This window comes from Cherax quadricarinatus, chromosome 41 (genome assembly GCF_038502225.1).
Source record: "Cherax quadricarinatus isolate ZL_2023a chromosome 41, ASM3850222v1, whole genome shotgun sequence".
Taxonomy (NCBI): Eukaryota; Metazoa; Arthropoda; class Malacostraca; order Decapoda; family Parastacidae; genus Cherax; species Cherax quadricarinatus.
In genome coordinates, this window is record NC_091332.1 from 25340722 (window position 1) to 25629079 (window position 288358).

The following is a 288358-nucleotide window of genomic DNA, read 5'->3' on the forward strand; positions in this document are numbered from 1 at the left end:
TCTACCACACCTTAATTTTACTTTTACAAAAAGAAATACAACTTTATAAACTACTTATTTAAATTGTGTGTTTATGTGTCTATAGTATAACCTATTATATTGAGAAAAATAGGTTTGACCCAGCTGCCTCTCAGTCATAAGGTTGATCAGTCCTTCTGACATTTAGAGCAAAGTCCCCATCAATTCAATATAATTAGGTATTATTATAGTAACTGTTACTTATAAATACATGTTGGGTCCTATATCCCCATAACACCCAGTAACTTCCTGGTATCTCACAATGTATTACTTCCAGTGTACACAATTATATCCAATACAAGACCACTAACAATCACAAAGCACAAACAACTTTATACCAAAGCGTTTCCTCTTGCTTGGTATGTATTGTTTGAATGAGTCTTCCTTTGAACAGAATCAAAGACTCATCAATAACAAGCTTCCTGAAGGGATAAAAATACATACTGAATTTCTGTTTTAGATACACAAACACGTTCCTAAGGCCAAGCCCATGATGACACTCTTCAGGTCACTTCTTATATAACTTTGAACAGAATCAAAGACTCATCAATCAAGCTTCCTTTTACTGTCAGATACACAAACACGTTCCTAATCTTATATAACCTGTCGTTTTTGTCAGGCCTGGTTTTGTCTGAGAAGTGAAGCATACGTAATAGTAGCACAAATTGATTCACTCCTATTATATCACTGAAACCTGGGGTTGCAATCAGGCAGTCTGTTGACCAGTATGATTTCACACTGTGCTTATATACACGTGGCATAAGCATTATTGTGGCAAACAAAAGATACATCTCGGCCACAGTTGTCTCCTTCCACTGGTGTAGGCGTGAGTTTGGTGAAAGTATTGTGTTTGCCATGGTGTACTCGTAGTATCTGTTGCTTTCCTTGACAATAATTTCCATCAGAGATTCGTCAAAGAATAAATCGAAATATTCCAGTTCAGTGGCATTGTTCCCAAGTGTACAAGATGGCCGTATTCCACTTTGACTTCCATCAAAGTGATGGAGATTGGGAACAAAATTGGCAGCTTCCTGCCAATCCCAGGTGAGGTCTGCTGGGTACTGGATATCGACAGGTGGTTGTGGTTGTGGAGGCTGGTGTGGTGGGTGGGTGGGGGATGGTGACCTATGTTGTAGATCAGCTGAGGCAGCGGCGTGGCCCACTGCTGGTGCCTCACGGCCGGCACCACCACTACCACCACCATGCACATTTTCCATCCCAATTACAACACTTTCATCTTCATTTTCAATTTTTGTTCCTGTTGTACAGCCATGGGATGTACTCCAAGATGTACTCCTTTCCCTTGGAACAGCATATGGCACACTACCAGAGCGCATATATCATCGTATATACTGATGCTTCACTGGAGAATATTCCACTTCACTATCACTGCTGGAACTGTTTTCAAGAGCTTGTAGTTCATATTCACTATCATCACCAATGCTCACATCTGAGTCCGGGATTTGGGAAAATAGGAGTTTCCTCTGTGATTCTGGTACAACTGAATGTGAACAAGACGGCCCAGCAGCACAGGTGGAAGGCTGAGGGTCGTCTGGGTTTTCTTCACTATTACCGGTATTATATTCACTATTACCGGTGTATACATAGTGTATAGTGTATACTACAGTGGCTCCCTAGTATATTGATGATAAAGGCTAAAGTGTCATTTGAAAACAGGTGAATTTGTAAATGAAGTGATAAGCCTATAGAGGCAGGTGCCAGAAGTCGCCAGAAACTTACCACAGGTCAGCTGTTTTTAATAATCTTCCTGGCTTACTAGTGTACTCGCATATAATCTAGTGATACCAGTGAATAGCAGAATCCAGTGTTGTAGTAGCAACTAACCAGTATTATAATGGTCCTTAGTGGAGTGGAGTGATTTTCATTAGTTTCATTTTTCTTGAAATACCAGACGTATACTGTGAATTTCATATAACCTGTAGTTACCAGTGGTCGCAATATACACAACGAGAAGCAATTATTACTACAGAAAACGCGTCCTTCCTCCAAAATTTCCACCAGTCAACTATAGTGATAATATAGCATTTATTGTGGTGGAGACGGAAAAAAAAAAAAAATAGAAAAGCTAGATACAGCGATTGATAAACAAGGGTTGAGGTCGACCGTTCGTCATTGTAGGAGCTGCCAGCAGTCACCAGTTTCTTCAACACGCAAGTTATACTTTTGTATCAATCAAATCACATATTACTCGGGTAGATAATTTCCAGTAGATCCTTCATGTGTTAGCTCAAATCACCGACCAGTATGTTTTAAAAAAGTGACCCACTGATCAGATCAGATCGACTGGTCCGAACCCTTGACTGGTCCGAACCCTTGACTGGTTTCAAACGGTTTCGTTGGACAATAAAGCAGACTGTAAACGGATGGGGTTGTAGGCGCCCTTATGAACACAAACATTAAATATAAATCAGGAACGTGCACGGTAAGCTGTCCAATATACAAAAACAGTTAGAAACAGAAATACAAATAGCTAGAGCTTCATTTAAGGCGGTTATTAATAGAATATTCAAGAGGTTGCTAGTAGAATTGCAGTAAATCAACCATTCAAATCATTATGAAGCTGAGTGTAGTCTGTGGTCAGTCAAACAAACGGGCTTCCACATGAGTAAATTGTCATTTTTGTGGAAATTGGTGTCACGCCCCTTGTGCAGATATCCAAGAACTAGCTACAAGCAGTGTTAAAACAGGGAAGTGTTTTTGGGTATGCCCAAATGAGATAAATCTGTGGACTAAAATCACAAGGGTATTAAAAGAGGACAACATCAAAGCTGCTTTCATAGAAAACCTGGAAGCTTTCTACAACAGATGGGAACATAAAAAGTCTGGGCTGAATGGTACTGCCCTTGATACTGGCCATGTAGTCAGAAACTGTAAGGCTGGAGGTGATGTCCTGGTAGTCAGTAAATGTGGGGCTGATAGTGCTGTCCTGGGAGACAGTAATGGTGAAGCTGGAGGTGCTGTCCTGGGAGACAGTAATGGTGAAGCTGGAGATTTTGTCCAGGTAGTCGGGAATTATACGCAGGAAGGAATACACATAAATGACCTCATAGGGGACAGGAGCCATAGTAGGGAAACAAGTGTAGTCAAAGATAAGATAAAACCAATATTGCAAACTAGAAATACCGCAGGAAATAGCAAACAAGAGGACTCCACTAGCAATAGTGAGGATATATTACCAAAAACAACTGGTGGGAGCTCCATTGTTGGTGCTAGGGAGGATAGAAGTAAGACAGGGAAACATGCACCAACAGGGAATACAGTCACAGAAACCCAAGGCAAATGGAAACCAAGCCTGTGCACATGGGAAATCTGGAAAAACAGATGGGACGTGCAACTATGACCACCCTAGAAAATGCCATGCCCATATGACAACAGGAAAATGCAAACTCCCTTCCTGTAAGCTTTTTCACCCTGAACTGTGTACCTCTTCAGTACAGGAAAGACTGTGCTATAACTTAAATTGCCAGGCATACCATCTAAAGGGGACAAAAAGATACAAAACATCCAGGCCATGGGAAAACCTGGGTAGCCACAGCCACTCAAGAGGGAGAGGTTTTTTAGTGCCAGGAAGGAAAAAAAAACTGGCAGGAAATGGCAGAAATCGTACACCAAATCCAGTCATTCCTGGAGTGGAACCACAGTCGATGGCCTCCACTCCAAACCAACAGATACAGATACTAATGCCGGAAAAAAAATCCCCCCCCCCAGTACCAACAATACCACCAGTCCGATAACATTCTTCTTTGCAAATATACAGGGTCTAAAGCCAGCAACAAACAACAAAATACCTTTCATCCGTGGACTGCTTGCAGAGGCAAAGGCAATGTTCGTGGCTTTCACTGATACCCACATAAAGGATCACTTGGACAACGAAATATGGATCCCAGGTTACAACCTATACAGATGTGACAGAGTGAACAGGCAAAAGGGGGGGGGTTGGCCTGTACATTGCAGAGTCACTTGTTTGCACAGAACTGCTTAATGCCTCAAATGATGTAGTGGAAGTTTTAGCAGTAAAGGTCGAGAACCAAAACCTAGTCATTGTGGTAGTCTACAAGCCTCCGGATGCAACATCTCAGCAATTCCAGGAACAGCTGTTAAAAATTGACCACTGTCTGGAAAATCTTCCAGCTCCTGCACCCAACATCTTGCTCCTGGGGGATTTCAACTTAAGGCACCTAAAATGGAGGAATATAGCAAATAATATTGTTGCAGTAATAACACCAGGAGGCAGCTCTGATGAAAACTCACACTCACACGAGCTTTTAAATCTCTGCACAAAATTCAATTTAAACCAGCAAATAATAGAGCCTACTAGACTGGAGAATACACTAGACCTCATCTTCACTAACAATGATGATCTGATAAGAAATGTCACCATATCAAAAACAATATACACAGATCACAACATAATTGAGGTTCAGACATGTATGCGTGGAGCCCCAGACCGACATAATGAGACCAGTCACGAGGGAGCATTCACCAAATTCAACTTCAATAACAAAAACATAAAGTGGGACCAAGTAAACCAAGTCCTAACCGATATAAGCTGGGAAGATATACTAAGCAACACAGACCCCAACTTATGCCTAGAACAGATTAACTCGGTGGCACTCGATGTATGCACAAGGCTTATTCCTCTAAGAAAAAGGAGGAGTAGATGTAAAATAGAAAGAGACAGGCCCTCCCTTTACAGGCGACGGAAAAGAATAACAGAGCAGCTAAAAGAGGTCAATATATCTGAAATACGTAGGGAGACACTGGTCAGAGAAATAGCAAGCATCGAACTTAAGCTAAAAGAATCCTTTAGGAGTCAGGAATCGCGAGAAGAACTAAAAGCCATAAATGAAATCGAAAGAAACCCAAAGTATTTCTTCTCCTATGCCAAATCAAAATTGAGAACAACGTCCAGTATTGGCCCCCTACTTAAACAAGATGGGTCCTACACAGATGACAGCAAGGAAATGAGTGAGCTACTCAAGTCCCAATATGACTCAGTTTTTAGCAAGCCGCTAACCAGCCTATCCGATGTTATCCTGACGCCAAATGACTTCGAACAGGCGATAAATGACATGCCCATGCACTCTGCCCCAGGGCCAGACTCATGGAACTCTGTGTTCATCAAGAACTGCAAGAAGCCCCTATCACGAGCCATTTCCATCCTATGGAGAGGGAGCATGGACACGGGGGTCGTCCCACAGTTACTAAAAACAACAGACATAGCCCTACTCCACAAAGGGGGCAGTAAAGCAACAGCAAAGAACTACAGACCGATAGCACTAACATCCCATATCATAAAAATCTTTGAAAGGGTCCTAAGAAGCAAGATCACCACCCACCTAGAAACCCATCAGTTACACAACCCAGGGCAACATGGGTTTAGAACAGGTCGCTCCTGTCTGTCTCAACTATTGGATCACTACGACAAGGTCCTAAATGCACTAGAAGACAAAAAGAATGCAGATGTAATATATACAGACTTTGCAAAAGCCTTCGACAAGTGTGACCATGGCGTAATAGCGCACAAAATGCGTGGTAGAGGAATAACAGGAAAAGTTGGTCGATGGATCTATAATTTCCTCACTAACAGAACACAGAGAGTAGTCGTCAACAGAGTAAAGTCCGAGGCAGCTACGGTGAAAAGCTCTGTTCCACAAGGCACAGTACTCGCTCCCATCTTGTTCCTCATCCTCATATCCGACATAGACAAGGATGTCAGCCACAGCACCTTTGCAGATGACACCCAAATCTGCATGACAGTGTCTTCCATTGCAGACACTGCAAAGCTCCAGGCGGACATCAACCAAATCTTTCAGTGGGCTGCAGAAAACAATATGAAGTTCAACGATGAGAAATTTCAATTACTCAGATATGGTAAACATGAGGAAATTAAATCTTCATCAGAGTACAAAACAAATTCTGGCCACAAAATAGAGCGAAACACCAACGTCAAAGACCTGGGAGTGATCATGTCGGAGGATCTCACCTTCAAGGACCATAACATTGTATCAATCACATCTGCTATAAAAATGACAGGATGGATAATGAGAACCTTCAAAACTAGGGAGGCCAAGCCCATGATGACACTCTTCAGGTCACTTGTTCTATCTAGGCTGGAATGTTGCTGCACACTAACAGCACCTTTCAAGGCAGGTGAAATTGCCGACCTAGAAAATGTACAGAGAACTTTCACGGCGCACATAACGGAGATAAAACACCTCAATTACTGGGAGCGCTTGAGGTTCCTAAACCTGTATTCCCTGGAATGCAGGAGGGAGAGATACATGATTATATACACCTGGAAAATCCTAGAGGGACTAGTACCGAACTTGCACACGAAAATCACTCACTACGAAAGCAAAAGACTTGGCAGACAATGCACCATCCCCCCAATGAAAAGCAGGGGTGTCACTAGCACGTTAAGAGACCATACAATAAGTGTCAGGGGCCCGAGACTGTTCAACTGCCTCCCAGCACACATAAGGGGGATTACCAACAGACCCCTGGCAGTCTTCAAGCTGGCACTGGACAAGCACCTAAAGTCAGTTCCTGATCAGCCGGGCTGTAGCTCGTACGTTGGTTTGCGTGCAGCCAGCAGCAACAGCCTGGTTGATCAGGCTCTGATCCACCAGGAGGCCTGGTCACAGACCGGGCCGCGGGGGCGTTGACCCCCGGAACTCTCTCCAGGTAAACTCCAGGTTATATAACTTGGAGTTTACCTGGAGAGAGTTCCGGGGGTCAACGCCCCCGCGGCCCAGTCTGTGACCAGGCCTCCTGGTGGATTAGAGCCTGATCAACCAGGGCGTTACTGCTGGCTGCACATAAACCAACATACGAGCCACAGCCCGGCTGGTCAGGAACCGACTTTAGGTGCTTGTCCAGTGCCAGCTTGAAGACTGCCAAGGGTCTGTTGGTAATCCCCCTTATGTATGCTGGGAGGCAGTTGAACAGTCTCAGGCCCCTGACACTTATTGTATGGTCTCTTAACGTGCTAGTGACACCCCTGCTTTTCATTGGGGGGATGTTGCATCGTCTGCCAAGTCTTTTGCTTTCGTAGTGAGTGATTTTCGTGTGCAAGTTCGGTACTAGTCCCTCTAGGATTTTCCAGGTGTATATAATCATGTATCTCTCCCGCCTGCGTTCCAGGAAATACAGGAAATACAATGTACACAGGGCTGGATTACCGCATAGGCAAACTAGGCATTTGCCTAGGGCCCCGCGGTCCAAGGGGTTCAGGGGCTCATCCAAAACTGCGCACATGGTGCAAGTGCAAAGGGGTCCCTACCTAAAAAGTTCAAGTGTTTGGAGAGTAAAATTTATTTTTAAAAATTAATCAAAACAAAAATAAATAATGAAATAAAATAACATAAAAATAAATAAACCTAACCATAGATGGCAACACTCAACATGCCTTTGTTTACATCAGAACAGCTGTGTTTTCCCGCTAATGGGTGAGTATGGGAGATTCCTCTCCAATTTTCTGTAGTAATTACACGTTATCTAGACTTGTACTGTGACAAATTAACTGAAGTGTTGTTGATAGACATTGATGTGTATGGATAAATGTTTGTTTTCGCCTCTAAATGTTAAGGGAGGTACCTGATAGGGTTACTTGACCAATAAAGATGCATGGACCAGTAAAGACGCATTTTTGGTAAAAATACTATAAAGAGAAACCTAAAAACGCAAACTGACTTCCGTTTGTAGGTTTTAAAAGCACTTTGTCCTGTCTTTAAGTCTCTATCATTTCAATAACAGATCTCAATTGATTGATGTTCTACATCACTTCCGTTGCAAATGCTTAGTTTTCAAGTTGTGACGGAAGTGATGTAGAACATCAATTAATTTACTACATATTTCCCCAGAAACACATAAGCCACATCAGAAAATCGTTGGTTGGGTGAAACTGAAAATTGTCCCTGCATTCTTTAATTCTCACGTCCTTATCTATGGTGGTAGGCCATATATCATGCAAAACATAATGATTAGTTTAGTTATGAAAATGGTAATATAAATACCATTGTGCATTGTTCTTGGACTCGGTATGATTTCTGTTTAAGTAAATTGGAGATCAAGGAGGATGAATTAGTAAAATATTCGTAGCCCAAATCACTAACCTAATCTATGGTAAAAGTTCTGTATATGACTCCTTTCAGGTAACGTTTTGAATTTTTAGATGCGCAGCCAGAGGAAAGGGGACTACAAGGGCCATATCCCCCCAATTGACAGAAAAAAAAATTAATAATAATTAAAAAATTAATAATAATTGATAATGAAAAATTTGTATTTGCATGATTACAGACAGTGATACATCCTCATTATGGCATCTCATGAACGTGATGTTGGACGTTCTTATGCGAGTGGGCCACAGAAAAGAAGAAAATTCAAGAAGAAGAACAGAAAAAGAAAGATGTAGGAAGCTGCAAAAAGATCACAGACATGCTCACGAAAACAGTTTCTGATGTTACCAGTACAGTTGAATCTGCAGATACGTCAGATCATACAGGAAGCCCTCCCTCCATTATTTCTCAGCCAGAACCTACTTCTTTTGTGTCTCCTCTCAATGTCTCAACGGACATTTCATCCACAGGATTTGTCTTAAAAGATCCTGCCTCATGGCCAAATGTAATCCCAGATTCTCTACGTAATGCATTCATTGCAGAAAACTTCAGTCAAACTCTGAACATTGACTTGAGGAAATCAGCAAGGATTTATGATGATGGAAGTCGTCGTTGTTTAAAGTCATCTGTTTTATAGGAAGCTTGCAAATTCAGAAACTGTGAAAAGATCATGGATGGTATACTCTGAAAGCTCAACAGCATGCAAGCTATTTTCTACCAAAGAAAATACCTTCACACAGGGGTTCAATGACTGGAAAAATTCCAAGCGTTTCGAGGAACATGAAAACAGCACCACTCACAGGAGCTGCATTTTAGCCAGTGTATTTCGTGCACAGAAAAAAGGCTTATTGGATTCTCATTTGGAAAATCAAACTGAAAAAGAGCGCACTTATTGGAGAAAAGTTATAGAAAGAGTTGTTGCTGTTGTAAAATTCTTAGCTCTAAGAGGACTTGCTTTCCGTGGAGAAAATGAGGTTTTTGGTTCGGAAAACAATGGCAATTTCCTAGGGATCATAGAACTGTTAGCACAATTCGATCCATTCTTAGCAAATCATGTGTCACGCCTTGGGAATGCAGGAAGAGGCACTGTATCTTACATGTCATCTACTATATGCAATGAATTTATTGAACTGATGACTAAGAAGGTCCTCAATAACATCACAGCAGCTGTGAAAACTGCAAAATACTTTGCAATAAGTGTAGATTCAACACCAGATATTTCACATACAGATCAATTGACATTCATTGTTCGCTTTGTCGACTCCAGTGGTAAGCCTGTAGAGCGCTTTATAAAATTCATTCCTCTTTCAGGCCATGATGGAGAAACAATGATGAATGTAGTACTGGATACTCTGCTTGAACATGATCTCTCTATTATGGAGTGCCGTGGCCAGAGCTACGACAAATCAAGCAAATCAACCCACTTGCTGAATATGTGCCCTGCTCAGCACATTCTCTTAATCTTGTTGGGTCATGTGCTGCGGAGTGTTGTGTCGCTGCAGTTTCATTTTTTGGACTTTTACAAGCACTCTTTAATTTTTTCTCTGCTTCATCGCATCGGTGGAGTATACTCAAGTCAACCCTTCATGGAGATGTCATCAAATCATTATCAACAACAAGGTGGTCAGCGCAGCATGATGCAACACATGCTTTGAAAGACAGCTTTGCTGAAATACGTTCTGCTTTGATCCAAATAGCAGAGGATGAAGACCAGACAGCAACTACAAGAAGCGAAGCAGCCAGCTTAGCATCAAAATTGGAAGATTTTGAATTGGCCTTACTCTGTGTGCTTTGGGACTGTATACTGGAACGGTTAAATACCACGAACAAGACACTCCAGAAAATTGAAATTGAAATGGCTACTTGTGCTAACCTCTATGCAGGCTTAGTGGAATTTGTAAGCTCACTTCGCAATGATGAAGCTTTTGAAATGTTTGAAGAAAAAGCTAAACTGCTGGTGAAAGACTACAGTTACCGGGCTGATCATCAGCGGTCAAGGAAGAGGAAACGCAATTTTGAAGAGCCAGACAATGAAATTGTGTTGCTACTAAGGCAGAAATGTAAGACAGCTACATACTTCGTCATTCTGGATTCACTGATTACAGAATTGAAAAGAAAAGAAATCTACCAGAATCTCAATGACAAGTTTGGATTTCTGTTCAAAATTACTACTATGCCAGATGCAGAATTAAGAGAAGCTGCATTGAAGTTGCAACAACACCTTTCAGCAGATGTTCAGGACACATTTGTTGAAGAAATAGTTCATTTTTCTGGGTATATGTATCAGATTAAAGCTCCACCTGAAAAATGTGCGCCCTCAGCTGCTTTGAAACATTTAAGAAATGCAGGTATCTCAGAAACCTTCCCTAATGTTGACATAGTGTATCGCCTTTACCTAACACTTCCAGCTACTAACTGTGAAGGAGAACGTTCATTTTCTGTTTTGAAAAGAGTGAAAAACCAGCTCCGTTCAACAATGAGCCAAGACAAATTGTGTAACCTAGCCTTGTTGACCATTGAGTCTGATCTAACAAGAAATATTGATTTTCAGAATATAATTGATGATTTGCCAATATGAAATCCAGAAAAAAGTTTATTTAAGTGCCTGTGAATATAAACAATTCTTTACTTTCTTGAGTTTATATGATTTGATAGTCTTATGCATGATGCAATGATAACAATAATGGTCAGTGATTTATAAAGGGAATAATAGTGCTGTAGTGGTTATGCTGAATATAATAGGTACATGATGTCACTACTTTAATAGCCTAATCTAGTAATACTATGCTGTCTTGAGTTTATTCTCTTTAAAATGCATGATTTAACAAGATAGTTATAATGGCTGTTGGTAAATGGTTTTGGTTGTCTTGATGTACTTTCCCTATTAAATTTAATCTAAATAGCCAGAATGTATTTAATTAGACCTTAAAAACAGGCTCACACCGACCCCCCCCACCCCCAAGCTGGAAGGGGTCGCTTCGCTTACCCGTAACTCAAAGGGGCCCCGCCAATCTGAATAGCCTAGGGCCCGGAGACTTCTTAATCCGGCCCTGATTATGTACACCGTGCACGTCAGGCCCATACTGGAGTACGCAGCACCTGTTTGGAACCCACACCTGATTTAGCATGTCAAGAAATTAGAGAAAGTGCAAAGGTTTGCAACAAGGTTAGTTCCAGAGCTAAGGGGAATATCCTACGAAGAAAGGTTAAGGGAAATCGGCCTGACAACACTGGAGGACGGGAGGGTTAGGGGAGACATGATAACGACATACAAAATACTGCTTGGACTAGACAGGGTGAACAGAGACAGGATGTTCCAGAGAGGAGACACAGAAACAAGGGGTCACAATTGAAAGTTGAAGACCCAGATGAGTCAAAGGGATGTTAGGAAGTATTTCTTCAGTCATAGAGTTGTCAGGAAGTGGAATAGTCTAGCAAGTGATGTAGTGGAGGCAGGAACCATACATAGCTTTAAGATGAGGTATGATAAAGCTCATGGAGCAGGGAGAGAGAGGACCTAGTAGCACTCAGTGAAGAGGAGGGGCCAGGAGCTGAGTCTCAACCAATGCAACCACAATTAGGTGAGTACACACACACACACACACACACACACACACACACACACACACACACACACACGGGGCCAGGAGCTGAGTCTCGACCCCTGCAACCAAAATTAGGTGAGTACACGTGGCAATGCTTTATACTCCCTCCACAACATTTTTACTCACTTTAGTATGGAGATCCCCAACTACAAGTACTCTCTCACTTGGTTCAAAACTCCCCACTCACTCACTCAACATTTCCCAAAGTCTCTCTCTCTGTTCTTCACTTCTCTCTTCTCCAGGTACATAAACACTAGATATTACATCATATTATTATAAATGAGGGAACTCAACAGGATCCTCATCTAAATGGAAATGCAAACACACCACATAACCTTGACCACAGTCCTACACTAACACCAGAATCCCTGTTTCATGATCCCATTCCTCATACTGTTAATACTTTGCCACCCATATTTACAACTAACATGCATATGACTTCTCAAGACATCCAACCCAATCGCCTTATCACCACCAACGCGCCTCCACCACCACCGTGAGTCTACTATCTCAGGTCGAGTTTACCAGCCAATTAAGTTCATAATCGCCCTTTGCTTGCCTTTACAGTTGTAAAGAAATATCAAAGGATACAGGGGAAAGTCAGGGAAAGTTCCAAATATTGGTTTCCCAGTTTCCCCTATGTGCATTTATCTTCAGAAACTTGAAAGTACATGATACAGTTGGATTCCCTAACTCTGCACAAATTATGCACAACAGTGTTCCATATTCCCAAATTTGCAGCTGTATGACCCTTGTGGCTTTAGCGCTTGGTTTTGATTATAATCCCAAATTTTCATTTGTATTTCACTTCACTATACTACAGTGTATCTATCTGGACCAACGGCACAAGGTCTTCACTCTCAACGAAAATCACTCACAACGAAAGCAAAAGACTCAGCAGACGATGCAACATCTCCCCAATGAAAAGCAGGGGTGTCATTAGCACGTTAAGAGACAATACAATAAGTGTCAGGGGCCCGAGACTGTTCAACTGCCTCCCAGCATACACCCCTGCAATAGACCCCTGGCTATCTTCAAGCATGCACTGGACAAGCACCTAAAGTCGGTACCTGACCAGCCGGACTATAGCTCGTACGTTGGATTGCGTGCAGCCAGCAGTAACAACCTGGTTGATCAGGCTCTGATCCACCAGGAGGCCTGGTCACAGACCGGGGCGCGGAGGCGTTGACCCCTGGAACTCTCTCCAGGTAAACTCCAGGTCCAGGTCCATCTCTCCATTGCAGTGCTGTATGACCCTGGTGGGTTTAGCACTTAGTTATGATTATAATAATAATATCTCTCCATTATGCCTTTTTTCATCCAGTTTAATACTTTTATTAAGCGCACCATACATACGTTGTGAGCAGTTTGCTAAGGTGTAATCTTATACTTCATCCTATAATTTTAAAATTATAGCTCAAAACCCCTCAAAAATAGAGCCTACAAGATTAGAGAATACGCTGGACCTCATCTTCACTAACAATGATGATTTGATACGAAATGTCATCATATTAAAAACAATATACTCAGATCACAACATAATAGAGGTCCAGACATGTATGCGGGGAGCCAGAGACCGACAAAATATGATCAGTCACGAGGGAGCCTTCACCAAATTGAACTTCAACAGCAAAAACATAAGGTGGGACCAAGTAAACCAAGTCCTAAATGATATAAATTGGGAAGATAGACTAAACAACACAGATCATACCCTATGTCTAGGAAGGAAAAGGAGAAGATGCAAACTAGAAAGAGAAAGGCGCTCTCTATATAGACGAAGGCAAAGAATAACAGAGCGGTTACAAGACTCCAATATATCTGCAATACGTAGGGAGACACTGGTCAGAGAAATAGCAAACATCGAACTAAAGCTAAAGGAATTTTACAGAAGTCAAGAAATGCGAGAACAATTAAAAGCCATATATGAAATTGAAAGAAACCCAAAGTATTTATTTTCATACGCCAAATCAAAGTCTAGAACAACATCCAGTATTGGGCCCTTACTTAAACGGGATGGGTCCTACACAAATGACAGCAAGGAAATGAGTGAGCATCTCAAGTCCCAATATGACTCGGTTTTTAGCAAGCCACTAACCAGACTGAGAGTCGAAGACCTAAATGAATTTTTATGAGAGAGAGAATTTGGTAGACACACACCTATCTGATATTATCCTGAAGCCAAAAAGACTTCGAAAAGGCGATAAATGTCATGCCCACGCACTCTGCCCTAGGTCCAGACTCATGGAACTCCGTGTTCATAAAGAACTGCAAGAAGCCCCTATCACGTGCTTTTAACATCCTGTGGAGAGGGAGCATGGACACTGGGGTCGTCCCACAGTTAATAAAAACAACAGACTAAGCCCCACTCCACAAAGGGGGCAATAAGACAATAGCAAAGAACTACAGACCGATAGCGCTAACCTCACACATTATAAAAATCTTTGAAAGGGCTGTAAGAAGCAAGATCACCACACATCTAGATACCCATCAGTTACACAACCCAGGGCAACATGGGTTTAGAACCGGTCGCTCCTGTCTGTCCCAAATAATGGATCACTACAACAAGGCCCTTGATTCTCTAGAAGACAAACAGAATGCAGACTTTGCAAAAGCCTTCGACAAGTGTGACCATGGTGTAATAGCGCACAAAATGCGTGATAAAGGAATAACAGGAAAAGTTGGTAGATAGATCTATAATTTCCTAACAAATAGAACACAAAGAGTAGACATGTATGCACAGAGCCCCAGACCGACAAAATGAGATTAGTCACGAGGGAGCATTCACCAAATTCAACTTCAATAACAAAAACATAAAGGGGAACCAAGTAAACCAAGTCCTAACCGATATAAGCTGTGAAGATATACTAAGCAACACAGACCCCAACTTATGCCTAGAACAGATTAACTTGGTGGCACTCGATGTATGCACAAGACTTATTCCTCTAAGAAAAAGGAGGAGTAGATGTAAAATAGAAAGAGACAGGCGCTCTCTTTACAGGCGACGGAAAAGAATAACAGAGCGGCTAAAAGAGGTCAATCTATCTGAAATGCGTAGGGAGACACTGGTCAGAGAAATAGCAAACATCGAACTTAAGCTAAAGGAATCTTATAGGAGTCAGGAATCGCGGGAAGAACTAAAAGCCATAAATGAAATCGAAAGAAACCCAAAGTATTTCTTCTCCTATGCCAAATCAAAGTCGAGAACAACGTCCAGTATTGGGCCCTTACTTAAACAAGATGGCTCCTACACAGATGACAGCAAGGAAATGAATGAGCTACTCAAGTCCCAATATGACTCAGTTTTTACCAAGCCACTAACCAGACTGAGAGTCGAAGATCAAAATGATTTTTTTATGAGAGAGCCACAGAATTTGGTTAACACAAGCCTATCTGATGTTATCCTGATGCCAAATGACTTCGAACAGGCGATAAATGACATGCTCATGCACTCTGCCCCAGGGCCAGACTCATGGAACTCCGTGTTCATCAAGAACTGCAAGAAGCCCCTATCACGAGCCTTTACCATCCTATGGAGAGGAAGCATGGACACGGGGGTCGTCCCACAGTTACTAAAAACAACAGACATAGCCCCACTCCACAAAGGGGGCAGTAAAGCAACAGCAAAGAACTACAGACCGATAGCACTAACATCCCATATCATAAAAATCTTTGAAAGGGTCCTAAGAAGCAAGATCACCACCCATCTAGAAACCCATCAGTTACACAACCCAGGGCAACATGGGTTTAGAACAGGTCGCTCCTGTCTGTCTCAACTATTGGATCACTACAACAAGGTCCTAGATGCACTAGAAGACAAAAAGAATGCAGATGTAATATATACAGACTTTGCAAAAGCCTTCGACAAGTGTGACCATGGCATAATAGCGCACAAAATGCGTGCTAAAGGAATAACAGGAAAAGTCGGTCGATGGATCTATAATTTCCTCACTAACAGAACACAGAGAGTAGTAGTCAACAGAGTAAAGTCCGAGGCAGCTACGGTGAAAAGCTCTTTTCCACAAGGCACAGTACTTGCTCCCACCTTGTTCCTCATCCTCATATCTGACATAGACAAGGATGTCAGCCACAGCACCGTGTCTTCCTTTGCAGATGACACCCGAATCTGCATGACAGTGTCTTCCATTGCAGACACTGCAAGGCTCCAGGCGGACATCACCCAAATCTTTCAGTGGGCTGCAGAAAACAATATGAAGTTCAACGATGAGAAATTTCAATTACTCAGATACCTGGAGTTTACCTGGAGAGAGTTTCGGGGGTCAACGCCCCCGCGGCCCGGTCTGTGACCAGGCCTCCTGGTGGATCAGCCCCTGATCAACCAGGCTGTTGATGCTGGCTGCACGCAAACCAACGTACGAGCCACAGCCCGGCTGATCAGGAACTGACTTTAGGTGCTTGTCCAGTGCCAGCTTGAAGACTGCCAGGGGTCTGTTGGTAATCCCCCTTGTGTGCTGGGAGGCAGTTGAACAGTCTCGGGCCCCTGACACTTATTGTATGGTCTCTTAACGTGCTAGTGACACCCCTGCTTTTCATTGGGGGGATGGTGCATCGTCTGCCAAGTCTTTTGCTTTCGTAGTGAGTGATTTTCGTGTGCAAGTTCGGTACTAGTCCCTCTAGGATTTTCCAGGTGTATATAATCATGTATCTCTCCCTCCTGCGTTCCAGGGAATACAGGTTTAGAAACCTCAAGCGCTCCCAGTAATTGAGGTGTTTTATCTCCGTTATGCGCGCCGTGAAAGTTCTCTGTACATTTTCTAGGTCGGCAATTTCACCTGCCTTGAAAGGTGCTGTTAGAGTGCAGCAATATTCCAGCCTAGATAGAACAAGTGACCTGAAGAGTGTCATCATGGGCTTGGCCTCCCTAGTTTTGAAGGTTCTCATTATCCATCCTGTCATTTTTCTAGCAGATGCGATTGATACAATGTTATGGTCCTTGAAGGTGAGATCCTCCGACATAATCACTCCCAGGTCTTTGACGTTGGTGTTTCGCTCTATTTTGTGGCCAGAATTTGTTTTGTACTCTGATGAAGATTTAATTTCCTCATGTTTACCATATCTGAGTAATTGAAATTTCTCATCGTTGAACTTCATATTGTTTTCCGCAGCCCACTGAAAGATTTGGTTGATGTCCGCCTGGAGCCTTGCAGTGTCTGCAATGGAAGACACTGTCATGCAGATTCGGGTGTCATCTGCAAAGGAAGACACGGTGCTGTGGCTGACATCCTTGTCTATGTCGGATATGAGGATGAGGAACAAGATGGGAGCTAGTACTGTGCCTTGTGGAACAGAGCTTTTCACCGTAGCTGCCTCGGACTTTACTCTGTTGACGACTACTCTCTGTGTTCTGTTAGTGAGGAAATTATAGATCCATCGACCGACTTTTCCTGTTATTCCTTTAGCACGCATTTTGTGCGCTATTACGCCATGGTCACACTTGTCGAAGGCTTTTGCAAAGTCTGTATATATTACATCTGCATTCTTTTTGTCTTCTAGTGCATTTAGGACCTTGTCGTAGTGATCCAATAGTTGAGACAGACAGGAGCGACCTGTTCTAAACCCATGTTGCCCTGGGTTGTGTAACTGATGGGTTTCTAGATGGGTGGTGATCTTGCTTCTTAGGACCCTTTCAAAGATTTTTATGATATGGGATGTTAGTGCTATTGGTCTGTAGTTCTTTGCTGTTGCTTTACTGCCCCCTTTGTGGAGTGGGGCTATGTCTGTTGTTTTTAGTAACTGAGGGACGACCCCCGTGTCCATGCTCCCTCTCCATAGGATGGAAAAGGCTCGTGATAGGGGCTTCTTGCAGTTCTTGATGAACACAGAGTTCCATGAGTCTGGCCCTGGGGCAGAGTGCATGGGCATGTCATTTATCGCCTGTTCGAAGTCATTTGGCGTCAGGATAACATCGGATAGGCTTGTGTTAATCAAATTTTGTGGCTCTCTCATAAAAAATTCATTTTGATCTTCGACTCTCAGTCTGGTTAGCGGCTTGCTAAAAACTGAGTCATATTGGGACTTGAGTAGCTCACTCATTTCCTTGCTGTCATCTGTGTAGGACCCATCTTGTTTAAGTAGGGGCCCAATACTGGACGTTGTTCTCGATTTTGATTTGGCATAGGAGAAGAAATACTTTGGGTTTCTTTCGATTTCATTTATGGCTTTTAGTTCTTCCCGCGATTCCTGACTCCTAAAGGATTCTTTTAGCTTAAGTTCGATGCTTGCTATTTCTCTGACCAGTGTCTCCCTACGCATTTCAGATATATTGACCTCTTTTAGCCGCTCTGTTATTCTTTTCCGTCGCCTGTAAAGGGAGCGCCTGTCTCTTTCTATTTTACATCTACTCCTCCTTTTTCTTAGAGGAATAAGCCTTGTGCATACATCGAGTGCCACCGAGTTAATCTGTTCTAGGCATAAGTTGGGGTCTGTGTTGCTTAGTGTATCTTCCCAGCTTATATCGGTTAGGACTTGGTTTACTTGGTCCCACTTTATGTTTTTGTTATTGAAGTTGAATTTGGTGAATGCTCCCTCGTGACTAGTCTCATTTTGTCGGTCTGGGGCTCCACGCATACATGTCTGAACCTCAATTATGTTGTGATCTGAGTATATTGTTTTTGATATGGTGACATTTCTTATCAGATCATCATTGTTAGTGAAGATGAGGTCTAGTGTATTCTCCAGTCTAGTAGGCTCTATTATTTGCTGGTTTAAATTGAATTTTGTGCAGAGATTTAAAAGCTCGTGTGAGTGTGAGTTTTCATCAGAGCTGCCTCCTGGTGTTATTACTGCAACAATATTATTTGCTATATTCCTCCATTTTAGGTGCCTTAAGTTGAAATCCCCCAGGAGCAAGATGTTGGGTGCAGGAGCTGGAAGATTTTCCAGACAGTGGTCAATTTTTAACAGCTGTTCCTGGAATTGCTGGGATGTTGCATCCGGAGGCTTGTAGACTACCACAATGACTAGGTTTTGGTTCTCGACCTTTACTGCTAAAACTTCCACTACATCATTTGAGGCATTAAGCAGTTCTGTGCAAACAAGTGACTCTGCAATGTACAGGCCAACCCCCCCCCCCCTTTTGCCTGTTCACTCTGTCACATCTGTATAGGTTGTAACCTGGGATCCATATTTCGTTGTCCAAGTGATCCTTTATGTGGGTCTCAGTGAAAGCCGCGAACATTGCCTTTGCCTCTGCAAGCAGTCCACGGATGAAAGGTATTTTGTTGTTTGTTGCTGGCTTTAGACCCTGTATATTTGCAAAGAAGAATGTTATCGGACTGGTGGTATTGTTGGTACTGGGGGGGGATTTTTTTTCCGGCATTAGTATCTGTATCTGTTGGTTTGGAGTGGAGGCCATCGACTGTGGTTCCACTCCAGGAATGACTGGATTTGGTGTACGATTTCTGCCATTTCCTGCCAGTTTTTTTTCCTTCCTGGCACTAAAAAACCTCTCCCTCTTGAGTGGCTGTGGCTACCCAGGTTTTCCCATGGCCTGGATGTTTTGTATCTTTTTGTCCCCTTTAGATGGTATGCCTGGCAATTTAAGTTATAGCACAGTCTTTCCTGTACTGAAGAGGTACACATTTCAGGGTGAAAAAGCTTACAGGAAGGGAGTTTGCATTTTCCTGTTGTCATATGGGCATGGCATTTTCTAGGGTGGTCATAGTTGCATGTCCCATCTGTTTTTCCAGATTTCCCATGCCAGCAGATACCAAGTGCATAGTATGTGCACAGGCTTGGTTTCCGCTTGCCTTGGGTTTCTGTGACTGTATTCCCTGTTGGTGCATGTTTCCCTGTCTTACTTCTATCCTCCCTAGCACCAACAATGGAGCTCCCACCAGTTGTTTTTGGTAATTTATCCTCAGTATTGCTATTGGAGTCCTCTTGTTTGCTATTTCCTGCGGTATTTCTAGTTTGCAATATTGGTTTTATCTTATCTTTGACTACACTTGTTTCCCTACTATGGCTCCTGTCCCCTATGAGGTCATTTATATGTATTCCTTCCTGCGTATAATTCCCGACTACCTGGACAAAATCTCCAGCTTCACCATTACTGTCTCCCAGGACAGTATCTCCAGCTTCACCATTACTGTCTCCCAGGACAGTATCTCCAGCTTCACCATTACTGTCTCCCAGGACAGCACCTCCAGCTTCACCATTACTGTCTCCCAGGACAGCACCTCCAGCTTCACCATTACTGTCTCCCAGGACAGCACTATCAGCCCCACATTTACTGACTACCAGGACATCACCTCCAGCCTTACAGTTTCTGACTACATGGCCAGTATCAAGGGCAGTACCATTCAGCCCAGACTTTTTATGTTCCCATCTGTTGTAGAAAGCTTCCAGGTTTTCTATGAAAGCAGCTTTGATGTTGTCCTCTTTTAATACCCTTGTGATTTTAGTCCACAGATTTTCCTCATTTGGGCATACCCAAAAACACTTCTCTGTTTTAATACTGCTTGTAGCTAGTTCTTGAATATCTGCACAAGGGGCGTGACACCAATTTCCACAAAAATGACAATTTATCCATGTGGAAGCCCGTTTGTTTGACTGACCACAGACTACACACAGCTTCATAATGATTTGAATGGTTGATTTACTGCAATTCTACTAGCAACCTCTTGAATATTCTATTAATAACCTTAAATGAAGCTCTAGCTATTTGTATTTCTGTTTCTAACTGTTTTTGTATATTGGACAGCTTACCGTCACGTTCCTGATTTTTAATGTTTGTGTTTATAAGGGCGCCTACAACCCCATCCGTTTACAGTCTGCTTTATTGTCCAACGAAACCGTTTGAAACCAGTCCCGGGTTCGGACCAGTCAAGGGTTCGGACCAGTCAAGGGTTCGGACCAGTCGATCTGATCTGATCAGTGGGTCACTTATTTAAAACATACTGGTCGGTGATTTGAGCTAACACATGAAGGATCTACTGGAAATTATCTACCCGAGTAATATGTGATTTGACTGATACAAAAGTATAACTTGCGTGTTGAAGAAATCGGTGACTGCTGGCAGCTCCTACAGTGACGAACGGTCGACCTCAACCCTTGTTTATCAATCGCTGTATCTAGCTTTTCTATTTTTTTTTTCCGTCTCCACCACAATAAATGCTATATTATCACTATAGTTGACTGGTGCAAATTTTGGAGGAAGGACGCTTTTTCTGTAGTAATAATTGCTTCTCGTTGTGTATATTGCGACCGCTGGTAACTACAGGTTATATGAAATTCACAGTATACGTCTGGTATTTCAAGAAAAAGAAACTAATGAAAGTCACTCCACTCCACTAAGTACCATTATAATACTGGTTAGTTGCTACTACAACACTGTATTCTGCTATTCACTGGTATCACTAGATTATATGCGAGTACACTAGCAAGCCAGGAAGATTATTAAAACAGCTGACCTGTGGTAAGTTTCTGGCGACTTCTGGCACCTGCCTCTATAGGCTTATCACTTCATTTACAAATTCACCTGTTTTCAAATGACACTTTAGCCTTTATCATCAATATACTAGGGAGCCACTGTAGTATACACTATACACTATGTATACTCAATGTTATCAGGGAGACTTTCTTTCCTCTGACACGAAAAGTTCAATTATTATTATTTTTTCACACGGGACACAGGCCTATGATTCCCCTCTGGCAGTAAACTCTGCTAGGTAGTGCACACTAATTCTCCTTTTTTGACTCAGTATATAATGTTTTCCGCCCAAGATTGGTTCCAGGCGCTAGAGGGATGTATCGTATAGGATTGATGACACAAATTAAAGTTCTAGCACGTAAGAGCGACCGTGAAAACACGAGATAACCCGGAGCACAACGAGGCACGCTGACGAGACTGTTCAACTGCCTCCCAGCATACATAAGGGGGATTACCAACAGACCCCTGGCAGTCTTCAAGCTGGCACTGGACAAGCACCTAAAGTCGGTTCCTGACCAGCCGGGCTGTGGCTCGTACGTTGGTTTGCGTGCAGCCAGCAGTAACAAACTGGTTGATCAGGCTCTGATCCACCAGGAGGCCTGGTCACAGACCGGGCCGCGGGGGCGTTGAACCCCGGAACTCTCTCCAGGTAAACTCCAGGTATTCTTACTGAGACCTGACTGAAGCGGGACACAATTTATATCTACCCACTACCAGGATACACAGCAATCCACAACTGCAGACCATACCAAGTTGGGGGTGGTACTGCAATCTATTACTCTAACCAACTATCTTGTATTACCACCACTTGCTTTAGTGATGAATATGGGGAATACATTTTTGCTAATTTTACTGTAAAAAACCTCAAGACGCCTATAACAATCGGTGCCATATACCGGATACCCCACACAAACATCCCAAACTTCAGTGAGAATCTAAAGTCACTAATAACAAACAAGACAAATGAACAAGCACCACCTTCTCTTAGCTGGAGACTTCAATATCAACCTTGGCCTACCAGATGATCAGACTGTAACTGATTTCATCAACAATATGAACAACACACTTCTCATACCAACAATAACTAAACCAACCAGGCTGACTGAGACAAGTGCAACCATAATAGACCACATATGGACCAATATAGTAGCCCCCCTTAAATCAGGGATAATCACAGACAGCACTACTGACCACTACCCAACCTTCTTCTTAACAAACATTAGCAAGCCACCACTCGAATACAACAAAGTTTCATTTAGACTCCATGACGAGGCCTCAATAAGGAATTTCACAGCAGACCTAGAGACTGTTGACTGGCCTACAGAATTCTCCAATGCCAATGGTATTGACGATTGGACAGACATTTTTCTTAACAAAATACTTAGACTATACAACAAACATTGTCCTATAAAAACGAAACAGATCACGAATAAACGGCTTGGTTGTCCATGGCTAACCAGCAGCATTCTGAAATCCATTGATAAGAAACACCAATATGAATAAGTAAGTAAGTAAGTAAGTAAGTAAGTTTATTCAGGTATACACAAATACAGTTACATAGAATTATCATACATAGCAGCATATGTGTAGAGAACCTAGGATAACCCAAAAAAGTCAGACAGAGTGACTTATTTCCATTGGGGTCCTTTTACCTTATTATTATAGTATAAAGGTTATAATATTTTCTTATTATTCTACAATGAAGATAACATCTTATTATCATACTAAAAAGACTATCTGCTACACCAAGGTCATTAAGACTATCTACAATACGAGGGTCATTACAAGGAATAAGGTAAAATTTACACGTATGTTAGCTAAAAAATAGAAAATCATTCCCCTCCCTTTCTGTAGCTACATTCATCAGACACCTTTTGGCAATATAGACAGGGCTTAATACACAAAGATATTCTTAAACAATATTCAACAGTTCTCACCAAATTAATAAAGAAAGCCAAACAACTGTACTACTCCAGCAGATTCACTGACACAAGAGGAGATATAAAAAAGACCTGGAAAACACTTCTCCAGATTCTGGGGACCCACAAACTGAAAAAAAAAAAACAAGAATATTGTTCTAACTAAACCTCATGAAACACCACTGCATCCCACTGATACAGCTAACAAGATAAACGACTTCTTCTCAAACATAGGATCTAATCTCGCCAGTAAAATCCCACGTACCAATGCCCGTGCCGGGGATTACCTAGATGGGAATTTCCCAAATTCCTTATATCTTGTACCAACTGAGCCCACGGAAGTCACCGCAATCATAAAGTCACTTAAAAATAACTCTGGGAATCTGTCTCACGTCCCACCATTATTGTACAAGTGAGCGGCCCATGTCCTTTCGCATGCTATTACATTACTTTTTAACAAGTCACTAGAAATTAGTACTTTCCCGACACTACTCAAGACAGCAAGGGTTACACCAATACATAAACAACTATAGGCCAATATCAAACTTACCATTGCTATCCAAAATCTTCGAGAAACTCGTGCACAGACTATATTTATTTATAACGTCACAAAACATACTCAACCCCTGCCAATTTCGATTCAGGAAAAATAAAAGCACTAATGATGCAATTATAAAAATGCTAGACCTGCTTTACACAGCATTGGAAAATAAGGAATATCCGCTAGGAATTTTTATTGACCTAAGAAAAGCATTTGACAAAGTAGACCACGGCATCCTACTCCACAAACTTGACCACTAAGGTATAAGAGGCCCTTCGCTTTCATATTTTAAATCCTATCTTTCTAATAGGTATCAGTATGTCACCATTAAAGACACAGCCTCATCAATACGGCTACTTGATACTGGAGTTCCGCAGGGAAGTGTCCTTGGACCCCTGCTCTTCCTCATTTACATCAATGATCTTCCAAACATATCCCAACACCTGAAACCCATTCTCTTTGCTGACGACACGACTTATGTCATCTCCCACCCTAATCTTGCCACCCTCAACACCATTGTTAACAAGGAGCTGCTCAAAATATCGACTTGGATGACAGCCAATAAACTTACACTTAACACTGGCAAAACCTACTATATTTGGTAGCAGAGCAGGTGTTGCGCAACTTAACATTAAGATCGACAACACTCTAATTGCCAGACATAATGAGGGCAAATTCCTTGGCCTATACCTCGACAACAACGTAAATTTCAGCACCCATATCCAACACAACAAAAAAGTATCCAAAACGGTGGAGATCCTCTCCAAGATACGATACTACGTACCGCAAACTGCCCTTCTAACACTATACCATTCACTTATATATCCATACCTCACCTATGCTATCTGTGCTTGGGGTTCAGCTGCAGCAACACACCTAAAGCCAATAATAACCCAACAAAAAACCGCAGTAAGAATAATCACTAAATCCCATCCCTGGCAACACCCCCCCCCCCACTCTTCATAGATCTAAACTTACTCCCTGTTCAGAACATCCACACTTACTACGTGCAATCTATATCTACAGGACCTTAAATTCCAATATTAACCTTGACCTAAAACGCTTTCTTGATAGTTGTGACAGGATCCACAGGCATAACACCAGAAACAAACATCTCTATGACATTCCCCGTGTTCGACTAAACCTTTACATAAATTCAATGTATTTCAAAGGACCTAAAATCTGGAACACCCTACCTGAAAACTCTAGAACTGCAGACACATTCATCACTTTCAAAACTACAGTTAGAAAACATCTTATCTCCCTGATCCACCCCGACAACTAACTGCATGATAACCACCTGGTGGTTCACAATTACACTCACTCACCCACTGACTATAAACCCAGAAATACTAATCTTAATCTTAAAATAATAAATCCTAACTAGTCATAAGTTTGCCTATGATACTCCAATACAGACACCTTGTATTGTACCAAAACAAAAGCATTCACATTGCTAAACTCACAAATTATGATGTAGTCACTTAGCCTTAATACCATAATCTGTAAGGATTTAATGTTAAGAATTAATCTAAGTCTGCTCGAAATGCCTAGCCATGCTAGGTGTCCTAGTGGCCCCCACTGTAATTAGTATTTTATAACATGTAAACCACACAATACCCAAAAACCTGTAAACCCCACATTGTAACCCTTATAGAGAATAATAAACTTGAATTGAATTTAATTGAATTGAAAAGACGAAGCTTTGGTTGTGATTTAAGAAGAGTTTTGGGGGGAAATGGAGGAATGGTAGTTTGGAATGAGGTAATATCCCATGGAGCAGGGAAGTGTCTCTGTTGCCTAACTTGACATAGATCATGTAGCTGGTTCATGCGGAGGTCGGTTCCAGTTTTTTCGATCCATCTGGAAGGATGTTCACCAGTGCTGAGGAAAGTTTGGAGGGCTTCTGTGCAGGGGTTTGAATGGGTTAACCTAAGCATATTGACCCCAATAAGGATATTTCTTTCAGTAACACGATCTCTAATGCTTGGAATATTAAGTTCTTTCCTCATATTTAAAATTTTGGCAGTACGAGGGCATCCTAGGATGATCCTCATTGCTTCGTTTTGCAGTTTTTCCAGCCCTCCAAGCTTCCAGTCAGACACGAGTGCAAGTAGTGGCGCCGCAAAATCAACCAATGATCTAATATAAGCAAGATACATCATTTTCACAATTTTAACATTAGCTCCATGCCTGGGATGAAAACCTGCCACAACTCTAAGTGCTCTCAGCCTTTCTTTGTATTGGCGACAAAGTCTCGTTACAACAGGCCCAAGTAGTGGAACCTCAAAGCCTAGATACCTGTATCTACTTACATATTCTAGAAGAGACCCATCATGCAACTGTATCTGACGAACTGTGCCTCTCTGTCGAGGAGGAAGACAAAACTATTTACCTCTCAAAAAATGAGGATTTGTGCCAGTTTCCACATTTAACAGAATAGAGTGAATGTGCTGAAGATAATGACAATTTTCACAGAATATGTTGAAAATCAGATTATTGAAAGTTATTTGAAAGTCGTTTTAGCGAATGTGCTAAAGAAGAATACTGCATACTCTCATTTATAAACCCATTTTCACTTTGTGAACAAAAAATCGTGAAGATGCCTAGTAACTACAAATGAAACTTTATGATTTGAAAACAAATTCATTACTGAAAATGTAATCTGATGAGCTTCCCTCGGTCCCAAATGCTTCTGATATAATATCTGGTCATCATTACCCTGTGAACCTTTTCCAGAACTAAGAAAATATGCCCAGAGTTATATCTGTCGTTTTGGAACCACTTACAGATGCGAGTAAGCATTTTCATCCATTAAATTCTTTTATTAAAACACTGAGGTCGCGAATGACTGAAATTTGAAGAATTCTCTGCTGCTTTCACTCCAAACATTAGAAACTTGGCAAAATCAAAAGTCTCATTAAAGTAGTAATGTTTATCTTGACTTTATATTAAATCATTTTTAAAGAACTGAATGTGGGTTTAAGTGTGATATGGCGTATCTGAATTAGAGCATGAGAAAACTGGCACGTGGAATCAAAAAGGTTGGCCACCCATGATGTAGACCATATTGGTCGGCTTGCGCATCTCCGCAAATTGTGTGAATTGGGGCAGCGTGAGCCCAACCTCATTGCAAAGGATTCTGGTGATACCAGAATGCCATCACACACACACACCAGTTGTGGAGGAGCTAGCCATCTCTGTTAGCACATGTGGAACTACTGGTCTGCCTCTACCCGTACCGACACTTACACCTGTATATGGGGAGGAGCATGTCACTCTTCCCAATACACACATCTACAATAGTCAGATGAACACCACACTTGTAGCCCCCCCTGGAAGCTGGAGATGGGCTACATGCACAGGACCTAAAGTGGGACCAAGTAAATCAAGTCCTAAACGATATAAGCTGGGAAGATAGACTAAGCAACACAGACCCCAACTTATGCCTAGAACAGATTAACTCGGTGGCAAATAATAGAGCCTATTAGACTGGAGAATACACTAGACCTCATCTTCACTAACAATGATGATCTGATACGAAATGTCACCATATCAAAAACAATATACTCAGATCACAACATAATCGAGGTTCAGACATGTATGCGCGGAGCCCCAGACCGATATAATGAGACTAGTCACGAGGGAGCCTTCACCAAATTCAACTTCAATAACAAGAACATAAAGTCGGACCAAGTAAACCAAGTCCTAACCGGTATAAGTAGGGAAGATAGACTAAGCAACACAGACCCCAACTTATGCCTAGAACAGATTAATTCGGTGGCACTCGATGTATGCTCAAGGCTTATTCCTTTAAGAAAAAGGAGGAGTAGTAAAATAGAAAGAGACAGGCGCTCCCTTTACAGGCGACGGAAAAGAATAACAGAGCGGGTAAAAGAGGCCAATATGTCTGCAATGCTTAGGGAGTCACTAGTCAGAGAAATAGCAAACATCGAACTTAAGCTAAAGGATTCTTATAGGAGTCAGGAATCGTGGGAAGAACTAAGAGCCATAAATGAAATCGAAAGAAACCCAAAGTATTTCTTTTCATATGCCAAATCAAAGTCGGGAACAACATCCAGTATTGGGCCCCTACTGAAACAAGATGGGTCCTACACAGATGACAGCAAGGAAATGAGTGAGCTACTCAAGTCCCAATATGACTCAGCTTTTAGCAAGCCGCTAACCAGACTGAGAGTCGAAGATCAAAATAAATTTTTTATGAGAGAGCCACAGAATTTGGTTAACACAAGCCTATCTGATATTATCCTGACACCAAATGACTTCGAACAGGCGATAAATGACATGCCCATGCACTCTGCCCCAGGGCCGGACTCATGGAACTCCGTGTTCATCAAGGACTGCAAGAAGCCCCTATCACGAGCTTTTATCATCCTATGGAGAGGGAGCACGGACACGGGGGTCGTTCCACACTTACTAAAAGCAACAGACAGCCTCACTCCACAAAGGGGGCAGTAAAGCAATTGCAGTGAACTACAGACCGATAGCACTAACATCCCATATCATAAAAATCTTTGAAAGGGTCCTAAGAAGCAAGATCGCCACCCATCTAGAAACCCATCAATTACACAACCCAGGGCAACATGGGTTTAGAGCAGGTCGCTCCTGTCTGTCTCAGCTACTGGATCACTACGACAAGGTCCTAGATGCACTAGAAGACAAAAAGAATGCAGATGTAATATATACAGACTTTGCAAAAGCCTTCGACAAGTGTAACCATGGCGTAATAGCGCACAAAATGCGTGATAAAGGAATAACAGGAAAAGTTGGTAGATGGATCTATAATTTCCTCACAAACAGAACACAAAGAGTAGTAGTCAACAGAGTAAAGTCTGAGGCGGCTACGGCTTTCAAAGAGGGAGTAGATTACAATCTTGGCTTGTCAGGTAGTAGTTTGAGAACAATAATACGAAAAGAACTTCAGCTGAATTTTATGGACTTAAGGCTCAGGGAGATTGACACCAGTGAGTCCATCTATCATCATTCTATCATGCAGGAGGAGCCACATGTCTATGGTGCATCCAACAAAATAAGCAGACTCTTGGATGTCACTACCGCCCGGCTCCGGCTGGGTTACAAGTATCTTTGGCAGGTTAAATCACCACCACCAGATGTAGACCAAACGAAATGTAAACTTTGCCAGATGGATTATTGTCACACCTTGCGTCATTATGTACTGGAGTGTGATAAAATTAATGAATTTAGAAACAACTCACTCAGAAGTGTTCAAGAAATGGCTAAGTATTTTATCCACAGTGGTATATTACAGACCATTCTGGAGAAATACCCTGACTTTGCTAGCTGTAAATAAAGCATTACCACATATGTGCATGTGTGTGTGTGTGTGTGTGTGTGTGTGTGTGTGTGTGTGTGTGTGTGTGTGTGTGTGTTTGTGTGTATGTGTGTGAGTGTGTGAGTGTGTGTGAGTGTGTGTGTGTGTGTGTGTGTGTGTGTGTGTGTGTGTGTGAGTATGAGTGTGTGTGTGTGTGTATGAGTGTGTGTGTGTGTATGAGTGTGTGTGTGTGTGTGTGTGTATGAGTGTGTGTGCGTGTGTGTGTATGAGTGTGTGTGTGTGTGTGTGTGTGTGTGTGTGTGTGTGTGTGTGTGTGTGTGTGTGTGTGTGTGTGTGTGTGTGTGTGTGTGTGTGTGTGTTTATGTGTGTGTGTGTATGAATTTGTATGTATGTGTGTGTGTGTGTGTGTGTGTGAGAGAGAGACTCAGCAATCAACATTTGCACCAATAACTCACTACAGTTGTGACCGGGTGTGGAAGTGTCAATTGCTCATTACTCTAAAATTTGTTCATGATTGCAGCCATGTATAAACGTAAGTAACCATTCTTACAGTATTCATTACCTTTGTAACTTGTGAGTTCATTACCTTTGTAACTTGTGAGTTCATTACCTTGTACCTAGTTCAGCCATCAAAACTTTGGAGCCCGGTCCCTGGACCCATTGTGTACCTCTGTAATCTGTAAATACCTTTGTAACTTGTCATGATTGTGACTAGACCTACCTTGAGTTCATTACCATTGTAAATTGTGAGTTCATTACCTTTGTAAATTGTGAATTCATTACCTCTGTAACTTGCTCAGCTATCAAAACTTTGAGGCCAAATCCCTGGACCAATTATGTACCTCTGTAATCTTTTGACTACCGCCCACAGGATGGGTATGGGGTGCATAATAAACATATTAAACTAACTACGGTGAAAAGCTCTGTTCCACAAGGCACAGTACTCGCTCCCATCTTGTTTCTCATCCTCATATCTGACATAGACAAGGATGTCAGCCACAGCACCGTGTCTTCTTTTGCAGATGACACCCGAATCTGCATGACAGTGTCTTGAATTGCAGACACTGCACGGCTCCAGGTGGACATCAACCAAATTTTTCAGTGGGCTGCAGAAAACAATATGAAGCTCAACGATGAGAAATTTCAATTACTCCGATATGGTAAACATGAGGAAATTAAAACTTCATCAGAGTACAAAACAAATTCTGGCCACAAAATAGAGCTAAAAACCAACGTCAAAGACCTGGGAGTGATCATGTCGGAGGATCTCACCTTCAAGGACCATAACATTGTATCAATCGCATCTGCTAGAAAAATGACAGGATGGATAATGAGAACCTTCAAAACTAGGGAGGCCAAGCCCATGATGACACTCTTCAGGTCACTTATTCTATCTAGGCTGGAATATTGCTGCACACTAACAGCACCTTTCAATTGAAGGCAGGTGAAATTGCTGACATAGAAAATGTACAAAGAACCTTCACGGCGCGCATAAGAGATAAAACACCTCAATTACTGGGAGCGCTTGAAATTCCTGAACCTGTTCTCCCTGAAATGCAGGCGGGAGAGATACATGATTATATACACCTGGAAAATCCTAGAGGGACTAGTACCGAACTTGCACACGAAAATCACTCACAACGAAAGCAAAAGACTCGGCAGACGATGCAACATCCCCCCAATGAAAAGCAGGGGTGTCACTAGCACGTTAAGAGACAACACAATAAGTGTCAGGGGCCCAAGACTGTTCAACTGTCTCCCAGCATACATAAGGGGGATTACCAATAGACCCCTGGCTATCTTCAAGCAAGCACTGGACAGGCACCTAAAGTCAGTACCTGACCAGCCGGGTTGTGGCACGTACGTTGGATTGCGTGCACAGCAGTAACAGCCTGGTTGATCAGGCTCTGATCCACCATGAGGTCTGGTCACAGACCGGGCCGCGGGGGCGTTGACCCCCGGAACTCTCTCCAGGTAAACTCCAGGTAACAACCACATACAGAGAGGGTACAAGGTAACAACCACATACAGGGAGGGTACAAGGTAACAACCACATACAGGGAGGGTACAAGGTAACAACCACATACAGGGAGGGTACAAGGCAACAACCACATACAGGGAGGGTACAGGGTAACAACCACATACAGGGAGTGTACAAGGTAACAACCACATACAGGGAGGGTACAAGGCAACAACCACATACAGGGAGGGTACAGGGTAACAACCACATACAGGGAGGGTACAGGGTAACAACCACATACAGGGAGGGTACAGGGCAACAACCACATATAGGGACGGTACAGGGTAACAACCACATACAGGGAGGGTACAGGGTAACAACCACATACAGGGAGGGTACAGGGTAACAACCACATACAGGGACGGTACAGGGTAACAACCACGTACTGGGAGGGTACAGGGTAACAACTACATGCAGGGACGGTACAGGGCAACAACCACATACAGGGAGGGTACAGGGTAACAACAACATACAGGGAGGGTACAGGGTAACAACCTCGTACAAGGAGGGTACAAGGTAACAACCACATACAGGGAGGGTACAGGGTAACAACCACATACAGGGAGGGTACAGGGTAACAACCACATACAGGGAGGGTACAGGGTAAGAACCACATACAGCGAGGGTACAGGGTAAGAACCACATACAGGGAGGGTACAGGGTAACAACCACATACAGGGAGGGTTCAAGGTAACAACCACATACAGGGAGAGTACAGGGTAAAAACCACATACAGGGAGGGTACAGGGTAAGAACCTCATACAGGGAGGGTACAGGGTAACAACCACATACAGGGAGGGTACAGGGTAACAACCACACAGAGGGAGGGTACAGGGTACCTGGAGTTTACCTGGAGAGAGTTCCGGGGGTCAACGCCCCCGCGGCCCGGTCTGTGACCAGGCCTCCTGGTGGATCAGAGCCTGATCAACCAGGCTGTTGCTGCTGGCTGCACGCAAACCAACGTACGAGCCACAGCCCGGCTGATCCGGAACTGACTTTAGGTGCTTGTCCAGTGCCAGCTTGAAGACTGCCAGGGGTCTGTTGGTAATCCCCCTTATGTGTGCTGGGAGGCAGTTGAACAGTCTCGGGCCCCTGACACTTATTGTATGGTCTCTTAACGTGCTAGTGACACCCCTGCTTTTCATTGGGGGGATGGTGCATCGTCTGCCAAGTCTTTTGCTTTCGTAGTGAGTGATTTTCGTGTGCAAGTTCGGTACTAGTCCCTCTAGGATTTTCCAGGTGTATATAATCATGTATCTCTCCCTCCTGCGTTCCAGGGAATACAGGATTAGGAACCTCAAGCGCTCCCAATAATTGAGGTGTTTTATCTCCGTTATGCGCGCCGTGAAAGTTCTCTGTACATTTTCTAGGTCGGCAATTTCACCTGCCTTGAAAGGTGCTGTTAGTGTGCAGCAATATTCCAGCCTAGATAGAACAAGTGACCTGAAGAGTGTCATCATGGGCTTGGCCTCCCTAGTTTTGAAGGTTCTCATTATCCATCCTGTCATTTTTCTAGCAGATGCGATTGATACAATGTTATGGTCCTTGAAGGTGAGATCCTCCGACATGATCACTCCCAGGTCTTTGACGTTGTTGTTTCGCTCTATTTTGTGGCCAGAATTTGTTTTGTACTCTGATGAAGATTTAATTTCCTCATGTTTACCATATCTGAGTAATTGAAATTTCTCATCTTTGAACTTCATATTGTTTTCTGCAGCCCACTGAAAGATTTGGTTGATGTCCGCCTGGAGCTTTGCAGTGTCTGCAATGGAAGACACTGTCATGCAGATTCGGGTGTCATCTGCAAAGGAAGACACGGTGCTGTGGCTGACATCCTTGTCTATGTCGGATATGAGGATGAGGAACAAGATGGGAGCGAGTACTGTGCCTTGTGGAACAGAGCTTTTCACCGTAGCTGCCTCGGACTTTACTCTGTTGACGACTACTCTCTGTGTTCTGTTAGTGAGGAAATTCTAGATCCATCGACCGACTTTTCCTGTTATTCCTTTAGCACGCATTTTGTGCGCTATTACGCCATGGTCACACTTGTCGAAGGCTTTTGCAAAGTCTGTATATATTACATCTGCATTCTTTTTGTCTTCTAGTGCATTTAGGACCTTGTCGTAGTGATCCAATAGTTGAGACAGACAGGAGCGACCTGTTCTAAACCCATGTTGCCCTGGGTTGTGTAACTGATGGGTTTCTAGATGGGTGGTGATCTTGCTTCTTAGGACCCTTTCAAAGATTTTTATGATATGGGATGTTAGTGCTATTGGTCTGTAGTTCTTTGCTGTTGCTTTACTGCCCCCTTTGTGGAGTGGGGCTATGTCTGTTGTTTTTAGTAACTGTGGGACGACCCCCGTGTCCATGCTCCCTCTCCATAGGATGGAAAAGGCTCGTGATAGGGGCTTCTTGCAGTTCTTGATGAACACAGAGTTCCATGAGTCTGGCCCTGGGGCAGAGTGCATGGGCATGTCATTTATCGCCTGTTCGAAGTCATTTGGCGTCAGGATAACATCGGATAGGCTTGTGTTAACCAAATTTTGTGGCTCTCTCATAAAAAATTCATTTTGATCTTCGACTCTCAGTCTGGTTAGCGGCTTGCTAAAAACTGAGTCATATTGGGACTTGAGTAGCTCACTCATTTCCTTGCTGTCATCTGTGTAGGACCCATCTTGTTTAAGTAGGGGCCCAATACTTGACGTTGTTCTCGATTTTGATTTGGCATAGGAGAAGAAATACTTTGGGTTTCTTTCGATTTCATTTATGGCTTTTAGTTCTTCCCGCGATTCCTGACTCCTAAAGGATTCTTTTAGCTTAAGTTCGATGCTTGCTATTTCTCTGACCAGTGTCTCCCTACGCATTTCAGATATATTGACCTCTTTTAGCCGCTCTGTTATTCTTTTCCGTCGCCTGTAAAGGGAGCGCCTGTCTCTTTCTGTTTTACATCTACTCCTCCTTTTTCTTAGAGGAATAAGCCTTGTGCATACATCGAGTGCCACCGAGTTAATCTGTTCTAGGCATAAGTTGGGGTCTGTGTTGCTTAGTATATCTTCCCAGCTTATATCGGTTAGGACTTGGTTTACTTGGTCCCACTTTATGTTTTTGTTATTGAAGTTGAATTTGGTGAATGCTCCCTCGTGACTAACCTCATTATGTCGGTCTGGGGCTCCGCGCATACATGACTGAACCTCAATTATGTTGTGATCTGAGTATATTGTTTTTGATATGGTGACATTTCTTATCAGATCATCATTGTTAGTGAAGATGAGGTCTAGTGTATTCTCCAGTCTAGTAGGCTCTATTATTTGCTGGTTTAAATTGAATTTTGTGCAGAGATTTAAAAGCTCGCGTGAGTGTGAGTTTTCATCAGAGCTGCCTCCTGGTGTTATTACTGCAACAATATTATTTGCTATATTCCTCCATTTTAGGTGCCTTAAGTTGAAATCCCCCAGGAGCAAGATGTTGGGTGCAGGAGCTGTAAGGTTTTCCAGACAGTGGTCAATTTTTAACAGCTGTTCCTGGAATTGCTGGGATGTTGCATCCGGAGGCTTGTAGACTACCTCAATGACTAGGTTTTGGTTCTCGACCTTTACTGCTAAAACTTCCACTACATCATTTGAAGCATTTAGCAGTTCTGTGCAAACAAGTGACTCTGCAATGTACAGGCCAACCCCCCCCTTTTGCCTGTTCACTCTGTCACATCTGTATAGGTTTTAACCTGGGATCCATATTTCGTTGTCCAAGTGATCCTTTATGTGGGTCTCAGTGAAAGCCGCGAACATTGCCTTTGCCTCTGCAAGCAGTCCACGGATGAAAGGTATTTTGTTGTTTGTTGCTGGCTTTAGACCCTGTATATTTGCAAAGAAGAATGTTATCGGACTGGTGGTATTGTTGGTACTGGGGGGGGATTTTTTTTCCGGCATTAGTATCTGTATCTGTTGGTTTGGAGTGGAGGCCATCGACTGTGGTTCCACTCCAGGAATGACTGGATTTGGTGTACGATTTCTGCCATTTCCTGCCAGTTTTTTTTCCTTCCTGGCACTAAAAAACCTCTCCCTCTTGAGTGGCTGTGGCTACCCAGGTTTTCCCATGGCCTGGATGTTTTGTATCTTTTTGTCCCCTTTAGATGGTATGCCTGGCAATTTAAGTTATAGCACAGTCTTTCCTGTACTGAAGAGGTACACATTTCAGGGTGAAAAAGCTTACAGGAAGGGAGTTTGCATTTTCCTGTTGTCATATGGGCATGGCATTTTCTAGGGTGGTCATAGTTGCATGTCCCATCTGTTTTTCCAGATTTCCCATGCCAGCAGATACCAAGTGCATAGTATGTGCACAGGCTTGGTTTCCGCTTGCCTTGGGTTTCTGTGACTGTATTCCCTGTTGGTGCATGTTTCCCTGTCTTACTTCTATCATCCCTAGCACCAACAATGGAGCTCCCACCAATTGTTTTTGGTAATTTATCCTCAGTATTGCTATTGGAGTCCTCTTGTTTGCTATTTCCTGCGGTATTTCTAGTTTGCAATATTGGTTTTATCTTATCTTTGACTACACTTGTTTCCCTACTATGGCTCCTGTCCCCTATGAGGTCATTTATATGTATTCCTTCCTGCGTATAATTCCCGACTACCTGGACAAATTCTCCAGCTTCACCATTACTGTCTCCCAGGACAGCACCTCCAGCTTCACCATTACTGTCTCCCAGGACAGTATCTCCAGCTTCACCATTACTGTCTCCCAGGACAGTATCTCCAGCTTCACCATTTCTGTCTCCCAGGACAGCACCTCCAGCTTCACCATTTCTGTCTCCCAGGACAGCACCTCCCGCTTCACCATTACTGTCTCCCAGGACAGCACTATCAGCCCCACATTTACTGACTACAGGGATGGTTCAAGGTAACAACCACATACAGGGAGGGTACAGGGTAACAACCACATACAGGGAGGGTACAGGGCGAGAACCTCATACAGGGAGGGTACAGGGTAACAACCACATACAGGGAGGGTACAGGGTAACAACCACACAAAGGGAGGGTACAGGGTAACAACCACACACAGGGAGGGTACAAGGTAACAACCACATACAGGGAGGGAACAGGGTAACAACCACATACAGGGAGGGAACAGGGTAACAACCACATACAGGGAGGGTACAGGGTAACAACCACATACAGGGAGGGTTCAAGGTAACAACCACATACAAGGAGGGTACAGGGTAAAAACCACATACAGGGAGGGTACAGGGTAAGAGCCTCATACAGGGAGGGTACAGGGTAACAACCACATAGGGTGCAAGGTAACAACCACATACAGGGAGGGTACAGGGTAACAACCACATACAGGGAGGGTACAGGGTAACAACCACATACAGGGAGGGTACAGGGTAACAACCACACACACAGGGAGGGTACAAGATAACAACCACATACAGGGAGGGTATAAGGTAACAACCACATACAGGGAGGGAACAAGGTAACAACCACATACAGGGAGGGTACAAGGTAACAACCACATACAGGGAGGGTACAAGGTAACAACCACATACAGGGACGGTACAGGGTAACAACCACATACAGGGAGGGTACAGGGTAACAACCACATACAGGGAGGGAACAGGGAAAGAACCACACACAGGGAGGGTACAGGGTAACAACCACATACAGGGATGGTTCAAGGTAACAACCACATACAGGGAGGGTACAAGGTAACAACCATATACAGGGAGGGTACAGGGCGAGAACCTCATATAGGGAGGGTACAGGGTAACAACCACATACAGGGAGGGTACAGGGTAACCACACACAGGGAGGGTACAGGGTAACAACCACACACAGGGAGGGTACAAGGTAACAACCACATACAGGGAGGGAACAGGGTAACAACCACATACAGGGAGGGTACAAGGTAACAATCACATACAGGGAGGGTACAGGGTAACAACCACATACAAGGAGGGTACAAGGTAACAACCACATACAGGGAGGGTACAGGGTAACAACCACATACAGGGAGGGTACAGGGTAACAATCACATACAGGGAGGGTACAGGGTAACAACCACATGCAGGGAGGATACAGGGTAAGAACCACATACAGGGAGGGTACAGGGTAACAACCACATACAGGGAGGGTTCAAGGTAACAACCACATACAGGGAGGGTACAGGGTAACAACCACATACTGGGAGGGTACAGGGTAACAACCATATACTGGGAGGGTACAGGGTAAGAACCTCATACAGGGAGGGTACAGGGTAACAACCACATACTGGGAGGGTACAAGGTAACAACTATATACTGGGAGGGTACAGGGTAAGAACCTCATACAGGGAGGGTACAGGGTAACAACGACACACAGGGAGGGTACAGGGTAACAACCAAATAGGGTACAAAGTAACAACCACATACAGGGAGGGTACAGGGTAACAACCACAAACAGGGAAGGTACAGGGTAACAACCACATACAGGGAGGGTACAGGGTAACAACCACACGCAGGGAGTGTACAAGGTAACAACCACACACAGGGAGGGTACAGCATAACAACCACACACAGGGAGGGTACAGGGTAACAACCACGCACAGGGAGGGTACACCTGGATTACCTGGAGATTACCTGGAGAGAGTTTCGGGGGTCAATGCCCCCGCGGCCCGGTCTGTGACCAGGCCTCCTGGTGGATCAGCGCCTGATCAACCAGGCTGTTGCTGCTGGCTGCACGCAAACCAACGTACGAGCCACAGCCCGGCTGATCAGGAACTGACTTTAGGTGCTTGTCCAGTGCCAGCTTGAAGACTGCCAGGGGTCTGTTGGTAATCCCCCTTATGTGTGCTGGGAGGCAGTTGAACAGTCTCGGGCCCCTGACACTTATTGTATGGTCTCTTAACGTGCTAGTGACACCCCTGCTTTTCATTGGGGGGATGGTGCATCGTCTGCCAAGTCTTTTGCTTTCGTAGTGAGTGATTTTCGTGTGCAAGTTCGGTACTAGTCCCTCTAGGATTTTCCAGGTGTATGTAATCATGTATCTCTCCCTCCTGCGTTCCAGGGAATACAGGTTTAGAAACCTCAAGCGCTCCCAGTAATTGAGGTGTTTTATCTCCGTTATGCGCGCCGTGAAAGTTCTCTGTACATTTTCTAGGTCGGCAATTTCACCTGCCTTGAAAGGTGCTGTTAGAGTGCAGCAATATTCCAGCCTAGATAGAACAAGTGACCTGAAGAGTGTCATCATGGGCTTGGCCTCCCTAGTTTTGAAGGTTCTCATTATCCATCCTGTCATTTTTCTAGCAGATGCGATTGATACAATGTTATGGTCCTTGAAGGTGAGATCCTCCGACATAATCACTCCCAGGTCTTTGACGTTGGTGTTTCGCTCTATTTTGTGGCCAGAATTTGTTTTGTACTCTGATGAAGATTTAATTTCCTCATGTTTACCATATCTGAGTAATTGAAATTTCTCATCGTTGAACTTCATATTGGTAACAACCACATACAGGGAGGGTACAAGGTAACAACCACATACAGGGAGGGTACAAGGTAACAACCACACACAGGGAGGGTACAAGGTAACAACCACATACAGGGAGGATACATGGTAACAACCACATACAGGGAGGGTACAAGGTAACAACCACACACAGGGAGGGTACAAGGTAACACCCACATACAGGGAGGGTACAAGGTAACAACCACACACACAGGGAGGGTACAAGGTAACAACCACATACAGGGATGGTACAAGGTAACAACCACACACAGGGAGGGTACAAGGTAACAACCACACACAGGGAGGGTACAAGGTAACAACCACACACAGGGAGGGTACAAGGTAACAACCACACACAGGGAGGGTACAAGGTAACAACCACACACAGGGAGGGTACAAGGTAACAACCACACACAGGGAGGGTACAAGGTAACAACCACACACAGGGAGGGTACAAGGTAACAACCACACACAGGGAGGGTACAAGGTAACAACCACACACAGGGAGGGTACAAGGTAACAACCACACACAGGGAGGGTACAAAGTAACAACCACACACAGGGAGGGTACAAGGTAACAACCACATACAGGGAGGGTACAAGGTAACAACCACATACAGGGAGGGTACAAGGTAACAACCACACACAGGGAGGGTACAAGGTAACAACCACATACAGGGAAGGTACAAGGTAACCACATACAGGGAGGGTACAAGGTAACAACCACACACAGGGAGGGTACAAGGTAACAACCACACACAGGGAGGGTACAAGGTAACAACCACATACAGGGAGGGTACAAGGTAACAACCACATACAGGGAGGGTACAAGGTAACAACCACACACAGGGAGGGTACAAGGTAACAACCACATACAGGGAAGGTACAAGGTAACCACATACAGGGAGGGTACAAGGTAACAACCACACACAGGGAGGGTACAAGGTAACAACCACACACAGGGAGGGTACAAGGTAACAACCACATACAGGGAGGGTACAAGGTAACAACCACACACAGGGAGGGTACAAGGTAACAACCACATACAGGGAGGGTACAAGGTAATAACCACATACAGGGAGGGTACAAGGTAACAACCACACACAGGGAGGGTACAAGGTAACAACCACACACAGGGAGGGTACAAGGTAACAACCACATACAGGGAGGGTACAAGGTAACAACCACACACAGGGAGGGTACAAGGTAACAACCACACACAGGGAGGGTACAAGGTAACAACCACACACAGGGAGGGTACAAGGTAACAACCACATACAGGGAGGGTACAAGGTAACAACCACATACAGGGAGGGTACAAGGTAACAACCACACACAGGGAGGATACAAGGTAACAACCACATACAGGGAGGGTACAAGGTAACAACCACACACAGGGAGGGTACAAGGTAACAACCACACACAGGGAGGATACAAGGTAACAACCACACACAGGGAGGGTACAAGGTAACAACCACACACAGGGAGGGTACAAGGTAACAACCACACACAGGGAGGGTACAAGGTAACAACCACATACAGGGAGGGTACAAGGTAACAACCACACACAGGGAGGGTACAAGGTAACAACGACACACAGGGAGGGTACAAGGTAACAACCACACACAGGGAGGGTACAAGGTAACAACCACACACAGGCAGGGTACAAGGTAACAACCACACACAGGGAGGGTACAAGGTAACAACCACACACAGGGAGGGTACAAGGTAACAACCACACAAGCGCACAAAATGCGCGCTAAAGGAATAACAGTAAAAGTCGGTCGATGGATCTATAATTTCCTCACTAACAGAACACAGAGAGTAGTCGTCAACAGAGTAAAGTCCGAGGCAGCTACGGTGAAAAGCTCTGTTCCACAAGGCACAGTACTAGCTCCCATCTTGTTCCTCATCCTCATATCCGACATAGACAAGGATGTCAGCCACAGCACCGTGTCTTCCTTTGCAGATGACACCCGAATCTGCATGATAGTGTCTTCCATTGCAGACACTGCAAGGCTCCAGGCGGACATCAACCAAATCTTTCAGTGGGCTGCAGAAAACAATATGAAGTTCAACGATGAGAAATTTCAATTACTCAGATATGGTAAACATGAGGAAATTAAATCTTCATCAGAGTACAAAACAAATTCTGGCCACAAAATAGAGCGAAACACCAACGTCAAAGACCTGGGAGTGATTATGTCGGAGGATCTCACCTTCAAGGACCATAACATTGTATCAATCGCATCTGCTAGAAAAATGACAGGATGGATAATGAGAACCTTCAAAACTAGGGAGGCCAAGCCCATGATGACACTCTTCAGGTCACTTGTTCTATCTAGGCTGGAATATTGCTGCACTCTAACAGCACCTTTCAAGGCAGGTGAAATTGCCGACCTAGAAAATGTACAGAGAACTTTCACGGCGCGCATAACGGAGATAAAACACCTCAATTACTGGGAGCGCTTGAGGTTTCTAAACCTGTATTCCCTGGAACGCAGGAGGGAGAGATACATGATTATATACACCTGGAAAATCCTAGAGGGACTAGTACCGAACTTGCACACGAAAATCACTCACTACGAAAGCAAAAGACTTGGCAGACGATGCACCATCCCCCCAATGAAAAGCAGGGGTGTCACTAGCACGTTAAGAGACCATACAATAAGTGTCAGGGGCCCGAGACTGTTCAACTGCCTCCCAGCACACATAAGGGGGATTACCAACAGACCCCTGGCAGTCTTCAAGCTGGCACTGGACAAGCAAGGTAACAACCACACACAGGGAGGGTACAAGGTAACAACCACACACAGGGAGGGTACAAGGTAACAACCACACACAGGGAGGGTACAAGGTAACAACCACACACAGGGAGGGTACAAGGTAACAACCACACACAGGGAGGGTACAAGGTAACAACCACACGCAGGGAGGGTACAAGGTAACAACCACACACAGGGAGGGTATAGGCTACACAATAAAGTTATTTAAGTTCTCCCAGGCAGTAATAACGTTTTCTCTCAGTTAGTTTGTTTACAAAGTTGCTCATGAGCTGAGGTATCGATTCTCCTCACTAATATATTAACCATTATGACTCGAAATAAAAGTAAAGTAGATAAAAATAAAGGTGAAGAAGAGAAAAAGAGCAGCAATAAAGAGAAAAAGTCTGAAGGGTGTGACAAGACGTGAGTAGCCAGACTTACTCTTACTTTCACTAGGGACCCCAATGGAAATTTTTACTTCTTTACCCAGATCTACCTGGAGTTCATTACCTTTGTAATTTGCTCAGCTATCATAACTTTGTGGTGCAGTCGCTGGACCTATTATGTACTTCTGTTATCTTTTGACTACCACCCTCAGGATGGGTCTGGGGTGCATAATAAATATATTAAACTATAACTTAATTGGGCTATATTTAAAAGTACATAAATATAGGAGTCATACAGCACCTGTCAGGCATCCAGGTTCATTCCAAAGAAGTGGAGGGGAGGGGCTGATCCCAGTAACTTGGATCAAGAGCCTTTTATGTCTCTTGAGGAGTTTCAGGCCAACTCTTGATCTAAGGAATTGGACCTTTCCCTCCTTGGCATGAACCTTATTGCCCCCCCCATTGGCCCAGGTGCAGTATGATTCTTATGGATTTAATAGTACAAGATATTAAGTCATTCATTATACTCAATGTCAAAAAAAAGCTGTGATATTTTCATGTCACAGTGAGAATTTTTTTTTATAATCATGGGGGAGTGCTAAACCCGTAGGATTATACAGTGCATATGGGTGGGGGATGGATGGTATTCAGACTCAATTCAGGGAACCCGAGCACAGATCAAATTCCCTAGATCAAGAGCCCCTCACCAGCTTCAAGGAACCTCCATTGAGGGGGTCACAGTGAGTAAAGCAGCAGCTGGTGTGTTGCAGAGGCAACAATACTCTAGCAAACTTGACTAACTTAACCTAACACCACACATTCTCTAAAACAACCAGTACAGTAATAATAATAATAATAATATCTTTATTTTCTACAAGTACATGTACAAGGTATACAGGCCTAGTTGACATCAGTAACATACTACTATATAGAAAACCCCTTGTTATGCTGAGCATTTCGGGCAAATTAGGTCAGTTTTATCCCAGGATGCGACCCACACCAGTCAACTAAGTCCCAAGTATGTACCCATTTTAAACTGATGGGTGAACAGGGACAGTAGGTCTTCAGTACAGGAAAGACTGTGCTATAACTTAAATTGCCAGGCATACCATCTAAAGGGGACAAAAAGATACAAAACATCCAGGCCATGGGAAAACCTGGGTAGCCACAGCCACTCAAGAGGGAGAGGTTTTTTAGTGCCAGGAAGGAAAAAAAACTGGCAGGAAATGGCAGAAATCGTACACCAAATCCAGTCATTCCTGGAGTGGAACCACAGTCGATGGCCTCCACTCCAAACCAACAGATACAGATACTAATGCCGGAAAAAAAATCCCCCCCCAGTACCAACAATACCACCAGTCCGATAACATTCTTCTTTGCAAATATACAGGGTCTAAAGCCAGCAATAAACAACAAAATACCTTTCATCCGTGGACTGCTTGCAGAGGCAAAGGCAATGTTCGCGGCTTTCACTGAGACCCACATAAAGGATCACTTGGACAACGAAATATGGATCCCAGGTTACAACCTATACAGATGTGACAGAGTGAACAGGCAAAAGGGGGGGGGTTGGCCTGTACATTGCAGAGTCACTTGTTTGCACAGAACTGCTTAATGCCTCAAATGACGTAGTGGAAGTTTTAGCAGTAAAGGTCGAGAACCAAAACCTAGTCATTGTGGTAGTCTACAAGCCTCCGGATGCAACATCCCAGCAATTCCAGGAACAGCTGTTAAAAATTGACCACTGTCTGGAAAATCTTCCAGCTCCTGCACCCAACATCTTGCTCCTGGGGGATTTCAACTTAAGGCACCTAAAATGGAGGAATATAGCAAATAATATTGTTGCAGTAATAACACCAGGAGGCAGCTCTGATGAAAACTCACACTCACACGAGCTTTTAAATCTCTGCACAAAATTCAATTTAAACCAGCAAATAATAGAGCCTACTAGACTGGAGAATACACTAGACCTCATCTTCACTAACAATGATGATCTGATAAGAAATGTCACCATATCAAAAACAATATACTCAGATCACAACATAATTGAGGTTCAGACATGTATGCGTGGAGCCTCAGACCGACAAAATGAGACTAGTCACGAGGGAGCATTCACCAAATTCAACTTCAATAACAAAAACATAAAGTGGGACCAAGTAAACCAAGTCCTAACCGATATAAGCTGGGAAGATATACTAAGCAACACAGACCCAAACTTATGCCTAGAACAGATTAACTCGGTGGCACTCGATGTATGCACAAGGCTTATTCCTCTAAGAAAAAGGAGGAGTAGATGTAAAATAGAAAGAGACAGGCGCTCCCTTTACAGGCGACGGAAAAGAATAACAGAGCGGCTAAAAGAGGTCAATATATCAGAAATGCGCAGGGAGACACTGGTCAGAGAAATAGCAAGCATCGAACTTAAGCTAAAAGAATCCTTTAGGAGTCAGGAATCGCGGGAAGAACTAAAAGCCATAAATGAAATCGAAAGAAACCCAAAGTATTTCTTCTCCTATGCCAAATCAAAATCGAGAACAACGTCCAGTATTGGGCCCCTACTTAAACAAGATGGGTCCTACACAGATGACAGCAAGGAAATGAGTGAGCTACTCAAGTCCCAATATGACTCAGTTTTTAGCAAGCCGCTAACCAGACTGAGAGTCGAAGATCAAAATGAATTTTTTATGAGAGAGCCACAAAATTTGATTAACACAAGCCTATCCGATGTTATCCTGACGCCAAATGACTTCGAACAGGCGATAAATGACATGCCCATGCACTCTGCCCCAGGGCCAGACTCATGGAACTCTGTGTTCATCAAGAACTGCAAGAAGCCCCTATCACGAGCCTTTTCCATCCTATGGAGAGGGAGCATGGACACGGGGGTCGTCCCTCAGTTACTAAAAACAACAGACATAGCCCCACTCCACAAAGGGGGCAGTAAAGCAACAGCAAAGAACTACAGACCAATAGCACTAACATCCCATATCATAAAAATCTTTGAAAGGGTCCTAAGAAGCAAGATCACCACCCATCTAGAAACCCATCAGTTACACAACCCAGGGCAACATGGGTTTAGAACAGGTCGCTCCTGTCTGTCTCAACTACTGGATCACTACGACAAGGTCCTAAATGCACTAGAAGACAAAAAGAACGCAGATGTAATATATACAGACTTTGCAAAAGCCTTCGACAAGTGTGACCATGGCGTAATAGCGCACAAAATGCGCGCTAAAGGAATAACAGGAAAAGTTGGTCGATGGATCTATAATTTCCTCACTAACAGAACACAGAGAGTAGTCGTCAACAGAGTAAAGTCCGAGGCAGCTACGGTGAAAAGCTCTGTTCCACAAGGCACAGTACTAGCTCCCATCTTGTTCCTCATCCTCATATCCGACATAGACAAGGATGTCAGCCACAGCACCGTGTCTTCCTTTGCAGATGACACCCGAATCTGCATGACAGTGTCTTCCATTGCAGACACTGCAAGGCTCCAGGCGGACATCAACCAAATCTTTCAGTGGGCTGCAGAAAACAATATGAAGTTCAACGATGAGAAATTTCAATTACTCAGATATGGTAAACATGAGGAAATTAAATCTTCATCAGAGTACAAAACAAATTCTGGCCACAAAATAGAGCGAAACACCAACGTCAAAGACCTGGGAGTGATTATGTCGGAGGATCTCACCTTCAAGGACCATAACATTGTATCAATCGCATCTGCTAGAAAAATGACAGGATGGATAATGAGAACCTTCAAAACTAGGGAGGCCAAGCCCATGATGACACTCTTCAGGTCACTTGTTCTATCTAGGCTGGAATATTGCTGCACTCTAACAGCACCTTTCAAGGCAGGTGAAATTGCCGACCTAGAAAATGTACAGAGAACTTTCACGGCGCGCATAACGGAGATAAAACACCTCAATTACTGGGAGCGCTTGAGGTTTCTAAACCTGTATTCCCTGGAACGCAGGAGGGAGAGATACATGATTATATACACCTGGAAAATCCTAGAGGGACTAGTACCGAACTTGCACACGAAAATCACTCACTACGAAAGCAAAAGACTTGGCAGACGATGCACCATCCCCCCAATGAAAAGCAGGGGTGTCACTAGCACGTTAAGAGACCATACAATAAGTGTCAGGGGACCGAGACTGTTCAACTGCCTCCCAGCACACATAAGGGGGATTACCAACAGACCCCTGGCAGTCTTCAAGCTGGCACTGGACAAGCACCTAAAGGCAGTTCCTGATCAGCCGGGCTGTGGCTCGTACGTTGGTTTGCGTGCAGCCAGCAGCAACAGCCTGGTTGATCAGGCGCTGATCCACCAGGAGGCCTGGTCACAGACCGGGCCGCGGGGGCGTTGACCCCCGAAACACTCTCCAGGTAAACTCCAGGTCCTATGGAAACATGTCTCTAATATTTTCCAGCCGTACTGGAGATTCGAACCCTGGACTTCAGTGTGTGAGCTGAGTGTGCTAGCAGTCAAGCAATGGGACACCCTTGAATTATGTTAATAATCCGTTCTAGAAGACACATCGGACTCCAAAACCATCATAACTCAAACCCTAAAATTCCCAGGTTTTATGGTGAAAATTAAAATGATATACAATACCAACAAGTTGGTAAGTAAGACACGTGCAGCAGTTAGGTATCTTTACTTGAGTACAGAAAAGTTGGCATAAGCAGTAAAGATGTGAAGACGATGTAATCAAGGGTGATGGAGTGATTACATCGTCTTCACATTTCTAATGCTTCTGCTAACTTTTCTGTACTCGACTGAAGAAGCCTACTGTGTATGCCTGGAGAGGGTTTCGTTTTGGACTAAAGATGCCTAACTGTTGCACATGTGCCATGGTTTTGTGGTACATAATTAGTGCCAAGACCCAGAAATGCAATATAGTATATTGTACGTTGGAGTTGGTAGTGTGGTGGTGGTGGAGAGGTTACTAGTTAGTAAGTTTATTTAGGTACAGGTATACATAAGTACAATTATAATACACTGTGTAATTTACCTATAATAATAATAATAATAATAATAATAATAGGTAGTAGGTTGGTAGACAGCAACCGCCCAGGGAGGTACTACCGTCCTGCCAAGTGAGTGTAAAACGAAAGCCTGTAATTGTTTTACATGATGGTAGGATTGCTGGTGTCCTTTTTTCTGTCTCATGAACATGCAAGATTTCAGGTACGTCTTGCTACTTCTACTTACACTTAGGTCACACTACACATACATGTACAAGCACATATATACACACCCCTCTGGGTTTTCTTCTATTTTCTTTCTAGTTCTTATTCTTGTTTATTTCCTCTTATCTCCATGGGGAAGTGGAACAGAATTCTTCCTCCGTAAGCCATGCGTGTTGTAAGAGGCGACTAAAATGCCGGGAGCAAGGGGCTAGTAACCTCTTCTCCTGTATATATTACTAAATGTAAAAGGAGAAACTTTTGTTTTTCCTTTTGGGCCACCCCACCTCAGTGGGATACGGCCGGTGTGTTGAAAGAATAATAATAATAATACTTCAACAAGTACATGTTTTTTTTGTTTCTGTCGCTTTCTTCTGAGGCTCCTAAAATAAGACAAAACCTTGTCTTTTAAAACACAGGAAGTGAATTCAGTGTTTTCAGTATCTGGGTGCTTTCTTATGATTCTGTTCATACTTTCCTAATGAGTAAAGGACTTGTGAATTTCTGCAGCTGTTGTCCTATGATCATCCATCTCCCCTAATTCTTGGCACTCCTTTGCTGTCAACTCCTGTCTGTGGTCCTGAATTAATTCCTCTGCATCGTTTCCATGAACCTCCAGCCTTGTTACATCACTTAAAATGATAACAGTCTTTCCATCTCTGATAATGTCTCTGTGTGAGGCACTGACCTCACATACTCAGTGTCTATGGTTCAATCCCTGGCCAGGTAGAAATGTTGGGCATGTTTCCTTACACCTGCTGTCACTGTTCACCTAGCAGTAAGTAGGTACCTGGGTGTTAGTCGGCTGATGTGTCCTGGGGGGACAAAATTGAAGGACCTCAGTGGAAATAAGACAGACAGTCCTCGATGACACACTGACTTTCTTGGGTTATCCTGGGTGGCTAACCCTCTGGTTTAAAAATCCTAACAAATCTCATCTTATCTTATCGAACTAATTCAAACTCTTCCATCATGTTGTTTCACAATTTCTTGCTTGATTGTCAGAGAAATTTCCTGTTACTGCACACTTTAGGGGCCAAGATGACTTGGTAGCACAAAAGGTGGCATAATTAAATCATAAATGCAGGTATGAAGGGCAAATAATCCAGAGTTGATGTGGGCAACACACCTGGTAGCTTTAAACTGAAAAGGAAGCAATAAAATCTCTATGACATTCCCCGTGTCCGGCGAAATCTCTTTAAAAATTCAGTGTACATAAAAGGGCCCAGAATCTGGAACTCTCTGCTAGATATCTCAAGAACCACTGAATCAGCCAGCATTTTCAAAACTACCATTAAAAAGCACCTTATATCCCTAACATAGCCCAGCATCAACTAAATATGTTAAAACTATAAATGAATATTTTTAATGTCATGAACATATGTACAACATTATACACAATATACAGTGGACCCCTGATTAACAATATTTTTTCATTCCAGAAGTATGTTCAGGTGCCAGTACTGACCGAATTTGTTCCCATAAGGAATATTGTGAAGTAGATTAGTCCATTTCAGACCCCCAAACATACACGTACAAATGCACTTATATAAATACACTTACATAATTGGTCACATTAGGAGGTGATCGTTAAGCGGGGGTCCACTGTATACTTACTCTCACTATCTGTAACCTCCCTTATGTCAGCGGAGTTCCTGAGTCTCGAGAGGCAGGAGAAAATACTTCAATATAATGCTAATATCAACTCTACGATTTATTTATCTATCAGAATTGATCTAATATGACATAATAAACACTATAGTAACATAGAAACATGATATATACCCTAGATTGAATAAAATACGCCATAATACAGCCTGGTGGCCTGGTGGTTAACGCTCTCGCTTCACACGGCGAGGGCCTGGGTTCGATTCCCAGCCAGAGTAGAAACATTGGATGTGTTTCTTTCCACCTGTTGTCTATGTTCCCCATCAGTAAAATGGGTACCTGGGTGTTAGTCGACTGGTGTGGGTCGCATCCTGGGACACTGACCTAATTTGCCCGAAATGCCTCTGGAGCATAACAAGGGACTTTCTATATAGTAGTACAGTATGTCATTGTAATCAGCTAGGACTGTATACCCTGTACATGTACTTGTAGTAAAATAAAGATATTATTATTATTATTATAAGTGTCCAGGACCAGTCCGAGCATATAAAATCATTGCTGTTCCTTCCTATAATGTGTTCTTTGGTCCTGGGTAAGAGAAAACAGAGTTTTTGAGAGGCTAACTGCACTAGAGGCCAGCCCGCGTTCCTGGTGAATATCTCGGAAGTAATTTATTAACTTATTTCATGAAGCCCACCATTTATTAATGAAGTACATGTAAATACAGTAATAATGATAAGAATCATAAAAAAATGATTGTTCTACAATTGGCTTGTGGAATATTGGAAATATTACAAATATTTTGGGATCTGTGTGGGAGCAAAGGGCAGGATATTTTGCAAATGTCAAAAACTTAGCAACTTTTTATTTTTTGTAGAATATCTGAAGCTCGCTCATACTTGGATTTTGGCTCGCAGCTCAAAACAGAAAATCAACTGAGTGACGGCTCATAACTCGGAAAACTCGTAAGTTAAGGCACTCGTAAGTCAAGGTACCACTGTATACCCATTCTTCATTTATTCAGCCTTCCTACGATAAATATATTCACTTCTCACTATAAGCTAAGGACGAAAATATTTTAAGGTAAGTAATGTATGTAATGTATGTGCATTTTTTTGGCTTATCTCTATTTCTCACTTAATACATAGTGTAAACATGTTATCAGGCTTTTATATGCATTTGAAAGTGAAAAAAAGGTTATGTTTCACTTCACAGCAATTTTCTCTTTACAACAGTAGCTCGGAACCTAAGCTACTATATAAGCGTGGGCCCTCACATATTTAAAGATGAAGAGATGACCAACAAATACAGATCGAGGGAGCATAACACTGTACGTGGTGCTAAGTGGATACAAACTGCAGCTTATTTTGACTCTGATAGGTCAGCATCGCTTAAGAATTTTGATAAATCATGTTCATTAGCTATGTAGTATCTCTTGCATGTGGTTGATTTCCTTGCAGCAGTTTTACCATCTTTTGCAAAGAACTGGTGGATTTTCCTCTGAAGATGGAGTTTTCTTAGTCTATAGAGAAGGTTTACATAAAATTAGTGATATGTTAGTACGTACTGTAGTTAATTTTCCAACTTTCAGGAGTCTCTCTTGCAGTGTGTGCACCATGGCTGCACTCCCTCATGTGTGCACCTAAGCTGCACTCCCTCTTGTGTGCACCTAGGCTGCACTCCCTCTTGTGTGCACCAAGGCTGCACTCCCTCGTGTGTGCACCAAGGCCGCACTCCCTCGTGTGTGCACCAAGGCCGCACTCCCTCGTGTGTGCACCAAGGCCGCACTCCCTCTTGTGTGCACCAAGGCTGCACTCACTCGTGTGTGCACCAAGGCCGCACTCACTCGTGTGTGCACCAAGGCCGCACTCCCTCGTGTGTGCACCAAGGCCGCACTCCCTCGTGTGTGCACCAAGGCCGCACTCCCTCGTGTGTGCACCAAGGCTGCACTCCCTCGTGTGTGCACCAAGGCTGCACTCCCTCGTGTGTGCACCAAGGCTGCATTCTCTCTTGTGTTCCATATTTTACAAGCCTTGTCTTATTTGATTTTGTTATTTTCAGCAGTCAAGTGAGACAATGGGAAGCCGCCCGCCGCCACCGCTTCAATACTATTTTAGAGAAGCTGCGACTAGCACTACCAGACTGCGGACCCAGAGCAAAAGCAGAGATCATCCAGACTGCCATTGATTATATCCAAGACTGTAAAGCACTGAAAGAGAGCGTATTAGCTGGTAATGAATCACAAGAGCTGAGTAAGTATACTCTGGATTTAGAGTTTAAACTGAAACTCTTTATTTCCACATGATACACTGTACAAATATGGATCACATTTAATATTGCACATGGAAAGCCATTGGTTATGCAGAGCATTTTGGGCAGGCTTAAACCTAGGTTAAGACTAAAAGGACAATAAATGTTTTACAGGACTTGAGCCCTGGAGCTGGGAAGTACAGTGCCTATGCTCTAAAGGAGGGGTGGGGATATTTGCTGTTTGGAGGGATATCTGAACTGTTATATCTACATGCCTCTGGCAAGACAGTGATAGTGTGATTGATGGTGAAAATGTTTCTTTTTTGGTTCACCCTGCCTTGGTGGGAAATGGCCAGTTTGTTAAAAAAAAAAAATCAAGATATATAGCCTCTCCTCACTTAGCGACGTACTCGTTTACCAACCACTCAGACTTATGACCAGCTCTCCAACCAGTATGCAAACCTAAATACTAATGTATATTAGAGCTGATTTCCTCTGTTCTGTTTATTACAGTATACAGTTAACTACTGTATAAACTTTTAAAAACATACTAGAAATGTTTTAAATGGTGCAATGGTGACATTAAAACAATATCTAAAGATGGTTGACACAAACCCACTACCAGTATAGTATGCTCCTTGCTTAACGACCAATTCACTTACCAACCGCTCATAGGAACGGAACCCCGTCATTAAGTGAGGAAATTCAAATGACTGTGACAACACATGTATTTTTTTCAACACACCAGCCATCTCCCACTGAGGTAGGGTGACCCAAAAGAAGAAACACTTTCACTATCACTCACTTTTATTACTGCCTTGCCCTTCCAAACTAAATTCCTTTATGAAGGTAAATCGTAACTCAAAATTATTGTAAATCAAGACCATTGTAACTCAGAAGACTACTGTACTGGAGTTTTGCACTTTATAAAATCTAGTGTACATTGTTAACTGCAGCTTTTAATGTATATGCTTGAGCATGGGAGATGGTGAATAAGAAGCAAACACATTACACACCGGCAATATTAGGATCATATAAATTAAGAGTTAATATGAGTATTTTAACCAACTACAGTGCGATAAATATTTTGGTAATAATCAGTATTATTTTTCTAGGATTGCCTGAAAGCAAGTATTTAACCTTACTGACAAGAAACTGTAAATGCTGGTGAAATTTGGCTTGTTGAACCCTTGTGCTGTCTGTCACGTAGACCTTTATCATTGAGGCCAGGGTCCCTAATGTAGTTCTATGTCATGACCTCATCTCACTCAGATAAGCTGTGAGTGGTAAATTTTGGCCTAGATATGAGAGAATGGGTCTGTGCAGTGAGTGTGCACAGTATAAAAAAAAATCCTGCCTCATGTGGTGCATGACTGGAAAAAGAAAACTGTGACCACGTGTGTGGTTTAAAATAGAGAATTTGAGGCGTTTTCTTGGATGATTTTTATGATTTTATTGGCAGTTTCTTGGTATCATTTGATAGAATGGAGGACATACTACTGAAGTAGAAATAATTTTCATTGGTTTCAAGACTGGAAGTACAGTGGAACACCGGATTTCATCCCCACTGGATATCGTATGATTCAGATTTCAACCACTTTTTTTCGGCGAAATTTTGCTCCGGATTTCGCACCTAGTCCCGGAAATCATCTGTATTTGACGCATTGGCCCACCCAGGATGCTGCCACTCATGCTTACGTGTCTCAGTCTGGCTCTGTCACTGGTTGAGTGAGGATTCACCTGAAACATTTTGTAATAATCCATTGTTTTTTGTACTTGTTTATTGAGTGCGACTGCGAAATAAGCCACTATGGGCCCAAAGAAAGTTCTAGTGCCAGCCTTTTGGTAAAGAAGGTGAGAAACACAATAGAATTCAAGAAAGAGGTTATAGAAAAATACCAAAGTGGCGTACGTGTGGCAGAGCTCACCAGGATGTATGGCAAGTCCAAAAAAACAATTAGTTCCATCCTGGCAGAGAAAGTAGAAATCAAGTGAGTTGATGTTGCAGAAGGGGTGATTAAGGACATTTGTGCAAAGTGGAATGAGGTGCAAACTTTTGTGGAAAAATATCACCTCTTAAAGAGATGTCAGAAACAGAGCTCTCTGGACAGATCTTTAGTGTGACAGGGGACCAGTGCCAATAAAAGACAAAGAAGGGAAGTAACCCCGGATAGGGCTTTGATACCTGAACTCCTTATGGAGGAGGATTCCCCTTCCAAACAATAACCTCTGCTCCTCCTCCCTCTCCCCTCCTCACCATCCTTACCCCAAGAAGAGTTTTCAATAAAGGTAAATGTGATGTTAATTTTTCATTTATCCATTTCATTAGTCATTTATATTTCTTTCTCATTGTTTTCTGTATATAAAACTATGGTTATTCTTTAAAAAATGCATTTTTTGTTAATATTTTTGGGTGTCTGGAACAGATTAATTGTATTTACATTATTTCTTATGGGAAATATTGCTTCGGTTTTCATCTCTTTCAGATTTAGACCGACCTTCTGTAGCTTGAAATTGAGCTCCAATTAGTGGAAATATTCAATTTTCCCAATCCTCTTACAACACCCAGTTTTATGGGTCTGATTCAATTATTGGGACACTGTTAACCCTTTCAGGGTCCGTCCCGTAGATCTACGGCTTTACATTCAGGGTCCAAACCGTAGATCTACGCCATGAGCTCAGCTCACTCTGATAAACTGTGAGTGGTACATTTGGGCCTAGATATGAGAGAATACATCTATGTGGTATGTGTGCACCACATAAAACAGATCCTGCAGCACACTGTGTATAATGAGAGAAAAAAAATGAAATCATGATTTTTCGATTAAAACAGCAACTTTGCAGTGTTTTTTCGTATGTTTTTTATAGTTGTATTTGCGATTTCTTGGTCTCATTTGATAGAATGGAAGACATATTACAGAAATAGAGATGATTTTGATTGGTTTTAGCATTGGAAATGGCTTGAAACTGAGCTCAAAGTAGCGGAAATGTTAAATTTTTGCCGATATTCAAAAGTAAACAAACGACCTCACACATCTAATACACGTCAGCTGGTGGGTCTAATATACATTCACAAATATGGTGATGATATTTATACAATTATTACAGTATTGCATAAGAGTAGATCTTCTATTTTTTGGTGTGAATAAAAATTCATTATGTGAATAAAAAATCAAAATGGAATTTATTTGTAAAGCCTCAAAACATAACTAATGAACAGAGGAAATGTTAGTTTAGTGCCAGGAATGCCTACATTGTTCATTCTGGACCCTATTTTGAAATTGGAATATTTTGAACTTTGTGTTAAATTGGCCAAATTAACAATTTCCGATCACTTTATTTTGTAGTTGAAACAGTTGACTTGGCGATTTCTTGTGCTCAATCGATAGAATAGAAGTAATACTAGTGAAATAGCTAAGAATTTGGTTGATTGGAATAATGTAATTGGCCTAAAATAGGAGTCAAAGTCGGCAAAATCGCCGATTCGTAAATATCGCTGACACATCAAAATTCACGAGAGCATAATTTCGTCAATTTTCCACCAAATTTCGTACTTTTTGTTTTATTACCTTCACAAAAAGATTCTCTACGATTTCATAAGAAAAAATAACAAATTTTTTTTTTGAAAATTCTTGGACACTGGTGCGTGACTCCAGATTTGGGCCTTGGACCCTGAAAGGGTTAACCATGACTAATCATCCCTGGTTATATTTAATTATCCAAGAAAAAGAGTAAATCTTCTATTTTTATGTAAATAAGTATTCAGAAGGGACAGTATGTAAAATATAGTAGAGGCCTTGGGACGTGACTAATGAAGAGAAGAATTGTTGTTTTATTTCCAGGAATTTCTACATTGTTTATGGACTCTATTTTTAAATTGGCATTGTTTGAATTTTGTGTAAAATTGGCCAAATTACTGACTTCTGTGCACTTTATAGGGTAGTTGAAATAGTTGAATGGGCAGTTTCTTGTGCCCAGAAGGGAAGGTATAATAGCTAAGAATTATGTAGAACGGAACAATAGAATTGGCTCAAAATAGGACTCAAAGTGAGCAAAATTGCCACTGTGTAAATTGCGCTGAGACCGCTGACTTTGCATCTGTGTAATTCCATAAGTTTTCCATCAAGTTTTGTACTTTTGGTGTCATTACATAAACCCCTTCTCCACCTACATGCTGCACTTTTACGTATCAAGATTGATGGACTGAATACATCAACGCTAGGCTGAGGAACTAATTACCTCAAACTCCTTCTAATCTTCCATTGTTCATCTATGTACGTATTAGACTGAAGACGCCACTAGCTGGTTAAACATTTCCACAATAAAGATACCCAAGTGTTGCACAAATATCTCATTTATCAACTTGTTATGAGTTGCCATGATAGTTTTTTTTTAATTTGTTATGGGGCACTTCGGGTGCAGGTTGTGGTGCACTTCTTGTAGCACTGCTAAAGTTTTATCATGCTTGAAATGTTCTGCATAACCAGGGGCTTTCCATGTACAGCATTAAATGCCATGCAATTCTGCAAAAACTATGTATCCTGTGAAAATTAAATATCATCATCATACTGTATGACTGTATGGGTTTTGCACTTTCCCATGAATATACTGTATGAATAATATACAGTAGGGCCCTGCTTTTTGGCATTTTGCCTTACGGCGATCTCAAATTATGACCAAGACTTTTTATACGGCAAACGGTCTTTCAAATATGGAGAGTGCCAAACAGTTTGTTTACATTCTCCATGAGCAAATATCTTTATTAAGTAATAATAATCACTCTTGGGCACATTAATTGTCTAATTTTACGTCAGTGTAGACATTTTCATTAATTCATCTACAATATTTTCTTCAAAATTATATAAGAAACACGTTACATAGTATATAAACATAAAATATTTATATGCTATGGAGGTGTGGTAGCCAGGCGGAGGGAAAACATTACATGACTCCCCTTAACCCTTAAACAGTCCAAACGTATATATACATTCACTTGTGCAGCGCCCCGAATATTTTGAAAAAAAAAAAAAAAGTTTTTTTTTCTAGGAAAAAAGAGCACATTTTTTAAGTGTTGTAGAATAAAAAATTTTTTTAGGGTTAGCACTTACCGAGATATGAGGCCGCGAAGTTGGCACTTGGCGATCACCTGACGGCAACATGGAGCGCTGCCGCTTGCAGAAATTCTACATATTTACCGTTTTCTTCCATTTTTTTTCATTTTCTTTGTTTTCATGATATGATAATTATGTTTTAGAGTAAATCTTTAGATTTCAATGCCAATTGTTGTTCATACACCAGTATTATATAAGAAATTATCATATTGTCATAAACACATATGTACACACTGACAGGTGATTTTGCACACCTGGCTGAATCACATTCTATTATCTACAACTATATACAAGTATTTACATGTCCCACTTATGTTTCTAGAATTCCACGATTGCATGATACTCCATGAAGCATGGATTCATACAGAGTGCCACCCTACACTGGTGACAAATGAATCATGTGTCCTTCTGCTGTTGGGGTTGTTTTTTGGTGGTAGCACACACAACACACTTTTTCTGGGAACTCTTCTTCTTTGGGGTAGGTGGTATTGGTACCAGATAGTGACAATTAGGAGTGATTCGGTCTGGCACTTCCCCCACTGGCTGTGGTTGTGGGACAAGTTGCTGTTGAGGGGCAGGTACAGGTGTGGTACCATACTTTCTTGCTATCTGTTTGACAACATTCAGAGAGAATTCTGTAAAATGTTGTTGTTTTCCAGTCTTTATTTCATACATATTGAATGCATTGAGCACTGCAATGTCTACAAGGTGTAAAAACAGTTTTATATACCACTTGCGACTCCTACGTACACAGTCAACAAACCCTATCATCATATCACACTTGTCAACTAGTCGCATATTGTTCGTATAGTCCACGACAGCAGCTGGCTTTACAATAGGTTCTTTGTTGAACCTGCTCAGTCTGTCTGTACCATCTCATTTCTGTGGATGATTGACAGCAATGTCACATCCCGTTTGTCATGCCATGTCAGTGCCATGATGTCATTAACATGAAACACTTGCACTGCACCATCAGCACTGCCTCCACTGAACCTTGGCATATGTTTTCTATTCCTTCTCATTGTTCCACATATATCAGTATTGTTCACACGTAGGAAATCAGCGAGCATAGGGCTTGTATACCAGTTGTCTGTGTACAATGTATGGCCCTTGCCAAGGTATGGTTCCATCATCCTGCGAACAACATCACCGGAAATGCCCAACATCCATCTGTCATCATCGAGTGCGTTTCTCCCAGTGTATACCATAACATCCAACACAAGACCACTCTCACAGTCACACATAACAAAATGTTTTATACCAAAGCGATTACGTTTGCTCGGTATATATTGCTTGAATGACAGGCGTCCCTTGAACAGAATCAAGGACTCATTAACAACAATGTTCTTGAAGGGATAAAAGTATGCACTGAATTTCTGCTTCAAATACATAAACACTTCCTGGATTTTGTATAGAAGGTCATTTCTGTTTGGTGTATTTCTGTCTGAGGAATGCAACATTTGTAGCAACAGAGTGAATCTGTTGCAGGGAAGGAGGTCACGGAAAACTGGATTACTGATGAAGTGGTCTGTGGGCTAGTAATTACGTACATGTATATTGTTCTTATAGATATGTGGCATAAATGTGACAGTGGCAAGGAATAAATACATTTCAGCCACTGTTGTGTCTTTCCACCTGTGCAGCTGTGACGATTCTCCAACCTCTGCTGTGTTGTCCATGACATATCGGTAATAACTGTTTGTCTGAGTCACTATCAAGCTCAGTATAGGCTCATCGAAGTACAACTGGAAATAGTCTAACTCTGTAGACTCATTCGTTACGGGACATTTTGGCTGGATTCCACTTCCACTCGCATCAAAATCACAAGGCTGTGGCACGAATGTACTTTGTGTCCAGTTCCACTGACGATCATGTGGTGCAGGGTGGACTTGTGGTATGGGGCAAGGGGGGAGCAGGAGGAGGGACAGGAGTGGAGGCAGCACATGGTTGAGGGGATGCCGGGCAGTCCTCTGTCTGTCCACCCACTGCGCCATGTGGTCTAGGTACAGTGCCACCCACCACTACTTCCTCCATCCCCACATACTCGCCTTCATGATCACTTTCACTGTCAGTGGCCGGGGTTTTGGATTGTGACCTGCCATGACCCTTGGGGACTGCATATGGCACACTGCCTGAATGTAGACGACGACGCCTAAAAGTACACTTCACTGGTGAATAATGAACTTCACTATCGCTAGACAAATCCTCGAATGGCATAAAATCAATCTCATTGTCACTTACATCACTTTCACTATTACTAAAACACCGGGAAAATGATAGTTTCCTCTTGCGAAGTTGCCTATGAATAACACTTGCCACTCCAGAGGTGCTTGGCCCAGGGTCTTGTGTGGCCACATTGGCCACCCCAGAAGTGCTTGGCCTAGGGTCTGCTGTGGCCACACTGGCTACCCTAGAGGTGCTTGGCCCTAGGACAGGTGTGGCTAACCCAGAGGTGATGGACTGAGGGTCATCTGGGTTATCGTCGACATTTTCACTAATTCCTTGAATATTACTGGCCCCATTGGTGTCAAATCCACTAAATTCACGATCTATATCACTTTTCTCGAGTAGTAGAGTGTTAATACGACAAGGCGTGAGTGAATCATGAGGGTGTGCCATGATGCTGACCCAAGATGGAGCTGAATGTAACTGGACCTACCATGTGGTACCCAGGCGTCCCCAATTTTTTTTATATGGCGCACACTGAGTGCACACACCCATTCTCTTATGTCTAGGTGACTCAGGCCTATCACTCCAATTTTGAATGAATGAAAAATGAAATGTATATATACGTTTGGGGCGCTATGCATGAGAACGTATATATATGTCTGGACCGTTTAAGGGTTATTACATAATGCTTTTGTTTACAAATCTCGGCATGAATTATTCATTACTTCTCCCTTTGTTTATGATGGCATCTAAATATCATGTAGGTATGTAGCCCAAGCAGACTACATACCTACATTATTATTATAACTGATAATTATATGTATGTGTACCTGCACCTAAGTATGCCTTCACTCAGGGCGTTATTTCTTCTAAAAACGATTAAACTCAGTGAACATGGTATGTTGATGGTAATAATATGGCTTTGGGCCACAATAAATATCGTGTAGCTATGTAGGTAGGTGTAGGTATGTAGCCCAGGTGGACTACATACCTACATTATTGTTTATTTATTTATTTATTTAGTAATTTTAGCATACATACAGAGGTACAAAAAAATACAGGTAAGAGCAGCATGCCAAAGCCACTTATATGCATAGCATTATGGGCTGGCTTAAAATTAACTTAAGATTAACTAAGCAATGATGAAATCAGTGATAAAACATTATTGTAAACAGATAACTATAAAGCACAAATGAGTATTACAAAGACAGGTCATATAGTTGCATGCATTGCTGTACATTCAGTAGAATGGAGTATTCTGTTAGGTAGTGTATTTAAAAAAATAATAAAGTTAGATTGGGTCCTAGGTTTAACATTTGTGTGATATAATTGTGAGTAACATTTAGGATATACAATTTATAAGGTTCAGTTATTCAGTATTTATTTGGTTTTGAGTGAGTAAGTGATCTTTGAGAAGAGACTTGAATTTATAAACAGGTAGTGTATCTTTTATATTTACAGGTAATGAATTCCAGATTTTAGGGCCTTTTATGTGCATTGAGTTTTTGCATAGCGTGAGATGGACACGAGGAACATCAAAGAGTGATCTGTGCCTTGTGTTATGGTCATGTGTTCTGTTGAGGTTGGCAAGGAGATGTTTGAGGGGAGGGTTAATATCAGAGTTAAGTGTTCTATGTATGTAATAGGTGCAGTAATAAGTATGGATGTTTTGTATGGTGAGTAGGTTGAGTGTTTTGAATATTGGTGGAGTGTGCTGCCTGTAGTGAGAATTTGTTATCATTCTAACTGCAGCCTTTTGTTGGGTAATTAGTGGTCTGAGATGGTTAATTGTTGTTGAGCCCCATGCACAAATTCCATAGGTGAGATAGGGGTAAATAAGAGAGTGATAAAGGGCCAGGAGGGCTGACTGTGGAACATAGTACCGTATCTTCGATAGTATGCCTACAGTCTTGGAAATTTTCTTAGAAATTTGTTGTATATGTGTATGAAATTTGAGTCTATTATCAAGGTGGATTCCTAAGAATTTTCCCTCTGTTAGCTTTGTGATAGGTGATCTGTTTATCGTTATGTTAAGAGGTACATCTGTAGCTCTGTTACCAAACTGAATGAAGTAGGTTTTGTCAATGTTTAGTGTAAGTTTGTTAGTCCTCATCCAGGTAGATATTTTCTGTAATTCGGTGTTTACAGTATTGGCTAGCGTGACTGGGCTCGGGTGAGAGAAGACGTATGTAGTGTCATCTGCAAAAAGTGTGGGTTTGAGTAATTGTGAAGCATTTGGTAGGTCATTTATGTATAGGAGAAAGAGAAGAGGGCCAAGGACACTTCCCTGTGGGACACCAACTGTAATTGGTTGAGCGGAAGAGCTTGCCCCATTTGTGTACACATATTGGCTTCTGTTGCTGAGGTATGACTTGAGGTAGTTGAGGGAGTGCCCTCTAATACCATAGTGTGACAATTTTACATAGAGCAAGTCATGGTCAACTGTATCAAAAGCTTTACGTAAGTCAATGAAGATCCCCAGTGGGACTTCTTTTTTCTCTATTGCAGTGTATATGTGTTCTAGCATGTGTATAATAGCATCATTAGTATTTTTATTAGGCCTGAATCCAAATTGGCAGGGGTTGAGAATGTTTTGGGAGATGAGGTAGGAGTAGATTCGTTTATGAATTAATTTTTCGAAGATTTTTGAGAGAGGGTGTAAATTGGATATTGGCCTATAGTTATTCAACTCAGTTTGGTCTCCTCCTTTATGGATCGGGGTGACCCTTGCTATTTTGAGAGCTGTAGGGAAGGTGGAGGATTCAATGGATTTGTTAAAGAGTGTTGCAATGATTGGTGATAGTACTTGTGACACTTTTTTGTATATAAAGGGTGGTAAGGTATTTAAATCTCCTGCCTTGTTTTTTAGTGCGTTGATAATAAGGGAGACTTCGTATGGGTTAGTCGGAGCTAGGAACAGTGTGTTCGGGTAGTTGCCAGTGAGGTAGTCGTTTGGTGGGGTATCTGAGCTTGGGATTTTATTGGCAAGGTTTTGTCCTATAGTGGAGAAGAAATCATTGAGTCTGTTTGCTGTTTCTGTTGGTGGGAGTTGGGGTTCATCTGATTTTGCTAATTTTATTTCGCTATTTCGTGATATCTTTTTTGTTCCCAGAATTTCTGATAGGGTCTTCCAGGTCTTTTTTATATCACCTCGTAAGTTGGATAATCTGTTCTCATAATACAATTTTTTTGCCCTTCTTATCAGGCTGGTTAGGATTGACGAGTAACGTTTTGTTTGGTCTCTGGTTATGTGACCCATTCTGTACTGTTTTTCATATCGGTGTTTTGTATTTATGGATTTAAGAATGCTGGGTGTTAGCCAGGGACTGTTCAGTCTCTTAGCTGTCATCTGTTTAGTTTTTTTTTAGGGCAGTGCTTGTTATAGAAGTATTGGGTCTTTTTTAGAAAATTATTAAAACATTCATCAATATCTGTATAGATTTCTAGCTCAGTGTGCCAGTCAATGTTTGTTACTGCTGTTGTGAAGTTATTAATGGCTGCCTCATTGTGAAGTCTGAAGGTGACTTTAGTAGTGTCTTGGGGTATTTTACCAAGAGTTGTTATGAGGAAAGTAGGGTAGTGGTCTGTGGTATTATCTGTAATTATGCCTGATTTTAAAGGGGATATGGTGTTGGTCCAGATGTGGTCAAGTAGGGAAACACTAGTCTCCGTAACTCTTGTAGGTTTTGTTACTGTTGGTAGCAACATGCAGTTACTCATTGTGTTTGTGAATTCAGTTACGTGTGGGTCCTGGTCTTGCAGTAGATTTATATTGAAGTCACCGGAGAGTAGTAAGTGATCTTTGTTCATGCGTGCATCAGTTATCATACTTCCTAGGTTTAGACTAAATTGGCTAATGTTTGATTGTGGAACTCTGTAGATGTTTATCACTGTGAGAGGTTTTTGTAGGTATTTGGATTTGAATTTAGCTATTATATATTCCCCATGTTCATCCCTTGTGCAAGTATTAGTGATACATTCTAGTTGGTTTGAGTAGTATATAGCTGAGCCACCCCCTTGTTGGTCTGGCCTACAGTTGTGTATGGCTGTGTAACCAGGAATGGTATAGACATCTGTAGTATCAGGCTTTAGCCATGTTTCAGTTAGTGTAATGATGGACATATTGGCATGCAAGGAATTTAGTAATGCTAGGAGGTCATCGTAATGCTTGCTTAAAGATCTGATATTGTAGTTAAAGATAGTTATGTTGTTGTTGGCTCTGAGAAGTGCCTTTGATTGTTCTGCTGTGTAGTAATTACAGTAACTGTTTGAATCATTTAAGTCATTAAATAAGAGGTTGGTATCAGGATCAATGCTTGTAATCATAAGATTTGTAGTGAATCTATAGTTAGAATTAAGTATAAAACAAAGTAAATATTCTAAAGCTAAAAATATAGCACCTGAATTATTTAACAAATGTAAAAATAATGAGCTAAAATAAAGGAGACAATATAAAAGGGACTAAAATAATTTGTGGTGAACAAATAAAGTGATGATCAAATAATGGAGCTTGGGAATATGATAGTAGGTAGTACTTTAAAGGTAATTCTTTAAAGTTAGAATTATAATATAAAAGGGACTAATATAAGTTGTGGTGAACAATAAAGTGGTGTACCTGTTACATGAGAATGGGAGTGTTTCTCTTTACTTATTCTACTGTGTCAATGTGGAGACAACTTGTACACAATGTAAAATGACGACAACCAGACGCGGTCACCTGGTTTGTTTACATTATGTGTGGGTGGGGTAGGGAGGGCTTCCCTGGCTGGATACCATACTTCCCAAACCTGGCTTTAAACAAACTAATAAAGCTCACCTCTTACCCTACATTAAGACTACAAATATTTTAAGGTAACTAATGAATGTACTGTATGTATTTTATCACTCTGGGGAGCTTTAATTTAATGAAGTATATTACATATGGGTGAGGTGGGCTGACCTGGCTGGCTACCATACCTCCCAAACCTGACTTCCTACAAATTAAACTCACCTCCCACCCTACATTAAGACCACAAATATTTTAAAGTAAGTAATGGCCTAATTCTATTGCTAACATAATATATGTTAGTGTAAACTTGTTACCTGGCATTTATATGCATTTATAAGTGGTAAAAATGGCGTTCTGCTTTCTGGCGATGTCTGCTTTCCGGTAGCCTGGAACCTAACCTGCCGTGTAAGTGGGGCCCTTCTGTATATTTTTTTATTAACACATCGGCCATTTCCCACCAAGGCAGGGTGGCCCAAAAAAGAAAAACTTTCATCATTCACTCCATCACTGTCTTGCCAGAGGCATGCTTACACTACAGTTATAAAACTGCAACATTAACACCCCTCATTCCACAGAGAAGGAAGTTAAGCGGCTGATGAAGCAGGTGACAGCACTGAAGCAACGAAATGCTTTGTTGGTGAAATTATTGCAAGAAACTGGACTTCGGTTTGAAGCCGATGATGGAAATGTAGAAATTATTTACACTATCCCAGGTAAAGTGTCACACATGGTACTGATAATTAATCCAGTATTTTATTTCAGCCAGTTCAGTGAGTCATATTGCTGATGCATGTATTTTATTTTAGTTAAAGAGGTAACTGTATCAATGCAATATTTGTGATAATATGGGAAAGCAGATTCATGTTTGATGGAGTTTAATTGTGAATAAAGAATAAAAAGTCACAATACTGTGACTGGAACAGTGCACAGATAACCCACATATAAGAGAGAGGAACTTATGACGACATTTTAGTCTGACTTGGACTGTTGTCATAAGTTTCTGTCTCCTTTGTGTGAGTTTTATAGTGTATAGTGTAAGCAACAACCTGGGCTGCTCCAGAGGGCCAGGAGCATGTAACAGAATATTTCATTTGACTTATTAACCTGGAGAGTTAGTAATCCAGGATATTCCAATATGGTCACCATGTCTGGCTGAGCTCTGTTGGGGTCTTTTAACCCTTTCACTCTCTCTTATGTAGATCTACATTATTGACATCAACATCACTCATGTAGATATGCATTTTAAGCACAGCACTGTCAGATATGCTGTGAGAGGTAAATTTTGGCCTGGACATGCAAGAATGGGTCTGTGTGGTGAGTGTGCACAGTATAAAAAAAAATGTCCCACAGTGCATGATATGAAAAGCAAATCTGTGACCTTGTGTTTGGTTTAAAATAGTCTTTAAGGTGGTTTATTGGCAGTTTGTTGGTATCAATTGATAAAATGAAAGCCATACTACTGAAATAAAGATGGTTTTGGTTGGTTTCAGGACTGGAAGTAGCTTGAAATAGGGCACAAAACAGAGGAAATGTTAAATTTTTTGATGATTTTTCCGAGGAAGGGTAAGACTCTCATGTTCCCTCCACTCTAGTGTGTTTTATAGGTTTTTACTAGGTCTGTTTCAATTACTGGGATGCCTTAAAGCATGATCATCATTCCTGGTTATATTTTATTAACCAAGAAATATGATGAAGCTTTGATTTTTTGTGTGATGATGGATTTAAAATGGAGGGCAGGTGTAATATAGGAGAGGTCTGGAGACATGATTAATGAACAGAGGAAATGTTGTTTTAGTGCCTGGAATGTCTACAGTGTTTATTTTGGACTCTGTTTTTAAATTGGATCTTTCTTTTAATTTTGTGTAAACTGGCAAAATTACTGATGGTAATGAAAGGGAAAGTTTTTTGGCAAAAAGTGTATGGGAATCTATAATGTTGGAATTATTGGTCAAAATGTCAAAGCAAACAGTATAGGCAGCTGCAAGATTTCCTAATGATCTAAAAAATTGATTGATAAAAATGGCTTCAAAGACAGACAAATTTTAAACGTAGATGAAATAGGTTTTTTTTAGAAGATGCCATCAGTCACTTATATGGTGGAAAAAGAATCTTCTCAACCAGGATATAAAGTCTCCAAAGACTCTTTAATGCTTTTATTAGGTGGGAATACATCTGCTGACTTGAAATGTTGGTGTACAGAGCAGAAAATTCAAGGGTTCTTAAATCCTATTCAAAAAATGCACTTCCTGTTATATGGAAGTCAAATAAAGCCTGGGTAATGAAACAATTGTTTGAAGACCGGTTTGCAAGTTGTTTTTACACTGTAGTTGAATGTAATTGTAAAGATAATGACATAGTTCTTTTAAATTTGGTTGGCATTGGGCAATGCACCAGGTCATCCTACTTCTCTTTCTGACTTGAATGCAAGTGTTTCTTTCATTTTCCTGCCACTGAACACTACATCATTATTGCAGCCAATGGATCAGGGTGTCATTGGTACACTTAAGGCCTATTATTTAAGATGTACCTTTGTGCAAGCTATAAAAGTAACAACAGGAGAAAATGCCATAAGTTGAAACAAATTTTGGAAAGGTTACAGTATCTGATATGCAGTTGAAAATATAAGTGAATTATGGCTTGAAGTAACTGCGAGCAACATGTGAGCTGTTTAGTAATTTCTTTTACCACATTGTTCCAATAATTTTGCCAGTTTTGAATCCCATATTGAAACTACTTGTAAAAACAGTGTGCAGCTTGGGAAATATCATCTGTGAAAGTGTGAGTCAGTGCATTGACTCACATTCCAACGACCTTGATGATGCAACACTTGTTGAAATAGATCAGCAATGTTTATAAAAGAATTCACATTGGATTAAAGTTAATTGTGAAAGTTGAAGATGCGTGTGACTTCATAATGAACGTGTATCCAAGCATTGAATGAAGCATTAGAGTGAGGCAGGTGTTACAAAATGATATTCAGTTTTATCCCTTTGAGGGTCCAAACCATAGATCTACGTCATGAGCTCAGCTCACTCAGATAAGCTGTGAGTGGTAAATTTGGGCTTAGATATGAGAGAATGCATCAATGTGGTAAGTGTGCACCATATAAAATAAATCCTGCAGCATGCAGTGCATAATGAGAAAAAAAATGCGACCGTGTTTTTTGGATTAAAACACCGACTTTGCAGTGTATTTTCATATGCTTTTTATGATTGTATTCACAGTTTCTTGGTCTCATTTGATAGAATGGAAGATATATTACAGAAATAGAGATGATTTTAATTGATTTTAGTACTAAAAATAGCTTGAAATTTACCTCAAAGTAGCGGAAATGTTCGATTTTTGCCGATGTTCAAGAGTAAACAAATGACATCACACTCCAATACAGTAGGGCCCCACTTATATGGCAGGTTAGGTTCCAGGCTACTGCCAAAAAGCGGAAATTGCCGTAAAGTGGAACACCCTTTTTTTCACCTTATAAATGCATACAAATACTAGATAACAAGTTTACACTAACATACATTACATTAGCAATAGAACTAGGCATCAAAAAACAATAAAAAAGTACAATACACACATAGTGCACTCATTACTTACCTTAAAATATTTATAGTCTTATTCTAAGGTGAGACAGATAGTATTTATTGTAAGAAATCAAGTGTGGTATGTATGGTAGTCACCCGAGCTACCATACCAAGCCACCCCACCTACACACAATATTCTATTACATTTAAGCATCCCAGAGTGATAAAATGCATATCCAGTTTACTCATTACTTACCTTAAAATATTTGTAGTCTTAATCTAGGGTGAGATGAGTAGTATTTATTGTAAGAAATCAAGTGTGGTATGTATGGTAGTCAGCCGGGCTACCATACCAGGCCATTCCACCCACACATATATTCTATGATATTTAAGCATCCCAGAGCGATAAAATGCATATACAGTTCAATCATTACTTACCATAAAATATTTGTAGTCTTACTGTAGGGTCAGAGGTGAGTAAATGAGATAAAACGAATAAATGAGAGAGAGAGAGAATGAGTACATGAGGGAGGACAGGCGCAGAGTTATGTAAACAAACCTGGCAAACGTAAGTTTTGTAAACAAACAAAGTGTACACGTCTGGTTTGTGTACAAGTTAAATTGTGTACAAGTTGTCTCTACATTGATATGGTAGAATAAATAAAGAACACTCCCATTCTCATGTAACACCATTTTTAGAAGAAATGACGCTCTGGGTGAAGGCAATGGAAATAAGTCACTCTGTCTGGCTTTTTTTTGGGTTATCCTAGGTTCTCTACACATATGGTGTTATGTATGATAATCTGTGTAACTGTATTTGTGTATACCTGAATAAACTTACTTAAATTCATACGAAAGGAATAATTTTCTACAGTTACCCCCAGTAACACATTTTCTCTTATGTTAAACTAGAGAAAATGTTATTCTTGCCTTCACTTGTACAAGTTATCTGGCTACCACATCTCATATTTATGTTTATTTCTATTGTGGGGTGTATTTATCATCTTTATATGTTATGTATTGTGTTTATTATATAATGTTGAAAAAAAATATCATGGATGGATTAATGAAAATGTATATATTAACGTAATATACGACATTTAATGAGACTCAGTGATTATTATTATTATTATTATCATTTCTAATATGGTGTCATTTGTGCAAGTCATCTGCTACCACATCAAATCAAATCAAATCAAAGTTTATTCTCTATAAGGATTACAATCCCATATTTATGTTTATTTATTCTGCTGTGGGGTGTATTTATCATCTTTATATGTTATGTATCATGTTTATTATATAATTTTGAAAAAAATATCATAGATGGATTAATGAAAATAAGTATATTAACGTAATATACGACATTTAATGAGACTCGATGATTATTATTATCATTACTAATATGACGTCTCGAGACATAAGACACTCTACTGATTTTAATGTGTACCTGCACACCAGCACAGTATGTAAGTTTATTTAGGTACAGGTATACATAAGTATAATTATCAGAGTATATATAAAATATGAAATAACTTTTAAAAACACTTGAAATTTTGTTGTTTCCAGTCATAATGGAGAGACTTAGTGCTTACGGATCTCACACAGAATGTAAACAAGCCGGGTGGGGCGCGGTGACCGTATTAGAAAGTCAGGTGGGGGGAGCTGTATAGCGAGTTTTGATCATAATTTGAAATGACCGTATTAGCGGAATGCCGTAAAGCGAAACGCCGTAAAGCGGGGCCCTACTGTATACGTCAGTTGGTGGGTCTAATATACATTCATGAATGCGCTGATATTATTTATACACTTATTACAATATTGCATAACAGTATCTTCTATTTTTTTTGGTATGAATAAAAATTTTTATGTAAATAAAAAATTAAAATGGAATTCATCTGTAAAGCTTGGAAATGTAACTGATAAAAAGAGAAAATGTTATTTTAGTGCCAGGCATGCCTGCATTGTTTATTCTGGACCCTATTTTGAAATGGAATATTTTGAACTTTGTGTGAAATTGGCCAAATTACCAACTTCTGATCACATTATTGAGTAGTTGAAATAGTTGATTAGGCAGTTTCTTGTGATCAAGCGATAAAATAGAAATAATACTAGTAAAATAGCTAAGAATTTGGTTGACTGGAATAATATAATTGGCCTGAAATAGGAGTCAAAGTGGGCAAAATTGCTGACGTGTAAATATCGCCGACGAACCAAAATTTGCGATAGTGTAATTTTGTCAATTTTCCATCAGATATTGTGCTTTTTGTTTTATTACCTTCAGAAAAAGATTCTCTACCATTTCATAAGAAAAAATAACAAAAAATTTTTTTGAAAATTCTTGGGCCCTCAAAGGGATATAAAGATATGTATGCTGATAAAAAGAAGAAAAAAATGTGCAAAGTACATTGTTCAACTGTTTTTCAAAATAAGAATTATCTTTTTCTTTACCATATGTATGGTACATTGTTTATTTACAACTGTAATAAAAATCTTTAGTATACTATTTTTTCATTTTTATCTTCAGTAGTTTTTTTACTTGTGTGTTTCCATGAGTTTTGTCAGCACTGATTTGTACTAAGCAAATGGCTAAATATTTTTGCAATTCAAAGCATTTAATTGTATTTCTGAAACGCATTACATTAAAACACATTATAATACTACAGTACAGTGTACCCCCGCCTTACGATATTAATCCGTTCCTGAGAGCTCATCATAAGCCGAAATTATCGTTAGCCGAATTAATTTTCCCCATAAGAAATAATGGAAATCAAATTAATCCGTTCCTGACACCCTAAAGTATGAAAAAAAATTTTTTTTTACCACATGAAATATTAATTTTAATATACACAAACTGAAGAAGACATGCACAATTACTACTTTACTAAGAATAGAACACATGACACTTACCTTTATTGAAGATCTAGTGATGATTGATGGGATGGGAGGAGGGGAGAATGTGGAAGTTATTGTTTAGAAGGGGAATCCCCTTCCATTAGGACTTGAGGTAGCAAGTTCTTTTCTGGGGTTACTTCCCTTCTTCTTTTAATGTCACTAGGACCAGCTTGAGAATCACTGGACCTCTGTCGCACAACAAATCTATCCATAGAGCTCTGTACCTCCCATTCCTTTAAGACTTTCCTAAAATGGGCCATAACATTGTCATTGTACAGGTTGCCAACATGGCTTGCAGTAGCTGTGTCAGGGTGATTTTCATCCATAAAGGTTTGCAGTTCAACCCACTTTGCACACATTTCCTTAATCTCTTTTTTCAACTCCATACTAATTCTCACCCTTTTTACCACAGGGATGGCACTAGAAGCTTTCTTGGGGTCCTTGGTGACTTATTTTGCAGTTTTTTTTATTTTTTTTTTTTTTTTTCTCTCTCTCTCAAGTCGGCCGTCTCCCACCGAGGCAGGGTGACCCAAAAAAGAAAGAAAATCCCCAAAAAGAAAATACTTTCATCATCATTCAACACTTTCACCACACTCGCACATTATCACTGTTTTTGCAGAGGTGCTCAGAATACAACAGTCTAGAAGCATACACATATAAAGATACACAACATATCCCTCCAAACTGCCAATATCCCAAACCCCTCCTTTAAAGTGCAGGCATTGTACTTCCCATTTCCAGGACTCAAGTCCGACTATGCAGTTATAAGCACTAAAAACACTGGGATAATGTGAAATGTACCGAATGTATGTGTAGATGCAACCGCACTGGCTGGCTTGTAAACACTGGCGCTGAGGCCACACGTGGGACACGTCCCGGATGAATCACGTAAGGCGAGTTTTTTATCGTGAGGTGGGGCAAAATTTTTGCGTTCAAATGCTTTGTATGACAGATTTAACGTAACGTGATGTGTTCATAAGGTGGGGGTCCACTGTATTGCATAGTATGGTATTTTTTGACACACATTATCTGTACTATGCATGGTATTGCTGTATTATGTAATTTATTACGTAACTTGAACTTGTGGAACCAGCCGGTGCTAAACACACATTCTTGTTCAGGCCTTCCTTTTTTCATTACACGCTGTTTTAGAGTTCTCTAAGGCTTTTTCTTTAAGATGAATGTAAGTGGTGCACTTTTCTTTGTTGTTTGTTCAGTCCACTCAGCAAGTTTTCAGTTTTATTTACCTGTTATGATCTGTGTGTCAGTCTTTTCAGGTGACAGTTTGTAGAAAAATACAAAGGTGGTTGTGGTGGTAGAGTGGAAGCAGTTGTGATAGTGGTTGATGGTGGTAGAGGGTGCCTTCTTTAGTGATTCAGCGATTCTACCAACTCCTCCAATGTTGTTGGAGTTATATAGGGCTACAGAAAACACCGCCGCCTCAGCTGCTGCTTCACCACCATTATGGACGGCTTACTCTCAGTGGCCCTTATATACCCAACAACAACACAACACAACACCTCTCGTGATATACGTAATGACTTACTTTATTCATTCTAGAGTATATTCCATGTTTCTATGTTATTAATATTGTTTATTATGTCATATTAGTTGAATTGTGATAGATAAATAAGCCGTAGAGTTGATATTAGTGTCATATTCTCCAACAATAAAATTACCATCCCTCCCTCACACAAACAAGTCTTCAATAAGAACATAAGAAAGGAGGAACACTGCAGTAGGCCTGCTGGCCCATACTAGGCCAGTCCTTTACAAATCCAACCCACTAACAGAACAAATGCTACCCAAGCAATAAGCTCAGGTGCAAGTCCGACTAAAATCCAACCCCTCTCAATCGTGTATTTATCTCACCTAAATTTGAAACTACCCAAGCCATAGCTTTTAGAACATAAGAAAGGAGGAACACTGCAATAAGCCTGTTGGCCCATACTAGGCCGGTCTTTCACAAATCCAACCCACTAACAGAACAAATGCTACCCAAGCAATAAGCTCAGGTGCAAGTCCGACTCAAATCCAACCCCTCTCACTCATGTATTTATCCAACCTAAATTTGAAACTACCCAAAGTTTTAGCTTTGATCACCCTGCTAGGCAGGCCGTTCCACTCATCAACTACCCCTATTACCAATGTTCATTTATACATTTTATTAGTGCTTTACATTTATTTGGCATTCTTTTCTGAATGTAAATCTATATTTATGCTAGGGAAGTGACCCCTGAAGTGACCTAGAGTCCTTATGGAGGGGGATTCCCCTTCCAAACAATAACCTCTCTTCCCTCTCTTCCTCCCTATCTTCCATTCATCAACAACAGCCTTCAATAAAGGTAACTGTGATGTTGAATGTTCATTCTTTTGTGCATGTAAATCTATCTTTTAGGTAAAAAAAAATTGTTGTTGATACTACTGGGTGTCTGAAACGAATTAATTGGATTTACGTTATTTCTTATGGGGAAAATTGATTCGAAAATCGCCTATTTCGATAATAGTCCCACTTCCAGGAACGGATTAAGGACGATAATTGAGGGACCTCTGTATATAGGTTGGTAGACAGCAACCGCCCAGGGGCGTACTACCGTCCTGTCAAGTTAGTGTGAAACAAAAGCCTGTAATTGTTTTACATGATGGTAGGATTGCTGGTGTCTTTTGTCTGTCTCATAAATATGCAAGATTACAGGTACGTCTTGCTACTTCTACTTAGGTCACACTACACATACATGTACATGTTTATACACACTCATCTGAGTTTTCTTTGATTTTATCTTAATAGTTCTTGGTCTTATTACTTTTCCTTTTACAGTGGACCCCCGGTATTCGATATTAATCCGTTCCTGAGAGCTCATCAAATTCCGAAAATATCGAAAAGCGAATCAATTTTCCCCATAAGAAATAATGGAAATCAAATTAATCTGTGCAAGACACCCAAAAGTATGAAAAAAAAAATTTTACCACATGAAATATTAAGTTTAATGCAATAGAATAATTACAGTAACAACAATAACAATAGAATAATTGACACTTTAATGAAGATCTGGTGATGATTGATGGGATGGGAGGAGGGGAGAATGTCGAAATTGTTACTGTTTAGAAGGGGAATCCCCTTCCATAGGACTTGAGGTAGCAAGTCCTTTTCTGGGGTTACTTCTCTTCATCTTTTAATGCCACTAGGACCAGCTTGAGAGTCACTGGACCTCTGTCGCACAACAAATCTGTCCATAGAGCTCTGTACCTCCTGTTCCTTTAGGATTTGTCTAAAATGGGCCACAACATTGTCATTGTAATAGTCACCAGCACGGCTTGCAATAGCTGTGTTAGGGTGATTTGCAGTTCAACCCACTTTGCACACATTTCCTTAATTTTTGAAGTAGGCACAATGGATTCCACAACTGGCATAGGCTTCTCAGGATTAGCCCCAAACCCTTCAAATTCTTTCTTAATTTCCATACTAATTCTCACCCTTTTTACCACAGGGTTGGCACTAGAACCTTTCTTGGGGCCCATGGTGACTTATTTTGCAGAAACAAGCACCAAAAACAGTGATAATATGGAATGTACCGAATGTATCCTTAGATGCCCTTGAAAATTGCACTGCGACCCGCAGGCCACTACACCCATATTGCCTGTGTCTAGCGAGGTGAATATTCCTTCCTTGTCCCTTATCTCTTATGGAATAAAGGCGGTTTCGCTGACCCAAAAGTAACAGACTAACTCTTCCATCTCAAGCAGCTGAACTAAAAGTGACCTATGGATGTGAACGAAGTAAATGATGGTGAAGGCGAATTCGTACGTTTTAGAAGTAAGGGAGCTTTGAAAAAAGAAAGAGGATTTCAAAGGAGGCTTGCTGCAAGAAACAACGAGAGCAACAACAACCATTGCAGAACGGTTAGGCTTGATTTCCCTGCTAACACTGAGTTTGAGGTCAAGTTTAGATGGTTTTACGAAGCTTCATTAGACAACCCAGAAAAAAACCTTCGGATTCGCTTTCGTCATGACGAGGATAATTACGTTTTTGTTACTAACGACCCAACATTCATAGAAAAACTTCTTACTCATAAATATGCTAACATCCAACTCCAAGCTGCCCCACCAAGATCACCTAAAGTGCTTATTGTTATCCACAATGTCAATAAGTACTTGGATCCTAAATTCCTGTTGTCAGATCAAGTTGCAAACCCTCGTCGACTTCCAAATGATCTGATATTGGCTGAGTGGATTGGCCAAGGGACTCCACCATCATATATCTACTCTCGTGCAGCGCTTAACAGGAGTTACAAAATAGCTTTGTACAAACCACCTCACCGTAGATGCTGCAAGTGTCAGCGCTGGGGTCACGTTGCTTTTAAATGCTTTAGTAAGTCACACTGGTGTGCAGTGTGTGCCAAAGCCCATCCTTCTCACCAGTGCTATGATATGATCAAGAAACACCAGACCGTTGCATTAGAATGTATCAATTGTAAGACTCCAGGAGTCACAGCTGCTCATGCTGACTGCAGAGCGAAAGCTGCCCACATCGCCAGCCGCAGGGCTCCCGCCTCACCCATCACCCCCCATGATGAGGCAATAGGCCTACCAGATACTTCATGTCTGAATACTGACCCATGCCTGAACTCAGACAATATGGTTGAGCGAGTCACTCTGGGAGTACATCAACAGAGCACGATCACGTCTGCTATCAACACTAGTAATGCTGCTGGTGTTGACACCATCTGTCTGGCTGAGTCAGCTGTCAGTCATACACCTGACTCAGCTGATCGGGACTTCATACTTCCTGATGACGCTAGTCTTGCTGGGGTGGTACACAACATGCAGCTGCGCATAACAGTACTGCAGAAGCAACAATGGTGTTTGAAACAACAACTTGAGCACCATGAGGAAAAACTTACAGAGGTTGCAAATGAGTACATCAACCCACAGATTGTCAGCCATTATGAAAATGAGTGTGGTGATGATGAACAAACTGATGATTGCAGTGGTGTTAATAATTACAAAAACGATGAATCTGATAGTGGTGTTTACAATCACAGTGAAGATGATAAGGGCAGTGAAGACCATCATGATAGTCAACCTGATGAGTGTAATGTATTGATAGATACTGAGTGTGGAGATGACCCGGTTGTTGATAATGGTGTATGTATCACTGGCCATAATGATGAGGGAAGTGATACATGTGATGATAGTGATGAGTGTAATAAAAGCGGAGAGGTGAGTGCGAGGGATAGTGTCACCTCCATACATTCACAGACAAAGAGCGCAGTGACCTCTGTGTACAAAGACTCCCAAGAGGTCTCACTAATGGAAGTGCACTTAGGAGACTCATGGATAAGGATAATACTGATGATATTGATATTGATTATGTCTGTTTGTTATTGTAAGTTTTTTCATTTTGCTGAGAAATTGAATACTATCCCTGGACTTTTATAATGGAACCAAACTCGTATAAACTATCCATTTTAAGTTGGAATATTGCGTCACTTAGAAAAAGATTTTCTGACCTGCATCATAAAGTAACCACTGAATTCATTGATATTGTGTATCTACAAGAGTGCAGAGTCCCTGAAAAATCCCAACCCCCTAAATTGCCATCGTTTGTTGCATATAACCTCAAATCTACTAATTCTTGTGTTCTATATATTAAAAAATCACTTCCCCATCAACTTCTTGCACATAAGAAAACAGAGGGGCTACAGTATCACGGTGTTAGGATTTATATTGGGAACTCTGCTCTCAACATATTTAACTTGTACGCTCCTGCTGATAAGTTTAATTACTTGGAGCTCCCAACTTGTGCTCAGTCTGAGCCTACTCTCATTATTGGTGATTATAATGCAAGACACAAAAGCATTGGAAACTCTCAGTTTGGTAATCGTAATGGCAATCAACTGTTGTCACTCTTAAACAGTCATGATAATGTGCAAATTGTAGGTGACCTTGAACCCACACATATCTATGGAGGTGTCCTTGATCTGTGCCTGGGCTTCAACATTACTTCTGCCAGCTGTGAGTCTTCCATTGTAACAGATATAGCATCTGATCATTTCCCAAGGCTAACCTCTCTAGAAATTGGTAATACTATTCTCCCTGGTGGGATATTCAAACGGAAACGTCTTAATGTTTCCTCTGATCAACATGATGACTTTGTTGCACATGTGACTGACTGGTATAATTCCTATGAGTGTACCTCTGTCGAGACTTTTAACAATGACCTTGTGAGCAGTATTCAGAACTTCTTAGAGCCGCCTCTGAAACCTCCTACTACTCTAAATCCAAATGACTTCCATAATAATCATAAGTCTTATAAAAATCATACCTATTACAATGATTCTAAACTTCGAACATTGAAACGTACTGCTCGCAGACTAGGCCTAGCCTATAGAAACCATCGTACCCCTGAAATGCTGAGCCTCTTCCAAACTGCCCTTGCTGCTGCCAGAGAGCGTATGACAGAGCTGAGGCAAACCGACTGGGAAAAATTTGTCAACGGTCTTAATGCTCACACCCCACTTAGCCGGGCATGGAGGGACTTAAATAGAATTAAGGGTAACAGAACTGGGCAGATCGCGCACCCTCATCCCTTGCATAGGGCGAATAAATTAGTCAGTGCTTGGGCTGCTACATCTAGCTATGACAGTCTTCCCAGTACCACACAGGCGAAATTAATGGACAAATATGATGCAAGGGAGAGACTTGTTTGCTTTATGCTCAGCAAGGCAGATGACTGCAACATTCCTTTCACTAATTATGAACTTGATGCAGCACTAACTAAGGGCAACTCCACGTCGCCTGGTGAGGATGGTATTACTTACAACATACTCAGATTGCTGTGTCGAGTACCAGGTAATCCTTTACTTGAATTATATAACATGAGTTATGTCACTGGGGAGCTCCCTAAATCATGGACCAATAGCCTCATTATTCCCATTCCGAAGCCCAATCAACAAAACTCATTTCGCCCAATATCCCTTACTAGCTGCTTGTGTAAAACATTCGAAAGAATGATTCTTAATCATCTTATGCACAGAATTAAGGAATTCTTGTCACCCCGGTTGCATGGCTTCATGCATGGAAGGAGTGTGCATCATTGCATTACCACCTTTCTCACTCTGCACACTGACAGCTCATACACTACGTTCCTTGACCTTAAATCCGCTTTTGATGTAGCCAACCGACATGAAATCATTAGTGAACTTGCCAGAATGGATGTTGGAGGATGGCTTCTCCGCTGGATTAAAGGTTACCTGTCCAACAGAAAGTCGTCTGTGTTGTTCCAGGGACATAGAAGTGTAACTAAAGATTTTGAATTAGGAACCCCACAGGGAGGTGTGCTTAGTCCCACCCTTTTCAACATTTTGATTAATGCCTTACTTAATGCCATGCCTAGCCAGCCCCATCATTATATGGTTAGTTTTGCTGATGACATAATGATTCACACTACCGGATTCTCCAACACCCAAAACATTCTTAATCATGTACTAGCCTCGTGTCAGGACCTGGGGTTAATAATCTCAGGGGATAAAACAAAGATACTCAACAGGCGTCCTCCTCGGCAGAGAGGCACAGTTCGTCAGTTCCAGTTGCATGATGGGTCTCTTCTAGAATATGTAAGCAGATACAGGTATCTAGGCTTTGAGGTTCCACTACTTGGACCTGTTGTAACGAGACTTTGTCGCCAATACAAAGAAAGGCTGAGGGCACTTAGAGTTGTGGCAGGTTTTCATCCCAGGTATGGTGCTAATGTTAAAATTGTGAAAATGACGTATCTTGCTTATATTAGATCATTGGTTGATTATGCGGCGCCACTACTTGCACTCGTGTCTGACTGGAAGCTTGGAGGGCTGGAAAAACTGCAAAACGAAGCAATGAGGATCATCCTAGGATGCCCTCGTACTGCCAAAATTTTAAATATGCGGAAAGAACTTAATATTCCAAGCATAAGAGATCGTGTTACTGAAAGAAATATCCTTATTGGGGTCAATATGCTTAGGCTAGCCCATTCAAACCCCTGCACAGAAGCCCTCCAAACTTTCCTCAGCACTGGTGAACATCCTTCCAGATGGATCGAAAAAACTGGAACCGACCTCCGCATGAACCAGCTACATGATCTATATCAAGTTAGACAACAGAGACATTTCCCTGCTCCATGGGATATTACCTCATTCCAAACTACCATTCCTCCATTTCCCCCCAAAACTCTTCTTAAATCACAACCAAAGCTTCGTCTTGAAGCCAAACATGATGCCTTAAGCTGTATTGATAACTTAGTCACACAGAACACTCTTTCACAAATTATTTATGTCGATGGTTCTGTTCACCAGTCCACTGGTGCAGCTGGTAGTGCTGCTGTTGTCACACAGAGTGATGGCTCTCATAAAGAAATTGGAGCACGCATCAACAACTGGGCCTCTACCCTTCAAACAGAACTGTTTGCCATACTCCTTGCACTCAAATGTGTCCATGTATCTAAGGTTGACACCTTAATTGTAACTGATTCTCTGTCATCCATAAATGCTCTCAACTCATTAAGTATAAATTGTGGCATGCTTGTGTCAGAAGCCAGACATAGATATGGTAAGATTGTGGACAGTGGAGTCAGAGTGCACATGCTGTGGATTCCATCTCACATTGGTCTTCAGATGCATGATAGAACTGATAAATTGGCTAAGCTGTATGCTTTCAAAGAGGGGGTAGATTACAATCTTGGGTTGTCATTTAGCAGTTTGAGAACAATAATACGAAAAGAACTTCAAATGAACTTTATTGACTTAAGACTTAGGGAGATTGACACAAGTCAGTCCATCTATCATCATTCCATCATGCAGGAGGAGCCACATGTCTATGGTGCATCCAACAAGATAAGCAGACTCTTGGATGTCACTACTGCCCGGCTCCGGCTGGGTTACAAGTATCTTTGGCAGGTTAAATCACCACCACCAGATGTAGACCAAACGAAATGTAAACTTTGCCAGATGGACTATTGTCACACCTTGCGTCATTATGTACTGGAGTGTGATCAAATTAATGAATTTAGAAACAACTCACTCAGAAATGTTCAAGAAATGGCAAAGTATTTTATCCACAGTGGTATATTGCAGACCATTCTGGAGAAATACCCTGACTTTGCTAGCTGTAAATGAAGCATTACCACATGTATGTGTGTGTGTGTGTGTGTGCATGCATGTGTGTGTGTGTGGGTGTGTGTGAGGGTGTGTGTGAGGGTGTGTGTGTGTGTGTACTCACCTAGTTGAGGTTGCGGGGGTCGAGTCCGAGCTCCTGGCCCCGCCTCTTCACTGATCGCTACTAGGTCACTCTCCCTGAGCCGTGAGCTTTATCATACCTCTGCTTAAAGCTATGTATGGATCCTGCCTCCACTACATCGCTTCCCAAACTATTCCACTTACTGACTACTCTGTGGCTGAAGAAATACTTCCTAACATCCCTGTGATTCATCTGTGTCTTCAGCTTCCAACTGTGTCCCCTTGTTACTGTGTCCAATCTCTGGAACATCCTGTCTTTGTCCACCTTGTCAATTCCTCTCAGTACTTTGTATGTCGTTATCATGTCCCCCCTATCTCTCCTGTCCTCCAGTGTCGTCAGGTTGATTTCCCTTAACCTCTCCTCGTAGGACATACCTCTTAGCTCTGGGACTAGTCTTGTTGCAAACCTTTGCACTTTCTCTAGTTTCTTTACGTGCTTGGCTAGGTGTGGGTTCCAAACTGGTGCCGCATACTCCAATATGGGCCTAACGTATACGGTGTACAGGGTCCTGAACGATTCCTTATTAAGATGTCGGAATGCTGTTCTGAGGTTTGCTAGGCGCCCATATGCTGCAGCAGTTATTTGGTTGATGTGCGCTTCAGGAGATGTGCCTGGTGTTATACTCACCCCAAGATCTTTTTCCTTGAGTGAGGTTTGTAGTCTCTGACCCCCTAGACTGTACTCCGTCTGCGGCCTTCTTTGCCCTTCCCCAATCTTCATGACTTTGCACTTGGTGGGATTGAACTCCAGGAGCCAATTGCTGGACCAGGTCTGCAGCCTGTCCAGATCCCTTTGTAGTTCTGCCTGGTCTTCGATCGAGTGTATTCTTCTCATCAACTTCACGTCATCTGCAAACAGGGACACCTCAGAGTCTATTCCTTCCGTCATGTCGTTCACAAATACCAGAAACAGCACTGGTCCTAGGACTGACCCCTGCGGGACCCCGCTGGTCACAGGTGCCCACTCTGACACCTCGCCACGTACCATGACTCGCTGCTGTCTTCCTGACAAGTATTCCCTGATCCATTGTAGTGCCTTCCCTGTTATCCCTGCTTGGTCCTCCAGTTTTTGCACCAATCTCTTGTGTGGAACTGTGTCAAACGCCTTCTTGCAGTCCAAGAAAATGCAATCCACCCACCCCTCTCTCTCTTGTCTTACTGCTGTCACCATGTCATAGAACTCCAGTAGGTTTGTGACACAGGATTTCCCGTCCCTGAAACCATGCTGGCTGCTGTTGATGAGATCATTCCTTTCTAGGTGTTCCACCACTCTTCTCCTGATAATCTTCTCCATGATTTTGCATACTATACATGTCAGTGACACTGGTCTGTAGTTTAATGCTTCATGTCTGTCTCCTTTTTTAAAGATTGGGACTACATTTGCTGTCTTCCATGCCTCAGGCAATCTCCCTGTTTCGATAGATGTATTGAATATTGTTGTTAGGAGTACACATAGCGCCTCTGCTCCCTCTCTCAATACCCATGGGGAGATGTTATCTGGCCCCATTGCCTTTGAGGTATCTAGCTCACTCAGAATCCTCTTCACTTCTTCCTCAGTTGTGTGCACTGTGTCCAGCACTTGGTGGTGTGCCCCACCTCTCCGTCTTTCTGGAGTCCCTTCTGTCTCCTCTGTGAACACTTCTTTGAATCTCTTGTTGAGTTCTTCACATACTTCACGGTCATTTCCTGTTGTCTCTCCTCCTTCCTTCCTTAGCCTGATTACCTGGTCCTTGACTGTTGTTTTCCTCCTGATGTGGCTGTACAACAGTTTCGGGTCAGATTTGGCTTTCGCTGCTATGTCATTTTCATATTGTCTTTGGGCCTCCCTTCTTATCTGTGCATATTCGTTTCTGGCTCTACGACTGTTCTCCTTATTCTCCTGGGTCCTTTGCCTTCTATATTTCTTCCATTCCCTAGCACACTTGGTTTTTGCCTCCCTGCACCTTTGGGTAAACCATGGGCTCATCCTGGCTTTTTCATTACTCCTGTTACCCTTGGGTACAAACCTCTCCTCAGCCTCCTTGCATTTTGTTGCTACATATTCCATCATCTCATTAACTGGCTTCCCTGCCAGTTCTCTGTCCCACTGAACCCCGTTCAGGTAGTTCCTCATTCCTGTGTAGTCCCCTTTCTTGTAGTTTGGCTTCATTCGTCCTGGCCTTCCTGCTTCTCCCTCCACTTGTAGCTCTACTGTGTATTCGAAGCTTAAAACCACATGGTCACTGGCCCCAAGGGGTCTTTCATATGTGATGTCCTCGATATCTGCACTACTGAAGGTGAATACTAAGTCCAGCCTTGCTGGTTCATCCTCTCCTCTCTCTCTTGTAGTGTCCCTTACGTGTTGGTACATGAAGTTCTCCAGTACCACCTCCATCATCTTAGCCCTCCATGTATCTTGGCCCCCATGTGGGTCCAAGTTCTCCCAATCGATCTCCTTGTGGTTAAAGTCACCCATGATCAGGAGCTTTGCCCTGCATGCATGAGCTCTTCTGGCCACTCTAGCCAGTGTGTCAACCATCGCTCTATTGCTCTCGTCATACTCTTGCCTTGGCCTCCTGCTGTTCTGTGGTGGGTTATACATCACTGCTATTACCACCTTGGGACCTCCAGAGTGAAGTGTTCCCACTATGTAATCACTTTCTTCTCCGCTATCTCCTCTCTCCAGCTCATCAAAATTCCAGCGATTTTTGATCAGCAACGCCACTCCTCCACCCCCCCTGTTCCCTCTGTCTTTCCTCAGGATTTGGTATCCCGTTGGAAAGATGGCATCTGTTATCATACCTGTAAGCTTGGTTTCTGTGAGAGCTATGATGTCCGGTGATGCTTCTTTGACTCTTTCGTGCCACTCCTCCCACTTATTTGTTATTCCATCAGCGTTTGTGTACCTTACCTTCAGTTTCCTTTCCAACACTGTGGTTTGGGGGGCCTGTGAGGGTGGGAGACCTGGTGGCATACTGTGGGATTCTATAGCTCGGTGTTGGGTGGAGGCTGTGGGTATGGATTGTAGTGTGTGTTGGGATGGTGTGATAGGTTGTATGGTTCTGAGAGTAGTTGTGTGTGTGCTTGCCCTTGCTGTTCTGTCCTGCTCTGACTGACCTCTGCTGGTTCCCTCCTTGTCTCTTTTCCTAGCTCCTTTCGCTTTTTTGTCCTCTCCCTCAGCTGCTGTCGTTCTGATTTTGTTCTGTCTCTGTCTAGGAACACCCTCTTGTACTCTTCCGAGTATTTCAATCGTGGTTTCTCTTGGAGGATCCTGTTCCGCACTGTTTCCGTCCTGAGAATCAGCTTGATTGGTCGTTTTCTCCCCTTCGAGTACCCCCCTATTCTCTGAAAATTTACAATCTCGTCCATCTCTTCACCTATTTCCGTGATGATTTTCTCAATCTCCTTTCTTTCTTCCTGCTTCCTTTCAGTGTGTGTCCTTTCCTCTCTCTCCTGAAGCCCATGGATAAACACTGATTTTGCCCTTTCTTCCTCCCATTGCCTCACCCTCTGTGACTCTGGATCCTGCCTGTATGTGGTCAGTTTCTCCCTAGATTTTTCCAGTGGCTCTTGATAGCCTTGTTGTGCCTCAGCATTCGACCTATCACCCTCTCCATCTGCAACCAGCTGATCTTCCCTTTCACTCCTTGGTCCTCCTTGGCAGATTGATGTGACCTTAGCATAATTCATAATTCCTTCCTTCCTGTTCGGCCTCGCAGCTTCATATGCTGTGTCTTCTCTGGTCACTGCCCCTGTAACTCGCTTCAGCCTATTTATCTCAACTTCTAGGACCCTTATCTTGGCTACTGCAGTTTCGACTTGTGCCTCCCAATTCTTTGTCTCCTTCTCCAACCTCCTTTCCAATTTCACAGAGAGCTCTTTCTCCATTTTTTCAGAAAGCTCTCCTAATTTTCTCTCCCACTCTTGTTCCATCCTTTTCCACTGTGTGTGTGTGTGTGTGTGTGTGTGTGTGGGTGTGTGTGTGCGTGTGTGGGTGTGTGTGTGTGGGTGTGTGTGTGAGGGTGTGTACTCACCTATTTGTGGTTGCAGGGGTCGAGTCTTAGCTCCTGGCCCTGGGTGGGTGTGTGTGAGGGTGTGAGGGTGTGTGTGTGTGGGTGTTGGTGTGTGTGTGTGTTTGTGTGTGTGTGTGGGTGTGCGTCCTTGTGTGTATGCATATATTTGTACGCTCGTGTGCACATGTCCGTGCGTGCACCCTCGTGTGTGTATGTGTGAGCGCGTGCGCTAGTGTGGGTGTATGAGCCACTTAATATTTGTATTTATAACTCATTACAATTGTGACCAGGTGTGGACGTATCAGTGGTTCATTACTTTGTAATTTGCTCATGACTGTAACCATGTATAGGAGTGAAGCTGATTCATCACCTCTGTAACTTGCCATGATTGTGACCAGATCTACCTGGAGTTCATTACCTTTGTAACTAGTTCAGCTATCATAACTTTCGGGTCCAGCCACTGGACCCATTATGTACCTTTGTAATCTTTTGACTACCGCCCACAGGATGGGTATGGGGTGCATAATAAAGATATTAAACTAAAGTGTGTGTGTGTGTGTGTGTGTGTGTGTGTGTGTGTGTGTGTGTGTGTGTGTGTGTGTGTGTGTGTGTGTGTGTGTGTGTGTGTGTGTGGTGTGTGTGACTCAACAATCAATATTTGCACCAATAACTCATTACAGTTGTGACTGGGTGTGGAAGTGTGAATTGCTCATTACTCTATAATTTGTTCATGATTGTAGCCATGTATAAACGTAAGTAACCAATCTACAGAATTCATTACCTTTGTAACTTGTGAGCTCATTACCTTTGTACCTAGTTCAGCTATCAAAACTTTGGGGGCCCAGTCCCTGGACCCATTACGTACCTCTGTAATCTGTAAATACCTTTGTAACTTGTCATGATTGTGACCAGACCTACCTGGAGTTCATTACCTTTGTAAATTGTGAGTTCATTACCTTTGTAAATTGTGAGTTCATTACCTCTGTAACTTGCTCAGCTATCAAAACTTTGGAGTCCAGTCCCTGGACCAATTATGTACCTCTGTAATCTTTTGACTACCGCCCACAGGATGGGTATGGGGTGCATAATAAACATATTAAACTAACTAAAAAAGATGCGTGCACAATGCCTGGCTTGTAAACACTGGCACACATGGGGCAGTTCAGGCCACACGTAGACACGTCTCGTACAAATCGCATCAAATACCGGGTTTTCGATCGGATACCGAGGCAAAATTTTTGCGTTAAAATGCATCGAATACCGGATTTATCGGATACCGATGCCATCGAATACCTGGGGTCCACTGTATATCCATGGGGAAGTGGAATAAGAATCTTTCCTCCGTAAGCCATGAGTGTTGTAAAAGTCAACTAAAATGCCGATAACAATGGGCTAGAAACCCCTTTTCCTGTAAAAATTACTAAAAAGAATAAGAAGAAGAAAATAGTCAAAGTGGGAAGTCTGAATGTGTGTGGATGTTGTGCAAATGATAAGAAAGAGATGATTGTGGATGTTATGAATGAGAAGAAGCTGGATGTCCTGGCTTTAAATGAAACAAAGCTGAAGGGGGTAGGAGAGTTTCAGTGGAGAGAAATAAATGGGATTAGGTCAGGGGTTTCAAATAGAGTTAGAGCTAAAGAAGGAATAGCAATAATGTTGAAGGATAAGTTATGGCAGGAAAAGAGGGACTATAAATGTATTAATTCAAGGATTATGTGGAGTAAAATAAAGGTTGGATGTGAAAAGTGGGTTATAGTAAGAGTATATGCGCCTGGAGAAGAGAGAAGTGTAGAGGAGAGAGAGAGATTTTGGGAAATGTTGAGTGAATGCATGGGGAGTTTTGAACCAAGTGTGAAAGTAATGGTGGTTGGGGATATCAGTGCTAAAGTGGGCAAAAATGTTGTGGAGGGAGTAGTAGGTAAATTTGGGGTGCCAGGGGTAAATGAAAATGGGAAGCCTTTAATTGAGCTATGTGTAGAAAGAGGTTTGGTAATAAGTAATAAATATTTTATGAAGAAGAGGATAAATAAATATACAAGGTATGATATAGCATGTAATGCAAGTAGTTTGTTAGATTATGTATTGGTGGATAAAAGGTTGATGGGTAGGCTCCAGGATGTACATGTTTATAGAGGGGCAACTGATATATCGGATCATTATTTAGTTGTAGCTACAGTTAGAGTAAGAGGTAGATGGGAAAAGACGAAAATGGCAACAACAAGCAAGAAGGAGGTGAAAGTGTATAAACTAAGGGAGGAGGAAGTTCGGGTGAGATATAAGCAACTATTGGCAGAAAGGTGGGCTGGTGCAAGTATGAGTAGTGGGGGGAGGGGGGTTGAAGAGGGTTGGAATAGTTTTAAAAATGCAGTATTAGAATGTGGGGCAGAAGTTTGTGGTAATAGGAGGGTGGGTGCAGGAGGAAAGAGTAGTGATTGGTGGAATGATGAAGTAAAGGGTGTGATAAAAGAGAAAAAGTTAGCTTATGAGAGGTTTTTACAAAGCAGAAGTGGTATAAGAAGAGTAGAGTATATGGAGAGTAAAAGAAAGGTGAAGAGAGTGGTGAGAGAGTGCAAAAGCAGAGCAGATGATAGAGTGGGAGAGGCACTGTCAAGGAATTTTAATGAAAATAAGAAAAAATTTTGGAGTGAGTTAAACAAGTTAAGAAAGCCTAGAGAACGAATGGATTTGTCAGTTAAAAACAGAGTAGGGGAGTTAGTAGATGGGGAGAAGGAGGTTTTGGGTAGATGGCGAGAATATTTTGAGGAACTTTTAAATGTCGACAAAGAAAGGGAAGCGGTAATTTTATGCACTGGCCAGGGAGGTACCATCTTGTAGGAGTGAAGAAGAACAGGATGTGAGTGTAGGGGAGGTGCGTGAGGCATTACATAAAATGAAAGGGGGTAAAGCAGCTGGAACTGACAGGATCATGACAGAAATGTTAAAAGCAGGGCTGGAGTTTTGAGACTCTGACCGCGGGTTCAATCCCGGCCGGGGTATGGTTTGGTTAGTGTTGGAGTGGTTGGTATTTTTTGTTTAATAAATGTATGAAAGAGGGGAAGGTACCTAGGGATTGGCAGAGAGCATGTATAGTCCCTTTATATAAAGGGAGGGAAGGAGGACGAAAGAGATTGTAAAAATTATAGAGGAATAAGTTTACTGAGTATACCAGGAAAAGTGTACGGTAGGGTTTATAATTGAAAGAATTAGATGTAAGGCAGAATATAGGATTGCGGATGAGCAAGGAGGTTTCAGAGTGGGTAGGGGATGTGTAGATCAAGTGTTTACATTGAAGCATATACAGTGGACCCCCGCATAACGATTACCTCCGAATGCGACCAATTATGTAAGTGTATTTATGTAAGTGCGTTTGTACGTGTATGTTTGGGGGTCTGAAATGGACTAATCTACTTCACAATATTCCTTATGGGAATAAATTCGGTCAGTACTGGCACCTGAACATACTTATGGAGTGAAAAAATATCGTTAACCGGGGGTCCACTGTATGTGAACAGTATTTAGATAAAGGTAGGGAAGTTTTTATTGCATTTATGGATTTAGAAAAGGCATATGATAGAGTGGATAGGGGAGCAATGTGGCAGATGTTGCAAGTATATGGAATAGGTGGTAAGTTACTAAATGCTGTAAAGAGTTTTTATGAGGAAAGTGAGGCTCAGGGAGAGGGAGACTACTTCCCAGTAAAAGTAGGTCTTAGGGATGTGTAATGTCACCATGGTTGTTTAATATATTTATAGATGGGGTTGTAAAAGAAGTAAATGCTAGGGTGTTCGGGAGAGGGATGGGATTAAATTATGAGGAATCAAATACAAAATGGGAATTGACACAGTTGCTTTTTGCTGATGATACTGTGCTTATGGGAGATTCTAAAGAAAAATTGCAAAGGTTAGTGGATGAGTTTGGGAGTGTGTGTAAAGGTAGAAATTTGAAAGTGAACATAGAAAAGAGTAAGGTGATGAGGGTATCAAATGATTTAGATAAAGAAAAATTAGATATCAAATTGGGGAGGAGGAGTATGGAAGAAGTGAATGTTTTCAGATACTTGGGAGTTGACGTGTCGGTGGATGGATTTATGAAGGATGAGGTTAATCATAGAATTGATGAGGGAAAAAAGGTGAGTGGTGCATTGAGGTATATGTGGAGACAAAAAATGTTATCTGTGGAGGCAAAGAAGAGAATGTACCTGGAGTACCTGGAGAGAGTTCCGGGGGTCAATGCCCCCGCGGCCCGGTCTGTGACCAGGCCTCCTGGTGGATCAGAGCCTGATCAACCAGGCTGTTGCTGTTGGCTGCACGCAAACCAACGTATGAGCCACAGCCTGGCTGGTCAGGAACCGACTTTAGGTGCTTGTCCAGTGCCAGCTTGAAGACTGCCAGGGGTCTGTTGGTAATACCCCTTATGTATGCTGGGAGGCAATTGAACAGTCTCGGGCCCCTGACACTTATTGTATGGTCTTGTAACGTGCTAGTGACACCCCTGCTTTTCATTGGGGGGATGGTGCATCGTCTGCCAAGTCTTTTGCTTTCGTAGTGAGTGATTTTCGTGTGCAAGTTCGGTACTAGTCCCTCTAGGATTTTCCAGGTGTATATAATCATGTATCTCTCCCTCCTGCGTTCCAGGGAATACAGGTTTAGGAACCTCAAGCGCTCCCAGTAATTGAGGTGTTTTATCTCCGTTATGCGCACCGTGAAGGTTCTCTGTACATTTTCTAGGTCAGCAATTTCACCTGCATTGAAAGGTGCTGTTAGTGTGCAGCAATATTCCAGCCTAGATAGAACAAATGACCTGAAGAGTGTCATCATGGGCTTGGCCTCCCTAGTTTTGAAGGTTCTCATTATCCATCCTGTCATTTTTCTAGCAGATGCGATTGATACAATGTTATGGTCCTTGAAGGTGAGATCCTCCGACATGATCACTCCCAGGTCTTTGACGTTGGTGTTTCGCTCTATTTTGTGGCCAGAATTTGTTTTGTACTCTGATGAAGATTTAATTTCCTCGTGTTTACCATATCTGAGTAATTGAAATTTCTCATCGTTGAACTTCATATTGTTTTCTGCAGCCCACTGAAAGATTTGGTTGATGTCCGCCTGGAGCCTTGCAGTGTCTGCAATGGAAGACACTGTCATGCAGATTTGGGTGTCATCTGCAAAGGAAGACACGGTGCTGTGGCTGACATCCTTGTCTGTGTCGGATATGAGGATAAGGAACAAGATGGGAGCAAGTACTGTGCCTTGTGGAACAGAGCTTTTCTCCGTAGCTGCCTCGGACTTTACTCTGTTGACGACTACTCTCTGTGTTCTGTTAGTGAGGAAATTATAGATCCATCAACCGACTTTTCCTGTTATTCCTTTAGCACACATTTTGTGAGCTATTACGCCATGGTCACACTTGTCGAAGGCTTTTGCAAAGTCTGTATATATTACATCTGCATTCTTTTTGTCTTCTAGTGGATTTAGGACCTTGTCGTAGTGATCCAATAGTTGAGACAGACAGGAGCGACCTGTTCTAAACCCATGTTGCCCTGGGTTGTGTAACTGATGGGTTTCTAGATGGGTGGTGATCTTGCTTCTTAGGACCCTTTCAAAGATTTTTATGATATGGGATGTTAGTGCTATTGGTCTGTAGTTCTTTGCTGTTGCTTTACTGCCCCCTTTGTGGAGTGGGGCTATGTCTGTTGTTTTTAGTAACTGTGGGACGACCCCCGTGTCCATGCTCCCTCTCCATAGGATGGAAAAGGCTCGTGATAGGGGCTTCTTGCAGTTCTTGATGAACACGGAGTTCCATGAGTCTGGCCCTGGGGCAGAGTGCATGGGCATGTCATTTATTGGGTGTGAATGCAGCAGCGAGGAGGCAGTGGAGATGTCATGTCTAAGGGCAATGTGTGGTGTAAATACTATGCAGAAAATTCGGAGTGTGGAAATTAGGAGAAGGTGTGGAGTTAATAAAAGTATTAGTCAGAGGGCTGAAGAGGGGTTCTTGAGGTGGTTTAGTCATTTAGAGAGAATGGCTCAAAGTAGAATGACATGGAGAGCATATAAATCTGTAGGGGAAGGAAGGCAGGGTAGGGGTTGTCCTCGAAAAAGTTGGAAGGAAGGGGAAAGGGAGCTTTTTGGGCGAGGAGCTTGGACTTCCAGCAGGCGTGCATGAGCATGTTCGATAGGAGTGAATGGAGATGAATGGTATTTGGGACCTGACGATCTGTTGGAGTGTGAGCAGGGTAATATTTAGTGAAGGGATTCAGGGAAACCGGTTATTTTTATATAGCCAGACTTGAGTCCTGGAAATGGGAAGTACAGTGCCTGCACTCTAAAGGAGGGGTTCGGGATATTAGCAGTTTGGAGGGATATGTTGTGTATCTTTATACGTATATGCTTCTAAAGTGTTGTGTTCTGAGCACCTCTGCAAAAACAGTGATTATGTGTGAGTGTGGTGAAAGTGTTGAATGATGATGAAAGTATTTTCTTTTGGGGGATTTTCTTTCTTTTTTGGGTCACTCTGCCTCGGTGGGAGACGGCCGACTTGTTAAAAAAAAAAAAATATGTTTTAGTGAAATATGTAGCACTCTTCTTTCTTCAATTTTTATTCATCCATGTGGCTCTTTTTGTGTCAGTTGTGGGTAATTATTACATTATTGCATTTGACTATCCAATATAAATATTTATTTTTTTTACATATAGGAAACTTCTGTGTTTGTGTTTTTATGCATTTTTTCAGTATGATTACAATGTCTTTTTTTTTTCCCCCTTTTAACAGGAACATGTGTTCAGAACAACTGCAGAAATACATCTGTGAGGAAGCTAACATATGGTCAGCATGTTCCTGTGATGGTAGACAACTCTGCTTCAGACACTCCTGATCCACCAGTAGAGGATGACTCACATGAAAGTCCTAATGAAGACAATAATCATAGAAATGCTCCTCTACCCATTGAAAAGTTTATATCGGATAACCATGCCAGAGTTCCTTTTGCTAATGGACATGATAACAATGATTCCATGGCTCAAAATAGTTTGGAAAATAGTGCTCATAGTAGTTTAAATGACAATAGTCAGAGGGAAAAAGAAACCATTTCATCTGATATAAAGAATACTTCAAGAGATGTATATAATGCTTCCCAGACTCTCATAGCTTCAACTGGACAGGAGAATAACAATTGTATTGCAGTGGCTAGGATCAGCAGCAAAGGCAGTCCAGTTACTCTTTTACCAAAGACTACTGATGCTACACAGGCTGGAGTGAGCAGCATTGATCCAGTTAGACTGTTACCTCACAGCTGTGTAACTCAAAAGGATTTAACTTCACCCCTTAATTATGTCAGAGAGCAGATTTCTGTTTTACCTCAAGGTTGTGCAAGTGAACTTGATGCACAGAGGAATTACAACTCAAAAGAAAAAATAATAGTGGAGGGAGTTGTTAATAATGGCACAGTTACTGTTAATATTATAGAAAATGAGGAAGATGCCACAAATAACACTTCTGATAAGCCTCTCTCATTAACGAGGAATGCAAAGATAGATGCAGAACACTCTTCAAAAATATCAAATGCAAGCAAAGACCTTTTGTTGCCAACTTCTGAAGCATGTTTAGTTGTTCAAGATGTGCAACAAGTCACAGTGCAGCAAGACACCCAGAACCATCCTGCATCTGCAATGTCCCAGTTTCCCACTCAAGTATCTACCACTTACAGCAGTCCACCACAAATGGTAACATTCCAAGTGCAAGGAGGAGACAAGGTAAGCACCAGTAATAAAGGCCAAAAGGTTGTTCTCTTACAGTGTGGTAACCCTGGGCCAGGTACAATTCAGCTGGTGCCGCCTATTGCTGATAATTCCCAGCTCACCTACGTTACTCCATCTCTCTCAGGAGTGCCCATCATGTCTACCGGAGTTCCTCCACCAATCCTTCACGGAGGGAAGATTATGAAGATGATGAATTCTTCCCCATTACTTCTTCTCCCATCTCAGCCCATTATTGCTCCAGTTCCCCAGCCACCGAGGCTCAAACCAATAGCACCTAAACCTTGTGCATGTAAACTTATTTCCACCAGTCAGTCTCAGATTTCATCTCTTGGTGGGTCATCAACAGTTATGAATTCCACCTCTAAGATTCAGGCTTCTCCTTCTAGAAAGGAAGGCATTCAGGTCAGTTCTAGAATACCAGCAAAATCAAAACGTTTTGCTCCTTTAGAAAAATGTGACAGTAAACCAACAAAGCGTAGTAGAACTGACTGTGACTCAACTTTATCAACAGAGTCAAAAGTAAATCCTTTGAATAACTTACAGCCCTTGGATCAAACTCAGAAATCTGTGACAGTCAACCAGGTAGAAATTTCTAATGAACAAGGTCAAGACCTTCAAGAAATATCCACATCTTCTCTAACTGGTTTGGTACACTCAGCAGGGATAATGGACTGTGATGAGGAAGATCCATTGGGAAATATCATGGATATTCGAGTTGACATGCCATGCGATATTGCAGAAAACATCCGTGGAGATGCTATGGAAAGTAGCAGTCCTGCAGATGATAGGCTTGTAGAAATGTTGCGATCAATTGAGAGTGACCCAAGGTCCTGTGATTTCTCTCCACCATCTTCACCTGGAGCAACTTCAGAAAATTTTGTGAAGCCAATTAAAGAAGCAGAATCTCAAGAGCATGATGATGTAGAGGACCATGTAACTGATGTTCACACAGGAGATGATGAAGTCACTCAGGTGACAACTAATGAAAGCACTTCCACTGAAGATAAAGTTGCTTCCTTACAAACACCTGAAGAATCTGCAGCTCCTGAAGAACTTACTCATTTGGGTTGTGCAGTCAGCTCCCGGGTCTCCACAGATAATTCCCTTAGTAGTAGCTCTTATAGTATTACAGCTCTCTGTCTCTCCTCTCGTCCGGCACAGGATGTAGAGTCACCTCTTGAAAACATTTCAGCTCATTCTATACCTACATCAAATAATAATTTTGCTGGTGAACTTCCTGATGGTTTCTCAGAAGCACACACTTCCATAACATCATCAGTTGTAACTGGCTCCCTCACTAGAGTTTCAACTCCACTAATACTTCCCACTATAATATACTCTTCAGCAACAACACCACTGCTCTCACGAGAAAATTTGCCAAAAGCATCTTCGGCACCTAGCATATGCCAGCTGCCACTCCCCTCAGCTCTCCCACCTCCTTCCATTTTTCATAGGTCTGCTTCAGTATTATCGTCTAGTGCGCACACTCATCCATTAGCTCTTCCACCATTGCCTGTTCCACATCTTCCATCTCTGTCAGCTGATCATTATTCATCAGGAATTCTCTCATCAGCTTCCATATCTCTGACCACTGCAGACTCTTCTAATACATCTAAACCAATGGCTATCAGCAATACTATGCCACACATGAGTATGCCTAGTATGTTCACTACTGCAGGTACTGTCCCCATCTCTATACCATCTCCTTCTATTCCCATCTCTTTATCAACCTCACTCTCAACCTCATTGTCATCTCATTCTATCTCACTCCCTTCATCATCTGTTTCGGCCTCACTCTTGTTGTCTGCCCCGGTGCTAGCGTCACCTTCTGTTCCTACATCATTGTCCTCTGTGGCTGCTGCCTCACAGTCCTCAGAACCCATGTCACTAGCATCAGCTCTCTCTGTTGCACATTCTTCTTCTGATCATGTTGCACATTCTTCCTCTGACCCTGTTGCACATTCTTCCTCTGACCTTGTTGCACATTCTTCTCCTGATCTTGTTGCACATTCTTCAGCTGATCCTGTTGCAAATTCTTCAACTGACCCTGTTGCACATTCTTCAGCTGACCCTGTTCCACATTCTTCATCTGACCCTGTTACACATTCTTCTTCTGATCCTATTGCATTGCCAACCTCTGCTCCATTATCGCTGTCATCATCAAGTGTTCCAGCATCACTTTCTTCCTCTCTCCCCAATACATTAGCACCTCTTCCACTATCACTCTCATCTTCCCCTCCTGCTCCTGTCTCACTCTCATCTTCTATTCCATTATCATTCTCATCTACTGCACTGTCACATTCTTCTTCAATCTCGCTTACACATGTATCATCCCCATTGTCTTCATCTGGTCCCGTCTCTTTGTCCTCCCCTCTTTCACTTACTCATGCATCATCTGTGCCAGTATCATTATCATCTGGATCTATCTCACTCTCATCATCTGTCCCACTGTCTTTGCCCTCTGCCTCTCACACACTGCCATCTTCTGTCTCAATGTCACTATCATCATCTTATCAAATGGTCTCTCCAGCTACATTTTCTTTTTCATTAACAGCACCTTCAACCACAACCTCTTGGCTGTCACCTTGTTCAACTACTGTCCCACCTGTGACAACCTGTTGTGCACCAGTCTTCTCTTCCCCTTCAACTTTGCCTCTTTCAACATCTTCAATCTTTTCAGCATCATTTTTGCAGTCATTATCATCAACTAATACTTACACTCCAAGCCCTTTGTCTAATACAGCACAAGATGCCTTAAGTCTTCTCCCTGGAGGTACTTCAACAGCTTCATCTCTCTTGTCGTGCTCATCGTCTACATACACTACTTCAGCAGCACCACAAACTCTCCCAAGTATGCCATCCTTATGCCCAGATCCCTATGGTCTTGATAATTTCCCCCATGCTTCAGCCATGTTTCCAGCACTGGGAAACAAAGTGCATGATTCTGGAAAATCCAGCTCTCTAGGTTCCTCTTATAGTGCTGCTCTCTCTCACTTTCCTGAGGTGTCTTCATCATCTTTAGATATAGTATCTGCTTGTACACTTCCTGTGGTATCATCATTGGCTAGTTCCTTAATGCCTGCATTGCCACAGATAAAGTCTGTTCTGGGAATGGAAGAGGAAAATAGTGTTAAACCAGTCATTAACAAAAAGAAAACCAGTGAGTCTATCATCCCAACAAGTAATGAAAATTCTGTTTCACACAGTGCTACACAGATTATAGCCGTAACCCTGGATTCACTCAGTAATCCCTCGTTGCCTACACACCAGCCTGAGGCATCAAGCATATCCCATATAAAAAGTGATGCAGCTGGACTTGTTTCGGAAAAATGTGAACCTGAGGGTTGTGTCCCAGGAACATCTATTGGTCAGGGTTCCTTGTCATCATCTTCACTACCACTCACTGGTGAGGGAGATAAAAAGACACTGGGAGTCAAATTTACAGAGGCACACCCTAAGTCTCTTAGTAAACTTTTTACAGTGGATCATACTCCAGATTCTATTTCTCACACTGCTATAGATTCATCTGTGGGGTCACTTCCTTCAATTATTCCTCAGGAACAAACAACATTCACTACACAGGTGCAAGACAAGGAGGTTCAAGACAAGATGCAGGAGGCTCAGAATAAAATACCAACTGCAGTCTCTAAAGTTAATGAACATTCTAACTCTGTTTCTAGAAGTCCTTCATCAGTTTCTCTGGTGGATGCAGCAAATACTCAAACAATGTTGCACTTGAACAGAGATACTGTGGAGCAACTGGTTCAGAATTCAAAAGGGGAAACTGTGATGAAAGAAGAACTTCAGAAAGATCAAGAAGGAAATAAAGAGAAACCACTGGCCAGTGATTACAGCACACACACTATACAGCACATATCTGAAAGTGATAAGAAAAGGACTACATCTGACACTCACTTTCAAGAGATTCAGAATTGCTCACAGAAAGAAGCAGAACAATCTACCCATAAAACAAGGGACGAAAATGTTATCCATCTCAAGAAAGTTGGAAATATTAGTGTTTCAGTAGATGGTGAACAGTTACAACCCTCCTCAGAGAAGCAGCAGCCCAGTGCACTAAATTCTCCCCATGAGGCAGACAACCCCCTCACTGTACAGCAACCTAAGCAGCTGTCATCACTGCAGGCACCAGAAACTTCATCGCACTCAGCTGCAGTCATTTCCTCTCAATCATCACACCTTGTATTTGGGCAGCAGTTATCAGTAACAAACACACATCAGCAGAATACTCAAGCAAGCACTAACACAATCCAGTATCCTTCAATAAAGCACGACCAGGTTGTTACGAGCCCCAGACATGAGCGTGACACGTTAAGTCAACAAATTCCACTGGGAGCGCATTCAAAACCTATTTCATCTCTTCAGCAGCACTCACAGCAGCAGCATCAGCAACAACAGCATAACCATCAACAGCACCATCAAACACAAGAGACTGTTGGATCACAGAGATCACCAGCTAATTCACAAACAATAACTCCTCAGACTCATTCTCAGCATCCACAGTCTATTGTTAAATATCAAACTAGTCATAAACAAGGACCACAACAACCTTCAAGTAATACTCAACAACAACAACAACAACAACAACAACAACAACAACAACAACAAAAACAGCAGCAGCAACAACAGCAACACCAACAACAACAGAAACAGCAGCAGCAACAACAGCAGCAGCAACAACATCAACAACAGCAGCAACAACAACAACAACAACAGCAACAACAGCAGCAGCAGCAGCAACAACAGCAACAACAACAACAGCAGCAACAGCAGCAGCAACAACAGCATCAACAGCATCAACATCCAGGACATCACAGAACGCAACAGCATGCCACAGCATCTCATAGCCAAACTCACATGAATCAAACTGCACTTCAGAAGCACCAACAGTCACAGACACAATTGGCTCAGCAACAGCGACAGCAGCAGAATTCTGTTGTCCAACATCAGCAAGCAGCTGGGCATTCACTTCTCTCTCATAATACCAATATTGTGCCAGGCTTAGGTACATCAATTGTAGGTGAAGTTGCTGATGTTTTAGGAGACAAAAGTACTGCAGGTCAACTATCAGGGGTTATGCAAGCCTCCCAGCAGCCTGGGATGGTTTCAATGCCATATCATCCTCCAATGGTGTCTGCTCCTAGCTATATGCAGCCACCCACTTATGACTACAACACTTACTGCCGCAAAATGCCCCACTCGCCAAGGTCTGATGGACGTCATCAGTGCTATGGGTATGGGAAGCAGCATCAGTACCAGCATGCAGAGTTATTACCCTCTGACCCTACGATGATGCCTGATCCCCGCCTTCCTCACAACCCACCCATGCCAATGGCAGGAACTTTCATAGAAGCCACTGATGATCATACACCAATGCGCCCGGAGCCAGCTTCTGAACATGTTCGATGCTTTTCTGTCAGTCATTTGGTGAGCCATTCTAGTGAACCACGCAAAGGATCTGTCAATGGACAGCAGAAAGACAGCTCAGCACCTCAGCCTGAAGATAAAACTAAGGACTCTCCACGAAGTAAATCAGGAAGCAGGAAGTCAGAGAGTAAGTCTCGTGGAAATGGAAATGGCAAAAATAGTTCCCAGGCTGATTCTCAGTCTCGGCGGAGAAGTCCAGCTAGAGGCTCCCAACAGGGTAACAGTGGGTCAGTGCCAGCAGTAATGTGGGGTAATAAGTCTTCATCAGCCCACAAACAAGGACACAACTACTCAACAGAAGCACTGCTCAGTACACAAAACTATGGCCGAGCTACACATCGTCCACCTACAAATCAAAACTATCCCATAATGACTCCTAATCAAATGTACCAGAGTAATTATTCACCACAGCAGATGAAGAATTTTGTACCAAATGCATCATTTGGATATACAGGGCATGACAGAAGCGGTCAGAGTGGATGCAATCCTGATTATAATTTTCAACTACACACACAGTCATCAGGGTCATTAGCATATGGTGGTAACATGGCCTACATGCCCACTGGGTACCCTTATCAAAACTTACCATCCTCTTCTTCATCAATGCTGTCTGGGGAGATCATGGCACCTCCCCATCCAACAGGACCATACCCTCGTTTTCATGAGTTTCCAGCTGACCAAAGTAATTTCCCTCCAAATCCAACATTTTCTTTACCGCTGGATCCACAGGATGTGTGCAGCGGAGGAGGACTCATGGGAGCAGCAAGTGGAGCCATGGCTGTGCGAGCTTCTCATGCTGACATGCAGCTTGTTCCCTCATCTTCTGTCTCATCATCTGTAGCATACTCCAGGTCAAATTCTAACCGCAGCAGTGGAAACATTGCTACAGGTACTAGTATTGGAGGAAGCATTAGCAGCTCTAATAATCATGGAATTGGAAGCAGTGGTGGAGTCAGTAGCAAACGACCACGTTATGGAGAGAGCAACATGGTAGGTGGAGGGATGGGGGGATCGTCTAATCTGTTAGAAGGCGGAGCGCTCTCTCACATCTCTCTCCACTCATTCACACCACCCTGTGATGACCCCACCTTGGTTCATTCAAATCTCTTTCCTGGAACTACCTCTCGTCATCAGGGCAACTTCCTTTTGGGTGCTGACAACCTCATGCCCATAAACACTGCTCAGTATCCTGGCAGCAGCAGTGGTACTGGAGCTGGTGGCACTAGTCAGTTAGGAGCAGGAGTCGCTGGTACTTCAGGAACACGGGCAGCATCATCAGTAGTACTACCACCTGGAGCACCCGGGCATGTGCCTTTCAGCCCTCTTCGTATGATGGATCGCCAGCAGGTCAATATGGCGCCACCTGTAGCACCACATTTGTCCTCCTCATTATCAAACTTCAACTTAACAAGTATAATTCCGGAAATAGATGGGAAGGTGAGAGATATAATTTTTATAAGATAGGGTACTATTTTATTATTGCTGAATAATAATAGCATTAGAAATTCATCTGCATTATACTTAATGCATTGCATTTGCTGTCTTGGGAGGTTCATATTATATTATTATTTGACTGTTAAACTAAAAGATCATTTAATATTTTGCACTATCAAGACAAGACAAGAGTAGTGATTTCCTGTGTACTACTACTACTACTACTACTAATAATAATAATAATGTTAGTAGGATTACCGACAATACTTTACATATTGTCGGTAATCCTACTAACATTATTACAATCTGTCGGACACCGTAACATTACTTTACACTACTACTACTACTACTAATAATAATAATAATAATTATTTTACTACTACTACAGGTTGGCCATCAGTAATCCAGCACTAATTTTGGCTAGCATAATTTCAAATTTCTGGGGTTGCCACACCAACTTGTTGCTACTATTTGGTGGCATTACTTGCTGCATAAGTCATTCCAATTTATTATTCTCCATTTATTGTTATAACCTGCTTAATTTTAGCCCTAGCCATGTTTCCAGTGAATAAAAGAAATGCTTTTTGTTGTGTAAAGCACATACAACGTACATTGTCTATAAAAGATAAGGTGGCTTTGAAGCCACTGTCAGTTGCCATGAGCTCAGCTTGCTCAGATAAGCTGTGACCGGTAAATTTGGGCTTACATATGAGAGAATAGGTCTGTGTGGTAAGTGTGCACTATATAAAAAATATCCTGCAGCATGCAGTACATAGCAAGAAAAAAACTGCAACTGTGGTGTAAAACAGCAACTTAGGAGCGACTAATGCGCATAGCACGCGAAGCAAAAAAAAAAAAAAAAAAAAAAAAAAATACGAAAATTGAGGTAATCATATAGAAAAGTAGCTTAACACTTTGGCAACACTCTGGTTTAAAGATAAAAGATAAAGATAAAGATTTTATTTCTTTGTAATTGCAATTAGTCATTTATAACATATATGGTGATGCTGCCACCTGTAACATGCATGCTCTCATGTCGTCAATTTTCAGATTTTTTCCGTATTTTTATGTGTTTCTTTTATTGTTCTTTCTAATACAGTGGAACCTCTACTTGCGAGCGTGTTCACGTGCGAGTTTTTCCAAATACGAGCAGTTGATGGGTCAATTTTTTGCTTCCATACACGAGCAAAATTTCCATAAGTGAGCAGATCTCAAGGCAGGTTCCTTGACACTGGTGAGGGGCTCTTGATCTTGATCTCAGGAATTGTATCTCATTTGTTTGTTGGACTATCTTATTGAAACTTGGACAATGTATGATGGAAAGATGCTTGTTAACGTACACCAAAAATGAAGGAAATCTAAGCATGAATAATGGAGTTCACTTCTCAGCAATTAGCCACCCCTTAGCAGTAATTTTGAATGGTTTTTATTTACCTGGAGTTTACCTGGAGAGAGTTCCGGGGGTCAACGCCCCCGCGGCCCGGTCTGTGACCAGGCCTCCTGGTGGATCAGAGCCTGATCAACCAGGCTGTTGCTGCTGGCTGCACGCAAACCAACGTATGAGCCACAGCCCGGCTGATCAGGAACTGACTTTAGGTGCTTGTCCAGTGCCAGCTTGAAGACTGCCAGGGGTCTGTTGGTAATCTCCCTTATGTGTGCTGGGAGGCAGTTGAACAGTCTCGGGCCCCTGACACTTATTGTATGGTCTCTTAACGTGCTAGTGACACCCCTGCTTTTCATTGGGGGGATGGTGCATCGTCTGCCAAGTCTTTTGCTTTCGTAGTGAGTGATTTTCGTGTGCAAGTTCGGTACTAGTCCCTCTAGGATTTTCCAGGTGTATATAATCATGTATCTCTCCCTCCTGCGTTCCAGGGAATACAGGTTTAGGAACCTCAAGCGCTCCCAATAATTGAGGTGTTTTATCTCCGTTATGCGCGCCGTGAAAGTTCTCTGTACATTTTCTAGGTCGGCAATTTCACCTGCCTTGAAAGGTGCTGTTAGTGTGCAGCAATATTCCAGCCTAGATAGAACAAGTGACCTGAAGAGTGTCATCATGGGCTTGGCCTCCCTAGTTTTGAAGGTTCTCATTATCCATCCTGTCATTTTTCTAGCAGATGCGATTGATACAATGTTATGGTCCTTGAAGGTGAGATCCTCCGACATGATCACTCCCAGGTCTTTGACGTTGGTGTTTCGCTCTATTTTGTGGCCAGAATTTGTTTTGTACTCTGATGAAGATTTAATTTCCTCATGTTTACCATATCTGAGTAATTGAAATTTCTCATCGTTGAACTTCATATTGTTTTCTGCAGCCCACTGAAAGATTTGGTTGATGTCCGCCTGGAGCTTTGCAGTGTCTGCAATGGAAGACACTGTCATGCAGATTCGGGTGTCATCTGCAAAGGAAGACACGGTGCTGTGGCTGACATCCTTGTCTATGTCGGATATGAGGATGAGGAACAAGATGGGAGCGAGTACTGTGCCTTGTGGAACAGAGCTTTTCACCGTAGCTGCCTCGGACTTTACTCTGTTGACAACTACTCTCTGTGTTCTGTTAGTGAGGAAATTATAGATCCATCGACCGACTTTTCCTGTTATTCCTTTAGCACGCATTTTGTGCGCTATTATGCCATGGTCACACTTGTCGAAGGCTTTTGCAAAGTCTGTATATATTACATCTGCATTCTTTTTGTCTTCTAGTGCATTTAGGACCTTGTCGTAGTGATCCAATAGTTGAGACAGACAGGAGCGACCTGTTCTAAACCCATGTTGCCCTGGGTTGTGTAACTGATGGGTTTCTAGATGGGTGGTGATCTTGCTTCTTAGGACCCTTTCAAAGATTTTTATGATATGGGATGTTAGTGCTATTGATCTGTAGTTCTTTGCTGTTGCTTTACTGCCCCCTTTGTGGAGTGGGACTATGTCTGTTGTTTTTAGTAACTGTGGGACGACCCCCGTGTCCATGCTCCCTCTCCATAGGATGGAAAAGGCTCGTGATAGGGGCTTCTTGCAGTTCTTGATGAACACAGAGTTCCATGAGTCTGGCCCTGGGGCAGAGTGCATGGGCATGTCATTTATCGCCTGTTCGAAGTCATTTGGCATCAGGATAACATCGGATAGGCTTGTGTTAATCAAATTTTGTGGCTCTCTCATAAAAAATTCATTTTGATCTTCGACTCTCAGTCTGGTTAGCGGCTTGCTAAAAACCGAGTCATATTGGGACTTGAGTAGCTCACTCATTTCCTTGCTGTCATCTGTTTAGGACCCATCTTGTTTAAGTAGGGGCCCAATGGTTGTATGGTTGTATTCTCGTTTTTTTTGGTCTCATTTGATAGAATGGAATATATATTACAGAAATAGATATGATTTTGATTGCTTTCACGATGAAAAGTACCTTGAAATTGAGCTCAACGTAGGAGAAATGGTCCATTGCTTGGCTATGTTTCAGAGTAAACAAATGACATCACTGTCCATTCCAATATGCAGTCGTGAATGGGTTGACATTATTTATACAGTTATTGCAATAAGGAATAACAGTAAATCTTATATTTTTTGTGTGAATAAAAATTACAAATTATTTACATAATAATAATAATATGTATAATGATATTTATTTATCCTCTTTTTCATAAAATATGTATTACTTATTACCAAATTTCTTTCTACACATAGCTCAATTAAAGGCTCCCCATTTACATTTACCCCTGGCACCCCAAATTTACCTACTACTCCCTCCATAACATTTTTACCCACTTTAGCATTGAAATCCCCAACCACCATTACTCTCACACTTGGTTCAAAACTCCCCACGCATTCACTCAACATTTCCCAGAATCTCTCTCTCTCCTCTACACTTCTGTCTTCTCCAGGTGCATACACCCTTACTATAACCCACTTTTCACATCCAATCTTTATTTTACTCCACATAATCCTTGAATTTATGCATTTGTAGTCCCTCTTTTCCTGCCATAGCTTATCCTTCTTTAGCTCTAACTCTATTTGAAACCCCTGACCTAATCCCATTTATTCCTCTCCATTGAAACTCTCCCACCCCCTTCAGCTTTGTTTCACTTAAAGCCAGGACATCCAGCTTCTTCTCATTCATAACATCCACAATCATCTCTTTCTTATCATTTGCACAACATCGACGCACATTCAGACTTCCCACTTTGACAATTTTCTTCTTCTTATTCTTTTTAGTAATCTTTACAGGAAAAGGGGTTACTAGCCCATTGTTCCCGGGATTTTAGTTGACTTTTACAACACGCATGGCTTACGGAGGAAAGATTCTTATTCCACTTCCCCATGGATATAAAAGGAAAAGTAATAGGACCAAGAACTATTAAGATAAAAATCAAAGAAAACTCAGATGAGTGTGTATAAATAAACGTGTACATGTATGTGTAGTGTGACCTAAGTGCAAGTAGAAGTATCAAGACGTACCTGTAATCTTGCATATTTATGAGACAGACAAAAGACACTAGCAATCCTACCATGATGTAAAACAATTACAGGCTTTCATTTTACACTCACTTGGCAGGACGGTAGTACCTCCCTGGGTGGTTGCTGTCTACCAACCTACTATCTTTATACGTATATGCTTCTAAACTGTTGTATTCTGAGCACCTCTGCAAAAGCAGTGATAATGTGTGAGTGTGGTGAAAGTGTTGAATGATGATGAAAGTATTTTCTTTTTGGGGATTTTCTTTCTTTTTTGGGCCACCCTGCTTCGGTGGGAGACGACCGACTTGTTGAAAAAAAAAAAAAAAAAAAAAAAAAAAATGTATAATGATAATAATAATACAGTGGACCCCCGCATAACGATTACCTACGAATACGACCAATTATGTAAGTGTATTTATGTAAGTGCGTTTGTACGTGTATGTTTGTGGGTCTGAAATGGACTAATCTACTTCACAATATTCCTTATTGGAACAAATTCGGTCAGTACTGGCACCTGAACATACTTCTGGAGTGAAAAAATATCGTTAACCGGGGGTCCACTGTAGTATAATAATATACAGTGGACCCTCAGCTAACGATATCAATCCGTTCCTGAAAGCTCATCGTTAGCTGAATTAATTTTCCCTATAAGAAATAATGGAAATCAAATTAATCCGTGCAAGGACACCCCAAAGTATGAAAAAAAAATTTTTTTACCACATGAAATATTAATTTTAATACACACAAACTGACACTTAACTTTATTGAAGATCTGGTGATGATTGATGGGATGGGAGGAGGGGAGAGTGTGGAAGTTGTTAATGTTTAGAAGGGGAATCCCCTTCCATTAGGACTTTAGGTATCAAGTTCTTTTCCGGAGTTACTTGCCTTCTTCTTTTAATGCCACTAGGACCAGCTTGAGTGTCACTGGACCTCTGTTGCACAACATATCTGTCCATAGAGGCCTGTACTTCCCGTTCCTTTATGATTTGTCTAAAGTGGTTCATAACACTGTCATTGTAATAGTCACCAGCATGGCTTGCAATAGCTGTGTGAGGGTGATTTTCATCCATAAAGGTTTGCACTTCAAGCCACTTTGCACACATTTCCTTAATCTCTTTCTTCATATCCATAGTAATTCTCACCCTTTTTCCTGCAGGGTTGACACTAGAAGCTTTCTTGGGGCCCATGGTGACTTATTGTGCAGGTACAATAAGTCACGCTGTGATAATATGAAATGTTCCGATTGTATGCGTGGATGCGACCGCACTGGCTGGCTTGTAAACACTGGCACCCACGGGACAACTGTGGCGCGCTCAGGTCACACGTGGACGCGTCTCGAACGAATCGCGTTGGGTGAGTTTTTTAGCGCTAGCTGAGGCAAAAATTTTGCGTTAAAATGTATCGTTAGCTGGATTTAACATTAGCTGATGCCATCATTAGCTGAGGGTCCACTGTAATACAATAATAATAATAATAATAATATGTATAATAATAATAATACATATATAATTGTAATGTACTACATATAATAATTATAATAGATGGCTTCAAAAGGCCATCACTAGATGGCAGTGTTTACCACAATAAAGAGGGAGTGGTTGTGGCTGCCTCCACCTGCTACATAATGACATATTTTATTCATTCTAGAGTATATATCATGTTTCTATGTTATTTATATTGTTTGTTATGTCATATTAGATGAATTGTGATAGATTAATAAGCCATATAGATGATATTAGCGAAATTATTCATGAAGTGTTTTGCCCGGTCTCCAGACAAACTCTCGTCCACTGCCAACACCGGCCATACCACTACATGAATGACATATTTTATTCATTTTAGAGTATATATCAGGTTTCTATGTAATTTATATTGTTTATTATGTCATATTAGATGAAGTGAGATAGATAAATAAGCCGTAGAGTTGATATTAGCGAAATTATTGAAGTACAGAATTCCACTGGAATGGATTAATTGCATTTCAATTAATTTAAATGAAGAAAATTGACTCTGCAAACGAGCAAATCCAGTTGCGAGCAAGGTCATGGAACGGATTAAACTCGCAAGCAGAGGTTCCACTGTTCAGTGGAACCTCAGTTTTTGTGATTTATTCGTTCCAGAAAGGCTGACGAAAACCAAATTGTATAAAAACTGAAGCAATATTTCCCATAAGAAATAATGTAAATCCAATTAATCTGTTCCAGACACCCAAAATACTAAAAAAAAAAATTCATTTTATAGAGAATAACTACAGTTTTACATACAGAAAACAATGAGAAATAAATGTAAATGACTAATGAAATGGATAAATGAACATTTAACCCTTAAACTATCCAAATGTAGATCTACGTTCACTCATGCAGTGCTCCGAATATTTTGAAAAAAAAAAAAAAAAATCTCTTTTTTTTATTAAAGGGCAATTTTCTGTGTTATAAGACAAAAAAAAATTTTTAGGACCAGTACTTACCAAGATATAAGACTGCAAAGTTGTCGCTGGATGCTCACCTGATGGCAACATCGAGTCCTGCAGCTTGTAGAAGTGTTGCTGATATACAGTAGGGCCCCACTTATACAGCGGGTTAGGTTCCAGGCTGTCGCCGGAAAGCAGACATCGCCGGAAGGCAGAACTCCATTTTTTCCATTTATAAATGCATATAAATGCCAGACAACAAGTTTACACTAAATTATATTAAGTTAGTAATAGAACTAGGCATTAAAAACACACAAAGTAAAATAGTCACAGTAAATTCATTACTTATCTTAAAGTATTTGTAATCTTAATGCAGGGAGAGAGGTGAGTAGTACTTATTTGTAGGAAGTCAGGTGCAGGTAGCCCAGGTGTAGGTAGCCCTGGCTCCCCGTCTCATACTTAATATACGATATTTAAAACATCCCAGAGAGATAAAATGCACATACAGTACACTCATTATTTACCTTAAAATATGTGTAGTCTTAATATAGGTAGAGAGGTGAGTAGTATTTATTTGTAGGAAGTCAGTGTAGGTAGCTGGTAGGTGTAGCCGGTAGGTAGCCCGCCTGGGCTACACCTACCGGCTACCTACACTGTGGCCCAGAGCCATATTATTAACATCGACATGCCTTGTTCACTGAATTTAATCATTTCTAACAACTGCCTTTAGATGCCATCATAAACGAAGGTAGAAGTAATGAATAATTCATGCCGAAAATTGTAAACAAAAGCGGAGTGAGGGAGTGGCTGGGCCAAACGCAGATTCATACACGTTTTCTCTGATGGCTGAAAAGAGAAATCGTAATGTTGTCCCTCCACCCGGCTACCACACAGCTCCACAAGTATTATTATCAGAGCACACATTAAATATGCAATAAATGCCAGACAACAAGTTTACACTAACTTATATTAAGTTAGCAATAGAAATTGGCATTAAAAACACAATAAAAGGTAAGATACACACAGAGTAGACTTATTACTTACCTTAAAATATTAATATTAATGTGTGAGAGGTGAGTGGCAGGGTCTTTATTGAATAAAATCAGAATGGCACACCATCATCCTCTAACTTGGCACTTAAAGCAAGAGGCTTACGACTTCTCTTTTTATCACAGCTAACCTTAGATGCCATTGTCAATGAGAGCCAACTAGTTAACGAAAGAGTAAACGTGAGAGAGAACGAGATACAGAGTTGAGACAATGTAAGAACACAAACTGAACAAGTAGTGGACGATCACTTGGTCAGGCGAAATAAATGCGTATTAATATGTCTACTTTTAGTTCATTCACGTCCATTTGTAAGAGTTTGTAAAACATTTACCTCAATATTTTTTTTATTTTAATAATAATTACCTCACAATACAAATACTCTTACATTGTGTACAAGTTGTACAAGTTAGTTCAGAATAAACAAACAGCAACACACCTTTTTTAGAGTGAATGAAGATAATAATATTAATAATAATAATAATGATGATAATAATAATATTATTATTATTAATATTAACAATAATAATAATATTATTATTAATAATAATAATTATTATTATTATTATTAAAAAAGCACTAAACCCACAAGGGTCATGAATTGCCATATATAGAGTGAAGGCATATGAAAAGAATATTTTTCTATAGTTACCCCACAGTGTTTGACTAGAGAAATTGTAATTCTTCCAACACTACCTACCTGGAGTTTACCTGGAGAGAGTTCCGGGGGTCAACGCCCCCGCGGCCCGGTCTGTGACCAGGCCTCCTGGTGGATCAGAGCCTGATCAACCAGGCTGTTGCTGCTGGCTGCATGCAAACCAACGTACGAGCCACAGCCCGGCTGGTCAGGAACCGACTTTAGGTGCTTGTCCAGTGCCAGCTTGAAGACTGCCAGGGGTCTGTTGGTAATCCCCCTTATGTATGCTGGGAGTCAGTTGAACAGTCTCGGGCCCCTGACACTTATTGTATGGTCTCTTAATGTGCTAGTGACACCCCTGCTTTTCATTGGGGGGATGTTGCATCATCTGCCAAGTCTTTTGCTTTCGTAGTGAGTGATTTTCGTGTGCAAGTTCGGTACTAGTCCCTCTAGGATTTTCCAGGTGTATATAATCATGTATCTCTCCCGCCTGCGTTCCAGGGAATACAGTTTTAGGAACCTCAAGCGCTCCCAGTAATTGAGGTGTTTTATCTCCGTTATGCGCGCCGTGAAGGTTCTCTGTACATTTTCTAGGTCAGCAATTTCACCTGCCTTGAAAGGTGCTGTTAGTGTGCAGCAATATTCCAGCCTAGATAGAACAAGTGACCTGAAGAGTGTCGTCATGGGCTTGGCCTCCCTAATTTTGAAGGTTCTCATTATCCATCCTGTCATTTTTCTAGCAGATGCGATTGATACAATGTTATGGTCCTTGAAGGTGAGATCCTCCGACATGATCACTCCCAGGTCTTTGACGTTGGTGTTTCGCTCTATTTTGTGGCCAGAATTTGTTTTGTACTCTGATGAAGATTTAATTTCCTCGTGTTTACCATATCTGAGTAATTGAAATTTCTCATCGTTGAACTTCATATTGTTTTCTGCAGCCCACTGAAAGATTCGGTTGATGTCCACCTGGAGCCTTGCAGTGTCTGCAATGGAAGACACTGTCATGCAGATTCGGGTGTCATCTGCAAAGGAAGACACTGTGCTGTGGCTGACATCCTTGTCTATGTCGGATATGAGGATGAGGAACAAGATGGGAGCAAGTACTGTGCCTTGTGGAACAGAGCTTTTCACCATAGCTGCCTCGGAATTTACTGTGTTGACGACTACTCTCTGTGTTCTGTTAGTGAGGAAATTATAGATCCATCGACCGACTTTTCCTGTTATTCCTTTAGCACGCATTTTGTGCACTATTACGCCATGGTCACACTTGTCGAAGGCTTTTGCAAAGTCTGTATTGTATATATTACATCTGCATTCTTTTTATCTTCTTGTGCATTTAGGACCTTGTCGTAGTGATCCAATAGTTGAGACAGACAGGAGCGACCTGTTCTAAACCCATGTTGCCCTGGGTTGTGTAATTGATGGGTTTCTAGATGGGTGGTGATCTTGCTTCTTAGGACCCTTTCAAAGATTTTTATGATATGGGATGTTAGTGCTATCGGTCTGTAGTTCTTTGCTGTTGCTTTACTGCCCCCTTTGTGGAGTGGGGCTATGTCTGTTGTTTTTAGTAACTGTGGGACGACCCCCGTGTCCATGCTCCCTCTCCATAGGATGGAAAAGGCTCGGGATAGGTGCTTCTTGCAGTTCTTGATGAACATGGAGTTCCATGAGTCTGGCCCTGGGGCAGAGTGCATGAGCATGTCATTTATCGCCTGTTCGAAGTCATTTGGCGTCAGGATAACATCGGATAGGCTTGTGCTAACCAAATTTTGTGGCTCTCTCATAAAAAATTAATTTTGATCTTCGACTCTCAGTCTGGTTAGCGGCTTGCTAAAAACTGAGTCATATTGGGACTTGAGTAGCTCACTCATTTCCTTGCTGTCATCTGTGTAGGACCCATCTTTTTTAAGTAGGGGCCCAATACTGGACGTTGTTCTCGACTTTGATTTGGCATAGGAGAAGAAATACTTTGGGTTTCTTTCGATTTCATTTATGGCTTTTAGTTCTTCCCGCGATTCCTGACTCCTATAAGATTCCTTTAGCTTAAGTTCGATGCTTGCTATTTCTCTGACCAATGTCTCCCTACGCATTTCAGATATATTGACCTCTTTTAGCTGCTCTGTTATTCTTTTCCATCGCCTGTAAAGGGAGCACCTGTCTTTTTCTATTTTACATCTACTCCTCCTTTTTCTTAGAGGAATAAGCCTTGTGCATACATCGAGTGCCACCAAGTAAATCTGTTCTAGGCATAAGTTGGGGTCTGTGTTGCTTAGTATATCTTCCCAGCTTATATCGGTTAGGACTTGGTTTACTTGGTCCCACTTTATGTTTTTGTTATTGAAGTTGAATTTGGTGAATGCTCCCTACACAATTTTTATTCTGAGTGTATGTATCATGTTTATATGCTATGTAATGGGTTTCATATATAATTTTGAGGAAAATATCATAGATGGATTAATAAAAATGCCTATATTTATGTAAGATAAGGCATTTAGTGTGCCCAAGAGTGATTATTATTACGTAGTATTGGCGTCATGAGTAGAGAGACTTAGCGGTTTTAATGTGTACCTGCACACCAGCACAGTGTGTAAGTATATTTAGGTACAGGAACACATAAGTATAATTATCAGAGTACATATAAAATATGCAGTAACTTTAAAACACTTGAAATTTTGGAAAGTTTCCTGACATAATAGATGTGGTCACGGAAAATGTAAACAAACCGGGTGGGGGCGCCGTATTTGAAAGACTGCTTGCCGTATAGCAAATTTTGGTCATAATTTGACATCGCCGTATTAGCGGAACGCCGTAAGGTGAAACGCCGTAAAGTGGGGCCTTACTGTACCTTTTTTTCTCATTTTTGTTTTAATTTATATAATTTTTATGTTCTGATAATTACAATTTATAATAGTTCTTGTGATTTCATAGCCAATCTTTGTTCTGACACTAGTACAGTGGACCCCCGAGTTTTGTGATTAATCTGTTCCAGAGAGCCCACCGATGGTCGAAATTCACGAAACTCAAAACCATTTTCCCCGTAAGAAATAATGGAAATAAAATTAATCTGTTCCAGACACCCAAGAATATTCAAATAATTTTTTTTTTTTTTCAAATTAAATGAAGATTTACATAATGAAAACAATCAGAAATCAAGTACATACATTTAAAAAAATAATAATAACATTACACTTGCCTTTACTGAAGACTTCTGCATGGATGGAAGACGGGAGGAGGGGATAGGAGGAAGGTGTACACTATTGTTTGGAAGGAGAATCTCCTTCCATTAGGACTTTAGGTAGCAAATCCTTATCTGGGGTTACTTCCCTTCTTCTTTTAATGCCACTGGGAACAACTTGGGAGTCACTGGACCCCTGTCACACACAATATCTGTCCAGAGAGGTCTTTTTCTGGCGTTTCTTTAAGATTTCCCTGAAGTGGGACACAACACTGTCATTGTACATGTTGCAGATATGGCTTGTTTCAGCTTGGTTAGGGTGATACTTTTCAACAAAACTTTGCAACTCATTCCACATTCCACACATGTCCTTAATCACTGAAGAAGGCACCTCATCCACTCCCTCTTCCTCCTCCTCTGAAGCAAGTTCCTCAGCTGTGGTCTGATGGTGTTCCAGTTGAAACTCTTGCAGTTCGTCAGTGGTTAGCTCTTCCCTGTGGTCCTCCACCAACTCTTCCACATCCCCGTCACTCACTTTATTTACCGAAGGGTTTGCACTAGCTTTCCTTGGGTCCATAATGACTTATTTAGCAGTTGCAAGCACAATAAACAATGAAATGTATTGTATGAACCCGTGGGGTGATGGTCATGTGTTGGTAAACAATGGCACACTGAGCGTGAATGGCGTGGGAGACTGGCTTGGTGTGCGCGGGGGCGGGCAGACGGGTACCGGACGGTCGCTGAAACACGAGTCTTTTCATGAAACTTGAGGCCAAATTTTTCCAATAAAACTCGCCGAAGGTTGAATTTCACATAAGTCGAGGCTGCCGAAACTCGGGGGCCCACTGTATTAGGTACTGAAATAGCACTCAGATAGTCACAATCACACTGGCAAGTGTACATTTTCACCTGCCTTGGTCATTTATTATTGTCTAGAAATATATACAAAGTATTTATAGGTCTAGCAATGTTTTAGACATGCTGGAGTATATATAAAACTTCTTGAGGCATGGCGTTTATGACGAGTGTTGCTAAACTGCTGACAGGGTAAGCAGTGGAGTGACACGATGATAGTATACACTGCTGTAGGGAACCCTGGCTTTATTTGTTTTCATTGTTACACACAAACATATATATCTGTCTGTCTGTCTGTCTAGCTCTGCTTATCTGTCTTTCTGTCTGCCTGTGTGTCTCAGTCTTTCTATGTGCCTGGGTGTGTATGTCTTTCTGTCTGCCTGTGTGTCTCGGTCTATCTGCCTGTATGTCTTGGTCTTTCTGTCTGCCTGTGTGTGTGTGTCTTTCCATCTGCTTGTATCTCAGTCTTAGAGAGCGGGTTGTAAACCAACAAGTATTACAGACAATGCAGTAGTCATGTTTGATTCCTGATGAAGTGAAAATGTGTATTACTTGCCACTGAGTTGCCAGTCATGCTTATTATGTCTTATATCTACAAGCACTGTATAGCACTTTGCCTGAAATTTTTGGGTTATCCTAGGTAATTTACACTAAATATAATAACTGTACTTATGTGTACATGTGAGAGAGAGAGAGACAGAGATATAGACAGACAGATACAGACAGAGAGACAGCCAGTGGTATCAAAAATGGAAGGATGTAGCACAAATGTTACACATGGGTTATCAAGGTTTTTAAATTTCCTTGACCACTTCTGGCCACAGCCATCACTTTCCTCTTAAAAGGGGAGTGCTAATACAACATGACATCAGTGAATCCCTGGTGTTTGCCTTGCTGTTTGCTCTAGCTAGCACTCAATTAAACTGGTGTTCCCACAAGGTACTAAGTAGTCCCAGATTTTTTTAATACTGTGCACACCGAGTGTTAAGGCCCATTCTATACTGACCAGGCATCTCGGGCCAGTCATGCCAAATTTAGAGGTAGGAAAAATAAAACGGAGATCTACGTTTGGAGTGCTAGCGGTTCAAACATAGATATACGTTTGGACAGTTTAACCCTTTGACTGTCTCAAGCCCATTTCTGAAACTGTCACTCTGTGTTGAAAAATATTTAAAAAAAAAAAAAAATTATGAAATAATAGAGAATCTTTTTGTACCAAAAGTATGAAATTTGATTGAAAACTTACAGAATTATGCTCCCGTGAAGTTAGCGATCTCAGCGATTTTGTCGACTTTGAGCCCCATTTTCGGCCAATTCCATTGTTCCAGTTGACCAACCTCATAGCAATTTCTTTAGAACTACATTTTTTTCTACCAACTGAGTACAAGAAACTGCCCATTTACCAATTTTAACTATCCAATAAAGTGGTCAGAAATTGGCAATTTGGCCAATTTTATGCAAATTAAAAAAGATGCCAATTTCAAAATAGGGTCCAGAATAAACAATGCAGAAATTCTTGGCACTAAAATAACATATCCTCTGTTCATTAGTCACGTCTCCAGGCCTCTCTTATATTACTCTTGCTTTCTATTTTGATTTATTATTCACACACAAAAAAAGATTTACTGTATTGCAGAGTACTGCATTATTGTAAAAATGGTATAAATAATATCAGTGCACTAGTGAAAGAATATTAGACTCCCCAGTTGACATGTATTGGACGTGTGGTGTGATTTGTTTACTCTTGAACATTGGTAAAAATCAAACATTTCCGCTACTCTGAGCTCAATTTCAACGTCATTTTCGTAGTGAAACTAATCAAAATCACCACTATTTCTGTAATATGTTTTCCATTCTATCAAATGAGACCATGAAAACGAGAATGCAACCATAAATACTATACGAAAATACACCTCAAAGTTGGCATTTTAATCCAAAAATACTGTCGGAGTTTTTTTTTCTCATTATGCACTGCGTGCTGCAGGATTTTTTTTTTATATAGCACACACTGACCACACAGACCCATTCTCTCACATGTGGGCCTACCAGCTTTCTCCTGCTTGATTTGAAACCACTAGAATTATTGAGTATATATACGTCCGAAACACTGGCTCGTAAGACGTATATATACGGCCGAAACAGTCAAAGGGTTAAGGGTTAACATCACTTTTACCTTTATTGAAGACTCTTGTTGGTGAATGGAAGATGGCGAGGAGGGGAGAGGGAGGAGTAGAGGTTATTGTTTGGAAGGGGAATCCTCCTCCATGAGGACTTCAGGTATCAAGGCCTTATCCAGGGTTACTTCCTTTCTTTGTCTTTTAATGGCACTAGGACCAGCTTGAGAGTCACTGGACCCCTGGCACCCAAAAAATCTGTCCAGAGAGGTCTGTTTCTGGTGTGTCTTGAAGATTTGCCTAAAATGGGACAAGGCATTGTCATTGAACGTGTTGCAGACACTGCTTGCAACAGCTTTGTTAGGATGATATTTCTCCAAAAAACTTTGCAACCCATTCCACTGTGCACACGTCCTTAATCACTGAAGAAGGCACATTCTCCACTCTCTTTTCCTCCTCCTCTGAAGCAATTTCCTCATCTGCGGCCTATTGCTGTTCCAGTTGAAGGTCTTGCAGCTCTTCAGTGGTTAGCTCTTCCCTGTGGTCGTCCACCAACTCTTCCACTAAAACACTATCTCCCACTAACTGTTTTTTGTTCATCCACATCAACAACTTCTCAACCTCTTTGATTGTTTGCGATCTCTGTTTCGTTAGCACATTTACCCTTTTCCCAATATTAGCTTCCTTGATTTCTTTTTTCTTTGCTAGGATGGAACTGATCACTGATGCGGACTTCCCATACATCCTGGTGATATTGGCCACGTGTACTCTACTTTCGTACTTTGCTATGAGTTCTTTCTTGAATTGTATCATGTTTCTCGCCTTCTTTATCAAAGGGCTGGCACTCGCAACTTTCTTTGGCCCCATGGTGGCTTATTTAGCAGTCGCACTTAATAAACAAGCACAAAAAACAATGGATTCCAGTGTACCCTCGGTTTTCGTGTTTAATCCGTTCCAGAGAGATCAGCAAAAACAGAAGTCAGAAAAAACTGAAACTGTTTTCCCCATAAGAAATAATGTAAATCCAATTAATCCATTCCAGACACCCAGAAGTATTAACAGAATTTTTTTTTTACCTTAAAGATAGATTTACATGCACAAAAGAATGAACATTGAACATGACACTTACCTTTATTGAAGGCTGTTGTTGGTGGATGGAATACAGGGAGGAGGGGAGAGGGAAGAGAGGTTATTCTTTGGAAGGGGAATCCTCCTCCATAAGGACTCTAGGTACCAAGTCCTTATCAGGGGTCACTTCCCTTCTTTCTTTTTTAATGCCACAAATCTTTCCATCCTACTCCACATTGCACAAATCTCCATTACTACCACCCTCTACCACCATCACAACCACTACCACCCTCTACCACCATCACTACCACCCTCTACCACCATCACTACCACCCTTTACCACCATCACTACCACCCTCTACCACCATCACAATCACTACCACCCTCACAACCATTACCACCCTCTACCACCATCACAACCGCTACCACCCTCTACCACCACCACTTTCGTATTTTTCTACAAACTTTTTTTTGAATTCTATCGTGTTTCTCACATTCTTTACCAAAGGGCTGGCACTAGAAGCTTTCTTTCAGCCCATGGTGGCTTATTTAGCAGTCACACACAATAAACAAGTGCCAAAAACAATGGATTATTATGAAATGTTTCATATGACCTCACAGGATATGTTCACTCACTGAGAAACAACACGACACTACCTGAGAATGCGTGTGGGAGGCGGCTTTGTGTGTGCTCTGGGCACTGGACAGGTTCTGTACCATCAACGAAAACAGAACCAATATTTTGACGAAAAAAGTCGGCAAAAACGGAAATCGATGATAATGGAAATTGACGAAAAGGGAGGGTCCACTGTATTATGAAATGTTATCCGAATGCACAGGGTAATGTTCACTCAACGAGAAACAACGCCAAACTGAGTCAGAACACATGCGATGCTTTGTGGGGCACGGGCAGGCGGACACGTTTGGTACGGACCATTGTCAACTCTACGAAAGCCAAGCAGATGTACGAAAACTGGGACAAAATTTAGATGAAAAAAGTCATCGAAAACCATGGAATACGAAAACCGAGGTTCCACTGTATAATAATTCATGATTTGGCGTGATAACAGAGTGGTTGGAGCTATTATGGAGTCTGAGAGCCAATCAGGAACCATCTGGGAACATTTGTTTACATCAGCAGGAATTTCTGAGTCTCATGATGTGGGGGAAATATGCTTTATTATTATGCTGATATCAACATTATGGCTTATTTGCCTATCACAATTGATCTAATATGACACAGTAAACAACATAAATAACATAATTACATATAATATTTGGCATAATACCGAGCAGTCTGAGGGAGATATGAAGTTACCGTTAGAGGATATGGGATAAAAGTACCATCCTCCTAAACCTGTCTTGGGGGCTTATATTAGAGAAAACATAGTGTAGTACAGGGCTAACTGTGATATACACTCAGAATACACCATAAATCTTTAACAAAAAAGCTATTTTCTTGATTTTTTTTTTTCAGTGTGTGCTTGTTTTCGTTGATTATCTCGTAAGTAAGTTATTCAGTTATATCTTAACATAGCAGCATTAATAATGATAGGAATGCAATGAATTTCACAGACAACATAAAAGAATGATTATTTTACAAATTGGCAAAGTTATTTTTGAAATATCATAATTTGTTTTTGATTTGTGTGTATGTTTATTCAGGTATACACAAATACAATTGCATAGATTATCTTACATAGCAGCATATGTATAGAAAACTTAGGATAACCCAAAAAAATCAGAGTGACTTATTTCCAGTACCTGGCTTGGACTTTTTTTTCTCAGTTGTTTGTTGGGTTATTTTATTGAAACTTGGGCAATATATGATGGAAAGATTCTTCTTAACATACACCAGAAGAAATTGGACAATAAATAACAGACACTCTTCAGGTCACTTGTTCTATCTAGGCTGGAATATTGCTGCACACTAACAGCACCTTTCAAGGCAGGTGAAATTGCTGACCTAGAAAATGTACAGAGAACCTTCACGGCACGCATAACGGAGATAAAACACCTCAATTACTGGGAGCGCTTGAGGTTCCTAAAACTGTATTCCCTGGAACACAGGCAGGAGAGATGCATGATTATATACACCTGGAAAATCCTAGAGGGACTAGTACCGAACTTGCACACGAAAATCACTCACTACGAAAGCAAGAGACTTGGCAGACGATGCAACATCCCCCCAATGAAAAGCAGGGGTGTCACTAGCACGTTAAGAGACCATACAATAAGTGTCAGGGGCCCGAGACTGTTCAACTGCCTCCCAGCATACATAAGGGGGATTACCAACAGACCCCTGGCAGTCTTCAAGCTGGCACTGGACAAGCACCTAAAGTCGGTTCCTGACCAGCCGGGCTGTGGCTTGTACGTTGGTTTGCGTGCAGCCAGCAGCAACGGCCTGGTCACAGACTGGGCCGCGGGGGCGTTGACCCCCGGAACTCTCTCCAGGTAAACTCCAGGTTCACTTCTCAGCCATTAGCTGCCCCTTAGTGGTATATTTTTGTATGTTTTTTATGGTTGTATTCTCATTTTTTGGTCTTATTTGACAGAATGGAAGATATGTACAGTGGACCCTTGTCTAACGATATTAATCCGTTCCAGAGAGCTCATTGTTAGACGAAATAATCATTAGCTGAATTAATTTTCCCCATAAGAAATAATGGAAATCAAATTAATCCATCCTGACAGCCCAAAGTATGAAAAAAAAAAATTACCACGTGAAATAGACATTTTCCTACACAAAAAAAAGAAGACATGCACAATTACTACTGCACTAAATAAAGAATACATGACTCTTACCTTTATTGAAGATCTGGTGATGATTGATGGGATGGGAGGAGGGGAGATGATGGATGTTATTAATTTTTGGAAGGGGAATCCACTTCCATGAGGACTTGAGGTAGCAAGTCCTTTTCCGGGGTTACTTCCCTTCTTCTTTTAATGCTACTAGGACCAGCTTGAGAGTCACTGGACCTCTGTCACACAACAAATCTGTCCATAGAGCTCTGTGCCTCATGTTCCTTTAAGATTTGCCTAAAATGGGCCACAGCATTGTCACCATGGCTTGCAATAGCTGTGTTAGGGTGATTTTCATCCATAAAGGTTTGCAGTTCAACCCACTTTGCACACATTTCCTTAATCTTTGAAGTAGGCAACTTCTTCAATTTTTCTCTCCCCTCCTCTGAAGCAGTTTCTTCAGGTCTGGCCTCTTGCTGTTGCAGATGCTCTTGCAGCTCATCATTGGTTAGTTCTTCATCGTCCTCCTCCACCAACTCTTCCACATCCTCCCCACTAACCTCCAACCCCAAGGACTTCCCCAATGCCACAATAGATTCCACAACTGGCATAGGCTTCTCAGGGTTAGCCCCAAACCCTTCAAAATCACTCTCTTCTACACATTCTGGCCACAATTTCCTCCAAGCAGAGTTCAAGGTCCTCTTAGTCACTCCCTCCCAAGCCTTACCTATAAGGTTTACACAACTGAGGATACAAAAGTGATCTTTCCAAAACTCTCTTAGGGTCAGTTGAGTGTCTGAGGTCACTTCAAAGCACTTTTGAAACATAGCTTTTGTGTAGAGTTTTTTGAAGTTTGAAATGGCCTGCTGGTCCATGGGCTGCAGGAGAGGAGTGGTATTAGGAGGCAAAAACTTGACCTTGATGAAGCTCATGTCCCCAGAAATTCGCTCTGCCAAGTCTGAAGGATGACCAAGAGCCTTGTCTAATACCAGGAGGCAAACACATGGTGAAACCAGTCATAGAAAAAGTCCCTAGCAACCAATGCTTTACTGTTTGTCCTCCACATTACACACAAATTAGCCTTGAGGGCACTGTTTTTGCTGAAAACACTGGGAGTTTCAGAGTGATACACCAATAAAGGCTTCACTTTGCAATCACCACTAGCATTACCACACAACAAAAGAGTAAGCCTGTCTTTCATAGGCTTATGTCCTGGGAGTGCCTTTTCCTCCTGAGCAATGTAGGTCCTCTTTGGCATTTTCTTCCAAAACAGGCCTGTTTCATCACAATTAAACACTTGTTCAGGTTTCAATCCTTCAGCCTCTATGTAGTTCTTCAATTCCTGCACATAGTTTTCAGTCGCTTTTTGGTCCGAACTGGCAGCCTCACCATGCCTTATCACACTATGTATGCTGCTACGATTCTTAACCCTTTCAGGGTCTGTCCCGTAGATCTATGGCTTTACGTTCAGGGTCCAAACTGTAGATCTATGGCAAAATTTTAGCGGCGTCAAATTTAGCGCGAGAAGGCTGGTAGGCGTACATTTGAGAGAATGGGTCTGGGTGGTCAGTGTGCACACTATAGAAAAAATCTGGACGCCCGCATGGCATTGTGGGAACGCCGGAAAATAGCTTCGTTCATCATGCCTGGCGGCAAGGAAGCTCTCACTCCCCACTCACTCTCTGGGTGAATTCTGACTCTCCTCTTCACAACTTACAGTTCTAAGACTGATGGAAGTGGAGCTGAAGAGGAATTCTGTGGTTTTGAACCATATGGTACCATTGTGCCATATGGTACCATATGGTACAATGGTGCCATGTCATACAATGGTATATGGTACAATGGTATCATATGGTACAATGGTACCATATGGTACAATGTACCATATAGTACATCGTACCATATGGGACCCTAATGGAAATAAGTCTGTCTGACTTTTTTGGGTTATCCTAGGTTCTTCAAACATATGCTGCTAAGTATGATATTCTATGTAACTTTATTTGTGTATACCTAAATAAACTTACTTATGATGCCACATGCACTTGAGTAAGTTTATTCAGGTGTACAGAAATACAATTACAGTGGACCCTCGCCTAACATTGGCATCACATAACGTTAAATCCGCCTAGCGATACATTTTAATGCAAAAATTTTGCCTCGCCTAGCACTAAAAAACTCGCTCAACGCGATTCGTCCGAGACGCGTCCATGTGCGGCCTGAGCCAGCTTCACTTGTTCTGCCGGTGGCATTGTTTACAAGCCAGGGTGGCTGGTTGCATGCATACATTCGATACATTTTGTATTATTCCATTGTTTATAGTGCTTGTAACTGCTAAATAAGCCACCATGGGCCCAAAGAAAGCTTCTAGTGCCAACCCTGTGGTAAAAAGGGTGATAAATACTATCATACCACAGTCAGTTGCTGCTGCATCATGGTCAGCTGTTGCTGGACCAGTCAGCTGTTGCTGGATCAGTCAGCTGTTGCTGGATCAGTCAGCTGCTGCTGCACCATGGTCAGCTGTTGCTGGACCAGTTAGCTGTTGCTGGACCAGTCAGCTGTTACTGGATCCATCAGCTGCTGCATCAGTCAGCTGCTGCTGCACCACAGTCAGCTGTTGCTGGACCAGTCAGCTGTTGCTGGATTAGTCAGCTGCTGCTGCACCACAGTCAGCTGTTGCTGCACCACCATCAGCTGTACTACTCAAAGATGTGGAGAGAGTGTTGTTGGTGTGGCTTAACGTGAAACAATTACTGAGAAACGATTAACCCCAGAGGGTTAGCCACCCAGGATAATCCAAGAAAGTCAGTGCATCATCGAGGACTGTCTAACTTATTTCCATTGGGGTCCTTAATCTTGTCCCCCAGTATGCGACCCACAACAGTCAACTAATGCCCAGGTGAACAGGAAAAAATGCCTGGAACTAGTGCTCATATTGGTGAATTTAAGGCCAGCAAAGGTTGGTTTGAGAGATTTAAGAATTTTAGTGGCATACACAGTGCAATAAGGCATGGCGAAGCTGAAAAATTCATCCCCCAACAAATGTTCAATTGTGACGAAACAGGCCTGTTCTGGAAGAAAATGCCAAACAGGACCTACATTACTCAGGAGGAAAAGGCACTCCCAGGACACAAGCCTATGAAAGACAGGCTAACTCTCATGTTTTGTTGTAATGCTAGTGGGGATTGCAAAGTGAAGTCTTTACTGGTGTATCACTCTGAAAATCCCAATGTTCAAGAAAAACAGTGTCTCATCACTCATCAATACTCTTCAATAAAGGTAAGTGTCATTTTAACATTTATTTAAATTTATTTAAATTTATTGTGCATGTCTTATTGTTTTCTTTGTAGGGAAATGTATATTTCATGATTTTTTTTTTTTTTTAATACTTTTGGCTGTCTGGAACGGATTAATTGGATTTTCATTATTTCTTATGGGGAAAATTAACTCGGCTAACGATAATTTCGGCTAACAATGAGCTCTCAGGAACGGATTAATATTGTTAGGCGAAGGTCCACTGTATATAGATTATCATACATAGCAGCATACGTATAAAATCCTAGGATAACCTAAAAAAGTCAGAGTGACTTATTTCCATAGGGATCCCTGTATCTGTACCATATGGTGTTCTGTACTGTATGGTACCCTGTGCCATATGGTACCCTGTGCCATATGGTACCCTGTGCCATATGGTACCCTGTGCCATATGGTACCCTGTGCCATATGGTACCCTGTACCATATGTTATCCTGTACTGCATGGTACCCTATACCATATAGTACAATGTACCATATGGTACCCTGTAACATATGATACCGTGTACCATATGGTCAATAGGTGTTGGTGGCATGAGACACCAGCCAAGACTGAGTGAGTGGTGACGCAAGCTAGCTACTGACTCCGCAGTTTCCGAGACAAAGCGCTCTGTCATCCACCTCAAGGAACATGTCGAGTTCCTGTACATTTGTAAATATATAATAGAACATTACTAATATACAACATTTTTGCATATTTTTGTTGTAAACAAAATAATCATGAAAATATTAGTGTGTTTATTGTGTTGAATACAACAGTACCATATGGTACAATGAACCATATGGTATCATTGTACTGTATGGTACAATGTACCATATGGTACCATTGCACCATATGGTACCATATGGGTACCATTGCACCATATGGTACCATAAGGTGCCATTGTACCATATGGTACCATTGTATCATGTGCCATTATACCATATGGTACCATTGTACCATATGTACAATTGTACTATATGGTACCATTGCACCCTATGGCACCATTGTTCCATATGGTACTATATGGTACCGTTGTATTCAACACAATAACCGCACTAACATTTTCATCATTTTGTTTACAATAAACTTGTAAACAAGTTTTGTAAGCAATATAATGTGTAACAAATTAGTGCAGTTATTGTGTTGAAAACAATGAGTGTACACTTATACAATATACATTATATTGGTCTCACAGGCCACAAATGTTATTAGAAAAAGAAAAAAATTAGAAAAGAAAAAAATATAAAAAACCTAAAATAAAAAAATGCGATTTTGCAGAAGTCACTGATGTTGCCGCCACCTGGTCATTTTGGGTCAACTTCCCGCTGCTGTACTGATCAGTACCCTGATCAAAATTTTTGTTTTGTTTTATTACCTTCACAAAAATATTATCTTTAATTCTGTAAGAAAAAATAATTTTTTTTTTTTGTTTTTTTTTTTTTTTAAAAATTTCTTGGACATGGGAGCACCCCTTCAGATTTTGGCTTGGACCCTGAAAGGGTTAAATCTCTCAAATCAGCATTTGTTGGCCTTAAATTCACTCACATCACCACTAGTTGCAGGCAATTTCTTTACCAAATCGTCATGCAACTTCCTAGCCTTTTCACATATGATTGCTTGAGAGATGCTATCTCCTGCTATCTGTTTTTCGTTTATCCACACCAATAACAGTCTCTCAACATCTTTGAGTACTTGCGATCTCTGTTTCGAAAACATACTTGCACCTTTTGCAACAACAGCTTCCTTGATTGCCTTTTTGTTGGCCAAGATAGTAGCGATGGTTAATTGGGGTTTGGTATACAACCTGGCCAGCTCCGAGACATGCACTCCACTTTCGTACTTTGCAATTATCTCTTTTTTCAATTCCATACTAATTCTTACCCTTTTCACCACAGGGTTGGCACTAGAAGCTTTCTTGGGGCCCATGGTGACTTATTTTGCAGTTACAAGCACTAAAAACACTGGGATAGTATAAAATGTTCCGAATGTATGCGTGGATACAACCGCACTGGCTGGCTTGTAAACACTGGCACACAGGGGGCAGCTGAGGCATGCTCAGTCCACATGTGGATGCGTACCGGACGAATCACGTTGGGCGAGTTTTTCATCATTGGCCGTGCCAAAATTTTTACACTCAAATGCTTCGTTAGGCAGATTTAACCTTAGACAATGCTTTTGTTAGCCGAGGGTCTACTGTATTACAGAAATAGATATGATTTTGATTGGTTTCACGACGAAAAGTACCTTGAAATTGAGCTCAAGGTATCAGAAATGTTAAATTTTTTGCCGATGTTCAAGAGTAAACAATATGTGTCCAACTGGCCAGTCTAATATGCAGTCACGAATGGGTTGACATTATTTTTATAATTATTAAAATACTGCAGTAGTCTGCATAACAGTAAATCTTCTATTTTTTGTGTGAATAAAAATTCAAAATGGAAAGCAAGAGTAATATAAAAGGGGCCTGGAGATGTGACTGATGAACAGAAAAAATGTTATTTTAGTGCCAGGAATGTCTGCATTGTTTATATAAATCTGGATACTATTTTGAAATTGGCATCTTTTGAAATTTGTGTGAAATTGGCCAAATTACCAGTTTCTGACCACTTTATTGGATAGTTGAAACAGGTGAATGGGTTAGTTTCTTGTACTCACTCGACAGAATAGAAGGAATATTAGCGAAATAGTTATGAGTTTGGTACACTGGAACAATAGAATGGGCCAAAAATTGGGTGAAATTGCCAATGCATAAATATCGCCGTTGGGTTAAATGTATTCTAACCTAACCACTCTGTAATCTGGCACAGTCACTAATCCGGCACTCTAGAGGTCCCGATGATGCCAGATTAGTGATGGTTAACCTGTACTAATAATAATAATTGAAAATAAAAGAATTATTTTGCTATACAAAGAAGTTATAATAATTATACATTACAATTGATTGGGTTTAGATATTGATCTTAGTATAATACAGATATAATTTTATTTAATTATAGTCTCAGAAAAAAGCCACTAATTATGCAGTGCATTTCAAGCAGACTCATCATACATACTGCTTAAATGTAAACCTAGTATATTATTAATGTCATTGTGTATCAGTGTGACTTTGTAAATGGTCCAAGTCGGACCGAAACGTCGTCGTAAGCTTCTCTCTTTTATGTGCAGGTTATTTGTGTATCGTTCCAGTCACGGTATTGTGCCTTTTTTTGTTATTGAGTAATTTATTACAGTCAAGTACAGTAATAATAATAATACAGTGACAGGACTACCAGTTTTCATTTTGTCCTAAAAATTGCAGTACCAGGTTAATCATAATGACTTACATTAATGTTATAATAAGCATATCATTTTAGTTGCAAGTGTGTTTTATGAATTAGTGTTTCAGATCTATAATTTTTTGTTTCAGTCTAGTGGCAAAAGCCCGTAGCAATGTTTTCCTTGTGGTCGTGATGGTCATAGAATATGGCTAAGTTACGTATAGATGCTGAGAATAAAATAAAAAATATGTAAATGTTTTAATTTTCAAATGTACGGATGAGATGGACAGCAGGATGTGAGAAAAAGGTTACAAACAAAAATTTTTTTTATTTCTATTTACAGTATAAAAATGTAGTTTACATGTATTAAAATATTGTTAAGTACAAAAGAAAGTCACTAGTATGCATGTTCGTTTTACTGTAATTATCGGTGCGCTGAGACAGGAATGGAGAAGTGAGTCTGGCAGGTGTTATGCTGACAGTTAGATAAGATAAAATTTTGTTCAGATTTTTAACCTCGGAGGGGTAGCCACCCAGGATAACCCAAGAAAGCCAATGTGTCATTGAGAACTGTTTGTCTTATTTCTATTGGGGTTCTTAAATCTTGTCCCCCAGGATGCAGCTTACAGCAGTCAACTAACACCCAGGTACCTACTTACTTGCTAGGTGAATGGGAACAGTAGGTGTAAAGAAGTATGTCCAGTGTTTTCACCCTTGCTGGGGATTGAACCACAGACAGTGTGTGTGAAGTAAGAGCATTTTAGTAGGCAGATGCAAAAGATGGAGAGTGTTGGAGAAGACAAAGTTGGAATACTTGGTGTAAAGTAGTGGTTCTCAGCCTTCCTATCCAAGTCTGCTACATTTGATGGCCAAGTGTGTGATGAGGGCTGCATGGTTTTGTTGACACTGCAGTGTGGAACCTACATAAAGGTGAATTCATAATTTCATGTAAGGGCTACATCCCTTTCCTAGGAGGGCCACATGCAACCCACTGGCCACAGGTTGGGAACCCATGGACTGTAAAGGATAATGGGAACATATAGGAGAGGTTTTCTAAAAAAAAAAAAAAAGAGGCATGGTAACATGTTTTCAAAACAAAATAATGAACATAAAAAGTTTGATGATGTGATGAGAAGCTGCTGCTGCTTGAGTGGCAGCTAGAGTAAGAGTTAGTGATAAGTGGAATTCAAGAAGAGGAATCAGCATTCATTTCAATTCATTTTTTATGCATAAAAACTTTTCTGGCTAGGTTAGGAGGAATTAATGAGAAAGATATGGAGAAGTGTGTCAGAGAATGCAGCAGAAGTTTATGGTTTAAAGCAGTGCATGAGGCCAGAGAACTGATTGATGAAATCATGATGTAAAATTGTTGATAAAGGATAGAAAGTTGAAATGTGTGTTTTCCATCGCAAAAATGAAGATAAGGTAAACATATTGTGTACAAAAAAAAGTTAATCAAGTAGAATCAGAGTGCAGAAAAGCAAATTTATGGATGGGTGAGGCATTGTAAGTAAATTTTGTTGAGAATAAAAGTTTTTTTTTTTGTCAAGGCAACAAGATCAGAAATGTAAAGGTGATAAGTGAAGTTGTATTAAAATTAAAAATATAAATAGTAGTATTGGTGGATGAGATGATTAAGATAGTTATTGTAGGCGAGGATGAACAACTAGGATGATTGATGCAGTGGTTCTATAATACAAGCTTGTGTGGTGTATATATAGATAGAAAGGGGAAAAGAGTCAATGGGGAATAATATGCAGTGTGTATCAAGATTGTGATTAAAGAACTGCAAAGAAAAACATACGGTTGCAGGAGAATGGAGTGAATTTTGAGCAGGATCACTGCTGTATAGACATTATGGATTTAGTGCTTCCTCATGAATATAATAAAACTATGAATTAGTTGATTGCATAGGAGCATAAGTGAACAATATTTGGATAAAGATATGGAGTTTTGTTTGTTCCATTTATGAATTTGGAAAAGGATTACAGTTGTATAATTTGGGAAAAATCATAGTTTATTGAAATCTGTCTTATAATGTATTCCAGAGTGGAGACAACAGTGGGGGCATGGCATCATCATCATCTCGTGGAGGAGGACTTGGAAACAATGAAGCTCTTGGTGCGACTATACCCAGCCAAGCACGCCTTCCTCCCATGCCTTCCTCACTTTTGCCACCCTCGGAGCCACTCAAAGGCCTTCCATCAGATACAAATAGATTACCTTCTGCTGTGCTGAACAACTCTATGAATAATATTTTCACTCATCCTCCACATCATCAGGCAAGCTATATGTATTTTTTAAAAATTGAAAATATGTTAAGATACTCCTTTACAGTTCAAATTTATCCCATTAGTCTGATCTTGATTTCATTTGTCTTTAGAAGAAACTATATCTGAGTGAAATTCTTGCAAATTCTTCTTAACCCTTTGAGGGTTTTGGTCGTACTAGTACGTCTTACGCGTAGGGGTTTTTGTCGTACTAGTACGCATAAATTATAGCGGCCTCAAATCTCACAGGAAAAGGCTGATAAGCCTAGATGTGAGAGAATGGGTCTGTGTGGTGGGTGTGTGCAGTAGGAAAAAAATCTGGCACCCAGTGGTGCATTGTGGGAATGCCATCATAGTACACAATTTCCACCATGCCTCGCGGTAAGAAGTTCCTCACTCCTCGGCGAATTGGGACACTTTTGTTCCCCAGTGACAGTTCTAATACAGATGGAAGTGACAGTGAAGATGAGTTTCAAGGTTCTGGTGAGGTTTTGACCGAAACTAATGACCATAATATGGGTAATAGTGAGGAAAACCCAGACAACCCACAGCCTTCCACCTCTGGTGCTGGGCCATCTTGTTCACGTTCAGTTGTACCAGAATCAAAGAGGAAACTCCTATTTTCCAAAATCCCAGACTCAGATGTGAGCATTGGTGATGATAGTGATAGTGATTATGAACTACAAGCTCTTCAAACTTGTTCCAAGAATGGAGGATGAGGAGGAGGCAGAGGAGGAGGAGGCAGAGGAGGAGGAGGCAAGAGGAGGAGGAGGCAAGAGGAGGAGGAGGCAAGAGGAGGAGGAGGAGGCAAGAGGAGGAGGAGGCAGAGGAGGAGGAGGAGGAGGAAGAAGAAGAGGAGGAGGAAGAAGAGGAGGAGGAGGAAGAAGAGGAGGAGGAGGAAGAAGAGGAGGAGGAGGAAGAAGAGGAGGAGGAGGAAGAAGAAGAGGAGGAGGAGGAAGAAGAAGAATACGTAATGATAACAATAATACATAATAATAATAATACATAATAATAATAATAGGTAATAATAAATGTTCACCCATGACAGTAACAAGATAAGGGGAGATAACATCTGATAAGTGCTGACGTTTGATGAGGGTAGAGCTGATGCCAAAAGATGAGATAAACATCTCCCTCCCTTTGTTTTTGCTGGTATACTAACATTTCTGTCTGTCTATTTGCCTGTCTGTCAAGCTCCCTGTCTATCCGTCTAGCTCTCTGTCTCAGAGAGCCACAAGACTGTGTCATCACTTTTACTCACATCTTCAAGCAGAGTATAGCACTTTGTCTGGGTTTCTTGGGTTATCCTAGGTAATTTATACTATGTATACTTGTATTTATGTGTACCTGTGAGACAGAGATAAAAAGACAGATAGAATGAGGGAGAAAGATAATTAGATAGAATGGAGGAAGGGAAGCAGCATCCGACCCCATTGTTTTGACAGGCAGGAGGGGGGAGTGAGTAATGAGACAATATGTCACTTTGACAGCTGCCGACTCCTGGTAATTTACACTATGGAAGAGGAGAAGGAGGAAGAGGAGGAGGAGGAAGAGGAAGAGTAGGAGGAAGAGGAATAAGAGGAAGAGGAATAGTAGGAGGAAGATTAGGGGGAAGAGGAGGAAGAGGAAGAAGAGGAGGAGGAGGAGGAGGAGGAGGAAGAGTAGGAGGAAGAGGAAGAGTAGGAGGAAGAGGAAGAAGAGGAGGAGGAAGAGGAGGAGGAGGAAGAGGAAGAGTATGAGGAAGAGTAGGGGGAAGAGGAGGAAGAGTAGGGGGAAGAGGAAGAAGAGGAGGAGGAGGGTGGAACACTAGTACACTGGTACTGGTACACTAACATTTCTGTCTATTTGTCTGTCTGTCAAGCTCCCTGTCTATCTGTCTATCCGTCTAGCTCTCTGTCTCAGAGAGCCACAAGACTGTGTCATCACTTTTACTCACATCTTCAAGCAGAGTATAGCACTTTGTCTGGGTTTCTTGGGTTATCCTAGGTAATTTATACTATGTGTACTTGTATTTATGTGTACCTGTGAGACAGAGGTAGACAGACAGATAGAAAGAGAGAGACAGATTGAAAGAGATAGAATGAGGGAGAAAGATAAAACACCATTGTGTATGACACAATGTTTCAGAGTTCCACAAGCTGCAGAACTAATAGGAATATGTTCAGTGACTGTATATTGGTATATATATTATAGAACAATAATAATAAACAATGTTTTGTATTGTTTGTTTTTGTAAACAAGTTTTGTAAACAATATATTGATAATTATGTTTGTGTGCTTATTGTGTTGTATACAACGAGTGTATATATGTACATTGCACCTTACTTTGGTCTCATAGGCCACATAAGTTATGTGAAAAAATAAAATAGTGAAAAAAACAACAAACCTTCAAATACAAGTAAATTAAAGTTTACCGGGTGAGCGGCAGTCGCCGCTGTTGCCATACGCGGCTCATTTTCTGCAAACTTCATGCATCCATATCTCCGTAAGTATTGATGGTAATTTTTTTTTGTTTATCCTATAATGTTTAGAAAAAAAAACTCTATTTTTTCATAAGAAAAAATAATTTTTTTTTTTTGAAATTTGGCCGACCCTGAGAACGAGTTTCGGAGAGGGCCTGTCGACCCTCAAAGGGTTAAATAATACATACTCCTACCATTTAATACTTTTGCTTACCAAACTCACCAGAATCTGATATAGCATCTGATTCCTTGTTAGACCAGTCGAAGTGAGAATTGGTATTACAACACTGTAAAGAATGAAAGATTAATTTCTGTGTAGAGGTTGATGAAACACATGGAATACCACCTATCAGTTTTACCTTCTAAATCATCACTTTAAGGATCTTCCAACCACATTCTGTTAGTTGGATCCCTTCTGCATACTTTTCTCTTGAATTCCCTCTTTTTTATTCATTTATGGGAGTTTCAACAGTGGCAGCCCATTTGATACCATCTGATTTGTAATAGCTAACATGGGAAGGTGGTGATGTTTGTGGCTCATTTTTAACCTTGCAAAGAAATCAGTTTTTCATTCTTCAGAATATATCCTATTCTATGTACCATCAATACCTTAACCCTTTCAGGGTTGAGAACCTTGATCTCAAACTTGCTCCTGGGGTTGAAGAATTTAAAAAAAAATAAATTATGAAGTGATAGAAAATCTTTTTTTTTTTGAAGGTAATGAAACCAAAAGTATGAAATTTGACTGAAAACTTACGCTCTCTCAAAGTTAGTGGTATTGGTGATATTTACACATTGGTGATTTTGTCCAGTTTGTGCCCTATTTTTGGCCAATTCCATTGTTCCAGTCGACCAAACTCATAGCTATTTTGCTAGTATTCCTTCTATTTTTATCAACTGAGTACAAGAAGATGCCCATTTACCTATTTCAACTACCCAGTAAAGTGATCAGAAATTGGTAATTTGGCCAGTTTCACACAAAATTGAAAAATTGCCAAATTAAAAATATGGTTCAGAATAAACAATGTAGACAGTCCTGGTACTAAAAAAACATTTCCTCTGTTCCTTAGTCACATCTCCAGGCCCCTCTTATGTTGAGCTTCCTTTCCATTTTTATTTTTATTTACAAAAAATAGAAGCTTTACTGTTATGCAGACTGCATTGTTGTAATAATTGTATAAATAATGTCAGTGCATTTCTAAATTCATATTAGACTGGCCAGTTGGATGCATATTAGACAAGTGATGTCATTTGTGTACTATGGAATATCGCCAAAAATTTAACATTTCCACCAATTTGAGCTCAATTTCAAGCTACTTTCAGTTCTGAAACCAATAAAAATCATCTTGTTTCTGTAATATATCATCCATTCATCAAATGAGACCAAGAAACTGAAAATAAAACCATAAAAACCACATGAAAATACACTGCTAAGTCGCTGTTTTAAACCAAAAACATAGTCACAGTTTTTTCTCATTATGCACTGTATGTTGCAGGATTGTTTTATATGGTGCACACTTACTGCATAGACCCATTCTCTCATATCTAGGCCCAAATTTACTGCTCACAGCTTATCTGAGTGAGCTGAGCTCATGGTGTAGTACAACAGGACCGACCCTGGCTTCAAAGCAGTAGTACAGTGGGAACAACACCAAAAGGGGTTAAAGATGGTGGAGGCAACTGCAGTCAGAAAGTGGGTAATTCACAGTCTTGTATTTTAGTTCTGAAATAGGGCTCATAACCTGTTTAATCTGGTGTTTTTGGAACTGTTATGTGACTGGTGAGAATGAAGAGAATCTCTTAATACAGATCCTGGGCAGCAACATACATCCTGAGGATGAACATGTTGTAAGATTACCTCCCTGCTGTGCAGAAACGTCCTGAACATTAGTAATAGCAACCCAAATAACCTTGTGTAGTCACAGACAGATATGTAGTTTCCATGTATGCTTGTGAAATTTACTGTCATCAGGACTTAGACAACTACCACCTACATAGACTAGTATGATCTCACTTCTGTTTATGTAGGTATATTACACACTGTTTCAGGATACCATGTATATCTTGCTACTTCTACTTGCACTTAGGTCACGCTACCACTACACATGCATGTACATGCATATACACCTACCATCCGACTTACGACCGAGTTCGGTTCCGAGAAACCGGTCGTAAGTCAAACTTTACTACTGAATATCAACAAAACATTTTTGTAATGACTTTATTTTATTGTTTTATTTTTGTATTTCATGTTTTACTCTACTTTTTATGTTGTTAGTACTGTATTTTATACTGTTAGGTTTAGGATAAACACTGTGTACAACACAAATAGTTGTTTATTTCCCAGAAATTTGGCATAAAAAACACGGTCGTAAGTTAAGTGGTCGTAAGTCGAGCAGATCGTAAGTCGGATGGTAGGTGTGTGTATATATATATATATATATATATATATATATATATATATATATATATATATATATATATATATACATATATAATATTTTTATTTTTTTTTTTTTTATTATCACACCGGCCGATTCCCACCAAGGCAGGGTGGCCCGAAAAAGAAAAACTTTCACCATCATTCACTCCATCACTGTCTTGCCAGAAGGGTGCTTTACACTACAGTTTTTAAACTGCAACATTAACACCCCTCCTTCAGAGTGCAGGCACTGTACTTCCCATCTCCAGGACTCAAGTCCGGCCTGCCGGTTTCCCTGAATCCCTTCATAAATGTTACTTTGCTCACACTCCAACAGCACGTCAAGTATTAAAAACCATTTGTCTCCATTCACTCCTATCAAACACGCTCACGCATGCCTGCTGGAAGTCCAAGCCCCTCGCACACAAAACCTCCTTTACCCCCTCCCTCCAACCCTTCCTAGGCCGACCCCTACCCCGCCTTCCTTCCACTACAGACTGATACACTCTTGAAGTCATTCTGTTTCGCTCCATTCTCTCTACATGTCCGAACCACCTCAACAACCCTTCCTCAGCCCTCTGGACAACAGTTTTGGTAATCCCGCACCTCCTCCTAACTTCCAAACTACGAATTCTCTGCATTATATTCACACCACACATTGCCCTCAGACATGACATCTCCACTGCCTCCAGCCTTCTCCTCGCTGCAACATTCATCACCCATGCTTCACACCCATATAAGAGCGTTGGTAAAACTATACTCTCATACATTCCCCTCTTTGCCTCCAAGGACAAAGTTCTTTGTCTCCACAGACTCCTAAGTGCACCACTCACTCTTTTTCCCTCATCAATTCTATGATTCACCTCATCTTTCATAGACCCATCCGCTGACACGTCCACTCCCAAATATCTGAATACGTTCACCTCCTCCATACTCTCTCCCTCCAATCTGATATTCAATCTTTCATCACCTAATCTTTTTGTTATCCTCATAACCTTACTCTTTCCTGTATTCACCTTTAATTTTCTTCTTTTGCACACCCTACCAAATTCATCCACCAATCTCTGCAACTTCTCTTCAGAATCTCCCAAGAGCACAGTGTCATCAGCAAAGAGCAGCTGTGACAACTCCCACTTTGTGTGTGATTCTTTATCTTTTAACTCCACGCCTCTTGCCAAGACCCTCGCATTTACTTCTCTTACAACCCCATCTATAAATATATTAAACAACCACGGTGACATCACACATCCTTGTCTAAGGCCTACTTTTACTGGGAAAAAATTTCCCTCTTTCCTACATACTCTAACTTGAGCCTCACTATCCTCGTAAAAACTCTTCACTGCTTTCAGTAACCTACCTCCTACACCATACATATATATATATATTTTTTTTTTTTTTTTTTTTTCAACAAGTCGGCCGTCTCCCACCGAGGCAGGGTGACCCAAAAAAGAAAGAAAATCCCCAAAAAGAAAATACTTTCATCATCATTCAACACTTTCAACACACTCACACATTATCACTGCTTTTGCAGAGGTGCTCAGAATACAACAGTTTAGAAGCATATACGTATAAAGATACACAACATATCCCTCCAAACTGCCAATATTCCAAACCCCTCCTTTAAAGTGCAGGCATTGTACTTCCCATTTCCAGGACTCAAGTCCGACTATATGAAAATAACCAGTTTCCCTGAATCCCTTCACTAAATATTACCCTGCTCACACTCCAACAGATTGTCAGGTCCCAAGTATCATTCATCTCCATTCACTCCTATCTAACACGCTCATGCACGCTTGCTGGAAGTCCAAGTCCCTTGCCCACAAAACCTCCTTTACCCCCTCTTCCAACCCTTTCGAGGACGACCCCTCCCCCTCCTTCCTTCCCCTACAGATTTATATGCTTTCCATTTCATTCTACTTTGATCCATTCTCTCTAAATGACCAAACCACCTCAACAACCCCTCTTCTGCCCTCTGACTAATGCTTTTATTAACTCCACACCTTCTCCTAATTTCCACACTCCGAATTTTCTGCATAATATTTACACCACACATTGCCCTTAGACAGGACATCTCCACTGCCTCCAACTGTCTCCTCGCTGCTGCATTTACCACCCAAGCTTCACATCCATATAAGAGTGTTGGTACTACTATACTTTCATACATTCCCTTCTTTGCCTCCATAGATAACGTTTTTTGACTCCACATATACCTCAACGCACCACTCACCTTTCTTCCCTCATCACTTCTATGATTAACCTCAGGTCTCCCTCAACATTCACGTTTTCAACTTTCACGGGCTTCACACATTCGCGAATTCCCAACCGCCAAATTCCCAGCCGCCAAATCATATTTAAGTTTCCCGCCACCTGCGAGTCCCTACTACCCTCCCTCCGACCCCCGCAACTGGCAGCCAGCCCTCCCACCACTCAGTGTGGTGAGTGTTTTGTTTGTTCATTATTTGCTATTAAACTACAGAATAAATAATGTAAACCCATTCATGACTGCATATTGGAATGGCTATTCGGACAGGTATTAGACGGTGACATCATGTGTTTACTCTTGAACACTGCAAAGAATTAAACATTTCTGCTACAGCTAATAATAATAACAATAATAATAATAATAATAATAATAATAATAATAAATATGATATAATTGAAGAAGGAAATTGTACAAAAATACGAGGGAGTGGTTGACACATCATCAGTGTGACTTTGTTTATGCTGGAGTGAACATTAGTCTCCCTGCTCTTCCAAACATTTCACAATAATTCACTGTGTTTGGTGCTTGTAGATTGAGTGTGACTGGAGTGGTAGAGGCAGTGATTGAGGCAATGGTATTTAATAACATACATGTTAATAATAATACATGTTATTAATAATAACATGTACTATTACATGTTATTAATACATGTTATTAATAATAACATGTACTATTATTATTTATAACATATCTTTCATTCAACACACCGGCCGTATCCCACCGAGGCGGGGTGGCCTAAAAGGAAAAACGAAAGTTTCTCCTTTTACATTTAGTAATATATACAGGAGAAGAGGTTACTAGCCCCTTGCTCCCGGCATTTTAGTTGCCTCTTACAACACGCATGGCTTACGGAGGAAGAATTCTATTCCACTTCCCCATGGAGATATATATGTTATATGATATATGATATGTTATTAAATACCACTGCCTCAACTGCTGAATTATTGTGAAATGTTTGGAAGAGCAGGGAGACTAATGTTCACTAAAGCATAAACAAAGTCACACTGATGATGTGTCAACCACTCCCTCATATTTTTGTACAATTTCCTTCTTCAATTATATCGCATTTATTATTATTATTATTATTATTACTATTGTTATTATTAGCAATAGCAGAAATGTTCGATTCTTTGCTGTATTCAAGAGTAAACACATGATGTCACCATCTAATACCTGTCCGAATAGCCATTCCAATATGCAGTCATGAATGGGTTTACATTATTTATTCTGTAGTTTAATAGCAAATAATGAACAAACAAAACACTCACCACACAATGGTGGGAGGGCTGGCTGCCAGTTGCGGGGGTCGGAGGGACGGTAGTAGGGACTCGCAGTGGTGGAGTCTGTGGTATTTAATAACATACATGTTATTAACATACATGTTATTAAATAACATACGTTATTAAAGCATAACATGTATATATTTAGTACAATTTACGACGTTTTCATGTATTTTATGATTATTCATGGTTCAACAAGTTAAGGAAGCAGTATTGTAATATATTTCCCTACAATATATTGGGGCACCAAACATTCACGGTTTTTCAACATTCGCAAGGCTCTTGATCCCCTAACCCTCGCGAATGTTGAGGGAGACCTGTATATATATTTATAATATATATATATATATATATATATATATATATATATATATATATATATATATAAATATATTTTTTTTTTTTTTTTTTCAACAAGTCGGCCGTCTCCCACCGAGGCAGGGTGACCCAAAAAAGAAAGAAAATCCCCAAAAAGAAAATACTTTCATCATCATTCAACACTTTCACCACACTCGCACATTATCACTGTTTTTGCAGAGGTGCTCAGAATACAACAGTCTAGAAGCATAAACATATAAAGATACACAACATATCCCTCCAAACTGCCAATATCCCAAACCCCTCCTTTAAAGTGCAGGCATTGTACTTCCCATTTCCAGGACTCAAGTCCGACTATATGAAAATAACCGGTTTCCCTGAATCCCTTCACTAAATATTACCCTGCTCACACTCCAACAGATCGTCAGGTCCCAAGTACCATTCGTCTCCATTCACTCCTATCTAACACGCTCACGCACGCTTGCTGGAAGTCCAAGCCCCTTACCCACAAAACCTCCTTTACCCCCTCTCTCCAACCCTTTCGAGGACGACCCCTACCCCGCCTGCCTTCCCCTATAGATTTATATGCTTTCCATGTCATTCTACTGTGATCCATTCTCTCTAAATGACCAAACCACCTCAACAACCCCTCTTCTGCCCTCTGACTAATACTTTTATTAACTCCACACCTTCTCCTAATTTCCACACTCCGAATTTTCTGCATAATATTTACACCACACATTGCCCTTAAACAGGACATCTCCGCTGCCTCCAACCGTCTCCTCGCTGCTGCATTTACCACCCAAGCTTCACACCCATATAAGAGTGTTGGTACTACTATACTTTCATACATTCCCTTCTTTGCCTCCATAGATAACGTTTTTTGACTCCACATATACCTCAACGCACCACTCACCTTTTTTCCCTCATCAATTCTATGATTAACCTCATCCTTCATAAATCCATCCGCCGACACGTCAACTCCCAAGTATCTGAAAACATTCACTTCTTCCATACTCCTCCTCCCCAATTTGATATCCAATTTTTCTTTATCTAAATCATTTGACACCCTCATCACCTTACTCTTTTCTATGTTCACTTTCAACTTTCTACCTTTACACACATTCCCAAACTCATCCACTAACCTTTGCAATTTTTCTTTAGAATCTCCCATAAGCACAGTATCATCAGCAAAAAGTAACTGTGTCAATTCCCATTTTGAATTTGATCCCCATAATTTAATCCCACCCCTCTCCCAAACACCCTAGCATTTACTTCCTTTACAACCCCATCTATAAATATATTAAACAACCATGGTGACATTACACATCCCTGTCTAAGACCTACTTTTACCGGGAAGTAGTCTCCCTCTCTTCTACACACCCTAACCTGAGCCTCACTATCCTCATAAAAACTCTTTACAGCATTTAATAACTTACCACCTATTCCATATACTTGCAACATCTGCCACATTGCTCCTCTATCCACTCTATCATATGCCTTTTCTAAATCCATAAATGCAATAAAAACTTCCCTATCTTTATCTAAATACTGTTCACATATATGCTTCAATGTAAACACCTGATCTACACATCCCCTACCCACTCTAAAACCTCCTTGCTCATCCGCAATCCTACATTCTGTCTTACCTCTAATTCTTTCAATTATAACCCTACCGTACACTTTTCCTGGTATACTCAGTAAGCTTATTCCTCTATAATTTTTACAGTCTCTTTTGTCCCCTTTCCCTTTATATAAAGGGACTATACATGCTCTCTGCCAATCCCTAGGTACCTTCCCCTCTTTCATACATTTATTAAACAAAAGTACCAACCACTCCAACACTATATCCCCCCCTGCTTTTAACATTTCTGTCATGATCCCATCAGTTCCAGCTGCTTTACCCCCTTTCATTTTACGTAATGCCTCACGTACCTCCCCCACACTTACATTCTGCTCTTCTTCACTCCTAAAAGATGGTATACCTCCCTGACCAGTGCATGAAATTACTGCCTCTGTTTCTTCCTTAACATTTAAAAGTTCCTCAAAATATTCTCGCCATCTACCCAATACCTCCATCTCCCCATCTACTAACTCCCCTACTCTGTTTTTAACTGACAAATCCATATTTTCCCTAGGCTTTCTTAACTTGCTTAACTCACTCCAAAATTTTTTCTTATTTTCATTAAAATTTCTTGACAGTGCCTCTCCCACTCTATCATCTGCTCTCCTTTTGCACTCTCTCACCACTCTCTTTACCTTTCTTTTACTCTCCATATACTCTGCTCTTCTTATAACACTTCTGCTTTGTAAAAACCTCTCATAAGCTACCTTTTTCTCTTTTATCACACCCTTTACTTCATCATTCCACCAATCACTCCTCTTTCCTCCTGCCCCCACCCTCCTATAACCACAAACTTCTGCCCCACATTCTAATACTGCATTTTTAAAACTATTACAACCCTCTTCAACCCCCCCACTACTCATCTTTGCACTAGCCCACCTTTCTGCCAATAGTCGCTTATATCTCACCCGAACTTCCTCCTCCCTTAGTTTATACACTTTCACCTCCCTCTTACTTGTTGTTGCCACCTTCCTGTTTTCCCATCTACCTCTTACTCTAACTGTAGCTACAACTAAATAATGATCCGATATATCAGTTGCCCCTCTATAAACATGTACATCCTGGAGCCTACCCATCAACCTTTTATCCACCAATACATAATCTAATAAACTACTTTCATTACGTGCTACATCATACCTTGTATATTTATTTATCCTCTTTTTCATAAAATATGTATTACTTATTACCAAATTTCTTTCTACACATAGCTCAATTAAAGGCTCCCCATTTACATTTACCCCTGGCACCCCAAATTTACCTACTACTCCCTCCATAACATTTTTACCCACTTTAGCATTAAAATCCCCAACCACCATTACTCTCACACTTGATTCAAAACTCCCCACGCATTCACTCAACATTTCCCAAAATCTCTCTCTCTCCTCTACACTTCTCTCTTCTCCAGGTGCATACATGCTTATTATAACCCACTTTTCACATCCAATCTTTATTTTACTCCACATAATCCTTGAATTAATACATTTATAGTCCCTCTTTTCCTGCCATAGCTTATCCTTCAACATTATTGCTACTCCTTCTTTAGCTCTAACTCTATTTGAAACCCCTGACCTAATCCCATTTATTCCTCTCCACTGAAACTCTCCCACCCCCTTCAGCTTTGTTTCACTTAAAGCCAGGACATCCAGCTTCTTCTCATTCATAACATCCACAATCATCTCTTTCTTATCATCTGCACAACATCCACGCACATTCAGACTTCCCACTTTGACAATTTTCTTCTTCTTATTCTTTTTAGTAATCTTTACAGGAAAAGGGGTTACTAGCCCATTGTTCCCGGCATTTTAGTTGACTTTTACAACACGCATGGCTTACGGAGGAAAGATTCTTATTCCACTTCCCCATGGATATAAAAGGAAAATTATATATATATAGGAGGGCCCCAATTATACGGCTGGTTAGGTTCCAGGCTACTGCCGTAAAGTGGAACACCTTTTTTTTCCACTTACAAATGCATACAAACACTAGATAACAAGTTTACACTAACATATATTAAGTTAGCAATAGAACCAGGCATCAAAAAACAATAAAAAAGTACAATACACACATAGTGCACTCATTACTTACCTTAAAATATTTATAGTCTTAATCTAGGGTGAGATGAGTAGTATTTATTGTAAAAAATCAAGTTTGGTATGTATGGTAGTCAGCCGGGCTACCATACCAGGCCAACCCACCTACACATAATATTCTATTACATTTAAGCATCCCAGAGCGATAAAATGTATATACAGTTCACTAATTACTTACCTTAAAATATTTGTAGTCTTAATGTAGGGTCAGGAGTAAGTAAATGAGATAAAACAAATAAATGAGAGAGAGAAAGAATGAGTGCATGGGAGAGGACAGGCGCAGAGTTATGTAAACAAACCAGGCGAAGGTAAGTTTTGTAAACGAAGTGTACACGTCTGGTTTGTGTACAAGTTACATTGTGTACAGGTTGTCTCTACATTGATACGGTAGAATAAATAAAGAAGAACACTCCCATTCTCATGTAACATCATTTTGAGAAGAAATGATGCTCTGAGTGAAGGCAATGGAAATAAGTCACTCTAACTTTTTTGGGTTATCCTAGGTTCTCTACACATATGTTGTTATGTATGATAATCTATGTAACTGTATTTGTGTATACCTGAATAAACTTACTTAAATACATACGAAAGGAATAATTTTCTACAGTTACCCCCAGTAACATTTTCTCTTATGTTAGATTAGAGAAAATGTTATTCTTGGCATCACTTGTACAAGTTATCTGGCTACCACATCTCATATTTATGCTTATTTATTCTATTGTAGGGTGTATTTATCATCTTTATATGTTATGTAGCGTGTTTATTATATAATTTTGAAAAAAATATAATGGATGGATTAATGAAAATGTGTATATTAACGTAATATACAACATTTAATGAGACTCGGTGATTATTATTATTATTACGTATTAGCATTTCTAATATGGCGTCACTTGTGCAAGTCGTCTGCTACCACATCTCATATTTATGTTTATTTATTCTATTGTGGGTGTATTTATCATCTTTTTATGTTATGTATCGTGTTTATTATATAATTTTGAAAAAATATCGTAGATGGATTAATGAAAATGTGTATTTAACGTAATATACGACATTTAAATGAGACTCGATGATTATTATTATCATTACTAATATGACGTCTGGAGACATAAGACACTCTTACTGATTTTAATGTGTACCTGCATGCCAGCACAGTATATAAGTTTATTTAAGTACAGGTATACATAAGTATAATTATCAGAGTATATATAAAATATGAAATAACTTTTAAAAACATTTGAAATTTTGGAGTTTCCAGACAAAATGGAGAGACTTAGTGCTTACTGAGCTCACGAAGAATGTAAACAAACAAGGTGGGGAGCGGTGACTGTATTAGAAAGTCAGGTGGGTGGAGCCGTATAGCGAGTTTTGGTCATAATTTGAAATGACCGTATTAGCGGAACGCCGTAAAGTGAAATGCCGTAAAGCGGGGCCCTGCTGTATATATATATATATATATATATATATATATATATATATATATATATATATATATATATATATATATATATATATATATATTATAGGTAGTAGGTTGGTAGACAGCAACCACCCAGGGAGGTACTACCGTCCTGCCAAGTGAGTGTAAAACAGAAGCCTGTAATTGTTTTACATGATGGTAGGATTGCTGGTGTCCATTTTTCTGTCTCATAAACATGCAAGATTTCAGGTATGTCTTGCTACTTCTACTTACACTTAGGTCACACTACACATACATGTACAAGCATATATATACACACCCCTCTGGGTTTTCTAATATTTTCTTACTAGTTCTTGTTCTTGTTGTTTATTTCCTTACCTCCATGGGGAAGTGGAACAGAATTCTTCCTCCGTAAGCCATGCGTGTTGTAAGAGGCGACTAAAATGCCGGGAGCAAGGGGCTAGTAACCTCTTCTCCTGTATATATTACTAAATGCAAAAGGAGAAACTTTCGTTTTTCCTTTTGGGCCACCCCACCTCGGTGGGATACAGCCGGTGTGTTGAAAGAAAGAAAGATATATATATATATATATATATATATATATATATATATATATATATATATATATATATATTATAGGTAGTAGGTTGGTAGACAGCAACCACCCAGGGAGGTACTACCGTCCTGCCAAGTGAGTGTAAAACAGAAGCCTGTAATTGTTTTACATGATGGTAGGATTGCTGGTGTCCATTTTTCTGTCTCATAAACATGCAAGATTTCAGGTATGTCTTGCTACTTCTACTTACACTTAGGTCACACTACACATACATGTACAAGCATATATATACACACCCCTCTGGGTTTTCTAATATTTTCTTACTAGTTCTTGTTCTTGTTGTTTATTTCCTTACCTCCATGGGGAAGTGGAACAGAATTCTTCCTCCCTAAGCCATGCGTGTTGTAGGAGGCAACTAAAATGCCGGGAGCAAGGGGCTAGTAACCTCTTCTCCTGTATATATTACTAAATGTAAAAGGAGAAACTTTCGTTTTTGCTTTTGGGCCACCCCGCCTCGGTGGGATACGGCCGGTGTGTTGAAAGAAAGAAAGATATATATATATATATATATATATATATATATATATATATATATATATATATATATATATATATATATATAAAAACACTGATCTCTGGCTGAAGGAGAGTCGAACCTACGAACCTTAGGACAAGGTACGCAGTGCTTTACCAATCTACCCACACTGGACAATACCTTGGCATGTAGCGTGCGCTACACGTTTGATTCAAGGCAGCCAGTTTTCAGGGAGAAGGCTTACAGCTTTTCATCTCATCCCCTGCATGCATCAGCCTTACTAGAGATTTTAACAATGCAAGGAATTCGCAAGAGCAGGCGAAATATACACAAACACTGATCTCTGGCTGAAGGAGACTCGAACCTACGAACCTTAGGACAAGGTACACAGTGCTTTACCAATCTACCCACACTGGACAATACCTTGGCGTGTAGAGTGCGCTACACGTTTGATCCAAGGCAGCCAGCTTTCAGGGAGAAGGCTTACAGCTTTTCATCTCATCCCCTGCTGTAAGCCTTCTCCCTGAAAGCTGACTGCCTTGGATCAAACGTGTAGTGCACGCTACACGCCAAGGTATTGTCCAGTGTGGATAGATTGGTAAAGCACTGCGTACCTTGTCCTAAGGTTCGTAGGCTCGAGTCTCCTTCAGCCACAGATCAGTGTTTGTGTATATTTCGCCTGCTCTTGCGAATTCCTTGCATTGTTAAAATCTCTAGTAAGGCTGATGCATGCAGGGGATGAGATGAAAAGCTGTAAGCCTTCTCCCTGAAAGCTGGCTACCTTGGATCAAACATGTAGCGCATGCTACACGCCAAGGTATTGTCCAGTGTGGGTAGATTGGTAAAGCACTGCGTACCTTGTCCTAAGGTTCATAGGTTCGAGTCTCCTTCAGCCAGAGATCAGTGTTTGTGTATATTTCGCCTGCTCTTGCGAATTCCTTGCATTGTTAAAATCTCTAGTAAGGCTGATGCATGCAGGGGATGAGATGAAAAGCTGTAAGCCTTCTCCATGAAAGCTGGCTGCCTTGGATCAAACGTGTAGCGCATGCTACATGCCAAGGTATTGTCCAGTGTGGGTAGATTGGTAAAGCACTGCGTACCTTGTCCTAAGGTTCGTAGGTTCGAGTCTCCTTCAGCCAGAGATCAGTGTTTGTGTATATTTCGCCTGCTCTTGCGAATTCCTTGTATGTATGTATGTATATATATGTATATATATATATAAATATATATATATACATATATATATATATATATATATATATATATACCTGACACCCTCAGTGACTCAGCAGGAATAGAAGACCCTAGCTATGTCAGTGCCATCACCGAATGGGAGACTCTTGCTGCTCCAGCACCAAACCCTAGTGCAGCACTGGCTCACAAACAGTCAAGCTGGGATAGCCCAATTGCTGAAAAGGTGCTTGCCAACATGCTCAGGGCTGCAACATCAGATAGGGAGATTGCCCGTCTCCAGGCTGTGAGTGCACCTCACTCCGGGGACTTCCTCCAAACAGTTCCCATATCGGCAATGGGAACGCGACTCGACCCTAAGACCCTCCGTATTGCAGTGGCTCTGCGCCTTGCTGCCCCAATTCACACAGAATATATGTGTATTTGCGGCGAAGTGCAAGCAGACCAATACGGTCTACATGGTCTTAACTGTTCCAAAACCAAGGGCTGGCATGCAAGACACAATGAGGTCAACGACATCATTAAGAGAACCCTTGCTACAGCTGGATGCCCTGCCGAGAGGGAGCCACGATCACTTGCAGCAAACAATACCCACAACCCAGCAAACCGCCCCGACGGGATCACCATCTATCCTTGGAAGAATGGCAAGCTCTTAGCATGGGACTATACCTGTGTGTCCACACTGGCTGACACCTATATCCATCACAGTGTGGGGCGACAGGGAGGAGCTGCTGACCACAGGGAGGAGTACAAGATCAGCAAGTACAGGGACATTAGCTAACAGTATCAATTTGTTCCAGTGGGATCAGAGACCTTGGGATCATGGGGAAAAATTGCCACACGTTTCCTTAAAGAATTGGGTTCCAGACTCATCGACACCACCAGGGACCCAAGGGCAGCCACTTTCATGTTCCAGCGCCTCAGCGTCGCCATCCAGAGGGGAAATGCTTGCTGCATACTTGGCTCACGTCCAGCCTCGGAGGAACTGGAGGAAATTCATGATCTTTGATACATTGTGCCATTGTATTCATGTTTATGTTTTTTTCTGCAAATGTATTTTGTTTATTAATAATTGTTCACATAGAATAAAAAATATATAGGGGTGGTAGGAGAAGAAAATATTCAAACAGCTCTGGGGAGAACCTTGAGTTTTCTCTGAGGTACGTTTATTGTCTTCTCTGAGGATGAGGGTCCCCATTCCAGCTATAGAGGTGGTACTTATATATATATATATATATATATATATATATATATATATATATATATATATATATATATATATATATATATATATATGCAATAAGATCACAGTAAACAGGTGATTTCAAAATATGCAAAACAACCACTCTGAAAGAATAGAGAAATTCCAAGCGCTTTCGTGACTACTCACATAATGTGAGTATTCACGAAAGCACTTGGAATTTCTCTATTCTTTCAGAGTGGTTGTTTTGCATATATATATATATATATATATATATATATATATATATATATATATATATATATACTGTTTTTGCAGAGGTGCCCAGAATACAACAGTTTAGAAGTATATATGTATAAAAATACACAATATATCCCTCCAAACTGCCAATATCCCAGATCCCTCCTTTAGAGTGCAGGCATTGCACTTCCCATTTCCAGGACTCAAGTCCGGTTACATAAAATAACCGATTTCCCTGAATTCCTTCATAAAATATTACTCTGCTCACACTCTAACAGCTCGTCAGGTCCCAAATACCATTTGTCTCCATTCAATCCTATCTAACACGCTCACGCACGCTTGCTGGAAGTCCAAACCCCTTTACCTCCTCCCTCCAACCTTTTCGAGGACGACCCCTACCCCACCTTCCCCTACAGATTTATACGCTCTCTATGTCATTCTACTTTGATCCATTCTCTCTAAATGACCAAACCACCTCAACAAACCCTCTTCAGCCCTCTGACTAATACTTTTATTAACTCCACACCTCCTAATTTCCACACTCTGAATTTTCTGCATAACATTTACACCACACATTGCCCTCCCTTAGACAGGACATCTCCACTGCCTCCAACTGCCTCCTCGCTGCAGCATTTACAACCCAAGCTTCATACCCATATAAGAGTGTTGGTACTACTATACTTTCATACATTTCCTTCTTTGCCTCCATAGATAACATTTTTTGCCTCCACATATATCTCAATGCACCACTCACCTTTTTTCTTTCATCAATTCTATGATTAACTTCATCCTTCATAAATCCATCCGCTGACACGTCAATTCCCAAATATCTGAAAACATTCACTTCTTCCATACTCCTCCTCCCCAGTTTGATATCCAATTTTTCTTCATCTAAATCATTTGATACCCTCATCACCTTACACTTTTCTATGTTCACTTTCAACTTTCTACCTTTGCACACACTATATATATATATATTTTTTTTTTTTTTTTTCAACAAGTCGGTCGTCTCCCACCGAGGCAGGGTGACCCAAAAAAGAAAGAAAATCCCCAAAAAGAAAATACTTTCATCATCATTCAACACTTTCACCACACTCACGCATTATCACTGCTTTTGCAGAGGTGCCCAGAATACAACAGTTTAGAAGCATATACGTATAAAGATACACAACATATCCCTCCAAACTGCCAATATCCCAAACCACTCCTTTAAAGTGCAGGCATTGTACTTCCCATTTCCAGGTCTCAAGTCCGACTATATGAAAATAACCGGTTTCCCTGAATCCCTTCACTAAATATTACCCTGCTCACACTCCAACAGATCGTCAGGTCCCAAGTATCATTCGTCTCCATTCACTCCTATCTAACACGCTCATGCACGCTTGCTGGAAGTCCAAGCCCCTCGCCCACAAAACCTTCTTTACCCCCTCTTTCCAACCCTTTCGAGGACGACCCCTACCCCTCTTTCCTTCCCCTATAGATTTATATGCTTTCCATGTCATTCTACTTTGATCCATTCTCTCTAAATGACCAAACCACCTCAACAACCCCTCTTCTGCCCTCTGACTAATACTTTTATTAACTCCACACCTTCTCCTAATTTCCACACTCCGAATTTTCTGCATAATATTTACACCACACATTGCCCTTAGACAGGACATCTCCACTGCCTCCAACCGTCTCCTCGCTGCAGCATTTACCACCCAAGCTTCACATCCATATAAGAGTGTTGGTACTACTATACTTTCATACATTCCCTTCTTTGCCTCCATAGATAACGTTTTTTGACTCCACATCCCCTCAAGGAAGGTTCCTTGATGTTGGTGAGGGGCTCTTGATTTAGGGAATTGGATCTGTGCTCCAGTTCCCCGAATTAAGCCTGAATGCCTTCCACATCCCCCCCCCCCAGGCGCTGTATAATCCTCCGGGTTTAGCGCTTCCCCCTTGATTATAATAATAATAATTTGACTCCACATATACCTCAACGCACCACTCACCTTTTTTCCCTCATCAATTCTATGATTAACCTCATCCTTCATAAATCCATCCGCCGACACGTCAACTCCCAAGTATCTGAAAACATTCACTTCTTCCATACTCCTCCTCCCCAATTTGATATCCAATTTTTCTTTATCTAAATCATTTGATACCCTCATCACCTTACTCTTTTCTATGTTCACTTTCAACTTTCTACCTTTACACACATTCTCAAACTCATCCATTAACCTTTGCAATTTTTCTTTAGAATCTCCCATAAGCACAGTATCATCAGTAAAAAGTAACTGTGTCAATTCCCATTTTGAATTTGATTCCCCATAATTTAATCCTACCCCTCTCCCGAACACCCTAGCATTTACTTCTTTTACAACCCCATCTATAAATATATTAAACAACCATGGTGACATTACACATCCCTGTCTAAGACCTACTTTTACCGGGAAGTATTCTCCCTCTCTTCTACACACCCTAACCTGAGCCTCACTATCCTCATAAAAGCTCTTTACAGCATTTAGTAACTTACCACCTATTCCATAAACTTGCAACATCTGCCACATTGCTCCTCTATCCACTCTATCATATGCCTTTTCTAAATCCATAAATGCAATAAAAACTTCCCTACCTTTATCTAAATACTGTTCACATATATGCTTCAATGTAAACACTTGATCTACACATCCCCTACCCACTCTGAAGCCTCCTTGCTCATCCGCAATTCTACATTCTGTCTTACCTCTAATTCTTTCAATTATAACCCTACCGTATACTTTTCCTGGTATCCTCAGTAAACTTATTCCTCTATAATTTTTACAATCTCTTTTGTCCCCTTTCCCTTTATATAAAGGGACTATACATGCTCTCCGGCAATCCCTAGGTACCTTCCCCTCTTTCATACATTTATTAAACAAAAGTACCAACCACTCAAAAACTATATCCCCCCCTGCTTTTAACATTTCTGTCATGATCCCATCAGTTCCAGCTGCTTTACCCCCTTTCATTCTACGTAATGCCTCACGTACCTCCACCACACTTACATTCTGCTCTTCTTCACTCCTAAAAGATGGTATACCTCCCTGCCCAGTGCATGAAATTACCACCTCCCTTTCTTCCTCAACATTTAAAAGTTCCTCAAAATATTCTCGCCATCTACCTAATACCTCCCTCTCCCCATCTACTAACTCCCCTACTCTGTTTTTAACGGACAAATCCATACTTTCCCTAGGCTTTCTTAACTTGTTTAACTCACTCCAAAATTTTTTCTTATTTTCATTAAAATTTCTTGACAGTGCCTCTCCCACTCTTTCATCTGCTCTCCTTTTGCACTCTCTCACCACTCTCTTCACCTTTCTTTTACTCTCCATATACTCTGCTCTTCTTATAACACTTCTGCTTTGTAAAAACCTCTCGTAAGCTACCTTTTTCATCATTCCACCAATCACTCCTCTTTCCTCCTGCCCCCACCCTCCTATAACCACAAACTTCTGCCCCACATTCTAATACTGCATTTTTAAAACTATTCCAACCCTCTTCAACCCCCCCACTACTCATCTTTGCACTAGCCCACCTTTCTGCCAATAGTCGCTTATATCTCGCCCGATCTTCCTCCTCCCTTAGTTTATACACTTTCACCTCCCTCTTACTTGTTGTTGCCACCTTCCTCTTTTCCCATCTACCTCTTACTCTAACTGTAGCTACAACTAAATAATGATCTGATATATCAGTTGCCCCTCTATTAACATGTACATCCTGGAGCCTACCCATCAACCTTTTATCCACCAATACATAATCTAACAAACTACTTTCATTACGTGCTACATCATACCTTGTATATTTATTTATCCTCTTTTTCATAAAATATGTATTACTTATTACCAAATTTCTTTCTACACATAGCTCAATTAAAGGCTCCCCATTTACATTTACCCCTGGCACCCCAAATTTACCTACTACTCCCTCCATAACATTTTTACCCACTTTAGCATTGAAATCCCCAACCACCATTACTCTCACACTTGATTCAAAACTCCCCACGCATTCACTCAACATTTCCCAGAATCTCTCTCTCTCCTCTACACTTCTCTCTTCTCCAGGTGCATACACGCTTACTATAACCCACTTTTCACATCCAATCTTTATTTTACTCCACATAATCCTTGAATTTATGCATTTGTAGTCCCTCTTTTCCTGCCATAGCTTATCCTTCAACATTATTGCTACTCCTTCTTTAGCTCTAACTCTATTTGAAACCCCTGACCTAATCCCATTTATTCCTCTCCATTGAAACTCTCCCACCCCCTTCAGCTTTGTTTCACTTAAAGCCAGGACATCCAGTTTCTTCTCATTCATAACATCCACAATCATCTCTTTCTTATCATTTGCACAACATCCACGCACATTCAGACTTCCCACTTTGACAATTTTCTTCTTCTTATTCTTTTTAGTAATCTTTACAGGAAAAGGGGTTACTAGCCCATTGTTCCCGGCACTATATATATATATATATATATATATATATATATATATATATATATATATATATATATATATATATATAGTGCTCTCTCCAAAACTCTCTTAGAGTCAATTGAGTTTCTGAGGTCACTACAAAGCACCTTTCAAACAGAGCTTTTGTGTACAGTTTTTTGAAGTTTGCAATAACCTGCTGGTCCATGGGCTGCAGGAGAGGAGTGGTATTAGGAGGCAAAAACTTCACCTTAATGAAGCTCATGTCCCCACAAAGTCGCTCTGCCAAGTCTGTAGGATGACCAGGGGCATTGTCTAACACCAGGAGGCACTTAAGATCTAATTTCTTTTCAGTTAGGCAATTTTTCACAGTGGGGGCAAATGCTTGGTGTAACCAGTCATAGAAAAAGTCCCTAGTGACCCATGCCTTATTGTTTGCCCTCCACAGCACACACAAATTAGCCTTGAGGATATTCTTTTGCCTGAACGCTCTGGGAGTTTCAGAGTGATACACTAATAAAGGCTTCACATTGCAATCACCACTAGCATTGGCACACATGAGAAGAGTAAGTCTGTCTTTCATAGGCTTATGTCCTGGGAGTGCCTTTTCCCCCTGAGTAATGTAGGTCCTGCTTGGCATTTTCTTCCAAAACAGGCCTGTTTTGTCACAATTAAACACTTGTTCAGGTTTCAGTCCTTCACTGTCTATGTACTCCTTGAATTCATGCACATATTTTTCAGCTGCTTTTTGGTCTGAACTGGCAGCCTCACCATGCCTTATCACACTATGTATGCCACTACGCCTCTTAAATCTCTCAAACCAACCTTTGCTGGCCTTAAATTCACTTGCATCACCACTAGTTGCAGGCATTTTTCTAATTAAATCCTCGTGCAACTTCTTAGCCTTTTCACTTATGATCGCTTGAGAGATGCTATCGCCTGCTATCTGTTTTTCGTTTATCCACACCAATAACAGTCTCTCAACATCTTCTATCACTTGCGATCTCTGTTTCGAAAGCACAGTTAAACCTTTGGCAAGAACAGCTTCCTTGTTGCCGTTCTCATGGACACAATAGAAGCGATGGTTGATTGGGGTTTACTATACAACCTGGCCAGCTCGGAGACACGCACTCCACTTTCATACTGAGCAATGATCTCTTTCTTCATTTCCATAGTAATTCTCACCTTTATTCCTGTAGGGTTGGCACTAGAAGCTTTCTTGGGGCCCATGGTCACTTATTTTTCAGGTGAAATCACTATAAAAAGGCTGTAATAATACGAAATGTTCCGATTGTATGCTTGAATGGTACCGCGGAGGCTGGCTTGTAAACAATGCCACTGGCAGAACAAGTGAGGCGGGCTCAGGCCGCATGGACGTGTCTCGGACGAATCGCGTTGAGTGAATTTTTTAGCACTATGCAAGGCAAAATTTTAGCGATAAAATGTATCGCTAAGCAGATTTAACACTATGCGATGCCAACGTTATGCGGGGGTCCACTGTATATATTTTTTTTTTTTAACACACCAGCCGCATCCCACTGAGGTGGGGTGGCCCAAAAGGAAAAACGAAAGTTTCTCCTTTTACATTTAGTAATATATACAGGAGAAGGGGTTACTAGCCCCTTGCTCATGGCTTACGGAGGAAGAATTCTGTTCCACTTCCCCATGGAGGTAAGAGGAAATAAATAAGAACAAGAACTAGTAAGAAAATAGAAGAAAACCCAGCGGGGTGTGTGTATATATATGCTTGTACATATATGTGTAGTGTGACCTAAGTGTAAGTAGAAGTAGCAAGACGTACCTGAAATTTTGCGTGTTTGTGAGACAGAAAAATGGAGACCAGCAATCCTACCATCATGTAAAACAATTACAGGCTTTCGTTTTACACTCACTTAGCAGGACGGTAGTACCTCCCTGGGCGGTTGCTGTCTACCAACCTACTACCTAGGATATATATATATATATATATATATATATATATATATATATATATTTTTTTTTTTTTTTTTTTTTTTCAACAAGTCGGCCGTCTCCCACCGAGGCAGGGTGACCCAAAAAAAGAAAGAAAATCCCCAAAAAGAAAATACTTTCATCATCATTCAACACTTTCACCACACTCGCACATTATCACTGTTTTTGCAGAGGTGCTCAGAATACAACAGTCTAGAAGCATACACATATAAAGATACACAACATATCCCTCCAAACTGCCAATATCCCAAACCCCTCCTTTAAAGTGCAGGCATTGTACTTCCCATTTCCAGGACTCAAGTCCGACTATATGAAAATAACCGGTTTCCCTGAATCCCTTCACTAAATATTACCCTGCTCACACTCCAACAGATCGTCAGGTCCCAAGTACCATTCGTCTCCATTCACTCCTATCTAACACGCTCACGCACGCTTGCTGGAAATCCAAGCCCCTTACCCACAAAACCTCCTTTACCCCCTCTCTCCAACCCTTTCGAGGACGACCCCTACCCCGCCTTCCTTCCCCTATAGATTTATATGCTTTCCATGTCATTCTACTGTGATCCATTCTCTCTAAATGACCAAACCACCTCAACAACCCCTCTTCTGCCCTCTGACTAATACTTTTATTAACTCCACACCTTCTCCTAATTTCCACACTCCGAATTTTTTGCATAATATTTACACCACACATTGCCCTTAGACAGGACATCTCCGCTGCCTCCAACCGTCTCCTTGCTGCTGCATTTACCACCCAAGCTTCACACCCATATAAGAGTGTTGGTACTACTATACTTTCATACATTCCCTTCTTTGCCTCCATAGATAACGTTTTTTGACTCCACATATACCTCAACGCACCACTCACCTTTTTTCCCTCATCAATTCTATGATTAACCTCATCCTTCATAAATCCATCCGCCGACACGTCAACTCCCAAGTATCTGAAAACATTCACTTCTTCCATACTCCTCCTCCCCAATTTGATATCCAATTTTTCTTTATCTAAATCATTTGACACCCTCATCACCTTACTCTTTTCTATGTTCACTTTCAACTTTCTACCTTTACACACATTCCCAAACTCATCCACTAACCTTTGCAATTTTTCTTTAGAATCTCCCATAAGCACAGTATCATCAGCAAAAAGTAACTGTGTCAATTCCCATTTTGAATTTGATTCCCCATAATTTAATCCCACCCCTCTCCCAAACACCCTAGCATTTACTTCCTTTACAACCCCATCTATAAATATATTAAACAACCATGGTGACATTACACATCCCTGTCTAAGACCTACTTTTACCGGGAAGTAGTCTCCCTCTCTTCTACACACCCTAACCTGAGCCTCACTATCCTCATAAAAACTCTTTACAGCATTTAATAACTTACCACCTATTCCATATACTTGCAACATCTGCCACATTGCTCCTCTATCCACTCTATCATATGCCTTTTCTAAATCCATAAATGCAATAAAAACCTCCCTATCTTTATCTAAATACTGTTCACATATATGCTTCAATGTAAACACCTGATCTACACATCCCCTACCCACTCTAAAACCTCCTTGCTCATCCGCAATCCTACATTCTGTCTTACCTCTAATTCTTTCAATTATAACCCTACCGTACACTTTTCCTGGTATACTCAGTAAGCTTATTCCTCTGTAATTTTTACAGTCTCTTTTGTCCCCTTTCCCTTTATATAAAGGGACTATACATGCTCTCTGCCAATCCCTAGGTACCTTCCCCTCTTTCATACATTTATTAAACAAAAGTACCAACCACTTCAACACTATATCCCCCCCTGCTTTTAACATTTCTGTCATGATCCCATCAGTTCCAGCTGCTTTACCCCCTTTCATTTTACGTAATGCCTCACGTACCTCCCCCACACTTACATTCTGCTCTTCTTCACTCCTAAAAGATGGTATACCTCCCTGACCAGTGCATGAAATTACTGCCTCTGTTTCTTCCTTAACATTTAAAAGTTCCTCAAAATATTCTCGCCATCTACCCAATACCTCCATCTCCCCATCTACTAACTCCCCTACTCTGTTTTTAACTGACAAATCCATATTTTCCCTAGGCTTTCTTAACTTGTTTAACTCGCTCCAAAATTTTTTCTTATTTTCATTAAAATTTCTTGACAGTGCCTCTCCCACTCTATCATCTGCTCTCCTTTTGCACTCTCTCACCACTCTCTTTACCTTTCTTTTACTCTCCATATACTCTGCTCTTCTTATAACACTTCTGCTTTGTAAAAACCTCTCATAAGCTACCTTTTTCTCTTTTATCACACCCTTTACTTCATCATTCCACCAATCACTCCTCTTTCCTCCTGCCCCCACCCTCCTATAACCACAAACTTCTGCCCCACATTCTAATACTGCATTTTTAAAACTATTCCAACCCTCTTCAACCCCCCCACTACTCATCTTTGCACTAGCCCACCTTTCTGCCAATAGTCGCTTATATCTCACCCGAACTTCCTCCTCCCTTAGTTTATACACTTTCACCTCCCTCTTACTTGTTGTTGCCACCTTCCTCTTTTCCCATCTACCTCTTACTCTAACTGTAGCTACAACTAAATAATGATCCGATATATCAGTTGCCCCTCTATAAACATGTACATCCTGGAGCCTACCCATCAACCTTTTATCCACCAATACATAATCTAATAAACTACTTTCATTACGTGCTACATCATACCTTGTATATTTATTTATCCTCTTTTTCATAAAATATGTATTACTTATTACCAAATTTCTTTCTACACATAGCTCAATTAAAGGCTCCCCATTTACATTTACCCCTGGCACCCCAAATTTACCTACTACTCCCTCCATAACATTTTTACCCACTTTAGCATTAAAATCCCCAACCACCATTACTCTCACACTTGATTCAAAACTCCCCACGCATTCACTCAACATTTCCCAAAATCTCTCTCTCTCCTCTACACTTCTCTCTTCTCCAGGTGCATACACGCTTATTATAACCCACTTTTCACATCCAATCTTTATTTTGCTCCACATAATCCTTGAATTAATACATTTATAGTCCCTCTTTTCCTGCCATAGCTTATCCTTCAACATTATTGCTACTCCTTCTTTAGCTCTAACTCTATTTGAAACCCCTGACCTAATCCCATTTATTCCTCTCCACTGAAACTCTCCCACCCCCTTCAGCTTTGTTTCACTTAAAGCCAGGACATCCAGCTTTTTCTCATTCATAACATCCACAATCATCTCTTTCTTATCATCTGCACAACATCCACGCACATTCAGACTTCCCACTTTGACAATTTTCTTCTTCTTATTCTTTTTAGTAATCTTTACAGGAAAAGGGGTTACTAGCCCATTGTTCCCGGCATTTTAGTTGACTTTTACATATATATATATATATATATATATATATATTTTTATTTTTTTTATTATCACACTGGCCGATTCCCACCAAGGCAGGGTGGCCCGAAAAAGAAAAACTTTCACCATCATTCACTCCATCACTGTCTTGCCAGAAGGGTGCTTTACACTACAGTTTTTAAACTGCAACATTAACACCCCTCCTTCAGAGTGCAGGCACTGTACTTCCCATCTCCAGGACTCAAGTCCGGCCTGCCGGTTTCCCTGAATCCCTTCATAAATGTTACTTTGCTCACACTCCAACAGCACGTCAAGTATTAAAAACCATTTGTCTCCATTCACTCCTATCAAACACGCTCACGCATGCCTGCTGGAAGTCCAAGCCCCTCGCACACAAAACCTCCTTTACCCCCTCCCTCCAACCCTTCCTAGGCCGACCCCTACCCCGCCTTCCTTCCACTACAGACTGATACACTCTTGAAGTCATTCTGTTTCGCTCCATTCTCTCTACATGTCCGAACCACCTCAACAACCCTTCCTCAGCCCTCTGGACAACAGTTTTGGTAATCCCGCACCTCCTCCTAACTTCCAAACTACGAATTCTCTGCATTATATTCACACCACACATTGCCCTCAGACACGACATCTCCACTGCCTCCAGCCTTCTCCTCGCTGCAACATTCATCACCCACGCTTCACACCCATATAAGAGCGTTGGTAAAACTATACTCTCATACATTCCCCTCTTTGCCTCCAAGGACAAAGTTCTTTGTCTCCACAGACTCCTAAGTGCACCACTCACTCTTTTTCCCTCATCAATTCTATGATTCACCTCATCTTTCATAGACCCATCCGCTGACACGTCCACTCCCAAATATCTGAATACGTTCACCTCCTCCATACTCTCTCCCTCCAATCTGATATTCAATCTTTCATCACCTAATCTTTTTGTTATCCTCATAACCTTACTCTTTCCTGTATTCACCTTTAATTTTCTTCTTTTGCACACCCTACCAAATTCATCCACCAATCTCTGCAACTTCTCTTCAGAATCTCCCAAGAGCACAGTGTCATCAGCAAAGAGCAGCTGTGACAACTCCCACTTTGTGTGTGATTCTTTATCTTTTAACTCCACGCCTCTTGCCAAGACCCTCGCATTTACTTCTCTTACAACCCCATCTATAAATATATTAAACAACCACGGTGACATCACACATCCTTGTCTAAGGCCTACTTTTACTGGGAAAAAATTTCCCTCTTTCCTACATACTCTAACTTGAGCCTCACTATCCTCGTAAAAACTCTTCACTGCTTTCAGTAACCTACCTCCTACACCATACACTTGCAACATCTGCCACATTGCCCCCCTATCCACCCTGTCATACGCCTTTTCCAAATCCATAAATGCCACAAAGACCTCTTTAGCCTTATCTAAATACTGTTCACTTATATGTTTCACTGTAAACACCTGGTCCACACACCCCCTACCTTTCCTAAAGCCTCCTTGTTCATCTGCTATCCTATTCTCCGTCTTACTCTTAATTCTTTCAATTATAACCCTACCATACACTTTACCAGGTACACTCAACAGACTTATCCCCCTATAATTTTTGCACTCTCTTTTGTCCCCTTTGCCTTTATACAAAGGAACTATGCATGCTCTCTGCCAATCCCTAGGTACCTTACCCTCTTCCATACATTTATTAAATAATTGCACCAACCACTCCAAAACTATATCCCCACCTGCTTTTAACATTTCTATCTTTATCCCATCAATCCCGGCTGCCTTACCCCCTTTCATTTTACCTACTGCCTCACGAACTTCCCCCACACTCACAACTGGCTCTTCCTCACTCCTACAAGATGTTATTCCTCCTTGCCCTATACACGAAATCACAGCTTCCCTATCTTCATCAACATTTAGCAATTCCTCAAAATATTCCCTCCATCTTCCCAATACCTCTAACTCTCCATTTAATAACTCTCCTCTCCTATTTTTAACTGACAAATCCATTTGTTCTCTAGGCTTTCTTAACTTGTTAATCTCACTCCAAAACTTTTTCTTATTTTCAACAAAATTTGTTGATAACATCTCACCCACTCTCTCATTTGCTCTCTTTTTACATTGCTTCACCACTCTCTTAACTTCTCTCTTTTTCTCCATATACTCTTCCCTCCTTGCATCACTTCTACTTTGTAAAAACTTCTCATATGCTAACTTTTTCTCCCTTACTACTCTCTTTACATCATCATTCCACCAATCGCTCCTCTTCCCTCCTGCACCCACTTTCCTGTAACCACAAACTTCTGCTGAACACTCTAACACTACATTTTTAAACCTACCCCATACCTCTTCGACCCCATTGCCTATGCTCTCATTAGCCCATCTATCCTCCAATAGCTGTTTATATCTTACCCTAACTGCCTCCTCTTTTAGTTTATAAACCTTCACCTCTCTCTTCCCTGATGCTTCTATTCTCCTTGTATCCCATCTACCTTTTACTCTCAGTGTAGCTACAACTAGAAAGTGATCTGATATATCTGTGGCCCCTCTATAAACATGTACATCCTGAAGTCTACTCAACAGTCTTTTATCTACCAATACATAATCCAACAAACTACTGTCATTTCGCCCTACATCATATCGTGTATACTTATTTATCCTCTTTTTCTTAAAATATGTATTACCTATAACTAAACCCCTTTCTATACAAAGTTCAATCAAAGGGCTCCCATTATCATTTACACCTGGCACCCCAAACTTACCTACCACACCCTCTCTAAAAGTTTCTCCTACTTTAGCATTCAAGTCCCCTACCACAATTACTCTCTCACTTGGTTCAAAGGCTCCTATACATTCACTTAACATCTCCCAAAATCTCTCTCTCTCCTCTGCATTCCTCTCTTCTCCAGGTGCATACACGCTTATTATGACCCACTTCTCGCATCCAACCTTTACTTTAATCCACATAATTCTTGAATTTACACATTCATATTCTCTTTTCTCCTTCCATATATATATATATATATATATATATATATATATATATATATATATATATATATATATATATATATATGTGTGTGTGTGTGTGTGTGGAGGCAAAGAAGGGACTGTATGAAAGTATAGTAGTACCAACACTCTTATATGGATGTGAAGCTTGGGTGGTAAATGCAGCAGCGAGGAGATAGTTGGAGGCAGTGGAGATGTCCTGTCTAAGGGCAATGTGTGGTGTAAATATTATGCAGAAAATTCGGAGTGTGGAAATTAGGAGAAGGTGTGGAGTTAATAAAAGCATTAGTCAGAGGGCAGAAGAGGGGTTGTTGAGGTGGTTTGGTCATTTAGAGAGAATGGATCAAAGTAGAATGACATGGAAAGCATATAAATCTATAGGGGAAGGAAGGAGGGGTAGGGGTCATCCTCAAAAGGGTTGGAAAGAGGGGGTAAAGGAGGTTTTGTGAGCAAGGGGTTTGGACTTTCAGCAAGTGTGCATGAGTGTGTTAGATAGGAGTGAATGGAGATGAATGATACTTGGGACCTGACGATCTGTTGGAGTGTGAGCAGGGTAATATTTAGTGAAGGGATTCAGGGAAACCGGTTATTTTCATATAGTCGGACTTGAGTCCTGGAAATGGGAAGTACAATGCCTGCACCTTAAAGGAGGGGTTTGGGATATTGGCAGTTTGGAGGGATATGTTGTGTATCTTTATACGTATATGCTTCTAAACTGTTGTATTCTGAGCACCTCTGCAAAAACAGTGATAATGTGTGAGTGTGGTGAAAGTGTTGAATGATGATGAAAGTATTTTCTTTTTGGGGATTTTCTTTCTTTTTTGGGTCACCCTGCCTCTGTGGGAGACGGCCGACTTGTTGAAAAAAAAAAAATATATAGTATATATATTATTGTGACCACGAACGAGTGGTATTGATCAATAACAACACTGTACTAGCCAATGACTTGAACACAGGCTGCTTTGGCCTGCCTCATAGTGGGCGAAAACACATGATGCCTTAATCCACTGGACCATACGATCCTTAAGAGTAGCACTTGGACACATCTCCAATGCTTCTAGCCTCCTCCTCATAGACCTTAAAAAATAACAATTGTCCCATATGATCAAACCATATCTTGTTTTTTATTAAATTTAATTATGCCAGATAGCCTTATGTATTTCATTTATATCTATGGACAGGTACTTTGAGGGAAATTTTGGTTAGTACCTAATATAAGTTTATGTCTTACAGGTTGGCCTTGGTTTGAATTCTTCTTTACCACTTCCACCAACCACGTTCTCAGGCATCAACTTCCCCACAACTGACCACTGATCATGGATTAGTGTCCAGATATTAAAGATTTTCTCTTATATAGGAACACTGTATCCATCATCTTGTAGAACTACAGAAATAAGTACACTGGTGCTTGTTTTTTTATTATGATGTTTCTGGAGTGGTAAATGTTAAAAGGAATGAGGTAATGTCTATTTTTGTTATCCCAGAAATGTATTTGAGTGTAACAAGTTAGTAGAGGGCAAATATTAAGAAGCAGTTACTGTACACACACTATATGGAAGTGAGGGTTATTGAGGAATTAGCACTTTACATGTAAGCAGTTTATTAAACATGGTAGTACTGTAATAAGACAGTATAATATTGCAAACATGCCAGTAGTTGTTCAGGCATAGTAGACATACTTGAAACTCATTCTTGTATCACTGGAATTATCAACTTTTTAAAAAATATGCATTAGAAAATTCTTGACTGGAATAATACACAAATAACCTGCACACATATGAAAAACTATGGTGTTTCAGTCTGACTAGGGCCATTAACTAGTAACTAGTTAATGGTCTTGGTTGAACAGAAACATCATCATAAGTTTCTTTCTGCTATGTGCAGGTTATATGATTAACAAAATTGGTGTCAGGTGTTATGAGGCTGGGAAAGGTCACTGAGAGATGTTCCACTTGTGGACAGGTCTCTTCAGCCAGTGAAGAATCCTCTCCACAGGCAAAAAGTCTGCAGTTGTGTCTTCTTCATTGCTGGTTGGCAGTGTACCATTTGTCCCCAAGGCTTGGAAAGTTTGTGAGTGTGCTGTCATAACTAACACAAGATGGAGAATACTTATTTCCATTGTTATGTACTAAATGTGTGATAATATTTACACACAGTTCATTAAATCCCCCTTTTGTTAAAACTCATTCATATATATTTCTATGGTTTAAGTGCCCTTCCTTGAGTGCAATAACAATTCTATATAGCACTGTATTTTTAGTAGGATTTGATGAAAAACTATGGTAGAGACTACTGTTTTAACTCCTTAAGCTTGCTGCTCCTCAGTACTGCAATTTATTACTATAATTATCATTATTATTATTATTTTTATTATTGTATTACTATTATTACTACTGTATTATTACTATATTTTATTATTATTTTCCATATTTTAATTTTATTATTATTATTATTATTATTATTATATTCATGGGATAGCACTAACTGAACCCATTAGGGTCATATAGGGTCATCACACACAGGGTCATATAGTACCTGGGAAATGGGCAGTAATCTGATTTGATCCAGTGAAGGAAAAGGTAAATCTAACTCTTTAAATCAAGAGCCCTTTGCTAGCATCAAGGCATCCCTCCAGCCCGAGATCATTCCAACACACAGCACATTGAACCAATAATGTACAGAACCCTCATGAAGAGGCTGTTGGTGGACACCACAACCATTCTTGTGTTCATTGTCTTTTGGAGGCTAGAACTGAGCTGCATAATCTTAATGTATTGAATTATAGTATAACCTTTGAACTTCTATTACTTTTACTTCTTGATTTTCCTAGATCCAAGTAATCCTTTAGCCTTATTATGCATGCTAAAACGCTGTTGTCTTGATTTCAGATTTCTGCATACTATAACTCTACAGTCCTCACATTTTGCATAATCAGGTCAAGTATAATTTATTTCTAAAGTGCCAGGGTTATTTGCATTCTCAAGGAATATGACTTATAATTTATCTGTGTTGAACTGCATCTGCCACTTTTCGGACTATGACACTGGCTTGTCTGAATTGTCCTGAAGTTCTGTGGTATCTTCCTCCAGATCTCTTATTTGGCCTACTTTTGTATTGTTAGAATTTTTCTCATGTCATAATTTATTTCCTCTTCAAGGTCATTTACATAAATTATGAACAAGGGGCATAAAAACTGCTCTTTGTGACTGGTCCCATTCTGATTTTACTCCATTTATGCAGGCTCTTTGCTGCCTATTTGTCAGCCGTGCCTCTATAAGAGAACACAAGTTAGACTGGTAGGCTGAGTTTTCTTGGGTCTCAAACAATAGTATATTTTACCTGCTATGATATATGTGGGCTGTGGTTGTCGTGCTGCAGCAAAAGCTCTTTCTTCAGCAATCCATTGTGTTTACTTTTGATGATAAATAAGACAATTGTGCAACATTTGGGAATCTTTAGTCTGGAAATGTTGAGCCAACCAGCATCATCCAGTGTTTCTCTGCAATGGACTGAAGAGGCCATTGGCTGGTGAAACTTTTCCAGAATAAAGATTCTTGAGTGTTGCACAAGTGTCGTATTTATCTTACCAGTTTTCTAAACCATTTATTCAACCACTGTGTTCACTCTTGATGGCTGGCTTCAGAAGAATACATGTTTTGGTAGTAATGCCTTTTGGATAGAAAGCAATCATGATAACCTCATTCATGATCCTTAGGATGATAAATTAGAAACATGTGCAACTCTTGGGTATGTTTAGAACATAAGAAAGGAGGAACACTGCAGCAGGCCTGTTGGCCCATACTAGGCAGGTCCTTTACAATTCATCCCACTAACAAACATTTGACCAACCCAATTTTCAATGCCACCCAAGAAACAAGCTCTGATGTGCAAGTCCCTCTCAAATCCAACTCCTCCCACTCTTGTACTTATCCAACCTAAATTTGAAACTACCCAAAGTCCTAGCCTCAATAACCCAACTAGGTAGACTGTTCCACTCATCAACTACCCTATTTCCAAACCAATACTTTCCTATGTCCTTTCTAAATCTAAGCTTATCTAATTTAAATCCATTACTGCGGGTTCTCTCTTGGAGAGATATCCTCAAGACCTTGTTAATATCCCCTTTATTAATACCCATCTTCCACTTATACACTTCGATCAGGTCTCCCCTCATTCTTCGTCTAACAAGTGAATGTAACTTAAGAGTCTTCAATCTTTCTTCATAAGGAAGATTTCTAATGCTATGTATTAATTTAGTCATCCTACGCTGAATGTTTTCTAACGAATTTATGTCCATTCTGTAATATGGAGACCAGAATTGAGCTGCATAATCTAGGTGAGGCCTTACTAATGATGTATAAAGCTGCAGTATGACCTCTGGACTTCTGTTGCTTACACTTCTTGATATAAATCCCAGTAATCTATTTGCCTTATTACGTACGCTTAGGTATTGCTGTCTTGGTTTAAGGTTGCTGCTTACCATAACCCCCAAGTCCTTTTTGCAATCTGTATGGCTAAGTTCTACATTATTTAAATTATAAGTGCTAGGGTTATGGACACTCCCGAGCTTCAGAACCTTGCATTTATCTACATTGAACTGCATCTGCCACTTTTCTGACCAAGAGTAGAGTTTGTCTAAATCCTCCTGAAGTTCCCTAACATCTACGTTTGAATAAATTATCCTACCTATCTTCGTGTCATCAGCGAATTTGCTCATAACACTAGTAATTCCTTCATCAAGATCATTGATATATATTATAAACAACAACGGGCCCAAGACTGATCCCTGTGGAATGCCACTTGTTACTGATCCCCACTCGGATTTAACCCCATTTATGGACACTCTCTGCTTCCTGTCTGTGAGCCATGATTCGATCCACGAGAGCACCCTTCCCCCAATGCCATGAGCTGCTACTTTCTTCAACAGTCTTTGGTGCGGAACTCTATCAAATGCCTTACTAAAATCTAAGTAAACGATATCAAATTCTTTATCGTGGTAAATCAAATTCTTTATCGTGGTAATCAAATTCTTTATCGTGGTATTGAGGAAATGTTTCACCACACAGTGGCTTCATTAGTCCATACAATGGAGAAACGTGAAGAACAGGAGGAGAATGAGGTAATCAGTCCCTCAACCTTGAGTCAATGTGGTCAGTCCATTAATCTTGAATAAAATACAGCATATGTGCTGAGAAGTAGCTTATAAACCATAGGCAGGAGAGGTGCAGCAGTTGTAGGTGGTGTCACATATGTCCAGTGTGAAAGAAGGTCATGCCCAAGGGTTAGGCAAGCGAAGAATTCCCAAGTATTAAGATCCCAAGAAGTTGCAGTGTCTGACAAGAATTCTTCGTTTGCCTAACTCTTGGGCACGACCTGCTTCCACATTGGACAAATGTGACACTACCTATGACTATGGTTTATAAGCTACTTCTCCGCACATATGCCGTATTCTATTCAAGATTGATGGACTGACTACCTCATTCTCCTCCTGTTCTTTACGTTTCTCCTTGTATGGACTGATGAAGCCACTGTGTGGTGAAACATTTCCTCAATAAAAATACCCAAGAGTTGCACATGTGTCTAATTTATCAACGTGTCGGTTCTCTGAACCATTCATCTACAATCCTTAGGATGATCAGCAGGATGTACTATATAAATTCCCAAATGTTCACAGGTTATCAAAATAGCTCAAGATAGTTACTAATAAGATGAAAGGAAATGTTTGGAAAACAAAGAGGGGACAAATGAAAGATGCTGAGTGAAAATCTCTTGAAAATCTACTGCATAAATAGCTGGAGCACAAGAAATAAAATAAATGTATTAAAACTAATTTCATTTGCAAGAAACAGATATTATCGCAATAATCAAGACCTGGTTCAGCCCAGTGGCAGACCTACATATTTGGGGCCCTGAAGCTTGAACTGTTATGGGGGCCCCCGTCACCTATATAATATTTCAATAACCTTTAAATTTTTATTTTAACTATTATTTTGTATTGAATTACACTATATCATTATTATTATTATTATTATTATTTTAAAAACCCCTCATACAGTAGACCCAAAATTTTTAAGCAAAGTGGACTAAGCTCACTTCTGGGGTCCCTTCAGGATTAAGGGCCCTTTAGTCACTTCTGGGGCCCCTCTGGGATTAGGGGCCCTGAAGCTTAAGCTTCATTAGTTTCATAGTAGAATTGCCCCTGTTCAACCTGAAGAGTTTGGACATGCCAGCTAAATGCTAAGTACAAGGAAACAGACTGTTGCACACTCAAGCAACAGGAAAACTTGAACAGACAGACAGACAGATACTTGTATTCATCTTGAGCTGTTCTGGCATAGTGCTAGTGATCACTAGTGCCCTTTGGCACTAGTGATCACGTGGTCCTGAGTTTTGAATACCTTATACAGTGAACAGTGAAGCAGCATGAGAAGGATGGGAGAAGCCAAAATTAAAAAGAGGGGACAACACAGACATGAGGCAGTTCCTGCATGAGGTGCAGTGGGGAAGAGAACTAGAGGGGAAAGACAGTAAATGAAATGATGGAACACGGGGCCACAAATTGCAGGGAAGCGGAGGGAAAGTTTGTACCAAGGGGCAACAGAAACAACGGGAAGACCAGAGTGAGCCCATGGTTTACCTGGAGGTATGAAGAAGCCAAAACCAAGTGTGCTAGAGCATGGAAATAGTATAGAAAGCAATGGACTCAAGAAAACAAGGAGTTGAGCAGAAGAACCAGAAATGAATATGCATGGAAAAGGAGAGAGGCCCAGCAGCAGTTTGAGAATGGCATAACATCAAAAGCCAAATCTGATGCAAGGTTGTTATACAGCCACATCAGGAGGAAAACAACAGTCAAGAACTAGGTAATCAGATTGAGGGAGGAAGGAGGGGAGCTCATGATAAGGCTCTAGGAGTGGGGAGAGAGTGACCTAGTATTGACCAGCAAAGAGGCAGGACCAGGAACTATGACTCGACCCCTGCAGCCATACATAAGTGAGTACACTCATTCACACAACCAATATATTACTGTATTGATAAAAATAATTGTACCTGTATCCCTACTGATGTTTCTAAATGCATATCATTTTTAATATCCTAGTCATTCATGGTGGTACCTCGTATTTCGAACAGCTCCCAACTCGGACAATTATGTAAGTGTCCTTTTGTAAGTGCTTTTGTAAGTGTATTTTTGGGGGTCTGAAATGGGCTAATCCAATTTACATTATTCCTTATGGGAACAAATTCATTCAGTAACAGCATTTGAACAGCCTTCTGGAACAAATTATGGCCGAAATTCGAGGTACCACTGTACATTGTAAGCAGCGTCTCCTAGAAAGTAAATAAATATCAGGAGGTATTCATTACACATAAAGACTTTAAGAGGGGACTTAGGGAGGCTGAAGCTCCAGGATCATTACCTGGACACTGCTTTATTAAGTTGCTCACTGACACACAATATAATCTTGTTCATCTGATAGGAGTGTTTCAAAAAAATTCTACTGTGATATATATTAATAGATTAAAAGGTTAGTGGTGGATTACATTTAACCAATTAATGGCAGTGGCACAGTGGAACTTGTTGTATCTTATTAGGATAGGATGAAGATGCCCCTTCAGATACTGAAAAATCATTATTTCACTATCATAGACTTTTATAGAATATTGTAGACTTTTATACAGTACTCTGAATGTTTCTTAAAGGTTTCTTTATTCCATAATATGGTGTAATCTATCTAGCAGGGCTTGACAGTGTGAATTAGGTAAAGTACAGTACTGTATAGTATTTGTGTCATCATCATAGCAGATCGAGGTACATTATTCATCAGCCGAGCATAGAGGCCGTTTGATCAGTCTAGCTATACACCAGTACTCTCAGGTACTTAAATCTTCACATCTGGAGCCTGGATATCTTCTTCAGCATGCTTCATAGTACAGTGGACCCCCACTTTACGATCAGCTCCAAATGCGACCAATTATGTAAGTGTATTTATGTAAGTGCGTTTGTACGTGTATGTTTGGGGGTCTGAAATGGACTAATCTAATTCACAATATTCCTTATGGGAACAAATTCGTTCAGTAATGGCGCCTGAACATACTTCTGGAATGAAATAATATCGTAAACCGGGGGTCCACTGTACATATTTTCCACTCAGTATTGTGTACGTCTCACTTTCTCCATGTAACTGCCTATGTCTTATTACCTACTTATCCCTTCAAGGGAGGGTGCTTTGGTGCCAGTGAAGGACTATAACACCTTCCCTTTACTTGGGTCAAATCTCATTTACTGTTCCCCAGGCACTGTATGAGCCTTATGAGTTTAATTCTTCAAAATGAATGAAATAATAAGTACTGTTTTGTTGCTACAGGATCTTTGTTATTTTAGTGATATTCCATTTCATATTTATTTTTTTTTTTTTTTTAATTTTTACTGGTTGCATCATTTACTATTTTCTATTGTATCTCATAAGAGAAAACAGAAAATGATACAAGTCTGTGAAGAAAAATTATGGTAGTAATATTTTCATCATTGCTTTTGTCTTAGTTTATAACTGTGACCTTGTATCATAACAGGGGCTCACTCTGAGGCTGGGAGGTGATTGTGTTTGATCCATGGATCAAGAGTCCTTTACCAGCATCAAAAGAGTGAGGGAGACTTTGAAAGAGGACACTCTCCTTGAAGGGGAAAGTGCCAAGAAATCTTTATCCTTCTGTATCTTTTTATGATTGGGATTTTCAGATCTCTAATTTCTCTCTTACCAGCAAGAGAGAGCATCAGTAATGTTTTCTCCCTTTCATTGTAACTCGAATTTGCAGCTCTGGTAGCAGTTTTATAACTATTATTTACAATTTTGTTCTTGCCTTGTCTATTTTTTCTTAAAACTATTGGCACCTTACCAGTGCTGTCAGTGTTACCCATGAGCTTCTCACATTTTCATGTGACTGTCTGCTGACAATATTTTGTCAGTAATGAATCATAAGTTTACTCTTCTTTTTTCAACAAACTGGCCATATTCCACTGAGGCAGGGTGGCCCAAAAATAAAAACAAAAGTTTCTCTTTTTAAATTTAGTAATGTATACAGGAGAAGGGGTTACTAGCCCCTTGCTCTTGGCATTTTAGTAGCCTTTCATGACACGCATGGCTTACAGAGGAAGAAGTCTGTTCCACTTCCCCATGGAGATAAGCGGAAATAAACAAGAACAAGAACTAGTAAAAAAATAGAAAAAACCCAGAGGTTGTGTGTATATACAGTGGTCCCTCGATAATCGTCGGGCTCGATAGATCGGAAATCATCGCGTTATTTTCGTCCAAACATTGGCTCGTAAATGGTTGGTTAACTCACTAATCGTTGTTCATCCTGGATGCGTACTCACGGCTCTGAGCTGCCTTGGCTGCCCTTCCCAGCCAGTGTGCCATTGTTTACCAGTGAACGACGGTCCCCTCACTTGTTCATACGAAATATTTCATAATATTCCATTTATTTTAGTGCTCCAAAGAAAGCTCCTAGTGCCAAGCCTTTGGTAAAGAAGGTGAGAAATACGATTGAATTTAAGAAAAACACCATTGAAGAATATGAAAGTGGCGTACGTGTGGCCGAACTGGCCAGGATGTATAACAAATCCCGTACAACCATATCTTCCATCGTGGCCAAGAAAAAGGAAATCAAGGAAGCTGTTGTTGTAAAGGGGGTAAATATGCTGACAAAAAATAAAATCACCAGTACTTGAAGATGTTGAGAAATTATTGGTGTGGATAAATGAGAAACAGTTAGCATGAGATAGTCTTATGACGTCGATTATTTGTTAAAAGGCTAGGCAGTTGCATGGCGATCTGGTAAAGAAATCATCTGCAACGAGTGCTGATATTTGTGAATTTAAGGCCAGCAAAGGTTGGTTTGAGAGATTTAAGAACCATAGTGGCATACACAGTTTGATAAGGCATGGTGAGGCTGCCAGTTCGGACAAAATTGCAGCTACAAAATTTGTAAGTGAATTCAAGGAGTACATAGAGGCTGAAGGACTGAAACCTGAACAAGTGCTCAATTGTGACGAAACAGGCCTCTTTTGGAAGAAAATGCCAAAGAGGACCTACATTACTCAGGAGGAAAAGGGACTGCCAAGACACAAGACTATGAAAGACAGGCTGACACTCATGTTCTGTGCTAATGCTAGTGGGGATTTCGAAGTGAAGCTGTTACTAGTGTACCATCCTGAAAATCCCAGAATGTTCAGGAAAAACAGTGTTATGAAGAGTAAATTGTGTGTGTTTTTGAGATCTAATAATAAGGCATGGGTCATGAGGGAAATTTTCGTCGAGTGGTTCAATGAAGTGTTTGGCCCTAGTGTGAAAAATTATCTCCTGGAAAAGAAATTGGATCTCAAGTGCCTCCTAGTAATGGACAGTGCACCTGCTCATCCTCCAAACTTGGATGACCTAATTCTGCAGGAGTTTGGGTTCATCATAGTAAAGTTCTTGCCCCCGAATACCACTCCTCTCCTCCAGCCCATGGACCAGCAGGTCATTTCAAACTTTAAAAAACTCTACACCAAAGCAATGTTTCGAAGGTGCTTTAATGTGATCTCAGACACTCACTTAACCCTAAGAGATTTTTGGAAAGAACACTTCAGTATCCTCCATTACATAAGCCTTATAGGTAAGGCTTGGGAGGGAGTGACTACCAGGACTTTGAACTCTGCTTGTAGAAAATTGTGGCTAGATTGTGTCCACAAGAGGGATTTTGATGGGTTTGTGGCTGACCCTGATGAGCCTATGTCAGTTGTGAACACTATTGTGGCATTGGGGAGTTCCATGGGGTAGGATGTGAGTTTGGAGGATGTGGAAGAGTTGGTGGAGGACCACAACGAAGAGCTAACCACTGAGGAGCTGCAAGAGCTTCAGCAGGAACAGCAACAGATCGCAGCTCAGAATCTTGCTGCAGAGGAGGAGGAAGTGAGATGGAAGAAGGTGCCTTCTTCAGAAATTAAGGAGATTTTTGAAATGTGGGGTAGGATGGAAAGATTTATGGAGAAACATCACCCTGAGAAGGATGTTGCAAGCCATATCAGCAACTTGTACAGTGACAGAGTCTTGGCCCATTTTAGGGAAGTTTTAAAGAGATGCCAGAAACAGAGCTCTCTGGATACTTTTTTTTGTGAGACAGGACTTCAGTGACTCTCGAGCTGGTCCTAGTGGCATTAAGAAACAGAGAAGAGAAGTAACCCCAGAAAAGGACTTGGTACCTGAGGTGGTGATGGAAGGGGGATTCCCCTTCCAAACAGTAACTAATCCAATCTCTCTCCTCCTTCAGTCTTCCATACACTAAGAAGAATTGCCACTAAAGGTAAGTGTTGTGCTGTTAATGTTTCATTCATCATGTCCCATTGTGTTGTTTATGTACTACATCTATATTTCATGTAAAAAAAATTTTAGTTTTAATACTTCTGGGTGTCAGGAACAGATTAATTGTATTTACATTATTTCTTATGGGGAAAATTGGTTCAAAAATTGTCTATTTTGATAATCGTCGCACTTCCAGGAACGGATTAACGACGATAAACGAGAGACCTCTGTATACGCTTGTACATGCATGTGTAGCATGACCTATGGAAAAGCAGAAGTAGCAATGCGTACCTGAAACCTCGCATGTTTATGAGACAGAAAAAGACACCAGCAATCCTTACTCTTCTTATAATTTTAATATTTTATCCCAGTTAGCGTTTTTCATGTGGCTTGTTGTTTTCACCCATCTCTGTTACATAGCACCTTCCCACAGTGAATTCCATCAAGCATCTGTCACTATTTTCTCAATTTATTAAAGTCTTCTTGTTATATACAGTGGACCCCCGCATAACGATCACCTCCCAATGCGACCAATTATGTAAGTGTATTTATGTAAGTGCGTTTGTACGTGTATGTTTGGGGGTCTGAAATGGACTAATCTACTTCACAATATTCCTTATGGGAACAAATTCGGTCAGTACTGGCACCTGAACATACTTCTGGAATGAAAAAATATCGTTAACCGGGGGTCCACTGTATTTTCATTAATTTGTATTACAGTGGAACCCCGGATTTCGTACCATGTCCTGGGAATCGTACGTATCAGGCGCATCTGCCTGCTGGAACGCCACCTCAGTCAGGTTCTGTCACTGGTTTAGTGAGCAATCATCTGAAACATTTCACAATTTTTGTGCTTGTTTATTGATTGTGACTGTGAAATAAGCCACCATGGGCACAAAGAAAGTTCCTAGTGCCAGCCCATGGATCAGCAAGTCATTTCTAACTTCAAAAAACTCTACACCAAAGCAGTGTTTCAAAGGTACTTTGAAGTGACCTCAGACACTGAATTGACCCTAAGATAGTTCTGGAGGGATTGCTTCAGTATCCTCCATTGCATAAACCTTATAGGTAAGGCTTGGCAAGAAGTGACTTTCAGGGCTTTGAACTCTGCTTGGAGAAAATTGTGACCAGAATGTGTCCTCGACAAAGATTTTGAAGGGTTTGAGGTTGACCCTGTCGCCCCTATGCCTGTTGTGGAATGTATTGTGTCTTTGGGGAAGTTCATGGGGTTGGATGTGAGTGGCCAGGATGTGGAAGAGTTGGTGGGGGACCACAGGGCTGCAAGACCTTCAACTGGAACAGCAACAGACTGCAGCTGAGGAAATTGCTTCAGAGGAGGAGGAAGAGAGGTGAGAAAGTGCCTTCTTCAGTGATTAAGGACATTTGTGCAAAGTGGAATGAGGTGCAAACTTTTGTTGAAAATTATCACTCTGACCAAGCTGATACAAGCTGTATCTGCAACATGTCCCATTTTAGGCTAATCTTAAAGAAACACCAGAAACAGAGCTCTCTGGACAGAATTTTAGTGCAAAAGGGGTCCAGTGCCAGTAAAAGACAAAGAAGGGAAGTAACCCCAGAGAGGGCTTTGATACTTGAAGTCCTTTTGGAGGGGGATTCCCCTTTCAAACAAGAACCTCGACTCTCTTCCCCCCTCCTCACCTTCTTCAATACGCCAACAGGAGTTATCAACATATGTATGTAATGTTCATTTATCATTAAAATTAGTGCTTTATATTTCTCATTGTTTTCTGCATGTAAATCAATAATTATTCTTTAAAAAATGAATTTTTTGTGAATATTTTTGGGTGTCTGGAACGGATTAATTGGATTTGCATTATTTCTTATGGGAAATATTACTTCGGTTTTCGTATGTTTTGGATTTAGAATGACCTTTTGGAACGGATAAAGTACGAAATTCGGGGTTCCACTGTACTTACTTTACATAGGACCTTTCCATCAGTCATTAGCATTTAGGTCAGGTACTTTCCATATCACTTGCTGAAGCATTATTGATGTTATTGGAGGTTATCTTTAAAAGATTGCAATTATTTTATTGGATAAAAACTCACACTGCATTATTTATTATTAGTATTATTTAGGGGTAAGCACTAAACTGGTAGGGGTTATATAGTGCCTAGGGAATGAAAGGCAATTAGGCTTACTTCAAGTATGGATAAGACAGGTCCAATTCCTTGCATCAAGAGCTACTCATGAACATCAATTGTCTTCCTTCAGAGCAGTAGTCATTGCCTTCAACTCTGAAAGATGATTAAAAACAATGTGTGTGACAGCACAGCCTCATGACTCATGAAATCATAATAACAATTGCAAACAAATCAGGGAATGGGTGGGGTTTGAACCCATGGCAGGTGTGGATTAAAACACTCAAGCCTCACTTGCTATGGGTTCAAGTCCTACCCATTAGCTGATTTGATTAGCACAGCCTCAAATAACACGGCCATTATGAAGGCCTGAGGTGCTTTATTTTATTTCCTTCATTTCCTTCCTTAAGGGGAATTGGGTAACTGCCATTGGCAGTTGATGAAAGGTCAGATATAATAAGTTTCACCGTAAAGTAGCCATAGATGTGATTATCTTCCATTGATGCATCTTTACATTTTCAAATTTTAATCTTCACAAAATTCACTCTTTTCCCTTCCTTCCTTTCCTGTGTATATCCTTAGCTCTTCATCTTGTCTTCCCTTAATGTGACAGTCTCCATTCATTCACCATATTTATATTCTTTTACATTTTTTGTTAATTTTATTTTTATTATTCATGGATTTAATTGAAATGTGGTAATTGCTCCATTCTTTTAAGTGTATATAAAAAATATATATAGATATATAATAATAACCTCAATTCCATTTCAGAGCATCAACCGTGAAAATATAAAAAAAAAAAAAACGACAGAAATATTAAAATCACTCTGCATATACCTCACTGTTTTGAAAAATAAAAACATGATTTCATGTAAATCAATTTTTCCTTTTTTTGGGGGGTTGGGGGAGTGGAAATTGGTAAATTATAATCCTCAATATTCTGTAGTAATTCAGACTATGTATCAGTATACTGGAGGAGTTATTGGAGGTACAGTTCTAAAAATAATTAATATATGAATGTAATAAATATGTTCCAATCAGTTATCTGTATTATTGTTATTTATGAATAAATATTTACATATATTAAGAATGACTAACTTTTGTTAAATACCTGAGTGTATTATATAGGGGTGCATTTTAAAAAAAAAAGTATGGTCTACCTTAACCATTATTACTATACTTTGTACAGTAGGGCCCCACTTACATGGCAGGTTAGGTTCCAGGCTATTGCCGGAAAGCAGACTGCCATTTATATTTCCATTTATAAATTCGTATAAATGCCAGACAACAACTTTACACTAACTTATGTTAAGTTAGTAATAGAACTAGGCATTAAAAAACACAATAAAAAGTAAAATGCATACACGGTACATTCATTACTTTAAATATTTGTAGCCAATAGGTGTAGCCCGGGCTACACCTACCGGCTACCTACACTGCGACCCAAAGTCATATTAGCATCGAAATACCTTGTTCACTGAATTTAATCGTTTCTAACAACTACCTTTAGATACCATCATAAAGGAAGGGAGAAGTAATGAATAATTATGCCGAGAATTTGAAACAAAAGGGAATTATTATTATTATAATAAAAAAAAAGTGCTAAGCCACAAGGACTATACAGCAAACAAAAGGGAAGTGACTAGCGAAACACAGATTCATACACGTTTTCTTTGGTGCTGGACCAGAGAAAATGTAATGTTTTTCCTCTGCCCAGCATATAAACATAAGAAAATATCATAGATGGATTAATGAAAATGTCTATATTAATGTAAAATAAGACATTTAATGTGCCCAAGAGTGATTATTACGTACAATTAGTATTACTGTGGCATTAAGGGACCTAGGAATGAAATGAGTAATAAAAAAATAAAAAACTTAGGAAAAAAAAAATTTTCTTACCAAAAAAATAGTGCATAATCCTGGCAACATGTTGATGCAATCAGCTTGTTTCTATCATATTTTTAAGTATGTTTTTCCCAAAATGTAATTTTTTTTTGTTCCTGCTGTCATCAAGAGCACATACCTGGAGTTTACCTGGAGAGGATTTCAGGGTCAATGCCCCCATGGCCTGGTCTGAGACCAGGCTTCATGATGCCAATTTTTTTTTTTACTCTAAAAATTACGATTTTTATGATTGTTGGCACCTTCTGAGTGGACTAGTGATCACCACACATACCACTAATACCTCAGTGGCCTGTGGGTCACCAATGAGAGGTGAGGTGTGCCGGTCGCTGAGAGGTGGTGCATGGTGACCATAGAGTTTCACACACACAAAAAATAAATGTTTATCTCAGCAATAAGTTATTGATGTTTGTAGCCACAATTATCAATAACTACTGTCATGATTTTTGGACAGGTTATTGAGAAATAATGGTTCTGCAGAATGATAGAAAGGAATTGAGATATTCCTTACTGTTTTGTTTTTATTGATCCCCCCCACCGAAAAAAAAGACATTAACTTCAACATTTTTTTATTATGCAATCTACTAACATTTTCAAGAAGTTGTCTTGTAATTTTATTATTTAGGCCTTTGTCTTTTATCTCATGTTGACTAGAACATTGTGTGTCTTACCAATTTTGTAGTAGGGGGAGAGTTTAAGCCCTATAGAATAGGGCACTATTTTTTTTTTCTAACTTTAGGGAAAAAAGTCACTAAAAACACAGTAAGTTTCAAATGCTGCTTAACTAGAGGATACTCTTAGTGATTTTAATGTGTACCTACATGTCAGCACAGTGTGTAAATAAAGACCAACACTTCCATTCTCATGTAATTTTTAGAAGGAATGATGCTCCGATAAATTGTTATTATAACAAATTATTATTATTACAAGTTATTATCATTTCAAGTTTTTTTTTTTTTTTAACAAGTCGGCCGTCTCCCACCGAGGCAGTTATTATTATAATCAATTATTATAATTATTATAATCAAGTTATTATTATAATCAATTATTATAATTATTATAATCAAGTTATTATTATAATCATAATAAAAAAGAAGCGTTAAACCCAAAGAGGTCATGAATAGCTATAGATAGAGTGAAGGCATAGAGAAAACGTAATTCTTTGACCCTCCCACCAACCGCTTGGTAAACAAATCTCATATTTATGTCAGTTTTTATACTGTGGGTGTATGTATCATGTTTATATGTTACGTAGCATGTTTATTATATAATTTTGAAAAAATTTTCATAAATGGATTAATGGAAATGTCTATATTAACGTGATATATGGCATTTAATGCGCCCAAGAGATTATATTGTGTCAAGAGTAGAGAGACTCTTAGTGATTTTAATGTGTACCTGCATGCCAGCACAGTGTGTAAGTATATTTAGGTATAGGTACATATAAATATAATTATCAGAGCACTATATATAACATACACAATAACTTTAAAACACCTGAAATTTTGGAAAATTTCCAGACATAATAGAGATGTGCTCACCGAGAATGTAAACAAATCGGGTGGCGCATGCCGTATTTGAAAGACAGCTCACCATATAGCAAATTTTGGTCATAATTTGAAATTGCCGTATTAACGGAATGCCATAAGGCGAAACGCTGAAAAGTGGGGCCCTACTGTACTTGGTTCAAGGAATGCTTAATAAGCCACATGGGTTAATGTTTATTGTATTTACAAAACAAAATGCTAAACCTGTATAGGCCATTCAGCAAAATGCTTTACGTGAATACACAAAATGAAAGCAGGTCCTGTCTGTGGTGGAGGATTATGCTGCTAATTCCTTACATTTCACTGACAGGGACTTTTCCAAAGCAAGGTGTCTGGCCTGTGATGACTTCACTAAATACTGGCTCTGCATGGACACCCATGTGATGAGATTTTGTTCGGATTTTTAACCCCACAGGGTTAGTCACCCAGGATAACCCAAGAAAGGCAGTGCATTATTGAGGACTGTCTGTCTCATTTCCATTGGGGTCCTCAATCTTGTCCCCCCAGGATGAGACTCGCACCAGTCGACTAACACCCAGGCACCTACTTGTTGCTAGGTGAACAGGACAACAGGTGTAAGGAAATGCGTCGAAATGTTTCTGCCCCGCTGGGAATCGAACTCGGGCCCTCTGTGTGTGAAGTGAGACCTTTGCCAGCCAGCCCACGGGGTCACCCATGGCCTATGCTCCTACTTTCCATTCTTTGGGAAACATTTAGTTGTCTGTTGATAATTTCACGGGATTTTTAAACCCCACCAAATGTGAAATAGTTTCTACCAATCAAATGATCCAGAATATTAGTGCTGTTTTACCAAGAGCATGAGCCATTGATCCAGCCAACAGTACTCTCCTTGGGGCTCCTCTTGGGCCCAGTGCTATTGATCTGATCCTAGAAAAGAAAATCTCAGACCCCTGGACTATGGAAGGCAGGATGAAAGACAGTGATACACATGATGTCCTCTACCTATTCACCAGGTGCCTGTCCATCCCAAAACTTGCCTACTTCTTGAGATGCTCCTCAGCTTTCAATAGTCCAAAACTCAAGGAATATGACTCCCTCCTAAAGACCATGGTCTTTAGAGTGTATTGAACCTTTCCCTTGAAGTTGGACAGTGGTTGCAAGCCTCACTTCCAGTCAGGCTTGGGGGACTGGGGGTAGGCAAATCCTCCCAGATTGCCCTACCAGCTTTCCTATCCTCTTCCATAGCATCAAACGAGTTAAAACAAATTCTTCAGACAATGTCAGTGACTCAGCAGGAATACAAGGCCCTAGCTAAGCCAGTGCCATCACTGAATGAGAGACTCACTGCTCCAGCACCAAAGCCTATTGCAGCACTGGCCTACAAACAGTCAAGTTGGGATGACCCCATCACTGAAAATGTGCTGCCCAACATGCTTAGGGATGTAACATCAGACAGGGAGACTGCCTGTCTCCAAGCTGTGAGGGCACCTCACTTTGGGGACTTCCTCCAAACAGTTCCCATTTTGGCAATGGGAACAGGCCTCAACCCTAAGACTACATATTGCAGTGGCCCTCCGACTCACTGCCACAGTTCACATGGAATATATGTGTATTTGCAGTGATGTGCAAGCTAACAAATATGGTCTACATGGTCTTAACTGCTCCAAAACCAAGGGTTGGCATACAAGATACAATGAAGTCAATGACATAAAGAGAAGCCTTGCTACAGCTGGATGCCCAACCAAAACAGAGCTCTGATCACTAGCACCCAACAATACTCACAAACCAGCAAGCCACCCTGATGGGATCACCATCTATCCTTGGAAGAATGGCAAGCTCTTAGCATGGGACTATACCTGTGTGTTGACACTGGCTGACACCTGCATCCATCACGGTGTTGGGCGAGAGGGAGGAGCTGCTGATCACAGGAAGGAGTACAAGTTCTTCAAGTACAGAGACATCAGCCAACAGTATCAATTTATCCCTGTGAGTTCAGAGACATTGGGATCACAGGAAAAAACGCCACATACTTCCTTAAAGAACTGGGTTGCAGACTCATCGACACCACCAGGGACCTCAGGGCGGCTACTTTCATGTTCCAGCGAATCAGTGTAGCCATCCAGAGGAGAAATGCTTGCTGCATACTCAGCTCACGTCCGGCTTTGGAGGAGCTTCATAATCTTTGCTATAATGTACTAATGTATTCATGTCTGTATTTTTTTGTTAGTGTATGCTATCTATAAATAAATTTCACATAGAATATAGGTGGTGGTAGGAGAAAAAATAGTCAAACAGCTCCAGGGAGAACCTTGAATTTTTGAAGTATGTTTACAGGAGGCCCTCCACATTCGCAAGGGTTAGATGATCAAGAACCTCGCAAATCTTGAAAATTCGCTAATGTCTGGTGTGCAGATATGATGTAGGGAAATATAATAATACTGTACTGTAGCGTTCATAAATGTTTTGATGCTCAAATATAGGGTGCCCGCAAAAACACTCCCTGATTTCAAACAGGTATAACATGTAACTTTATTTTAGCTTCAGATGCAGGATTTCATTCAGTTTCATGTGGTATAGAGCACAGTTTACGTACCACCACTACCTGCAACCTTGGAGGAGCTGAAAATTTCAATCACTGAAGCAGTTCACATGATAACACCAGATATACTGCAGAGCGTCTGGACCAAACTGGACTATTACAGTGATGTTTGCTCAGCAAACATCACTGTAATAGTCCAGTTTGGTCCAGATGCTCTGCAGTATATCTGGTGTTATCATGTGAACTGCTTCAGTGATTGAAATTTTCAGCTCCTCCAGGGTTGCAGGTAGTGGTGGTACTTAAACTATGCTCTTCATGTACCCCTAAAGAAAGAAGTCACAAACAGTTAGGTCTGGTGACCTTGTAGGCCACTTGCAGAGGGCACCTGACCTGTTTGTGACCAGTTACTGTATTATTATACAGTAACTGGACACGATCCATGCAAACTGTAACTGGACAATGATTGAGTGGTGGACTGGCAGGCTGCTGGTTAAGGGGGTAAGAGGAAGGGTGGTAGGGATGCGGCGGGAAGCGTTTTCCCATACTTTTTTCCCTCATTTGTTTGGTAAATATGATTGGGTGGCTGGGCATTCGCAAATGTTCAAAGCTCGCGAAAGTGGGACTCGCGATTATATCATAGTTTGTCCCTCCAACAAAGAATCCGACGTTTTATACACAGGGAGGACTTCCCAAGACCAAAGATGCTGAATGATTTCCCTAAATATATTGTGGAATGGATACCACAAATGGATGCCACTCCATGTTTAAGACACACATAACCATCCTTACTGATGATACCTTACATCTAGCCAAGTAACAGTTGAAAACCGCCTACAACAGGACACTATCTCAGAATCAGATCAGCTGACGACCAGCTCCAGCAAGCACCTTACAACTAGCCCAAACATCTTGCCACCTAAATTTAAAAAAAAATGGCAATAGAAATGTACCTACAACTATTTCACTGTCATGCATGTATGCATCTTGTAGACATGTGTATTTCTGCTGGGTGTAGTGGTATACCTAGTCATCTGATTATGCATAATGCAATACACACACACCTTTACTAATATATGCCAAGGTATTTGGGCCACTATTATGCAGGTCACTGCACTATTGTAATATAAAATATGTGCAGTAAAAATGCTCCATTAAAAGTGAACGCAGACTGAACATAAAACAGACGTGTAGTAGACCTGGACAGAGTGGCCATCAAGGAAGTGTGTGTACACTCACCTATTTGTACTCACCTATTTGTGGTTACAGGGGTCGAGTCTTAGCTCCTGGCCCCACCTCTTCACTGATTGCTACTGGGTCCTCTCTCTCCTTGCTCCATGAGCTTTATCAAACCTCGTCTTAAAACTATGTATGGTTCCCGCCTCCACTACGTCACTTTCTAGGCTATTCCACTGCCTGACAACTCTATGACTGAAGAAATACTTTCTAACATCCCTTTGACTCATCTGACTCTTCAACTTCCAATTGTGACCTCTTGTTTCTGTGTCCCCTCCCTGGAACATCCTTTGTCCACCTTGTCTATTGCATACAGTATTTTATATGTCGTTATCATGTCTCCCCCGACCCTCCTGTCCTCCAGTGTTGTCAGGCCGATTTCCTTTAACCTTTCTTCATAGGTCATTCCCCTTAGCTCTGGATCTAACCTTGTCGCAAACCTTTGCACTTTCTCTAATTTCTTGACGTGCTTGATCAAGTGCGGGTTCCGAACTGGTGCTGCATACTCCAGTATGGGCCTGACGTACACGGTGTACAGTGTCTTGAATGAATCCTTACTAAGGTATCGGAATGCTGTTCTCAGGTTTGCCAGGCGCCCATATGCTGCAGCAGTTATCTGGTTGATGTGTGCTTCCGGAGACATGCTTGGTGTTATACCCGCCCCAAGATCTTTCTCTTTGAGCGAGGTTTGCAGTCTTTGGCCACCTAGCCTATACTCTGTCTGCGGTCTTCTGTGCCCTTCCCCGATCTTCATGACTTTGCATCTGGCGGGGTTAAATTCGAGAAGCCAGTTGCTGGACCAGGTGTCCAGTCTGTCCAGGTCTCTTTGAAGTCCTGCCTGATCCTCATCTGATTTAATTCTCCTCATTAACTTCAGATATGCGAACAGGGGTTCTTCTGAGTCTAACCCTTCCATCATGTCATTCACATATACCAAAAATAGCACTGGTCCAAGGGTGTGTGTGTGTGTGTACTCACCTAGTTGTACTCACCTTGTTGTGGTTGCAGGGGTCGAGTCATAGCTCCTGGCCCCCGCTTCTTCACTGGGCACTACTGGGTCACTCTCCCTGCACCATGAGCTTTATCATACCTCTGCTTAAAGCTATGAATGTATCCTGCCTCCACTACATCGCTTCCCAAACTATTCCACTTCCTGACTAATCTGTGACTGAAGAAATACTTCCTAACATCCCTGTGACTCATTTGTGTCTTCAATTTCCAACTGTGTCCTATGAATGTATCCTGCCTCCACTACATCGCTTCCCAAACTATTCCACTTCCTGACTACTCTGTGACTGAAGAAATACTTCCTAACATCCCTGTGACTCATCTGTGTCTTCAATTTCCAACTGTGTCCCCTTGTTGTGTCCCATCTCTGGAACATTCCGTCTCTGCCCACCTTGTCACTTCCTCTCAGTATTTTATATGTTGTTATCATGTCCCCCCTATCTCTCCTGTCCTTCAGTGCTGTCAGGTCGATTTCCTTTAACCTCTCCTCGTAGGACATATCCCTTAGCTCTGGGGCTAGTCTTGTTGCAAACCTTTGCACTTTCTTTATGTGCTTGACTAGATGTGGATTCCAAACTGGTGCCGCATACTCCAATATGGGCCTAACGTACACAGTGTATAGGGTCCTGAACGATTCCTTATTAAGATGGCGGAATGCTGTTCTTAGGTTTGGTAGGTAAGACACATAGGCAACTTTATTCCAAAACGTTTCGCCTACACAGTAGGCTTCTGCAGTCGAATACAGAAAGTAGGCAGGAACAGTAGCGATGTGAAGACGATGTAATCAGTCCATCACCCTTGAAGTCGTAGATTTGAAGTTATCAGTCCCTTAGCCTGGAGAAGTTCAGTTCCATAGTCTGGAACTATCTGAAGATCAAGCGACAGTGCGGAGACTTAAATACTGTCGGAAGGAGAGGTGCAGAGTAGTAGTAGTAGTGAGAATGCAGCCACCGAGAGGTCACGTGCCTCTCAGATCAAACAATTCTCGCTTGAAAAAGTTGTCCAAGGTGTTTTCTGTACCAACACAATGGCATCTTGGTAAAGAAAACACCTTGGACAACTTTTTCAAGTGAAAATTGTTTGATCTGAGAGGGACGTGACTTCTCAGTGGCTACATTCTCACTACTACTACTCTGCACCTCTCCTTCCGACAGTATTTAAGGTCTCCGCACTGTCACTTGATCTTCAGATAGTTCCAGACTATGGAACTGAACTTCTCCAGGCTGAGGGACTGACAACCTCAAATCTATGACTTCAAGGATGATGGACTGATTACATCGTCTTCACATCGCTACTGTTCCTGCATACTTTCTATATTCGACTGAAGAAGCCTACTGTGTAGGCGAAACGTTTCGGAATAAAGTTGCCTAACTGTTGCCTATGTGTCTTACCTACCAACCTGTCGGTATTGTATACCATTTTGATGTTCTTAGGTTTGCTAGGCACCCATATGCTGCAGCAGTTATTTAGTTGATGTGCGCCTCAAGGAGATGTGCCTGGTGTTATACTCACCCCAAGATCTTTTTCCTTGAGTAAGGTTTGTAGCCTCTGGCCCCCTAGACTGTACTCCGTCTGTGGTCTTCTTTGCCCTTCCCTAATCTTCATGACTTTGCACTTGGTGGGGTTGAACTCCAGGATCCAATTGCTAGACTAGGCCTGCAGCCTGTCCAGATCCCTTTGTAGTTCTTCCTGGTCCTCGTCCGACTGAATTCTTCTCATCAACTTCACATCATCTGCATACAGGGACACTTCGGAGTCTATTCCTTCCATCATGTCGTTCACAAATACCAGAAACAGCACCGTTCTTAGGAGTGACCCATGTGGAACCACACTCGTCACAGGTGCCCACTCTGACACCTTGCTGCATACCATGACTCGCTGCTGTCTTCCTCACAGGTATTCCTTGATCCATTGTAATGCCTTCCCTGTTATCCCTGCCTGGTCCTCCAGTTTTTTGCACTAATCTCTTGTGTGGAACTGTGTCAAACGCCTTTGTACAGTCCAAGAAAATGCAATCTACCCACCCCTCTCTTTTTTTTGTCTTACTGCTGTCACCCTGTCGTAGAACTCCAGTAGGTTTGTGACACAGGATTTCCCGTCCCTGAAACTGTGTTGGCTGTTAAGCTCATTTCTTTCTAGGTGTTCCACCACTCTTTTCCTGATAACCTTCTCCATGACTCTGCATACTATACATGTCAGTGACACTGGTCTGTAGTTTAGTGCTTCTAGTCTGTCTCCTTTTTTAGAAATTGGGGAAAAAATTTGCTCTCTTCCATATCTCAGGTAATCTCCCTGTTTTGATAGATGTGTTGAATATTGTTGTTAGGAGTACACATAGTGCCTCTGCACCCTCTCTCAGGACCAATGGAGAGTTATCCTGCCCCATCGCCTTTGAGGTGTCTAGTTCGCTCAGAAGCCTCTTCACTTCTTCCTTGGTTGTATGTATTATGTCCAACACTTGGTGTACCCCACCTCTCCATCTTTCTGGAGTCCCTTCTGTCTCCTCTGTGAACACTTCTTTGAATCTCATGTTGAGTTCCTCACATACTTCATGGTTGTTTCTTTTGATCTCTCCTCCTTCCTTCTTTAGCTTGATTACCTGGTCCTTGACTGTTTTCCTCCTGATGTGGCTGTACAAAAGCTTCAGGTCAGATTTGGTTTTCGCTGCTATGTCTTTTTCATATTGTTGTTGGGCCTCCCTTCTTACCTGTGCATAGTCATTTCTGGCTCTATGACTGCTCTCCTTATTCTCCTGGGCCCTTTGCCTTCTATACTTCTTCCATTCCCTAGCTCACTTGGTTTTGGCTTCCCTGCACCTCTGGGTCAACCACGGGCTCATCCTGGCTTTTTCATTATCCCTGTTACCCTTAGGTACAAACCTCTCCTCAGCTTCCTTGCATATTGTCACATATTCTATCATCTCGTTTACAGTCTTCCCAATCCACTTGTAACTCTACTGTGTGTTCGAATCTTAAACCCACATGATCGCAAGCCCCAAGGGGTCTTTCATATGTGATGTCCTCAATATCTGCACTACTCAAGGTGAATACTAGGTCCAGTCTTGCGGGTTTATCCTCTCCTCTCTCTCTGGTAGTGTCCCTTACATGTTGGTACATGAGGTTTTCCAGTACCACCTCCATCATCTCAGCCCTCCACTTTCTTGGCTCCCATGTGGCTCCAAGTTCTCCCAATCAATTTCCTTGTGGTTGAAGTCACCCATGATCAGTAGCTTTGCCCTGCTCGCATGAGCCCTTCTTGCCACTTAAGCCAGTGTGTCAACTATCGCTCTATTACTCTCATCATACTCTTGCCTTGGCCTCCTGCTGTTCTGTGGTGGATTATACATCACTGCAATTGCCACCCTGGTACCTCCAGACTGAAGCGTTCCTATGTAATCTCTTGCTTCTCCACTGTCTCCTCTCTCCAGCTCATCAAAATCCCATCTGTTTTTGACCAGCAGTGCCACTCCTCCACCCCCTCTGTTCCCTCTGTCTTTCCTCAGGATCTGATATACCATTGGAAAGATGGCATCTGTTATCATACCTGTGAACTTGGTTTCTGTGAGAGCTATGATGTCCGGTGATGCCTCTTTGACTTTTTCATGCCACTCCTCCCACTTATTTGTTAATCCATCAGTGTTGGTGTACCATACCTTCAGTTTCCTCTCCAACACTGTGTTTTGGGGGGTCTGTGAGGGTGGGGGCTTGGCAGTGTGCTGTGGGATTCTATAGCTAAGTGTTGGGTGGGAGCTGTGGGTGTGGGTTGCAGTTTGTGTTGGGATAGCGTGATTGGTTGTAGGGTTCTGGTGATGGTTGTGTGTGCTTGCTCTTGTTTCTCTCCCTTGCTCTGGTTGTCCTCTGCTGATTTTGTCCTTGTTTCTCCTAGCTCTTTTCGCTTTTGTGTCCTCTCCCTCAGCTTCTGTCATTCTGTTTGTGTTCTGTCTCGGTCTAGGAAAACCATCTTGTATTCTGCAGAGTCTTTCAACCGTGGTTTCTCTTGGAGAATCCTGTTTCGCACTGTTTCTGTCCTGAAAATCAGCTTGATCGGTCATCTTCTCCCCTTCAAATACCCCCCTATTCTCTGAAAATTTACAATCTCGGACATGTCCTCTTCACCTATTTCTGTGTTCTCAATCTCCCTTCTTTCTGCCTGCCGTCTTTCAGTGTGCGTCCTTTCCTCCTCCCATTGCCTTTCCCTCTGTAACTGATTCCTGCCTGTACATGGCCATTTCTCCCTTGTTTTTTCCTGTAGCTCTTGGTGGCATGTTCGTGTCACTGCATTTGACCTATCCCCCTCTCCACCTGTGCCCAGCTGCTCTCCCCCTTCACTCCTTGGCCCTGCTTGGTAGGCTGATATGGCTTTAGCATAAGTTATACCTCCTTCCTTCCCGTCTGGCCTCCCAGCATCATATGCTGTGTCTTCTCTGGTCAATACCCATGTGTGTGTGTGTGTGGTGTGTGGTGTGTGGTGTGTGTGTGTGTGTGTGTACTCACCTAACTGTGGCTGCAGGGTTCGAGACTCAGCTCCTGGCCCCGAGACTCAGTGTGTCAGTGCCGGGAGAGCCATGATTGCAGAAGGTTGGTGTTTGGTGTTGGTTAAAGTATAGGGGTGGTATTTTGGGTTTTAGGTTGTATTGATTTTGTTTGTACTCTTATGATATTACCTGTAAGGCCCTAGTATGTGGAGGGGCCTGTTTAAGTTTTGGAGAGTGCAGGTTAAAAGGTCGGCAGATGGGGGAGGGGGTCATGGAGCCCCATTGTTTACATGTTTTAAACTAGTAGTAATGTACTGGCGAGTTATTTTGTAATATGTAGAGGGTAGGTTGTTGTGTTGTATAATTAAGGTTATTGATATATTTTTGTATATGTTAGTTTGTGCGCACTTCCTGATAATAACAAGGTGAATTTACTATCCTTCCTGATCATAGTAGTGTTAAGCTGTAGCACTTTTATTGAATTTACCTTTCTGGCCCTGGGTGGTGTATTTTAATATTTTAAATGCTCGGTTTACCCCTAAGTGCCAGCATATATTTAACATAAAAAAATTGCAATAATTGTGGGAAATTATGGGGACGAGGTTCACAGGTACATTCCTGAAATATTTCATCCACATAATTTGAGGAGGCACAACTAAGCAACAATTTATTGTACTGACCAGTGTTAATTGTACCTCAGAGCCAGGTGGGATTTTAGAGACACTACGCTGCACCATGATTCTCCTCCGAGGCCCACACACACACTCTTCCCTACCCACAAAGTCGGGACTATCAAATATTTCTGTATAAAATTAATACCAATAATGTTGGTAAATTACAAGATACTGAGTGGACTGTATGATGGTTTGTGACTTGAAAAGAAAGGATGGGGGGATCTGATGACTATACAACATCATATCACTATATATATATATATATATATATATATATATATATATATATATATATATATATATATATATATATATATATATATTTGTAGAAAGAAAGGAAAATTTAAACTTAACACTCATCATTTAATGACTGGATCATAATTATTATTTTCTGGAAAAACACCCTAATGCTACCACTACAGTTAGAATTCACGATGGCCAACGCAAAACTACTGTACCTTATGGGTATCACTTAACCAAAGTGTCCTCCTGTGGAAATTTTTTGTCCTTTATTTTTCCATCCTTGTTGCCGAATTGTAAGGGTTTTCCACACTATTTATCCCAATTATTCAGCAGGAACTTGTCAGCAATTTCTAAATTACGGATTGAGTCCGATACACTCCAACTGACCTTTGAGAACGCCTGATTACATTGCACAGTTCAGACTAGTGTTCAAGCATTAAATTCATTATGGTATCTCCTGTCCGCGTCACTCTCCGGCTGTTTTACACCCACCTTCACTTAAAAATTATCAAAGGGTCCAAATAGTATAACATTTTAATACACAGTTATTATATAGTTAATTTATATGTTCTACCTTTAGGAAAATTATATAAAAAAATTCCACTGAATTTTATTTTTTGTACACCTTGCCTTACAATTTTTACACACATAATTAAAATTATCAGAGAATGAGCTTTTGTATAAAGACAGGATACATTACATATTCACAAAATTCATTTTGTAACCTACCTCTACACCTAATTACATCTAAATATAGCCCTAATTTATCTATTATTGAACCTCTTGCAAAGTTTCCCTTTAACAATTTTATTTCATCTCTCTATCCATTTATTAACACAATTATTAGATTATAGCAATAAATATTTATTGTTCCATTTAGTTATTAATTATTAGAGCAAGGAAGCTTACCATATATTATATGGCCTCCTGCTGTTTTTAGGCGAGTGACACCACATTTCATTACCATACCCTTTACAAATGTAGCATAATAATCAATCCCTATTAGAAGACACTGGCCCCATCGAGTCATCATCTACACCAGAGGGCGCCAATTCTACACCATTTTGTGAAAGCCTGTCAGTAGCTTTACTAAGCCTTATTGTAGAGATTTTCTGTGGGAGCCTATCAACTATGACTACATTAATACGTATTTTCTCATTGCCCAGGCCGACATTTACATAGACAGTGTCGTACAACTGGGCCCTTTTATCTGACAGACAACCAAAATAATTTTAGATTTGTAGGTCCCCCTTTTGCACTTTCATACCAATTACCTGGAGTTTACCTGGAGAGAGTTCCGGGGGTCAACGCCCCCGCGGCCCGGTCTGTGACCAGGCCTCCTGGTGGATCAGAGCCTGATCAACCAGGCTGTTGCTGCTGGCTGCACGCAAACCAACATACGAGCCACAGCCCGGCTGATCAGGAACTGACTTTAGGTGCTTGTCCAGTGCCAGCTTGAAGACTGCCAGGGGTCTGTTGGTAATCCCCCTTATGTGTGCTGGGAGGCAGTTGAACAGTCTCGGGCCCCTGACACTTATTGTATGGTCTCTTAACGTGCTAGTGACACCCCTGCTTTTCATTGGGGGGATGGTGCATCGTCTGCCAAGTCTTTTGCTTTCGTAGTGAGTGATTTTCGTGTGCAAGTTCGGTACTAGTCCCTCTAGGATTTTCCAGGTGTATATAATCATGTATCTCTCCCTCCTGCGTTCCAGGGAATACAGGTTTAGGAACCTCAAGCGCTCCCAGTAATTGAGGTGTTTTATCTCCGTTATGCGCGCCGTGAAAGTTCTCTGTACATTTTCTAGGTCGGCAATTTCACCTGCCTTGAAAGGTGCTGTTAGTGTGCAGCAATATTCCAGCCTAGATAGAACAAGTGACCTGAAGAGTGTCATCATGGGCACTCTACGTTTCATGATTGTCCAATAATGCGGTTACATTTTTTGATTTACGTGTTTTATCCCGAAATTTTACATTCACCACATGTAAGGCGACTTCAGCTATGCCATCATCATTAACATTAGCTGTAATTTTTACATTAGTAACTGTAGTTTCACTGTTAACATCATTATCATCATAATTATCATTATACAAACCCTTACACATTAACTACATGATGTCTTCCTTTGTGGCATTGGTAGCAATTATTCAGTTTGGCACAACAATCCTTTACATTATGACTGCCTAAACACCTGATACATCTGTCAAGTTCCTCCAACCTTTCCATCTTAACATCCCATGAATCATAAGTATTACAGTTCTTGGAGAAATGAGTACCTTTGCAAAAAAAGGCAATCCCTCTTTTGCTTGACTTGCCCATTATTAGCCGGGCCACTCTTATTAAGGTAATTATTCCTCTTAATTTGATGTGGAGAACTTTTATTTTTGGTTCCTGCCACTTGATATGTCCCTATACAATCTTTTTTATGGGATGAATTAAGAGGAATATTAACATTAGGATAATTTTTCCACTTGTGAGACCTGACAGATACATCATAGTCATCATGTGTTACATTCTTAGAATTATTTGGTTGGCTGGTCTATAACTGAACAATTAATTCTTGTAGACCCAGTCTTATTTTCTCCAGAGAAATATAACCATTGTGGTATTTATTACATAGCCACTCTATAGTATTGCACTTCAATAAGACAGCATTGAATATCCAGTCTGATTCACCCAGATCAAACCTATAAGAGAGGAAGAGGAAGAGAGCAAGAGGACAATGATAGAGCAGCCCAGCCACCGTGGAGAGAAGACGTCGTCGTTCCTGCTCTTCAGCTGAGCAACTCTGAACACTGTTGCTCGAGAATTTTCTTGGATTATCCTGAGTAGTTCTTCACCAGAGCTGAGAGGAGACTTGCTTGCAGTCACTTCGAGCCCCACCCCATCAAGAGGGTAAGGCGGTGACTTGCTTGCTTGTTCACCCCTCTTATCCCCATCCCCCCATCCTTCCCCATCCTTCCCCATCCTCCCCTCACCCAAACATCAACACTGGCCCACACACTTAACACACTACATACATTGCTATCCTTCTGACTTTCCTATCTTCTTCTTTTTCGGCAACTTCGCTTTGGCGAGTTAACACAAGGCATTTTGACCATCCGGTAGCCCGTGTGGTTTTTTAAAATCCGGCCGATCTTTGCCTTGGGCCCTTTCCCCTCACTACTCGAGGGTAGGCTATCTTAGGGGCTGACCTTCATAAGTCAGCTGAAATAGGATGTTAGGCTAACATTAAGGAAAGATCCCTTTTTGTTAAGCAACTCCTCTGCCAGATGCTCCTTCCTAGACATCATGGCGAGGATACGTGTAAGATTACGCATTGATGGTAATCAAATGTCCATGAAAGAAATTCTAACATGTATTTGCTCCAACTCAACTGTTGCTCCAGTGGATGTTTTTCAAACCCACGCTGGAGCAGTACTTCTCCTCTCTTCGGAAGAAGAGTTACTTCAACTGCTGAAGCATGATGTCCTGGATAAACTGAAGACTTCTGGTGTTACCCCAGTTGCACCTGAGAGCTATCAAGCTCAGAGGACTGTGTTTGTGGCCAGAATCAACAGTTTTATGAAACATAGCACTGTGAATGAAATTGTTGAGGACATTAATACAGAGAATTCTGAATTTAGGGCTGTAGAAGCACATAAATTCTCTAATCCTAACAACAACAAGGTAACCTTAAAATTAATACTTGAGACACCTGAGGAGGCCAAACTTGTGTGTCAAAATGGCTTCAAATGTTTTGGCACCAGATGTACACCTGACCAAATCTCTCTTGAACGCTTTGTCAGTGTGACACAATGTTTTAAGTGTTATGCCTTTGGTCATAACAACAACAAATGCAGTACTCAAGGGCAGATTTGTAGCATTTGCTCTGGCCAACATTCGTATCGAGATTGTAACAACAAAAATACACCCAAATGTGTCCTCTGCAATGGAAAACATCATGCTGTTTCTGCTATTTGTCCTGAAAGAAAAAAGGAAATGCAGAAAATTCTTGAAGCCAAGAAACTGTCCACTTCTAAGAAGACCACTCCCCAGGCACCGCCAACGATGTCCCAAACTTCCTTCCCAGCTCTGCCTGGATCAAGTGGGACTCCTCAGGTCTCTACCAATGGTTCCAATGTTTGGAATTCTGCCCCTCTTGGAGCGCCCCAATCTAACCCTCACTTACAACATACACAAACGCAACAACAAGGTTCAGTCTCATCTCCTATGTCTCAGGTATCCACAGCCGGGGATATGACGAGAGCACAACTAATGTACATGATGGCCAAAGACATAGCAGGTGGTGACATTCAACTCTGCTCTCAGGTTTTAAATGATCTGTTAATGGCTAATGGGATCACTCCCATCACTATCCCAGAAAATGTGAAGGCTATTATGACCCAGCCTTCTCATAACAAGAAGTATGTACCATACTCTACATCTAAAAATAAGCCTAAGTCATCCCTGGCCCAGGGATCGCCCACCTCGCAAACCCAGGTTGTCAACTCCCCTCAACCCGATAAGTCAACAACTGAACATAACAATGCCCCAGAAATTGGTGCCTACTCTCCCGCTATAGAAGCTGATCCTGTTGAACAGGAACTTTCCCAAGGTAACTCACCTTGCCTACCTAATATTCCCTTGGAGCCTCCACAGTCTCCCATTAACTCTCACGAGCCTCTGCTTCCTGTAACTGGGAATAACACACCTCAGTTTTCTGATGATGACTCTAACGATTCTAATGAGTCTGTTAATATTACCACCTCTAGTGAAGATGATGGCATTTTTAATACACAAGCACCCACGCAAAAGTTCCCTCCTCCCCTTGACGAGTCCAGCAGGGATAGTGTGGATACAACACGTGACATTACTTGCAGGCGTTCAGACCGCAGTACACGAGCGAAGTGCAAGAAATAATGGGGATTACAATTTTCCAACTTAATGTTCAACATTTCTTTAATAACCGTTACCTTCTTGAGGTTGAACTACATAACTACAATCCCGATGTTATACTTTTGAACGAGACAGCTGCAAGAGTTGATCAACATATTAAATTACGTGGTTACTCTACTGTGGAGAAATCGAGAGGACCCTTTAGTGGTGTAGCCATCTTAGTTAAATTAGGCTATACATTTAAAAATATTCATGTTGATGAAGATAACATTCTTGCAATAGAAATGACAACGTCTCATGGACAACTAGTGATCGTAACTGGATATTTTCCCCCGAGACAACAATATATAGAGTCAATTCCTCTACATAGGATATTAAGCAGGAATATTCCAACAATTCTAGCTGGAGATTTTAATGCTCATCACCCTGCCCTCTTCAACTGTGGAGCTGGTATTCCACTGGGTGACTTAAAAGGAAAACAACTCTTTAATATCATGACAGCTAGAAACTTGTCATTTCAAGGCCCATTCTTTAAATCGTACATTGGACCTCATCCAGGGACACCAGATATAGTACTGACAAACAGAGACTGTGACATCTTTCACTGTCGTATATCTCCTGGTGGAAATGTAGGATCTGACCATATCCCTGTTATAATACAACTACAAACTTCTCCATTTAGAATACCTGTAACTCCTAAACCCAATCTTAACACCCTAGGATTTGACCCCTTCAGGGCATTTCTGGGTGAGGATGAAATTGTGTCATTGGAAAATCTACCTTCCAATGCAATTGATGATGCAATCAGGTCCCTGCATAATCGAATAATTGAAGCTACTAATGCAACTTGTCAATTAGCTTCCACAAAGATATACCAACAATATAAACCTACTAGGGAAATTAGAGACAATTTAAGAAATTATCAAGCAGAATGTCGAAGGCATCTTCAAACGCGACAACCACCAGTAGCTACACTGCACCGATTAAGGCAAGAATTAATTAACATGATTAGTCATCACAAACGGGACATATGGAAATTTCTAGTTCTTCAAGCTAATCAGTATAAACGGGAACCAGCAAAATTTTGGAGTAAGATCCGACAACTTTTAGGGGCAAAGCACAAGGCTCCTAATTACCTAGTTCATACCTTCACTGATGAGGATGATGAAGATGTTGAAATTAAACTTGATGATCCACAGGACCAGGCTAATTTGATGGGTGATGTATGGGAGAAAATTCTCTCCCACAATAACAGTCGTCAATTTAACAATAATCATTATCAGTTGGTAAATGAATGGAGAGATGAGAACTTGGATGATCTACAACCACTACCTTCCATCGATACTTCAACTCTTGAAGATACCCACCCGCTTACTAGACCTATTACATTACTAGAGATAAGTCAGGTTATTGGAAGAATGAGAAATAGAGCCCCTGGCCTCTCTGGAATAACAATGAAACAAATAAAGTACCTACCTAGAAATTGTAAACAGTCTTTGGTAAATATCTTTAATGCCATCTTGGCCTCAGGACATTTTCCAGTTGTTTTTAAGACTGCTAGGATGATCTTTCTTGGTAAGCCCAATAAAGACATCCACCAACCTGGGAACTATAGACCTATATCTTTACTTGAAGTCACTGGAAAAGTTCTTGAGAAAGTCATTTCCAACAGATTGAACTACTATATGGAGTTTAATCACTTTTTTACTGAAAAACAATTTGGCTTTAGAACACATAGAGGTACCAATCATGCAATAAATGTTATTTTCGATACAGTAGCAAGTCTAAAACATCAGGGCAATCTTGCCTTAATTGCCACCAGAGATGTTCATAAAGCTTTTGATAGCTTATGGCATGATGGCCTTATATACAAACTCATTGACCTACCAGACCATAACTGGACTTTTCTCAGATTAATATATAATTTCTTAACTCAAAGAAAAATCATTCCCACCTTTCATGGCAGGTCGACAGAGCCTTTTATACCGACAGCTGGTGTCCCACAAGGTTCTTGTCTAAGTCCAATTCTGTTCAACATTTATGTGAATGACCTTCCTCAACCAGAGTTTAATGACACAATTGTGACACAGTTTGCAGATGATGTTATTCATGTCGTCTCATCAACTCCGGTAACAGGAAAATACAAGTATGAGAGAGTCATAGAAAAAATGAATATTGAACTTCGTAGAACATCTAATTGGGAAAAGAAATGGAGAATTACGACTAATCCTGACAAGGTCCTTGTTAGCACGATAGGATGTTTTGCATCAACAATTGAAGATAAAGGAGGTATCTCCATCAGAGGTACACCTGTAGCCATTAGAAACCCTAACAAGATTTTGGGATATGAAATAGACAGGCTGCTCCACTCAACATCTCATGTAACTAAAAAGATCAACATAGCCAAAGCCGGTCTTAGCAGTCTCTTTCGATTCAATCAAGCCCCTCAACATGTCAAAAAACATCTGTATAAAATGATAATAAGACCAATACTCGAATACCCTTGTGTCCCAATGTCATTAACAACAAAGACCAACATGCTACGGCTACAAAGGGTCCAGAATAGAGCTCTTCGCTTCATTACCGATACCAGGAGGAGAGACAGAGTTAAAATGGCAGATTTACACATACAACAAGATATTACTGCCATAAATGTACGCCTTGACACTCTAAAAAAGAAACAACTCTATTCAATGCAAGAACTATACATGCCAGATAGAGAACATCCTATACAAGTGGTAAATACCACGGATTATATAATCAATACTCCTCCTCACAGGACTCAAAGAATGACTCTCCCGCAGAGGGTCCGTCGTTTTATTCATAAAGATGATTACCCTCGACCCATGATATTGAGCAACCTCCCTGATGAAGAAGATTGGGTACCACCAGAACCCTTCTATGTATACTGAGAAAATCATCGCCCCCAATTAGGGAGACATCTTATATAACTTTCTAATGTAAAAATTATGTTATTTACTATGGCTGGACACCACCTGCAAGAAGCCATTGTCACGAAATTCTATAAACTGGCCAGAAAATTATTGCCTTCCTCGTCACATAAATATCCGTTGTGCAATCGCAAAAAAAAAAAAAAAAAAACAAAAAAAAAAAAAAAAAAAAAAAAAAAAAAAAAAAAAAAAAAAAAAGCAATTGCAACTTGTATAATTACTACCAATTCAGAGTCATGTACTTATATATCTGTTATATCTATGTGACTCTGATAGGTTAGTCTTATACCCCTAGTGGTTGGGCCACTTGCCTTTATATCCTACCTCTCACCCCCCTCCCACCCTTTTCCAATATTTCTATCCTTACCCATCCTTCTTCCTTACCCATCTCACCAAAGCTCTGGTCTGAACAAGCAACAAGCAACAAGCAAGAGGACAATTCTGCTCTTGACTCTCGCCCAGGCAGGTCATAGCAGCTCTCCTTACTTACTCTGTCTCCCTACGATCCCCGTTGGGGAGGGGAACCTTTACCAGCGTCGTCTTTGCCTTGACTTACACGATGAGCTACGCAAATCGTGTAAAGATCAAACCAACAAACGGTACCGTTGATGATTCAACGAAGATTGCTCTAGCAACTATTGTTCAAGGAGCACTGCAAGTAAAATTCAACACCATATTGTCACTGAAAGAAGCATTCATTGTTGTGTGTCACGATGATGCTGAAGCAGAGAAGTTACTTACTACAGAAGCCACCACAACTCTTACTGCTCAAGGGTTTACTGTTACATCATCTCCTGCCCTCAGGGCAAGGAAATCAGTATTCCTTAAAAAACTTGACAAGATTCTGACTTCTCAATCAACTGCTGAACTCAAGTCATCCATCGAGACGCAAAATACTTGGGCTACTGTTGACAGCATTACAAAAATCCCAAATGCAACGTCCATGCTCAAGGTCACCTTCACCGACGTGAACATGGCTGCCACTGCTCTGAATGAAGGTCTTGCTGTCTACTACTACTACATCTCCAGGTAAACATCAGTCCTACCTACATTGAAGCAGAGAGATACCACTACATTCAACATTGCTGGAACTGTTATTCATACCATCACACCACCAAAGCATGTCCAGTAAAAGACAAGAAGTTCTGCACTACATGTGGTAGTGAGGGACACACCTTCAGTACCTGCACCGCTGCTGCTCCACCTCAACCAGCGTGCTTAAACTGCAAGAGTAATGACCACCATACACTGGCAGCAAAATGTCCTACAAGAAAGGATATAATGAAGAAAACACAAGATGCAGCAAAGAAAAAACCTACCAGCAACACTCCAACATATGCAGCAATTGCAAAGATACAAGCAAACACTACAATATTACTTCAAGCATCTACTCAGCCCGCCTCCACCATCATCACTCCTCCAACATGTGACGTAACCAAGATCCACTACTGTTTAATATACGCTCACATGCAGAACATGGCTATACCTGGAACCTTTAATTCCACCATCAACGAACTCTTTGCATTAAATAATATGCCATCATTCATATTCCCAGCATCTCCACCTTCAGAAGAAATTTTGAAATTCACCAAGGACTTAATTAACACCTCTGCGACAGCAGCTCCAACACCACCAACAACTAGTGACGTCACTCCATCAACGTCCAATGAGAAGTCTCCATCGCCTCCACTTCACAATGAAACCGACCAATCAGAAGCCTTTCTACCAGAACCATCTTCCCATTCGTCCATTGAAGATGACAATGAAGATGATAATGCATATTTACCAGCACCAATAACAACATCCCACGACCCTAGATTCGATACTGTACACGATAAAGATATCGACAAGTACATTGATTGGGGAAATGTATCTTTCTGTACCACAGCAAATTATCCTCAAGACATGGAGCCATCCGAACTCAAATCTCACCTCATCAACAAGACAGTCAAGTATGTCATCGAATCTTCTGCAGAAGCTAGTAACATTGAACTTTCAAGACTTATAAAGCAAGCTGAAAAATTAATTCAAGATCCTCGATATCGACACTTGTTAACTCGTCTCATGATAATTCCTCTCCAACGATTTAAACGTCTTGGAAATGGAGCTATACTCTCCAAGGATACTTTCTTCGTCAAAAAACGCCACAATTCCAAATAACCACCAAGCCATTATGAAATGACCAATCAACGTTGAGCTCCTCCCTTGGCGCCTGCAGCCACCAATCACCATCAAGATGCAGCAATCTTCCATCCAGCAAGATGCAGTCAGCACCTGCAGAGTTCCTGCTGTCTTCTATGTCGTCTTCGTCATTGTTTATCCAGGCTTAGCAGTTGGGTCTAGTCCTGACTCTTCTTTCTTCGACTCAAGACATTCCTCTCACCATCTATTCTTCGCACTGTCCTCACTTGCTCCTCGCCCCTCGTGGGTCCTTACCTGTGAGTCCTGATCTGATCAAACCTATTACTCAAGGACTTAAGAGTGCTTTCTAATTTGACCCTAAATTGTTGCAAATTATGGTAATTGTGTTCTGGAGTTCTTAAATTAATCACAATATTTACTAGGTCTAACCTACTCAGTCCCAATTACCATGGGTCACCTCTAACAAGTCAACTGCCTCCAGGTAACTAGTCTATATTTTGAAATCCTTGAATCAGGGCACAAGCCTCGTTCCTGACGTGCCGTTTGAGATAAAATAATTTTGTGACATCTGCTTGGCCATTCCTCAGATGTACAGCAGCCTTAAATACTGACCAGAATTCCTCCCTGTTGTCTCCTGGATTAAATGTTGGTAGACATAACTCTAGGAGTTTGGGCAAAGACCTTAATAGATTGCTCAACTGCAGTATTTACACCTTTTAATCTATTTAATACTTCACTTTTACATGATAGTATTTTCTCTTCCAGTTCATAATAGTGATTAATTAATAATTCCCTTTCATTATCATCTGCACAATTCACCAGCAGATCCTTCATATCCTGTGTAATACAATATAATATATGGTACATACCTATTCTTTAATGATTCCAAATATAATTCTAAATTATCCTTATTCACAATTTCTTCTGCCACTAATTCCAGGCATTTATTATAAGCTCTGGTCTTATGACTTTTTTTTGCATTTAATGCCTGTATAGCCTTAATTCCCATGGACCTTCCATTCACCTTAATTACATTATTTTCATCCATGGTTCCTTTATGTATCAGACTCAATTAATGAACACTGGTTATACAAATTATACAATGAAACATTAGTTCCTGATCAGCCGGGCTGTGGCTCGTACGTTGGTTTGCGTGCAGCCAGCAGCAACAGCCTGGTTGATCAGGCGCTGATCCACCAGGAGGCCTGGTCACAGACCGGGCCGCGGGGGCGTTGACCCCCGAAACTCTCTCCAGGTAAACTCCAGGTAATATGCACCAATAGCCAAACATTGCCTGGCTTAGCAAATTAATTATAATTTCTATTATTATAAGCAAATATTTCCTGGCTTTGCAAATGATTATAATTATAATCAGAAAGAAGACAGTTATTATTCCTGGCCCTAACTGGGCTTAGCAAATTAATTATGCTAATTACAATCCTAGCCTCCCCAGGCTGGAGTTTACCTGGAGTTTACCTGGAGAGAGTTCCGGGGGTCAACGCCCCCGCGGCCCGGTAATTAATTTATATAATAATTACACAAATCCATTAATATTACAAATGTTTAAGAAATACAATTCCAGCCTCACTGGTCTTGCAAATTCAATTAACTGTGGCAACTATAATTCACTACACAAACACCATTAATTAAATTTTCAATTATATGTGAACCCAACAATCCATGTCTTTCAATCAAGTCACCATTAATTATTAAAGGAATTATATTTTCACTGATTACATCCTGGTCAACAGGACCAACAACTTATATTTTTTGTGGGGAAATTATGGGGACGAGGTTCACAGGTACAGTCCTGAAATATATCATCCACATAATTTGAGGAGGCACAACTAAGTAACAATTTATTGTATTGACCCATGTTAGTTGTACATCATAGCCAGGTGGGATTTTAGAGACACTAGACTGCACCATGACTCTCCCCCGAAGCCCACACACACACACACACACACACACAGGAGGGGCCAGGAGCTGAGTCTCGACCCCTGCAACCACAATTAGGTGAGTACACACACACAGGAAGTGGGAAGTACAGGTCTTAGCAGCAGAAGCTAGGATACAGTGCTTAGAAGAGAAACTGCAAAGCCTGAAACAGATTAGAGAGACAAATGACAATTCAGATGTGACATCAGGAAATTCAAAGTCAGGCGCAGACAAGGGGATGGTAAGCAACAACGGAGACATGCCGTACACGAAGGCCCTATCAGACCCACGTGGGGCCAGGGAAAAGACGATGAGCACACTGAGATCAAACGACAGGTCTGAAGACAATGATGGAAACTCAAAGTCAGGCGCAGACAAGGGGATGGTAAGCAACAACGGAGACATGCCGTACACGAAGGCCCTATCAGACCCACGTGGGGCCAGGGAAAAGACGATGAGCACACTAAGATCAAGCGACAGGTCCGAAGACAATGAAGGTTTGTTATATGCAGAGATTCTAACAGCCAACTGCAGTAGCAAGGGACAGCTGGCCAGGAAAGACAGTTCACTGAGAATAGAAGTTTCAGATATGACAGGGACTGAAGGCAAGAACATGTCAATGGAAGGAAATAAAATGCCTCAGAGGAAGCAGATGGAGACTCAGTGGGAGGAGGAAAGGGCGAGGTCAGTTTTTGTGTACGGGCTCCAAGAAGCCAAGGGGGCCAACTTTGAGGAAATAAAACAGGAGGAGAAAAAAATGATTGAAGGCATCATGAAAACAATAGGGGAGGGCAATATGACCCAGGTGACAAATTTTCAGAGAATTGGGTGGTTTGCGAGTGGAAGGATACGGCCTGTCAGAGTAACTTTCAAGGAAGAATCAGTTCGAATCAGGATTCTGCAAGAGAAAGCAAGACTGAGGGACAAAGAGGGGTACCAGAGAGTATACCTCGACCGCGACAGAACACAAGAAGAAAGGACTACACTGAAAGAGAGGGTACAGAGACGCAAGGAGGAACGAGAAGCAATGAAAATGAGCAGGACCCAGACACAGGAGGAAGGGCAAACACACCCCACAGAATCTCCCACCAAAAGACCCCACCCGCGACATTCCCAACGCAACTGAGCAACCTATACTACAACCCACTCACTGTTCCCTCTGCCACCAACCCCCATATCACAAACCTCACCCCAACAGCTGTCCCTTATGGGCATTCTGACCCCACCCCCATCAACACATACCCCACCTACACCACAGCCCCATATAGGCCCCCACCAAGGCTCTCGCTCCCCCAACCCCAATATACTTGCATGACCACAATGATAGAAAAGAAACTAAAGGTTTGGTACACAAACGCGGATGGAATAACGAATAAACATGAGGAGTGGAATGAAAGAATCAGTGAAAAATCCCCAGACATCATAGCAGTCACAGAAACAAAACTCGCTGAGACAATAAGAGACACAATCTTCCCAACAGGATATCAGATCCTGAGGAAAGATAGAAGGAGTAGAGGGGGAGGAGGGGTTGCACTGCTCATAAAACACCAATGGGGATTTGAGGAAATGGAAGGCATGGACATGATTGGAGAAAGAGACTACATTGTAGGTACAATTCAGTCTGGAGAACATAAAGTAGTCATTGGAGTGATGTATAACCCACCACAGAACTGCAGGAGGCCAAGAGAGGAGTACGAAGAAAACAACAGGGTGATGGTGGACACACTGGCTGAGGTGGCAAGAAGAGCTCACTCGAGAAGAGCAAAGTTACTGGTAATGGGCGATTTCAACCACAGGGAGATCGACTGGGAAAACCTGGAGCCACATGGGGGTCCCGAAACATGGAGAGCCAAGATGATGGATGTGGTACTTGAAAACCTCATTCATCAACATGTCAGGGACACAACCAGAGAGAGAGGGGAGGATGAGCCAGCAAGACTGGATCTTGTGTTCACCCTGAGCAGTTCAGACATCGAGGACATCACTTACGAGAGGCCCCTTGGAGCTAGCGATCATGTGGTTCTGAGTTTTGACTATATAGTAGAGTTACAAGTGGAGAAGGTAACAGGAACTGAAGGGGACAGGCCAAACTATAAAAGGGGGGACTACACAGGTATGAGAAACTTCCTGCAGGAGGTTCAGTGGGACAGAGAAATGGTAGGAAAATCAGTAAACGAGATGATGGAATATGTGGCAACAAAGTGCAAGGAGGCAGAGGATAGTTTTGTTCCCAAGGGAAACAGAAATAATAGGAAGACCAAAACGAGTCCTTGGTTTACCCGAAGGTGTAGGGAGGCAAAAACTAAGTGCAACAGAGAATGGAAAAGGTACAGGAGGCATAGGACCCAGGAAAACAAGGAGATTAGTAGAAGAGCCAGAAACGAGTATGCGCAGATAAGGAGGGAGGCCCAGCGACAGTATGAAAACGACATAGCATCGAAAGTCAAATCTGACCCGAAACTGCTGTATAGCCACATTAGGAGGAAGACAACAGTCAAGGACCAGGTGATAAGGCTGAGGAAAGAAGGTGGAGAACTCACAAGAAACGATCAAGAGGTATGTGAGGAGCTCAACACGAGATTTACGGAAGTATTTACAGTAGAGACAGGAAGGACTCTGGGGGGACAGACCAGATGGGGACACCAACAAGGAATACACCAACAAGTGTTGGACGACATACATACAGATGAGGAGGAGGTGAAGAAACTGCTAAGGGACATCGATACCTCAAAGGCAATGGGACCGGACAACATCTCTCCATGGGTCCTTAGAGAGGGAGCAGATATGTTGTGCGTACCACTTACCACAATCTTCAACACATCCCTGGAAACTGGGCAACTACCTGAGGTATGGAAGACGGCAAATGTAGTTCCCATTTTCAAAAAAGGAGACAGAAAAGAGGCACTAAACTATAGACCTGTGTCATTGACGTGTATAGTATGCAAAATTATGGAGAAGATTATCAGGAGGAGAGTGGTGGAGCACCTGGAATGGAACAGGAGTATAAATGCCAACCAGCACGGATTCACGGAAGGCAAATCCTGTGTCACAAACCTTCTGGAGTTTTATGATAAAATAACAGAAGTAAGACAAGAGAGAGAGGGGTGGGTTGATTGCATCTTCTTGGACTGCAAGAAGGCCTTTGACATAGTTCCTCACAAGAGATTAGTGCAGAAGCTAGAGCATCAGGCGCATATAACAGGAAGGGCACTGCAATGGATCAGAGAATACCTGACAGGGAGGCAACAACGAGTCATGGTACGTAATGATGTATCACAGTGGGCACCTGTGACGAGCGGGGTCCCACAGGGGTCGGTCCTAGGACCAGTGCTATTTTTGGTATATGTGAACGACATGACGGAAGGGTTAGACTCAGAAGTGTCCCTGTTTGCAGACGATGTGAAGTTAATGAGGAGAATTAAATCTGATGAGGACCAGGCAGGACTTCAAAGAGACCTGGACAGACTGGACACCTGGTCCAGCAAATGGCTTCTCGAATTTAATCCTGCCAAATGCAAAGTCATGAAGATAGGGGAAGGGCACAGAAGACCACAGACAGAGTATAGGCTAGGTGGCCAAAGACTGCAAACCTCACTCAAGGAGAAAGATCTTGGGGTGAGTATAACACCGAGCATGTCTCCGGAAGCACACATCAATCAGATAACTGCTGCAGCATATGGGCGCGTGGCAAACCTGAGAACAGCATTCCGACACCTTAGTAAGGAATCATTCAAGACACTGTACACCGTGTATGTCAGGCCCATACTGGAGTATGCAGCACCTGTTTGGAACCCGCACTTGATAAAGCACGTCAAGAAACTAGAGAAAGTACAAAGGTTTGCAACAAGGTTAGTTCCAGAGCTAAGGGGAATGTCCTATGAAGAAAGATTAAGGGAAATCGGCCTGACGACACTGGAGGACAGGAGGGTCAGGGGAGACATGATAACGACATATAAAATACTGCGTGGAATAGACAAGGTGGACAAGGACAGGATGTTCCAGGGAGGGGACACAGAAACAAGAGGCCACAATTGGAAGTTGAAGACACAAATGAGTCAGAGAGATAGTAGGAAGTATTTCTTCAGTCATAGAGTTGTAAGGCAGTGGAATAGCCTAGAAAATGACGTAGTGGAGGCAGGAACCATACACAGTTTTAAGACGAGGTTTGATAAAGCTCATGGAGCGGGGAGAGAGAGGGTCTAGTAGCAACCGGTGAAGAGGCGGGGCCAGGAGCTAGGACTCGACCCCTGCAACCACAAATAGGTGAGTACAAATAGGTGAGTACACACACACACACACACGCACACACACACACACACACACACACACACACACACACACACACACACACAGAAACTGCAAAGCCTGAAACAGATTAGAGAGACAAATGACAATTCAGATGTGACATCAGGAAATTCAATGTCAGGCGCAGACAAGGGGACGGTAAGCAACAACGGAGACATGCCGTACACGAAGGCTCTATCAGACCCACGTGGGGCCAGGGAAAAGACGACGAGCACACTAAGATCAAATGACAGGTCCGAAGACAATGAAGGTATGCTATATGCAGAGATTCTAGCAGCCAACTGCAGTAGCAAGGGACAGCTGGTCATGAAAGACAGTTCACTGAGAATAGAAGTTTCAGATATGACAGGGACTGAAGGCAAGAACATGTCAATGGAAGGAAATAAAATGCCTCAGAGGAAGCAGATGGAGACTCAGTGGGAGGAGGAAAGGGCGAGGTCAGTTTTTGTGTACGGGCTCCAAGAAGCCAAGGGGGACAACTTTGAAGAAATAAAACAGGAGAAAAAAATGATTGAAGGCATCATGAAAACAATAGGTGAGGGCGATATGACCCAGGTGACAAATTTTCAGAGAATTGGGTGGTTTGCGAGTGGAAGGATACTGCCTGTCAGAGTAACTTTCAAGGAAGAATCAGTTCGAACCAGGATTCTGCAAGAGAAAGCAAGACTGAGGAACAAACAGGGGTACCAGAGAGTATACCTCGACCGTGACAGAACACAAGAAGAAAGGACTACACTGAAAGAGAGGGTACAGAGACCCAAGGAGGAACGAGAGGCAATGACGAAAATGAGCAGGACCCAGACACAGGAGGAAGGGCAAACACACCCCACAGAATCTCCCACCAAAAGACTCCAACCACGACATTCCCAACGCAACTGAGCAACCCATACTACAACCCACTCACTGTTCCCTCTGCCACCAACCCCCATATCACAAACCTCACCCCAACAGCTGTCCCTTATGGGCATTCTGACCCCACCCCCATCATCACAAACCCCACCTACACCACAGCCCCATATAGGCCCCCACCAAGGCTCTCGCTCCCCCAACCCCAATATTCTTGCATGACCACAATGATAGAAAAGAAACTGAAAGTTTGGTACACAAACGCGGATGGAATAACGAATAAACATGAGGAGTGGAACGACAGAATCAGTGAAAAATCCCCAGACATCATAGCAGTCACAGAAAGAAAATTCGCTGAGACAATAACAGACACAATCTTCCCAACAGGATATCAGATCCTGAGGAAAGATAGGAGTAGAGGGGGAGGAGGGGTTGCACTGCTCATAAAACACCGATGGGGATTTGAGGAAATGGAAGGCATGAACATGATTGGAGAAAGAGACTACATTGTAGGTACAATTCAGTCCGGAGAACATAAAGTAGTCATTGGAGTGATGTATAACCCACCACAGAACTGCAGAAGGCCAAGAGAGGAGTACGAAGAAAACAACAGGGTGATGGTGGACACACTGGCTGAGGTGGCAAGAAGAGCTCACTCGATCAGAGCAAAGTTACTGGTAATGGGCGATTTCAACCACAGGGAGATCGACTGGGAAAACCTGGAGCCACATGGGGGTCCCGAAACATGGAGAGCCAAGATGATGGATGTGGTACTTGAAAACCTCATTCATCATCATGTCAGGGACACAACCAGAGAGAGAGGGGAGGATGAGCCAGCAAGACTGGATCTTGTGTTCACCCTGAGCAGTTCAGACATTGAGGACATCACTTACGAGAGGCCCCTTGGAGCTAGCGATCACGTGGTTCTGAGTTTTGATTATATAGTAGAATTACAAGTGGAGAAGGTAACAGGAACTGAAGGGGACAGGCCAAACTATAAAAGGGGGGACTACACAGGTATGAGAAACTTCCTGCAGGAGGTTCAGTGGGACAGAGAAATGGTAGGAAAATCAGTAAACGAGATGATGGAATATGTGGCAACAAAGTGCAAGGAGGCAGAGGAAAGTTTTGTTCCCAAGGGAAACAGAAATAATAGGAAGACCAAAACGAGTCCTTGGTTTACCCGAAGGTGTAGGGAGGCAAAAACTAAGTGCAACAGAGAATGGAAAAGGTACAGGAGGCATAGGACCCAGGAAAACAAGGAGATTAGTAGAAGAGCCAGAAACGAGTATGCACAGATAAGGAGGGAGGCCCAGCGACAGTATGAAAACGACATAGCATCGAAAGTCAAATCTGACCCGAAACTGCTGTATAGCCACATTAGGAGGAAGACAACAGTCAAGGACCAGGTGATAAGGCTGAGGAAAGAAGGTGGAGAACTCACAAGAAACGATCAAGAGGTATGTGAGGAGCTCAACACGAGATTTAAGGAAGTATTTACAGTAGAGACAGGAAGGACTCTGGGGGGACAGACCAGATGGGAACACCAGCAAGGAATACACCAACAAGTGTTGGACGACATACATACAGATGAGGAGGAGGTGAAGAAACTGCTAAGGGACATCGATACCTCAAAGGCAATGGGACCGGACAACATCTCCCCGTGGGTCCTTAGAGAGGGAGCAGATATGTTGTGCGTGCCACTTACCACAATCTTCAACACGTCCCTGGAAACTGGGCAACTACCTGAGGTATGGAAGACGGCAAATGTAGTTCCCATTTTTAAAAAAGGAGACAGAAAAGAGGCACTAAACTATAGACCTGTGTCATTGACGTGTATAGTATGCAAAATTATGGAGAAGATTATCAGGAGGAGAGTGGTGGAGCACCTGGAACGGAACAAGAGTATAAATGCCAACCAGCACGGATTCACGGAAAGCAAATCCTGTGTCACAAATTTTCTGGAGTTTTATGATAAAATAACAGAAGTAAGACACGAGAGAGAGGGGCGGGTTGATTGCATCTTCTTGGACTGCAAGAAGGCCTTTGACACAGTTCCTCACAAGAGATTAGTGCAGAAGCTAGAGCATCAGGCACATATAACAAGAAGGGCACTGCAATGGATCAGAGAATACCTGACAGGGAGGCAACAACGAGTCATGGTACGTAATGATGTATCACAGTGGGCACCTGTGACGAGCGGGGTCCCACAGGGGTCGGACCTAGGACCAGTGCTATTTTTGGTATATGTGAACGACATGATGGAAGGGTTAGACTCAGAAGTGTCCCTATTTGCAGATGATGTGAAGTTAATGAGGAGAATTAAATCTGATGAGGACCAGGCAGGACTTCAAAGAGACCTGGACAGACTGGACACCTGGTCCAGTAAATGGCTTCTCGAATTTAATCTTGCCAAATGCAAAGTCATGAAGATAGGGGAAGGGCACAGAAGACCACAGACAGAGTATAGGCTAGGTGGCCAAAGACTGCAAACCTCACTCAAGGAGAAAGATCTTGGGGTGAGTATAACACCGAGCATATCTCCGGAAGCACACATCAATCAGATAACTGCTGCAGCATATGGGCGCCTGGCAAACCTGAGAACAGCATTCCGATACCTTAGTAAGGAATCGTTCAAGACACTGTACACCGTGTATGTCAGGCCCATACTGGAGTATGCAGCACCTGTTTGGAACCCGCAATTGATAAAGCACGTCAAGAAACTAGAGAAAGTACAAAGGTTTGCCACAAGGTTAGTTCCAGAGCTAAGGGGAATGTCCTATGAAGAAAGATTAAGGGAAATCGGCCTGACGACACTGGAGGACAGGAGGGTCAGGGGAGACATGACAACGACATATAAAATACTGCGTGGAATAGACAAGGTGGACAAAGACAGGATGTTCCAGGGAGGGGACACAGAAACAAGAGGCCACAATTGGAAGTTGAAGACACAAATGAGTCAGAGAGATATTAGGAAGTATTTCTTCAGTCATAGAGTTGTAAGGCAGTGGAATAGCCTAGAAAATGACGTAGTGGAGGCAGGAACCATACACAGTTTTAAGACGAGGTTTGATAAAGCTCATGGAGCGGGGAGAGAGAGGACCCAGTAGCAACCGGTGAGGAGGCGGGGCCAGGAGCTAAGACTCGACCCCTGCAACCACAAATAGGTGAGTACAAATAGGTGAGTACACACACACACACACACACACACTCTTTCCCACAAACAAAGTCGGGCCTAACAAACATTACAATATAAAATTAATACTAATAGTGTTGGTAAATTACAAGATATTGAATGGACTGTATGATGGTCTGTGACTTGAAAAGAAAGAGGGGAAACACTAAACCCGTAGGATTATACAGCACCTGTGGGGGGGGGATGGAAGGTAATCAGGGAACTGGAGCACAGGTCAAACATTTTACAAATATATATATATATATATATATATATATATATATATATATATATATATATATATATATATATATATATATTACAACACTGCACCAGCCAAGGACTCGAGCCCATGCTGCTTTGGCCTGTCTCATGGTGGGCGAAAACACATGACGCCCTTATCCACTGAACCACACGATCCATAGTGGATCGTGTGGTTCAGTGCGTTATGTGTTTTCGTCCACCATGAGGCAGGCGAAAGCAGCATGGGTCCGAGTCCTTGGCTAGTGCAGTGTTGTTACTGATCAATACCACTCGTTCGTGGTCACAATATATATATATATATATATATATATATATATATATATATATATATATATATATATATATATATATATATATATATACATAATAGAAAGGCAAATTTAACCTGAACACTCGCCATTTAATTACTGGATCATAATTATTTATTGGAAACACACACTAACGCTACACTACAGCTCGAATTTACGATGGCCAATGCAAAACTACTGTACATTATGTGTAAGCATCACTTTAAGGTGTGCTCCTAGGAGAATTGGTGTCCTATATTTTTCTGTCCTTGTTGCCAAAATGTAAGGGTTTTCCACACTATTTATCCCAATTCTTCAGCAGGAACGTGTCAGCAGTTTCTAAATTATGGATTGAGTCTGATACACTCCAATTGACCTTCGAGAATGACTGATTACATTGCACAATTCAGACCAGTGTTCACATATTAAATTCATTATTGTATCTCCTGTCTGCATCATTCTCCTGCTGTTCCACACTCCCCTTCACTTAAAATTTCTAGAAGGGTCCAAATAGTATCACATTTTAATACGCAAATATTATACTATTCATTTATATGTTCTACCTCTAGGATAATTATGTAAAAAAAATCCACAATAATTGCCTTACAGCCACTTACCTTTCTTACCCCCTCTCCTCACCCCCACCCACCATTCCTTCATATTCTAAACTTATCTTTCTTCCTTCCCCAACTTATCATAGCTCTAATTAAAGTATTTATTCAGGGAAGCTAATTAGCTGGATTTGAGTCGTGGAGGAGGAAAGTATGGTGCCTGCGCTCTGAAGGAGGGGTAGAGATATGTTGCAGTTTTGAACTGTATTATTAGGATGCCTCTGGCAAGGCAGTGATGGAGTGATGAAGTGTTTCTTCTTTCTCTGGTCACCCTACCTTGGTGGGGAACGACTGTGTTAATAAAAAAATGATGGAGGGTGTTCCGGAGGTCAACGGCCCCCGAGGTCTGGTCCATGTCTAGGCCTTGCGGTGGATCAGGGCATGATCAATCAGGCTGTTACATCCAAAGGTTTGCCGGTCTGTCCCACATAAGTTGCAGCCATTTCAACCGATCCTGTAGACACCAACAACACAGTATTGAGGTGAATTCTTTATCAAAACCCTTATAACACTCCATGAATTCTTAAAATCCACTTGTATGTTGAATCTTTTAAGGGCATTCAATGGGACAGATAAGCCCTCATTTTTAAGGGAGAACCAGCACGTTCTTGCTCACCTCTATTTACATCAACACAAGTGTATTCTAAGTGATAAAGTGTACACCTGGTGTACTTGGTAACACTTGTCATACATAGTAACGCGTGTGTAAGTGAGATTGTTTAGGTACTGGTTCATCTATCTACAGCTGCACACTTATGCTTGCATACATATATAACATAGTAACGTGTGAGTTACCCAGGATGGACCAGGCAAGTCCACCACAGTGATTTATCTCATTGTCATTGTAACCTTACCTTTTTTTTTTTTTTTTTTTTTTTTTTTTTTTTTTTTTTTTTTTTTTCTTTTTTTTTTTTTTTTTTTTTTTAGTAATATTGTTTACAATGTATGGTTGGGGTAAGAGGTTGTCTTCAGCGTTCATTGTGATGTCTGCTATATTATTATTTCAGTGAGGTACATTAGGTGGCAGTAGCCTGAACTAACTCAAGTGGAAGTTATCATTGAATTTGAACCTCATGTTTAATGTGATGTATGTCAGAATTCTAATTTTATGCTCAATATTACCTACTTTGTCTCTCTCTCTCTCTCTCTCTCTCTCTCTCTCTCTCTCTTTTCATCTTTGTAATTTGTGATAAGGTGTAAGACCTCGCCTGTACCATCCATTATATCATTATATGTACCATATTATTACCACATACAAGAAGTCTCTGAATGTATTTTTAGTAAGGTGTGTATCGTATTAAGTAGTAGTAATCTGGGTTAAGTATAATTGGAAGTGTTCATTGAACTTGAACACTTGTGTCTTGTGATCTATTTTAGACTTCTGACTTTATAGTAAATATTTACTCTTGCATAAGCTATAAGGGAAAGATAAGCGAGGAATTCTTGTGTTGTGAGTCTAACACCAGATATCATCACTGGCAAACATGGCAACTGTCACAGAGGAACCTATTTCTGCAGGTGATGGAAATGATGATAGCTTCCAGACCTTGAAAAGTAAACAAAAGAGAAAAAGTGAGAAAGGGCTAGAGCGTCGACGTAGTCAGACTCACTTGACTCGTACACAATGTGATACTAAACGTCCTTGGTGCACAGAGGCTGCAAGAAGTCTTTCTTCAAAGGAAGAATGTGTTAAGCTGAACTTCCCTGACAACACCCCACTGCCTGCTAAGTGTGCATGGCTAATGGAAGCTGTAAACAAGCATCCTAACTCAAGGATCCAATTTAGGAAAAACACACACAACTTTGTGTTTGTGGAACAGAATGCAGAACTGATCAATGATCTACTTAGTACACCTTATGGGGGTATTAAGCTGCTCCGACCTCCATCAGACACTCACCACTTTAAAAAATGGGTCAGTATCATAATCTTTGGATACCCTCTCTGCATGGACCCATCCCATCTGACTCTAAGTGAGCATATCATCAAGCCTAAAAGACTTAAAGGGAAATCCCAAATTATTGCCAGTTGGGTAGGTCCTGTGCCCCTCCCCCGGAATATCTGGGTGCATGGTTTACGTTTCCTAAACATCGAAGTGTACCTACCCCCTAAACGTAGGTGTTACAAATGCCAGCACTATGGCCATGTTGCAGTAGACTGTGAAATACTACATTCTTGGTGTGGTAAGTGTGCTGGGAAACATTCCACTAGAGAATGCACAGTAGGCCCTGACAGCCAAAAATTTAAGTGTATTAACTGTAAAGAAGTTGGGGTTACAGTTTCCCACAAGGACTGCAGTCAGAACCCAAACAACCTTCGATGTAAACCTGATAACAGTCCTTCAATGGTAACTGAGGATGAGGCCATCCAGTCTACCACAGCCAGATCTGAGACTGAACATCTGTAAAGTGTGCAAGAACCCCACCTCACTGCAAAGGATTCTGGTGATACCAGAATGCCATCACACACACCAGCTGTGGAGGAGCTAGCCATCCCTGCTAGCACATGGGGAACTACTGGTCTGCCACTACAGATACCTATGGCTACACCTGAATATGGGGATGAGTTTGTCATTTCTCCCAATACACACAACTACAACAGTCAGACGGACACCACACAGGTAACCCCCCTGGAAATTGGAGATGAGTCAGATGCACAGGACCTACCTGCAATGAATGATGAAACAGAGAACACTAATGTAACCATGGTACCTGTTAAGGTGATAGGTGTTAAAGAAAGCACTAACCCAGAAGTGCCATCCTCCGGAGAGGCATTGGATTCGCCTGACCTTCCTCATATTATAACAAATTTCCAGAAAAAAATTGAGCATCTTGAACAGATCCTGACAAGTTTAATAAATATATGTAATCAGGATGATGCTCTTGAGCATGGTGATGATGTCAAAAGTGCAGCAATCTCCGTTCAGCTTCCAGCAATTTGTGAGAAAGAAGCCCATAACTCTTGCCTTCAAGACTTGCATTTTAACTGGCTGCCAAAATGCCGAAAAATGCTTAAAAATAAAGGTCCTGAAGATAAAGACGTACAAACTATGCTATTTGCTCTTAAGTATCTGCACACTGTAGTCAAAGCATAATAGTTTTACCATCTTATGAGCAAGAGATTGTAATATCTCACTACAATGGATACATTACAAATCTTTTCATTGAACATTGCTTCCATCAGGAAGCGGTTGCCTGACTTACATCATATTAGTGCAACCAAGAATATTGATGTCATCTGTTTGCAGGAGTGTAGATTGAAAGATGGGGCACCTCCACCAAACTTGCCTGGATATGCAGCTTATAACCTAAGGTCAACCAACTGTTGTGTGATGTATGTCAGAAAGAACTTGCCACATTCACTCCTTTCCTTGCAGAGTCGAGTTAACATGCAGTATCATGGTGTCAAAGTACATGCAGGCGATTTTTCCATAAACATTTTTAATCTCTATGCCCCAGCGAACCAGCTTCGACCTGATGCTTTACCAGATCGCATCAATAGTGAACCTACCATCATTCTTGGAGATTTTAATGCCAGACATAAGAATATTGGTGGGTCTATAACAAACACCAATGGAACTAAACTAGTGAAATTGCTAAATGAGCATGATAATGTTCGAATTGTGGGCACTACTGAGCCTACTCACATATATGGTGGCATACTAGATCTGTGTCTTGGATTTAATACATCATATACGATGCATGACTCTGTCATAGTTGATGATCTTCTATCTGATCACTTCCCAAGACTAACAACTGTCAATCTTGATCACATCTCCAGCAATCAAGGAGCTAAATACAGAAGGAGGAATCTTATTCTCAAACCAGAACACAGAGACAACTTTATTTACCACTTGGATCAATGGTATAAGAATTACGAGCCCATTGGCACAAAAAATTTAATGATGATTTAATTACCACTATTGAGAGTGTTCTCACAGATCAAGTGGGCAGGAATAGGAAACAAAGACCCTCCACTATAAATAACAATAAAAACCAATGTAAATACTATAATGATCCACAGCTGCGCAATCTAACACATGCAGCTAGGAGGATTGGTAAAGCATACCGTGAATGCAGAACCCCAGACCTGCTCAGAACGTTCCAAGCTGCACTAACAAATGCAAGGAATAGAAAGGAAGAACTTAGGCAACAGGAATGGGAACAGTTTGTTAGTGGATTAAATAGGTCCACCCCTTTGAGTTTGGCTTGGAAAGGTATAAATAAAATAACCAGGAAAAAGACTGGCAATGTTGCTCATCCCTTTCCTCTTGAAAAAGCAAATGACCTCATAAATGACTGGTCCAAAACATCCAGGCATGAAAGCCTTCCATCTCATATTAGAAAAAAATTAGAGAGTACTTCTGAAAAAATGTTGAAACTGATTAATTTTATGAGCCAAAATATTGATGAGAGTGATTGCCTCTTTACCGAGTATGAATTAGATAATGCATTAACCAAAGGTCGATCAACTGCTCCTGGAGAGGATGGTATAACCTATGATATTCTCAGAACTCTAAGGCACGTGCCTGATAACCCTTTGTTGGCACTGTATAATCTCAGTTACACTGAGGGCGTTCTTCCTACTTCCTGGACCAATAGTCTCATTGTGCCTATCCCTAAGCCCCAACAGCCTGATACATTTAGGCAGATCTCCTTAACTAGTTGTCTTTGTAAAACTTTTGAAAGAATGATGCTTAACAGACTGTACTACAGAATTAGACACCAACTTTCCCACTACCTCTATGGGTTCATGAAAGGTAAAAGTGTGCAGAACTGTATTTCCACCTTTCTCACTGCACACACCTCTACTAGTTTTACCACTTTTCTTGATCTAAAATCTGCATTTGATATTGCGAACAGAACCGTTATACTACATGACCTAGCCAAAATGAATATTGGTGGTAGCTTACTCTGCTGGATAATAGGATACCTGTCAAATAGAGTATCCTCTGTCCTTTACCAAGGCTTCAGAAGTGATTCTAAAGAAATGTCTTTAGGTACACCGCAGGGAGGAGTTCTTAGTCCCATGCTATTTAATATTCTGATTAATGCTCTCCTAAATGCTCTACCTGCCTCACCTAAACATATAGCTATAAGCTATGCTGATGATATCATGATCCATACAACAGGGCATAAGAAGATGAATACCATTCTTAATGAAGTTCAAGCAATTTGTAATCGACTAGGCCTCATAATATCTTCCTCTAAAACAAAGATATTAACAAGCAAACGAAATCCCCCACCCATCTATTTGCAGGGTGAAATCATTAGCTACGTTAAAACTTACAGATATCTTGGTGTACCCTTTAACAAATTCACTATACCACAACTAAACAAGAAATACAAAGGTAGGCTAAATGCTCTCAAAGCTGTTGCTGGCTACAATCCCAACTATGGTGCTAATGTGAGAATCGTGAGAATGATGTACATAGCCTATGTTAGGTCCTTAATTGATTATGCTGCTCCCATGTTGATATTAGCTAGAGAAAGTTCTCTCCGACCCTTGGAGTTAATGCAAAATGAAGCTCTCAGGATTAATCTTGGCTGTCCCAGATCTACAAAAGTTCTTAACATGAGGAAGGAGCTTGGTATTTCTAGTATCAGTGATAGGATTGTTGAAATTAACACTGTACTCGGTATTAGAATGTTGAGAAACGAACCAGACACTGTCACAGTGAATCTTACCAAGTGTTTAGAGGTAAATACACACAGATCTAAATGGATTGTGAAAACGTGCAATTGCATTAAGTTTTATAACCTGCATGAACTGTATCACTGTAGGCAACAAGAGCATTTCACCCCTCCATGGAAGATGTGTTCATTTAATATCACACATACCTACAAGTCCCTCCCAAGAAGCTTATTGCTAGTAATCCCTTCATTAAATCTCTTGTTAGAGCAACTGCTCAAGAAGAAATTTCTCACCTAGCTGGTAGTAATAAATTATCACAAGTTATATACACTGATGGATCTAAACATGAGTCTTCTGGCAGGGCTGCATCTGCTCCTGTTGCCACCTTCCTAGTTAAGAACGATAATAAATTTGTTGAGCTAGGCATAAGAATTAACAACTGGGCGTCTACACCGCAAACTGAATTGTTTGCAATCCTAATGGCGCTAAAGCTAACCTATGACACTGAGCTTGACTCTATCATCATTACTGATTCTATGTCATCATTGAAGGCTCTTGACTCATCTAATGACTCCAACAACATGCTCATTGGAGAAGCCAGGTACAGATACTCAAAAATTAGGGACAAAGGAATTAATGTACAATTGCTATGGATCCCATCACACATTGGATTACTCCTTCATGATAAAGTTGATATGTTAGCCAAGAAGAGTACCCAGAAGGAGAATGTAGAATATAACTTTGGGACGTGCAACTATGACCACCCTAGAAAATGCCATGCCCGTATGACAACAGGAAAATGCAAACTCCCTTCCTGTAAGCTTTTTCACCCTGAAATGTGTACCTCTTCAGTACAGGAAAGACTGTGCTATAACTTAAATTGCCAGGCACACCATCTAAAGGGGACAAAAAGATACAAAACATTCAGGCCATGGGAAAGCCTGAGTAGCCACAGCCACTCAAGAGGGAGAGGTTTTTTAGTGCCAGGAAGGAAAAAAAAAAACTGGCAGGAAATGGCAGAAATCGTACACCAAATCCAGTCATTCCTGGAGTGGAACCACAGTCGATGGCCTCCACTCCAAACCAACAGATACAGATACTAATGCCGGAAAAAAAATCCCCCCCAGTACCAACAATACCACCAGTCCGATGACATTCTTCTTTGCAAATATACAGGGTCTAAAGCCAGCAACAAACAACAAAATACCTTTCATCCGTGGACTGCTTGCAGAGGCAAAGGCAATGTTTGCGGCTTTCACTGAGACCCACATAAAGGATCACTTGGACAACGAAATATGGATCCCAGGTTACAACCTATACAGATGTGACAGAGTGAACAGGCAAAAGGGGGGGGGGGGTTGGCCTGTACATTGCAGAGTCACTTGTTTGCACAGAACTGCTAAATGTCTCAAATGATGTAGTGGAAGTTTTAGCAGTAAAGGTCGAGAACCAAAACCTAGTCATTGTGGTAGTCTACAAGCCTCCGGATGCAACATCCCAGCAATTCCAGGAACAGCTGTTAAAAATTGACCACTGTCTGGAAAATCTTCCAGCTCATAAACCCAACATCTTGCTCCTGGGGGATTTCAACTTAAGGCACCTAAAATGGAGGAATATAGCAAATAATATTGTTGCAGTAATAACACCAGGAGGCAGCCCTGATGAAAACTCACACTCACACGAGCTTTTAAATCTCTGCACAAAATTCAATTTAAACCAGCAAATAATAGAGCCTGCTAGACTGGAGAATACACTAGACCTCATCTTCACTAACAATGATGATCTGATAAGAAATGTCACCATATCAAAAACAATATACTCAGATCATAACATAATTGAGGTTCAGACATGTATGCGTGGAGCCGCAGACCGACATAATGAGACTAGTCACGAGGGAGCATTCACCAAATTCAACTTCAATAACAAAAACATAAAGTGGGACCAAGTAAACCAAGTCCTAACCGATATAAGCTGGGAAGATATACTAAGCAACACAGACCCCAACTTATGCCTAGGACAGATGAACTTGGTGGCACTCGATGTATGCACAAGGCTTATTCCTCTAAGAAAAAGGAGGAGTAGATGTAAAATAGTAAGAGACAGGCGCTCCCTTTACAGGCGACGGAAAAGAATAACAGAGCGGCTAAAAGAGGTCAATATATCAGAAATGCGCAGGGAGACACTGGTCAGAGAAATAGCAAGCATCGAACTTAAGCTAAAGGAATTTTATAGGAGTCAGGAATCGCGGGAAGAACTAAAAGCCATAAATGAAATCGAAAGAAACCCAAAGTATTTCTTCTCCTATGCCAAATCAAAGTCGAGAACAACGTCCAGCATTGGGCCCCTACTTAAACAAAATGGGTCCTACACAGATGACAGCAAGGAAATGAGTGAGCTACTCAAGTCCCAATATGACTCAGTTTTTAGCAAGCCGCTAACCAGACTGAGAGTAGAAGATCAAAATGAATTTTTTATGAGAGAGCCACAAAATTTGGTTAACACAATCCTATCCGATGTTATCCTGACGCCAAATGACTTCGAACAGGCGATAAATGACATGCCCATGCACTCTGCCCAGGGCCAGTCTCATGGAACTCCGTGTTCATCACGAGCCTTTTCCATCCTATGGAGAGGGAGCATGGACACGGGGGTCGTCCCACAGTTACTAAAAACAACAGACATAACCCCACTCCACAAAGGGGGCAGTAAAGCAACAGCACAGAACTACAGACCGATAGCACTAACATCCCATATCATAAAAATCTTTGAAAGGGTCCTAAGAAGCAAGATCACCACCCATCTAGAAACCCATCAGTTACATAACCCAGGACAACATGGGTTTAGAACAGGTCGCTCCTGTCTGTCAACTATTGGATCACTACGACAAGGTCCTAAATGCACTAGAAGACAAAAAGAATGCAGATGTAATATATACAGACTTTGCAAAAGCCTTCGACAAGTGTGACCATGGCGTAATAGCGCACAAAATGCGCGCTAAAGGAATAACAGGAAAAGTCGGTCGATGGATCTATAATTTCCTCACTAACAGAACACAGAGAGTAGTCGTCAACAGAGTAAAGTCCGAGGCAGCTACGGTGAAAAGCTCTGTTCCACAAGGCACAGTACTCGCTCCCATCTTGTTCCTCATCCTCATATCCGACATAGACAAGGATGTCAGCCACAGCACCGTGTCTTCCTTTGCAGATGACACCCGAATCTGCATGACAGTGTCTTCCATTGCAGACACCGCAAGGCTCCAGGCGGACATCAACCGAATCTTTCAGTGGGCTGCAGAAAACAATATGAAGTTCAACGATGAGAAATTTCAATTACTCAGATATGGTAAACACGAGGAAATTAAATCTTCATCAGAGTACAAAACAAATTCTGGCCACAAAATAGAGCGAAACACCAACGTCAAAGACCTGGGAGTGATCATGTCGGAGGATCTCAACTTCAAGGATCATAACATTGTATCAATCGCATCTGCTAGAAAAATGACAGGATGGATAATGAGAACCTTCAAAACTAGGGAGGCCAAGCCCATGATGACACTCTTCAGGTCACTTGTTCTATCTAGGCTGGAATACTGCTGCACACTAACAGCACCTTTCAAGGCAGGTGAAATTGCTGACCTAGAAAATGTACAGAGAACCTTCACGGCGCGCATAACGGAGATAAAACACCTCAATTACTGGGAGCACTTGAGGTTCCTCAACCTGTATTCCCTGGAACGCAGGCGGGAGAGATACATGATTATATACACCTGGAAAATCCTAGAGGGACTAGTACCGAACTTGCACACGAAAATCACTCACTACGAAAGCAAAAGACTTGGCAGACGATGCAACATCCCCCCAATGAAAAGCAGGGGTGTCACTAGCACGTTAAGAGACCATACAATAAATGTCAGGGGCCCGAGACTGTTCAACTGCCTCCCAGCATACATAAGGGGGATTACCAACAGACCCCTGGCAGTCTTCAAGCTGGCACTGGACAAGCACCTAAAGTCGGTTCCTGACCAGCCGGGCTGTGGCTCGTACGTTGGTTTGTGTGCAGCCAGCAACAACAGCCTGGTTGATCAGGCTCTGATCCACCAGGAGGCCTGGTCACAGACCGGGCCGCGGGGGCGTTGACCCCCGGAACTCTCTCCAGGTAAACTCCAGGTATAACTGTGTCTAGCATTAGGAATAATATTAGGAGAGAAGTAAATAATGAAAATGATTGTTATAGGAATGCAGTTAGAAGCCTGAGTAGATCTATAACCCACTATGATAACATGAACGTAGATAAGTATGTTCATGGAGCAACTTGCAATGTGAACAGACTGACTGATGTTGTAGTGGCCAGGCTTAGGCTTGGTTACAAGTACTTTGGCAGTTTGGGAGACACACAGATGATGATCAAACTAAATGTAAATTATGTGATCAGGCATATGGTCACTCTCTTGAACACTATGTGCTTAATTGTCCACTTATTGAGGAATACAGAGACAGACAGTATAATAACCTATGTGACATGTCAAGATATCTTATTAATGAAAATAAGATACCAGATATACTAAGCAAATTTCCTAAATTTGCTTGTAACAGATAAGTGAACTACAGATATGTAGATATAAATCCATATGTATTCCTGTTAACCCTTTGGGGCCTAGTTCCTAGGCCTTTTGTGTATCCATATGCTCTCGCGCTACCGTCCACAGGATGGATATGGGGTGCACAATAAACTAGCCACTTCGGTGGCAAAATCTAAATCTAAATCTAATCTTGCTCTGAGGTGCTATCCTGTGTTCAGCTCTATGATAAGTTTTCTCATAGCTGCCAGCAACGCTGAATGTTTGCATGCTAGAAAATTAGACAACCTTACAGCACAAAGTGGCTGGTCCCAACATGCTAACCTGGATTTTACTGTTAACCTGTTGAGTGTTGAACTTATGTGACCAACACACAGCCTCGGGATATGGGTTAAATTTCGCGCCTACTTGTGGTGGCACTAGTTATACAGTATTGATCTTGCCAAGTCTTTTTTTTTTTTGCAATCTGGATTATAATTATTATAATCATGGGGGAGCGCTAAATCCATAGGATTATACAGCGCATGAGGGGGGATGGAAGGCATTCAGGCTCAATTCAGGGAACTGGAGCACAGATCCAATTCCCTAGATCAAGGGCCCCTCACCAGCATCAAGGAACCTCCCTTGAAGGGCCTTGCAGTCTGGAAAAAAACAAGGTGATCTATATCATGAAACGTTCAACATTTACAAAGGCATGGTATATGAGGCTTTGCTCAGAACTGTGGAACTGAACTGTCCTCAAACATTTGTTAAGTGATGCCTGAATTAAAGAAAGATCCCAGACTTCACCTTACGAAAGCAAAGTAAATGTGATAGTAATTATGGATAAGGTAGATGTTGTGATAGAAACACAGGCCTTATCTCTAGGCTTTATTGAACATAGAATCTTCATAGTACTTCTGCAACAACAAAATATAATGACTAGTACATCTAATAATAGCTTCTACAGGGATGGTGATGTCTTGCATATGTCAAGAGAAAAGTTATAACTACAGGCCACATATTTAAACTCACCATGTAATCTGCATCGCTGATAAATGGATAAAGTAGGAGAGAATCACACACCATGTGTTGGTGCCCATGACACACACCAAACTGTTGTTGTTGTTAAGGGCCCCTAGAGGTGGTGCAGTATTATCCTGCTGCTGCTCCCCACAGGACCAGTATCACTACAATCTCCCCCTTCTAAAATATCAGAGACAGTAATCTCCCAAACTGTTAGGTGGGCGACGTACACGTCCCGACCTTCGTAGCCCTTGAGCCTCTTCACCAGGTTCGATATTTTCCAGCGGGGTTTGATTAACTGCTGGAGCAGAATCCTCTATTTCCATAGGGGTAGTCTCAAGGGGCTTTCCAGGAGAAAACGAAGCATCTTTCACGTCTATTGGTGTATCTTGAGATTCCACACTAATAGGGATTTCAACTGGGGCTAAATGTCTTGTAGATACTGTAGTCTCTTCACCATTTTTGTAGCGAATGTGGGCGTAATGTGGATTAGCTTGCAGGAGCTCTACCTCTTCCACTAAAGGATCCGTCTTGTTCATCCTACGGTGACTCTTCAGGAGAACGGGTCCAGGATGACATAACCAAGTGGGCACGGAGGCTCCCGTAGAGGAACGACGTGAATAGTTGAGGAGTCTTTCATGAGGGGTTGCATTAGTAGCTGTGCACAGCAGTGATCTAATAGAGTGAAGAGCATCAGGTAGGACAGTTTGCCAGTGTTGAACAGGTAGATTGCGCGACTTTAATGTCATTGTAACTGCCTTCCATATAGTACCATTGAACCGCTCCACTTGACCATTGCCTTGAGGGTTGTAGCTTGTTGTTCTGCTGCAGGCAATACCTTTGCTAGCCAAAAACTCCTGAAGTTCGTTACTCATGAACGAGGATCCCCTGTCTGAATGGATATAAGCTGGCATACCAAAAATAGAGAACAACTGTGAAAGACAACTAATAACAGTTGAAGCAGCCATATTTGCACAGGGGAATACAAAGGGAAACCTTGAATATTCATCTACTATGTTAAGGAAATACCTATTCTGATTTGTGCTTGGTAGAGGTCCTTTGAAATCTATATTCAATCTTTCGAAAGGCTGGGTGGATTTTATGAGATGAGTCTTCTCTGGCTGATGAAAGTTTGGCTTGCACTCTGCACATACTCTGCATGCTCTGATCACTTGTCGCACATCTTCCACTGAGTAGGGCATGTTCTTTGATTTGACAAAATGGTACAGGCGTGTAACTCCTGGGTGACACAAAGCCTTGTGGAGAGCTGAGAGTGATTGCAAATCATGACATGCTGCTCCACAGTGGGACCTAGAGAATGCATCAGGTGAGATGTTCTCTTGACCCGGTCGGTACAGAATATCAAAGTCATAACACGATAGTTCCATCCTCCAGCGTAATATCTTGTCATTCTTTATCTTACTTTTGTGCCTCTTGTCGAACATATACATCACGGACCGTTGGTCAGTCCTTATGGTGAAATGTCTACCAGTTAAATAATGCCTCCAGTGGCGAACTGCTTCTATGATGGCCTGGGCTTCCTTTTCTACAGCAGCATAACATTTCTCTGATCCTTGAAAAGTTCTCGAAAAGAAGGCTACTGGTCGTCCTGCCTGAGATAAGACTGCAGCAATGGCAATGCCAGATGCATCCGTTTCCACTTCGAATGGTAGGGACTCATCAATGGCTTGAACTACTGAGTTTTCAATGTCCTGTTTGAGAGTATGGAAAGCGGCTTCTGCTTCCTTTGTCACAGGAAATGTGGTAGCACTCAATGGGCGGACTTTACTTGAATAGTTGTAGATCCATTGTGAGTAATAAGCAAAGAGACCAAGAGTTCTTCGGAGTGACTTTTTGTCTTGAGGCATTGGAAGTTCCCGTAGAGGTCGTAGTCGTTCAGGGTCTGGGAATATTGAACCTCCTTCCACTACATAACCAAGGATGCTAAGCCTTTTAGTTGAAAAAGTGCACTTTTCCTCATTGTAACTGATATTTTTCTTCTTTGCGGCTTCCAAAAACTTATCAAGGTTTGCATCATGTTCCTCCTGGGTCTTGCCACAAATGGTAACATTATCTAAATACGCGTAGGTTCCCATGAGTTGCTCTTCCTGAATGAGTGAATCCATAATTCGTTGGAAGCAGGCTACCCCATTGGTGACTCCAAAAGGGACTCTGGTAAACTGATACAGGCCATCACTAGCCTGAAACGCTGTGTATGGTTTATCTTCATTCCTTATAGGGACTTGATGATAGGCACTCTGCAGATCAATTGTGCTAAACACGTAGTACTGAGCAATTTTGTTCACTGTATCGTCAATTCGAGGTAGAGGGTACCCATCAAGAAGTGTAAATTTGTTGATTGTCTCAGAGTAATCGATAGCCAGTCTCCGTTTCCTATAACCATCTTTAACAACAACAACCTGTGCACGCCAAGGGGAATCACTCGGTTCTATAATACCCTCCTTCAGCAGCCTCTGAGTTTCTTTCTCAATGAACATCCGATCCTCATAAGAATAGCGGCGTGACTTAGCTGATATAGGATGGCAATCCGCGGTAAGATTTGCAAACAGCTTTGGTGGGTCTACCCTTAAAGTGCTAAGTCCACAGACAACAAGAGGAGGCAGTTCACCTCCATATGTTAAGGTGACACTACCATGCAGCTTTTGAAAGTCCTGACCAAGGATAACATCAGAGCACAGTTGTGGCAGAATAGCTAAATGTACATCTTGATAATCCTTTCCATTAACTCTGAGATTTACCTTACAAAACCCTAAGGTCTGAATAGAGAGAGATGTTGATGCCATGGAAACGGTACCTGATGAGTGATGTAGAGTCAAGGAGAGCCGTTTAACTAAGTCAAGGTTGATGAAACTCTCTGAGCTGCCACTATCAATAAGACCATCTACTTCTGTTCCTTTGATGAATACTTTCACAACTGCCTTTGACAGTGAATTTGGAGTAGCCGCAGAAGTCACTGTTGCTAGAGTCGCATGATCACTGGAATGTGTGGAGGCACTAGCTCTTGTTGATGCATTAGCACGACATACTTTAGCAAAGTGACCTTTCTTGTGGCATTTATGGCACATTGCTTCACGAGCAGGACACTTTGGACGTGGATGTCTTGAAAAACCACAAAAGAAACACACCGTACCTGCTGCTGCTGTCACTGAGGCAGGTTCCCCAGTAACTTCATTGCAAGAGTCTTGGTCAGGAATTGCAGCACTTACCACTCGAGAAGGCTGAGTGGTACTGTATACTTCAGAATTCTTCTGGGCTGAATCTAGAGCTCTTGCCTGGTCAAAGGCAGCGGCTAAGTCGAGAGTTTTATTCTCCAATAAACGCTGCCTTATTATTGGTGATTGCAGGCCACTGATAAAAGCATCCCTGATGGACTCTTCACAATACTGAGCAGCTGTCACTGCTTGGAAGTGACAGTCCTTACCTAAAATTTTCAGTGCTTGAAAGTATTCCTCTAAGGACTCATCAATCTGCTGGCGGCGAGTTGCAAGGCGATAGCGTGCAAAGATTTCATTTGTAGGTTTAATATACTGAGACTTGAGGGTTTTGATAGCATCTTCGTAGGTATTACACTCAGAAATAGCCTCATATATCTTAGGTGACACAAAATTGATGAGCAGACTTAGTTTATCTAGATCTTCTTTAGGAAGGGCTCCCAAGAAGTTTTCGAAAGTCTTAAACCAGTGCTTCCATTCCTGAGCAGCCGTTGATAAGCTGGGGTCACAGTCTAGCCTCTCAGGTTTCAGTAAACGCTCCATGTTGTGATGTAGTCTAGCGCAGGATCACCACCAGGTAGCCCAGGATTCTATGTTCAATAAATTGTTGTGATAGAAACACAGGCCTTATCTCTAGGCTTTATTGAACATAGAATCTTCATAGTACTTCTGCAACAACAAAATATAATGACTAGTACATCTAATAATAGCTTCTACAGGGATGGTGATGTCTTGCATATGTCAAGAGAAAAGTTATAACTACAGGCCACATATTTAAACTCACCATGTAATCTGCATCGCTGATAAATGGATAAAGTAGGAGAGAATCACACACCATGTGTTGGTGCCCATGACACACACACCAAACTGTTGTTGTTGTTAAGGGCCCCTAGAGGTGGTGCAGTATTATCCTGCTGCTGCTCCCCACAATTTATTACAAGGCAGAGAAACTTAAGTGTCCCTTAATAAGAACCCGTTGGACCAGGTTAACAGTAAGTTTAATAAACAACTTAGAATTTTGCTGAGCAGTAATGAGGAACTGATTAAACAGTTATCAGCTAGGTCAGCAACACTCCTTTATATTCACTGATGGATTCGCCTAAAGGCTTGGCAGGCTGAAGCCTGGGGCCTCACAATCTAGGGGGCGTCCGGCAAAAGTGTATAATATTTTTGACACTGTCATAGGCCTTTCTTACACATGCTGTCATAACTCACTGTAGTCTCTAAACAAGCCTTAAGTAATCATCCTTGCACTTCTTTTCAGAATAATACTGTCTAGATCAGAGGTGGGCAAACTTTTCAGTGCTGGGGCCACATTCAGAAATTTACAATTTTAAAGGGCCGCATAGTATATTATGTAAAATAACTAATATTTAAAATAACCCCCCCAAAAAAAGGAATCAGTTTTTTGAAGCAGAAATTTCACATGAAACATTTTTTTGAAAAACAAAGTAACTCAGTAACAGAACAATGTCAATGAGAATGATGAATGTGATTGCAGTTATTTACCAGTTTGTTAAAATTAGATGTCAAGTTACTTGTGCTGATCCTTAACACTGAAGATTTGCATCAACAAATGTAAGTTGATGCAAACAACACAAACATCTTGCAATTTTTTTCAGATTTTAAAACTTTAACTCGTACATCAGTAAAAAAATACCTTTCAGTCCACTCTTTGTTAAAAACACGGCATTCGTCTTCAATTTTTCGCTTTTTAGATAGTTTCGAACAACTCATTTTGGGTAACTTTTGTCAGACAATAAAAGATAGTCTGAAATAAAACAGACACATCCCATCTCTTAGGCATCTGCCACGACACTGAAATGAAAGCAAATATAATCCAGTGTTGCTAGACCTCAAGTGATAAATGAAGTGGGATCGCACTCGAAAAGTAGCGGGTTTGAAGTGTTTGTAGCCCAAACACAGTAATGAATATTTTATTATGCAGCGCGGGTTCAACGGCGAGATCGCAGCAAAACGTGTTTTGAACAACACAACGTGGTACGGTTTAGCAAAAAGTTGGTTTCTCTTACGACTGTGCTCATTCGCAACGATGCTGAATTACGTTTGTTTGTCAGCATAGTTGTTGATGCCTTGTCAGAAAACGATTACATGCCGTCTGCAGAAAGACGTCTCTGTTGCGGCTAGTGCTCTCACTAGAGTGTCTGTTGTTGTTCCTAATGTTCCAGATGGTGATAACGTCCTAGTTGACAGTGATTTCTGCAAGGTCAAGGGTTTATTTGTTGAACCCTCCTTACACGTTGTAAGAGACAGTAAGATCCATTTATTCCTTGCTAACACTTCGGGTCACAGTGTTCGTCTTAGAGCAAATACCAACCTCGTTGACCTAGTTCACTATCCTTACCCTGTTCAAGTACAGGATGACGTGCCACCTGACCAGTGGGTTGGTGCTATTTCAACAGTGGAGACCTCATCCACTCCACTGGATCAATCCATCCCACCAGTTGAGCAGAAAGACTTAGCTCCCACTGATTTCCCAGACGAAGTCCAGCGCTTGTTGACGCTGTTGAACAAATGTCGTAAAGCCATTGCCTTACCAGGTGAGAAGATGGGTATAACGAACTTATTGTCCCATTGTATTCCACTTGAACCTGGTACTAGACCTATTTATATACCTGCGTACAGAATGCCCCATTCCCAAGTTGCTGTCGCAGAGGAACTGATCAATCAAATGTTCAATGATGAAGTTATTGCACATAGTAACTCACCCTGGAATGTGCCCTTGATCCTAGTGCCTAAGAAGGATGGCACTTGGCGCCTGGTGATTGACTTTAGGAAGTTAAATGCGAAAACCATTCCAGATCGCTTTCCACTTCCTGTACCTGGAGTTTACCTGGAGAGAGTTCCGGGGGTCAACGCCCCCGCGGCCCGGTCTGAGACCAGGCCTCCTGGTGGATCAGAGCCTGATCAACCAGGCTGTTGCTGCTGGCTGCACGCAAACCAACATACGAGCCACAGCCCGGCTGATCCGGAACTGACTTTAGGTGCCTGTCCAGTGCCAGCTTGAAGACTGCCAGGGGTCTGTTGGTAATCCCCCTTATGTGTGCTGGGAGGCAGTTGAACAGTCTCGGGCCCCTGACACTTATTGTATGGTCTCTTAACGTGCTAGTGACACCCCTGCTTTTCATTGGGGGGATGGTGCATCGTCTGCCAAGTCTTTTGCTTTCGTAGTGGGTGATTTTCGTGTGCAAGTTCGGTACTAGTCCCTCTAGGATTTTCCAGGTGTATATAATCATGTATCTCTCCCTCCTGCGTTCCAGGGAATACAGGTTTAGGAACCTCAAGCGCTCCCAATAATTGAGGTGTTTTATCTCCGTTATGCGCGCCGTGAAAGTTCTCTGTACATTTTCTAGGTCGGCAATTTCACCTGCCTTGAAAGGTGCTGTTAGTGTGCAGCAATATTCCAGCCTAGATAGAACAAGTGACCTGAAGAGTGTCATCATGGGCTTGGCCTCCCTAGTTTTGAAGGTTCTCATTATCCATCCTGTCATTTTTCTAGCAGATGCGATTGATACAATGTTATGGTCCTTGAAGGTGAGATCCTCCGACATGATCACTCCCAGGTCTTTGACGTTGGTGTTTCGCTCTATTTTGTGGCCAGAATTTGTTTTGTACTCTGATGAAGATTTAATTTCCTCATGTTTACCATATCTGAGTAATTGAAATTTCTCATCGTTGAACTTCATATTGTTTTCTGCAGCCCACTGAAAGATTTGGTTGATGTCTGCCTGGAGCTTTGCAGTGTCTGCAATGGAAGACACTGTCATGCAGATTCGGGTGTCATCTGCAAAGGAAGACACGGTGCTGTGGCTGACATCCTTGTCTATGTGACCTTTTACGCAATATCGGAGATAAAGTCTTCTCAACCCTGGACTTGTTTCAAGGGTTTTGGCAAGTCCCTCTTCACGAGGACAGCCAAGAGTTAACCGCATTCTCTACTCCCACAGGGCATTATCACTTCTTACGAATGGCTTTTGGATTACGATCGTCTCCTATCACGTTCTCTAGACTCATGACCAACATCTTTAGAGGTCTTATAGGTAAAGCACTTATGGTGTACTTAGACGACGTAATCGTCATGTCTGAAGACGTGGACACACACCTGAAAAGACTTGATATAGTACTTGGCAAGCTTGAAGAAGCCAATTTAAAGATCAAACTGTCCAAATGTCAATTTTTCAGATCAGAAATTAAGTTTATGGGTCACGTAGTCACTCCTAGAGGGGTTACGACTGATCAAAGTAAAGTAACTGCAGTACTAAATTTTCCAACTCCCAAAACTGCTGATGCTGTAAGATCCTTTGTGGGTCTAGCAGGTTTCTACAGATCTTTCATTGCAAATTTTTCTTCAATAGCAGCTCCGCTAACTGAATTGCTTAAGAAAGATGCTCCTTTCATTTGGACCTTCCGTCAGGAAAGAGCATTCCAAACTCTAAAAGAAAAGGTAACATCTGCTCCTATTTTGAAATTTCCAGATTTTTCTAAGCCCTTCTATCTGACAACCGATGCTAGTTCAATTGGCATAGGTGCCGTACTAGCTAGACTGATGGCAAGTACAATGCAGTTGCATTTGCTAGCCGAGTCCTTACGAAGGCTGAACGTAATTATACAGTAACGGAGCAAGAAGCTTTAGCAATAGTATGGTCTTTAAAGCACTTCCGAGACATTATTTACCAGTACCCTGTTCATGTCTTGACAGACCATGCATCACTGATACCTTTATTCCAGAACAAACAACCTACTGGAAGGTTAGCCAGATGGACCTTGACTATCCAAGAGTTCAATCCCACCTTTGAACATTTACCTGGCAAGTCAAATGCAGTCGCAGATGCTTTATCGTGACACGTTAGTGTAGTTACTGCAGATCCTCCATTTACTGTCGAGGATGTCAAAAATGCCCAAAGAACAGATCCCATGTGGTCTGGTGTGATTCGATTCCTGCTCCAGGAAGATCTTATTCTGACTGTGAAGCCACCAGCACCCATTAGTGACTTTGTAATGAGCCAAGAATTACTGTATCGAACAGCCGAGTTGGGTACTCCAAGCAGAAGAGTGTACCAGTTAGTAATTCCACAGTCACTAGTGAACGTAGCTCTACAGCTAGTTCATAATGCACCAAGTGTTGCACACTCTGGTATGGATCGTTCTGTGAAACAAGCCAGAATGAAATACTTTTGGCCACGTATGGCAACTGACATTTCCGAGTATGTTAAGAAATGTAGTGTCTGTATGCAACATAAAGGAAATGTCAATGGTCCTAATCCAGTCCAAGTGTACCCAACCACTAGCGAACCATGGGAAAGAGTTGCCCTTGACTTGTTAACCAATTTTAAATGTTCCCTCCAAGGCAACATACATCTGTGTGTTATGGTAGACCATTTCACCAGATATTGTGAGTTAGTTCCGATTGCAGATAAGACTGCAGAGACAGTAGCTAAAGCGTTTAAAGAACGCATTATCTGCAGGCATACCACCCCTAAGTCCTTAGTCCTTAGATAATGGAGGTGAATTCTGTAATGAGATTCTTGAAAATTTGTGTACTTTATACAAGATCTCTAAATCCACCATTGTTCCTCATCATCCTGCCAGCAATGGGTTAGCCGAACGAACCAATAAGAAAGTACTTGATATCCTGAGAGCCACTATCAACCCCAATAGTGAAACTTGAGATGAAGTCATACCAGATGTTCAATGTGCCATAAATTCTACTTACAATGCTTCCATAGGTGATACTCCACATTATGCATTGTATGGTGTAGACAAGCGTTTACCCTATGAGTTGTTATATTCCACTCCGAAACCTAATTACAACCCTGATGATTTCGTAGCAACTCATACCAGCATGGCTCAGAGTGTTTTTAGAAGAATCCGTGGAACACTTCATAAATCAACAGCAGAATTTACTAGAGTAACTAATAGCCATGCTAAGCCATCAAAAGTCAAAGTAGGTTCGAGAGTAATGCTGACAAATTTCAACAAAACATCCGCAATGCCTAAGCTCGATCAAAAGTTTGTCGGACCTTATCGAGTTGTAGAACATATCTCTGGTAATAAGTATAAGGTTAGAGAAATTAGTACTGGCAAGTACAAAGAATCGCATTTAGATCATATGAAATTAGTATGCGATGTTGATGATATTGCTACCCAGACTAATGTGACAGATGCTGAAAATCCTCTTGACTCTGTACCCTCTACCTCAAATACTCAGTCAGATAACCAACCTGAATGTCGTTACTCCTTGCATACTCGACAAGTAATGAGAAACCCACAAGTATCTTTTGTAGATACTCGTTCAAATCTCCCTCAGTCAAGGCATGTGTTAGCCATTGCAGAGGAATTTGATCCTCCCAGAGATGATAACCATTCTGCACATGTAAACCTCACCCTAGCAGAATTGGGTTTAAATGTACATAGTCTGTATAACTAGATGTCTGAGATGAAGTAAACTGTCAACTGTTTGTTATTAACTGATCAGTTTTTTTTTTCAGAATTTTTTTTTTCGTATTCACGTTCCCTCCGTATTCTGAGAATTGACAGTAATAGTCTGAGTGCACCAGATGCCTTTGCTGTTAATTTCACCTTGTATATATATATATTTATTCTTCCTCAGAATCCGTAGAGTGCATGAATACAGATCAATCGATCAATTCCATCCATATTGTACAATGAATTGTTCTTATAGTTTGTAATGAATTAAGTTAAAAGTGATTACGTTAACACCCATTACGTAAAATTCATTTTGTTAACATTCATTATGATACCATCCATTAGTTCTAAGTTATATATATGAATTTGTTATTGTATAGAATCAGCCCAGAACCACCTGCCTGTTCAGCCTATAGATAGTAGTGTATGTTGAGACAACATACGTAACATGACCGAGCTGTCAGCATAGTTGCTGATCCCTGTGTTATATAGCATAGCATATAGTATCAATCATGTGCTTTAGATAGGAGATCCCTTTTAGGCCTGTGACTTTGTGTGACGTCACGGGATGCGCATGTGTACGTTCGTACCTCTGCCTCGCTCTCAGTCGGCGTAGACATCCAGGCTAGGACAGGCAGAGGCTGGGCTCCATCTCCCATCATCTCAGTCTGACATTATATATTGTTACCATCCAACAAGTGTGTCTACCTTCAACCCTCGATATCTCCATTTAAGAACCCCTACGATATGTTCAATAGGAACAGATATATCCCACAAGTATTTAATTTCGAATTTTTAAGGTTTATAGACTATAAAATTTATAGCCTATAAAATTTGTAGCCCAATCTGGCAATACTGATAATCATTTGTGGGTACAACAAAGTTGCCAGATTAGCCATTTGGGGGTAACGTATTAATGTTCCAAGTATTACTCGGCGTTGCATGGTAACTTTTTTTTTATCAAATTTACTAACATTTTGTGTCCATATAACGTGAGTATGTGACTTGATCTTGGCGGGCCGGCCGTGTGAAAACCTTTGGCAGGCCACATGCGGCCTGCGGACTGTAGTTTGCCCACAGCTAGTCTAGATGCATCTGAAGCCAAATTAAGAAGAGCTCCTGTGGACAGTGTTGTACAAATATTTTCCTTTCTTGTTAATCTGACAGCAACTAAGCAAGAAATTCAACAAGGTGTTGAACTGTTGATGGCAGCATAATACTCAGAAGATGTTCACCTGAAACTTACTGATGAACTTTTGCACTTTCACTTGTATGTGAGACCTACAGAAGATTAGTCACTGTCTCATATAGACTTTCATCAAGTTATATACAAGCAAAACATTCAAATGGCCTTCCTTAAAGTAGAAGCAATCTTGCGACTATTTATCGTACTGGCCACTAACTGCTCAAGAGAGGTCTTTTCAAGCCTCAAAAGACTTAAAAATTAATTAATGGCTACAATATCTGAAGAAGGTTGTCCACACTGAACAATCTGTGCACTAAAAGTGACAAACAGACAAACAAATTTTGATGAAATTTTGGATGATTTTGCTATGAGGAAGGCTAAAGAAGAAAACTTTTTGATGATTGTGATTTCTTTATTTCTTAATATGTATTTTAAAAGAATATATGGATTTTTCTAAAAATTTCTGCTTACTCCACAAAATGTTTACATTATTATTATAATCAAAAAGAAGAGCTAAGCCACAAGGGCTATACAGCAAAATGTTTACAAAGCTCGGTTATTGCAGAAGTTTTTCACAGTGTTAATTTTAACATTTATGCTTTTTTCAATCACTATGGTATTTAACAATAACATCTTATGTCCTTTATAGGAGGGATTGTGAATTGCGGAATCATAAACATCCTTGGTTTCATTGAATTTTGTTTAAAACACTCTTCCTTCTTCCTCTAGTGGTGAAGGTTGGGGACTCGGAGGGGCCTCACAGGTGGAATAGCCTAGGGTCTTTCTTCATCTAAATCCGGCACTGATTATATGTATCGTGTGATTAAAACCTACAAGCTTGTTTTCCAGCGAGACCTATTATTAGCTCTGTGAGTTCGGCCATATATGCCCTGTCAAAATGGTTGGTAAAAATACAAACTTCAATGTTTGGTAACTTTTCTGAAGCCCACATATAAAAAATGTTGATCTTTCTGACAAAATGCAAAATGTTAACATGATTTTATGCTAGCAAGTTTTGACGTCATGGCGTTTTTCACCCAAGTAGCTGTTCCTGATATCTTATCCGGACGAAGAATTAGACGAGTTCTCCATGCCATTCGATAAGAACACACCATTATTGAGCTAATTAAGTTGTGAGTAGTTGATTGTAAGTCTGAGTTTGAAAGGCGATATTACGCTCAAAGGCAGGGAATGGCTATGAGAAATCCACTGTCTCCCCTATAAAGCAATTTGTATATGGAGTTTTTCTAGGCTAGGCTGTTGAAAGACATCCTGGCATAAAAGCTAAATGGTTTAGATATATGGGTGACATCTTGTGTCTTTGGCTGAATGATACGGCCCTGGATACATTTTTACGGAGACTTAACACTCTGGTCCTGTCTATTAAATTCACCATGGAGAAAGAAGTGGAATCTAAACTTCCATTCTTAGATTTGCTGATACACTTGGTTGATAGAAAGGTCAAGTTTATAGTTAAAAGCATCTTGATAAAGAATTCTCCTCAATGCTTTGTTGGTGGTGTTTACAGGATCAGTTGAAATGGCTGCAACTTATCTTATGTGGGACAAGTCAGCAAACCTCTAGATGTCAGGATATCACATCACCGATATTCAATATGAACTGCACAGGAATCAAATGCGATTTTAAACCACATTAGGGTCTGCAATAACTCTGCAAATTGGTCAGAAGCCAGAGTCTTGGTTTGGTGCTCCTCTTATATGAAATATTGTAGAATTGGTAATTATAAAACACGGTAAATGTTCATTATATCATTTACTACTACTACCAATCATCCCGAACTCATTGGATTGTTGTAAATGCAGCTCTAAACTAATGAATTGAGTATTATTTGCTACTCCCAATCACTCTTATGGATAAATCTGCATTTACGTGATGGTGAACTGGGCCAGCCTCTGCAAATAGGAGGGTTTTTCGATTTTTGCTGCTTCCCCATTTTTTTTTTGTATGCTGTGAAATCCTCCCTACTAATATTATAATAAAAACTAAGCTCTAAACCCACAAGAGATCCATATTAGCAGATGCCAGATACCTTTGAGATCAAAATATTAAAGCCTTTTATAATGATACGATATGATGTCTGATGCATGCTGGTGATAGTTGTCATGTCATGTTGAGAAATGGTTTACCAGCTAAGGTTAAAGTTTAAATATAGGAGGAACTCATCTGATGAGATGGCTATCGCCCACACAGCTGCCCCTGCAGGCGAGGTCTTGAGAAGGTGTCTTGACCACTTTGCAACGGGCTGTAACAGAGTACATTATGTATGATTATAAATTACCCCTAGGGGGTGTGTTAGGTAAGACACATATGCAACAGTTAGGTATCTTTATTTCGAAACGTTTCGCCTACACAGTAGGCTTCTTCAGTCGAGTACAGAAAAGTTGATAGAAGCAGAAGATACTTGAAGACGATGTAATCAGTCCATCACCCTTAAAGTTTTGAGGTGGTCAGTCCCTCAGTCTGGAGAAGAGCATTGTTCCGTTGTCTGAAACAATATGAAGTTGAAGTGACAGGATGGAGCCTTATATAGTGCCAGGAGGTGAGACACTATATAAGGCTCCATCCTGTCACTTCAACTTCATATTGTTTCAGACAACGGAACAATGCTCTTCTCCAGACTGAGGGACTGACCACCTCAAAACTTTAAGGGTGATGGACTGATTACATCGTCTTCAAGTATCTTCTGCTTCTATCAACTTTTCTGTACTCGACTGAAGAAGCCTACTGTGTAGGCGAAACGTTTCGAAATAAAGATACCTAACTGTTGCATATGTGTCTTACCTAACAATCTGTCGGTATTTTATACCATTTTAATGTTCACCCCTAGGGGGTGTTATGTCAGCATATTTCATTCACTGATTGCTGACAAAACTTACGTGTGTGGACTCAAAAGTCCGCACCTCACTGCCAGCTATAAGTTGATTACAAACTCCTTGCGACACAAGAACTGCACAGTCCCCCATACTACAAGAAATTCGTAACCTACCTTGCTCTTGTAGCATGAGCTATGGTGTTCTTTACACCCTCGACAGGTATCGGTGACTTGATAGAAGCTGAAGTGTCCTTGGATGTCTATGTCTTCCATAGTCTAGGAATACGCACATTTGTACACTATGTTCCACAAGGTTTGTCTTTATTGTTTACAATCTTATCACTAAAGAAGCTGAACACACTTCTCTAAGTGTTTATCGTGTTTTGTGAGACGCTTTGTTCACACTAACGCATGGATCAGTGTTCTTTGTTAGTTATCCTGGCGACAGTGTGACTCCCAGTAGGGTGAAAATCTGGCCTCACAGCGTCCTATGCCGCTGCAATGCCTCTAGAACATAAAGGAAAAGCTGACCTAGTAATTTTTGCTTCCTTGCCAAACTTCCTCCATGAAGCAAAGCAGAATGCTTGATTCTTGCTGTCTTAAGCATAGACAACAATTAGTGATTCATGAAGTGTTGTTGAGTTCGAAATGAAGGTGCTCAAGGAGGAGCTGATGTTACGTGTTTGTGACTGGAGGCTCGTCGTGGCAGCCTCGGGGCCTGGGGCGTTTGCCTGCTGACGAAAGTACCGCTACGACGCACGCCCGGGCGTGGGGTCACCCTGTCAGTCTCACTAACTACACCTACTTCACCGACAGACTTTTTCTTGAAGCTTCGGGCTAGAGCTCCTAAGCCTGACATTGCTTTCCTCAGAGACCCTGGCCGATGTTCAGGTAATCTTTGGAAGGGAACTTCTCGTTCCACTCTTGGCATATTAAGAGAGAGAGAACGATGGACCAACTGTGATGAGAGCCGTGGAACACGCAGTGATCCCACCCTTGAAGGTAACGTGTGATCTAGGAACGATCTCGAGGCTGATTTTTCTGTGGAAGTCGAAGTAGTCGGGCGGGAGGGGCTCACAGCTTCTGTTGCCTCTTTCTCTGCCTCCAACGCTCGCTCTCTGCTTTCAGGCTTGGCTATATCATTATCATGACTGGGCTTGACTTGTTGGAATAAGCCAGGCCCACTCTTCATCGTAAGTACTGCTTTAGAATATATCGGTGAAACAGGGTCCGTCAGTTTTCCGTAGTCCGTAGAATTCATGCGACGACTGACCGAACCAATGACACGTTTGCTGGCCCGACGTCCACGCTGCGAATATGTCCGTACTAACCTTCCTCTGTAATTCCCAGACGTGTGCGAAATAATATACGGTTCTTGGTTCAGTATGTTCTTGTGATGATCATCAACAGATGACAGGGGTTTTGCAGACATTTCAGGAGTCTGGCAGTTACTACTGTGGCTCTCCTCTTCAAAGTCTTGAGCAGAAGAATTGTCAGTCGATCTGGAATCATAAGTATCTGAATAAAGGTCCAAATGCTCCGAAGATCCATCAAATGTGGTCCAGTGTTCCCTACATATGCTGTCAATTACGTGTACGTCAGTAGCTGGAGCCTGAGTCTCTCTCTCAGTTATTGTGACAGGAAGGGGCGTGGACGACAGAGGGCAAGCATGAACGGCATCATCTAAAGTATCTTCGTCATGCCCCTCATCACCAGCTTCCTTTTGTTTAGAGTGAAGAGCAATTTTCATGATGGCAGATGCTTCGGGCATGATTTTACTGAGGTTACCACTATCTGGAGAATTACTGAGCAACGTATTGGCCCTGTTTTCACTCGCAGTTTCAAGCTGGGAGGAAATATTCTTTTTCTCTGTTAAAGTATGATGGACATCTTGAGTGTTAGATCTTGAAGACCCTAGCAAAGAACTGTTTGGTGCTTCTTTGTCGGTTCTGTTTCTAAATATAAAATCTTCACAAATGAAACTATCTGAGGATGTCCACTCGTGACGGTCAGTACTGACGCTATCAGTAGTCTTGGTGAGGAAGCTGGATCTTGGTTCAGCTGCAACATTTGAGGTGGAAATGGAGCAACTCTGAATGTTTGAATCAGATGTAATATTTTCAATGTTTTTAGAAAGTTCTCTAAAATTGTACACATTTTCTTCGTTACGCTGTGGAATGTTTCTGTGAGTTCTTCTCCTTGTTCGAGATGAGAGGGGACTGTCAATTATTATTGATTTAAGTTTTTCGTTGTCTGCATCATGATCTTTTGATGGTTCTTTTATAACGAACGATGGGCAAAACGTATGTTTATCCCTTGCGGCACTTTTAATTTTGCATCCTTCACCTTCACGCCCCACGTTCTCCCATCCTTGAGGTCTCTTCTCCGACTGATTTGATGAATACACCTTATTTTTACCCCTGAGCGAGTCCCACCTGGTTTCGAATGACGTGTCATTACTAATTGTTGTATTTTCCTCTACATATGTTAAGCCGAGTGCGGGATAAGTGGCTGTACCATTATTTTCACTGCTAACAACAGGGATGTTGCCTGCCGTTTTAAAAGGTCTACAAGAGGAAGTGCCCTGACTCCATATCACTTCTACGGCTGACCCTGAAAGTTCATCACGGGTGTCACTACTGGCTGTGTGTTCTCGAGAGAGAGACTGTTGGCTCCGCGGCGTTACCTTGTACGGTCCACTTACCCCGGGAGACCTTGCACTACAGTCCTCTAGTGCACTCGCACCCGGCTTTCTCTCCTCAGCGTCTTTGATCCTACCTGCAACAAAAATGTTATATTATCATTCAATTGTTATTTAGCATAGTATTAATTCTTGTTAGAGGGTGAAGGTATCTCGTAGCTAGGTTGGTAAAGCACTCAGCTCACACATTGACTGTCCATAGTTAGATCCCCGGTACGCACTCAGCTCACACCTTCAGTGTCCGTGGCTCGATCCCTGGTACAAGTGGAAATATTGGGCGTATTTCCTGAAGATACCTGCTGTCCCTGTTCATCCAACAGTAATTATTAGGTATTTGGGTGTTAGCCGACTGGTGTGGGTCGCATCTCGGGGGACAAGATGCTCTACATAACAAGGGGCTTTCTATATAGTACGTCATTCATGTCAGTTAGATCTGTATAAGTTGTATAATGTACTTGTAGAAATAATAATAATAATAATAATTATTATTATTACTATCATTATTATTATGTTTACTAGTCTTGCACTAGAGATAAAATCGGTAATCATTTTATGGAATGTTTTGAAATCACAGTGTTTTATTATTTAATAAAATTCTCATATGAAAATTTAAACAAATCAAAACATGTTGAATATTTTATGAAGCTTGAAGCGTCTACCTTTTTTGGCCGATTTTATGAAGGACTTGAAAAGTTTGAACTTGCTGGCGGGTTTAACGGGAAGACAGTCCTGCACCAAACTCATACGTCCAACTGCATTGCTGACATTCAAATTATCAACAGTGTCACCAGCACCAATAACAGCAACAGAAACAGCAGCAGCAGTAGCAATAGGGGCATCAACAAGAGGGAGAACAGCAGCAGCAGTAGCAATGCCAGCATTAGAAGTAGCAGCAGCAGCAGCAGCAGCAGCAGCAGCAGCAGTAGCATCAGTAGTATTGTTAATGTACGTCAAATGCTTGAGATAATAAAGGGGAGGAGTGGGAGGGATGGGTGCTGGAGGGTGGAGAACCAACCGACCTGGACGTTTTGGTGGACCTTGGATCAGGGAGTGTCCAGCTGAGCCACCTGCCATCATCACCCTCTCTGCTGAACTCTGCTGCCTGCAAGCATACACACTAAATAACATCTTTCTCCTGTGAAGGGATAAAGTAAAAGAATAAAAAAAAAAAGAAACTTAAAATAAAAAACGGAGATTATTGTGTAAAATATTCCCAACGCTTTGATATTATTGACAGCTTTTGACACAGTATTATTATTATTATTATTATTATTATTATTATTATTATTATTATTATGGAAAGTCATAGGGGTTATAAAGCGCCTTGGAAATAAGAGGCAATCAGTGTAAGGGAGAACTTTACACATGAAGAGCCAGTAACCAGCAGCAAGGAGGTTCCCTCGACAGGCTAAGCTGAGAATAATGTTTTATCCTGGCAAGGGACAGGCAGGCAGCTGGACGGGTACACTGTGTCAAAGCTATTTATTTCATGATTGGCTGTTAGTATTTTTGTTTAAGGTAGGTATGATAAAGCCTGGTGCTCTGCAACATAATATTTAGGCGATTCTTCAAGTAGTGCGGCTTATCATAGCCAACTTGGTGATTCTTCAAGTAAGGTGGCTTACACAGCCACCTAGGTGGTCAGGTGGTGGTATAATAAGTGTGTGGATTCAATGTTGTGTCTAGTGGGAAATTTGGTCAATGGTTTTAATGTACCTTAATAATCAAATTATATACATATAGGATTACTTTAACATAACTTTTCATTAAAGCTTCCTAATAAATCAATCATTATTTTTGCTGGAAACATATTTAGTAATTTACTTGTGAATTCATTTATGAAATCTGTCTAGTGAGTGAATTTCAATATTTCATTTAGGTATATTATCCCCTGGACAATTAGATATTTTCATCTCGAGATCAGACAAGTTTATTACAAATTTTAAGCTCATTGATTCTGAGTTGGGTTGATTATATATTATAAGGAGTAGCGCTTTACGTATGTTATCTCTTGTCATTTAGCGTTGTAGGAACACACATAATTTACACAAGTCCTTCAGAACAGACTTACAGATTCACAGTAAAATACAGCACTGGTGTGAAGTTTAAACTGACTTGTGGATCAGGCAGGGTTTAATTAACTAGCAAGTCAGTTCTAAAATCAGGAATCCAGTGCTCACACCAGTGGTCCATGGAATCCAGTGCTCACACCAGTGGTCCATGGAAGCCAGTGCTCACACCAGTGGTCCATGGAAGCCAGTGCTCACACCAGTGGTCCATGGAATCCAGTGCTCACACCAGTGGTCCATGGAATCCAGTGCTCACACCAGTGGTCCATGGAATCCTTTATAAACCAGTGGTGATTATTATAATCAAGGGGGAAGCAATAAACCCGGAGGTTTATACAGTGCCTGGGGGGGGATGTGGAAGGCATTCAGGCTTAATTCGGGGAACTGGAGCACAGATCCAATTCCCTAAATCAAGAGCCCCTCACCAACATCAAGGAACCTTCCTTGAGGGGAAACCAGTTTACCTGGAGAGAGTTTACCTGGAGAGAGTTTCGGGGGTCAACGCCCCCGCGGCCCGGTCTGTGACCAGGCCTCCTGGTGGATCAGCGCCTGATCAACCAGGCTGTTGCTGCTGGCTGCACGCAAACCAACGTACGAGCCACAGCCCGGCTGATCAGGAACTGCCTTTAGGTGCTTGTCCAGTGCCAGCTTGAAGACTGCCAGGGGTCTGTTGGTAATCCCCCTTATGTGTGCTGGGAGGCAGTTGAACAGTCTCGGTCCCCTGACACTTATTGTATGGTCTCTTAACGTGCTAGTGACACCCCTGCTTTTCATTGGGGGGATGGTGCATCGTCTGCCAAGTCTTTTGCTTTCGTAGTGAGTGATTTTCGTGTGCAAGTTCGGTACTAGTCCCTCTAGGATTTTCCAGGTGTATATAATCATGTATCTCTCCCTCCTGCGTTCCAGGGAATACAGGTTTAGAAACCTCAAGCGCTCCCAGTAATTGAGGTGTTTTATCTCCGTTATGCGCGCCGTGAAAGTTCTCTGTACATTTTCTAGGTCGGCAATTTCACCTGCCTTGAAAGGTGCTGTTAGAGTGCAGCAATATTCCAGCCTAGATAGAACAAGTGACCTGAAGAGTGTCATCATGGGCTTGGCCTCCCTAGTTTTGAAGGTTCTCATTATCCATCCTGTCATTTTTCTAGCAGATGCGATTGATACAATGTTATGGTCCTTGAAGGTGAGATCCTCCGACATAATCACTCCCAGGTCTTTGACGTTGGTGTTTCGCTCTATTTTGTGGCCAGAATTTGTTTTGTACTCTGATGAAGATTTAATTTCCTCATGTTTACCATATCTGAGTAATTGAAATTTCTCATCGTTGAACTTCATATTGTTTTCTGCAGCCCACTGAAAGATTTGGCTGATGTCCGCCTGGAGCCTTGCAGTGTCTGCAATGGAAGACACTGTCATGCAGATTCGGGTGTCATCTGCAAAGGAAGACACGGTGCTGTGGCTGACATCCTTGTCTATGTCGGATATGAGGATGAGGAACAAGATGGGAGCTAGTACTGTGCCTTGTGGAACAGAGCTTTTCACCGTAGCTGCCTCGGACTTTACTCTGTTGACGACTACTCTCTGTGTTCTGTTAGTGAGGAAATTATAGATCCATCGACCAACTTTTCCTGTTATTCCTTTAGCGCGCATTTTGTGCGCTATTACGCCATGGTCACACTTGTCGAAGGCTTTTGCAAAGTCTGTATATATTACATCTGCATTCTTTTTGTCTTCTAGTGCATTTAGGACCTTGTCGTAGTGATCCAGTAGTTGAGACAGACAGGAGCGACCTGTTCTAAACCCATGTTGCCCTGGGTTGTGTAACTGATGGGTTTCTAGATGGGTGGTGATCTTGCTTCTTAGGACCCTTTCAAAGATTTTTATGATATGGGATGTTAGTGCTATTGGTCTGTAGTTCTTTGCTGTTGCTTTACTGCCCCCTTTGTGGAGTGGGGCTATGTCTGTTGTTTTTAGTAACTGAGGGACGACCCCCGTGTCCATGCTCCCTCTCCATAGGATGGAAAAGGCTCGTGATAGGGGCTTCTTGCAGTTCTTGATGAACACAGAGTTCCATGAGTCTGGCCCTGGGGCAGAGTGCATGGGCATGTCATTTATCGCCTGTTCGAAGTCATTTGGCGTCAGGATAACATCGGATAGGCTTGTGTTAATCAAATTTTGTGGCTCTCTCATAAAAAATTCATTTTGATCTTCGACTCTCAGTCTGGTTAGCGGCTTGCTAAAAACTGAGTCATATTGGGACTTGAGTAGCTCACTCATTTCCTTGCTGTCATCTGTGTAGGACCCATCTTGTTTAAGTAGGGGCCCAATACTGGACGTTGTTCTCGATTTTGATTTGGCATAGGAGAAGAAATACTTTGGGTTTCTTTCGATTTCATTTATGGCTTTTAGTTCTTCCCGCGATTCCTGACTCCTAAAGGATTCTTTTAGCTTAAGTTCGATGCTTGCTATTTCTCTGACCAGTGTCTCCCTGCGCATTTCTGATATATTGACCTCTTTTAGCCGCTCTGTTATTCTTTTCCGTCGCCTGTAAAGGGAGCGCCTGTCTCTTTCTATTTTACATCTACTCCTCCTTTTTCTTAGAGGAATAAGCCTTGTGCATACATCGAGTGCCACCGAGTTAATCTGTTCTAGGCATAAGTTTGGGTCTGTGTTGCTTAGTATATCTTCCCAGCTTATATCGGTTAGGACTTGGTTTACTTGGTCCCACTTTATGTTTTTGTTATTGAAGTTGAATTTGGTGAATGCTCCCTCGTGACTAGTCTCATTTTGTCGGTCTGAGGCTCCACGCATACATGTCTGAACCTCAATTATGTTGTGATCTGAGTATATTGTTTTTGATATGGTGACATTTCTTATCAGATCATCATTGTTAGTGAAGATGAGGTCTAGTGTATTCTCCAGTCTAGTAGGCTCTATTATTTGCTGGTTTAAATTGAATTTTGTGCAGAGATTTAAAAGCTCGTGTGAGTGTGAGTTTTCATCAGAGCTGCCTCCTGGTGTTATTACTGCAACAATATTATTTGCTATATTCCTCCATTTTAGGTGCCTTAAGTTGAAATCCCCCAGGAGCAAGATGTTGGGTGCAGGAGCTGGAAGATTTTCCAGACAGTGGTCAATTTTTAACAGCTGTTCCTGGAATTGCTGGGATGTTGCATCCGGAGGCTTGTAGACTACCACAATGACTAGGTTTTGGTTCTCGACCTTTACTGCTAAAACTTCCACTACGTCATTTGAGGCATTAAGCAGTTCTGTGCAAACAAGTGACTCTGCAATGTACAGGCCAACCCCCCCCTTTTGCCTGTTCACTCTGTCACATCTGTATAGGTTGTAACCTGGGATCCATATTTCGTTGTCCAAGTGATCCTTTATGTGGGTCTCAGTGAAAGCCGCGAACATTGCCTTTGCCTCTGCAAGCAGTCCACGGATGAAAGGTATTTTGTTGTTTATTGCTGGCTTTAGACCCTGTATATTTGCAAAGAAGAATGTTATCGGACTGGTGGTATTGTTGGTACTGGGGGGGGATTTTTTTTCCGGCATTAGTATCTGTATCTGTTGGTTTGGAGTGGAGGCCATCGACTGTGGTTCCACTCCAGGAATGACTGGATTTGGTGTACGATTTCTGCCATTTCCTGCCAGTGGTGAGATACCTGGCATGCTACACTCAACCCTCCATATAACGGATTCTGAAAATTATGAAGAAAATCCACTGGGTAAATTATACTTTTAACTTATTTATTTTCAATGTTTATTGCAGTATGTTTGTAAACCGAAAGTAAATTACTATATTAGAATATTTTAGTGCATTTATATATTTTATTTTTTTAAGGTTATTCTGATATAACGATCTCTCTTATTAGTGCATTATATCGTTGGTTTATGGTAGGTTTATCACTGGTTTAACATAACTGTTCCTTAAGTTGTTCACAACCATATTATAATTCTTTAGTTAAAAATTAACATTAACTGTTAACATTCACTGAGACAAAATGAACAGAAACCTTCAGATACAGTTACGATACAGTGGAGTTTAAGGTACAGACATATTCATCAGCTTGTCAACACATCTTGTTTACGTTGTTTACTGGAGGCATTTTCATGTTTACGGTAAGTCCCAACCACGATCAACACTGGAGGGTTTGCGTGGTTTCTGCGGTAAGCCCCAACCACGATCAACACTGGAGGGTTTGCGTGGTTTCTACGGTAAGCCCCAACCACGATCAACACTGGAGGGTTTGCGTGGTTTCTGCGGTAAGCCCCAACCACGATCAACACTGGAGGGTTTGCGTGGTTTCTGCGGTAAGCCCCAACCACGATCAACACTGGAGGGTTTGCGTGGTTTCTACGGTAAGTCCCAACCACGATCAACACTGGAGGGTTTGCGTGGTTTCTGCGGTAAGTCCCAACCACGATCAACACTGGAGGGTTTGCGTGGTTTCTGCGGTAAGCCCCAACCACGATCAACACTGGAGGGTTTGCGTGGTTTCTACGGTAAGTCCCAACCACGATCAACACTGGAGGGTTTGCGTGGTTTCTGCGGTAAGTCCCAACCACGATCAACACTGGAGGGTTTGCGTGGTTTCTGCGGTAAGCCCCAACCACGATCAACACTGGAGGGTTTGCGTGGTTTCTACGGTAAGTCCCAACCACGATCAACACTGGAGGGTTTGCGTGGTTTCTGCGGTAAGTCCCAACCACGATCAACACTGGAGGGTTTGCGTGGTTTCTGCGGTAAGTCCCAACCACGATCAACACTGGAGGGTTTGCGTGGTTTCTACGGTAAGTCCCAACCACGATCAACACTGGAGGGTTTGCGTGGTTTCTGCGGTAAGCCCCAACCTGGAGTTTACCTGGAGTTTACCTGGAGAGAGTTTCGGGGGTCAACGCCCCCGCGGCCCGGTCTGTGACCAGGCCTCCTGGTGGATCAGCGCCTGATCAACCAGGCTGTTGCTGCTGGCTGCACGCAAACCAACGTACGAGCCACAGCCCGGCTGATCAGGAACTGACTTTAGGTGCTTGTCCAGTGCCAGCTTGAAGACTGCCAGGGGTCTGTTGGTAATCCCCCTTATGTGTGCTGGGAGGCAGTTGAACAGTCTCGGGCCCCTGACACTTATTGTATGGTCTCTTAACGTGCTAGTGACACCCCTGCTTTTCATTGGGGGGATGGTGCATCGTCTGCCAAGTCTTTTGCTTTCGTAGTGAGTGATTTTCGTGTGCAAGTTCGGTACTAGTCCCTCTAGGATTTTCCAGGTGTATATAATCATGTATCTCTCCCTCCTGCGTTCCAGGGAATACAGGTTCAGAAACCTCAAGCGCTCCCAGTAATTGAGGTGTTTTATCTCCGTTATGCGCGCCGTGAAAGTTCTCTGTACATTTTCTAGGTCGGCAATTTCACCTGCCTTGAAAGGTGCTGTTAGAGTGCAGCAATATTCCAGCCTAGATAGAACAAGTGACCTGAAGAGTGTCATCATGGGCTTGGCCTCCCTAGTTTTGAAGGTTCTCATTATCCATCCTGTCATTTTTCTAGCAGATGCGATTGATACAATGTTATGGTCCTTGAAGGTGAGATCCTCCGACATAATCACTCCCAGGTCTTTGACGTTGGTGTTTCGCTCTATTTTGTGGCCAGAATTTGTTTTGTACTCTGATGAAGATTTAATTTCCTCATGTTTACCATATCTGAGTAATTGAAATTTCTCATCGTTGAACTTCATATTGTTTTCTGCAGCCCACTGAAAGATTTGGTTGATGTCCGCCTGGAGCCTTGCAGTGTCTGCAATGGAAGACACTGTCATGCAGATTCGGGTGTCATCTGCAAAGGAAGACACGGTGCTGTGGCTGACATCCTTGTCTATGTCGGATATGAGGATGAGGAACAAGATGGGAGCTAGTACTGTGCCTTGTGGAACAGAGCTTTTCACCGTAGCTGCCTCGGACTTTACTCTGTTGACGACTACTCTATGTGTTCTGTTAGTGAGGAAATTATAGATCCATCGACCGACTTTTCCTGTTATTCCTTTAGCGCGCATTTTGTGCGCTATTACGCCATGGTCACACTTGTCGAAGGCTTTTTCAAAGTCTGTATATATTATATCTGCATTCTTTTTGTCTTCTAGTGCATTTAGGACCTTGTCGTAGTGATCCAATAGTTGAGACAGACAGGAGCGACCTGTTCTAAACCCATGTTGCCCTGGGTTGTGTAACTGATGGGTTTCTAGATGGGTGGTGATCTTGCTTCTTAGGACCCTTTCAAAGATTTTTATGATATGGGATGTTAGTGCTATTGGTCTGTAGTTCTTTGCTGTTGCTTTACTGCCCCCTTTGTGGAGTGGGGCTATGTCTGTTGTTTTTAGTAACTGTGGGACGACCCCCGTGTCCATGCTCCCTCTCCATAGGATGGAAAAGGCTCGTGATAGGGGCTTCTTGCAGTTCTTGATGAACACAGAGTTCCATGAGTCTGGCCCTGGGGCAGAGTGCATGGGCATGTCATTTATCGCCTGTTCGAAGTCATTTGGCGTCAGGATAACATCGGATAGGCTTGTGTTAATCAAATTTTGTGGCTCTCTCATAAAAAATTCGTTTTGATCTTCGACTCTCAGTCTGGTTAGCGGCTTGCTAAAAACTGAGTCATATTGGGACTTGAGTAGCTCACTCATTTCCTTGCTGTCATCTGTGTAGGACCCATCTTGTTTAAGTAGGGGCCCAATACTGGACGTTGTTCTCGATTTTGATTTGGCATAGGAGAAGAAATACTTTGGGTTTCTTTCGATTTCATTTATGGCTTTTAGTTCTTCCCGCGATTCCTGACTCCTAAAGGATTCTTTTAGCTTAAGTTCGATGCTTGCTATTTCTCTGACCAGTGTCTCCCTGCGCATTTCAGATATATTGACCTCTTTTAGCCGCTCTGTTATTCTTTTCCGTCGCCTGTAAAGGGAGCGCCTGTCTCTTTCTATTTTACATCTACTCCTCCTTTTTCTTAGAGGAATAAGCCTTGTGCATACATCGAGTGCCACCGAGTTAATCTGTTCTAGGCATAAGTTTGGGTCTGTGTTGCTTAGTATATCTTCCCAGCTTATATCGGTTATATCAACACTGGAGGGTTTGCGTGGTTTCTACGGTAAGCCCCAACCACGATCAACACTGGAGGGTTTACGTGGTTTCTACGGAAAGCCCCAACCACGATCAACACTGGAGGGTTTGCGTGGTTTCTGCGGTAAGCCCCAACCACGATCAACACTGGAGGGTTTGCGTGGTTTCTACGGAAAGCCCCAACCACGATCAACACTGGAGGGTTTGCGTGGTTTCTGCGGTAAGCCCCAACCACGATCAACACTGGAGGGTTTGCGTGGTTTCTGCGGTAAGCCCCAACCACGATCAACACTGGAGGGTTTGCGTGGTTTCTGCGGTAAGCCCCAACCACGATCAACACTGGAGGGTTTGCGTGGTTTCTGCGGTAAGCCCCAACCACGGTCAACACTGGAGGGGAAATAAACAAGCCTCACACCTAAGATATAAGACACTAAACATCTCCAAAGTGACATAAAATCGTAATAACACAACTGCGAACAGATCACTGGCCTCTGAGTTATAAAGATTCATTCGCCATGAGTTCAATCCCCACCCGTTCCGTAGTTTATCTCCAAAGAGTAATGGCTTCATAGTTAATAGCACCGGGGCAGGTATATACCTCATAGACAGACACTGCGTCGTTAGTAACGGTTGCGATTTCTCATTCTTATATAAGATGTTCCACAGCTGTGGGACGAAAGACATCTAAACACCAGTAACTTGCTCTTTCTAGTCTAGTAAACGAATGTAAATGTTTGTCTCAACAACAACCTCCCCCCTTCCCCCTCCCCCGCTTATTAATTTCACATAACTTAACGAAGTTCCAATAACTCAAATAAAGTAAATATTTCAGTTAATTAACTATTCAATAAGTCTTGCGTCACAACGTTATGCGTCACCAAGTCTTGCGTCACCACATAATGCGTCACCGTGTTATGCAGCTGTTCCCAAAATCGCCATAGCTCAGTAATAAATTAACTTCATGCTACAAGTTTTTGCATTACTCTTTCAGTACAAAAAAAAAAAAAAAGAAACTACATTAGATTTTATATTGTGCTGCCGAAACATTTAGTTTCCTGCAACTCCAAATCTGTCATGTAAACGGTACGAGTATATGAGGACCAAGGAACTGGCCCCTCATATGTTACCATGACATATCTCATAGGTTATTATGCTGTTTATCTCTAAATTCATCAATAAGTGAACAATTATGATGTTGCTACCGGAAATTGTTTTATTTTGACTTACCTGGCGTCTACCTGGAAGGTATTCCGGGGATCAACGCCCCCGCGGCCCGGTCCATGAAAAGGCTTCCTGGTGGATCAGGGAATGACCAACGAGGCTGCTACTGCTGGCCTCACCTAATCTAACGTACGAATCACAGCCCGGTTGATCAGGCATTGACTTTAGGTATCTGTCCAGCTCTCTCGTGAAGACAACCAGGGGTCTATTGGTAATTACCCTTATGGCTGGTGGGAGGCTGTTGAACAGTCTTGGGCCCCAGACACTTATTGCACTTTCTCTTTGTGTACCGGTGACCCCCCTACTTTTCATGGGGGTATGTTGCATCGCCTGTCAAGCCTTTTGCTTTCGTAGGGAGTGATTTCTGTGAGCAGATTAGGGACCAGTCCATGCAGGACCTTCCAGGTGTATATTATGACGTATCTCTCTCGCCTGCGCTCCACCGAGTACAAATCAAGTGCTTCCAAGCGGCCCCAGTAGTAGAGGTGTTTGATGGAACTTATATGTGCAGTAAAGGTTCTCTGTATATTCTCTAGATCTGGAATTTCACCTGCCTTGAACGGAGATGTTAATGTACAGCAGTATTCCAGCCTAGAGAGAACAAGTGATTTAAAAAGGATCATCACTGGCTTGGCATATCTTGTCTTGAATGTTCTCATTTTCCATCCTATCAGTTACTTCGCAGATGTGATAGTGGCACTGTTGCGATCCTTGAAGTTGAGATCCTCAGACACTACCACTTCCAGGTCCTTCACAATACTTTTCCGTTCTATTGTGTGATGAGAGTTTGTAATATACTCAGTTCTAGCTGTCATTTCCTCCAGTTTTCCATAATGAAGTAGTTGAAATTTGTCTTCATTGAACATCATATTGTTCTCCGTTGCCCATTGGAAAACTTGGCTTATATCTTCTTGGAGATTTGCCGTGTCCTCGATGGATGACACTCTCATGCAGATCCTAGTATCGTCTGCAAAGGATGATACGGTGCTATGGTTTACATCTCTAAGTCTGATATGAGTATGAGGAACAGGATAGGGGCGAGTACTGTGCCTTGTGGAACAGAGTTTTTCACTATGGCAGCTTCCGATTTAACTCTGTTTATCGCTATTTGTGTTCGATTGGTTAGAAAGTTGAAGATCCATCTGCCTACTTTAACAGTTATCCTTTTAGCACGCATTTTGTGTGCTATTATATCATGATCGCACTTGTCAAAGGCTTTTGCAAAATCTGTGTATACTCCATCTGTATTCTGCCTGTTTTCCAGTGCGTCCAAGACCATATCATAGTGGTCCAGTAGTTGCGAGAGGCAGGAGCGACCTGCTCTAAACCCATGTTGCCCTAGATTGTGCAACTGTTGGGAGTCCAAGTGGTTTGCAATCCTGCTTCTTAGAACTCATTCAAAGGCTTATATGATGTGGGACGTTAAAGCTACTGGTCTATAGTTCTTTGCTGCCACCTTTATGGAGTGGGGCTATATCTATTGTTTTTAGTGACAGTGGAATTTCACCTGTGTCTATGCTCCTTTTCCATAGCATACTTACGGCCCGTGAGAGGGGTTTCTTGCAGTTCTTAATGAACACAGAGTTCCATGAGTCTGGGCCTGGGGCTGAGTGCATGGCATGTTGTCAGTGGCTTTCTCAGAGTCTAGTGGATTTATGGTTATGTCAGAAATTTGGCATACACTGACAGGGTTATGAGGCTCATTTATGAAAAAAATATTTGAATTGTCTGTCTTTAGACTGCTTAGTGGCTCGCTGAACACAGTCATATTGATATTTCAGTATCTCGCTCATTTCTTTGTTGTCATCTGTGTAGGATCCGTCTTGTCTTAGCAAGGGCTCTATACTAGATGTGGTTTTTGCCTTGTTTTTGGCATATGAAAAGAAACATTTCGAATTTCTTTCAATTTCACTAATCGCTTTTAGCTCCTCCTGCGTCTCCTGGACCCTGTATGAGTCCTTTAACTTGAGCTCAATATTTTCCATTTTCCTAGCTAGCGCTTTCTTCCGTGTTTTAGGTAGCATTCTTGAGGAGCTCAGTGATTCTTCGGCTTCTCCTGTAAAGGGAGCGTCTCTCTCTCTCTCTCTCTCTCTCTCTCTCTCTCTCTCTCTCTCTCTCTCTCTAGTTTACTTCTTCTCTTCATTTTTCTTAGGGGAATATTTCTTGAATATACTTCAGCTACCAGAAAGGTGATATTTTCAAGGTACTGGTTCGGGTCCATGTAATGTAAGATATCTTCCCAACATGTTTCATGTAGGACATAGTTTACCTGGTCCCACTTGATGCTCTTGTTGAAGATGAATTTGGTGAAGGTACCTTCATAGCTGTATGCATTTTGCTGATCAGGACCCCTGTGCATGTAAGTCTAGACTTCAGTTAGATTGTGATCAGAATTAGTTGTTTTTGATATTGTTAGGCTTCTTACCAGGTCCTCATTATTTGTGAAAATAAAGTCAAGTGTGTTCTCCAGTCTTGTTGGCTCCACTATCTACTGACTTAGGGTGTGTTAATTGTAGAAAGTCACCAAGCAGCAAGATGTTTGGGGATGGGATTGGAAGGTTTTCCAGACAGTAGTCAATTTTCGATAGCTGTTCCTTGAACTGTTGGGAAGTTGCATGTATTGGCTTACATACACGCACATTGACTAAGTTTTGGTTCTCGATATTTATTCTTAGAACTTCATCTACATCATTTGTGGTGTTCAGTATCTCTGGGAAAATGAGCGACTCTCTGACATACAGGCCAACCCTCCATTTTTGCTTGTTCTTTCTGAGACATCTGAAAAGGCTGTACCCAGGTATCCATATTTCATTGTCAAAGTAATCTTTTGCGCGGGTCTCTGCGAAGGCTGTAAACATTGCATTTGACTCCCCTAGAAGTCCACCAATGAAAGGTATTTTGTTGTTGGTGGATGGCTTAAGGCCCTGTATATTAGCAAATATAAATGAGGTTGTATTGCATTTTTGTTGGGGGGATTTTATTGTTGGTATCAGTAGTTGTGAGTCTGGAGGAGCCACTGGATGTGCCTCCAGTCCAACAAGGCTCCAAGGTGGTGAACTATTTTGGTTATTTCTTTCCATTTTCTTTCGTTTCCTACCACTAAAAAATCACTTCGAGTGGAGTTGTCTTAACTATGGTAACTACTATGATTAGTTTTACGGGGGTGTACCTCCTGGTCCCTTTTAAGTGGTATGTGGGGCAGTTGCTGTTGTAACATTGTTTTTTAAGGTGGAAGAATTTGCAAGAGGCAGAACGACACACTCCTTCAGACAGCATGTCGTGGCATTTTTTGGGATGCTTAAAGTTGCATGCCCCATTTGTTTTCATCATATTCCATGCTTACAGATGCCACAAGCATAGAATTTGTACCATTTTACTTTTGGTTGGTCACAGTTCATACTGGATGTATTCCCAATTTGTGCAGGTCCTAGAACTGCACTACAGTGTTCGATAGCCAAGCCAGAGACACCACCATCTGTTTCCAGGAGGCCAACATTTTCCGCCGGAAGAGGACTTCTCTACTACGTCTGTAACAGGGGCTATGGCTGTGGTGGCTGTGGAAGAGTCTTTAGCCAAATCCGGATTTGCACTATGGCTGGGGGCTGAGTCTGGGTCAGCCCTAGAGCTAGAGGCTGAGCTAGCTAATTTTTTTGTTTCTGTGTTTTTTTCCAGTGGGTGCCTATTTTTTGGATCAGCTGCTGTAGACTGGGTATTCTGAATGTTAAATTTTACTCCTCTCCCATCCTCTATATATTCTAGGTAGACTATCCAATAGTTCTTCTTTGTTTTCATGCTTATTATTTATTAACCTCCTGAGCACTTTCCTGATACCTGTCCATAGTTCCACATCCTTATTGCAGATCCAGAAACACCTTTCTAGATGGATGTCATTTTTGGATGCAGTGTTTATTCTTGCACAGGTGACATGTTGTTTTGTAAAACAAAGGTTGCATGTGATTCTGAATATTTTCCCAAGAGCCTTTTCACATGTCCCACAGGTATACTGTACTACCATCCTGCCTGTATCCTACTTGCAAACCGGGTACCACAAGAACCTGATTTTCACTATCTTTCTGCTCTGCACTCAGGTGGTGGGGTGTTAGAGGGTCAATACATGGATATGTGGGATGTATTTAATATGGAGACTACTATACATTCAAAACATTTATGGTATATAACATCACACAGACTTTTCCTATTCAGGTATATTTCCTGAGCACCCCACATACACCAGCAGGTGCATATTTTCTTGCTAAAGTTGGGTTATTGTGGTGTGGGGTATATGGTGTTATTATGGTGGTATATGGTGGGCCTGTGTGGTTGCCTGATAGCCCTGCCAGGTGTATGGCTGTAACACTGTACCCCAGGGTACATGGCACTTCTCACATGTGATGCCATATTTTAGTTTAAAATCACTTCCATTATGTTTAATCACTATCCTTGAGTCATTTCACTGACAATTTAGATTCACTAGGTTTCTCCACTATGTATCGGTATCCTAGTCATGTCATTATAAGTGGTAACTCAAACCTTCGTGTGTACTCTTGTTACATGTCAACACCAGGACGGGTAGGTTGCCACACACTGCCACACTACTATTTTTTCTTTGTTTTATCATTAAGTATTACAGGCTCTTATTTTCTGTATTACAACGAAATTAATTTTAACCCTTTATCGTGCAAGTTGCCATATTGGAGCATCATAATATATATATATATATATATATATATATATATATATATATATATATATATATATATATATATATGTGTGTGTGTGTTTGTGTGTGTGTGTGTGTGTGTGTGTGTGTGTGTGTGTGCGCGCAAGACAAGCCACGGGGGTGGAAATCTTTAGCTCAGGCACTTTCACACTTCTCAGTGCATCATCAGGAGCTGTGCAATGTTGCAATGCAGCGACTGAAGGAGTGAGGGGAAGTTTTCTCAGAGTAGCACAGTGTGCAGGTGACAAACTCGCATTGTGCTACTCTGAGAAAACTTCCCCCTCACTCCTTCAGAAGCTGCCATGCAACATTCCATAGCTCCTGATGACGCACTGAGAAGTGTGAAGGTACTTGAGCTAAAAATTTCCACCTACAGTGGCTTGTCTTGCATCCATGTATATATATATAATATATATATATATATATATATATATATATATATATATATATATATATATATATATATATATATATATATATATATATATAAAGTATCCATATATTCATTATTAATGGTGTAGATTAGAAATATGTACTGAATGCACACATGGACATTCCTATGAAGGCTGACAGATTTAGCTGACAGTCAAATATTCACTGACTGACTTGTCAGAGAGCACACAGACTTCACTGCGACATATTTAATGACCCAGGACATTCACTCAGCTTTCATTTTTAAGTCATCACTTATGAGTCTCTCCTTGCATAATTAACCTCCACGCCTCGAACCCCCTAAAACAGATACCCACCAACCCTTGCTAATGCTTTATTAATATGGTAGCAACAATAATAATAATTGCAATAAAGTTCTATATAACTAAAGCAAACTGTCAAGCAATGTCACGATAGTGATCATTTTGAGTAGCTATGTAGATCCTGTCTGAAATGGGTCAGGTGACTGTGTTTTTATATTCTTATGTTTTATTAAGCGTTCTGAATATGTGGAGAGTGTAGAGGGTATAGGGTATCGGGTTGGAGTAGACACTCACCTGGACACACTGATCCACATACTGGCTGGTACACACACTCTTATTGCAAGCTTCCTATGTCCCTGTCTTAAACTGTTTTTTTCAACTCCCTAACAAGTTACTTTCTGTTTCCTTCATCTCCTTGTCAGTGCCTTCATCTCTCCCCATTTCTGAGATGAGCTTGGACAGAGTGCACTTCAGCTATCCGCACATCTGGAACACAAACACAAAGGTGGATTACACATACCCACACAATGGCTTCCCTTACACTGCCAGTACAAGACCGGGAGCCGCTCCACTGGGGCTTCCTGCAGTCATCAGTGTTACTGCACCCTCCCGCACACCCCAGCCACAGCTGTAACCATTACTCCGCTCTCTGATGATGGAGATATCTTCATACAAATTTCATTTCTCCTGCGTATAGGATACGCCATCTTGAGAGATGTAAATTCGCGAGTAATAGAAGTCCAACTCTTCTGGAACGCTACCCTTGAAGTTCACGCAGCTCTTGAACATTAATGAATTCAGTGCCCTACTGAAGCTGACAGATTTTAATGCTATTTATATGTAAAACACCATTTATGATGGAATATGACAGGGAAACACAACTGGCTTTTGTTCCCGTTTATATACATAACTATCGTATAGAACAGGGTAACAACACAAAGTTGATTTAATCAGTTTCGCGAATTAAAAGCAAAACCCCATCTCTATCACCACTGCCACAATCGCCAAATCTATTACTAGCTTCATTACCGCCACTATTACCAATACTACATTACTGTCACTATCACCAACAGCATCGCCACTATCACCACTCTGATAACTGATACAGACATAAAGTGAACATTGCACTACATACAATACTTTGCATGTCGGTAGCAATTTACGTTTTCTGAAAAACAATGAAAAATTTGTGAAAACTAAAAAAATATTTTAGCATTTGTATTTGTCTAAAAGAAATTAATCTAACATGAGGACTAGCCCATGTACAATATTTCACATGCCGTCAATGATCACAGCGGTGGAGGAAATGTTTAGGAAAAGACATTTTTCGAATTATTAACTCCAAGAGGGTTTATGACCCAGACTAATGCTAGAGAGCCAAACCAGTGAAATGTTTCATAAAAAGTGTGACAGAAACTGTTGGAATGTTAAGTGTCAGGCTCTTGCTCAGACAAGATGACACAGATGACAATAAAGAAATGAGTGAGATACCGAAATCCCAATACGACTCTGTGTTTAGCGAGTCACTAATCAGTCTAAAGATTGACAATCCAAGTGATTTTTTCATGAATGAGCCTCAAAACTCCATCAATGTATGCCAGATTTCCGACATTACCCTAACTCCGATAGACTTTGAGAAAGCCATTAACAGTATGCCCATGCACTCAGCCCCAGGCCCAGACTCGTGGAATTCTGTGTTCATTAAGAACAAGAAACCCCTTTCGCACGCCCTAAGTACACTATGGAGAAGGAACTTAGACATGGGTGAAATTCCAGTCACTAAAAGCAACGGATATAGCCCCACTTCATAAAGGTGGCAGCAAAGCATTAACTAAGAACTATAGACCAAAAGCTCTAACGTCCATCATCATAAAAATCTTTGAAAGAGTGCTAAAAAGCAGGATTGCCAACCACTTGGTTTCCCAAAAACTGCACAATCCAGGGAAACATGGGTTCAGAGGAGGTCGCTCTTGCCTCTCGCAACTACTGGATCACTATGATATAGTCTTGGATGCACTGGAAGAAAAACAGAATGCATATGTAATATACACAGACTTTGCAAAAGCCTTTGACAAGTGTGATCATGGCGTAATAGCGCACAAAATGCGTGCTAAGTGGGGAGATGGATCTTCAACTTTTTAACCAATCGAACACAAAGAGTAGTGGTCAACAGTGTTAAAGCGGAAGCTGCCATAGTGAAAAGCACTGTTCCACAAGGCAAAGTGCTAGCCCCATCCTGTTCCTTATCCTCATATCAGACATAGACAGACGATGTAATCCACAGCACCTTGTCATCCTTTGCAGACGATACTAGGATCTGCATGACAGTCATCTACTGAGGACACGGTTAACCTCCAAGAAGATATAAACCAAGTTTTCCAATGGGCAACGGAAAACAATGTGATGTTCAATGAAGACAAATTCCAACTACTCCATTATGGAAAACTGGAGGAGAAAATAAACAGAACTGAATATTCTACAAACTCTGATCATACATTAGAGTGAAAAAATAATGTGAGGAACCTGGGAGTTGTAATGTCTGAGGATCTCGCTTTTAAGGATCACAACAGCGCCATAATCACAACTGCAAAGAAAATGATAGGATGGATAATGAGAACATTCAAGACAAGAGATGCCAAGCCGCTTATTATCCTTTTCAAATCACTTGTTCTCTCTAGGCTGTAATACTGTTGTACATTAACATCTTCGTTCAAAGCAAGTGAAATTGCAGATCTAGAGAGTGTACAGAGATCCTTTACTTCACATATAAGTTCCATCAAACATCTCAACAACTGGGAACGCTTGAAATCACTTGACTTGTACTCACTGGAGCGCAGGCGAGAGATATATCATATTCTACACATAGAAAATCCTAGAGGGAATGGTCCCTAATCTGCACACAGAAATCACTCCCTACAAAAGTAAAAGACTGGGCAGGCAGTACAAAATATCCCCAATGAAAAGTAGGGGTGCCGTTGGCACACTAAGAGAAAACACCGTAAGTATCCGGGGTCCAAGACTGTTCAACAGCCTCCCACCATGCATAAGGGAATTACCAGTAGGCCCCTGGCTGCCTTCAAGCGGGAGCTGGACAGATACTTCAAGTCGGTACCGGATCAGCTGGGCTGTGGTTCACACGTTGGACTACGTGCGGCCAGCAGTAAGAGCCTGGTCTCACAGTGGATCAGGCCCTGATCCACCGGGAGGCCTGGTCGTGGACCGGGCCGCAGGGGCGTTGATCCCTAGAATACCCTCCAGGTAGACTCCAGGTAGGCTCCAGGTAGGCTCCAGGTAGGCTCTAATGTTTTGAAGACCTGGCTGCTCTCTGAGGCTTCAGAAGCACAAAATGTGTGTCAGAGTTGCTGACACTAACAAAGGACTTTTCTGTCATGTCAGAGACCACAGTCATCCTGTTGACCTGTCCTCTGTCAGGACTGTCTACCCTCCTTCTAGCCTTCCCAGATGCTGTCCTATTGAAGAATCCCTTATTCACAAATTTCCTAATATGAATCTTAGTCTTGACTTTGTCTCTGTGGATGCTTTCCCTTCTCATTACGTTGTCAAATTATCTAAATCTCAAAACATTCGTGACTTGACGTGACGTTTGCCTCTTCTCCTTATCTCTTCCCCTTACATTTTCATTGTCTTTTCTGTGTTCTGCCTAGGTGGCTTCTGTCTTATTGGATCTTTGTCCCACAAGGAATTTTGTCCTCCCGTTGGCCAGTAGCTCAGCTGCAGTGCTCCTCAGTCTTCTTGTTCTTATGGATTATCTCCACTATTACTAATACTATATCTTCACTAATACTACACTCTCTGCCTTCAGTTTTTCTCTGTTACTACATTCTTATTTGTGCCTCAGTTAATGCTGCACTGCTACTATTATTACTACTACTCCCTCATCTCAATCTACCACTCCCATCCCCCGCCTCCTCTCTTGTATATATTCTGGCTCTGTGTGTGACTTGTTAATGGTCCAAGTTGGACTGAAACATCACCATAAGTTTCAGTCTCCTGTGTGCAGGTTATTTGTGTATTGTTCCAGTCACGGAATTGTGCCATTTTGTTCTTTTCATCAACAATTATCACTAATGTGTCACCAAAGTGCAGTGACATCTTGTTATCAGGGTCCTCAACCCCTGATAGCAAGATGTAGTTGTGTAGGGTGTCAGGGGGTGCAAGTTGTGTCAGGGGGTGTAGGCTGTGTCAAAGGGGTTGTAGGTTGTGTCATGGGGTTGTAGGTTACGCCAGATAGTATTGGGTGACAGGGGGTGTAGGTGTGGGGAATTTTGTGATTCCCCAGAACCATTATGCCTACCCCCCAGGTGGGGGAATTTAGGGGAGGGGGGGACGTCACCTAGAGAGATGTCAATTCTGTATATACTTAATTCTAAGAATTGGCCTCGTAACTCCTAGGTTAATTATACACTACAATTACTACATGACTGCTACACATGTTTAAGTTAAAGATAGTCGTTTTGCTTAAGGCAGTAGTTATATTTCCATACACAATAACACCTTAGGTACCTTGAGCTCGCCAGTTTGAGTGCCCACAGGGTCTACTTACCTACCTGGAGGTAGGTAAGTGGGGGTAGGCTGAGTCATTGGCAGGTAATCACATTTTAGCAGTGAAAAAGGCAACAACCCCTACACGGACTTTGCTGTGACCACATTTGTACACCATACGATCATTGTAGGCAAGGGTCTCATTAGCTGGACCAGGCAGCTGCCTGACTCAACTGGTATTCTCAGGCATCCCCCGCCCCCAACATTACCACGTTATTGGTGAATGCATTCAGGTGTATACACGTGTACAGAAGTGGCAATCCTATGACCAGAGATTACCATAGCAGTTGCCTGTCACAATTACACTACCTACTGTGAGGAATACGGGTCAGTACCTCATTGATTGAAGTTACCCTGAAGTGGAGCAGCAAGCTGATGAGTGAATTCACAACGGAAACAAGGAACCACTAACCCGACTCAGCCGTGACCCCACATACACTGTCTTAATTCCCCCCAGCAGGTGGTGTAGGTTATGTTAGGTAGTGTAGGTTTGTCAGGTGGTGTAGGTTGTGTCAGGTGGTGTAGGTTGTGTCAGGTGGTGTAGGTTGTCAGGTGGTGTAGGTTGTGTCAGGTGGTGTAGGTTGTGTCAGGTGGTGTAGGTTGTGTTAGGTAGTGTAGGTTTTGTGGAAAATTTTGGATTTTCCTAAATTCAGCATGGGTAAATTTGAATACAATAATTGTGTAATAAAATGTGATGCTGATTTGACCCTTTTGAGAAATTTCGAGTGAAAGGGGTGGAGAGCAGCTGCTAAGTGACGCCAGGGAGGGACGCCATGTTGAATTTAATGTGTGAACACTGGTCTTACTTGTGCAATGTAAGCAGGCGTTCTCGGGGGCCAAATTGGGGTGTTTTTTCGCCTGAATTTGTAATGGGACCCGTGTTAATGTCCCCTGCTGAAGAAGTGGTACAGGAAATTTGCGGGACCTCAAGAATTGCACGTGGAAGACGGAAAAATACAAGACTTCATTGAATCCTTCACAACAACACACCTTAGCTAAGTGACACTTACCCAGTAGTTTTTGCGTTGGTCATCTTAAATCCTGTCTGCTAGGGTAGTGTTAGGGTGTGTTCCATCAGCATTAAGTGTTTACAGTAAATGGTAAATGTTAATGCTCATTATATTTGATGTTCCCAGCAAACCTAAGCCTATACAGTCCACAAAATTTTACCAGAGTAGCTGGTTTTAATATTATAATTATTAATTTAATGTCAGGTTTAGCTGTGAGAGTGGTGAGGAAGTGGGCAGTCAAGGGAGTGACAGTTCAGCGACCTACTATGACTAAGTCCCACTTATCTCACCAAAATTACTTCCAGGTAATAATTCAGGTAAGGCCCTGCAAGCCTCCTGCAAGTGATTTACTCAAATAATAATTTTTCACAGGCATAGGGTGTCAAGGGGACTGTAGGTTGTGTCAGGTGGTGCAGGTTGTGTCAGGTGGTGTAGTGGGAGAAAGGGTGTAAGTTCGTCGGGTGATGTACGTGTGTAAGGTTTTAAGGGGGGTGTAGGGTGTGTAGGTTTTGTCAGGTAGTGTAGGCTCTCAAGGTGTGAAAAATTACTTGATGCCTCGGGGTTAAAGGCTTGTCAAGTGGCTTATAAAACATTAAAAAATACACAAGCTTAGAGCCAAGCTCGTTACTTCACAAAAACTCTAATCAGGTTGATAAACCAGGAAGGACACATGAACTCGCCTTTATAAAAATAAACATTGTTATCAGTACAACACAAAAACCCGCCTTCACACATCACAAAATATTACCAAAATAGATATACGAGTCCCACACCCGCCCGGGCGATATACCGTGTGTGTGTGTTCACCTAGTTGTGGTTGAAGGGGCCGAGACATAGCTCCTTGCCCCACCTCTTCACTAATTGCTACTAAGTCCTCTCTCTCCTTGCTCCATGAGCTATATCATACCTCGTCTTAAAACTATGTATGGTTGTAGGGAAATGCTACAAGCTAAGTCAAAGAGTAAATAATGGACTGTAATGGGACTTATCTTGAAAGACAGCTCTCGCCTACACAGCCGTCCCTGTAGGCGATGTCTTGAGAAGCTGTCGTATGCACTCCCTAAGGGCTGTGTGAAAAAATGCTGTATAATTACCCCTAGGGGGTGTTGTGTCAGTATTTCAATAACTGAATACTGATGGGAATATATACTTGAGTTGGGCTAAAAAGCCCACTTATATCCGAGTGTATGGTACATCTAGAAAGAAATGAACCAGCTATCTGCTGCGCAGCTGACCTAGTCTCATTAATTACTAGACTTACCTGGGTATCTGTATCGGACCCATATGTGACTCGGATATCGGTATCTTGATTGAAGCTGATGTGTTCTTTGAAGAACACTCCGTCAGGATCGCAACACTCGTTGTTACACACTGCTCATCAAGTAATGTTTATCATTCACAGTCTTATCACTAAAAAGGCTGATCATACTTCTCTGTATCTGCTGTGTCTATTGAGATACTTTTATGTACAAAAATGCGTGGATCAGTGTTCTTTGTTTGTTATCCCGGCGTTAATGTCTCCCTTGGCAGGCTGATATCCCCCTCCTGGAGAAAATTTCTCCACATATGATTCTTGCCTCCACAAAGTCACTTGCGAAACTATTTCACTTCCTGACAACTCTATGACTAAAGAAATACTTCCTAACATTTCGACTCATCTGAGTCTTCAACTTCCAATTGTGACCCCATGTTTCTGTGTCCCATCTCTGGAACATTCTGTCTCTGTCCACCTTGTCAATTCCTCGCAGTATTTTGTATGTCGTTATCATGTCTCCCCTAACCCTTCTGTCCTCCAATGTCATCAAGCCAATTTCCCTTAACCTTTTTTTATACGACATTTCCCTTAGATCTGGAAGGCCTTGTCGCAAACCTTTGCATCTTCCCTATTTTCTTGACATGCTTGACCAGGTGAGGGTTCCAAATTGATGCTACATACTCCAGTATGAGCTTGACGTACACGATGTACAGAGTTTTGAACGATTCCTTACTGAGGTACCGGAACACTATTCTCAGGTTTGCCAGGCGCCCATATACTGCAGCAGTTATCTGGTTGATGTGCTCCTCAGATGTGCTCGGAATTAAACTCATCCAAAGATCCTTTTCCTTGAGTGAGGTTTGCAGTCTTTGGCCACCTAGCCTATACTCTGTCTGCGATCTTCTTTGCCCTTCCCAGATCTTCATGATTTTGTATTTGGCAGGGTTAAATTCAAGGAGCCAGTTGCTGGACCAAGCTTGCAGCCTGTCCAGGACTCTCTGTAGTCCTGCCTTATCCTCATCCGATTTAATTTTCCTCATTAAGTTCACATCATCTGCAAACAGGGACACTTCTGTGTCTATCCCTTCCTTCATGTCATTTACATATACCAAAAATGGCACTGGTCCTAGGACTAACCCCTGTGGAACCCTGCTTGTCACAGGCACCCACTCTGATACCTCGTCACGTACTATGGCTCGTTAGCTCCCTGTCAGGTATTTCATGATCCATTGCAGTGTCCTTCCTGTTATACGTGCCTGATCCTCCAGCTTTTGCAGTAATCTCTTATAAGGAACTGTGTCGAAGGCCTTGCAGTCCAAGACAATGCAATCTACCCACCCTACTCTCGTGTCTTAATTCCCTTACTTTCTCATATAACTGCAGTAGGTTTGTGACATAGGATTTTCCTTCCCTGAAACCGTGCTGGTTGTTTATAAGCTTGTTCCATTCTAAGTGCTCCACCACTCTCCTGATAATTTTCTCCATGACTTTGCATACTATACACATCAGTGACACTGGTCTATAGTTTAGTGACTCGTGTCTGTCATTCTTAAAAATGGGGACTACATTTGCCGTCTTCCATATCTCTGGTAGTTGCCCAGTTTCAATGGATGTGTTGAAAGTTGTTGTTAGTGGCACACACAGCATTTCTGCTCCCTCTCTAAGGAACCACAGAGAGTTATCCAGTCCCACTGCCTTTGAGGTATCAAGGTCACTTAGCAGCTTCTTCACCTCCTCCTTAGTTGTGTGTGTTTCATCCAACACTTGTTGGTATATCTATTGTTGGTGTACCCCCCCCTGTTTTGACTTCCTGAAGTCCTTTCTGTCTCCATTGTAAATACTTCCTTAAATCTCATGTTGAGCTCCTCATATACTTCTTGGTAATTTCTTGTGAGCTCCCCACCTTCTCTCCTCAGCCTGATTACCTAGTCCTTGACTGTTCTCTTCCTCCTGATGTGGCTATACAACAGCTTTGGTTCAGACTTGACTTTTGATGCTCTGTCATTTTCGCTCTGTCGCCTGGCCTAATCTCTTCATTTTCCTGGGTCCTTTGTCTTCTGTACTTTTTCCATTCTCTAGTGCACTTGGTTTTTGCCTCCCTACACCTTTGAGTAAACCAAAGGCTCGTTCTGGTTTTCCCATTACTTTTGTTGCCCTTGGGAACAAACCTTTCTTCCTCCTCCTTCTCCTCCTTGCATTTTGTTATGTAGTCCGTCATTTCGTTTACTGACTTTCCTACCAATTCTCTTTCCCATTGAACCTCCTGCAGGAAGTTCCAGATGCCTGTGTAGTGTGTGTGTGTGTGTGTGTGTGTGTGTGTGTGTGTGTGTGTGTGTGCACGCGCGTTCAGTAACGCTAAGTCTGTCTCAGTAAGACTCAACTCGACTACGACTGACAAGTCCCTAAATAATCTAACTTATTAACCATCAAGGCAATCAAACATTCACAAGACTGGGCCTCCATGACCAACACCCTTCTGTCACCCTTTACCCTGCAGGCAAAAAAAAACGCTATTATTTCTGCACTCGGCATATCTTAAACAGGCTCCACATAAATACTAGGGCCATGGGCCATACCAGTACCCTAAGAGTACAAACAAAATCACCAAAAATATCTTATGACCTGAACAATGTTAAAACACCACACCTAACACAACCTAACTCCATGACACTGGCAGACCAGTGATGCTATACAGCTCTCCCTCACCCCAATGGAAATAAGTCACTCTGACTTTTTTGGGTTAACCTAGGTTCTCTACACATATGCTGCTATGTATGATAATTCTATGTAACTGTATTTGTGTATACCTGAATCAACTTACTTACTTACTCATATGTGTAGATTTTCTACTCAATCTGCATCCACTGTATGCTGCATAATACAGTGGGTCAAGGTTGTGACAGGGGAAAGTGTAAGCTGTGATGGGGGTGTAGGCTGTGATAGGGGTGTAGTGTCAATGGATATAGGGTGTCAGGGGGTGTAGGTTGTGTCAGGGGGTATAATTTGCATCAGATGGTGTAGGTTGTAACAGGGGGGTGTAGACTGTGACAGAGGGGTGTAGGCTGTGACAGGGGACTTAAGTTGTGTCAGGTGGTGTAGGCTATGACAGGGAGTGTAGGTTGTGTCAGGTGGTGTAGGTTGTGTTAGGTGGTGCAGGGTGTCAGGGGGTGTAGGTTGTGCCTGGGGGTGTAATCTGTGTCAGGGGATGTAGGATGTGTCAGGGGGTGTAGGTTGTGTCAAGTGGCGTAGATTGTGTGTGTAGGTTGTGACAGGGGGTGTAGGTTGTCTCAGGGAGTGTAGAATGTGACAGGGGGTGTAGGCTTTGACAGGGCGTGTGTACAGTGAGTCAGGGGATAAATAATGAGAGAAAGACAGGAGGGGTCAGGGAGGGCGTAAGAAAACCCACAGCTGCTTCCGTGTAACTAGTAGCAGAGAGAGGGTGGGAGGGATGGAGGGAGGGACAGATGGAGAGGAGGAAAGGGAGGAGAGAAGGAGAGGAAAGAAGCGATTAAGGAAAAGAGCCAGAGAGGGAGAATAGTGGGAGGAATGAATGGCCAAGAGTGGCATGAGGAATTGTGGAGAAAATTCTTCAGTAAAGGGGTTATCTCTCAGCCCCTGCCCTCAGCCCTCTGAAGGACTTAGCCCTCCCAGAAAGGGCTAGTGGACCTTTCTTCCTCACAAACAACTTGATTAAACCAACATGTTTGTACCGTAGCATCATGAGGCATGCTTCCCTAGCATTGGTAGAGCTCCTGATGAACTTCACAACAGTTAAATGAGAATAATTACTCTTTCTCCATAGCAGGAATGCTTAGGGAAACCCTGCACCCACTGTATCTACAAATTGGGACTATTTGGAATTGTAGTCTATAGCTAGATAACAAGAAATCTACCCTCTTGTATTGAATACTATTACATTGTGTAGTAAGGAAGAGAAATAAAGCTGAGTTCAGCATATCCTTTGTGGGGATGATGAGGAGGAGGGCGATGAGGTGGGGGCCTGAGACTGCTTCAAGGAACAGATGAGGACGTGTGCATCACGAGGGCGTTGCCTCCTTATCGTTAAAAGACAAAGAGACAGTAGTGACTAGTGCATTCTTGACTCTTGTTCATTCTGGCAATCTCAAGAAACTAGGGAAGTTAGACTAGTTCCCTTATATAAGTCAGGAAATTTGCAGTAGAACTAATCACATAGCGTTATTGCATCTCCATGTTCTCTCTGCTGTGGATATTACCACGAAACTATGAACAAATGATGGAACTGAAAGGTGAAGCGCGACCAGTATTGAGTGATTGCAACGAACATTCCTGATGTAGTGGTGAACAGCGCAAAATTCCCTGAGACACTCAAGCCTTCAGTCAAGTCCCTGATATCGGTCTTAAATGGTGCTGTCAGTGCCATAAGCTCATGTTTCACGAGCAAGGTAAGTCCTAATTTCACTTGTAATGCCATACTGAACTGCAGTCCATGGGCAGACACAAGGTGATTAAGGCTGTCCTATACGCTACTTTGGGGCAAATATAAATAACCACTTATTAATCCACAGCCCCAGTGGGACCTGGAACAGCATCTCGAAGGGATGGCCAGGGGGAGGCTGCTGGACATCGTGCTGTTACAGATAAGTAATGATTGTTATGTGTTTCGTGCAGGAAAGTGTGCTTATTTAATCAGTTGTCCACAGGAATGGAGGAAGGGAGAGAGAGAGAGAGAAGAGGGAAGTGAAGGAGGAACAGAGAGAAAAGGGGGAGTGTATCTGGTAATATCTGGTGGTGATTGTGTTGGTGATTATATTGGTGGGTGGTGGCGGTAATATCTAGTGGTCGTAATATCTAGTGGTGGTAATGTCTCGTGGTGGTAATATTTGGTGGTTGTAATGTCTGGTGATGAAAGCGTTGATTACTGACGGTGGTAATATATGGTGATGGTAATGACTGGTACTTGAAACATCTAATATCTCTTGGTGGTGCTATTAATATATGGTGGTGATGTTGGTAATATCTGGTGATGTTGATGGTAATGACTGGTGGTGGTAGTAGCCATGTGTAAAATAGACTGTTGTGTGTGAGTATGACTGATCAGTTAATTATCCAGTCAGGTCATTAGTTGAATCCAATCCAAGAACCTGCCATCCCATCCCCGGATATTCTGGCTTACCTCTGTTTCCAAGCCCCTCAGGGAAGGTTCCTTGATGTTGGTGAGGGGCTCTTGATTTAGGGAATTGGATCTGTGCTCCAGTTCTCCGAATTAAGCCTGAATGCCTTCCACATTTCCCCCCCCCCAGGCGCTGTATAATCCTACGGGTTTAGCGCTTCCCCTTGATTATAATAATAATAATAACCTCTGCTTCCACACAGGGCAGTGTGTGTGTGTGTGTGTGTGTGTGTGTGTGTGTGTGTGTGTGTGTGTGTGTGTACTCACCTAATTGTACTCATCTAATTGTGGTTGCAGGGATCGAGACTCAGCTCCTGGCCCCGCCTCTTCACTGATCGCTACTAGGTCTTCTCTCTCTCTCTGCTTCCTGAGCTTTGTCATACCTCTTCTTAAAACTATGTATGGTTCCTGCCTCCACTACTTCACTTGCTAGGCTATTCCACTTCCTGACGACTCTATGACTGAAGAAATACTTCCTAACATCCCTGTGACTAGTCTGAGTATTCAGCTTCTAATTGTGACCCCTTGTTTCTGTGTCCCCTCTCTGGAACATCCTATCTCTGTCCACCTTGTCTATTCTCCGCAGTATCTTGTATGTCGTTATCATGTCTCCCCTGACCCTTTTGTCCTCCAGTGTCGTCAGTCCGATTTCCCTCAACCTTTCCTCGTACATTCCCCTGAGCTCTGGGACTAGCCTTGTTGTAAACCTTTGTACTTTCTCTAACTTCTTGACGTGCTTGACCAGGTGTGGGTTCCAGACTGGTGCTGCATACTCCAGTATGGGCCTAACATACAGAGTGTACAGTGTCTTGAACGATTCCTTATTAAGGTATCGGAACGCTATTCTCAGGTTTGCCAGGCACCCGTATGCTGCAGCAGTTATTTGGTTGATGTATGCCTCCGGTGACGTGCTCGGTGTTATGGTCACCTCTAGATCTTTCTCCCTGAGTGAGGTCTGTAGTCTTTGTCCACCATGCCTATACTTTGTCTGCGGTCTTCTTTGCCCCTCCCCAATCTTCATGACTTTGCATATGGCAGGGTTGAATTCGAGAAGCCAGTTTCTGGACCACGTGTCCAGCCTGTCCAGGTCTCTTTGCAGTCCTGCCTCGTCCTCATCCGATTTAATTCTTCTCATCAACTTCACATCATCTGCGAATAGGGACACTTCAGAGTCTATTCCTTCCATCATGTCATTCACATATATCAAAAATAGCACTGGTCCTAGGACTGACCCCTGTGGGACCCCGCTCGTCACAGGCGCCCACTGTGATACCTCTTCACGTACCATGACTCGTTGTTGCCTCCCTGTCAGGTATTCCCTGATCCATTGCAGTGCCCTCCCTGTTATATGCGCCTGATCCTCCAGCTTCTGCACTAATCTCTTGTGAGGAACTGTGTCAAAGGCCTTCCTGCAGTCCAGGAAAATGCAATCACCCCACCCCTCTCTCTCGTGTCTTACTTCTGTTACCTTGTCATAAAACTCCAGAAGGTTTGTGACACAGGATTTGCCTTCCATGAACCCATGCTGGTTTTCATTTATAATCTTGTTCCATCCCAAGTGTTCCACCACTCTCCTCCTGATAATCTTCTCCATGACTCCGCATACTATACAAGTCAGAGACACAGGTCTATAGTTTAGTGCCTCGCTTCTGTTTCCTTTCTTAAATATGGGGATTACATTTGCTGTCTTCCATTTCTCAGGTAGTTGCCCAGTTTCAAGGGATGTGTTGAAGATTGTGGTTAGGGGCACGCACAGCAACTCTGCTCCTTCTCTAAGGACCCACGGGGAGATGTCCAGACCCATCGCCTTTGAGGTATCAAGGTCACTAAGCAGCTTCTGCACCTCCTCCTCGATTGTTCGTATGTCATCCAACATTTGTAGGTATATTCCCTCTTGATGTTCCCTTCTGTGCTGTCTTCCCAGAGCCCTTACTGTCTCTACTGTAAAAACTTCCTTAAATCTCCTGTTTAGCTTCTCACATACCTCCTGATCATTTCTTGTGAGTTCCCCACCTTCTATCCTCAGTCTGATCACCTGGTCTTTGACTGTTGTCTTCCTCCTGATGTGACTATACAACAGTTTCGGGTCAGTGTGTATGTGTGTGTACTCACCTAATTGTACTCACCTAATTGTGGTTGCAGGGGTCGAGACTCAGCTCCTGGCCCCGCCTCTTCACTGATCGCTACTGGGTCCTCTCCTTCTCTGCTTCCTGAGCTTCATCATACCTCTTCTTAAAACTATGTATGGTTCCTGCCTCCACTACTTCACTTGCTAGGCTATTCCACTTCCTGACGACTCTATGACTGAAGAAATACTTCCTAACATCCCTGTGACTCGTCCGAGCCTTCAGCTTCTAATTGTGACCCCTTGTTTCTGCGTCCCCTCTCTGGAACATCCTATCTCTGTCCACCTTGTCTATTCCCCGCAGTATCTTGTATGTCGTTATCATGTCTCCCCTGACCCTTCTGTCCTCCAGTGTCGTCAGTCCGATTTCCCTCAACCTTTCCTCGTACGACATTCCCCTGAGCTCTGGAACCAGCCTTGTTGCAAACCTTTGTACTTTCTCTAACTTCTTGACGTGCTTGACCAGGTGTGGGTTCCAGACTGATGCTGCATACTCCAGTATGAGCCTAACGTACACAGTGTACAGTGTCTTGAACGATTCCTTATTAAAACCCTTCAGAGGGCAAGGCAGACTAAAATGCGGATTTTGAAAGTAATTTCGTTTGAGGAGATAGAGCCACTCGATGTAAGGTCACTGAGACCATCCAAACGGAGTTGTGAAAGTAACATCTCGGGCAATTGCAGATATTTGAAGACCGAGTATATTCGGTCCTGCCCGTTTGGAGTATAACAATTTAGAATGTTGCAAGGTTGCAATTGAAAGTTAAGACACATGTGCAACATCTGGATATCTTTATTGTAGACGTTTCGCCATCCAGTGGCTTTATCAATACAGATTCTAGGACATAATAGGAAGACAGTAGAACTATATACAAAAGATGAGGTAATCAGTCCCTCGGCCTTGGAGTTAGTGTTCCCAGCATCGTGGTGGAGGAGAATCTGGAGCAAAGACAAGAAGACTGGCGGTTATATAGGCGTCAGTGGATAGGGACGGGCAGCAGACGAGGGCAAAGTCACTGGTAGGCGGGATTCCCCAGTGGAAGTAGGTCCTTCCCAAAGAGATGGGTTAGTTGCAGCAGCCGTCTTCTTGTCTTTGCTCCAGATTCTCCTCCACCACGATGCTGTGAACACTAACTCCAAGGCCGAGGGACTGATTACCTCATCTTTTGTATATAGTTCTACTGTCTTCCTATTATGTCCTAGAATCTGTATTGATAAAGCCACTGGATGGCGAAACGTCTACAATAAAGATATCCAGATGTTGCACATGTGTCTTAACTTTCATATTGTCGGTATTTTATACTTTTCTTGCACAAGGTTGCAACTGTTGTAAAAAAACAAATAAATATTTTTTAAATTTATTATACAAGTAGACAATATAAAAAACATAAATGGAACTGGTTTCTGAACAATTTGTAAGCAGTTAAAAAATAGAAATAGGAACTACTTATCAACAATGACACATTGCAATGGGATACAACTTACAAATGAAATATTCCTGAGTTCCCTGAGAAAAAACAATCCTTTTACATCACTAATTTCTGCAATGAAACTTTATGAAACAATTTCTATCCATCTTGATGGATAGTTTACTTTGCATGTGGCACAGGAAAATGAGGATGTGACATGATTATTCTTGTTGCTGCAATACTTGCATGTAACCAAGTATCTTCTTGTTCAATTTCTTCTTTTTGGATGGTGGCATAACGTTCTCCTCATCTGTTGGCACCTCTCCATCTTGTGGCAAGTATTTATCATCAGTTTCCACCACTTCCAGGTCATCTGGGTCGTGATCTGAGTCACTATCATCCCAAATACAGACAAATTTCAACTTATCCTTGGAGGACTCACAGTAGAACAATTTCTTATTGATCTGGAAGGACAATAAAAACGTTCTGTACACACCCAGACCATTACTGAATTCATATATACACTACCAAGTTTTATGGAAATATTTATATACCGAAACTTGAAAACTGCACCTAAAAGGGCAGGAATGACTGTACTTGGTCCTATTTTGTTGCACTTTTTTTTCATTTGCATGGTGCACTCGTAATATGCTTCACAACGCCTTCATATATATATCAAAATATGGCTAAACTATTCATTTACGCACTAGACACACAAATCAGTACTTACCAACATTGTACAGGGTGAAATGCTTCAGTATATAAGGAGCACTCAACCGAGAAACGTGAGTTTTGGCGCCGGCAAGGTAGAAGTGTTTACATTCTGCTCTCTCGACCAATGGGAAGCGAGCAGCCACCATCACTGCTCAGCCGGGGCGACTCAGGGAAGGTCTGTGATTGGTCAGAAATAGAGAACAGGAACCTAGATGTGCTGGGGGAGTCGGAGGACGTGTGCAAAAAACCACGTTATGAGGACCGACTATACTTGGTCCTGCACGGTCAAGGGTTAATTAAGGTATTGGAACGCTATTCTCAGGTTTGCCAGGCGCCCGTATGTGTGTGTGTGTGTGTGTGTGTGTGTGTGTGTGTAGCCTTATCTCTAGGTGATCTGAAGGACAGTGGATGGACCTTCTACAAGTGGGCAGTATTCATTAGCATACATATAAATGTACATTCAGTGGTGTTGGTTAGGTTGTTAAGTAAGGTTTGTCAGGAAACGGCAAGTGTTTCCTGACGCGGGTCTTTTTCATATGACCAGCCACTGCCACTGGAGCTTTTGGTCATCTGACCGAGACCTTCCACTCCTTTAGAAATTATGGCTATTATAACCATTAGATTTCCTTTTCTACAGTATTAGTAACAAACACTTCGTGACGTAATGTTTGTAGGTTATTAACTTCAGGCAGGAATACTGCGAGATATGTGTACGAGTCACTTTACATCACCCAACTTTGTGGACAAGATCAGTCGCCTAGTCGCTACATAACATGACAGTGAAGGCTGGGTTCGTTCACCTGCATGGATCTACCGGTGACTGAGTTAGTGTGAGTCAGCCTTGACCACGCTGGTCACTGGCACAGATGGGTGCCCTGTTGTGAATTGTGTAGGCTTAAGATAAAAGTAATCGTCGATACTAAGCTAAATTATTCTATATCTAACTCTAAGTTAGGTACTTATAAAAGGTTGTAGGAGTCTATTAAAGGCTACAGTTAAATTAATAATAAGATTGAGGGCGGTAGGCCTGTAGGCTTATCTCAGGTTACAGACTTCTCTGGTCGCTCCCCCCCCCCCACCCTCTTTCAAGACTTACAAGGAGTAACGGTTTCGGGAAATCAGTTAATAATTGCCTGACTTCTCACAAAAATGACGACTGGTGGTGGTGGTGGTGGTGGTGTAATTGATATATATCGTCTGCTTGAGGAAAAACAGCAAACAGTGACTTGCATGTAGTTCCCACAGTTAATTAGTGTCCCAGGCAAGATTCAATAGATAAATGACGGAGCTACACATCTTGGATCTTTACATATGTTGAGGCTAGTGGAAGGAAACCATTGTTTTAAATTACTAATGCAACCAACATTGTTTTCTCTTGTACTAGATGCAGCATCCATCTTCTTTAATACACAATACATCATAATATGTTCCTACTGGAGGTCATCTGTTATCAGCGATAAGTCGGACTCACACTGGTTGTGGCGAGTCACTCCTTTTGTGTGTCTGGTTTTACCCCCTGAATTTTGAGCTGTAGTACATTTTTTTGAGTGAGAATTTTGTGATGTGATGATATGTAAGTTCATGTCTAGAATTAGAATATTTTAGGTGCCCACGAGAGGTTCCCTGATTTTTTTCTTCTTCCGATGTTTCGAGTTTATTTCGCTCATAACTCGAGAATATCTCATTCAATATGTTTTAAAGTTTCATTATTTGTGTACAGTAACGAGGACCAGATACTTAGAACACTTGGCATGTTCACATGTCCTATGATCATACTTGCTGAACCATTCTAAACCTCTCAGAATGGCTAGAATAACTTCCAAAACTCTCAATGGTGTAGCTTCAATATTTAAAAAAGGTGCCTGTTAATTCGACGACGGCAGAGAGTGAAATTTAAATATGTAGGTGCAGTTTTGACCGTTTTATACATAAAATATTGTGAAATTTTTATTACTAAAAACATTTATTCCCTAGAATCTCGCTTTTAAGGTGTGACCAGCACAAGGTCCTGGACTAACATCTTGTCCCCTGCACTGAAGGAGCGAAATTTAGAATTTTTTGTCGTAGTTTCATGTTATTTTGAGATGATGCTAGGTTGGCCTTAGCCAGCTGTCGAGCGGCGAACACTCTTGATGCAGGATCGTAGTGTTTCTTACAGACTTCTTCTCCCACTCATCATTAAGCACGTGTAGTGGACCTTTCACGTTATGGCCAGAAACCTGTTCAAAAGGATTGTAGGGGATTGACTCCTGCACAGTTTCTCGCACTGCAAGCAGCAACAGAGGAAGCGATTCATCTCAGTTTGTCGGAAAAAGCATACAATACGTACACTGAACGGTTTTTTAATTAATTCTTAGCCGGTTTAAAGCTCCTTTGAATGGTTTTGCTGTGAAATTAGTACTCTGGCCACTTTGAATAAATCGTGGAATGCCACAGTGGGAAATAAACTTAGTGAGGGCTTAGTATTAAAACTACGCATAGGTTCAGCCTCAGGATACCTGTAGGATACCTGACTTGGCCTTGGATAAGGGTCCCACACAATCGATGATCCGTAAATGGTTCTCTTCTCTATCAGCGGGTATGAGACGAACTGCTGCAGGTTTAATGTGGTGTCTGGGTTTATCCACTTGCTGACACTCAGGACAGAAACGGGTGTAATTCCGCACCTCTCGTCTTATATCAGGCCAATTAAACTGCTGTAAATATCCTATAAAGGGTTTTACTGATACCTGAATGTCCTCCTAAGGACGAATTGTGAGCTTCTTTCAGGACCTGAGATCTGAATTTCTTTGGTACCACAAGCTTCTCTGATTTTAACACTCCCCCTATCTCCATCATGATATATTTAGCAGGGTGACTAAATTGTATTCAACAATGGCAGCTTTAAGAGAGTAAGCTAGAGACAGGTTCCTTTGTTGCTCATGAAAACAAGAGCGTCTGGCAATCCTATGACACTGGAAGAGGAAGGCTTGATCAGGGACTTTTCACTAGATTTACGAGGCCCTGGCCAGTTTTCCTCATAAAATAAATTGTCTAGCCCTAGATCGCAGTTCTCTAAGAGAAGGTCAGGAATTCTCTTTAGACTATCGTTTCGCCATTGCTCGAGTTATGGCAAACATCAGAGAAGAGTCAGTGATTACTATATGCTCGATACAGCATCTAGAATGTAGAACGTTGTTGCTAAGCAGCAATGAAGCATCTTTCATGAGGAATCTCTCTCCAGGCACAAATGCAGTTAAATACCCAGTGTAATATTGGCTTTTAATGAATGTCCTATGCAAAAGAACAGAAAAGACTGCTACCCAAAAGTTTGTAACAACATTGAGGAGTTTAAACACGTCTCTTCAGAAATTGGAAGTACTCCCTCTAGTAAGAGGGATCAATAAGCCCCGGTATCCCTGAAGGTGGATACATCAGTGGGACATTCTTGCTCCTTAAAGGAGAGTTGATTATTATAAAAAGGCGCCATACAGGCATCTATACCCCGCTGATTTGCTTCATCAATAAGTATAGTTATTTTCCCCATAGGGAGTAGTATGGACTTACAACTAGCAGCACCTATACTTAGTTTTGGGCAAGTGGCCTTCATGTAGCCAGGCTTATGGCCACATCAAGGCCGATGTGGCCATTATGAGCTCGGGAATCTTGCCTCGAGCTCCTTGCTGGTTTTGAGGTAGGCGTCGTTTTTCAACTCCACCTTCCATCTTTGGGCGAAATTCAGAGGTCGGTTCTCTCCATACCAAGCTGGTGGGAAAAAAGGTTAAAGACCGTTCGGATAAGGAGAAGTTAGCCTCAGATGTGTCTGCAAGACTAGCCCCTCTATAGCAGTTGCCACTGAATGGTCTTCAAAAAAACTTACCTCTGGTCCAATTGACTCAAGGAAATTGTCAATGAGGATCATTTACACTAACTCGCTGAAATTCGAGACACCAGTGATCTTGTACCACATAGTGAAAGTTTTAGACTGTGCACTAACAAAGTCGACATGGGACTAACCCAACTTGGAATACAATGATTTGCATCGACTACTGCCACTTTCACAACATCATAATTAGAAGAGTCTTCATCACTCATACCAGCCATAAACTTTTGCACTAAAATGCTGTATGAACCAGTGCTGCCGAATGCTCGAGTGGCCGTTGCAAAGTTCGAGCATGATTTTTGAAAGACTAAAACAACTGCTCAGGCTCAGAATCAGAAAACCGAGGTGCTAGCGATACAGATTTCTGAACACTGAAATTGTCATCAATAGTACACCGAACCTGTCTCTTCTTCTATCGAATTCCTAGCAAAGGCACGTTGTTCCCTGGTGTGCTCGAGACTCAGTCTAGTTAACTTAAGCTCTGACAAAACTGACTCCCCACGAGACAATCCCGATTTGCCAACTATTTCCACAAGTAGATGGTTGTTCTGTTCTGGAGTTTGTCTCCCCCACCCTCAGTTATGAGTAAGGAATCGAAGCTGGGCTCGGCGATTAATAGTTCCTGTAGCAGCTGAAGTCTCAGGTTGGAACTCCATGTTACACGAGTCAAACTTTAATTTGTTGCGTATACACTTACGAAGCTGTGCAGCAGTAAGTGTTCGTTGATACTCTATACCAATAGAACGAGCAATTCACCAGTAGCACTGTAGTGATAGGTTGGGCAAGTTTTGCAGGGTATACTCAGTCACCACACGCCTAACAAGTGTTGGTGGCATTACCCACCAGCACTATAATAAAACGCTCACCTTTGCAATACTCTCAATGCAATACGTAACAGGTCTGCAAAGCGTCACCATATGCAGGCTCGTTCAGGACAGGCACCCCATATTACGAACACAGGCGTAGTGTTGTTCCCTGTACACTTACTCGTAGCACGATAACAAAGGTAGGAATAAGGAACAAGCAAAAGGCAGTAGTGGGTAAATACTCATATTTCCTTAGCCGAAACAGCATGGAAGTATATGTGCAGTGTATAAACACTATGTACAGAATTCCCTTCAAATCTTCAATGCTAATTATTAACTTATACCGCACTCTGTACTATCCCAGTCACGTGCATTGGGGATTGGGGCAATGCAATACGGGAATATCTTTGCCGGAGAGCGCAGCGGCAGAAATACGTCTAATTCTTATAGTGGTCGACAACTGAGTGAACTCGTCGGACAGAACACCGGTTCTCATTACACATTTCTTTACATTTCTGAGCAAATCATTTAGAGGAAAGACTTGTTTCACAGGTATGTTTATCCCGTCTTGAAGAAAATCTCACCTACGATGCAGTTAGGCTAATTTTAAATTGTTGCTACATTATTTGTATATGTTATGTTGGACCTCTCCAAAGAGCTGTCGAGGTTTACATTATTTAGTGTTAGGTATCTCATGTGTCTCAATATGACTAAGTCTACCATGCTTCCTCTGTAATTATCAATTCCTCCTGTTACACTAAGTCTGTTATGGTGAGTTTCGTGATTTTTTTTTTAGGATGACCTACATTCTTTATGTTAAATTTGTTATTAATGATTTCGCCTGTTTCTGAACTGTTAAGCATTTCAAAATCTTTTTCGTTGTTCACTGCATGTGGCAGAATTTGATGAAATAACTTAGTCACTGTCCTGGTGTCCCGGGATATGGGACTGACCACTTAGCTTCGGCTAAGCGCCCATACTTACCGGGAATCTGGCCGAGTGGAGAAGGTACTATGTATTTTGATGCAGAGTGTATAGGTTCAAATCCTACTGTGGCCTGAAAGATAATGCTTGTAAATAATTTCACCTGTTTGATGGACAAACAAATAACAAATCCTTAATTAGGCTAGAGGGAAACCGGCAAGTGATAACTAGACACGAGAAAGTAATGTGACAACTTCGTCAGATAAACATTATGTGGTAAGCGAGCATCTGGATGCTCACACGGAGGCTCTCAGCATCTTTCTAGGGAGATAGAAGGCCAGGAAGACGAATGATAGCCGTCAGTTAGTGTTAATTTTTAGCACGTGGATTGTGTTCCAGTGAGTGTGTATTATCATGTACCTGGTGTCTACTATGTTTGGCTATAAGTAAAACACAAATTTATACATTTTATCCATCTTTGATGAAGAGAGAATTATTCTGAGGTGTGTGGCTATGCGGTAGGAAAACGCTTTGTATGCTTGTAAAGAATTCAAAGCGTTTCACTTCATGTTGCTGCCGCCTTGTGAAAATAAGAAATATATTACTTGTGTCTTTAAAGGCTGAATATCATGGGAGGGCGACACATCTTGTGAGCTTCCAACACTTGGCATTTAGAGTATGGAGGCCATGAATCTGTGGAGGTAAAAATTTTACCTTCGGTCTTCTACAATGCAGCATCCCTTCAAGGAGGGATGGGGGACTTAGGTATGGCGAAGAGGCTCTTGATCTGAGGAATTAGACTTCTTGTCTCCTTCCTTGCCTGTCGGTTCCGGCGGGTGGCAGCCAAAGGGATACAACTTCCAGCGTATCCCGTCGCCTACCACTCTTGTCGGCTGAGCCTGACTTGGTTAATTCTGGAGGTGCCATCCTGAAGTGCTGGTTTACTGGCATGAAAGGTAGTGCAGGTGGGGGAGGGTGGCAGTTACCATACAGAATCAGTACTACTAGCTTATCTTGGGTAATCTTGGACGCGGAGATATAGAGAGATACTTTTTTTCTTGTTTCTTCTTGGAGCTGTCCCTCACTTCCCCCACCATTTTCGTTCCAAAACAAAACAAAAAAAATAATAATAGACAGTTATATTTACGTTTTGCCTCCTGCCGGGCCTCTTACCCTTTAACTGATCCGTCATGTTCACGGAGTTTCCTGCAAATCTGATACCGCTTTTGGGTAACACATCGTTGTCTGACTCCAGCTCCATATTCAAGTTGATTCTGATGATACCTTAGACCTTCGCTCCATGAGGTGTCAAAGTTCCTACATTCGAATTTTCACCTGCCTCCTGGGTGAAATATAGCAGCGTCATAGATCACGCTGCTCAAAACACTATTTGTGAAATAGCATGGCAAGCTTCAGTACAATCGGTCATTCCGTTTAGGTTAGATAGGCCTTCATCTCTTCCTCCAAAACCTCAAATACCCACAATTTCCTCAGTCATATTAACTCCCATCCGGTCTCATCCTTCTTAGCACTTAACTTTCCCTACCTATATGTCTTCCCCCTTTCCCCCCTCCTATGTTTGTGACAGTTGTGGACTACCATTCACCCCAACATGCTGCAACTTCTCTCCCTGTCTCCTCCCAGATTCCTTCTTCTCAGGACACCACTATCCTCTGTCTGTCTCCTCCAATCTTGACAGCTGCCAGTGTCTCTCCATTCCTTTCTCCAGCTCCCTTTTCCACCTCTTGCATCATGTTTCTTGCTGATTCCTTGTTTTCATAAAATACTGAGGCCATATAGGCCCTTATTGAGGAGGCAAAACCTGCAATGGATACCGACTCGCCTCCCTTATCATTACATTATCTTAGTCTGCAACCCTGTAAACCTGCTCCTCAAAAATGTCTTTTAAGGGCCACACACAAATCGCTTATTTCTAATCTGCAGTTGCCACCACACATTGACTTTACTAGCCAGCCTAGCCCATGGCCACCACCTGCTTTCTGTAGCCGTTGTCTTATTATTTACTGATAATGGCTTTAATATAGTAGGAGTCTAAGAAATAAGATAGATGAGCTAAAATTACTTGCAAGTGTAGGTAATATAGATATTATTGGTATAACATAGACCTTGTTCAACCTGAAAGATAGAGAAATGCCTTCTGAATGCAACATACAGGTTTATAAACTATTCCACACTGATAGGGTCAACAGGAAGGGTGGTGGTGTGGCGATGTATGTCAGAGAAAATTTAAATTGTTGTCTTAGACATGATATAAGATTAGAAACATGGAACACAGAATCGGTTTGGCTAGTTTCTCGAGGGACGTGACAAATTAATTTTGGGTGTGATTTATAGGACCCCAAATCTTGGTAGGGAGTGCAATAAGCTGTTATGGGACGAAATTCATAAGGCATCTAGATATGAAAATGTTGTGATAATGGGAGATTTTAACTTTAGACAAATTGATTGGAACAATATGACAGGAAATCTTGAATCTAGTGACTTTCTTGATACGGTTCAGGATTGCTTTTTAGAACGGGTTGTGACAGAATCAACCAGAGGAAACAATCTGCTTGACTTGGTTCTTGCCAACAAAGATTCACTAATTAATAATCTTGAGGTTAATGATGAGCTTGGGGAAAGTGATCACAAATCACTTAGTTTCAATATATCATGGAATTACCCAGATAACTGCAATCAAATCTCTGTCCCAGATTTTCGCTTGGCCGACTTCATGGGACTGAAAAATTACTTGGGTGGGCTAAATTGGGATGTCCTGACTATGGGTCAGGTAGGTGATCTTGGTTGCCAATATGACGTTTTTCAGAGCATAGTTCTAGCTGCCCAGACAACTTTTGTTCCGAGTAGGGAAATTAGATCTAACAAAAATGATCCCAAATGGATGAACAATAGATTAAAACATCTCATTGGTCAAAAGAGAGGCATATATAGGCGTATCAAAAGAGGGGATGGGCAGTTAAGAAATCAATATATTCAGTTAGAGAGAGAAATAAAGAAAGGAATAAAGCAAAAAGGGATTATGAGGCTAAGGTCGCAAGGGATTCAAAGACTAACCCAAAAGGGTTCTTTCAGGTATACAGAAGTAAGATTAGGGACAAGATTGGCTCACTTAAGAGTAACTCTGGTCAGATCACTGACAGTGATAAGGATATGTGTGAAATTCTAAATACCTACTTCCTCTCAGTTTTCACCCAGGAAAATACTAGCGAAATTCCTGAAATAACAGATTACGTAGAACAGGATGATAAACTATGTACGATTGCGGTAACTAGTGACATGGTCCTCAGACAAATAGAGAAACTAAAACCTAACAAATCCCCAGGTCCTGATGAACTGTTTGCAAGGGTGTTAAAGGAATGTAAAGAGGAACTTAGCATACCTTTGGCTAATCTTTTAAACATATCACTACAAACTGGCATAGTGCCTGATAAGTGGAAAATGGCAAATGTAATACCTATTTACAAGGCAGGTGACAGGTCCTTGGTGTTGAGAAATGGTATTACCAGCTAAGTTTAAATATAGGGAAACATAACTTAGACAGCTCATCGCCTGCACAGCTGTCCCTGCAGACGAGGTCTTGAGAAGCTGTCGAAGTCATCTCTCAACGGGCTGTAAATGAGTTATACTTTGTAAGATTATAAATTACCCCTAGGGGGTGTTATGTCAGCATATTTCATTCACTGATGGCTGATAAACTTACTTGTGTGGACTCAAAAGTCCGCCCCTTACTGCCGACTATAGGTTGATTACAAACTCCTTGCTACTCAAGAACTGCGCAGTCCCCTGTACTACAAGAAATTCGTAACCTACCTTGCTCTTGTAGCGTGAGCTATGGTGTTCTTCACACCTTCGACAGATATCGGTGACTTGATAGAAGATGAAGTGTCCTTGAATGTCCACGTCTTCCATAGTCTAGGAAAACGCACACACTGGTACACTATGTTCCACAAGATTTGTCTTTATTGTTCACAATCTTATCACTAAAGAAGCTGATCACACTTCTCTTAAGTGTTTATTGTGTTTTATGAGACACTTAGTTCACACTAACGCACAGATCATTCTTTGTTGGTTATCCTGGCGTCAGTGTCACTCTCAGTAGAGTCAAAAGTAATCTGAAGACGCCACAGCGCCCCACGCCGTTACTGCCCCCAGCACAAAGGAAAAGCTGACATAGTACCTTTGCTTCCTTGCCACTTCCTCCATGAGGCAAAGCAGGATATTTAAAACTTGCTGTCTTAAGCATAGACAACAATGTCCACTATCTTTACTTTGGTAATAAAGTGGGAGCAGGATTTTCCTTAATTGTCCTGCTAAGGTAAGAGATGTACTGTCTCTTATTAAAATACACTCTGCAACACTGGACTGCAAGGAGCGGCGGTCGCTTGACCACAGGTCGTATACTAGTACTGCATCTGGGATCAATTACTCACTGTAGCAGTAAACAAGACGCTTGCCCCTTCTGAGAGGGCTGGGCCCCTCAGGGCTGAAAGGGGCTGAAGGGGGCTGATATCTCCCTCCTGGAGAAAATTTCTCCACACTGGGGGGCGGCGGAGGTTCGCTGCAGGTGAACTGTTCATCACTTAACATTAATTTGATTTTCTCACTCGCCACCACTGCTGCTTGTCTTTTCTGAACATCTTTAGTCTGTGTGGTTTCTGGAGAATCACTAATTTTGTTTTCAACACTGTGTAATTCTAACGGCACTAGTTTATTTATTGTCTGCTTATTCACTACACCTTTGCTTAAAACATCAACTGTCCTGATGATTCCATTTGCATCAGGATATATGGTCACAATTTTTCCAAGTGGCCATTGGGACCTCGGACCATCATTGTCAATAATCACTATGTCACCAGGTCTTAAGGACTTATGATTTTCAGGAACACCAGCTCCATAGAAGTGTTCTCTCAATGAGGTGAGATAGTCTTCTCGCCAAATTTTCTCCCAACGTTCAATCACTTTATTAAGGTGTTTGAATTTACGTCTGAGTTGCTCAGGTTCGAAATAAGTAGGATCCTCTATGATTTCTTTATCATTCATGGGAGGAACAGGTTCGAGCCTTCTGCCATGGAGTAAATGAGATGGACTTAACACTTCTAAATTGTCTAGATCATCGGTAACATAAGTTAGAGGTCTGTTAGAGGTCTATTTCAGTCACAACTGTACGGAATTCTTCTAAGTCGATTCTCTGACGATGAAGAGTCTTCCTTAAACAACGTTTTACAATGCCGATCATTCTTTCATAAAATCCGCCGTGCCATGGAGATTTAGGAGGAATGTATCTCCAACGACAACTGCGTTGATTCAGCATCTGTTGTACTTCTGGTTGATCAAAGATCTTGCTTATATAAGCAGCACCAGCAACAAAGTTCGTTGCATTATCTGAAATCATCAGTCTGGGACATGCCCTTCTGGCTGCAAACTTTTATTTATTTATTTATTTATTTATTTATTTATTTAGTAATTTTAACATACATACAGAGGTACAAAAAAATACAGGTAAGAGCAGCATGCCAAAGCCACTTATATGCATAGCATTAAGGGCTGGCTTAAAAATAACTTAAGATTAACTAAGCAATGATGAAATCAGTGATAAAACATTATTGTAAACAGATAACTATAAAGCACAAATGAGTATTACAAAGACAGGTCATATGGTTGCATGCATTGCTGTACATTCAGTCGAATGGAGTATTCTGTTAGGTAGTGTATTTAAAAAAATAAAGTTAGATTGGGTCCTAGGTTTAACATTTGTGTGATATAATTGTGAGTAACATATAGGATATACAATTTATAAGGTTCAGTTATTCAGTATTTATTTGGTTTTGAGTGAGTAAGTGATCTTTGAGAAGAGACTTGAATTTATAAACAGGTAGTGTTTCTTTTACATTTACAGGTAATGAATTCCAGATTTTAGGGCCTTTTATGTGCATTGAGTTTTTGCATAGCGTGAGATGGACACGAGGAACATCAAAGAGTGATCTGTGCCTTGTGTTATGGTCATGTGTTCTGTTGAGGTTGGCAAGGAGATGTTTGAGGGGAGGGTTAATATCAGAGTTAAGTGTTCTATGTATGTAATAGGTGTAGTAATAAGTATGGATGTTTTGTATGGTGAATAGGTTGAGTGTTTTGAATATTGGTGGAGTGTGCTGCCTGTAGTGAGAATTTGTTATTCTAACTGCAGCCTTTTGTTGGGTAATTAGTGGTCTGAGATGGTTAATTGTTGTTGAGCCCCATGCACAAATTCCATAGGTGAGATAGGGGTAACTAAGAGAGTGATAAAGGGCCAGGAGGGCTGACTGTGGAACATAGTACCGTATCTTCGATAGTATGCCTACAGTCTTGGAGATTTTCTTAGAAATTTGTTGTATATGTGTATGAAATTTGAGTCTATTATCAAGGTAGATTCCTAAGAATTTTCCCTCTGTTAGCTTTGTGATAGGTGATCTGTTTATCGTTATGTTAAGAGGTACATCTGTAGCTCTGTTACCAAACTGAATGAAGTAGGTTTTGTCAATGTTTAGTGTAAGTTTGTTAATCCTCATCCAGGTAGATATTTTCTGTAATTCGGTATTTACAGTATTGGCTAGCGTGACTGGGCTCGGGTGAGAGAAGACGTATGTAGTGTCATCTGCAAAAAGTGTGGGTTTGAGTAATTGCGAAGCATTTGGTAGGTCATTTATGTATAGGAGAAAGAGAAGAGGGCCAAGGACACTTCCCTGTGGGACACCAACTGTAATTGGTTGTGCGGAAGAGCTTGCCCCATTTGCGTACACATATTGGCTTCTGTTGCTGAGGTATGACTTGAGGTAGTTGAGGGAGTGCCCTCTAATACCATAGTGTGACAATTTTACGTGGAGCAAGTCATGGTCAACTGTATCAAAAGCTTTACGTAAGTCAATGAAGATCCCCAGTGGGACTTCTTTTTTTCTCTATTGCAGTGTATATGTTCTAGCATGTGTATAATAGCATCATTAGTATTTTTATTAGGCCTGAATCCAAATTGGCAGGGGTTGAGAATGTTTTGGGAGATGAGGTAGGAGTAGATTCGTTTATGAATTAATTTTTCGAAGATTTTTGAGAGAGGGTGTAAATTGGATATTGACCTATAGTTATTCAACTCTGTTTGGTCTCCTCCTTTATGGATCGGGGTGACCCTTGCTATTTTGAGAGTTGTAGGGAAGGTGGAGGATTCAATGGATTTGTTAGTGTTGCAATGACTGGTGATAGTACTTGTGACACTTTTTTGTATATAAAGGGTGGTATTTAAATCTCCTGCCTTGTTTTTTAGTGCGTTGATAATAAGGAAGACTTCGCATGGGTTAGTCGGAGCTAGGAAGTGTGTTCGGGTAGTTGCCAGTGAGGTAGTCATTTGATGGGGTATCTGAGCTTGGGATTTTATTGGCAAGGTTTTGTCCTATAGTGGAGAAGAAATCATTGAGTCTGTTTGCTGTTTCTGTTGGTGGGAGTTGGGGTTCATCTGATTTTGCTAATTTTATTTCGCTATTTCGTGATATCTTTTTTGTTCCCAGAATTTCTGGTAGGGTCTTCAGCAGACATGTCAGTGGCTACTTCTAGATGTACTGCTCTAGTTGTAGCACAAGTGAACAAACAGATGTACACCTTGATGGGAACTTTGTCAACTGTTTTGGTTAAAATTATTGGTCCAGTGTAATCTACACCTGTCACCTGAAATGGAGTGACATGACAAACTCTTTCAGAGGGATATGGAGGTGGACCTGGATACTGACATACTCGCATATCATAGTGACGACAAGTAGTACAGTCCTTTATTTGTTTTTTCACACTTTGTCGACCTTGAGGTATCCAGTAGGATTGTCGTATATGACAAAGTGTGTCAGCTACCCCACCATGTAACACGTTACTGTAGGCGTTTTGCACAATCAGTTTTGTTAGCCAATGATTCTTGGGGATCAATATTGGATGTATGGCTTCTTTAGGTAGTGAAGAATTATGAATTCTTACTCGACATCTTATAATCTTTTCTGAGTCGAGATAAAGTCCTAAAGAATTAATCGTAACAGGTTTCTTTGGGGATTTATTTTGTGTTTCTAGAAATTTATATTCTGTAGAGAAAACATCTTTCTGTATTAGTTTCACCCAGTATTTAATGGGTTCAAGACATTCATAATTAGGTATTATTCCTTTAACGAATTTAAAAACAAGAGCTGTAACTCTTAAGAGTTTACCCAAAGATGAGTATTTAGATCCATCAATGACTATTTCTGTTGTGTCTGCAGTATTTACACAACTTATTTCTGCTGTGTTCAAGCAGACTGTTTCTTCTGGCATAATGTGAGCTTTTTGCTGAGGACAGTTATTTTCATTAGAGAGCCATTTCGGTCCGTGGAGCCATAATTTATTATCCACAAATTTCTTGAGTGGGACACCACGTGACAACATGTCAGCTGGATTCTCTTGGGTAGAGACATGGAGAAAGAGATAATCTCTCTGCATCTCTTTTATTTCTGCTACTCTGTTCTGTACATAGACCAGCTTACTCTTATTATTTCTTAACCACTGGAGAACTGTTTCATTATCACTCCAGATCACGGTTTTTTCAATAGTGAGATGATCAAGTACTTTGTTGAGATAGACAGATAATTTTGTACCTACATAGAGTGCTGTCAGTTCCAATTGTGGTACTGTTCTGACCTTCAAGGGTGCTACCCTGGCCTTTGAAGTAATTAGTGTACTTCCTTCAGCATTACTCATGTAAGCTACAGCGCCATAACCTCTGGTTGACGCATCACAGAACACATGTAATGTGTAATTGTTTCCCTCTTGACCTATTTGTCTGGGAAATGTAATTTGATGAAGTTGTTTAAACTCCTTGGATATTTCATCCCATGCTTGACTCATTTCTAGAGGCAATTTCTCATCCAATCCAATTTTGAGCTTCCATGCATCTTGCATAAGCATTTTACCTTTTATGGTAATCGGTGAGACGAGTCCTAGAGGATCAAAACATTGTGATACCTCTGACAGTAAACTACGTTTAGTGAGTGGACTGCATGACTTATTGTTTATCCTTTTGAGACTCAAAGTATCTTCCTGTGTGTTCCAATTAAGTCCCAGCATATTGTTGCAATCAGGAATTTCAGTTTCAGGGAAATCTTTTTTGATAAGTTCCCTTAATTGCTTTGAATTAGTATTCCACATCCTTAGAGGCATATTTGCTTCTTTCATCTCCTTGTTAGCTTCTCTGTATAAGGATTTCAAATCCTCCTCTTAATTCACAGTACCTTGAAGATTGTCCACATAGAAACTTTTCTTTAAGATTTCTTTGAAGGGACTTTCAGATTTCTTCAAATGTGTATTTAGAGTAGCTTCTAGTAAGAATGGAGAGGATGTTGCACCAAACAATACTGATTTGAAACGATAAGTTTTCACAGGACTGTGAGGATCATGTGGATTTTCAGGCCACAAGAATCGAGTATAATCTCCATCTATTTCTTGTAGTCCTACTCTTAAGAAAGCTTTGGAAATATCAGCCGTGTAGGCATATGGGTTTGTGCGAAATTTCATAAACACGTCTCCAAGCTTCTCAGTTAGTGAGGGTCCGGTCATCAGACAGTCATTAAGACTTACTACATCTTTATTTGCACGTGCGCTGCAATTATATACAACACGTAGTGGAGTGGTTTCAGAATCTTTTCTGACTCCATGGTGCGGGAGATAATGAGCGTCTGTCTTCAACTTATCTTCGACTATTTCCTCAATAAATTTATTGTCCAACTGTTCTTGTATGATATTATCATACAGTCAGTAGCTCTAGATTCTTCCTTAGCTCATGTATTTGTGCTTTCATCTGTCCGAAAGCCATGCGATAATTGCTAGGCAGATGTGGTGGATTTAATTTCCATGGTAACCTAACCCAATACTGTCCATCTTTATATTTGACAGTGTCCAAATATTGGTTATAAGTCTGAGACTCTTGTGGGCTTGGTTTATTTACATCAATACCTATCGCATCTAAATCCCACAACTTATCAACTGGTTCATTCATTTGTTCCAGTAATGATAATTTTTGCTGTGGTACATGATCAGTGGTTATTCTTGTAACCAGTACATTTTCCACTGAATCAATATCAGCTTCCTTCCCACTTTGAGAGGGAATGGGACCACATATCATGTGGCCTCCTGCTGTTTTCAGCAAGTGAACATCATGTTCACTTACTATATTTTGCACAAAACAGTGATAATAATCACTTCCAATGATTAAATCAATTGGACTAATAGTGTCCGTCTGTATGTCAGGACAGGCTAACTTGACCTTAGCTGCTTTCAGTGCTGCAACTGTTTCTTTTAATCCCTGGATCTGCACAGACTTAGGCAAATCATCTACTACCACAGCTTCTACTGTCTTTTTCCTGTTTCCTAGACCAACAGTGATTCTGGCTAGGTCATATGTCTGTTTACCAGAATTGTGGAAAAAACCAGCTATATCTAACTGTATTTTGGCATAGGGTTGTTTATTCAGTTTCTGCAACACTGTTCTTCTTATGAAGGACCTTTGTGAGCCTTTATCAAATAATGTTAGCACATTGGTTTTGTGTAATTTATTAGATAACTCAACTCGAGCTATCGGGAGAGCAGTTGCTTTAAACTTATCTCTCACATTTAATGCTGTTGCTTGTTGACTTCCTGATTCTGTGGAAGTTGCTGTTCAGCAAAAGTATTTGGGCATAATGCTGTATGATGCATACCCTTGCATTTAAAACACTTCTTCAGTGAGCATTTTCCTCCCTTGTGTTCACCTAAACACTTGATGCACCTTTTCAGCTGATGAACACGTTGTTTACGTGCCTCCATTGATGTGTATTGACTACAATACTGTGCCCAATGTGTTCCATCACAAAGTACACATTTTGGAGTACGTTTATGTGTGACAGTTTGTTTACTGTCTGTTGTATTCACAACTTGATAAATGCCTATATGGGATTTCCCATTCTGTGGTTTAGTGGGAGTAGGTATACTCTTTTTATACTGAGTTGAAGGTTTATTATCCACTGGATTTGTGGATTTTTCATCTTGTCTCGTTGCTTGCATGCATGAAACTATTGTTTGTAAACCATTGCTAATTTCCTCACAAGTGAAATAGCGTTTATTGAACATAATATTTAATCGTTCAATAGTTTGTGGTGACAACTTATCTTGTACAATACCACTGATAAACCAATCACATTGCCTTAGGTCATATTTAGCACCTAGAGATCTGAGACTATTGTCTAATGTGATTCTAAATGCCTGTAAATCTGAAAAACAGTGATTGGGTGGCTTCAAGCTTGATATTAATAATAATAATAATAATAATAATAATAATAATCTTTATTTACTACAAGTACATGTACATGGTATACAGTCCTAGCTGACAACAATGACATACTACTACTTAGTAAGCCACTTGTTATGCTGAGCATCTCGGGCAAATTAGGTCAGTGTCCCAGGATGCGACCCACACCAGTCGACTAACACCCAGGTACCCATTTTACTGATGGGGAACATAGACAACAGGTGGAAAGAAACACGCCCAATGTTTCTACTCTGGCTGGGAATCGAACCCAGGCCCTTGTCAGCATCGAAGTAATTGTCTGCTAAGACATGTAAGGCTATTTGATAATTACCTTTAACCACCGGAAATGACTTAATCAGTTCATAGGGTTCTCCCTTCACAAGACATTTAAGGTAATTGAACTTAGCAATCTCATCTATGTCAGTTCGTGAATTTACTATGGATTGAAAACCACTAATGAATTCTTCGTAATTATGACCTTGGAAAATAGGTAATGACAATGTAGGTAAGCTTGGTAATGATACACTTGTTGTTGTTACAGGTGTAACAGGTGTTTGACCACTAGTTACAGTAGGTCTCTGTGACAGAGTTTTACGGCAGATTGCCTGTACTCCTGTCCACCTTAATTGATTGCTAAAAGTATCCAAAACATTTTTAATTTCATCCTCAGATGGATCTGATTCAAGAAATTTATTTTCATAATGTGCATAGTCTGAATTAATTATTTCCAGACGTTGTGTAAATAATCCAAACTTGACCTCAAGATCATCAAAATCTATGTTTGTATCTTGAGTTAATCCTATACAGACTGAAATTAGATTTTCTAATTGTGTAATCTTAGTCTGTAAAGACTGAAACTGAGTTTTCAAACAAGCCATTTTAATGGTATATTGAAAATTCTAGCACCACACTTAGAGTGTTTAAAAAACACTGTACTGCTATAAACAGCTGAGTTTTTGTTATGCTTAAGTCAGCAATAATCGAGCCAGACACTACTGACCCACTAAGCTTAACCTCAGGGTCAATGACCATGAAGGGTTCAGAGTACATATGGCTGGTGTTTATGGCTTGAGTTTGCTGTGTCAGCCTGACCACGATGATTAATCGTAAATAACGTTATACACTTCATTCACTATACACTATAAATGTCATTGTATAACTGCAAATCACACGTGAATATTACTTACACATATATAAATGTCACTGTTAATATGTATTTGAAAGCTTACTCTACATATATAAGTTCCTTTAATATAACAGGTATATCTATAAGAAACAAACTTTAACACAATCTTGTCTCTTAATTTCTGTCTATAAACATTATAAACACTATGTGTATATACACTCAGACAAACTGAACATCAGTTGGGTTGTTGTTGTCTTAGTCAGCGCTTCTTCGAGTTTGGAGCAGTGGATGCCGGGTGCCATCCCCCGTTTTCTTGTTGGGTGAGTCACCCAGCTCCCGTTTTCTTTGGGTGAACGCTGGGTGAGCGCCCGTTTTCTTTTGGCTGCCCATTCTCTGTGATTGAGTCTGGAGGGACTCATTTATACTGATTTAAATTGTAAAGCACTAGTTTTACAGTTTTTTTTCGAAGGACCTTGGCTTGTAGGTTATTTGTACACTGTAGTACAACATATTTGGACCACAGTGTGGCCTTTATCCGGTTCGAGCACGCCCAAAATGTTGAGTTATGGTTTTACCAGCTAAGTTTAAATATAGGGAAACTTAACTTAGAAAGACAGCTCATCGCCTGCACAGCTGTCCCTGCAGACGAGGTCTTGAGAAGCTGTCGAAGTCATCTCTCAACGGGCTGTAAATGAGTTATAATTTGTAAGATTATAAATTACCCCTAGGGGGTGTTATGTCAGCATATTTCATTCACTGATGGCTGATAAACTTACTTGTGTGGACTCAAAAGTCCGCCCCTTACTGCCGACTATAGGTTGATTACAAACTCCTTGCGGCTCAAGAACTGCGCAGTCCCCTGTACTACAAGAAATTCGTAACGTACCTTGCTCTTGTAGCGTGAGCTATGGTGTTCTTCACACGTTCGACAGATATCGGTGACTTGATAGAAGATGAAGTGTCCTTGAATGTCCACGTCTTCCATAGTCTAGGAAAACGCACACTGGTACACTATGTTCCACAAGATTTGTCTTTATTGTTCACAATCTTATCACTAAAGAAGCTGATCACACTTCTCTTAAGTGTTTATTGTGTTTTATGAGACACTTTGTTCACACTAACGCACAGATCGTTCTTTGTTGGTTATCCTGGCATCAGTGTCACTCTCAGTAGAGTCAAAAGTAATCTGAAGACGCCACAGCGCCCCACGCCGTTACTGCCCCCAGCACAAAGGAAAAGCTGACATAGTACCTTTGCTTCCTTGCCACTTCCTCCATGAGGCAAAGCAGAATGTTTAAATCTTGCTGTCTTAAGCATAGACAACAATGTCCACTATCTTTACTATGGTAATGAAGTGGGAGCAGGATTTTCCTTAATTGTCCAGCTAAGGTAAGAGATGTACTGTCTCTTATTAAAATACACTCTGCAACACTGGACTGCAAGGAGCAGCGGTTGCTTGACCACAGGTCGTATACTGGTACTGCATCTGGGATCAATTACTCACTGTAGCAGTAAACATGACGCTTGCCCCTTCTGAGAGGGCTGGGCCCCTCAGGGCTGAAAGGGCTGAAAGGGGCTGAAGGGGGCTGATATCCCCCTCCTGGAGAAAATTTCTCCACACTTGGCTTCGAACTATAGACCAATAAGCCTTACCTCCAGAGTAGGAAAATTTATGGAATCAATAATTGCCGAAGCAATTCATAGCCATCTTGACAGGCACAGATTGATTAACGATTCTCAACACGGTTTTACAAAGGGGCGTTCCTATCTTACGAATTTACTAACTTTTTTCACTAAGGCGTTTGAGGAGGTAGATCATGGTAATGAATATGATATTGTGTATATAGACTTCAGTAAGGCTTTCGATAGAGTTCCACACCAGAGGCTATTGAGGAAACTTAGGGCACACGGAATAGGAGGAGATATTTTTTCCTGGGTAGAGGCATGGCTGACAAATAGACAGCAGAGAGTTTGCATAAATGGGAAGAAATCCGAATGGGGGCACGTCACAAGCGGTGTTCCTCAGGGGTCAGTGTTGGGCCCGTTGTTGTTCACAATTTACATAAACGACATAGATGAGGGAATAAATAGCGACATAAGCAAATTTGCTGATGATGCCAAAATAGGCCGTCCAATTCATTCTAATGAGGACATTAGAGCACTCCAGGTTGATTTGAATAGACTGACGCAATGGTCGGAGAAGTGGCAGATGCAGTTTAATATTGACAAATGCAAAGTTCTAAATGTTTGACAGTTAAATAACCATGCCACATATAAACTAAATAATGTAGATCTTAATACTACCGATTGCGATAAGGATTTAGGAGTTCTGGTTAGCAGTAACCTAAAACCAAGACAACAGTGCATTAGTGTTCACAATAAAGCTAACAGAATTCTTGGCTTCATATCTAGAAGTATAAATAATAGAAGTCCTCAGGTTGATCTTCAACTCTATATATTCTTGGTTAGGCCTCATTTAGACTATGCTGCTCAGTTCTGGTCACCGTATTACAGAATGAATATAAATGCTCTGGAAAACGTACAAAGGAGGATGACAAAGATGATCCCATGTATCAGAAATCTTCCCTATGAGGATAGATTGAGGGCCCTGAATCTGCACTCTCTCGAAAGGCATAGAATTAGGGGGGATATGATCGAGGTGTATAAATGGAAAACAGGAATAAATAAAGGGGATGTAAATAGCGTGCTGAAAATTTCCAGCCAAGACAGGACTCGCAGCAATGGTTTCAAGTTGGAAAAATTCAGATTCAGGAAGGATATAGGAAAGCACTGGTTTGGTAATAGAGTTGTGGATGAGTGGAACAAACTCCCGAGTACAGTTATTGAGGCTAAAACGTTGTGTAGTTTTAAAAATAGGTTAGATAAATACATGAGTGGGTGTGGGTGGGTGTGAGTTGGACCTGACTAGCTTGTGCTGCTGGGTCTGGTACAGTGCTCCATCCTTGAGTGGGGATGACCAGACTGGGTGGGTCATTGGGATAATCCGGGGGGGGGGGACATGGACCTGCTCCGCATGGGTCAGTAGGCCTGTTGCAGTGTTCCTTCTTTCTTATGTTCTTATGTTCTTATATCAGAGGATACAGGAGAAATCTAAGGGAACTCCAAACATTCCTCTCCCAGCTTTTCCCTGTATCTGTCTATTTATAAAAACTGATATTACATTCAACTGTTGGACTTCCTGTCTCTGTTTTAATGCAATCACTTGATTCTTTTCCCGACTAGACATTCAACAAGTGTGCGTTTGTTGTGTGAGATGACATTCATCATCCTCCGCTTTTCGTTCATACTCCGCTTAATTATACTGCAGCCTGTGTCTGGGAAGTAGTACATGGTTTGTTCTTTACATCTTTCCCTTTATCGTCCATTGCTTATTCCCGACTTTCGTTTTCTCATTTCTTCTTTACCTCCACACTGCTTTAATTAGGCGAGTTTAATACTCATCATTTCCACTGTGAGTGTCTCACTGTGACTCTTGGGGGCGGACCAGTAAGATTTTTTTTTTTTCTCCCATCTCTCCCTCTCCATGTTTTAAACACCAGTGCCCCTACACATTTCGATCCTCATATTCAAACTTTTTTTCTATAATACTCTCTTTATATAAGCTTCGTCTTTAGTGCTGGACTTTTACTCCTGACGTTTCCTGCGCCCCAACACTTTGACTGACCTCCTCGCTGAAAGTTTCACCTCTGACGCAGACTCACTCTTTAAGTTTTGAACGGAAACTGACCTATTGCTCCAACTGTAATTTAAATTTTCCTCGTAGTCTTCCTTTCCTTCATTAACCTCTACCCTGGAACATTTCTGCCTCTCACTCTTACTCTTCACACATTCCCAGTTTTGGACATTACTTCCTGCAGTGCTGTATAATGCTATTGTTTTAGCGCATATCTTAATAACGATAATAATAATAATAATAATAATAATAATAATAATAATAATAATAATAATACAATGCATCAAAACAATGCTTTTAAACTACTTCCATAAATTCCTTTACACAATACAGATTCTCTAACATGGTTCTGAAGAAAATTTATGCAAATGGTCAGGAAATCTGTTCTTTAAAAAATATGTAAAATCTACACAAACAGTGAGACTTGTTCCCACGTTCTGAATACAAAATAATGTATCGTATAGATAATAAGTTTGTTTCAAGGTAGAGATACCACGTAAATTAGGCCAACGTTCGTAGCATTCTCTATCCCATATAGAATGTTCAGTAAGGCCAATAGACTGTCTACCATCGAGGAACAAACAGCTGGACTCGAAGCAGACGTTTACCCTGCAAATACACCGGTCATGACCCTCCTGACGCGGCCACTACCAGAATAACCAAACTACAAAAATTCGACCTTTCTAATATAACATTTGATAATGAAAAGATCTCTGAATAAATGCGAAGAGGCTCAAAATATGTCATCTGTTTTACTGAAAATGGATAAGCTACGTCAGCAGATTTATTAGATGTTCTTGGTGAGGTATCTTTAAATGTTTTTCCTTTGTAACTTGAGAACGCTTCATTAAGGGAAATGTACCTGGATCGCTTAGCATATGAAGGTGACATTTAATCAATTTTATATAGACCATTCCTGATTTTGGTTTCTGTGGGATAACTTGAGATAGCCTCTTCTGATTGGTTTCACATTTTCCACGCTGGTGGCTCCTGCTTCGAAGTTTAGAGCGTGTTTGTGCTAATTTGCAAAAAAATATTTTTAAAATACCAAATTACTTTTTTCCAGAAGTAACTTGAGTAGGTCTTTTTTGATCAGCTTAGATATTAATGGCTGATGGATCTTGTGAAAAAAAGAACTATACCTTTTAGGTTTAGGCTGTGTAGGTGTAAATCTGACAATTTATTAACCTAAATAATGAACTTGGAGTTGTATAACTTTTGATCGGCTTCAAGCTGTGAATTCTTGTGTATCTTAGAGAAAGATTAATTTTTGGGTGTGTAGGAGCCAATTTCTCTCTTTTTATTGAAATCTAGGTATCTGTTATCATGTCATAACAATCGAATGCCTTTTATGATTCAATTCATATCTTCAATGCCATTTTTAACTGCATTAGAAACTAAAGCCCCACACTGTTCTTTTCCTTTCACGTGTATTACGAGGCAATGGGATACCTTTCTCGGATTGAGCAGAGCGAAACTGCGCTTAGGCTTTATGGTACAGTTTATTAATACCATACTGAGGGCTGCACCTTCTAGTAAACATAGATCAAGTAAGTCCTTCAACTAGCTAAGTCCTGTATGTAATTTATCTCTACGACCAACGTATTAATACCATTGTGCTGCCATGTGTATCTGATAGCACACATACCTGGAGTTTACCTGGAGAGAGTTCCGGGGGCCAACGCCCCCGCGGCCCGGTCTGTGACCAGGCCTCCTGGTGGATCAGAGCCTGATCACCCGGGCTGTTACTGCTGGCTGCACGCAATCCAACGTACGAGCCACAGCCCGGCTGGTCAGGTACCGACTTTAGTTGCTTGTCCAGTGCCAGCTTGAAGACTGCCAGGGGTCTATTGGTAATCCCCCTAATGCATGCTGGGAGGCAGTTGAACAGTCTCGGGCCCCTGACACTTATTGTATTGTATCTTAGTGACGCCCCTCCTTTTCATTGGGGGGTATCACTAGCACGTTAAGAGACAATACAATAAGTGTCAGGGACCCGAGACTGTTCAACTGCCTCCCAGCATTCATAAGGGGGATTACCAATAGACCCCTGGCAGTCTTCAAGCTGGCACTGGACAAGCACCTAAAGTCGGTACCTGACCAGCCGGGCTGTGGCTCGTACGTTGGATTGCGTGCAGTCAGCAGTAACAGCCTGGTCACAGACCTGGCCGCGGGGGCGTTGACCCCCGGAACTCTCTCCAGGTAAACTCCAGTAAACATCAGTAAATTTAATGAAAATTCAAGCTGGTCTCTGTGACGAAATATCACTTCCTTAAAACCCACCTTTATTCACATCTATCCACAACTTATGCCACTACTCTATCTTATCCCTGTCCTGCCTCTCACTATGCTTCCTATCCTTTTTTAATACCTAATACCAGAAAGAGAAAATATCAGAATTGTTATTAAGCTCGATCCATGATATATTATGTAGATATTCACGTTTACAGTTGAATGCAAACTATTAAAGTCAGCTGCGAATAGAAGGTTGATGTAAGTAGTTACGAGCCCCAGAGGACTCGTTATCACGGCCGACACTGATGGCAACATGTTACGAGTGCTGTGAGAATTATCTGAAGTTTTATTGTGCTCACACGGAAGACTCGACGAGGTGCTGTCATAGACGAACAGATTGCGTCACAATTACTTGATTACCTTGTACCAAGTCTACACGTTTATTTACGCCACAAAACCTACACGGGGGTGACTGACGTAAGTGTATTATATATCTTTTACTACAAGTACATGTACAAGGTATACAGGTCTAGCTGACATCAATGACATACTATTATATAGAAAGCCACTTGTTATGCTGAGCATTTCGGGCAAATTAGGTCCTTGTCCCAGGATGCGACCCACACCAGTCGACTAGCTTCCAGGTGCCCATTTTACCGATGGGTGAACATAGACGACCGGTGTAAAGAAACACGCCCAATGTTTCTACCCGCGCTGGGAATGGAACGCACACCCTCGTCGTGTGAAACGAGAGCTTTAGCGACCAGGCCACGGGGCACATTATACGCTTATTATCAAACATACACTCAGGAAATGTGGTTATAATTAACAAATAAGCTTTAAAATAAAATACAGTTGCCTACAAGATAACCCGTGGCCCGGTGGCTAAAGCTCCCGCTTCACACACGGAGGGCCCGGGTTCGATTCCCGGTGGGTGGAAACATTTCGACACGTTTCCTTACACCTGTTGTCCTGTTCAACTAGCAGCAAATAGGTACCTGGGTGTTAGTCGACTGGTGTGGGTCGCATCCTGGGGGACAAGATTAAGGACCCCAATGGAAATAAGTTAGACAGTCCTCGATGACGCACTGACTTTCTTGGGTTATCCTGGGTGGCTAACCCTCCGGGGTTAAAAATCCGAACGAAATCTTATCTCTTATCTTATCTTAACACCAATAACCTACGATTGGCAAGTTATTTTATTCATAAACTAATGTAATATTTCAGATAAAAGTGTGATGATATGCGTTTATAGGATCACGTCATTAACAAGACCCAGACATGTATGAAGACGTATTACTTTTCTTGAGGTTGTTGTAAGGCTGTAGAGGCAAGCAATTATTGCTGCTCTCTTCTTCCTCGGATCAAACCTGATTACCCACGTTAGAAAGTTTCTGTACAATTCCTACTAAAGGGTTTGGTAAGGTTTGTCAGGAAACAAGACAAGTGTTTCCTGACTCGCATCTTAGTTATGTGATGACCCGCCACTGAAGCTTTACGTCATCTGAGAGAGACCTTCCGC

The 288358-nt window shown here is 41.5% G+C and overlaps 2 protein-coding genes across 5 annotated transcripts; one reads left to right on the forward strand and one right to left on the reverse strand.

The window, feature by feature from the left end:
- The first annotated feature begins 41516 nt into the window (after window positions 1-41516).
- On the forward strand, window positions 41517-169310 carry LOC128695931 (streptococcal hemagglutinin). 2 transcript variants are annotated; one of them, XM_070093101.1, is made up of 6 exons: window positions 41517-41672; window positions 50501-50691; window positions 63313-63450; window positions 89183-97050; window positions 124143-124376; window positions 156015-169310. In XM_070093101.1, the coding sequence occupies exons 1-6, from the start codon at window positions 41578-41580 to the stop codon at window positions 156093-156095; spliced, it is 8607 nt and encodes a 2868-aa protein (XP_069949202.1). In that variant the 5' UTR covers window positions 41517-41577; the 3' UTR covers window positions 156096-169310. The 2 variants fall into 2 exon arrangements, with proteins under 2 accessions (XP_069949202.1, XP_069949203.1); XM_070093102.1 differs by having other exon boundaries at window positions 50504-50691.
- A 56361-nt stretch (window positions 169311-225671) lies between these two features.
- LOC128695930 (uncharacterized) lies at window positions 225672-253564 on the reverse strand. Of its 3 annotated transcripts, none has more exons than XM_053786889.2 (4): window positions 253458-253564; window positions 231834-231916; window positions 228288-230891; window positions 225672-227543 (listed from the first exon to the last, which is right to left on the reverse strand). In XM_053786889.2, exons 1-3 carry the CDS (start codon window positions 253478-253480, stop codon window positions 228772-228774), a joined length of 2226 nt encoding a protein of 741 aa, XP_053642864.2. In that variant the 5' UTR covers window positions 253481-253564; the 3' UTR covers window positions 225672-227543; window positions 228288-228771. The 3 variants fall into 3 exon arrangements, with proteins under 3 accessions (XP_053642864.2, XP_053642865.2, XP_053642866.2); XM_053786890.2 differs by lacking the exon at window positions 253458-253564 and adding an exon at window positions 246918-247190; XM_053786891.2 differs by lacking the exon at window positions 253458-253564 and adding an exon at window positions 247144-247189.
- Window positions 253565-288358: the final 34794 nt, after the last annotated feature.

Bases quoted from the DNA above. Each gene is read 5' to 3' on its own strand.
- LOC128695931 (XM_070093101.1), top strand. From the start codon at position 41,578: ATGACTCGAAATAAAAGTAAAGTAGATAAAAATAAAGGTGAAGAAGAG. The intron at 41,673-50,500 runs GTGAGTAGCCAG...TGTTATTTTCAG, and splicing joins TCTGAAGGGTGTGACAAGAC to CAGTCAAGTGAGACAATGGG. The intron at 63,451-89,182 runs GTAAAGTGTCAC...CCCTTTTAACAG, and splicing joins AATTATTTACACTATCCCAG to GAACATGTGTTCAGAACAAC.
- LOC128695930 (XM_053786889.2), bottom strand. From the start codon at position 253,480: ATGGGTCCGATACAGATACCCAG. The intron at 231,917-253,457 runs GTAAGTCTAGTA...GTATGCTTGCAG, and splicing joins GGTCCGATACAGATACCCAG to GCAGCAGAGTTCAGCAGAGA. The intron at 230,892-231,833 runs GTCGGTTGGTTC...TTTTTGTTGCAG, and splicing joins AGGTCCACCAAAACGTCCAG to GTAGGATCAAAGACGCTGAG.